General features: G+C 41.1%; 2 protein-coding genes across 4 annotated transcripts; one reads left to right on the forward strand and one right to left on the reverse strand.

The window, feature by feature from the left end:
- The first annotated feature begins 2,089 nt into the window (after nt 1–2,089).
- Nucleotides 2,090–5,474, forward strand: SHISA3 (shisa family member 3). The gene is made up of 2 exons (XM_036245966.1): nt 2,090–2,417; nt 4,987–5,474. The coding sequence occupies exons 1-2, from the start codon at nt 2,141–2,143 to the stop codon at nt 5,424–5,426; spliced, it is 717 nt and encodes a 238-aa protein (XP_036101859.1). The 5' UTR covers nt 2,090–2,140; the 3' UTR covers nt 5,427–5,474.
- Nucleotides 5,475–13,222: 7,748 nt separating this feature from the next.
- ATP8A1 (ATPase phospholipid transporting 8A1) lies at nt 13,223–223,828 on the reverse strand. Of its 3 annotated transcripts, none has more exons than XM_036257326.1 (36): nt 223,759–223,828; nt 215,141–215,255; nt 213,914–214,013; nt 212,892–212,990; nt 204,778–204,823; nt 187,092–187,132; nt 177,376–177,449; nt 174,802–174,871; nt 172,760–172,887; nt 168,194–168,305; nt 166,494–166,659; nt 165,103–165,230; nt 162,753–162,830; nt 161,558–161,646; nt 145,803–145,875; nt 143,421–143,526; nt 141,855–141,937; nt 136,219–136,268; nt 130,992–131,061; nt 124,844–124,928; nt 122,387–122,526; nt 108,347–108,485; nt 105,250–105,314; nt 86,607–86,779; nt 68,342–68,525; nt 68,149–68,259; nt 56,328–56,402; nt 56,101–56,223; nt 52,451–52,529; nt 47,093–47,154; nt 45,664–45,720; nt 44,133–44,240; nt 27,260–27,348; nt 26,491–26,583; nt 19,023–19,114; nt 13,223–17,874 (listed from the first exon to the last, which is right to left on the reverse strand). In XM_036257326.1, exons 1-36 carry the CDS (start codon nt 223,811–223,813, stop codon nt 17,777–17,779), a joined length of 3,456 nt encoding a protein of 1,151 aa, XP_036113219.1. In that variant the 5' UTR covers nt 223,814–223,828; the 3' UTR covers nt 13,223–17,776. The 3 variants fall into 3 exon arrangements, with proteins under 3 accessions (XP_036113219.1, XP_036113211.1, XP_036113226.1); XM_036257318.1 differs by lacking the exon at nt 177,376–177,449 and adding an exon at nt 180,481–180,554; XM_036257333.1 differs by lacking the exons at nt 177,376–177,449; nt 213,914–214,013; nt 215,141–215,255; nt 223,759–223,828 and having other exon boundaries at nt 212,892–212,956.
- Nucleotides 223,829–288,358: the final 64,530 nt, after the last annotated feature.

Here is a 288,358-nt window from a genome sequence, read left to right on the forward strand (position 1 = left end):
CTCTTAATTGCTCAGGATATATATAATCCAAACAACACTCCTAAAATGCAACTTTAAAAACGCCCTTTAAGTCTGGCAAGAATTTTTTTTTTTTTTTTTGGTAAATAAAAACACAGTGTCTAAGTAATTTCTACAAAAACAATTTCCATGTGCTTAATTTTTAGGTCAAGAAAAACTCTTCCATTGTTTGTGGATAAAAGCCTGAACTTAATTTGGTTTTACTTTATAACTTATTATTGTCCCAAGAAATATCTAAGCAAGCAATAAAGTTAAATATGCATTTACACAGTCCTACTGGACATCTGAAATGTTGGGCATTATTTTCACATTCGCATAACTAAAAGCTAATCCCGGTATTTAAAAACAGAAACCAGAAGTAAGTCTTTACTTGGGGTGCACTTTAACTTAGATTTTTACAAAGAAACCGTTTCCTTCAGAATACACATGCCTCTCTGAACCGACTGGGACCTTCGGGAAGCTGTCGGTGTGGTAAGTGCTTTTGACCCACATTTTCATTTCTGGTCACAGCAAACTCCGTCTCTTTTGTTTCGCTCAACTTGGCAACATCTAAATCAGGGACGCGGGCATTCAGCGTGCTTGACAAATAGGCTGAGATACGCGGAACGTATTCACACATACCAATAAACGATGAGAGGAAGTGCAGGATGCAGTAAAAATAAATTCTTGAGCGTAGCCCAGGTTTCACATAACGCCAGTTTCATAAGGCGCTTACACCGCTAAAGGAGCAGTACCCCTGAAAATAGCACACAGGGGACACATCATTTAAATAAATGTGTTTCTTTGCCCGAACAGAAGTTCAGATCTGCTCAATTATCATTAATTTTGTTCTTTGATTTCTTTTGCTGGCGTGAACGGAGAAGCCGTGCTCTTTGAGGTTTTGCGAGCTGCCCTTGGTGGGTGGAGGTGACCCGCGATTCTTCACCCAGCGGCGCGCAGGTTAGGGGGTGGGGGAAAGTGCAAGTGTGTGTGTATTTGAGAAAATGTGCCGGCTCGCCTAGGAAAAAAAAAAAAAAGTAGAAACTTAGGTGGAAAACTCAGTGCACATGTTGGCAGCCCCTAAAAACCATGCTATTCATCCAGAATCCGTAGAACAGGTGTCCTAGGAAGGAGTCCCGATGCGTGCAACATGCGACAGGAGATTTGACAGAACTCAGCCACTGCGATCGTTGTTTCATTATATCCATAATAAAAAGCGAAACCCGTGTCTCCACCCGCGCACCCAGCGTGGGTAGACGCAGAACCAGGTAGCCCTCTCCTTTATTTTGTGGACTTTTCTGAGCTGAGCGAGAGTTGGGGTGTGTGGGGGGAGGGTCCGGACTCCTCAGGGTTAGAGTCTAGTCTTGGGGAGCGAGGTGGGCGGGGGTGGCCCCGGGAAGGCGGAGGAGGGCGCTCGAACCAGGAAGCGCCGAGGACCGGGGACCCACGCAGCGACCGCGGTGATTAGCTCCGGCGGCGCGACCCAGGAGGGCGGACTCTTTCCTCACCCTCGCTGTCTCCCCCTCCCTCTTCCTTTTTAAAGGACGCCTTGCAGGCAGAGCTGTCAGCAACCGGGAGGCCATCAGTGCTTGGCCGCGGCCAGGCTGACTCCTGTTCCCGTGACAGAAAAGGGCGGGTGCCGAGGGGCCACTTGTCCCGCGATCCACACCTAGGGCTCTCAAATTTTCCTTCCTTTGGGCTCCGCTCTGGACCCGGCGACGGTCACAAGTCCGGGTGCTGTGCGGCCCTGGAGTTGCCGGCCCCGGGCGCGATGGCTCCCTTGAGGAGTGGAGAGGGAGGTGGCCAAGGGTTCCACGCGCCCCTCGCAGCGGGAGCATTATGAGCCGGGCAAAGTGCAGCAGCAGCAGCAGCAGCAGCCCCAGTAGCACCTTCGCCCGGTGCCTCCCTCGGGCCCCAGCCCACTTGCCCCCGCGCACCATGCCTGGCCCCGGCCTGCCGATGCCGCAGCGCAGCCCCCGCCGTCTCCGAGGCCCCTTCTAACGCACGCGGGAGTGGCCTTGGCCACCTGGGGAGCGGCCCGCGCCGCGCCCGGGGCAGGCGGAACCTCGGTGCGCCCCAAGCCCGGCTGAGCCCTTCGCTCCCCAGCCGCGTCCCCGTCCCGGCTGCCCCGGCGCCCGCGGCGATGGGGGCGCTGCTGGCGCTCTGCCTCCTCCTGGGCTGGCCGCGCTGGGGCCCGGCGGCCGCCCAGCAGTCCGGAGAGTATTGCCACGGTTGGGTGGACGTTCAGGGCAACTACCACGAGGGCTTCCAGTGCCCGGAGGACTTCGACACGCTGGATGCCACCATCTGCTGCGGCTCCTGTGCGCTGCGCTACTGCTGCGCCGCGGCCGACGCCAGGCTGGAGCAGGGCGGCTGCACCAACGACCGCGGCGAGCTGGAGCATCCGGGCATCACGGCTCGTAAGTGCGGCCCCCAGGGCCCGCCACCAGCCCGACCGCCCGGGTCTTCCCGGGGCTGCGCGACGGGGACGCGGCGAGGTGGAGGGGCCAGGGAGGAGTGGGTGGTCGCGTTTCAGGTCAGGGGCCCTATTCCTTTGCAGTCCCAGCTCCCGCCACTCGCGGTCTTCGCTGGAAGGGTCAAGGGAAAGTTTGCGGAGGACGGGGAGGACTGCGAGGCTCGCACCGGGTGGCTTTGGGGAAGACCGCTGGAACTCCTGGGCGCTAGGGACGTTGCCGAGAAGGGATTTGGGGGCGGCACCCGGCTGTACTTGGGTTTTCGGGGTGGTGAGGGCGCCCCACGGCGTGCCCTCATCACTCCGGGAGCTTCGGGAAGTGCCTGTGGCGCGGGGAACGCAACTCTTGGGGCACGCTCAGCTGTAGTCCTGAGGGGCTAAGGGACTTCAGCCACTTTTTTTCTTTTGTGGTCTTTTGGTAGCATTTCTAAACCGCTGTTCCATTCTTCCGACTTCCTTTCATTTCTCTGCATCGAATTAGCCCCTCCAGCCCACCCCCTATTGTCACGCCTTTCAGAAATGCCCAAGTTCTCGAGGTGGAGATTTAGAAACCAGGGTCGCAGGGGCTTCCCCGCCCCCTATTCTCACGTCGGAAAACACGGGTCAAATTTCCGCTCACTTCAGAGTGGAATAAATCACGACCCCAGCAGAGAAACTTTACACGTTAAAAAAGAAAGAAAGACAGAAAAAAGCTCTCCACCTGAGTCAGAACATCAGGGAAACCCTTTAGAGCTCCAGGCGACGGTTTTACGGCCGGGAAACCGGAGGAACCGGCGAGCTGAGAGCGTGTGACCCCAGAACTGCGCAGAGGTCTGAAGCCGCGAGGGAAGGTCCCCGGCAAGGCGAGGAGAGGCTGGAGAGAGAATTAAAGATGCTGGAGCTACCCCCTCCTGCCCCGCCAAGACACGGATGAATAACTCAGAGGAAAGGAGTCTGCTCTTCCTTAGAACTCCATTAGACTTTCAACACATTTAACTTGGGAGGTCAGAATACCCAGTCTAGAGGATCTGGAAAGTGGCTACTGGAGAAAAGATAATCAGTGGAAAGTAGGAAACTCTAGGTAGTCCTGGCCTGTTAGAGAAATAAAGACTTCTCACCGTGGGGACCCTGTTGCTCTCTGTAGAGTGTAAGTGACCAGCTTATAGGGGACCCTTTCCAGACCCGCTCGCTCTGCTCAGAGAGGGCACAGTCTCCGCGCTCACTGAGGCTGGGCCCTGGCAAATTCTCACGGACTGTGGCCTTGTTGCTATCCAGCAGTGTAACTTTGGGCAAGTTACTTAACTGCTCTGGGCCTCTTCTCAACTCTAAAACGGGCACGTTACTCTCAGAGCTAGGTTGTGGATTACAGGAGTGCATCCTAGCTCAGGGCGCGGTTACTGAGCCATCTTCGCTCTGCTTTCCACTGGATGTTACTGAACATGGCCGGATGGGTGGTCCACTGAAGAGCTTACACCTAGGAGCCCGCAGAAGTGGGGGTTGATAGTTCCCTGTCACTCACCGTCTTTGAGAATGTCAAAAACTCTCTGATATGTTTCCATATCTGGAAAATAGAGCTTATCGTGCCCACCTCACAGGGTCTCCATGAGACTTGCATCAGATAGTAAAAAAAAAAAAAAGTGCCAGGCATCGTTGGGCCGTCACCAATGCAGGTTTTCCTTCTTCTGCCTCTGAGCTGGAGGGTGCATGCAAGGGGGCTCCATCAGTCAGGGGGGACAGTGGGAGAACTACCCAGGGGGTGCTTCTGGCGTGGGGCATTTCATGTCTGCCTTGTGGACAAAGAAATTGGGGTTTGCTCTGTCTGGGGAGGCTCTCACACAAAGTCTGGGCCACCAACACCAAGAATTGCGTCACGATCTAAGGTTCAGCCTGCCCTTCCCAGACCTCAAGTGGGAATCTAGAGGCAGATGTGTGGCAGCTGGAGTAGGCATCTTAAATTGTTTCTGGAAATGTCCAGAGATGACCATTTGTGATGCATTAGGAGACACAGTTAATTGGGGCCCACTATGGATTTCTTCATACTGTTCTTCCCATAGTCCGGTGAGTTCCCGAGGGTCTCATTTAACAGGCCTACTTCTCTTTGTTTAGATGGGAGATTCTGGGATGGGAGATGGATTTTCAGCCTCAGATATGGGTCAAAGCCCTAATGCCCCACCGTGATAAAACTACTAACACCCGGATTTAAACCCTGAGTTACAGTAACCAAGAAAAACTTACCATTTCCTTTCCTCAGTGCCTGAACAGGACAGAGTCTGTTCCTTCTGACTTCCAGATGTGCAGTATGATGGCTAATTGCTAACAGAGGCTACAGTATCAGTTTCCTTCTTCCCCGTTAGGAGCAAGAATATTCCCTTATCACGCTGTGCATATTAGAAGTTACCAGTAACAAGCTCCTACCAGGAAGAAGCTGGGCTGACCAGTGGTAGCACTGAGCTGCCCACCTCCCACCCCTGATCTGTCCGCAGTTTGGGAGACCCCTGTCCCAGCATCTGTTCATGTCTTTTTTTTTTTCCTTTTAGAGCCTGTCTACGTTCCCTTCCTAATTGTCGGCTCCATCTTCATTGCCTTCATCATCCTGGGCTCTTTAGTGGCTATTTATTGTTGCACCTGCTTGAGACCCAAGGAGCCCTCCCAGCAGCCAATCCGATTCTCACTCCGCAGCTATCAGACAGAGACCCTGCCCATGATACTGACCTCGACGAACCTCAGAGCACCTTCCAGACAGTCCAGCACAGCCACCAGCTCCAGCTCCACAGGGGGCTCCATCCGAAGGTTCTCCTTTGCCAGAGCAGAGCCAGGCTGCCTGGTACCCTCGCCGCCCCCACCTTACACCACAGGCCACCCAATCCACCTCACCCAGCCATCTGGTTTCCTGGTGTCACCCCAGTACTTTGCTTACCCGCTCCAGCAGGAGCCCCCACTGCCCGGGAAGACCTGTCCAGACTTCAGTTCCAGTTGACAGGCCACGGACATAAATCCACCCTGTGGTACAATGCAGACAGGTGGACCGCTGCTGCCATTGCCACCGATATTTCTGAGGACATTCCCCTTGAACCCGGCACTGCTGTGGAGGAAAGTGCTAGGGAAATATAATGCTTTCTAGTCTTAAGGTTCCTGCCTGCAATAACAGAATGACTGTGTTAGATAACTGCTTTCTGGCTTTGAAAACATGGTGACCGTTACATTTCAGTTTATGCTAGTTTTATTCAAAATATACAGCAGTTCAACCTTAAAGTTGCAAACGGGCTGAAGATGTTTTATTAGACAACTTGGTTGTACTGTTTAGAAAAGGTCTACATATTCTTTTTTCATTATAAGTTGTTTAGTGAGTTATAGTACACATTTATACATAAATAAGCAAAGGAAAATACCTGATTGTAATTATCGAAGGTTCACTTAAAAGAATTAACTACTAAGTAAACTGAGGGGACAGTAACAACCTATTTATGATCTGGGGAGCAATCTAACCATGAATAATATTAGCATCATCAGAAACAGTTACCTTTAATCTTACTAACTAAATCTTGTTTAAAATATAAAAGCTTTTTCAGAATATAAAATTTCAATAACAGGAGGAGTTTAGTTTTAAATATTTACTCAGATATTCATTGTAACACAGATCATACATAAAAGTATTTCCCCCACCCACCCGAGGGAATATTTATTGCAGACTTTTTGTTCAGCAATATTTTGTGTTTAAATGGAAACTGGCCAGTTGGGTCTTAAGACATTTATATGTAAAATGAGTTATGTACAAATGTAAAGATTTATAATTTAATGGATTTGCCACATTGACGGTACTAATTATTTAGTAGTCACACTGTAATTTTTTATGTTAATATTAACTGTGGAGCTCAAAGTCCAGCTACTTGTTATAATCATCTAATACTACATATCACAAATGCCACTGAATTCTGTGTCTGATGACTACATATTTGGGCATATATCCTGCTGGGTTAGAATAAATAAATGTTTTTGTGAAATCTATTTGAAAGTTTATCAGAGTGCTTCATTTTATCTCCTTAATGATACTCTGCTATTCAATAAAAGGAAATACATTTACTCAACACTTCATATTTGAAATGCAAAGAAAAATGATCTCACATTGGTTTTGAATTACATTAAAAAGCTATTTCCTGCATGGGGCTCATGAAAGCAGTAAAGGAAGTGAATTTTTTTGGAGTATCAGCCTGTGAGCTGCTTGCCACCCTCAGATGTGTGGACTATTTCTCATGAGAGTCTGGATTTCTGGCTTCTTGTTGCCCATAGAAGATGTGGCCCCGAGGCTCCTGCACGGCCACGGGGCCACGGCGTTCTCCCCACCTGGCCCATCTGCCTGCTCTGTTACCTGCCTGGCCCCTGGGGTGTTGTTTGGGAATCCAGGTTTATATGAATTCATACTACCATAGGTCACTCTTAGCAGCTCTTTTTAATACAGCTAGTTAGAGGTAAAATTCTGACCTGAGAGTCATTTGGCCCGCCTCTCTGAAACAAGTTTAAAGATACTGGGCCTTTGCCCGGTCTAACAGCCAAGGAGCTCTGCCTTCCAGTCTCCTGCTTCCTCCTGCTTCCAGTACCCCAAATTGGCCCACATAATTAAAGAACCAAAGAAAGAAAGGGAGGATGAAGGGAGGGAGGGAGGAAGGGAGGGAGGGAGGAAGGAAGGAAGGAAGGAAGGAAGGAAGGAAGGAAGGAAGGAAGGAAGGAAGGAGAAACAGAGAAGCCTGAACAGAAAAGGATGAATATTTGAGAGCATGCTTTGGGACACATTCCTGTGTCATCAGACTGGTTTCATTCATGTTTGTTAGGTATGCCTCCTTTCATATTTTTAGGTTAATCTTTACGTAGACTCTTAGGAGCCAGACTATTGTAAATATTTACCTGCACTAACTCATTTTATCCTCCAAAAAAAGTCAAGAGGGAGTTATTAAATTTCTATTTTACAGATTTGGAAGCAGGCACAGAGAAGTAGAGCAACTTGCCCAAGGTCCCACAGGGAGTCAGCACTGGAACTGTGTGCACGAGCAGATTCAAACACGCAGGGAGCACCTGCTTCGAGGCTTTGATGCCTCCGTGCACGGAATCCACTGGAGAGCAGAGCGGGAGGCTCAGCTCCTCTCTCCAAGGCAGTGATGGTCACTCTGTTGGACCCAGTGAGCTCTCCTTAGAACAATTGTTTTGTGACATCCCTTGAACTGTCTGTCCTAACGTGAAATTCATAGATACTATTACTCATACTACACATATAATGTAAAAAATCAAGACAATGTCCTGTGGTAAACAGTCTGGAGAAAGAAAGGGGAAGTGATTGACTTCACAATATAATGGCTTGGAGAGCTACACAAAGGATTCAGATGCAAACCTCTCACACAGAACCACTGGCGTGTGACAGTTCCAGACCCAGGCCGACGCAGGTGTGCCAGACCGGCAACTCCAACACCACAGTTGCATTGCTGCTGTTAATGTGGCTTTTACAAACAGAGCAAAGTTTGATCCTCTTTTGATCTGGAAAATTCAGTGTATATTAAGGCAGTGCAAATATTATATTATAAGGAAAATGGGATTAGGTTTTAACACCAAAAGGAGTGGGGGACATTCCAAAGTCATGCCAATGGACATCAAGTCTTGATGTGGGGACTGTCCCATGTATTGTAGGATCTCTCCAAGTGAATGCCCACAGAACACCTGCCCCAGCCCCAAACACTGAGGCCAAACACGCATGCACACAATTTCACAGTGTCCTCTAGAGGGCAGAACTACCCCCACTGATAACCATCTAGTTTGTCAGGTTTCTCTAGTAGCTGTACTTTCAGTTGCCACCCCTTTGGGGAGCAGTTTGTATCTATTAGGCTGAATAATGCTGAAGAATTCTGAAAGCTCACATCTGCAGCCTTCCCTTCCTTAGCAGCATGCTCCCATCAATCAAGTTCACTGGCTACAAATGGTTTACCACGAGGCAGACATTGTGCACCTCACTGCACTACGGCATTCAGCGATGCTGACGCAAATCACATCCCCACATATTTGTTGACACGCAGTACATGTCTTTGAACTTCTCTCTGGAAGCTACGTAGCTGATAATATTATTATTTACAATCCCAGGGTGAAAAGGCCGTCCTGTGGCAGATGTGCAGACATCGTCCCGTTCAGCAAGCATGTGTTGCACACCCCGGATGGGCCAGGCTCTGTGCTAGGGGACGGGGGTACCATGATGAATAACATGCAGCTCTGATTCAACGAGCCACTTTTTCTCATGGACTCATGACAGCAACTACCCGTGATGTCATGGTGCTTTATAAAAGAAGCACGTTATCTTTCCTGCTTTCCAAAAGCTCACAGTCACGTAGGGAAGATGAACCCATCCATCAACACCGAATTACAGGGATAGGGCAAGTCCATCCAGAGCGTGCTGGCAGCCGGGACAAAGGGCACTCGCATCCTGGAGGTGATGACGCTGGGCCTGAGCCGTGAGATGAATGGGATCTGAGTGAAGACTGGCCGGCGGGAGGGAGGACGGAGGGCTGGAAACGAGGGGAAGGGCTTCTACGGCAAAGTACAGAACTCCTAGAAAGGCAGAGACGCACCCACAGACGTGAAAGAACAAGCAACCTTCTGGAAACTAGACAGAGAATTCCAAGAACGGAGAGTGGAGAGATAAGCAGGATCAGATCAGAGATTTTGAACACCATGGCGGTTGGATATATACCACAGGCAAGTGGGAGCCTTGAAGGATCTTAGGAGAGAGAGCGACTCAGGGACACCTTCAGTTTAGAAAGACGAGGCAGCCAAGTTTATGTCAAATCACCTCAGATTTCCCAGGAGATGCTCACCACAACCTGCCATGCTACCGGAACACAGAGGAGACTCGTCTGATTAATGCTTTGTTGTGTTCAGAAAGAATTAGAGTTCCAACATCTTAAAACCATGATTATTTTGAAAAACAAAGAAACAAACAAACAATAGTTATATATTTTGAAAGGTAGTTATTCAAATAATTGGCAACATTTATTGAGCATGACATGTGTCTCAGTGCTTTATGAATTGTATCATTTAACCTTTACCACCTGAGGTAGGGACTACTCTCATGCCTGTTTCACAAAGGAAGAAACCAAAGCAAAAATGTCCAACACTGTCCAAGGCCTGATAATCATAGCAGAGTCCAGATCAGAACCACGGAGGTCTGCTTTAGGAACTCTACATTCTTTATGACACCTACCTAGAATGCCTACTTTTCTCAGGAAAAAATACCACACTTTCCAGAAAAATCTACTGGGGAAAAGTGATTGTGTAATACTGCACATACCCTATAGAGGGCATTGTAACGGTCAGTAGTTTGTGCTACATCATGAGAACCTAAATAATGTACAGGCGTCCCGCGCCACTTTGTGCTTTGACTTTTGCAGCTTCACTCTATCGTGTTTTTTTCAAATATATTAAAAAGTTGATTGAGACAGTGAAAATGTTACAGCACGTGCTCAGTTGTCTGAGTCAATTTTACATCCCTGTATTACAATTAAAATTAAAATTACTGTACGTATGGACTGTAGGCCTACGAATTCGAGCACCCCAGGAATCCTTCAGCGCCGGGTGCTACCGCTAGAGTCTGGAACGGATTAACCGCGATAAACGAGGGACGACTGTAAAGCACAAATAGAAATACTAGATGACAAACATCTCTCCCTTTACACGCGAGAAACTTTGAGACCAGAAGGCGATTTAGCACGGATTTTAGAGTCATAGTGTCTGGGTTAGTTTCCTGGCTATTACTTATAAACTGATTGACTTTGAGCCACTTACTTAACTTCACTGTGTCTCAGTGTTTTCATTTGTAAAATGGAAAAATTACCGGTACCTTATTGTCTAGGACTGTATGAGAAATAGGGAGATAGAGCCACTGTCTCAGATCACCTGCATTCTAGCAGGAAGGGAGCTGTGTCATAAGCGAACAAAAAATGACAGAAAGCAGATGAAATATCCTAAAATAAAAACGAAAGGTAAGTACTGTGGGGGGCAGATGTAACTGCTGGGAGTTCAGGGACTAGAGAAAATGGCCCAACAATCTGATAGAGTCAGTGCGTGACGATCCAAGGCCTCCTCTGATATCGGGCTGATTTCCACTATTGCTTGGGACAGAGCACCTTCCCACCCTGTGGTCTCATGGCCTGTGAATTTATTTTATCATCTGCATAGGAAGATTTAATATAGTGAATTTGCTTTAAAATGGTTATTCATTCCAAAGTCAACAAATTGTACTCTTAGTTGTTCAAATAGATAGACTGTTACCTCTTATTTTCCCCACCTCTCTACTCTTTATTGATGTTATTATTAGCTCCTTCTCTTGGTGGAGAATTTGCCAGATAACCTTAAGTCCATAGAAAATTTCCTGCCTAAAATGAGGCAACTAAAAAGTTTCCTGAAAATATATACAATCACAATTAGGAATGCAATAAATTTCATTGGATCAGTTTACCTTTGCATAACCTAGAAAGTTTACTGAGTATGTGTTCAGGAAAATTAAGAATTTACAGGCATATTAAACTATCAAGGAACAAACTGTTAACATATTTTTATATGTACATGGCTATTTTAAAATTGCAATTAAATATTAGTTATTAACGAAATTATCCTGACAGAGAATTCTTATTTGAATTGCTAGTTACATAGTTTAAACTTGAAATAAAAACTGAATGTACCGCCTTATGACCCAGCAATTCCATTTCTGGGAATAACCTAAGAAACCTACAGCACTAATTCAAAAGAATATATGCACCTCTATGTTCATTTCAGCATTATTTACAATAGCCAGGATTTGGAAGTAGCTCAAGTGCCTATCAGTGGATGAGTGGATCAAAAAGCTGTGGTACAGTTACATAATGGAATACTACTCGGCTGTGAAAAAGAAGGGAACCTTTTTTTTTTTTTTTGCTGTTGTTAATCCTCACTTGAGGATAGTTTTCCATTGATTTTTAGATAGGGTGGAAGGGATGGAGGGAGAGAGAGAGAAACATCAATGTGAGAGAGATACACCAATTGGTTGCCTCCCACAAGACCCTGACAGGGGTTGAACCTGCAACCCAGGTATGTGCCCTTGACTGGGAATTGAACCCAAGACTCTTCAGTCCAAGGGCCAATGCTGTAATTGCTGAGCCAAACCGGCCAGAGCAGGAAATCTTACCTTTTGTAACAGCATGGATGGACCTGGAAAGTATTATGCTAAGTGAAATAAGCCAGTCAGCGAAAGGCGAGAACCCTATGATTTCACTTACACATGAAATCAAACAAAATAAACTAACAAACAAAAAAGAAACAGAATCCTAGATACAGAGAACAGACTGACAGCTGTCAGAGGGAGAGTTGAGGGTCTGGGTGAAAAAGGTGAAGGGATTCAGTAAAAATAAATAAATAAATAAATAAACCTCATGGACACAGACAATATAGTGATTGCCAGAGGGCGAGGGGGGGTGGAGGGAGGTGGGGGAGGTGGGAGAGGGCGAGGGGGCGGGGGAGGTGGGAGAGGGCAGGGGGCCGGGGGAGGTGGGGGGGGCAGGAGGCGGGGGGAGGTGGGAGAGAGTGAGGGGGACATAAATGGTGGCAGAAGGAGACGACTTTGGGTGGTGAGCACACAATGCAGTATGCAGATGTTATAAAATTGTACACTTGAAACCCATATGATTTTATTAACCACTGTCACTCTAATAAATTCAATTATAAAAACCCAAATGGTAAAATGTTTCATATTTTCCAACAATTTTTATTAGCCTACTAGTGAAATTATCCAGGTTAGGAAGATCTTTCTTTCTTCATTAAAATGAGTGGCTCTGTGTCACTGAAATGGGAGCTTTAGGTTAGTGATGCCATAAACATACAAAACCTTCTAAATGCAGATGACGTACTGAATTTATGGGAATGTATTTCAGGTTGCGGTTTCCTCATGGTAGTATTAGAAGGCACCTTACACTATAAGGGCAGTATGAACACGGTGCTTATTTTAAGGGGAAGAACGTTGAATGTGAAAATCATTTGATATAATTCACAGGTAACTTTTCCTTAGGGACGTTGTTTTGCTGTAATTTTGCTTGGGGTATCCACACCCGACCTTGTCCCCAGGAAGGCTGTGGGACAGGACACGGCTCACTCTGATAAAACCAGGGGCTCCTCACATTGTGAACTAATCCTATTCCAGCAGGTTACCTGGGTGCAGCTTCGGGTACTTTTACCCAGCGATGCTTATTTCTTAGTGAGCTATTGTCCCCGTTTCTGATGTTTCCTGTACTTTTGTATCACATGGCAATATTATTATTTTCTGGTTACTTCCTTCAGATGTTAATGGTTAAACTTGACCACTTTCGCATGAACTTAAAAAAAAATCTGGTGGGTTTGGATAACCTAAGAAATTCACCCTATGAGAGAAACTGGACTTGCAGGCTGATTTACACATGTAGCGGGACCATCCTGGAAGGCTTCTCTGACTGTGGAACCAAAATACAATAATTTCACTCAAAATGTTCTTTTTCGATACGTAATTGTCAAAACTATCCTTCTTGCTGAAGTTGATATGCTCCACTCCAAGTTTCAGTTAGCTGGGCAAAAATGAAGGGCTATTTCATATATCACTGGGGTTGAAAACAAAACATGCTAATAATGCTCTTCAATGGATACACCTCCTCAGACTCTATAGTTATGTGGATTTGAAGGGTTTATAAAGCAATATAGTTTCTAAAACTAGCAATGAAAAACTTTAACAATATTCTTTATGTAATGGTAAAGTTTATTTCATTTTTAATAACAATTAGAGGACAAAATGTTTAAAATTTGCAGTTTAAAACATGCACATTCACAAAAGGCCAATGACACGCAACACTGCATAGAATTGGATATTACTCAACTTTAATAACTATTTACAAAACACAGTGCATTGAACATCGACGTAAACAAACCTGAGGAAACTACTATCATCACAGATTCAACACTCGCCACTCATGCAGCTTCGCAGTTTCCACAGCAGCGTCAGCAGGAATGGCTCTTCACAGAGCTGAAAATCCTGTTCTCTCTCTAACGCAAACTGCAGTTTTCCATAGTGGCTGCCTTGCAAGGGTGCCTTTTTTTTTTCTTTAACTTAATAAACTTGAAAATGTGAAAAATGAAGTTTCAAGTAGTAAAACAAGGAACAAACAGTATTTACTGCATTTATGGCTTCTATTCTAGAACCATGAACATAAAAATATTTATTATTTTTTTAATATTCTGCTAACATCTTTGCAAGAGCAATTTACCTATGGAAAGTTGCTGTTAATTGAAAGTAAGCAAGTATGAAATCTAACTTTTTTCCTACTTATGGGAGATTTATTTGCTAAGTTTTGTGAGCTTTATTAAGAAAAATTCTCAGAGGCCGGCTAAACAAAAGTTTCAATTAAATTTGTTCAAATTTGTTTGTAAAATAATTTACTTATTAAAAAAAAGTTGTGCAGCAGACCAATTAATTTGTCCACTGAATATTAAATTCCAGGAAAGCTATGATAGAATTTTAAAAGGCAAAAATAAACATCAAGATTTACAGCAATAGCCATGCATTGGCCTGGACCACTTTAAATATTAATTCATGCAAACCATAAACCTATCAAAAACACAGCTGCTCTCACACAGAAAATAAATCAAGATAGAAAATGGAAAACATTTATTTCCTTTCCTTTAAAATTTAACTTACATTCCACTTTAATAGCTGTTGAAGGTTAATTAAAATGCAGCAAAATAGAACTAAGTTTCACAAGTGACTTCAGTTATTTTAATGTGAGAAAAATCAGACCATGGTCTCTTTAAGAGGCATTAGAGAAATGTTCATCATTAAAAAGAATTACTTAGGTAACAAAATGCATGGAGTTACATTAAGTAATTGATAAAAATAATTCATAGGCCTGGCCCATAGGATTGGGGTGGGCATTTTCCTGATAAATTTTGGAGATGATTATGAGATTATAGACTTGTTTGATGGTATACATTTTAAAATCAGAAACTGTCCAAGGGCAACTGCACCGAAATAAACACTAACGATTATTAGCTTTGTAATAATGATGACATTGTTATAAATAATTTAAAACTACAAATATACAATCTATTACTTTCAGACCAGCATCCATGTCCTCAAAAGAGCGTTTTAAATGACAGGTTGTAAGTGGCGTACAGTGCACACAATGTACAAGTTATCCTGTGACTCTCGCATTGGATATTTAGAAAGCGGAACTGCAAAAGTAAAACGTAATGGTCAGAATACATGCTGATTTCCTGATTTCATTCCCCCCCCCACCCTGGAAATTAATAGGAATCACTGATTGCATTGAGTGACCATACAATTTATGTCAACAGCCAATTTATTGAGCTGAGCACAATTCACCTGACTTGATTAGGAAACACTTTCCATTAACTTCACAACACTGCTGGAGCAGGCTGGCCGCAGACAGGGCGGGCGGCACATGCATCATTTTAAAGTTACTCCGTTCCTGAGAAACACCGCTTTCCTGCTAATAATTTCTGCCGTATAGCATCTTTCTGGGTGTGAGACACCAATATATTTTTACATGTTATCTAAAACATTTAGGAAGTTCATGCGCAGTGTCACTGTGTGCGACTCAACATTAAAGAAGTGACTCCCAGCTTTTCAATGGGAAATGAGTGAGGATTTCTGCTCTAAGTATTTTCTGAGTTGTAAACATTGTAAAGCGATGGTGTTAGCATTTGCCAGAGTCCCTACAAGGGACTTTTTAATGGAAGAGTACTTGTCCTTTATTTCAGAAAATACACGTTAAAAGTCACTTCGACTGCTTATGGTAACCCTGGTAAAACTGTGTTACATTTATCCCTCCTTGGGAAGGCTGAAACATGAGAGAGGATTTTCTCTAACTTAACACTATGACGTCACTGCCATTGCAATGTTCTAAGTTTCACCAGGGAGATCATTCCCTGCTGCCCCCACCACAACTCCCACCCAAGAAGCAAAGAAATTGACTTAAAACATCGATAATTCAAATACAGGGCCATGGGACAAAAATGCATAAATGAGTCCTATTTCTGATCATGATCCTGTACATTGTTAACCATGAGTATTTTACTCACGTCGACGAGCCCCAGGGAAATAATCCGCTTTGAGATAACAAAACACGTTTGGTTTTCTTAAGTCGTGAAATTCAGTTTTACTACAGTCATCATATTTTGCTGTTAAAGTTTTGGAGAAGGCCACTGGTGAGGGACGGCAAGTGGGAGCCACTGGCGTCTGCAACTGCTCTCCGGTTCTCTCTGGAGGGAGGTCCGTCGGTCTCAGTTTTTAACTTTTGTGGTTTGACTTCAGCTCTCTGGAGACCCCGAAAAGCCACTCTCAGGGTCCCTTCGGTAGACAGTTCAAGCCTGCGACTTCAGAATTTTGAAGACGACCTTACACCTGTGGTCTTGCTCGATGTTTTGATTTGCGGTTCTCTTCATCTGAGCCCCAAGGGGAAGAGTCCAGGAAGTGAAGTATGGCAACTCCTGGCCCCTTTTAGGTTAGAATTATGTACGTGTTATAACCTCTCTTATTTGTAGAAAATGTGGGAGGCATGCTGGTAACCAAACAGCCAAAAATACCGAGAAGGAAATGATGTATAGCCCAATTTTAAATCTAGATTGAGAAAAAGGGTGAAGAGAATGTGCAATTATTAAACTCAAGGAGTGGTTCGGAAAACCACCTCTCTCCTCAATTCTAGTTGACTTTTTTTTTTAAAGAGGAAGTTCTACCTATTTTGCTGGTAAGTCCATGTAAAGGCAAACAGGCTTTTGAGTAAAAGGCAAAAAGTTTGCTTCAATCTCTGAAGTGTATCCGAAAACTAGAATTCCTTTACATTTTTTCCTAGATGAAAGCACTATTTTAAAAACAGTGTAGAAAAACTGGTTGTGGTTTTAAACAGTCCCTTCACCATTTATTGTTGGTAGCAAAACAGGCATTTTCAAATGTCTTGAAAATGCTGAAAATAACGAAAATGAACATACAGTTGAAAGCATATTAACAAAACCAACTCATGATGAAAAGTGTTCTTTGACTATAAAGTTATAGGCTTGAGTAAAATAGATATTTTTTAAAAGGGGGAAATGTACTTTTTATTTGTCTCAATTAGCAGCATGTGACTAATTGAGGAGCTGCTTGACAAGTGAACTGTGAAATAATTCTCCGTCTTAAGTGTCGGGCAATCAGCACAACGGGGTGTGCGACAGAAGACAGCAGGCATCTCTAGTGGCAACAAACAGGGAGAACTGAACCACAGGACAAAAGCCCATGCATTTATCTGACATGGTGTTTCAAACATCTCAACAGAAGCATGAGAAATCCCACGTGAATATGTAAGCATATTTTTCTTAAGAGAAAAAAGTTTAAGACAAAATGACATCACTCAACTACAGCAGAAGCCAGATTTTTAGAAAAATCTAAATGATGATGAAATCTCATTAGAAATGACCGAGACATAAACACAGTTTAAAAAATCAGTATCATAACGACTGACTCACATCACCATGCGTGCCCCTCTAAGTTGAACAAGTAAACAAGACAAACAAGACAGAAGCGTTTGTAAGGCCAAAGGTGCAACATCACAGATTTTAGTAGCAAATGCCTCGAAATACTCATTTTTGCAAATCACTTTTATATTTGGAAAGTCAAGCATGCAACTCTTACAGCAGAACTGGAGGTAAACTTTCTCTCAAATTCCTGGGCAAATGACTACTGAACAAGAGATACATTTATTAAACTTCTTTGGCAAACACTTACCGAGACAGTTTTTGACACAAATACTTATTAATGTTTTGTTTAGAAATTTTGCTCAGTAAGGTGAGTCAGTTCCTTAAGAATGCTTTTTTCCTCCCCCCAAGAATATTCTAAAATCAGTCTGGATATCAAGAGCCCCTTTTACTTATTACCATTTAAAACTTTTTTTAATGGTCAGTCACCTGTGGTATCTCCAATAAATCGATAGTTACAGCCGCACAGTAACGGCTTAAGAACACTGACCTATTCTCAGTTTGAGAAAGCACTCTGGCAAGATACAAGGTCATTTCCAATTTCTGTTTACAAAGACTTAGCAAATACTTAAAAACTCTGAAAGAGATGGTGTTACAGTAGACTGCACAGTGCTTATGTCTATAATATACATGAATCTGAACGTCAGTCGACGCATGAGCTCAGATCCACCTTTCACCTCCTCGGACCCGGCTAGAACTGGTCAGCAGATTCTGGCGAAGACGGGGAGCCCTCCACAGAGCCCCGCAGAGCCAGCCCGGCCTGGCAGCCCCCCATCACCATTCATCAGGTCTCTGCTTCGTGGTGTCATAGGCCCTAATCACTTCTGACTGGGAGACGACTCCATTTTCATCTTGAGAGAAAGCATACCCGTCTGAAAGGTGAAGATAAAATAGAAGTGATCATCATGAGGTCACTGGAAATCTCTGCTATTCTGAGTTCTGAGTGCTCATTTTCTAACTTGGTGAATTACCGCGTCCTTCCCACCTTCAAAAGCATGAAGACACTAATTTTTAATGCCCAGAGAGGACACAGGCTCGAGTGCAAGATGAGGAGTGGGATGGACCGGCTTAGATTCTGCTCCCCAGCAGGCACTCAGCCCATCCCCCGCTCGGCATCTCGGGTCCAACCCCTGTCACTTCTGCTCCGACGACCAGAAAGATAGGGGAGTCCAGTCCAGTGGGCACATGTATGTCCACATAGATCAGATGGGTCAGAGGCAAGGAAGAATAAAAGTGAAGAGGAGAGAAGCACATATAACTGCGAATGGTGGAAAATGGTCTCTTTCCCTCAGACAATATTCTGCTGGGCTTTGGGCAACTACAAATAAACTCACTCGAGCCCCAACATGGCTGGTGGGGGCCTATGGATAAGAAATGGCCCCCAAGGGGGTCACATCATTAGAAAAGGCCTCTTGAAGTATAAAGAGCAAAAGCATTAAATATGAGTATATATAAATACAAATAAATTATATGTGGAAACAACACGAAACAAAAGATATATTACTAACACAAATACATTTACTACAGGGCTGCATATATTATATTCCTTTTTAGATCCTTGAAATGTTAAGAGGGCATGATACTTAGTAATTTCTAATAACTCTAAATGTTCATAAATATTTTTGAAGGGGAAAATATGCTTCATTGTTCTGCATGAAAGCTGCAAAGTTACTCAAGTAGAAAAGATAACAATACAGAGGGAGCTTTTAAGTGTTAAGATTTATTTCACTGGTAATCTTTTTAAGATTTAAGGAAGCAAGGGGCATGTGGAAATATTATTTTTCTTTAAATGAAAGCAGCAAGACTTTAAAGTGCTCTGTCTCTTCTGTTAAAAGTGAGATGGTTGAGGTCAAAGGATTCTCTAAACATTTGTTATTTACAGAACAAGTTGCAAAATAGGCAAAGGTTGTTTAGGTGCTAACTTTATATAGTTAAATATTCCTACAGTCAAAATACTGTTCTCATGAACACTATGAAGTAATAGCAGGCTTAAAAAAAAAAAAATAACTCAAATACTCACGGAGCAGGTTTTGTTGCAGTGACTCGGACCGGTACAAGTTTACGTGGTTCTTCTTAAAGACGTTCTTGAGCAGTTGTGCCCTCTCTGTGAGGCTGCAGAGCAGGTGCAAACGTGTGAAACGAATTATCAACTCAGCGAGACCCCAGTGTGCCCACAGGACCACCAGAGAGACCAGGCTTAAACAAAAGATTGCTTGAGCAATCTGTAGTCAAGGGATTTCTTTTTTACCCCCATTTTCTCAGCTAATGAGATTTCAAGAATTTAGATAGAAGACTATTTTGTCCCCAGTAATCCAGTCAAAAGATTTCCCCACCCCCTAGTCATATTGAAGTCAAATGGAGATATATAACCTGCACAATACAATAAATAAATTAAAAAAAATCTTCCAGTAGTTTATTAGCTTCTAAAATCTTGGTTGATTTACTACGTATATTTTAGGCATGGCAGTTTTAAAATTAAAAAATTAATTATTATTATATCTTTTTTCCTACTTTGAACATAGTTTGGTATGCAATATATATATTCATATATATATTTAGTTATGTAAAGAAATTATAGAAATTACACAAGGAAGGAATTTCTTGGACTTTTTAATTAGAAAAATTCCATTACCACTGATATGGTATGAAATGTGTCCTTTAGTTTCATTTTAAAATAAAATAATTATTTTCAGAAAATAATTACAGTAGGTAAAATGACAGGAAAAATATTTATTTTTTAATAAATGTTTAGAATAATCTTTTCCACAGGAACAAATTCATGTGATTAATTATGTAACTTCTAAAAGCACACTGCAAGAAATAATGCATCTATTTTCCCCCCACTATATGCAGAACTGTATTACATAGTAGAGAACTCAAATATTGGTTGAATACATGAATTTGAATAATTCTGAAATGTCCTTTGAAACATCATCATGCCATTTCTCCATTGGTTGATTTCTAAAACCTTACTTTGACATCAAAGAACATAATAAGCACGAAGAGCTTATAAGCAATCTATGTGCATTGCAGCAAATGTTTATATAATTTTGTTTTAATCACTGGATTTGACTCAGTTGAAAATTTTCCATCTTGTATTTTCCCCACTTTTAAAGCTTCAGTTAAATTGCTGTAAGTTACGTTAGTTCAATATTTTGCCAACTATTTTGAGACCCTGAAATGGAACAATTTTTATCAGATGTAAAAGAAAAAAAGGATCCTCTGCAAAAAGAACGTGTAATTACACAAATATTTAGGCTTTTGCCGAAGTAAAATATTTAGAAATGTTGACATTTGTAGTAATCTTCCACACATATTTTTTAAAGGCTAGGGATATTAACTGGTGCTTATTAGACATACTTTTTTGTCACTGGGAATTAGCTACATTAAGGCAAGAAAGCTAATTCATCTAAAACTCCAGTGGTTTTGCAAATATTTGTAAAACTTACTTTTGCCAGTGAAATAAACAGATGAGGGGAAGGAAAAGAGGCCATTTTTACAGTCACTTTTCTTACTTTACTCTTAAAATGATCTAACATTACAGACCCAGGACCCCTAGGGACATTAAGATATGTAACTGCTTTGGGGAAGTGGGCAGCTTTAGCAGCAGGTGGTCTGATTTTGTTAGCAGAGCCTTGTTGGATGGGGTGCTGGGAAGTAAAATGGAAATGACTACAAAAGACTAGGGAATGGTAATGTATCATTATATAGCTGCTTCTTCCCAAAATACATTTTCCAGGTTTCAGGCTGGTTTTCCTAAATGCATAATACTTTACTATTACCACATCAAAATGTTAAGAAGGCAGACAGAAGAATTTTGTCTTTCATAATATGGCAACTTACATATATAAGATAATGTAATTTTGTTTTGTAACATTTTATATAACGCTACACCAAATTTCACTCAGCTGTTCTATCAAGCTAGTCTAGTGTTAAAAAAAAAAAAAAAAAAAAGAGCGATGAAAAGCCTTTCTTGGGGGAAGGAGCACATCACTGTGGAAAGAACATGCAGTCTTACTTTGGTTTAATTCTGAGTCTGTTACTTATTAGCTGGGCACCTTAGGCAAATCCTCCGTCACCTCCCGTCTGAGAGGAGAATCCCTAACCCTCAGGCTGACTGTGAGGATTCAGGGAATGTCAGCACAGTGACGGGCACTCAACAAATGCCACTCCCCTCACCACTCACCAGACCCTCCAAAATGTATTAAAAAATCAACTAGACCAGAGATCATCAGAAAACCTAAGATGCTCTGTGAGGATCATTTCTGAGGCCTTGGTTTCTATCCAACACTAGCTCAACATAAGATGTCTATTGCCACCCGAGTTGAATTTATAATGCCCCAGTGCACGTCCTTAGTGGCAAACTGATGTTTGTTTGTTTTTGCCTTAACTACCTATCATTACTTATAGTGCAGAGTCCCTCCTAGCGAACAGAAATGCCATGCACAGGAGGGAGAGTTAAGTGACGATGATTTGCATTTCTTTAGTCTTATCCTACCTTAATTGGGGAACTACTCTTCACACCAAAATTATGCCATTTTGTGCCACTGATGTTTATGGGTACCCATATGACTATCAAGTCACACTATAAAATATACTGGTAACTTGTTAACCATTAAAAGAGGTGTTATAAGTTCAGTTTTTGTTGAATAGCTGAACATCATGTGAGAAGAAAATAAGTTTCTAGTGCCTTCTCATTAAAAACCACAATTTAGTCAGTAGTTTTACTCAGCCTTGTATGGTCTTTTACTTACATACCAAGATATGCAAATTCTAATCTGTTTAATGCAATTAGAAACATAACAACTACCACTTATTTATTGTTACCTTAGTTTCAAGCCCACTATAATTTTGCAACTTAAGTATCTAGTGGAAGTGAGATGGAACAATACCATGTTTTAAAATAGTACTTCATTTAGAAACGTAAAAAATGTATAGGTAAAACCCATTTACTGTCCAGAACATGTTGTCATAAGCTATTTACAGTAATTTCTTAAGAGAGGTAAATTTGCCCTGGCCAGTTTTGCTCAGCGGTTAGAATGTTGGCCTGTGGTCCAGAGAGACCTGGGTTCGGTTCCCGCTAAGGGCACGTACCTCGGTTGCAGTTTGTTCCCGGCCCTGGTTGGGTCGCGTGGGTGGCAGCCACTCGGTGTCCCTTTCACGTCGATGTTTCTCTCTCTCTCCCTCCCACTCTATCTGAACAAAATATAAAAAAATGTCCTCAGGTGAGGATAAAAAAAAAAAAGAGGTAAATTTGCATTTGTCTTTATATTGGGTTGCCAAGCTATTTTGGTTGCCTCATTAACATGGATCTCCTGTGGAAAGTCAATAACCCTTCGTTCATGGGGTGTTTTCGTGTGCAGTACGCGGCAGCTACCCTGTGCGGGTGGTGGTGGTGGTGGTGGTGGTGGTGGGGAGATACACAGTGAACATACCAGGCCTAATCTCTGCTCTGGAGGAGAGACTATTTCATTGTTCGGTCACTTTTCTTTACAGATGCTGGACAGAACCATTGTCACAGTGATAAGTAGGCTGGGGGGAAAACACTTCCTATGTCTGCCTATCCTAAACCCTAAGAAAATGATGTAGCCTGATATAAAATCCAGTGTGGCAATTAAAAAATATAGTTTCTTTTCTATCAGTTCTTGTTACAAGTGCTTTAAGATCAACAATACAGGGAAAGGCTGGGAGAGACCACCATCGCTGTCCCTACGACAAACGATGTAACAGCCGTACTTCCCTGTTCTCTCTAAAGCTAAGGCTATGACCAGCCGAGGAGAGGGCTCCTTCATGGGGACTGACCTGAAGACTCTGGGCTTCCATTCTATTCAGTAATGGGCCGTGCTGATATGCTAGTTAATGTCCACAGTTACTTATAAAAACCATGAGACTTATGATCATATTTGCCTGAGTATGAGATGTACTGCTTCACACACACACACAAGACACCCCAAAACCACTGCCTGTCTCCAGTGAAACCAATGTCCACAGTCCTGTATTTTAATCCTTTGGGTTTAAATTTACTTTTTTTTTTTTTGAGAAAGTAAGATGTTACAACTTGTAGATAAAGTACTCTCAAGTGGGATCTGTGAGGCCCCCAAAATTAATATTTCTGCTATAAAATGTATAAACATTTACATTATAGAAAAAATAAACACTATCAATATCCTTATATTTATAGAACAAATGGTTTAGGTTTTTCCAGGAAATGTTTGCTATAAACCAATGGAAAAAAATTGATTTTTGAAGTGTTGGTTTTTTTTTGGAACTGGATATGCTTCTGCTTCCCAGCATTGGTTCATGTCCACATGAAGAAGTTACAGCAAAGAACAGGGTCTCGCCGCTTCTAAGTCAGTTCCTTAACCAAAAACAATCAGCCAGGGCTACGCAGTGATCAGGAGCAAGGTTTGGATTTATCCTCCCAATATTTGAGGCTTACATCAACTTCTACCATAACCCATGGCCCAAAAGCAATATACGTAAGGTGGTGAAATACACCCCTCCCTTAAGTTTTGATGTAAAATTGGAATATACCTAACTTGCTGGATAACATGATAAGTGGCATATTATTTCCTCTCAAGAAAACTCATTATTTTAACTAAGATGTTCTAATTTTTGAAAATGAGTGAAGATGAGAAATAAATTATTGCAAATACTGGTCTGGAGACAGTGCCTACAAGTTAGAGCTTCTCTAGGAGTTTCATTTCATGTAATCTTGACTTCTCTGACAAGAAAAGGTAAACCATCATTGCTTTGGACAGTACCAATTTAGGAAGTGTAACCCATATAATTTTATGTTCTTATGTATCCTATTTTTAATTAACTACCCACAGGTCAACTATGTATTTACTACCCACTACTTTATTCTTTCACCTATCTTTCTGTCCTCCCTCCCTCCCTCCCTCCCTTCCTTCCTCCTCCCCTTCTTTCCCTTAACCATTCATTTATCCATTCACAAAATATTTATCAAGTGCTACTACGCTCCTGGTGCCATGCTAGGTGTTGGGTTGCAAAGACTAAGACAGAGGACCTCTCTTTCAAGCAGTTCAATCTAGTAGGGGAAACAAATGAACATAGGTAAACAAATAATTATAATACAGGCAATAAATATAAAAACAGAGGAAGAGTACACAAAGTACAGGGATAGAACAGAGATTAACTGTATTTGTGAAAAGTTGAGGTAACTGCATATAAACTGGGTTCTGAAAGCCAGGAATTGGACTGCCCAGTCTGCATGAGGGTATCAGCCTCTAGACAAGGGCACAGCATGTGCAAAGACTGGGAGGCATACAATAACCTGCTGCTTTGGAAGTGAGGGTCTGATATTGCTAAATACATAGAAATCACAATTTCTCCCTCTTTGAAAATGTAGATAAAATTAGTGGACTTTTAAAAACTTTGGTGTTGATATCATTGTCCAAGATTCCTAAAATAAAACTGGCAGTAAAATCAATCCGACAATTCCCTGACTGCCGTGGAATGCAATTAGTTCAGCATGAAGACTTTTCTAACTAGTTAAGATGCCCCCTCACCCCCAGCTGTCACCTAGCAGGAAGACACTGCGGTCATGCTGAGCATCAGCATCCTTCTGATCACCAATGGGCGGCAGCAGCAGCAACATGGGGTACGTGATGTACCAGGGGTATTTGTCTGTGGTATTCAGATAATAGCTAAGTCATTTTTGAGTTCTTGAGGCTTGCTGAAGATCTGTTTTAGGCAAATGAGCTGGGCAGCAACAGGAAAATTTATGACGCATTTTCTATGGAGAAGCTGGTGGTCATGTATGGTGGAATTCACTTCTTTCCTTTTAGGCTCTCTTATTTTATTTAGTTTAATGGAAGGGGCTACATACATCATAGATTCATCAAATCTTTAGCCTCCGGAGGTCATCACATCAAACCTTCAGCCTGATTTATAAAATGTCACCGATATACAACAGACCACGAAAACTAAATATCACGTAGAGAGGCTTAATGTAAGTTTTATTAGCATATGAATATGAGAAATGTCCTCCTGAGGGTAGTAGCAAGTATCATCGGTGGCCTCTCCCTAATAATTGTTCATAAATGGTTTTATTCACAATTTTGTGAACTATAACTTTTACCACATCCTTTTTATAGCTAGAGTGAAAGAGAGAGAACATATTTATTGAGGGACTATTTGTGCCAGGCAATAGAACAGATGCACACTTTTAGATGAAGGGACAGAGACGGAGGGGAAGGTGGAGGGAGGGGGAGACTATCTCTAACCTTGAGCACAGGTATGACTGTCCCCATCCCATACACAGGGACACTGACTTAGAGGGGGCAAGGACTTTGGCAGGTCAGTGGTAGGCTCTTTTTGCTGCTCTAGCATGTTCTTGGGAAGGTAGCACAAGGAGGCAGAACAGTGAACGGTAGGAGCTGGGACTTGAGAATCAATTAACATGGCTCAAGGCTCAGCTCTGTCATGTCTGACCTTGAGAACTCAGTCTCTCTGAGCCCCCGTTTCCCCATCTGGAAAAAATGAGGCTGATGGATTTGTGTGTGGTTGTTACAGGGAGTCAATGAGATAGCAAACATGACGTGATGAGTGAGCCCGGCCCGCACTAAGTGCTCAGCAAAGCCAGTCCTAACAGCCTGAGAGACGCACAGACTGCTGGGTGACGTGCCCCTCAGGCCTCATGACAGCAGTGAGGCTGGAAGCCAAGGCCTCAGTGTATGTTCCCAGCCTGATGCTGACTCCATTGTACCAAACGGAATAACAAGACGTATACCGGGGCAAAATATTTCTTATGGTTTAGTGTGATGAAAGAGAGAAAAATAAATACCTGGTAGTACCTTCATAATTGTGGTTTATTCTAGACTGCTTTCAAATAATTTAAATTCCCTTTTTATAATGCTTTGCGAATTTAGTCAAACTGATTAGCTTTCTAAGCTTGCTTTCTTTGGGGTGGGGGTGGGGCTGAGAAAAGGGCCTGGAAGACTTAGATGACAAGCCCAGGTCAGGTCCCAGCCATACACTGAGCGCGTGCGCAGCTGCAGGGCACTCCGCCCTCAGTCAACCTCTGATTTTCACGAAACACCAATTTATTATGGATACTGTTTGAAGCAAAAGTATTTTCCCCTCTTTTAGTTTACTTAACACAATACTATTTGTATCTACCATTTATTTAATGCTCATTAAGCACCAGATATTGAGCTGTTTGCTTTATCGATGGTAATTTTATTCAGTTCTTACAACTAGCCATGAGGTAGGCATTATCACCCCCGTTTTATAGATGAGGAACATTGAGGCTCAGCAGCATTAAGCCACTTGCCTAAGGTCACACACAGCTTAGTGAAATGACAGATTTGATTGGAACCCACATCTCTGATTCTGAAATCTGTCGACGACACGGCTAGCTCCTTGTTAACTGATAAAATGTAAGTTTTACCACTTGTTTCCAATTGCTAGTAAAAGAGAAATGTAAAGTTCACTTGGAAAAGAACAAACTCAGTGTATTTTACCTTTTTCCGAGCACGACTGCTCCTGGGTCTTGAGATTTTGCCTCTAGCTCCTGAACTTCATCTACTAATGTTTTAAAAGCAGTCCTCTTAATGCTGCAAAAAAAATTTGCATGGAAATATTTGTGTGAAACTTCACAAAACTACTTCTAAGTACAACAGTGACCAGCGTACAAACAACAATTTTTCAGTAGAATATAAAATATTACTATCATTTTGAGCATTAATATGATCACAGAAACAACAGTCTTAGGTTTATACCATTAAAAGTCTCATAGTAATTAAGTAAGCAACATGTAACTAACTTTAATGGTACTGTTTTTATGGGAAGAGATGACATAATAGTTATAATCCTTGAGATAAATTGATAAAGTTCTAGTTTCTTTCGTTCTATATTTTATATATACTTAAAATCAGGCAAGCAAAAAACTTCATTTCACAACTATTGTTCACTAATAAAATATATATGTGTGTTTGGAGATAATAGAATTTTTTCTTCTACCTTCACTGGGTTTTTCAGGTTGATTTCTAAAAACGTATTCCCTAACATTAACTGAAACTACCTAATCTACTTCTTTTTCTGTCTTTTAAACTAATTTAGTTTTCTAGTTCCTCAATCACTCCTTTCTTCTTTATTGATTTATGTAGAATAAGTGAATATTACTAATTCGTATTCTGCAAACTCTACACTCTTGAGTTGATGTTACGAGTAGAGAAATGTGGATTAACAGACACGTGCATTTGTGTGCACAGCACGGAGAGCCACACTTACACCTTGTAGGCTACATCCAGCAGCAGGGACGCCACGGGGATGAACAACAGGCCGGCCCAGAAGACCCCGGAACTAAACAGCATGGCTGCCTGGGAAGCCACCAGAAACAATGTCACTTTAAACACCACGAAACACATCATTCACGTTTAGTTTTTATACGATTTTAAGTAAAATAATTTTAAGAATTTCATTCTGCAAGAGGGTATGCTACAATAACTCTAAATTTAAACTTGTGAAATATTTGAAATTAAAAGCCAAGTGTTCAAACAGGTCTTTACTACATCTACCCCCCCAACCCCCTTTGCTATTATAGCAAAGTTTTATTATTTGCCGAGTCTTTTTATATTTTTATTATTGTGGTCAATGGAATAATAAACTTTGACCTTCTTTTATAACTTAGAATATCTCTGACCTTTGTTTATATATTTATAATATAAAAATCCATCTTTTGGAGCAAATTCAAATATATTTTGAATTACATTATCTTATAATACAACATGTAAAATAAGTCTTATTCTAAAGAAACTAACTTTATTATTTTGCAAATAAAAATGAAATACTTTAATAAAATATAACATGATAGTAAAAAAATCATCCAGATAAATCATGACTACAGTATAATCAAATGAAGATATCTATGAAAACAATTTTACTATTTTTAGCTGATATTATATAGAATAATCTTAACTTTTGTTCAAAGATTTACATAACTTGAATTGGTACATTCTGTTATTGCTAAAGTAAACCAAATATCTAGTATGTAAAACTCAACAAAAGTGTATTAAAAATAATTTTAATCATTCTTTGTATCAAATCCCATATTGCTATATCATAGTCACTTGAGTTGCAAACAAATGATTCTATGATCACAAAACCAATAAATTCTAGTGGGTATTTGCAAGTATAATAAAAATTCCTTTGTAATATAATTAGATTACACAGAGCTTAAAAGGAATATGCCATACAATAAAACCAAAAGAAATATTTTATTTCACTTCAAGTCTATTTGTTTATCAGGAGCAAATCTGCAGTAAATATATTGTTATAACCCCACTAAAACGTAGCCAACTAATGCATGCACATTTGCGCTCTACTAAAAATCACACAGAATTTTTTTTTAACCAAGTGTGGTTCAGGAATTAAAAATGATCTTGAGTTTAATCCTTATAGGCAGTTTCAGAATTACACAAAACAATCCTAACCAATCCATCCTTATCAAATAGAAAGATTACACATTTTAAATTACGTTTCAAATTACCTTTCATTTTTACTCTCAACGGAAGACTAGGAACTGCTGTTTAAATTTTTTTCTACATGAACATGGGCTTATTGATACAGACTGTTGGTTCAAGTATGCTAAGATTTTTTTCCCCTTTATAGGATCAGATAGCTCTGAATACGGTTAAAATAAAAACACGCTATTACAAAAAATTTCAGAAAATAAGTGTTGCCACGTGGATTCAGTGAAATAGCGCCCATATTCTAGACACCAACGGCATGAAAAATATTCACATAAAAGTCACTTTATTTTATAAGCAAAACATGATCTTTGACATGTTTGCTGTCATCCTCAATGGTGAAAACCAACAATAACTATGTAATAGGAAATGTCTATCAAGTCAGTGGATTTTGTTTAGAGTGAAGGAAGCTTTTCAGTATGGTAACAACTGTAAAAAAAACCAAACCACAACCACACACATTTCTTTTTCCTTCTAGGGGGAAAAGGTAAGATTCAAGCTTCTAAGTCATGTTCCTGAAAATACCTTGTTTACTTGGCTTAATTTGAATCCATTCTGATCGAGGGGGCAAGAGGAGAAAGCTTTATTCTTGCCTTTGCCACCTTGTACTAAACGTCCGCGGATGGAAAGGCCAACGCGCTGGCGGAGCCTGCAGGCTGCTAATTCTGACCATTGTCATGTTAACCGGCGCCCACCATTCAGTCCACCGGCCTTTGGCTTTACAAACGAACAACATGAATTGAGGGGAAAAAAGTTTTTCTGCGTCATATCTGAAAGCCTGTCAGATTTTTTTTCCCCCCTTTTGCAGAGCTAATCCAAACCTAAAAGATTTAAAACCGGCCTTCGCATGAAAGACAGAGAGTCTCTGTATTTTTTGGATGAAGAGGGGCAAATCCCACAGAGGTATTTCCTTCCTTTCTGTGCAAGGACGCTCCCCCTCCCTCCGTAGAAACCATTTTTTGTCTCTAACTTTTCACATGTCTCCACTGCAGGCAGGTCAGCCGGGAAAGGCGCTCGACCTCGCACACAATGGGGAACAGGAGCTCCCTCCCAGAGCAGTTTGCAAAGGGCTCCTGACGTGGGAGCCCGGTGCCGGGCCAGGGGCCCCCACCCGCCCCTCCAGGCCCGTGAGACCGAATGGAATCGCCACAGAAGTGGCTCCCGGGGCCTTGAGAAAGGAGGCCGGAGCCCTAAAGCCGGTAACGGAGGGCACAGGCCCTGCGCGGGGCCAAACCACCGCTTGTCTCTGCAGAGCGATGCTGGCTCCACATGGGACCACGCGGGCTCCCCAGAGGCACCAAGGCTGCCTGAAAATCCACGATGCAGCAGAGCAACGAGGAATTGTTCTCATTTCCCCTGGAACTTGCGGAGAAAGAGCGTTTGAGCAAATGCAGCTCACGTGTCTGTAGCACGCTGAGGGGCTTGACCAGGGAAGAGGGCCTTACCTTCTGAGCACCTGCGTTGTTCCCACACCGGAGGGGAACACTTACTTCCTCACCTCCAGGGTCCCCACGTCCAGTCTTGTAGGAGAAAGAATTTCAATGTGCTACCTGCATACAATCCTTCAGTAAAGAGGTTCTTAACCCTACCCCTCCTTTTACACTATAAATATCAGAGTGCTGCTATGACTCTTTCTTGGATAAAGTACTGATGCTGTCTGAACAGGCCGGCCCTGGGGGAGTCCTAAGGCTGTATGGAGGACCCCCCTGGAGCAGGCCCAGACTTGGGAGCAGCGGAGATTGAGCCTCTGCCTTTTCTCAGCTGTACAGTGGATTGGAAGAGTTAAACATGTTTGTAAAGTGGCTGCTTTTATTAGTAACACTGATTAATAACAAACTTTTCCTTTCTTCTGTTCTTCCTAGTGGTCTCTCCCAGGAGCGTCAAGGAAGGAAGTTTTTAATCACAATATCAAATTAAGTGTGAGTCAGTTTATAAATGTCATGGATTCATCACGTTAATATTCCAAATTATGCTTGTCTTAAGACTGACATTGGCCAAAGTAACTGACCATTAATAAATTGCCATTCTTCTCAATTTGCTAATTTAGGAAATGGAGATAAATTATTTTTTTTCATAAAAATTATTGATGACTGCATGGGCATAATATATTAATTTTGAATGGGAAATTATTCAGAAAATAGTGCTATAAAGCAGGGTTTTTTTGGGGGGGTGAAGGGCAGCAACATAAATTTATATAAATTGCAGAGGGCTTAGGAGTTAATGTGAATAACAGAAAAACCAAGACGTGATTATTATTTAAAGTTTTATATATGGACTTTCTTAGCTTAAAAAGTGAAAAAACTACAAAAAGAAATGCTTTAGACCTGATTCATAAAAATGTAGAATATCCACATGTTCAAAAAAAATATCACTGAAAAGCAAATGAAAAACAAGAATGACTGCCATAAATATATGAAATTCTGCAATACTATCTCGTTATAAAAATAGACCACTTATCTTCCTTCATAAGAACAGCTACAGACCCCAAGAGGCAGGAAGAGACGGAGAAGGCTCTCACAAAAGCAGCAGCAAGGAAGTAACGACTTGGAGAAGGGTTGAGTCTCTCTGTAGTCATAGAAACACAACCAAATCAGATCAGAGTTCACTACCACTGCTGAGGGGGGTATGGTGAAAGAGGTCTCTGCAACAATTTATGTTCACATGGGCAATGCACTTGTTGCCTTTGGGAAAGGTATTTGACAGTGTGCATCAAGGACACAGTGTTCATTCCTATGAATATGATAATGCAATTTCTGGAACTACATGTTGAACTTGGGCACAACTTTTTTTTTATCTTCACCTGAGGACATTTTTGCATTTATCTTCAGATAGAGCAGGAGGGAGGAGAAGGGGGAAGAAAGAGAGAGAGAAACATCGATGTGAGAGAGACACATTGACTGGCTGCCACCCACACAACCCCAACCGGGGCCGGGGACAAACTGCAACCGAGGTACGTGCCCTTAGTGGGAACCGAACCCGGGACTCTCTGGTCTGCAGGCCGATGCTCTAACCGCTGAGCCAAACAGGCCAGGGCTTGGGCACAGCTTTGACGTTTAGGTTAGTATCCCATGGAACTGTTCTGGGATCACCAGGCCTGAAAGCACACCCCCCCTCCGCCCCGAGAAGCATACTGTGGCCCAAAGTTCCATAAAGGTAGAAATGAACCCCGGCAACACTCTCTCGGAGTCCCAGCACAGAGTAGCAAATTTAAGGCTTCGACGAATCCCAGTAAATAATCCTACTATAAAGTTTTCTAAACTAAGATTTCCAAATGTATTTATAGACCCTGGGACACTTTCCCCTATACATTGCTTACTAACATCCCATGGAAATAATTTGGGGGAATGCAAATATTCATTGTGGGTATTTTAAAATAGCAAAACAGGACACAATGTGGCTGGTTGAGTAAAGGTAATTAGAAAACTGGTTGTTTGGAAGAGTCCTGAATAAAGGGAAAAGTGAAACATCCTGCTGTTCTCTCAGGAGCCTTCTGTTATCACAGAAAGACTCCGGAGGAAGGGTGGCAGTTTCTGTGACCTATATGGGGATCAGTCACAACCTCTCCCTGGGGCACAAATCTCTTGCCTATACTTCAGACACGACTACCCAGCCATGAACCTGACCATCACACAGGTCCTTCAAACAGAGGCAATGCAAACTGAACACACTGTCATCCGCCTAGACCGGCTTTTCCTGAGTGCAATCCGTCCAGGGAATGGCTTCTCTAGAAACTGGATTCTATCCTTGAATTGTTTCCTTATACCACATCCAACATATCACCAAAAAGTCCTGCTGGGCTTCAGTATCTTTGACAGCTACGCTCGCCAACCCTGCTGCCACTGCCCCAGTCTCAACATTTGCTTGTCCTGCAAACAGCCTCCTCGCTGAACTGACTGACTCATTTTGCTCAGCTAGCCAGGCGCAGCCTGCAGCCAGAGGGCCAGTTTCAAAGCGCAATTAGGTGTGTGTTCTTGGATCAAACCCTTTCAATGGCTTCACACCACCCAAAGGATAGAGCGCAAAGTCCTTAGTATGATTTAAAGACCTTTCCTACCTGATCTCTCTTTGCTTCCCCCATATCCTCTCTCAGGCCAGTCCCATCTCAAACTACACATTGTTTCCGTTCCTGGGACGCGCCTCTGCTTGCTCTCAACCTTGGGCCCTCGAATCTGTGACTGTTTCCTCCTCAATCTTCACATCAGAGGTCACTTCCGTCCTTAGACTCGGGTTAGCTGACCTCCATGGGCTTTCATTTCGATGGCACCCATCACCCATTCCCAGCTGCTCCTTTGTCTTCCTGTAATACTTTAATCTCTGTTCGAGGAAGGAATAAATCTTAATAAATTTTCAAAACCCAAGTGCTCAACCAACGAGCAGGTGTTCAATAAATAATGACTGAATAAATAAGTTCTTACAACCTTGTGTTTGGAGAGATTAAAAGTCAAAATACCACAGGCTTGGGACTGTGTTCCCGAGACGTGGTGGTTCCTGTCTGATGGGTTTTCCTGTGTTCTGGCCTGGAGTTATCCTGGGAGCAGTTCGAACTGGATATTTATGTGATCTGGGGAGAGGGGAGGAGAGGCTGATCCAGCTCCCTCACTACCCTTTTCTAATGCAGGTTGTCTTTTCTTTTTTTAAAAAAGCTGAGCGACACGTATTAAAAGCTTAAGACTCAGTGGTTCTCAACCTTCCTAATGCCGTGACCCTTTAATACAGTTCCTCATGCTGTGGTGACCCCCAACCATAAAATTATTTTCGTTGCTACTTCATAACTGTAATTTTGCTACTGTTATGTCTTAGGCGACCCCTGTGAAAGGGTTGTTTGACCCCCAAAGGGGTCGGGACCCACAGGTTGAGAACGGCTGGTTGTATTAAACTCCCTTCCCTTTTCTTCCCTATGAATAAAAAAAAAAATTTCAGTGATCCAGGAAAAGTATATCTAGAAGTAACATAAATTTTATGTGTGTGTGTGTGTGGGGGGTGGGGGTGGGGAGAAGGGATGTAGACTGGCCAGGAAGAAAAAAGGTCTTGTACTAGTTTACCACTAAGCATTTACTTTTCGTGTCCTCTGATCCAAATCTTTATTCTGTGGCTTCAGGTACTTTTGGAATGCTGTGTATTCCACAACAAAAAGCCATCTGCTATGGCTTCAGGTAATTATGTTAATGACATCTGGGTAACTTTCTGTGACCCGGTTGCGTTACTTTTCAGTTGCAGCTCCAAACAATCCCTGCTTTGGAAATCCCAGACCTCCTCTGCTGGGCTCCTCTCTCCCGGGAAAGCCCTTCCAGCTCTCCTCCCCGACAGCTCAGGGAGCAGCAGGACCCAGACGCCTTTCCCGCCCAAGCCCGGGACGCGCCCTCGCCTGCGCTGGCCCCTGTGCATCCTGATCATAATTATCAGCAGCTTACATTCTAATGACCTGTTAATCTGTTGGTTGATTCCATGAGAGTCAAGCTCCTCAGGACTCTCTCTTTTTTTAAAACTTTCAACCCACTGACACCCACGACAGGTCCCGACACACAGGCACTCCATAAATCTCAGTTGGACTGAGCTGAACTGGGCTCTTATAAAGGATGAATTATTGCATTCCCCATAAAAACAGACGGGGCAGAACACCCAGAAAATAACTAAGGAGAAGGGTGTTTCAGATAAACCCCAATATGTTTGCAATTACCCCCAGAAGCTCTTGATTACTCAGAGACAAAGAAAACCCTCAGCTTGAATTATCCCAGACAAACATACACAAATCTTAGAAAATATGCAAATTGTTCCAAACAAAGAAAATCATAGAAAATATGCAAATTAGATACCAGGTCACAGCACTTATGTGCTTTTTCCCCCCCTTAGATATTTTTGCTGGTGAGGGACTGAAGGAGGGGTGATCACCCTTGGGGCTTTGAACCCAATATTCAATCTAGCTGTACGATGCAAGAAATAATCCTTGAAACCCACCCTCTGGTAAGGGAGTCATGAGAAAACAAATGATTACAAGAGGAAGGGCTAGTTGTGACCTGGATCAATCAGAAGTTAACTTTTCCACAAAAAAGTAAAAATTGACTGTATATCAATATATACTGAGAACTGAACATGCAAAAGAATAGAGTCTTTCTAAAAATGAGTCAAGAGCACTAGCGAAAGTGTGGCTCTGAAGCTTTATTTTCTGGGGATATAGTTTCCAGAAGAGTAAAATAATTAAGAACAGAATTTGTTTTTGTGTTTGTTTTATTTTAATCTTCCTTACTGTGCTATTTAAAAAACTTAAAAGTACCATAAAAATGAGTATAGCATTAGTCACAAAATATTCTTTTTTTTTTGTATCGTCACCCAAGGGCATCTTCTCATTTTTTTGTTCAGATAGAGTGGGAGGGAGAGAGAGGAAGAGAGAGAGAGAGAGAGAAACATCGACGTGAAAGGGACACAGAGTGGCTGCCACCCACATGACCAACCAGGGCCGGGGACAAACTGCAACCGAGGTACATGCCCTTAGTGGGAACCGAACCCAGGTCTCTCTGGACCGTAGGCCGACGCTCTAACCGCTGAGCCAAACTAGCCAGGGCAGGAAATATTCTTTTTATTATGAGAAATATAATTTTAAAATGTTATAATGATACTGAATAAGTTATATAACATAAGTTACCCCAGTGCTCAATGTCTACTTGCTTTATCATTCTTACAGGTTTTGTGATGGCTCTATATTCTATCTTCTTAAAAACCCTCTCATAAATAATCAATTGTTTCATTACTAATAATTCAATTTGTAAAACATAATGATCCATATTTCTGATGGTAGGAAACTATTTTCTTTTCAAAATTATTTACTTATTTTCTAGCTTTACTGAGACATCACTGACATATACCATGATGTAAGTTTACAGTATACAATGTGTTGATTTGATACATTTATATATTGCAAAATGATTAGCACCACAGCATTAACTAACACCTCCATCCTGTCAGCATCTCTTTCAGTAAATGCTTTTTAAAAACTCAAAACTTCAAAAAGAACTTAGCTGTAGAAAAGCTGATATGGCTTTTTGTATGTAGACATACAAGAGCTGATATGGCTTATGCAGAAAAATTACTGACATTCATGACAGAGACTTTCAGTTACCTCCCAATACTTCCCCTCACCCCTTCTCAATGCAAACACTGGTACTTAGCTGGACACCCTGTCTGCGAGCTCAAAGACTATTTCCTCTGGCTCCTGGGTTGCAGCAGTGTGGCCATGTGATCGACTTCTGGCCAACGAGACTGAAGTGGAAATGTGGTGGGCAGTGTCCAGGAAAGAGCCTCAGAGAGAAAGGGTTCTTCCCTTGTCGGCTGGGATGCTGGCAAGCGGGGAGAGCTCAGCCAGACCTCCTGCACCGTGAGGACGCGCTCCAAGGCTGGCAGCGCAGTAAGACAGCAGAACCTAAGCCTTGATGACGGTTAAGCTGCCACACGAGTCCTGGACCACCTGCCTCCACCAGACTTCTTTTACATGACAGAAATTCCTAGCTTGTTTAATGTAGTTGCTTTTTTTCCCCTTCTTCTTTCTTTTAAATAAAACATCAAAAAAAAACATGCCATAAACTTGCTTTGGATGATACATGCCAGGGAAGGTAAGTGATGACTTGAAACAGATCATCTTTTGACCACTCACTGCAAAAATGGTGTCTAATTGTGAGTTTTATTGAAGCAGATGGCGGTGACATTCATGGTTTCTTTCTCGAGCATTTCTCACAGACTCCTGGCACACAGCTCAAAAACAAGCTGTGCTGGTCTTAGGAGCTGAAATGCTGAACTTGGAGGGTGATCTACCCTCTGCCCGTCTCCCAGAGCTCCCATCGCTTTCCACTATAGCCTCATTGGCCCTTTATTGATTTTAGAGAGAAAGGGAGAGGGAGAGAAGACAAACACTGATGAGAGAGAACATTGACTGGCCGCCTCCTCCATGCCCCCCACTGGGGATCTGGCCCACAACCTGGGCACGTGCCCTGACCGGGAGTCGAACCAGCAACCTCTTGGTGCATGGGTCAATTCAGCCACACTGGCCAGGCCAGCCTCATTGGCCTTTTATTCTTTGAACTTGCCAGGCTCATTTCTGCCTCAGAGCAAAGGTACCTGCTGTTCCTTCACCCCTGAGATGTTCTTCTTCACACAACAGGTGCCCATTCCCCCACTGTCTGAGTTCAGCTCAGCTGTTCCTCCTTCAGAAAGACCTTCCTGGAGCCCCCACGACAGACCCTGTGATAGTGTATCGCCTCGCTGTTTTTTGCCTTTGCGAAAGTATCTTAACCATTCACCTTTTAATCATTTAACTGATTTTGTGACCATTTCTCCTTCCCTTTCCGTTTCCCTCAACCTGAATGCTAGTGGGGATCCCGCCCAGCTAACCCATGACCTTGACACAGAGCCTAGCAGCCATTAAGCACTCAACACATATTTATGGTGGGAATCAGAACAAGAGTGAACTGACCCTGGAGAACAGCCCAAACTCTAGAACAGCCATCCTCGGAGAGCAGGCTTCGTCCAGCTTTCTGGGCCCTGACACCTTGGTACCCCACAGCCTCTCTCCCATTATGTCCCAACACACCATCGTTAGCAATGAGATCCTTAGGGCAAGGACCAAGTCTGTCATCCCTTCACCCCCTGGCGTCTAAGCAGAGCCGGGAGCACATTCGACACTCAGTGACCATCGGCTCTGCACCGTAGAAAAAGATGCTGCACCTACAAGTGCAACGCCAGCTATCGAGACGACTCTACAGAGTTCCTACGGTAAACTGCGCACAAGCGGCCCGATCCGCGTTCCGTTTGTCATGGCCACGTCGGTCTCCCTCCTCGGCCTTTCCACGCGGGCTTCTCTAGCACGGGCTGGGGAGCGGCTGCCCAGCCCTCGGCTTGTCTCCCCCACTGTCGGCCGAGAGGACGGTGAGCGTGTTTTACTGGCTGGGCTCACAGCCGACGGTTCACTGAAGAACATCTGACAGAGGTTAGGGTAGGTGCTCCCTCCAGGCTCCTTGGCTACACACAGTATAATCTTGGCTGAAACGCCATCGTATCAGGAACTGCCCCACCCCATCTGCAAGGTCTGGCCTGGTGACCGATAAATTATCACATGCTATCTAGGCAATTAAAGGCTGAGAGATGAAGAAGGACTGTTTTAACCAGGAAATTCCTCATATGTAAAATAATTTATTGTGTTGGTAAAATGGGGAACAGCACCATTTAGGAAAATCATATCACTAATGTGGTTTATTAATACCTTTCCTACAGGGGTGACACCAAAGGGTTCAACAAAGATTTTTATTGTTTTTCAGAAAGACTTTACAAAACCTCAATCAGGAGATCTGAAATTCTGTAAAACACATGCTCATTCCTTAACTTCAATTTCCTTCAGTAGTTTTATAGATCCCCGAGGCCAGGGAGAGCAGAACCAGATGGTGCGCCGGGAGGACGCGGCGGTGCGTGTCTGCAGCGCCACCGCACACTGCAAAGCGGTGCTGGTACCGAGCTTCTGGTACTAATCGTGACACGAAATGATCCCTGATGTAGCTGGCTTTTATTTTTTAATCTGGCATAGTAATCATACTGGCTAAAATATTTTCTTCTGGAAATTCACAAAATACCCAGTAACATTATCTAGACCCGTCGGAAAAGCAGGTCAGCATATGTTTATATAACACAGCACTTCTCCCCAGGGCCTACCTTACCCCATAAATTGTTGTACTGGTGTGAAAAAATACAAGTCAGGTCTGAAAAAAAAAAGTCCTCTTCTTAAATCACAACCATATTTGTGAGAGGAGAGGAAGACAGCGACATATTTAAAGTCACAGCCAAGCTTGTTACACTATTTTCTCTCTATTTTTCTTTCTGAAATAATTTATCATTGTCGTTTCCCTTTGTATAACCCGCTCCCCTGTCCCTACCCCATGTCGGAATTCCTTTTTTCATAGATAAATACTTCACTAATTGGTGATACTGGGATACTTGTTAATCATTACCAGTTGCATCTTTATTATGGGATGTAGAAATACTGTAATGGAAACAAAGTGCCAAACTATAGGAAGGAATGTTTCCCAAATGGGAACACCCTGCCCACCAACTGAGAGCAGCCGTGTGGCTGTGGCGGCAGCCGAAGCTGCACCGCACTGTGAGGTACGCGGGATGCATTTCCGGTAACCTCAGGGGTGCAGAACGTGCTGGGGTAAGGGGGAAAGGAACTATTTGATCGTGTGGAAAAAATCCCCAAATGGTGATAATGGCAGCTGAGCACATCTGAAGACACCCACATTACATGCAGATAACGGACCGCTTAGTTTCCCAACAAGATGGAAGTAAGTACTTTGGTGGTTCCGGCACTAAAAGGCCTCTACACCTGTGCAGTTAAGGAGACAAGCCTTGGCGCAGACGAAGGAAAAGGTGGGAGAAGACCTGTAAAAGAAACAGCCAAGCCCTGACCGGTTTGGCTCAGCGGTTAGAGCGTTGGCCTGCGGTCTGGAGAGACCCGGGTTCGGTTCCCGCTAAGGGCACGTACTTCGGTTGCAGTTTGTCCCCGGCCCTGGTTGGTCGTGCGGGTGGCAGCCACTCGATGTGTCCCTTTCACATCGATGTTTCTCTCTCTCTCTCTCTCTCTCTCTCTCTCTTCCTCTCTCTCCCTCCCACTCTATCTGTACAAAAAATGGAAAAATGTCCTCAGGTGAGGATTAAAAAAAGAAACAGCCAACAGTGTGGATGGTGGTTAAGGGGGCAGATTCTGGCTGGGTTCCAATCACAGCTCAGATACTTACATGCTGTGCGACCTTGAGAAAATGAGTAAACTGCTCTGTGTCTGTGAAGCAGACAACAGGATAAACTCCATAGTGTTGCTATTAAATGTTCACCGTGTTAAATAAGTGATGACACAAAAAGTGCTATAACAGTGGCTGACCCTCAGGAACGAGGCCCTGTTGTTACCTGAGTGATAACTGTACATTCTCTGATGATGCAGACACTTGGGTTTTCAATTTCAAGTCTATCTTTTTAATGAGATGGGCATTATTTATACCAGTATTACTGTGAAGACGAGCCAAGAAGCTGGGGTATGTGGTGCGATAGAATTTCTACTAATGTGCTGAAAGAGTTAGGTGTGTGTCGAAAAGGGAGAATGAAAAATTTGGGAACTTTTAAAAAGAGATAGGAACATTTGATATCTGGTTAACTTAGAAAATAGCAGATAAATCAGGGAAATCAATTCAAGGAAGATGGCCCCAAGAAGAAAGAAAGGAAGGAACCTGGGAGTAAGGAACAGCAATGTCTCCCTCCTCCAAGTAATTAGTTCCTCAGGATGTGAGAGAAAACCCACGGGATTTGAAAAAGAAAAAAACACAACCTGGGACGAATTCTGCAGGTCATTTGCTCTGCTCACCACCACAGGGATGGAAATAAACAAGGTACGCCTGGGGTCAAACACAGTGCCTGGGAAGCATGGTGTGTGCACAGGCAACCTTGTTCTTTCTCTTCCCTCCCTCTCTGCAAGCTAGGAATTTTCTACACGTTGAGAGAAACGGCTCTGTCTTCAGATGGGGGCCACAACAACGAACCAAGGATGCAAACTGGAAATGACTAAAACCCAGATCTCTGTGTGACTATGCATCCAGATGAATATAGAAACATGAGACCTGTACCCGCAAGATGCCTCATTTGTGTATAATCCACACCCTGGGATCCTGTTAACTAGAGCAAGATAGTCTGTGCCCTTTCAATATTCAAGATGTACCTCTGGGGAGAACACAGTAAAGAAAGCACACAGAGAATATGAATCTCAGGAGCTAGCAGGCAACCTCGGGGGTGTAGACCAGCGATTTTCACCTGGGGTGCCACAAGAATTTTTAAAACATGCAATACCTGACTATTTAGTCAGAGGCACTGACCTCTTTTCCCTTAGATTGTCAAATAAAAAAAAAATGACAACAGCCAACAGAGCAACAGGCGTTCAGTGTGAATGCCCTGTCTTGACCCATAAATATATAGGTCATAAAATAGAGTTGTACCTTATTGGTCACATTGCAAAACAAGGTTGTGTCTGATTGGTTAATTCTTGGTACCAGGAATCCTTATATACAAGTAAATATAAGTACCCGATACACTTTACTATTGTACACTATGTCCTTGGGTGATATGTGTAATTTTCATCACAATCAATCAAAGCTACCGCTATTGTTTTGTCAGATCAGCAAAAAATGTATTTTTGTGTGCACCACGGAATTTTAGTAATAGTTTCTGTGTGCCGTGAGATGAAAAGGGTTGGAAGTCGCTGGTGTAGACACGAGGCTCTTCCAGCCTGCACAGAAAGGGTTGGCTAAACGAGGCCAGCGTCCTGTTCGGCTGCTGGGAATTGCTACATGTGGATTGCTGTATGCTAGAAAAATGTTCTCTGGGAGCCGAGATCTGGCTCTCTGTCACCTCTACCCCACTGTTTCTCATTTGCTCAAAACAAACAAGCAAGCAAAACATCTGTTTAATGATCATTTACTTAACACTTATTTATGGGGCAGTAGGAGCCCGGCACTGTCAGGTCGAAGGGAATGAGCGAAGAAACGAAGGGGCAGTGGACACTGGAGAAGGGTCGGCATTCTGGAGCCACTGGCTCGGATCGGAGGGCAGGCTGAGGAAGAGCAAGCCCACCCCAGGTCTAGAGAGGGAAGCCATGTGGAGGCGGTGATGTCAGGACAACACAAATCCCTGAAATACCTGCAGGGAGTGGTCGGCCCTCAGACTTCTGATTTGCAGATCCCAGGCCATGGATCCCCTGAATGACGACGATCAGACAGCAGCAAGGCACAGTGATTAAGGAGCGAGCTCTGAGACCAGACGGCTAAGTCACAATCTCATCTGTCACTCCGCATTAGCGGGAAGTCAGTGAGGTACCTAACTTCCCTCTTTATGTTCGCTCATCTGTAAATGGTCATGGTTATCATAACAGGTTGGCTGTCGGAATCCAGTGAGTTGAGCACAAGCAAATCCTAATCGTGTTTGTGGCCAACGTGATGGAGTCTGGCTCGACTCCTCTCACTCCTCAGAGCTAGTCTGGCGACAAATCCTCAGCTCTCCTGCCTTCAAAACAGGTTCCCAATCTGACCACTTCCACCACTGCCACCCCCTGCCCCAGGCCACCATCATCTCTCACTGCGCTATTGCAACGATCTCCCAAGTGGTTCTTAGCATATTCTGACACCCCTCTCCAACCCTCCCCTGGCTCTCACCTGACCCGGAGTAAAAGCCACAAGGCTCTACGGGGAACCTGGCAAGTCAAGAAGTGCTGATATTTACACTTATCCTGGTATTACTGACAATAATATGCATATTACTATATATTATGTATAATTATATCATTGCATATGTAATATAGTATATGTAATACTATAATAGTAATGTATTATATATAATATATATACACAATACATAATTATATATGTAATATCATAATAGTATTTTGCTATGAAAGATAAATCAGTAAATTTTGTTCAAGATGGCGTATACACACACACAACACAGATATAAATATTGGCACATAATACATTTTTCATATATATGCATGTATGTATGTATGTGATAATACTTTTGGTTAAAATATTTTTAAGATTAGAAAAATATAAACCAAAGGGTAGATACATCTTTATGGAATTAATTGGATTGTAATAGAACAAGTGATTCTCTACATATCATAAAAATGTTAAAAACTGAGTACTGCTATAAACATTTTTTGAGATCTATTACCCTAGTGCCCAGGAACCAGTAAGTGGAGAATACCTGTCCTTGGGAATCTCAGTGGTATTCTTGCTGTGACACTCATGCACACACACGTACACGTCCAAACGCTTTTCAAGCACTAAAGTACTACATCAATTTCAAGTGTTATTCTTTGAATAAATTAAACAGACTTACATTTTAGACAAACTAGTTAAGCCTAATGCTGAATTAATCCATTTCCATAGTTTCATTGGAGCACAAGCTATTCAAACATTATATCCAAGTATCAGTAGTAATAAACAAGAACAAGAACCCTTGTCAGTACTTCCCGCGTACGCGAGGTGGACAGGAATGCGATGGAATACCGACATTCATTTCACTCTGAATTAAACGCAGCATCACCGCCACTCTCAAGGGATGATACCGGGTTTTGTGTTTGGTTAATACTGGGAATTCTACATGCAAGGGTGGGATTATGTTTGGTTGGCAAAAAGCCAATCAAACTTCACACTTGTCATAGAAGTAGGTGGTCAAAAACCCCATTCTTGTCATCGAAGCTGTTGGCTACAGTTGCTCCAACTATCTGGATCTCAAAATCTTTTGTGTCATTCACTTTGCAGATAAAGCATTGAGAAATGAGACGAAATGAGATCTAATAAAAAATATATTAAGTTGGAATTGACCTTGGGGAAAAAGTAGGTCCAATGAGTCAGAGCACATGAAATAAAACAAAGAACAGAGATGGGCTTTCGAGTGGCACCATCAGATACATGTATATAGTCTTCGATTTTATTTCTTCAGGAGAAGTGGACTCAGATCAAGGTAAGACGGAGATGCATTCACAGCTTTTTCCCCTGCTCTCAAAATACATGCTGTAGATTTTCTAGATCCACAGTACATGTTTCAAAAGAAGCCTTCACTTTTGGTGGAAGTACATGCTCTTTGATATGTCTGGTTTTGCCTCTCTAATAAATTTAACTACTAAAAAAAATTTTTTTTAAAATGTGTCTGCATTCTGCTAATTGATAAAAAAAACAGGATGCTGTCAAATAAGATTTCATGAAAATGATCTATAAACCAGACTGTCAAAAGTGAAAGGTACTCAGGCCGTACTTCGGGGCAACACATACATGGAAACCACTGGAAAGGTTTCCTGTGACCATGGGAAAACAATGTACTGGGACGGAGCTCACATTACCCTGATTTGCAAGTTACTGTGAGGTCACAGGAAATCCTGAAATGTTTTCCACATTTTCTTTTATACATTTTATGTCAAATTTCCTGCAATTGAAATCATAAACCCTCCTACTGCCGGAGTCTCTTCTGAAGGGAAGGAGGTCTGTGACATTCCCCCGTGAACACCCAATAACTCAGTTCCTACTCATGTAACGAGAAACTGAAAGACAGCACTGAAAATGGACTATGATAAGGCTGAAATGTCAGGTCCCCGAGCTCCTTCAAAATGAAAACCAAACTGAGGTCACTAAGACAACTCTAAAAGTGCATTTAATCTAGTGACAGTGGACTTCTCTTTAGAATAAGAGATAACAGGAGAAATGATAGACTGTCCCAAAGACATAAGCCTACCATTTCCCCAAATCTCTCCTCCAAAATGTATTTTTGTGGATTTATGTTCTAATTTTAAAATGGCATTTTCTATATGGATATCCTGAACATGATGCACGCTCCTGACAACCATATTTTATTGTCCCCGCTATGTTTATGAAAGGATAAGTCAGATTTAAGTAGAATGTCCAAGTTTAAAATATTCCCTCAAGATTTATTACAACTGTGGAATTTAAAAATAGCTTTTAAATGGTCCAATGTTCTATTCTAATATAAATCCAAGCCAAACAACTCAGTTCACTAATGAATCCTGATTTGTAGAGTTTGTGGAATTGTGAGTTACGAGGACACATTACCTCTCCCGACATGTCAGGGGCCATCGGAACCGCGGGCCACAGAGACGAGTAGATGCCGAAGAACACCACCCAGAGAGCGATGCTGCCCCAAATCGCTATGTGGCTGAACTGCGAAGGAAGTTGAGCTGGAGTCAGAGACGTTGAGGTAGACGGAGTACACACACACTAAGAAAGCTTTCACAAATCCCCTTATTAATTTTTTACTATGCCCATAAAATATTATCTACGGGCATTTCTAAATAATTGGGCATGTGTTTTAACTGGATCTTTCACTAAGTGCTAATCTCTTTCAACACCAGTCACGATGTCTGTGGTCCTGGCATTTGGAACACTCTCTCTCTACCTCCTTTGGTGGGTCTCTCCTCTTACTCTAATTTTTTTATTTTCTTTAAAGTTTTAATTTCAGATCATCCTTTGTGGTTATTTTAGGTCCCTGAGTTTGTTTTTTAATTTTTTTTTTATTGGTATTTAGAGAGAGAGGGGAGGGGGAGAGAGAGATACAAACATCGATGAGAGAGAACACTGATTGGCCGCCTCCTGCACGCCCCCCACCGGGGATCTGGCCCACAACCTGGGCATGTGCCCTGACTGGGAATCCAAATGGCGACCTCTTGGGAATGGGTCGATGCTCAACCACTGAGCCGCACTGGCCCGGCTACTTTAATTATTATTTTTTATTTTTTAAAGAAAAAGATAGGGAGAGAGAGATAGTGAAACATGGATCTGCTGCCTCCTGCACATTCTCACCCTGTACGGGGGATGGAGCCTGCAATCCAGGCACGTGCCCTGAACAGGATTTGAACTGGCAACCTTTTAGTGCACAGGATGACACTCGGCCAACTGAGCCACACCTGCCAGGGCACTCTTATCTTAATCCTGTGCCATCTTTAAACCTCCTCGATTTTTTCCCTGCATGCTCTCACTGAAATGTGTCAGACACTTGTGTGAACACTATTTTGTAAGCCCATGACAGTCAAATCCAAATGTCTTGTGCCGATATTTCCCAAGCATCAAATATAAATTTTTTTTCTTCTGTTTTGTTAACTAGGTCTGTCTACCTGTCTACCTGGATATAAATATACTTCCAAACTAAGGTATCTAAAATGGAACTTGTTTTATCTCTTCTGGATATGTAAAGATGTTTCAGGACAAATCTTTTGCTAATAGTATTTGTCTTCAGACTCACTCTGCAGTGGGTTTCTGCCGAATGCCAGTCTCGTGGCAAATTCCACTAGGAAAAGACTACTTGTCAGTAAGTTCAAGAGCCTCGCCTCTTCCCGGGGTAGTCACCACATACAGTAACACACTGAAAGCTCTGAGAAGTCTTGGGTGAATAAAGTTGTTTTGCTCCATGTTCCCAAACAAGAATCCCTGGTTCTCCCCCCTCCATCCCGGATCCCCCCAATTAACAACCTGTAGAAGAAACTAGGGTTAAGGGATATGTAAAGTTAGAACGACAAATTACAAAAAAAGTGGCAATAACACATAAGTATATGTGACATTTCTTGGTTGTGATTAGAGAGACTCTTACCCATGTCCAATATGATGTCTCCAATCCAGCTTTTAAACACACAGTTATCACCACAAACTAAAACAGAGAAGGGGAAAACGTTTTCTTTAAAATGAGTATGATAGTTCAATAAAATGATTGAAAGCGAGAGTATAAAGAACAGGTATCTGTGAATTAGATGACTGAACTAGATTATTCACCACTGGCCTTGTACATCTAACATGAAAAGAATCAAGTGAATTAGCTGGGTGGCCATGCATTACACCTGTGACCGTGTCCGTCAGGAGTGGCACACTCCTGCCCCCCCCCCCCCCCCGCCCCCGCCGTGACTGCCTCCCAGTCTTACAGTCCAACCATAGGCCAGAGCATGAGTCTGCCTGCTTCTTGCACAATTCTTGAGCAGTGATGGAGGCTACATCTGCAGTTACTTTGGTTTTAAAGCTTGCTTTAATTTTATTTTACATCACCTTTACTATGTAGGGCCCCTACATTTTCAAGATAATTCTAAAAGTAATATAACTGGATATTTAGAAATCTAAACACTTACTTTGTAACCTTACTTGTTGTAAACTCTGCAGAGCAGGATGTAAGAATTTGTTATATGATGCAAACACCCACCCATCATCGTTGGTGTCTAGGCTACTAATTCTAAAGGGAACCAGGTTTAATGAAGTGCCCTGTGTTTTCCATAGGGTAACATCATGGTTAAATGGACTTGGCCTGGAGTCAGACCATTTGTGCCATTTGTGCTCAAGGCTCCATCCCTTGTCAGCCATTTCGGTGAAGGAACAAGGCAAGTTACTTGACATCTCTGTGTCTCAGCTCCTTCATCTGTAAACTGGAACTGATAAAACTCATACCTTAATGGTGTTTGAGTATAAAACACCAAGAACAGTGCTTACTTAGCCCTGTATTTTATCTATTATTATCTATTTATAATTAGTAAAATTTCAAACATTGTCAGTAGTCAAGGGAACTCTGGGCATGCTCAGTAGTTGGCAGGGACCGAAGTGTGATGTTGGTGAAATGTCCCCACAGAGTGGAGATTTCTCTCCCATTATAGTTATCATGAGACTCTAGAATAATCGCTGGTTAAACACCGAAGAATAGTAAAAGCTAAAAAAGTATTAACAAGGACAGTAAAATAAAACTGAAGGGAAAAAGGATAAGAAAGAAGACAAGGGTTAATGGGGGTGGGGGTGGGGTAAAGAGGAAATATTGAAAATAATAGCAACTAACATCCTATAAAGCCAGTGAACCTAACTGACATTTTAATAACCTAATATAGAACCATCTCTTACTAATCAAAACACCTCATTTCACTCTTAAAGGGACGTGCAACCAACCCTTACATCCAGACAGGCACACATTTAAATTTGAAAATAAAATGAGCACCTATGAAAGGATCCCTTTTATATGCAAACCAGACACTGAAATGTCCTGTACTCACCGTGTAAACAAAGTTCCCCAACAGCAGGTAATCGGAGGTTTTCCCATTTCCAAACACAGTACCTACAGGAAAAGAAGGGAGGCTTGTTAGAGAATAAAATAAACGAGGTTTCTTCAGAGTCTTTTCAAAGATAAATCAACTCAGAAGTGGATAGCAAAAGGAGGGGAACCTAGGGCCACACAATGGAGCTAGAAATGAGGCTAAGAACATCCTATAAGGAGTCTCAACACAGTTGCTATAAATATGGGTCACAAGTGAAAAAGGAATTTCCAATAGCCAATATGAAGAAGGAAACCTGACCAGTTAACCAATTCTCAGGGTCCATGAGATTAAAAATATAATCAAACTCATTGTTCAAGCAAAACTTAATGCTATGAGCACTGAGACAGGAGGGAAAAGATCGAACCCTTAATAGAGGACTTTGAAAACAACATAGATGAGGGTTCAGGGAGCCGTCTTACTATCTCTGAGTGAAGTTGTTGGCATTAGCCCAAAGAGATTCATAAGAACAACTCACAGACAGCTGAAGAACACCAAAATGATTCCAGGCATACAGTTCTTTGAGGATCTGGCTGAATTTAGGGTACAGCTTAAGGTATTTTGTTATTCCAGTAATAACTAACAAACATGGCTTTAGATGAAGGGAATGACAGCTAACATGTTAAAAGCACTATTATTGATTTTAAAAAACAGCAAATGAACATTTTAAAAAATAACTGAATAATTCAATGTTATGATTGGAACATTTAAAACCCATGGCATGTGTAACATGAAATTTTATTTATGTACACATTCAACAGTATTTATTCAAAGCCTGACATGTAAGAACGAAATGTTAGAGTAACGTATGGGATGAGTCAGGGAGAGGGGTGCTGGTATGAAAAGAAAAGAGTCGGCTGAGCTTTGGAGACACAGACACGGTTTGTGTCTTTCTACTGAGTCATTTTGGGGAATTTATATTCAATCTCTATGGAACTCAGTTTCTTCACTTAAAAGATGGAGTGAAACTCCCTACCCTGTAAGGGATTTTCAGTTAAAGGAGGTGACATGTGTAAAGCACCAAGCAGGGTGCCTAGTACATGGCAGATGTTCCAAAATGTGACCCATCCCTCTCCAAAGTGTTCAGGTAAAAGTAGCCAGGAAGGACTGTGGACTAGTCTGCCCAGCCATTAGGAGACAACCTTTCTTTACGAGCTATGCCATGATTACAGACGTAGGATCTGAGGTGTTACAACTTGTGGGTATATTGTAGACAAACTTCTAAATGTTTGCAATTATCTGCAAATTTCCATACAACAAAGTTTTAACAGACTCAGAAATCTATAAAATAACTGAAAATATATCAAGTATTTCCCAATGTCCATGATTCTGCTATGTGCCGTACTGGTTACCGCCCTTGGCCAAGGTAGGCAAGTTATCAAAAATAATCACAGTTGGGTCCAACTAAGCCTTCTAATCATGGTTGGTTCATCATAAAGAAGACAGAGATTCATGTCAAGATCACATTGAGGAAAAACAAAAGTTTATTGTTGGGCTCATCAGGTTTAGCATTTAGATGATTCAGATGAATTGTTCATTCTTGGATTATTCTGGTCTCTGGGCCCTTAACAATCTTAAAAATTATTGAGCATCCCCAAAAGCTTTGTTTATGTGATTTCTAGCTATATTTACCAAATTGTAAATTAAGACAGAAAAATTTTAAAATGTGTATTGGTTTATTTAAAAATAATAAGAACAAACCCAATAGATGGTAATATAAACAGATTTTTATGAAAATTATTTTAGAAACAATAACAACAAAACAAAAAAAGAGAAAATAGACACTATTTTATATATTTTTTAAAAATTTAAATATATTGACTTAGAGAGAGAGAAAGGAAGAGAGAGAGCAAGAGAAACATTGATTTGTTGTTCCACTTATTTATATATTCATTGGTTAATTCTTGTATGTGACCTGACTGGGGATTGAACCCACAACTTCGGTGTATCAGGAAAACGCTCTAACCAACTGAGCTACCTGGCCAGGGCTTAATAATCTCTTTAATATCTGGTTTAATAGAATGCAGCCAGATTCTCTCTCTCTCTCTCTTTCTCTTTTTGGTTGAAAGACATGAGGGAAGTCTAACTTCACAGTGACATGGAGATATAAAGGGGAGGACTATTCAAACAAACTTTTCCAATAACGGGACCTTCTTTGGTAGATCAAAACTCAAGTAGTTTCTTTTTTTTTTTTTTTTATTCTCACCCGAGGATATTTTTCCATTTTTTGTACAGATAGAGTGGGAGGGAGAGAGAGGAAGGGAGAGAGAGAGAGAGAGAGAGAGAGAAACATCGATGTGAAGGGACACATCGAGTGGCTGCCACCCACACGACCAACCAGGGCCGGGGACACACTGCAACCGAGGTACGTGCCCATAACGGGAACCGAACCCGGGTCTCTCTGTACCGCAGGCCGACGCTCTAACCGCTGAGCCAAACCGGCCAGGGCTCAAGTAGTTTCTTAAAGAGGCAGAGACAGTGCCTTCAAGGTTAGCTGCGGTGTGGAACTGAGGCAGTCTATCACATCAAAATGCACTGGTCCACTCTGCACTCGGAAGGGATCTTGCGCCCACGCACGACTGTGACCTCGAGAGAGGAGCTGGATCAGCTCACAGCTGCAACAATCCCCAGGCTCTTGGCCTCGACATGGCTGCTGCACACAGGCTCCCAGCAGAAGTGCGGTGCTTCCCACACTGTCCCACAGAATGTCAGACAGACGTGTGTCGGGCGCAGAGACTTAATAAAAGTATTAGTTTTACAGTTTCTTCAAGGGTATTCTTAAAGGGAAACTGGCTTTTTTGGTTGCTTTTTAAATGTGGGTGCACGCAATGAGGAATACACTGACCACTAGTACAGTGGTATCTTTGCTGTGCCAAGGTACCAGCAGTTTTACCCACCAGTGCTTTTAAAATGTGTACTGGTTTATTTGAAAATAACAGGAACAAACCCAGTAATATAAAAAAAAAAATGTCTTGATAATATGATGAAAAATTAGAAACTATGAGTTTTTGACCTTGGGGGCCTAATGGACCATCAGAACGTCTTTGGTACTCCTGGGTCTCTACGGACCATACTTTGAGAACTGCTGAAGTGAGTGAATAAGGAAGTTTATTTGAAAAAACAAACTTAACTGGAGAACTTGTCTAAGGTTAAGGAATCCTGCATTGTGCCCTGAATTTCAATATCCCATCACTCCAAAAAGTGGAAGTAACTCAAATATCCATCAGCTGACAAATGGATAACCCAGGGCGGTGCAGCCACACAAGGGGACAGCTTTCAGACAAAAGGAGGAGGGAATACTGAGTCACGCTGTCACATGGACACAGCAAGGTCACAGATTACATGCCTCCACTTACATGGAAGGTCCAGAAGAGGCAAATCCACAGAGACAAAAATTAGTGGTTACCGGGGCTGTGGGAAGGTGGAAAGAATGGGAAGTGACTGCTAATGGGTATGGGTTCCCTTTATGGAGTGATAAAATGTTCTGGATTCGATATTGATGAGATTTGTTTCATTCTGTGAATATGCTAAAAACCACTGACTTGTGTAATTTAAGAAGGTGAATTTTACGGTATGTGAATTATATCTCCCCTCCACCCAAAAAACCCCACTGTGGTTCTCCTAGCAAATAGGGTTGATATTCTGTACTTTAGTTAGACCATACCACACTCATTTCCTGCTGTACTGGCAAAGCAATTCATAAAGACAGAAGATAAAAATCTCCACCTAGGACACGAAACCACTGCCTTCTCAAGGCTCGCGCGCCCTACTCACGCTGCATGCCCGCCGCCTTGTGCACGGTGTGCTGCGTGCTACGAGCTAGGCTCTGTTCGAGCACTGGACATGCAAAGTGAACTGAACGAACGAACGAACAAACGGCCTTCTGGAGCTTTGATTCTAACAGAGCAGAAAGACGATAATAAATAAGCAAAGAGCCCTGGCCTGTTTGGCTCAGCAATTAGAGCATCTGCCTGTGGACCACAGTCTCGAATTCGATTCCAGTCAAGGCACGTCCCTCTGTTGCAGTTCAGTCCCTGGCCCTGGTCAGGGTCGTGTGGGAGGCAGCCAATCGATGTGTCTGTCTCACATGGATGTTTCTCTCTGTCTCCCTCCCTCCCTCCCATTCTATCTGAAGATGAAAGGAAAAATATCCTCGGGGGAGGATTAAAAAAAAACAAAACAAAGATGTCATACCTCAATAGACAAGTACCATGAAGCCAATATAAGACGACAAGGGGACAGAGTGACAGAGGCGGCAGGACATTGGTGGCTCTTTGGGATGAAGGTGACCTGAGAGGGCCTCTCGGAGGCGAACCTGGGGAGGGAGGGAGGGAGCCAGCAGGAATGTCTGCATGGAGGTGGGCAGGAGGCGCATGGAGGGGAACCTGGGGGAGGGGATCAGATGGAGGAGTCAGCCAAGCTGAGGCTGTGGATTCTGTTTCCAGGGTGGCAGAAGTCTGTGGGTTTCTGAGGCTCCTGGTCTAATGTACGCACTGCAAGGACCGCTCTGGCTGCCCGAGAACGGACTGTAGGTGGGCGAGGACACACGGACAGCCCTGTCTTCTGCTGGCAGTCATCAGTTCACAGTCAGTGAGGTATGGCCTGTTTTTCCAAGGGACTCACAAACCCTTGGGTGGAGTTCTAACTACTGCAGTTTGGGAGCAGAGGCACCAACGGTCGGCTGTGTTCCTCAGGACCCCAAGGCAAGGCTGCTCCGGGACACAGAGCACCCGCTTCGGCACTGCAGCGACCTTTTTCTAAAGCGGCTACTTCATCATTTTTATGTGCATAGGAAATTCACCGTGATCCTATCTTTCAAAACTGACAGACTAACATCATTTCCTCAAAACGAACCGAGAGAGAGCTTCCACTCCAAGATGAACATAAAAACAGATGAAAATTCTCATTCAAGACATCGGCTCAAGTATACTTCAAAATACTGGCATGTCTGATTAGGCTCAGTATAAAGAGCTTGATACGAGCCTCACAGGTATAATAAATAGACTACATAAAATATTAGCACTATTGTCTTCAGACAATACATCAACAGAGGACAAAGAGAGCCCTAAAATTTAATTCTCTGCAAGTTGGGAAAACATGAGAAGTAGAGAAGAAAGGCTTTGCATATATTAAATCACGGTGCCCCCAAAGGAAGAATAAAAATCTTTAAAGTGTGTACAACTTTTAGATGCATGTCCCGAGGTTAAGGGATACCATATAACGAAACACTGCTATAATTTTGAACACAGATTGACAATGAATTGTTTTTCTGAAAAAGAAAAAAAGTCATCTCTTAGCATTCATATCCTTTCTACTTACCATACTGAAGGGCTTTTAGTGGAAACCAAAACAGAATAACTGAGTGGAAGAGGCCATTTAAACAATGAACCCAGAAAACCTGAGGGAAAACAAAAATCCATGAGAACCGTTCGCGATAAACTAGCTCTGTGAACCCTGACCTTTCTTTTTATCTGTGAGCTAGATGCACAAAACGTGGCCCTGTTGGGCCACCTCTGCGAATTAATAGAACTGACAGACACTTTCTGCCTCTTAGACCTTCATGGGTCATTTATTTATTTTTATGTTTCTAAAAATGTTTTTTCAGCTTCACTGAAATTTTTTTCTACCTCTTCTAACCAAGTATTAAAAGTTTAAACTTCTGCCTGCAAAAGAAAATATAATTAAAAATAATTCAGATCCTGAAATCCTTTTAAGAGGGACTATTTTCATAATTCCGGAAGAGGAGACTTTTGAAAAGACTGTGATTTGGTGAAGTCCTTACTTTCTCTTTCCCATGTGCAATAAAAGTGTAAACTTTTCAATGGTAGGAATAGAATGCATTCATATTCTCTCTCTTTCCACATGTAGGTATTTAGGTACATATACACATATATTATACACTAAAACTAGCAGGTAATTACATTTAAATTGTATAATTCCTTAGAGTAAAGCACTGTTAACATAACTGAATTTCTAAAAGGCTTTCACAGTTTTTAATGCCAGTCAACATCAAACTTTATACAATTATAATATCATTTAATTAGTTATTACTTTGCGCATCAATTGCATTTTAAGAACAAGAGAGCAAACATCACTGGTGTGTTCTTTGTAACATGGATATAAAAGACTGAGTTATAGAAACACTGTTTAGAATTCTTATGGCCCTTTGAACAACTGCAGTGTGTCATTTAAAAGTGATTCTTGCAAACAAAACTTATGCTAAATAAAATTGTCATGTATTAATAGTTTTAAGCTGTTCAAACAACAGAAATTAAGTTGCCTGCCTCCCAAAATTTTCCACCGTGGTTTCATTCCCCTTTGTTAGTTCACGCAGCCACACTGGATTGTATGATCCAATTTACGCTCCAATACATTACACATTTGAACTTGTGTTACTCATTAACCTTTGTCTCTCCTCCTCACTATGTCATTACCACAAGTTTTTATTTGACAGAAAGCACAGGTGGGTGCAAGAAAAATTAGTTCTACTTTTCCATTTTCCTGACCGCTACTTATTGTCACATGCTAATCCTTTAACCCCTGTCCTGACCTCAGAACCTCCGACCCTTTTTACCATAACAAACGCAATCAGCATCATTCAGGGCAACAATGCTCCGACACTGGAGACCCACAGCAACTGCTGTGTACACAACTATGCATTTTGTAGCCATTTGCCCCTGAATTTTAAAACACTTATATGGGATTTAATCAAAGAATTTTCCCTGAAATCATTAGAAAAATCTATAAACCCTATAAAAAATGGTGGGTCACTCACGTATGCATAAATACTCAAATGGATATAGAAGTACAGGGGTGGGTAAACGTAGGTTTACAGTTGTTCTTATGGAAGAAGACAAATAATAAAATAAATAACACAGGAATAAACTCTTTTGCGTACTCACAACTGTAAACCTACTTTGGCCTGTCCCTATATAATCTATTTGGGTCAATCTGATGACTTTTTGAAATGCAAGGGCTCTGCAAATAATGAAATACTTTGTAAACAACCAAAAAATAGTAAAGTTTGCAAGGAAGGATGCATCCATATTAAAACTATACTACCTGCTACACCTTTTCCCTGGCCACAAAGCCGGGTCCAAGCTGCGACGTGCAGAGGGCATGCGAGGTTGTGACGTTCCAGGAATGGCTTTGGGCAATCCTGTGAGACTCTACGTTTATAAACGAGAGTATCATGGCCAAGTTTGTGGCGGAGAAGTTAATTCTCAAGAGAGTGACATGATGCCTGAGCCATGGCGGTCTGGGGACCTATGGCTGAGGTTGATGCAACAGTCTGGGTCGCTGAGAACTGTTGTTAGTACGCCAGCGTGTCTGAACAGTCTTAGCTCTCAGATCCCCTTTGCAGGGAAACACGCTCACAGACCACTGTGGCTACCACCATAGTAATGAAAACATTATAGCAAGGTGGTGGAAATGAATACAAACAGGGTTATCATAAAAATGTTTTTAAAAATCCAAAAACAAGACATTTAAAAATAAAAGCATAGACATTTCATATCACAAGTAGTAATAGTTTTAAGAGACTACTAGAAAGTATTTTTCTGCCCAGCCGGTGTGGCTCAGTGGTTGAGCACTGTCCCATGGACTGAGATCAGGGTACATGCCCAGGTTGTGGGCTGGATCCCCAGTGGGTGGTATGCAGGAGGCAACTGATTGATGTGTCTCTCTCATTGATGTTTCTATCTCTCTCTCCTTCTCCCTCCCCTTCTCTCTAAAAATCAATAAAAACATATTTTAAAAAATGCATTTCAGAAGCAATGGTATAAGACCAAGAACCCTTCAGTTTAAAAAAAAACAAAAACCAAATTCAGTTATTTAAAATAATGCCGCCAAGTTGCATGTATGTGCACACCTGGATGAGCACATCTGGACGTGCGTGCACAGCGCACTCCTGAAGGCTTAGTCTCAGAAGATGAACAACATCCTGGCCATAAACTCAACACCGACATTTATGGTGTGAGTTAGAGGCACCGAAACACCTGTTGTATTTGATTCTCTCGGTATACTGAGAATAAATGTCACTCGAGAGCTTTAAGAAATTAGTACATATTTAAAATATCTTATACTAACTGTCCTGAATTCAAAACACTGAATCTAGGTTACTTCTAATTGTTAGTAACATGCTAATAAACATGTACTATATTAAACGGGAAAAATTCTGTTACTTTTATTATAGTTATAAAATGGCATCTATCTTGACTGTTAGAAAATTAAAAAAAAATTTTTTTTTTAATCACACTAAACTGAAACTAGAATGACTAGAAAATACCACTGGAAACACTTTAGAACATACACTTGCAAGGAGGTAAACTATGCAGAAAAAGAGCTATTTTTGTGGGTGGGATGAATAAATCTGTGGATCACAGGTGATGACAAGAGTCCATGCCACGTTATGCAGCATATAAGCTCAGAATATGATTTTAGATAAAATGCTGGATATTTTAAATTTTATGGCTTGGAAATACTGAGTATTATGACTGAGTTATTTTCCAGAGACTATACTTTTTAACGCTCGATACAAACAATCTAACCTTTTAATGAAGACAACGTTAATTTACAAAACAGAAAATTCGTAGAGAATGCTCTGTCACCCCTCACGCTTCACACGTATACAGCCAGTGCTCATCAGTCGTGGGGGACCGACCCTGTGAAGGCTGAGCCCTTCCCGCAACACGGCGGGGACCAGGAGTCGGAGGGCCGAGGGGGCGCTCCTGTCCGTCTGCTGGACCCAGTTTCCTGCTGCCTGGCAAGTCCCAGCAAACCGTGCTTACATTTTAGTCTTATAACAAAACAAACATAAACCTTCTCAGTCCGTATCAGAACCTTTGGCAAGTCTGACTCGCCACGGTTGACACCCTGGAGACGTCTCCCCAGCTTTGGAAGACCAGGTGCCCCAGGTAATTAGAGCAGTACAGCAAGTCCCCGAGCGTGTGCCAGGGCTCAGAGCCTACCTTGGTGTTGAAATCCAGGGCGCTCTGAGACGTTTTGTATAACTCAGGGTACTTCAACATATTCTCTTTCCTGCAGGATCTCTCAAATATTCCGAGGGTTAAGGGAGGCATCGCTGTAAACATCTGAAGTGCACAGACTGGTCATTATGCCAAGCCGCCAAAGGCAGGGTGAACATTTATCTCAAAGTAGTCAATGAAACAGGAAAAACCAAATGTCCCAAACTTACCACATTATAAAGACCTATACACCATCTCTCAAAGAGGATCTGTCCAGAAAAGCCATTAACAAAGGCAAACCAGATCTAGAAAGAAAACAAAACCCCGAAAATTAGGACACACAAAAATAAGTACATTGTGCAGCACCTTCTGTATACTCAGCCACTGAGTAAGGCATAATGTTTTCATGAGGCTCTTGAAAACGGTGTTTCTTAATTTAAAGGAATGCTTTCACAAGGGATTTGTTATTTAAGTCAAAATTGGTTCCACTTGTTGAATTAAAAAAAAACTATACCAATAGGCAATCATAGATTAAGAAAAATAAAATATAATCTTGTTTTCTAAAAGGCACTGCAGGGAATATATTTTATGCCATTAAAATTTTAGAACTTTATTTCCCTTTTAAAATATCTCCTGATAGTTATTTAAAGATTGCTGGTATTTTTATAACAAAATAACACATTTATTTAGAAGAGGAAATAATTTCCTGTAATATCATCATCATTTATTTTCTTCTGCATCAATTGCATTTATATAGTTCATTTATATACATTCATAAATTTACCTTACAGGAAACATACTGCATGTAGACAGTGTCATGTCCTGCTCCTCTCCCTCTTAACATCATGTGATATACATTTTCTTAAGTTGTTACATAGCCTTTAAAATGATATTAATGGATATATAACCTCTACAGGGTGGCTACAACTATTTCTGGATATTTAGCTTGCTTCTAGTTTTTGCTATTATATGTAATTCTGAACTGAATATTCTTACACTGAAGTCCCACACTTTACCCTTTCTTTAGAATAACTTTATTTTTGGTAAAGGCAGCTTTTTGAAATATAATTGATATACAAAAAGCCTCACACATCTGATGTACACAATTTGGTGAGTTTGAACATATGTGTATACACATGAAACCATCACCATAATCAAGAGACATAACACCACCTCCAAAAATTTCCTGTGCACCCCCCTTTTATCCTCACCTGAGGATATATATATTTTTTTCTGTTTTTTTATTCAGATAGAGTGAGAGGGAGAGAGAGGAAGAGAGAGAGAAAGAGAAACATCGATGTAAAAGGGACACATTGAGCGGTTGCCACCTGCACAACCCAACCAGGGCCGGGGACACACCGCAACCGAGGTACATGCCCTTAGCAGGAACTGAACCCGGGTCTCTCTGGACCGCAGGCCGATGCTCTAACCACTGAGCCAAACTGGCCAGGGCGTGCCCCCCTTTATTATAGAATGAATTCTTAGAAGAAGAATTAGTGAGTCAAAGTATATGAACTTTCTAAATAGTTCTTAATAATTACAGCCATCAGACTATAAAATCTAAATTTATATATTAAAATATTTTATAACAAATTTATACTTCATAAAAAACAAATATTTAACAAATATTTAAAAATGTTCTTACATATTTTCCTATTCTCTTAAAAATAGAAAACCTCAACATTGGATACAAAATTAAGGCGCAATGTGTAGAAACTTGATCCAATATGTTTAAGATAAATGGTAACTCAGAGTGATAGTAGTAAATCAATAATTCCTACATTATTTAAAGTGTAATTAAAATCATGTTGATCTGGAAGAGTAAAAAGTCTGGCCCAGCAATGAGATTACACAAACACAAAACCAAAACATAACAACAACAAAACACCTGTTAGAGGGAAGCAGACTTGACATGCCCCGCAAGTCAATTTTTGAATTGGAGTTGCAGGGACTTGGCTACACTTCACGTTTCATTTAATCTCATTATAGAAGCATGAACTGCTACAAATTCCCCATTTATCAATATGTACCAAGGCTGGCCCCCTATGAACAGTTTCTGTACCCACACTGATCTTTTTCCTTTTTACAGTGGAAAGGGACAATTGAGCATAGATAAAAACAAATGTTTACTTCAGGAAATGAAAGAGAAAACAAAGTAGCAACAGCATATGAAAAATAAGTCCAAATTGTATTAGCGTTGTAACACACATTAATAACAATAACAAAAGCATAGACATTGAAGTCAAATCTGAAGCTGTTGCTTGCTTTGCCACATATATTTACAGAAAAATGGGAACACTTGTCCGAAACAAGGAGCCTCAGCATTTCTTTGTGGACGCAAACTTTAAAAGAACTTAGCATCTTCACGTGAACTGAAGTTTATTCTTGAAAGTGGTGCTGACTTTATTTTTATTTATTTGTTTTTTAAAGTACTAAGTATCCATGAATTGACAAGACAGGCTTCAAGGCTTGCTATTGTGTTTTCACATTTGGCCTTTGTGAGATGTGGATTATGTAAATACATATTTGTGACGCTCTGGGTGATGGTAATGTTCTCTCTGAAGGTGACTGTGATCTATCGTGGTATTACATACAAAGAAGCTCTTTCGGATTTCCTAGCGTATGATGAAAACGGAAGGACATTTTAAACCCAAACTTTCAAGTATGGCCCCGCTAGTCTATGAAGATGCAGTCTAATCTCTATTGGTCTGAAGAAAGCTGAAGCTACATGCATACCAAATCTGTCCAATGGATATGAATCAGCTCAAAGGTGATAGATCTCAACACACCTGCAATCATCATTACTGAATAATACGACAAGTATGTTAATTTATTTTGTGTGAGTAAACGCTTGTAAATGTGAACACTCTTCTAGCTTCTTTGAACATAACATGAGGTGTGGATTCAAATAGTCTACTATGTGGTTGGAATTTAAGAACCTCCCTTAATCTATGAATATTTACAAAGTTTCAAATTCCAAATAATTTACAAATAAACCAGCATGTCTGCATTCAAAGTTTATTTTAAAATGCACAAATTTATGGCTTTATGACAGAAATGCAGAAAATTTTAAATGGATAGCTATAAATGCATTTTTACCTTTTTATTTTTCCTCCTGAAATATGAAATTCTCTTCTTGTATTTTAAAAAGTTAGTATTCCAATTCCTTTCTTTAAAAAAGGAGAAATGACGAGATAAGAGCATAACCTCCCAATGTACTCCCCTGTATCTTCACACATGGAAAGAGAAGAAGTCTACTAGAAGGCTGATTTCAGGTTAGACTGAGATTTGTAGTTAAAAGATATTAGAAACATATCCATCCTAAATAAAACAACACTTACATTACTATAAATACATAAAATTCCCTCCTCTGACTCAACCGTAAACCACAGATGGGGAAAGAAAACATCGGTTTCTCTGGGTAGGTTTCTAAATTATTTAAATTCACAGGAAAGCCACATCCCAGCACATTGTGCTGGAAAATATCACCTCGTTTACTTTAATCAAAGCTTCTGGAAATTAGAAATATTATGTTGTTTTGGGAATCTTACCAGAAAATCTGGATGCAACCAATCATTGGAAAGAAAAGGTCTTACATTTTGGTAGGAAGGAGTCAGCTGTCTCAAAAGAAATTTTACAAAAATCTCTTTGGAAAGAGTCAGTGATTTCAATGAACACCTAGAGCTGCTGCTGGGCAGCCACCATCAGTAAATGCTGTATTTTTTGTGTGTGTATTTGTTTTGCTGTAATTTATGGCAATGGAGTAGCTAGAGAGTGGCATTCCCAGCTCTACAGCAAGGGGAAAAGCAGTTTTTGTAGTTAATCTACAAAACCCATAGTGTTCCAGACTACTCCTTTGTTAGCAGAGAAACTTCAGACCTGCCTCTCCTGGTATTCTTTTCTAAGTTCCCAGTCCCAGCAGAGGCGTGGCAGTTAAAGCCGCACAGACATTACCCCGATGGGGCATTTCTGCATATTAAACAGCAGCTTACACACAGTCAATGAGTCCTCTGCTCCCACGCCTGGCCAGCACAAAAAACGGAAAGGAGAGCTTCGAGACTGGCCGTTGTCCTCACTAGAGACATTCAGTGATGTGTTTTCTGTCTATTCATTCACAGTATTGACATGAGCCATTAACATCTGCAGAACTTGTTTTAGCTGGCAAAAGTTGGGTATCTGGGAATTGATTGAAAAGGTCAATTTGTTTCCAAGATAGTTGAATTATATTCAAAATACATTTCCATCAAGTGCTAAAAGAAAAATAACTGAAAATGAGATTTCCAGTAAAGTTCAGGACTTACTTCCTTTCCTTTTTTTAAGAAATTGAATTTATTGGGGTTACACTGGTTAATAAAATTATATACGTTTAAGGTATACAATTCTACAATACATCTGTATGTTGTATTGTGTGTTCACCACCCCAAGTCTGGACTTACTTCCTTTTCAACATTTAAAGAATTTGGTCAGTTTTAAATATCTCATGAAAAGGCTTTAAATTAAAAGCCAAGTGAAATTTAGGGCTAATCAAACACAACTAATATAACTTTAGATGAAACAGAAATTGCAGCTTCAGTTTTCCTTTGGAGGTTAATATATTTTATTTCCCCTGTTAATAAATAAGTTTTACCCACTTCACTGCTGATTGTCAAATAATCTAGAGTAAAAAAGAAAATCAGTGAACTAATTTCATTTTATAAAATTAATTTTTTGTAAGTAGATTTATTGCTAACAATGACTTTGAGCTCCTAGTATCTTCAAAAATATATGTAAATAAACTACATATGTTGATATTTTGAATGAGAAAAATATAATTAGAAAAGCATGTAACTACAGCTAGTAATCCAAAATAACTGTTTTAGAAAAGCATCACAAATTTATATATACAATAAAGAATATATATTCTTTATAAGTGTGTGTGTGTGTGTGTGTGTATGAATAACATTTTTTTTAATCTCATAAGCTACTTTGGAGGTGCATTTTGCTTCAAATCACAGACTATTATAGACCAAATCAGCAGTAATGAACAATGAGGAAGTTCACAGATTATCCTGCTTATAGTTCCAAGTATTTGATGGCTTTACCTAATGCGCTGTAACCTGATTATAGATTTTTAGTGACCAATAAATAAAATGGCCTGGACACTTGAAAACTAAGTTTCAATTTTACCAGCTGACTCATAATAAGAACTGTGCTCAGTCAACATTTTAAAAAGATAAGCATTCTGACAGAGGCATAAAGATCAGCCAAACCGCCCTGGCCGGTTTGGCTTAGCGGTTAGAGCGTCGGTCTGCTGTCCGGAGAGACCCGGGTTCGGTTCTCGCTAAGGGCATGTACCTCGGTTGCAGTTTGTCCCTGGCCCTGGTTGGTCGTGAGGGTGGCAGCCGCTCGATGTGTCCCTTTCACGTCGATGTTTCTCTCTCTCTCTCTCTCTCTCTCTCTCTCTCTCTCTCCCCCTCCCACTCTATCTGTACAAAAAAATGGAAAAATGTCCTCAGGTGAGGATGAAAAAAAACAAAAACAAACAAACAAACAAACAAACAAACAAAAAGATCAGCCAAACCAAACACACAGCAGTTCCCAACGAACCTGTCATAGGGTAAGTGTGAAATCTAGATTTTCTGTGTGAGTTTACATTGTTACTTCTCTGGTGTCAAGTATGGGATATAATTTTCAAGTATGGGATATTATTTCATACAGTGGTTTAGTTGTGTCTCTTCCGACAGAAGTGTAGGAGCAGTCCACAGGTTGGGGCAAGGTGGCACAAACAAATGTCAGCCAGGAAGCCCTGGGCACGTTTAGGAGGGTGAAGAGGGTACGCTGACAGGAGGTACAGAGGGAGGGTTTTCTTTTCTTTTTTTAAGAAAATTTTAATTAATTAATTAATTTTATCCTCACCTGAGGACATTTTTTGCATTTATCTTCAGATAGGGCAGTGGAGGGGTGGGGAGGTGAGAAACATTGATGTGAGAGAGACACATCAACTGGTTGCCACTCACATGACCCAACGGGGGTCGGGGACAAACTACAACCGAGGTACATGCCCTTAGCGGGAACCGAACCGGGGACTCTCTGGTCCGTGGCCTGACGCTCTAATCGCTGAGCCAAACCAGCTGGGGCAAGGGAGGGTTTTCTTAACTAGCTATGGAGAGCTTATCTTCATGCTCCACAGAGCTGCAAGGGGAGCAAGAAACTGACATCTAGAGTTTACGTAGTACAAATACAGCTTCTGATGATGAGACGGCCACATTGAGAAAAAGGTAAGTGACGTATGTATCACTTCCAGATCGACCGCTCAGTTCCTTCTTCATGCACTTGTGCTTTGCTGTCCAGCATGGTAGCCACTGACAGGCACCCGATTTGAACACTTAGTACGAAGAATGTAAAATATCACAGTAAATTTTTTACAGTGATTTTATGTTGAAATGAAAGCTTGAATATAGTGAGTTAAATAAAATAGCATTTACAATTAATTTAGGGTTTGATGTTTACTTGCTGCTCATGTGGCTTCTAGAATATTTAAAATTACACGAGGCCTGCTTCGTAGTTATGTTGGCAAAGTCCTGGAGGAGAGGCGTATGCCTGACTTCCTTTGTAGTGGATGAACAAAGCCTGGCACCCAGCAGGTACTGTAAACATGTTTGTAAAACAAGATATATTTCTATAGAAGTAATATTCCTGTCCCAGGTTAAGTTTTCATTTAAAAAAAATTATGTTATATGTGATATAAGAAAAAAGAATTTCTTGCTATGCAGACACAGGAACTAAACATTCTGATAATTTTTAGATGAATTACTCATTATATAACCTCTTGCTACCAACCAAACTCAGAAACCACAACAAGACCTGGGTAGCAAGAGTGACTCATATACGTTTAAGTATATAAGTTCAAAACATAAACACTACAGGATGACCAATACTAGCAAAACTGCCCATGTATCCTTCCCTTCCGGATTTCACTTCTTTGTCCCTGTCCCCCCGGACCCCTGTAGAACTGCTATCCTCAGTTTTATGTCTATCATTCCCCGTATTTTCTTTTAAAGTACAGTTTTCCACGTGTGTCTCCCTAAACAGTGTGTTGTTTTCTCTTGTATGTTTTTGAGCTTCATAAAAAATTCTATATAGTTTGTAGTCTTTTTAAAAGTGCAAAAATTATTTCATTAGCAATTCTAATTCAACATCTCTTCCCAAAGCAACATAACACTTTTATCCAGAATTTAAACAAGAATTATTCTCTATGGCTAACAAAATTTTTAACACATTTAGAAGTTCTAAAAAGTAGTAGAAGACAGTGTAGAAAAAATTAACCAATCAGAAAACCAAAAGGAAAAAACAATTAAAAAACAGGAAGATAGCTTAAGAGAACTGTGGGACAACTGGAAACGTAATAACACTTGAATCATAGGAGTCCCCGAAGAGGAAGAAAATGGGCTAGTGTTAGAGAATATATTTGAAGAAATAGTGACAGAAAACTTCCCTAACTTGGTGAAGGAAGAAGGCATTCAAATTTAAGAAGCACAGAGAGCCCCAAGTAAGAAGAACCCAAACAGGCCCACACCAAGACACATAATAATTAAAATGCCAAAAATTAAAGACAAAGAGAGAATCCTAAAGGCAGCAAGAGATAAGCAACAGTTTACCTACAAAGGAACCCACCATAAGGCTATCAGCTGACTTCTCAACAGAAACACTACAGGCCAGAAGGGAGTGGCATGAAGTAGTCAAGGTCATGAAAAACAAAGATCTGAATCCAAGAATACTCTATCCAGCAAGGCTATCATTAAAAATAGAAAGTGAAATAAAGAGCTTTCCAGACAAAAAAAGGCTAAGGGAATACACTAGCACCAAACCAGCAATGCAGGATATGCTAAAAGGACTGCTGTAATTAGTAGAATAAATAGGAAGAAAAATAGAACCACACTAAACAAAAATGGCAATGAATAAGTACATATTAATTATCACCTTAAATGTAAATGGATTGAATGCTCCAAAAAAAAGAGACAGAGTAGCTGATTGGATAAGAAAACACGACTCATCTATATGTTGTTTACAAGAGACCCACCACACAACAAAAGACTCACATAGGTTGAAAGTGAAGGGATGGAAAAAAAAAACAGAAAGAAAAAAAAGCTGGGGTAGCAATACTCATAACTGATAAAGTAGATTTCAAAATGAACGCCATAACTAGAGACAAAGAAGGCCACTACATAATATTGAAAGGATCTATCCAATAGGAAGATATAACCTTGGTAAACATATATGCACCCAATATAGGAGTACCAACATATATTAAAAATCTTCTGGAGGATGTCAAAGGAGAAATCAACAGCAATATAATCATAGCAGGGGACTTCAACACCCTGCTCACATCACTGGATAGATCATCTAGACAAAAAATTAACAAGGAAACACAGACTCTAAATGAAGCACTAGATCAAATGAGTTTCATAGATATCTACAGAGAACTACACCCCAAAACTGCAGAATTCACATTCTTCTCAAGTGCACATGGGACATTCTCAAAGATAGACCACATGTTAGGGCACAACCTAAGTCCCTACAAGTTCAAGAAGATTGAAATCATATCAAGTATCTTCTCAGATCACAATGGCATGAAACTAGAAATCAATTGCAACAAGAACATGCAAAGCATTTGAAAACATGGAGGCTAAATAGCATGTTATTGAACAATGAATGGGTTACCATGAAGATCGAGGAAGAAATTAAAAACTTCCTGGAAACCATTGAAAATGAACACACAACAACACAAAATCTATGGGATGCAGCGAATGCAGTTCTGAGAGGGAAGTTCATAGTACTACAGGCCTACCTCGAGAAACAAGAAAAATTTCTAATAGACTATCTAACCTCACAACTTAAAGAACTAGAAAGCAAACAAAAAGAAAACCTCAGAGCAAATAGAAGGAAGGAAACAGTAAAGATCAGAGCAGAAATAAATGACATGGAGACCAAAAAAACAATTTGAAGGATCAATGAAACAAAGAGCTGGTTCTTCAAAAAGATAAACAAGATTGATAGACCCTTAGCTAGACTCACCAAGAAACAAAGAGAGAGAACCCAAATACACAAAATCAGAAATGAAAGAGGAGAAATAATAATGGACACCACAGAAATACAAAGGATTGTGAACAAATATTATGAACAACTATATGGCAACAAATTTGACAATGTAAGCGAAACGGACAAATTTCTAGAAACACAGTGTCTCCCAAAACTGAACTGGGAAGAGATAGAAAACGTGAACAGACGTATAACAACAAAAGAAATTGAAGATGTAATCAAGACTCTCCCAGCAAACAAAAGCCCAGGCCTGGATGGTTTCACGGGGGAATTTTACCAAACATTCAAAGAAGAACTGATACCATTCTCCTCAAACTATTTCAAAAAATTCAAGAAGAAGGAAGACTTCCAAACTCGTTTTATGAGTCCAGCATAATTCTAATTTCAAAACCAGAAAAAGACACTACAAAAAAAGAAAACTACAGGCCAATATCCCTGATGAACATAGATGCCAAAATCCTGAACAAAATACTAGCAAATCGAGTCCAGCAATACATCAAAAAAATTATTCACCACGACCAAGTGGGATTCATCCCAGGGATGCAAGGCTGGTACAATATTCACAAGTGAACAAATGTGATACACCACATAAACAAAATGAAAGATAAAAATCATATGATCATATCAATAGACGCTGCAAAAGCATTCAACAAAATCCAGCACCAATATCTGATAAAAACACTCAGCAATTTGGGAATAGAGGGATCATATCTCGACATAATAAAGGCCATATATGAAAGACCTACAAGCCAACATCATACTCAATGTGCAAAAACTAAAAGCATTTACCTTAAGAACAGGAACAAGACAAGGATGCCCACTTTTGCCACTTTTATTTAACATAGTACTGCAAGTCTTAGTCACAGCAATCAGATATGAAGAAAAAATAAAAGGGATCCATATTGAAAAGGAGAAAGTGAAACTGTCATTATTTGCAGACGACATGATATTATACATAGAAAACCTCAAAGACTCCATCAAAAATGTATTAGACTTAATAAATTTGGCAAAGTAGCAGGATATAAAATTAACATCAAGAAATCGACAACATTCTTATACACCAATAATGAACTCACAGAAAGAGAAACTGACAAAACAATCCCATTTACCATCGCGGCAAAAAAAATTAAGATACTGAGGAATATACTTAACCAAAGAAATAAAGGACCTATTCACAGAAAACTACAGGACATTGAAAAAAGAAATAGAGGAAGATATAAAAAAGTGGAAGCACATACCTTCTTCATGGATTGGAATAATTAACATAATTAAAATCTCCATGCTACCCAAAGCAATCTATAGATTCAAAGCAATCCCCATCAAAATACCGATGACATACTTCACAGAACTAGAACAAATATTTCAAAAGTTCATATGGAACCAAAAAAGACCCCGAATAGCCACAGCAATTTTGAAAAAGAAGAACAAAGTTGGAGGGATCACATTATCAGATTTTAGGTTATACTACAAAGCCACTATAATCAAAACAGCCTGGTACTGGCACAAAAACAAGCAGATAGATCAATAGAACAAAATAGAGAACCCAGAAATGGACCCAGGACAATGTGCTCAATTAATATTTGACAAAGGTAGCAAGAGCATACAGTGGAGTAAAGACAGCCTCTTTAATAAATGGTGTTGGGAAAATTGGACAGCTACATGCAAAAAAAAAAAAAAAAGAAACTAGACCATCAACTTACACCCTACATAAGAATAAACTGAAAATAGATAAAAGACTTAAATGTGACTCATGAATCCATAAAAATCCTAGAAGAAAATGTAGGCAACAAAATTTCAGACATCATACACAGCAGAATTTTCAGATACATCACCTAAGGCAACAGAAACAAAGGAGAAAATGAACACATGGGACTACATCAAACTCAAAAGCTTCTGCACAGCAAAAGAAACAACCACCAAAATGGAAAGGCAACCCACTCTATGGGAGAGCATCTTTGCCAATGATACATCAGATAAGGGGTTAATTTCCAAAATATATAGAGTGTTCATACAACTCAACAAAAGGAAGACAAAGAACCCAATTAAAAAATGGGCAGAGTAACTGAATAGCCACCTTTCCAAACAGTACATACAAATGGCTAAGAGACATATGAAGAAATGCTCAGCATCACTAATCATCAGAGAGATGCAAATTAAAACAACAATGAGGTAACACCTCACACCTGTCAGAATGGCCGCCATCAGCAAATCATCAAGTGTTGGAGAGGGTGTAGAGAAAAGGGGACTCTAGTACGCTGCTGGTGGGAATGCAGATTGGTGCAGCCACTATGGAAAACAATATGGTGTTATCTCAAAAAATTAAAAATTGAACTGCTATTTGACCTAGTGATACCACTTCTAGGAATATACCCTAAGAAGCCTGAAACACCAATCAGAAAGAATATATGTACCCCCATGTTCGTAGCAGCACTATAGCTAAGATCTGGAAACAGCCCAAATGTCTATCAGTAGACGAATGGATAAAAAAGCTGTGGTACATATACACAATGGAGTACTATGCAGCTATAAGAAAGAAAGATCTCTCATCCTTTGAGATGACATGGAGGGACCTGGAAAGTATAATCCTAAGCAAAACAAGCCAAACAGAAAAAGACAAGTATCATATGATATCACTTGTTTGTGGAATATAATGAACATAACAGTCTGAGTAACGAGGTAGTCCCAGAAGAGGAGGTGGTGAGGGAGAGATAAACCACAGAACTTATATGTATGTATGCATGAACAATGGACATGAGCAACAAAGCTGGGGACAGGGTAGGAGGGAGAGGGAGGAGGGTATCAGTGGGGGAAAAAAGAGAAACATCTGTAACAAAAATAAATTAATTAATTAATTAAAAAAAGAAGTTATAAAAAGTGGGCAAATGCATGAATTAAAATGAGAACATGTCTTCATAAAGGAAATTTCTTTGCATATCTATGCAAGTGACAAGGATTTAAACCATAACCTATTACCTCGATGATATAGAGGACGATATTCTTGTAGAAGCAGTACAAAATGCACTTGGAGACTCTGTTGTAGTTCCAGGCACCATGAACCATCAATAAATTCTTCAAATACTTGAACTAAAATAAGAGTAGAAAAAAATGAGTATTTCCTTTCCACAGAGTCAGCTGGCTGAGCTGAACGTGTGTGCTGATGCTTCACCTGTGCTATGGAGTAGTCAGAAGAATTGGCTGCCTGCAGGCCTTCGTTTCCGCTTATTCCGACGCCGACGTGCGCCGTCTGGATCATGCTGACGTCATTCGCTCCATCACCGATCGCGAGTGTTATGACTTTCACTTGTTTCTTAACCATCTCAACGACTTCAGATTTTTGAAGAGGAGAAACCCTTAAATGAGAACAAATGATCAATTAGCTCTGTTTTCTGAAAAAGAGAGAAGGAATTTTGAAATGTCTACTGTCTTGAAGGATGAAAGGAGCCGAGGAGTCAAGTGAACACGTGGTTCTAGGAAGAACCATTGTGGAAAAGCTGCAGGTTTGCAGACGTGTGGCTCTGTTAACCTACTTGCCACTTCAAGGGAAAAAATAAAACTGAGGTCTCAGAAACAAACCTCTAGGAGACAAACAGAAGCTATACATCTTGTTAAGCACTAGTTTACCAGTACTAGTTTATACAAACTTGTTAAAGAAATGATACTTAAGTTCAAAAATTCCATTTCTTCCTAACAAATAACATCAGCATTTCTAACTTTTCACTTTTGAATGGAAAAAGTCAGACAGACTATTGAACAGTAGTCCAAATACTTACTAAAGCCTATACCATTTCTTGAAAATAAAAGTTTTGAGCCACTGAGAACTGATCTTAGACAATGTAATACATATTTAAGACTTGAAACTCTACTGACGTTAACAGCAGAGAATTGGCTAACCTCTTGACCTGTTTGTTCTCAGACACCATGGTGAGTCAAACAAAGTAAATACCAAGAGCTTGGTTACGTAGTTCATGTGCCTCAACTTTCTTCCAGAACTACTGACAACTGGCCAAGCAGAACCAAGCAGCCTTCTGTTCAAACACGGATCGGGGACAGAGAACAGCAGCGCCCAACTAAAATCACTTTTGGGTATTAACTTTGGATCAACATCATAGACTTTAAAAAGCCACTTAAGAAGCAGCCCTGGCTGGTTTGGCTCAGTGGTTAGAGCGTCAGCCTGTGGTCCAGGGAGACCCAGGTTCGGTTCCCGCTAGGGGCGCGTACCTCGGTTGCAGTTTGTCCCCAGCCCTGGCTGGTTGTGTGGATGGCAGCCACTCGATGTGTCCCTTTCACGTCGATGTTTCTCTCTCTCTCTCTCTCTCCCCTCCTTCCCTCTCTCTCTCCCCCCCCCCTCCCTCCCACTATCTGAAAGAAAGATGGAAAAATGTCCTCGGGTAAGGATAAAAAAACAAAAGAAAATGAAGCAAACTCCACAACGATGACAGGAGGGTTCAAAGACAGACTGTGTTAGTGTAATTAACTTTATATATTACGCATACTGTCTTGGTGATTAAGGCAAAAGAAAGGAAGTCTAAACAGTGAACGGGTCCAGTAAACAGATAGTGATTAAATATGAAGAAACAACTATCCACGATGTTAATGGATAAGAAAAATAGCTCAGAGCTAAATTCTTGATCAAGGTTAAGTGGACTAGGTGTCTCATGATAGCTGCTGAAACATCTGGTAAGTCATTTATTATTCCTATTTAAAAGTGAATTTCATTACTCTGAAAGATGCAACATCTTGCATGTTTTCCTGATTATTTCTTTATTTTATTTTATTTTATTTTATTTTTTTCCTTTATTGATTTTAGAGAGAGGGGAAGTGAGAGGGAGAGAGAGAGAGAGAAACATTGATGAGAGAGAACACAGAATGGCCGCCTCCTGCATGTCCCTCAATGGGGATCTGGCCCACAACCTGGGCATGTGCCCTGACCAGGAATTGAACCGGCGACCTCTTGGTGCATGGGTCGACGCTCAACCACTGAGCCATACTGGCCAAACTCCTGATTATTTCTTTAGGAAGCATTCCTAGCAGCAGATATTTGGCACAAATATATACTTTCAGGAGGCCCTATCACCCTTCAGGAAGGCTTCATTCAGCCAGAGCTGCTCGAGGTTTTATTTCAAGTGTGAGAATCATTGCATTAGGTGCTGAGCTGCTTGCAGAGTTAACCAGTCTCCTCATCTTTGTACACACGCACTCCTATTGCTGACCCAAAGTAGTACTCAGTAAAAGGTTGCTGAGACTTATTTTTAACTCTTTGAATTTCCTTTGAGAGTCTAGCAATTGTACAAAATGATGCAACTGTGAACACAGGGAACAGATGAGTCTCAGGCCATTAATGGGCTTTTGCACTGTTAGCTCCCTTTTTTCTTTGAAGCAATTTTGATATCATTTTCTAATTTTAGTTATTTTTTTTAACAGGTTAATATAAACTTGTAAGCCCACTAGCTCTAGGCCAATGTTTTAGATGTGGCTGACATTGAGCAAATGTCAAAAAAGAATGATTACCAAGAAATGGACTAAAAAGCAAATGGGAAATAGGCACAAAAAGAGAGAAACATTTAAAAACATTCACCAAATTCTCTTCACAACTTAACAGTCTTACAATGTAAAGACATGTGCAGTCACCGTGGTGTATCAATAGAGCTAGAAAACAGTGGTGTATTTTTCATAAGTGGACCGACCTGTCATAAAGGAAACATCTGTGCATTGTAGCGATTTAAAGAGGCCTCAGAAAAGAGCTGGATTAAAGTTTGTTTCCTTTCTTCATGACCACTACAGCCAATCACTGCTCTCTGCTTGACACCGCAGTTTTCAATGCCCCAAATGAGAACTGGCTGTGAATTTTCACCAAGTCTATGGGCGTGGTTAACACAGGTGTCCAAAACAGAATACAAATCCCCTTGGCAAGAACAATACCTATTAAAAAAAAACTCAATGACACAGTCAGAGTCATCCCCCAAATCACACTGCTACTGTTCCTAGGCATCTGATTCTGTTATCAAGCTAAAAGTAGACAAATGGTTTGGAAGAAAATTCCAAAAACGGTGGAAGGCCTCATATCCGAAGGGTTTGAAATAGCAGTTGGCTGCTAAAAGATGTCACATTTAAGTGGGGATTCATAAAAAATAAAATATACCTACTTAGAACATGTAACTCAAAATATACATGTGCAAATTGTACAAAGAACCTTACTTTGCACAGGAGTCTGCTGTTTGAAATTCTGCATATTTTGGGTTTCAAAACCTCCCTCATGAGACACAATCCATGGCTGGGTTCATTCAAGTGAGGACTAGAATATAATGATGCCCTTCACCCAAGTTTATTATATGACCCACCCTAAAGTCAATAGCAGTTTTGTTTAGCAGCTCAAAAAGTCTTTCTAGAATACTATACTTGGTTTCCCTTGCAACAATTTGGCCTAGATTATTATTTCGAAGACTTATGACATATTTAATGAAAGGATGATTACTTTAAGAAGTGGCACAGGAATAAACAGGTTAGGGAGCAAGCACCCACTGATTCCCAGTAAACACCAAGTCCACCCATGGGAGCAAAGGGCCGGTGCACTAAAGAGGACCCTTCCAGCCCTGGGAAGGATGTGCTGTGGGCACCAGCCAGCAAGTCTTAGGGAGAAAATGTGGGTTAAAGGGACTCAGATTACCCAAGCTGAAATCAGTTAAAAAGATCTATTTCTAAAGCATTCATTAAAAGAATTATTCCTTGACAAAGGGGTTCCTAGATAGCAAAACAAATGACAAGACATTAAAAATGAGTGTAGCATAAAGCTTTCTGGTATAATTACCAGTACGAGATCATTTTGCAGCTTGGGTTGCAAGAGGCTTCCTTGATGAGTTAGAATTGGACTCAGCTTGACAAGGATAGAGAAGCTCATGGCAGGTAAAAGAAACAGCACATATTACAAATTAACCACAATATATTCCTTCCTACTGTTTTGTTCTTAGCTCATAAAAGTTCACCTCCTTCACTCATTAGAGTTTATTTATTTTCTTGACTTTTGTATGCTTGCTTCTACATTTGTACAATTTTCATAATAGTCTGCAATGGCGATTTTCAACCTTTTTCATCTCATGGCTCACATAAACTAAAACTAAAATTCGGTGGCACGCCAAAAATATTTTATTTTTTGCCACTCTGACAAAAAAAAAAAGTTAGGTATAATTTTTTTAAAAATTCTCACCCAAGGACACACTTTTTATTAATTTTAGAGGGAGAAAGAGAGAAACATCAATGTGAGAGAGAAACACCAATCAGTGGCCTTCTATATGCACAACCAGGGATCGAACCCACAACCTGGGCAAGTGCCCTGACCAGGAATCAAACCCGAGACCCTTCAGTGCGTGAATGATGCTTCGATCAACTGAACCACACCGGCCCGGGCTAGGTATAATTTGGATTAATTCACACGGGATGGCTATTGTTGTGTTGGCTGTTGTCATTTTTTAAAATATGACAATCTAAGGAAGAAGAGGTCAGTGTCCCTGACTAAACAGTCAGGTCTTACATGTTTTAAACATTCTTGTGGCACATGGAGCGAACATGGCTGCTCTGGAACAATCTCGCCACACAAGTTAATTCCTCCATATGTCTATCAAAACCCATACATTCATGGTTGAGAATATCTAAAACCTTAATTTTACAAATACAAATAGTGACCCAATGTATAATCCAGAAACATCACAAAAGCACTGTGTTCTATCTTAAATATTCCCACCCATGGGTCTGTATCAAGATTTAAATTATTCACAGTTCTCTTCTCTTCTAGGGTTGCTTCTTCTTCTTCTTCAGGAGAAGCAAGAGTCTCGCCAGTAAAAGACTATAGACCCAGCATGTGCACTAAGGTCCGGTTTTCTTTCCCGCGGCCCCGCAAACAGAGGGTGGTCCTTTGTGATACAACCATAGTGCACTGAGTGCAATATGTTTCTCAGATATTATTTTGGCTGTAGTTTCTGCAGATGTTATTCATTACTTTCCTTATTTGCTGCGTAGTAACTAACTCTCACCGCCCAGTGAAAGTTCGACTGCAGCACTGGAAACTTTTTACCATTTTAGCTAGAAAATATATAGAGTGGCCCAAATTATATGAACCTCGTTTTGCACTCTTTTCATGAGATTAGCTAAATGAGCCACCTTTTTGAATGAAATATGGATAAAGATTATATGTACAGGAATATACAGAGACACATAATAAAGAATATTTTAAGGGACTTTGTATACGTAGACAAAGGGGATACAAACTGTATCTTACTGTATTGTGTTTTAGGTTAATAACCTTAAAATACCTTAGACAGAAAAAAATTATGCTGATAACACAATATTATCTCAAAAACGTATACTGTAAACTTAAAAGTTACTACAAAGTTGCCTTTAGAAGGTGAAGCTAGAAAAAACGTAAGAACATGGAGGAATGTGTAATTGTTTATTATCCTGAAGCATTCTGCACAGTGAACCGGTACTGACAGAGCCCGGTATCTACTGAGCTTGAGGCTGCTCCTGGGGACTATTTAGAGATCAGAATCATTAGTGTGGGAGCTGCTGTTCTTTCTTTTGCAACAAACTTCCTAAGATTTCTCCTTGGGAATGTTAGTGTATTCCCCACTGAGTCATATTCTGCTGACTAATAACGAAATTACAAAAGGAGAGAAAAACCTAAGAGAAAAACTTATGAGATCTTACTTGATTCTTTTTTCAACTAAAATTTGTTAGGCTTTTAAAAAGTTTTAACTTGAGGCCCTGGCTGGTTTGGCTCAGCGGTTAGAGCGTTGGCCTGTGGTCCAGAGAGACCCGGGTTCAGTTCCCACTAAGGGCACGTACCTCGGTTGCAGTTTCTCCCCGGCCCTGGTTGGGTCGTGCGGGTGGCGGCCACTCGATGTGTCCCTTTTATGTCGATGTTTCTCTCTCTCTCCCTCCCGCTCTATCTGAACAAAGAATGGAAAAATGTCCTCCAGTGAGGATGAAAAAAAAAAAAAAGGTTTAACTTGAGGAGGAACTGAAATCAGGTGCACACGCGCACACACACACACACACACAAACCTGTGTTTCGTGTACCAAAATTACACATTTCTAGAGCCTTGCCATCAGTTTGTTACCGGAACAAAAATGGCCACTTACATAGCGAGTCCTAAAAATGATACTTAGCATATGGTACATAATGAAACATTCAACCACATCTAGGCAAGAGAACTGGGTTATTCACACGACTGGAGAGCGGGCACTTTCCTCTCTTCCAAAAGCAGTATTTGTTGATACACTATGCAGTTAGAGCATCAAGAGGACCTTATAATATAGGGGCTGAGTCTACAGAAATAAAATACAGATCGCTTTTCCACGGGGCAAAAAAAGATTTCCCTTTGCAATTCATTTTAAATGCAAATCTTCTCCCTTATGGAATTTAGCTTGTTAGAGGTAAACTACTGCTGTTTTCAGTTTCAATGGCTCAGAGAATATTTTAAATAGTGGTTGATGATATTGACAGTGTACATTTGAATATATGCATGTGTATGCGTATGTTTGTGTACATGCACAAGTGCATGCATAGGTACCTCAATTACTAACTGGCAAATACACCTTATAAAAGGTGCTAAAAAGAAAACTCCTCTTAGTAAAAAATTTTATTGTAGCATTTATATTATAGAACAGTGTGTTCATAGTGATAGTTTATTTTATTTTTTATTATTTTTATTTATTTATTTATTTTTTTTATCCTCACCTGAGAACATTTTTCCATTTTTTGTTCAGATAGAGTATGAAGGAGAGAGAGAGAGAGAAACATCGACACGAAAGGGACACACTGAGTGGTTGCCACCCACACGACACAACCAGGGCCGGGGATAAACTACAACCGAGGTACGTGGCCTTAGCGGAAACCGAACCCGGGTCTCTCTGGACCACAGGCGGATGCTCTAACCACTGAGCAAAACCGGCCAGGGCTATTTTATTTTTATTTATTTATTTATTTTTTATCCTCACCCGAGGACATTTTTCCATTTTTTGTTCAGATAGAGCGGGAGGGAGAGAGAGGAAGGGAGAGAGAGAGAGAAACTTCGATGTGAAGGGACACATCGAGTGGCTGCCACCCGCACGACCAACCAGGGCCGGGGACAAACCGCAACCGAGGTACGTGCACCCAGTGGGAACCGAACCCGGGTCTCTCAGTACCGCAGGCCGACGCTCCAACCGCTGCGCCAAACCAGCCAGGGCTATTTTATTTTTTAAATATATATGTCAATCTCTAGTTATCTGGAACCTAGCATTGTACACAGCACATAGTAGATGTAAAAATGGTAATAGAACTGAATTAATGGAAATTTTGCAAGAAATAGAAATCATCTCATTATCCCATGATGCCAACTTTACAACTCATTCATGGTGGACTGCTTGCTGTTAGGAGGCAGTCTGTTTAATCTGTAGCTAGAGTGCAGAGGAAATACACTTTAGGACTTGGATTCTCCAGGTTTCTCACATGGATGGGAAAGACAGGTGAACAATTATCAGGTGGATAAGGAAGAATACTACTACAAATGAAAGTGGGTATATCCAGAATGGATTAGAGCCAGATGACAGGGGTATCTGCATGTCAAGATAAGACAGTGTGAATGTCACAGCGAGCTCTAACAGTAGATGTTAGGGGAAGACAGGAAGTGGTGAATACCTGTTAGAAAGTAAATGGTAGGGTGAGAGTGGCATTTCAAGGGCCATAGATAAACAAACAGCTGTACTCTTCACTTTCCATGGTTCCCTGTGCGAGCCCAGGCTGACCAGTGTGTGGGGCGGGGGTGAGACTGGGCTGGATGGAGCTAACAGTCTCCTCTGTCATTACAACTATAAACTTTGGCTTAGACTTGGAGCTGTGGAAACTCAAAGTCTCCAAAATAACATGTTTGGAAAATAACACCCCAATTCAAGTAGTACTTCTAAGGCCCTAAAGCTAAGACCCCAGGAACATCCCCACCATGTACCTTAGAACAGGAAAGTCAGAGATTTCTGGTCAACCTCAGAGCATGGAGCCAGGTAGGTACAGGTGCCAATGACATGGGTGCGGTGACAGACACGTGAATGTTAGCTCAGTTCTATGGAGTGTGACAGTCTCTAACAAGAGCTGTGGTCGGGCAAAGGAACTAGGGGATGGCAGGGATTCACTATGATCAGGTTCAGCCCCGTCTTCAACTTTACTTGAAGCTTTTACTTTTCTCCCATTTGGGCAAATGGGGAAACGTGGTCTCATGGAGAAAACTTTTGAGACAGAAGACAACAAGCACAAAAGCAATGAACAACACATAAGAAAGTAGATCTAGTATAAACATATATAACAAGAATTTGAAAGAAGTACGATAAAAAAAAAACCCTTGGACAGAAATGGGAAGATAGAACCAACTGAAAAACAAGTCATACAAAAATATAACTGCTAAAAGAAAGAAGCCATTAGTAAATCGAATAGTAAATATGATAGAGCTTGAAAGTTCAAATAAATAAACTGTCCCAAAAGATAGCAGAAAATTAAAGAAAATAGTGTAAGAAAAATGAAAAGAAATGAAGGAATAGAAGTAACTACATATATATAATGGAACTCCAAGAAGAGAATAAAAAGGGACAGAATGAAAAAGAATGATTAATAATTTTCCAGAATTAAAGAAAGACACGTCCTTCAATGGAAAGAATCCATACATGTCAAAAAGGAATATAAGGAAAAGGTACCTACCTCTAGACACATTATGGTTAAATTAAAATTAAGAAAAATTTCTAAAAGCTTCTAGAAAGAAAAAGCAGATTACTTACAAAGAAACAAGATTTAACACTGGATGCGCACACAAAATTACTTTAATATTTTCACGGGGTGGGGGTTGGGGAAAGGAAGACATACTAACATAGATAATAAGCACAAATATGATTATCAAAACCTTAGAAATAACTAGACATAGATTAGATACAGATTGTAAACCTTTCAAACCAGCAGCAGAAAATCTGATTTAGGCAGTGGAAAAAAGGGGAGAAAAAAAACAACAAAAAGTGTAATGAATGGAAAACACCAAATAAGATAGGAGAAACAAGACCTAAAATAGCGATAGTTACAATAAATATAAACGGGTTAAATTCATTGATTGAAAGACAGATTCTCAGGTTGAATTAAAACAAAAAGGTCCAGCAAAATGGTGTCTAAAAGAGATATACTTTATAATGACATCTAGTATAACACTTATTTGATCAGTATGTTCTAAGCTCTTTATTTGTTTTAATTCATTAAATTCTCAGAAGAACTCTATGTGAGATAGGTTACTATTACTGCCATTTAACAAATGAGGACACTGAGGAACAGAAAGATTATTATCACTTAAGGTAAAACAGCAAGTAAGTGGTCAAGTCAGGACTCAACCCTAAACAGTGTGGATTCAGAAACAGCATTCTTAATCACTACATTATACAGAAGGATTGAACATAAGGGTTTAGGGGAAAAAAAGACAAGGCACATATGAAATAAAGGAATGTCAGGTGAGTCATTTTAATACCAGACAAAACAGAATTTAGGGCACAGAAAAGGCCATAGTGCTCAGAGAGAAATTTTTATGTATGATGGCATTCCTCTTCCCAGAACTAATCAAGCAGGCCATATAAAAGAAAATGTGATAGCATTTCTAAGAGTAACATAATTTTTAATGACCCTGCTAATGCACTGAATACAACATTAACCCATTTTGTTCCTTACAACCCTAAGATAACAGTTATTTTTATCTGTTTCAAAGATGAAGATATGAAGCAACGTGTCACTCAGCTAATAAGAGGTGAAGCCTGCACTTAGATGCTGGAAAGTCGGGTCTCAGGGCCAGCGAGCTGGAGCACATGGCATCACAAGCAGAGGGAATGGGGGGATCGCTGAGCAAGTGGCATAGGGAATCTGCTCACTATGTAGAAATGAAAAACACTGGATCCCCTTTCTTTCATAAGATACAGAAAAATAAACTCCATATGAACTAGAGACCTATATGGAAAACAGAAAGCTGTGAAGTTAACAGAAAAAAAAGTAGAATAACTTTGGGAGTGGGAAGTTCTAAGTATCCAAAAAGCACAAACCATAAAGGAAAAAATATTAATGAAATTTGACTACCTCAGGATCAATCATTTTTGTTCAAGAAAGAACAGCACAGGCTGAATTAAGAAGGAAGCCAGACTCGAAGATTTTTGCCATGCCTGTAATCAACAAAGAACCAATATCCAGAACACACAAAGAATTCTTGTACATGAGCAGAAAAATAGATAGGGAACCCAACATAAAGTTCAGTATCCTTATCCCTCTTCAGTGAGCTGCCTTTCTTCATAGCAACTGTTACTACTGACCTCATGTAAGTCTGGCTGATACATAATAAATCAATTGTTAACACCCACAGCAATGACTGCCTTTTGAATGTGTATGCATGCATTTTATTGAACAATAGTTATAATATGAAGGCAGGAACTATTTTTTTCCTGTTGTTCATTGCTCTATTTATGGCACTTATAAAGATGCCTGGCACATAGTGGGTGCTGGAAAAACATTTGTTGAATCAATGACAGAATGAATGAACTTCCAAAGTAGAAATCTAGAGAGGTGAACAGTTATATGAGGAGATGCTCAATCTCCCTAGTCATCAGAGAAATGAAAATCAAAACAGCAAGGTGCCACTTTTCAACCATCAAATTGGCAAAGTTATAAGCTCAGGACTGCTAAGTTTGAGGGTAAGGTAGGGGAGAGCAACTGTCCTCTATGGATCTGGGAGAACACACCAGTACAGCTGTTTCGGAGCAATGTGGCAATTCTGATCGAGATGAAATACGCATACAGCTCACAGCTCAGCAATCCCATTCCTAAGTGTATATGCTAGAAAAACACTTGCTTGGGTGCACAGAGAGGACACTTATTTCAGTACTTCCTGCGGTAGCAAAGATTTAGAGGCAACCTATGTGGCCATCACTATGGTCATAGATAAAATGCTGTACATGCATTATTATAATAGTAAGTAGTAGTGAAAATAAACAAACTTGTTTTATATCTAATAACATGGGTTGGTCTAAAAATTGTAGTAAAATTAAAAAGGCAAAAGATTTATGCTGAAATGTTATACATATGTATCTCTCACTTAATTTAACACACACATAGCAATATTATATATTTTTCATAGCTATGTATGTCTACAAATAAAGTATGATAGATGGCTGGGAACATATTAAATACCTGGGATTGTTTTCCTAAGGTGGAGTGAAGAGAAAGTGACTGGGAATGAAGGGCAAAAACTAAATAATATATAAAAATCAGCCTGGCTGGTGTGGCTCAGCATGGGATTAGCATCATCCCATGGATTGAGAGATCCCGGTTCGATTCCTGGTCAGGGCACGTGCCTGGGTTGCAGGCTGGATCCCCAGTAGGGGGCGTGCAGGAGGCAGCCGATCAATGTTTCTTACATCTATGTTTCTCTCACTCTCCCTCTCTCTCTAAAAAGATCAATAAAAACATATTAATAAAAAACAAAGAGGAAATTGTTTTAGTTTAAGACTCTAGGATGCCTGCAGCTTCGGGAGAAGGCTGGTTTGAACATACATCTTCCCACCTGACCCTTCCCTGGCATTACCCTCCAGCACCTCCCTGGCACCTCCAGAACACAGGGAAGTCATTCTGGTGACAGAGAAAGATCTGATGTTTGTGGTCCTGGGTTCCTGGCATTTCTCTTGTTGAGATATATAAAATATTTATTGATACCTCATTTAAAAACAGACTCCTGGAAATAGCCACATTTTAATGGGTTATCTTGAATCCAAGGGCACAGAGAGACTGGATGGCATCTCTGGACTGGGCCCCTGGCAGCACAGAGAGAGGGTCAGTCATTGCTGAGGAGTCATGAAGGGAAAATGCTTCCCTTTTCTAGAAAAGAAGAGTCTGGAAATGACAGAGTAGGGAACCTGGCGTGCACGCCACCAGTGTTCCAGGACAGTTCTGTCAGGACCAGCTCCCTGCGCCGTGCATCCAGGAGCCGCAGGCACCGGAGCAGCGGCTGGCTGGCGACTGCGGCCCCAGGGCCAAGTCCGGGCAGCAGCCTGTTTTCCGCATCAGCTCAGGCTACAGTGGCCGAGGTAGCTGCTGCGACGGACACTGCAGGGCCTGGAGAGCCTAACATATGTATTTTCGAACCCTTTACAGAACACGCTGGCCCACCTTGGCGCTGTAAAATACTGCCTCGCTACTGGGAACCACATGCCTGGACTTGAAGCTTGTTGTTTTACGTCCATTTCTTTTCTTTTCTTTTCTTTTTTTTTGTTAATCCTCACCCGAGGATATTTTTCCATTGATTTTTAGAGAGAGTGAAAGTGAGGGAGGGGGACAGGGAGAGAGAAAGAGAGAGAGAAACATCAATGTGAGAGAAACACATCTATTGGTTGCCTCCCACACAACCCTGACAGGGGCAAAGGATTAAACCTGCAATCCAGGTATGTGCCCTTGACCGGGAATCAAACCTGTAACCTTTCGGTGCATGAGCCAATGCTCTAACTGCTGAGCCAAACCAGCCAGGCTTGTGTCCATTTCTTTGGTCTCTGTCTGATCCCTCGGTAATATGGGTAATTGTCTTCCAAGACCATCTTACACTCGGGACACTGTCATGCCCTAATCCTACCTGGTCTTGACTCCTGGGATTCTCGCCTGGCTCCAAACAGTAAGCCTTTACCTTGCCCTACGTGGGGATGGCTCAGAAGCTTCGTTAAAAAGATGGTCACCACTGGAAACCATCCCGGGTTTAAGGAGAACCAGAAACGCCAAGCTAACTCTGCTTCCCTTCCCCTCACAATCGGGCGATCACCTGGCCGATGAGAGCCAAGTGTTGCAGGCTCCACACATCATGTCCTTAGCAAACCAGAAAATGAAGTCCTTTCATTCCGTCACCATAGAAGGGAGAGGACAAGCAATCTCTTGGGTGGGTCTGCCTCTGACTGAGGCACATCTCCCCGTGCTGATGTAGACTGACGCAAGCGTTAGGGAGGCCTTTCTGGGAAGGCCGGCGAGTTCTGCGCTTAGGATGGCGGAACAGAAAGAATCGCCAAGAACTTGAATGCAGTTATAGAAGATATTTACACTTACTCCAAGTCAGCAAGACACAAGACAGAAGAAGACTAACATGAGTCAGATACCATTTAAGAGGGATGGTGATAGAAATAAAGACGGCAGTTACCCTTGGGAGAATCATAGACCAGAAGGGAGCATAAGGGAGTTTCCGAGGTGTTGTCATGGCTGGATGCTTGACATAGGAGTGTGTTCGCTTTGTGAAAATTCACTGAGCTGTACACTTATACTTTATAGTACAGGTTAATTCTGTTTTATCAGAATATTTATATAATCTGCACCTCTAATTTGTGTGTGTGTGTGTGTGTTGGTTATGATGGTTTATCTTATTTGAGTCACATCTAAAACTAATATTAAATGACAGTGAGATTCTACAGCATTTAGAGGTCTCATCTATTTTAGATCTGTCACTGGTGGCGTGCTGGCTGCCAGGTGTAAAACGGACGTGCGGTTCCTTTCACATTCCTCAGTGAGGTAGGAGCGCAAGTGCGACGGCAGGGCCGGGCGACTTAGTGTTATGTTATGTCACAGCAAAATATGGGCATTTTATGAAATGATAAAATATATTCACTATGTCCTCTTTTAGGTCATGTGTGCAAGAAATACTCCCTCAACATTTCCAACGTTTATTCATATTATCTTGAGAGCAAATATATGGTTGACATTCGTTAATAGTTTGTAAGTTTTCTCAAAGCCAAACATCTGCTTTGGCACCCAGCGACAGTCACAAACTTGCTTCTTTAAAGGAATGTCTGTCGAGCACTTATTAGCTTCATTTGTGCTTTATGACTATCCTTTAAGTAGAACATTTATTTAGAGAAATCCTTAACGTTTAGGACAATCCTAAAAGATTCAAGAAGTAGACTCAAGAAGTAAATAAATCCTTTATTTAACGCACTCAAGCTATGACAGAAAGTATGCAAAGCGTCCCTTCAGACCTCTCCTTGGAGGGTCCCCTGATGGGACCAGGTGAAAGGTCTTGCCTGGAATGTCATTCCCGAGTGACAACACTCACTGAGGTCAAGTGTTTTTTCATGCACTGTGGGGAAATTGCCTAAAAGGGGGTTAAAACTTCGATTAGAGATGTTGCAAGTAGGGAAAAATGCTCACTTCAATTTAACTTCTGCTTTTCAGAAGACATGAGTACATAAATTATGTAGAAGAACGGTGATTACCAGACAGTCTAAAAGCTGGAGGCTCTAGGCCAATTTTCAACCAACTGTCACAGAATGTAAGTTTCAATATATGTTTAAACTAAACTGACAACTACAGAAAAAATGTGAAATTCTTTGAAAGGCTGGGTTATGTGAACCAACGAGGCTCTCAGAAACCACAGGCCGTTTAACACAAGGCAGGGCTTCCCCGCACGGCCCAACCACTGTCTTCTGCGGGGAACAGTATCAGAGGTGCAACAGATGCTTCCCCAAATTAAGTTAATCCAAGCAGTAGACGGAGTCTTTCCAGAACAGAGTAGCCAACACAAGTATGGGTCATCCCCAAAAGAGGGCTAGGAGAAATGTCCTGGCCCAGAGCTCTCGGGCTGGCCGGAGACGGCCCAGGAAGCGTGTGTGTGCGGGGGTTCCCGCCTCTCCGAGCCTGACAGGCTCCGCTCTTAGCTGCTTTAGCCATCAGGCTCCCTGGAGGACTGGAATGGCTGCTGTACGCCAAGCTCCCCATTTTACAGGTCACAAAACCGAGGCCAGAGGTATCCGCAGTGCCAGAGAGGCAGCATTAGAACAAGAAGTGTGTGAATCTCCAGGTAAAATGCCACTGTACCAACAACACAAGCTGTAAGACCTTATTGGTGACTGCGATGAGGAATTATTTTCTGATAATTACTCTGCGGAATGGCTCTTGATGTTACTTGTATACACAAATCTCCATGACTCTTGGAGCGAGCCCTTTTCCTCCTCTATCTGTCCAAGGAGTTTTGGGGAGTTTGTGCAACCCACAAAACAGTGCCCTTAATTTTACATGTATGTGTGTATCTGTATATTTTGTAGGAGATGATCCGTAGCTTCCATTTGTTCTTCAAAAGCATCTGTGATCACACCGAACGATAAGAGTCAGTGCGCGTGAGCAAGGGAACAGACGGGAGGAGGACCCCAAAGGCGTAGTTCAGGTTTATTACCAGGAAAATGGATCAGAAACTGCCTGTTTCCCATAAACTACTCAGGTCACACAGGTACGTGTGCACAGAGGTAAAACTGCAAGCGGCACGGTACTCATGAAAACACAGTCCTTAGCAGACTGTTAAAACGTTTCATTTTACCTCTTGGATTTTATATACTCAAAAGAACATTTGAGGCATAACATGCAACCTTCCCATTGTAAAGCAAAACCAGGACTCCAACGCCGTCAATAATTTGAGATTTCTGTCTCTGAATATCCCTTCAGAAAACTGGTAAGAGACCCCATGACTATCGACGGAGAACAACTGTTCCTTTCAATTCAACTGTAGACTCTTCAGGGAAAATGCTCATCTTTTTTAACTGGGTCATTTAGGCAGACACTGAAAACTGCCTTCTGCCGTTATGCTGATGATGCCAGAGAGGGAAGAGGCTGAGGTAAACCTGGAGAGGCAGCCTCATTCTCCACTACAGGGAGCCGGTCCACCCTCCCTCCACTCTCCCCAGCTCTGACTGAAGAGAGGGCTGCAGGGGAGGGTAGATCCTGAACTACCTTCCTTGCAGACTGACAGGAAATAGATCAGAAAGTAGTTTGAGGGGAAAACCCACAGAGCTAGAATGAACATACATTAATTTGGGAAACAGTCCTGGACTGTATTTGGAAATAATGTTCAGTATTTATCGGGAGCATCTCGTGTGATGAAGTAAAATAGAGAATTTCCTGAGGCTGGGAGAGTGGGATCATCTAAAAAACCAGGAGGGACACTTGCCTGTCTGGGTAAAGAAGGATCTGCAGAATTTCTCACCTAGGCCTCCCCAGCCAGGAGTGTCATCATGGACACTACTTCGAGGTCAGTAAGCCAAATGACACGAAGGTGGTCTGTGACAATGGTTTACATGCCAAGTGGCACCAGGCCAAGAAGGTACAGAGACATGAATCGGGTAATTATGGGCTTAGATGAATTCTCAAAGCCAGACTGGAAGTCAAACCACAGTACTTATGGGAAAACTGAGAGTATGAAGATGATTAGAAGGAAAAAAAGCCAAGGAAAGATATTTTACTTAAAACAGCAAACAAACAAACAAACAAACAAAAGGCACACCAAGCCTAAAACTCTAAATATGACTCAGTGTCTGCACAGGGGCCGTCATGATCCTACAACAGGCATCAGGAGGCCGGAGGCAGGCAGGGGCCACACACGCGTGCAGGGCCGGGGGTGATTCAGTCCCTGGGGCTTGGAGGAGCCCTGAGGTCCATGTGGCTTGTGAGCGTCCAGAACAAGGATCTCGGGAGGGGATTTCATAAGCACAGAACATATTTCCCCTCCCTTGACGCTGCTTTCTAGTTTTCCTCTCCCTCTGCGATTGTTTTCCTTGCGGCTCGGCGTCCCGGAGGCTGGCGGGAGGCGCCGTGTTAAGCAATGCTGAAAGAATGAGGCTCAGCTGTGAGCACTGTGTCTGCAACACTGGCCCCCCACATCTTTCAACCCGATTGTGCTTCTACTTCAAACGACGACGACAAAGAAAGCTGCAGGTGGGAAGTCTTGTAGGTGCTCCTGGGTGCACCATCGACGCCTGGCGCACAGTGGGCGCAGGGCAGGTGCCGCCACTCAAGGAAACTGGCAATTACATCGCAATAGCTCTGGTTCTGGGTTGTTTCCACCCAGGAGCCAACAGTCATATCACTTAAAGTGTTTTGGAGCAAACTCGCCTTGATCCTTGTGATCCCGTTAGTGACAATGATGAAGCAACCAAATCTGGCACGGTATTATCCTGACAAAGAGTGTCAGGAACCATGACAAGTTACTGAAAATGCCTATTTTAAAAAGCACGAGGATACCAAAGTGCAATGACACTGGTAGTCAAGATAACACAGTTGCCAATTCTTTCTTCATGATTAAGCAAAAAGCCTGATTCTTACTAATACTAATTATCTATGCAACATTGTATCAGAGAGCTTAATAGTAATAATATTTATTAATACATGAGAATAATAATAAACAACTCAATTCTCTGCATATGACAGAATTTTATAGGCTGAAAGGAAGCTTATAAAAGGTATCTATTAAGTATGATTTAAATATTTCACAAAGTATATGTCAATGGAAATTTAGGAAATATCTGCATGGCATGGCTTAGAACTTTGGAAACAATATTATAAACAGGATATTTAAGTGACTAAACCTGGACAAAAAAGGTGGAAGGTTTAAAAAGCATAACATTCTTTAAAAAAATAAATACATTTTAAAGAAAATAATAAAAGCAAACAGTACAGTTTTAAAGGTAAATTAAAAGCACAGATTCTGAGAAATTATTCAGAAGCCCTGATAGCATTTCCTCTCCCAGGAAGACAAAGCCACCTGAGAAGCTGCGACCCTGGACCTAGTCTGACCAGCGGGTAAGATTCAGCTGGCGGGTGGTCAAAAGGACAATTCTTAGATTTCATGGTGACCAGAAGGGAAGAGACGGGGCACAGTGATGTATACACTTCAAATTTTAGGAAGACACAGTATAAACAATTTAGACGAAAAAATGGGGAAGAGTCTCTGACAAAAAGTTCAGGAAGGACTGGGTGGTTAATAAAAACACAGTTCTGTGGATAAGAACTTGATAACTGAGAACAGATTTTATTTTAGGATATAGGCAATATTATAAATTAGAGGGTAAAGGACCACATAGTCAAAATTATTTTCCAAATAGTCGAGCCTTCTGGCAAGAAGCCTATCAATTCTAATTGTGAACAATAATGATTGGAGGTTTTTAGAACTCACTTTCAAAAACTCTGCTAATAAATTCTATCCCAGTTTGTGAACCTCGAGTCTGAGTGATTAACTTAATAAATAACCTGACATTTACAAATTCTGGATAGAATAACTTTAAGGAAGTTTAAAAATCAGGTAACTTGGGATAAATATGTTCTGTTGTTGTTGTTGTTAACACTCACCTGAAGATATCTTTTCCACTGATTTTTAGAGAGAGTGGAAGAGAAGGAAGGGGAGGGAGGGAGAGAGACAGTCATGTGAAAGACACATCAGATGCCTCTCGCACGTGCCCTGGAGGGGATCAAACCTGCAACCCAGGTTCGTGCCTTTGACTGGAATTGAGCCCTTTGGTGTGTGGGCCGATGCTCTAATCACTGAACAATACCAGCCAGGGCGGATAAAGTCATCCTTTAATGAAATCTGACAATATTAAGAACTTACCTGCAGCAAATAACAGCTTTGCACGACAAAGCCAGGTCCAGGAAATAATGCCGGATTCCGAAAGTTAAGGCATACTTGAGGGTATTCCCATCAATTATAAGAGCAAAGTCATTCTCTTTCCGAAGAGCATCCCCAAGGGTGCTGCAGTGACGACTCAGAGTTTCCCTTGTTCCCTGCAAAATTAAACAAACCAAAAAAACAAAAAAAAAAATGCCTATTTGTTTTACTTCAGGATGTTCAGCAACTACACTTGGTCATTTCTAGTGCTTTTTAGGTTTCAAGACGTTTCATCCACCTCCACTCATTTGATTCTCACGGAAGCCCCTCAAAGGAGACGGGACAAACGTCATCAGAAGTAAGCTCCTTGCTTGAAGTCACACATGTGTTCCTACAGGGTTGGGACGAGATCACAAGCCACCCACCCCCCGGAGATCTTTGCTCATTTCTCTAACCACAATCACGATTCTGCAGAAACACGTCCAGCAAATTATCTCATTATAAAACAACATTGGCTTAATATATAAACTAGTCAAAGCTGCTTAGCCATATACCAAGGAGAAAAGTTGGAAAATGTCATTTAAATAATGTACAGGTATTTTTGCAGAAGTACTCAGTGCTATTGAAACTTAATTCCCAGTAACCAACAGGAGAGAATGAGGCATCTGTAATCTCTTGCCACTGCATGACGTGGCCTCTGTATCTTTAATCATTATTTCATTAATCATTATGCCGTATTTTAGGGGGATGGTGACACAGGGCTTGGTAATCTTGATGGATCAAATGAAAGAGCCCGCTCCGTCAGTGAAGAGTTCACGTGCAGGCACAATGAAAAGCCTTAGAGCCAAGGAGCGCTTTGTTGACCTCAGCGAGACAGAGAAACTGCGTTAGTCTCTCTGTTAAGAACGGCTTTCCCAGCTCTTCAAAGGCAAAATGTTTCAGGATATTTCATTTTCTCCCCAAATCCTATCGATTCTTCCTATCACCTAATGGGGCCAGTTTCCTGTTTCACAAGAGCCCTAACACGTGAAGGAACAGAACCCTGGCTCTGCACAAAGAAAAAATAAGGACTGAATCCCCTCCTATTCGAGTTTTGTTCTGAGTGCTAATATCTGAGCCGGCGGTTATTTATACAATAAATACAAATATACATTTCTATAATAAAATATACCTACAATGAAAATACTCATAATAGCTTTTTATTATATGCATGGGACACAGAAGTATTGTTCCAATTTAAGAATGTGGTACAGTCATTTCCAAGTTATTTTCACAAAGAGGGAAGCAAAGGCAGAGGTGATTAAAATTTTATATTGGGGGTGTTTGGAGGTGTTTCTGCAATCATATTCGAATGTGGTTCACACTATGTTCTGGAATTTCAGAATCTGTTTATCAAAATAATAGAGCCAGATTGCACTGTAAAGTAAGACCGCCCAATTTTCCCAGCTCTGGAACTTGACTTAACACCTCCCCTGCTCCCTGTTACACACCCACACCAAGGACCACCATACCGCAGCATTCTTTGCAAAATTTTCTGATCACTTTACATTTGAGGGGAAGTAGCTGTTTTAATTTATAGGTGTCACCCTCTTATTTCCTGCTAGAAATGTTTCGCCCAAGAGGAATTAAGGAAAGGAGGTGAAAAAAAGTCAGTAAAGTTCTGCAAGCAAAATGTATCAGTGACCATCGACAGCAGGTTAGCCTGGATGGTTATAAAACTGTCTGCCTTTACACAGGGTAAATGCACAGATAAGTGAATCAATGAACTGACAAGCAATAAAACGAAATGAGTCATGTGGCATGTACCACACACTAGGTATGGTTCTCCCGGCTACACACACAGATAAAACATCCCAGTTAATCCTACGCAGACGGCCCCACTGTTACTCCCATTCTGCCGATGAGGAACATGGGACGGAGTTCAAGTTCCTTGCCCACAAACACATGGCTACTAAGTAGTGAAATGAAACCGAGAATTACATTTCTGTGCAAGCTTGTCTTTCTCGGCACAATCCAGCAAAATAAATCCAACTTCAGACAGCACACCAGGCCTAGCAAATTAGAAATGGAATGCCCACACATTCCCTCTGCCTTTCCCTGGAGCCTCATCATCTGCCTCTCATCTCTCATCCCTCTACCGCCAACAGAGATTTCTCTTTATGAAACAAATTTAAAACACAGATCATGTCTCTGCTGGTTCTAGCTTTTCCTATGGCTTCCTACACGACACGGTCCACAGTCCTTAAAGTGGCATTTAAGGCCTTCCATAGTCAAAGCCCAACGAACATTCGTTCTGCTCCCGTCTCCATGTCAACTCCTTCATTTCCTCTCTCTGCAATGCCCCTCTCTCCAGAGGGAAAGCTGGTCTACCACCTTCTAAACCAAGCTGACCCCACCCAGCCTCTCAGCCTCCCTCCATGCTGCCAGGTGGAACTCACTCTGTGCTAGCGAGGCCCTCGGTTCCTAAGGGGACAGGCCACGTTTAACCTGCTTCCCGGCAACAAACACAGTTGGCCTGACATTACAGATGCTCGGGAAATACGCGCTCACTGAATGAGGCACCGATACATTCTGATTTCACCCTATTGGCAGCATTCCATTCCCTCTCTATGATCACTGCTGATTTGAAGGAGGGAGGGAAGGAGGGAGGGATAGAGAGTCAGAGAGAGAGAGAGGAGAGGAGAGGGGTATTCTCTTGCTTGCCCCTTCATTTTCTAGAGGAATAATCCATTACTTCAACAGTTTTTCAAATCAGAACATTGCTCACTAAAATGCCACTGTATTTTTTAAAGCTTTTGCCCAAGTGTCTCTTGAGCTGAAAACCCAAATGAACCTGAGATGGACCTCAGGAGGACTTCAACCTTTCTTTAAAGATCAGCTGCAGAGCAAGACTGAAAGTCATGTCAAGACTTTCTATGCAAGCCCCCTCATTAACCAACCCACGGGACGCAGCCTCCCTCTGTGGAAAGTGTTCTCTGACACCCTAACATTTGTTTAGAATTCTCTTATTTGTGGCACCAGGGTCCCTGGGTTTCCTTGGTGATTATTAAAGATCTTCAGCAAATCAAAAGGTGTCAAGAGATGTAACTGAGATAAAATTTCAGAAGGTGAGTCAAAAACTTCTCACAGCAAATTCTGCAGCCGGCCCACCTGGGGTGCAAGGTAACAACAGAAAAGCTGCAAACATATTCTTATTTCAGTTCACGGTTTTCTTTTGCAAGTAGTAGCTCTGGTGTTGGCTGTGTGTTCCAGGTTATATTTTACCCTTATTTAGACTGCCAGGAGTATTTTAAAATTCTTTTATTTATAAAAGTTTATTGCTTCTCCCCTAAGCCTGGGAGCCATACTTTACGGCCACATTGCATCGAAGCTTATCTCCTCTAGCTAGAAATAAATTTATTACTAGATTAGCTGTTGCTTTGTTTTCTTTTTGGCTACTGAAGGGGGAAATATTTAAACATTTAAACTTAGTGACATGTGAAAGCGAAAATATATAAATGAGAAGCTAAATCAGAAGAAGAATAAAAGACCACACAGTACAACAAAACAAAGGCTCTGTATCTCCTTATTCTACACAGTCTTCTTTGTGGCCAAAAGAAAAGCAGCATCTGTTGCCATCACCAGGGCGAGTCAGAAGTAAAGGTAATTTGGGGGGCAGACAGGCAAGGGCAAGGCTGGGGTTCAGGCGCCGGGCCAGGGAGCCATCTCGGTAAGGAAGGGTCACAGAGAAAGTGGTACTGTCTCGACCTCCCGCTGCACCCCGTGCGGACACTGCAGTCAGTCCTTCGACTGTCCCCTGTGGACCCCCCGCCACGCGCTCGTGAGGAGCCCCCAGCCCCTGGACGTCCCACCGCGCTTTTCTCGCCAGTTCAGTCTGGGCCACAACCAACATGCTCCTCGGTTCTGCACCGACAACAGAGAAGGGAGACGCCCCTCTCCATGAGCACAGGCTCCTCTCCACCTTCTCTTCTCCTCATCATTCCTGATCTCGATTTTTCTCCGTGGCTCATGGACTCCATTTTTCCCAGAGGCTGCTCCAGACCTTTCTTTCTCCAGATCCCCAGTTTGGCCCCAGTCACTTCAGCAAACATCGACCTGCTTTACCAAGAACATTTGTACCAGGAAGAATTCCCCCAACTGTCCTCTCTTAACCTGAAACTCCCCGTTACCGACCCCTCCCTAATTCTCGAGCTGGGGGAACTCTCTTCTCCCCCTTCTCTCTTGCACTTTCACCCTCCCGATGCCACTATTTATCTTTCTTTCAAGACTACATACTAAAATAAATAACAAATAAATAAACCAAGAAATGGTTCCTTGATCCGACTTCCTGAGTCCTCCAGGTGACGACATATGCTCCCACCTTGTGCATTCTTCAAATACTTTGTATTTATGCAACATCGCATGATGTACAGTACCTTGTCTGTTTATGTCTCTATTTGCCCTTCAGGACTGAGGCCCTGGGTGAAGAGATGCAATAATATGAACAAAAGCTTGGTAATAAAACAATAACTAAATTACTAATGAATGAAGAATACCTTGTAGAAGTTGCAATGGTTTCCTTGGGTGACCATTTTGAGGGTTGTGTCCTGCTGCCTATAAAACTCATATATAATCTTGGATATTCTTAGTTAGAACAATAAATAAAATGGTAAGATGTTTATCTTATTACAGAAAAAATTGAGAACAAAGTGCACGTTATGATCCAATAACTGCTTTTGTCTCAAATAATATGAGTTGTCTAATGAATATCACAGAACGAACACCTTGACTAGCTACTTAGTGATCAAGCCAGGCTGCGTAACAGGGGCCAATGAAAAGTAAACAATATGTGTTTGGTTTATAACACACATGCTTGGAAAAGAAAAAGAAAGGCACTTGGCAGATAATTAAGCCAAGTAGAATTCTGTGCAAAGATAACTCTAACCAGAAAACCTTATACAAGTCCCGTTGGAATCTTCAGGGTGTAGCCTGGAAAAATAGATAACAGTCATAAATCAACAACAATTTTGGAATCAGAGACTGGCAGCTTTGTGGTCTTGACAATTCCTTTTACAGGAGTGACCTTTACCAAGGAAACCCTTGACAAAGATCGCAGTGGGCAGCCGAGACAATGACATCTGACACAGATTCCGGGGAGAGAAAGCGAAAGCCCTGGTCTGTTTGTAAGTTTCACAGCAGGCAATATGTCACAGCACGCAAGAGTTCCAACTCTGCTCGGAACAGTCTGACGCACCCAGAGGCCAGGTGTGCAGAGAACATGCTAGGCCACCTAAGAACTATGTGTTTGATGGCCCGAAGGGTAATGTTGCACAGGACGCCTGCATACAAGTGGCCCTTTACAGCTTCTAGCTTTTTGGGGATTTTGTTTCCCCTGATTCTTTTCAGAACTTTATAGGACAGAGAGTCTTACTTAGGAAGATGTCCAAGGAACACTCATGTAGAGAATGTGGAAATATCCCTAAGGAAAGGAAAATAAGAGCCTCTAACCTCTGACTAGAAGACTAGTTAGCCAAGTCTAGCCGGCAGAGATGAGGGGAAGATTACAGAGAAACAGCCCAACACGCAATACCTAACGGCAGTGGCTTCCACACCTGCTCTGGGGCCGCAGATAATCACAGTGACAGTTAGTAATGTGCAGTCACTAATCTATGTCCCAGAGGGTGTCATCAACAAGGCTAAGCCCAAACACCAGAAGTGAAAAGAACAGCTAAGATCTGGAAACAGCCCAGGTGTCCATCAGTAGATGAGTGGATAAAAAAGCTGTGATACATATACACAATGGAGTACTACGCAGCTGTAATAAAGAGAGATCTCTTACCCTTTGAGATGACATGGAGGGACCTTGAGAATATTATGCCAAGCAAAATAAGCCAGTCAGAGAAAGGCAAATACTACACGATCTCACTTATTTGTGGAATATAATGAATAAAATAAGCTGATGAACAAAATGGACCCATAGACATGGAAGTAGGGAACAGACCGACAGACCTCAGGGGGAAGGGGGTGGGGGTGGAAAGAGATAAACCGCAGAACTTCTATGCATATATGCACAACCAATGGACACAGACAACCGTGAGGTGAAGGCGGGGAGGAGAGTGTCAATGGGGGGAAAACAAGGGAAATCTGTAATACTTTCAGCAATAAAGATACATTTTTAAAAAGTATATTTATACATATTTAGTCCAAAGTACAGGTTGGTGTTTGGGTCTTAATACAAATAAGTATCTAACATTTATATTTATTCCTGGGAATCTGTTATATGTGTGTAGGTTCAATGATTAACCTATAAGGAGGATTCAATTCCCAGAAAGAAAAAAATACATCAAAAGTCTAAACTACACTTTGACTTTCAGACACAGCATTTCCTTGTTCTTTTCCTTCGTGAGTTCACCACCAATGAAGTGAAATAAGCTTCCAGTTGGGGCTAATGATGAATCGCTTTTGGAAGACAACTGTCACCCTTGTGGGAACGCACTTATGTTTATGAAGCCTGCACTTCTTACTTTAGTATCAGCATCACAGATTTCGGTTTCCACTTATTCTCCATAAAAAGGTCAAAATGCAACACAACATGACAGGAGAACACCAGCAGGAATCTTGTTGAACGAAGACGGTGACTCTGCTCAAACAGAACTTGCTGGAGGCTGAGCCGCTGTGCGGTGGCCCTTTGGAGCCTGTCCGCTGGCGTGCTCACGTCACATCAGCACGCGCCCCGGCCAACAGCACGTGCCCATGTGCAGCCATGACGAAGTGGGCCGCTAAAAAGTCAGGGCTGGCCACGAGGGCTCACAAAATGATGAAGCCACACTGTAAAGAATTAAGGGTCTAGAAGCCAATACACCCGCTGGCTGAGCGCTCAAGATTTTCCTCAACTTCAGGTGGGTGTAGAGTGTAGGGTAAAAATAAACTAATTGAGCATTTTCTACCTTCCTTGCAAAGGAAACATTAAGTGTTTTATTTTGAAAAAAGTCCTCGGTGGTATAAAAGGAAAAAAAAAAACAATTAAATGAGAAATAAGAAATAGTTTCAACCACTAACTCAAGGAAAGACACCAAGAATTCCAAAACACTTGGATCAGGTGACTTCACAGGATCAGGGTTCTCGAAAGGATTATATTTTCATATACGCATCATATGAAAAAGTGTCATAGCTAAGTTCATTTCATGGTCCACCAATACACTTTTCACCAGGAATACATATGTATTCCAATCTATTCCCTCATTATTATTATTATTATTTTGAAAATATTTTATTGAGTTTTGAGAGAGAGAGGAAGGGGCAGGGAGAGAGAGGAACATCGATGTGAGAGCAGGACATTGGTTGGCTGCCTCCTGCATGCCCCCTCCTGGGGATTGAGCCCACAAACCAGGCATGTGCCCTGACTGGGAATCGAACCAGCAACCTTTTGATGCACAAGATGATGCCCAACCAATGGAGCCACATGGGCCGGGGCCTAATTGTTTTTAAAAGCAGAGAAACAAATATTCACTGGGGGTGTGTATGAAAAAAATCTTTAGTTTGCTAAGGGTCTGACTTTAAAAACCTACTATCAGTTCATTTCAAATGTCAAGTAAGATGATCTATAAAATAATCTTAAACTAACAAATATTTTATTAACTGTTTTGGTGGTTTGTGGCCCCATCTCATCATCATTTAAGACATGAGGTATTTGCAAATTTTTGACCAAAGAATGTTTCATTCTTTCTCTACTTTTACACTCTCCAAATGTTCACACCCTAAAATTACAAATGAACAGAGCACTCCAAGGCCATTCTTCATGACACATTTCGACCATATCAAGTATGGACAATGTTAGCACTTTCTTAAAGAGTGACTTATGAGTCCCATCATAGCAACACGAATGAACCACTGGGTATAACCTAGTTTTTGACAATGTGTTAGATTCATTGAAACACTGGACGTTCCATACACCCCCAGGTAACACATATATCTACTACCCCTGCAGCTACTGTAGGCTGTAATAAGTTGTGAAGAGTTGCCTGAGAGTAGAGAGAAACTACATTTATACACAACTGGTTCATTTAGCCCTCATCCCGGTCAGGATCACTAGCTCTCTCAGACATAGTTTTTGATCAAAAAGCTTTGGTGTTTCTGAACTCCCAGACCACACTAGACAGTAACCTTTAAAAACATATTCTCCTAGAACCAAACCAACACAAAGCAATCTTTCCAAAATGGGTAAGGAAAGACAGAGGTAAAATCATTAAAAACATATGGCCAGAGAGGTCCTCCGCATCAGCTTCGTGGAAGGCAGCCAAGCAAATGCATTTAATCAATACGTATTGCTAAATATAATGGAGAGGGAAAGAGACAGAAAATTTCCATGCTGATACACAGATATGGGATTTCTGGGGCAGGAGGAGATAAAAACCACTGTAATTGAGGAAACGGTCCCATATCCCACTGGGGTCATGCCATCTGAGAGAGATCAAGGGTTACAGAATGGAAGAAGGTAAGAAGAGGAAGTTACAGTGCAGGGTAAATTGTTCTTGGCCCCTGGGCGGAGGTTTGGGTTTGGGGACTATGATAGGTTCCATCAGGCAAATACCTCCTTGTGAGGCATCCAGGCTCACTCGGGTGCCCTGGAGAGAGGCAGTGTCGAGCCGGGTCCAAGTTGACGTTGCAGTGCTGGGTGGGGGCGCGTAGCAAATGCAGACAAATCCAGGGAAGAGAAGGAAGGGTGAGGAGGGGATATAATTATATAATTTAAATAGTTCTGTGGATAAAGGCTTTTACTAAAGCCCTCACAGTAATTATTTTAAACCACCACTGAAAGGCCCCTAAACACTTATTTTGAGCTCGGTATTAAATATTCCCAGTGCGGCCGTGACTCAGGCGAGGAAGGAAGCGCTCTGGAGAAACCGGGCGGCAGACATCCAGTCTCTCCGCTGCCTTCCGCGCAGCAGGAAGGGCCTGCTCAGAATACACAACCGATTTTTGGAAAATAAGCAAATTGTCAAACCAATGGTTTGGAGACAGTAACAAGAGGGGCCTGTGAGAATCCGTTACCCAGAACCACAAAGAAAGTGAGCGTCGGGCCCATTTTCTTAATGGTCTGAATTAATTAATGTAAGAATACAGAAGAATCTGCTGTTTTCTCAACGCAAATCCCAAATGCACATCATTTCTATTATTTCGTACGTGCATTCAGTCAAATCTTAGGTTCCATTGTTGTATTAGTAAAACAAAATAGAGGGTCTGTCCTGAAGTCCATAAATGCAACCCGGACCCACCATTTTCCAGAAGGACACCCCTCTTTCAGCTGCTTTGTAGTTCTGGCGATGAGTGGAAAAGAAGGTAGGGACAAGTTAGAAAATGTGGGGGATGTCTCCCAGAATGCGTCCTTCTGTGACTGAGTCCCTGCCACCACTCAAAAAACTATGATTGTTTACAAACAAAAAGAACCAACAGTTTGGGACTCAGCACAATCTAGACTGAAATTCAGGATCCTGCACTGGCTACGTGCACACAGTCTCTACCTGTACTTGAGCAACCGCCACCAGCCAGGAGGGGCAGAGACTAACGTATGTAGGTTACACCTGGCACTTGGTAGGTTGTCTGTCAATTGTGCCGACTCATCAGAATATATGGTGGCAGCCCTGGCGCTGTGGCTCAGTTGGCTGGGCGTTGTCCTATGCACCCAAAGGCTGCCAGTTCGATTCTCAGTCAGGGCACATGCCTGCGTTGCGGGCTCAATTCCTGATGGGGGGTGCAGAAGGCAGCTGACTGATGTTCTGCTCTCACATGGATGTTTCTCTCTCCCTCTCTCTCTAAAAAAAAAAATCAATAAAGATTGATATATATATATATATATATTTTTTTTTTAAATTTTAAATCCTCATCCGAGGATATTTTTCCACTTTAGCTTCAGATAGAGTGGGAGGGAGGGGGAGAGAGAGAAACATCCATGTAAGAGACACACATCGACTGGTTGCCTCCTGCATGACCCCGACCAGGGCCAGGGATGAACCACAACCGAGGTACATGCCGGTGACCGGAATCGAACCCGCAACTCACTGGGCCACCGGCTGACATGCCAACCACTGAGCCAATCTGGCCAGGGCTCAATAAAGATATTTTAAAAATTATTATTTTTAATTATTATTTTTATTGATGAGAAAGAGACATAGAAACATCGATGAGAAAGAACATCAACTGGCCACTTCTTTCATGCCCCCCACTGGGGACTGAGCCCACAACCTGGGCATGTGCCCTGATGGGGCATCAAACCTGTGACTTCTTGGTGCATGGGTCGATGCTCAACCACTGAGCCACACCGGCCAGGCAAGATATTTAAAAAATTATTGTAAAAAAAGACATGGTGGCAGAAATGCAGAAAGTCACATGGCACGGCCCACTGCCTCAGAAATGTCAACCAGCTGTGGGGTGAGCAGCAGGGGACAGACTGGTCTGAAAGTCCGTATCTGTAGTTCTAGGTCACAGGGAGCCTTGGCACAGCTCAGATGTTCGGCCAGAAACAGAGATAAAGAATAGTCAGGCTTGCGGGGGAAGAATTTCTCAGAACAGAACACTGAATTTGTGAACAATGTCACTTAAGGCTTTGCACACAGGCCAAGATTGCTCGGTTTTGTTTAAGAAAAGGGGACACATTCAGGTCTTAGGAGACCAAACAACGGGTCTGATGGAGCTTTCACGACCCCATACTTGGGCTTGTGGCAGACCTGTCTTAAATCAGCGGAAAGGAGAGCAGATTATTTGTGCATTTGTTATTTTCATTTTTTGGTAATGTTTACATTTTTCGCAAACCCATTTCTTTCAAATGTAACCAAGTTTGCGTTCTTCACGGAGAGATGCTCGGAAGAGCAATGCGCCACATGGTGCCTGAGCAACCCTCCTGCCACAGGACACAGCTTTGCTTCTGACACGGGTACAGGAACAACTCCAAAGTTAAACTAAGATCTTAATACTTTGCAGCCAAAAAGGCAAAACAGTTTTGCTAATAATGGCCAAGGGAACTCCCAGTGCTGGAACCCTGATGCTGGCAGTGGAGGGAAACTCCATGTGGTTTAAGAGCTGCCTAAACTATTTTCCAAAGCGATACAAAATGTACTGTATTGGACTCATGGGACATATCGAGACAAAACCCGAAGTAGCTCCAATGCTCCTTGTCCCTCCTTTTCTGGAGTCGAGTCAGTAACGTGCTTATTCTGGATTACTTTCAGAGGCCACTCAGCGGTGGCCGGTCCCCAAACACTGAGGTTTGTCTGTATAATACACACACGGTGAACTTAAAAGTGTATAGATGACAACTTCACCATTTATGTCAGGAATGTGCTGTAAGTTATATTTGAAGCTTACATGGTGTTAGAAAATCAAACTGTGCTAGAAAGAAGTGAACAATCCCATAAAGGCTTTCTTTTACCGTGGCATTGAAAAATATATATTCTTATGCTTGTGGATATCAAATATGGCTAACAATTCATTTTCTATAAAATATATCAGTGGGGATAAACACTGGTATCCATAACCAAACCTAGGCTGGCCTGAGGTTCTAGTCTCAAATTAAGGAGAAAATTTAAGTAGTGAAAAGGCGGCTGTTTAAAATCACGTCTTATAGCTGATGGCATGAGGAGCGCCTGCCTTTTCTCTCTTGGAATAATAATGCTAAAAGAAATAATAAAAATGATGATGATGATAATGGTCCATATTTCTTAAGTGCTTACTAAATGTTGGGCATTGTTTCTAAGTATTTAAAATTGATTGCTTTGTTTAATCTTCACAACTCCCTAAAGATGAATGTTGTTATTATTTTTGTTTTATAAGAATAGCTGGTGGCGGAGGCCCAGACATCTATTTGCTTAGTCTCTGGAATCCAATGACTTAGAAACATCTTTCCATGATGCTTAGCACGAGAGGTAAGTTAACCTTTCAACGTTGGTCTTAATAGTATCTACTTACTAATGTTTCCAGGTGTCAATGAGATTGTCCCTGTCAAGTCCGTAGTTCAGGACCTATTACAAGAATGAAGCACTTCATAAATGTCAGCTAGTGTTTCTGTTTTTAAGGACTATCACAGTAATGCACAGAACCCGGAAGGAGTGTGGAGCTCCCTTCTCACAGAAAGCCAGAAGCCTGCATTTTCCTTTGAGATCTGCCCGCTGCTCCCCATATACGCCGCGAATCCTAGTCAGGCCGAACGGAGACTGTCCACGGACACTGCCCGTGATCAGGAGAGGCGGGCACGGCCTTCTCGGGAGTTAAACCTGGGAACACTGGAGCCTTCTGACTTCTAGGGGAGGAAGTTTATTTCTCCAAGCTCTCTACATACATATTTAATCATCATTCCTGTGGAGTCAATAAGTATACAGTAAGTAATTATCCCCTCCGTCCGTTTTTTGGTTTCCAGGGAATCCAGAGAGGAGGAGGAGGAGGAGGAAAAACCGTAAGAAGGGATTTAAGATCCAGCCCTTCTGCCAAGCCCAGATCCCGCAACACTCCATATAAAGGGAGGCTAGAAGGAGAGACCAGCATAGAAGATTCAAGAAAGACAGTTTGGTGACTTAGGAAATAATGGTCCTTCCCACCCACTCTAGACTTGACACATGAGGGTAGTAAAATCCTGAACTATCTCAATGAAACAGGTCTTCAAAAAATATATTTTGAATCACCTGAAAGTATTTTCAGAGATTTACAGAGTTGGCACGCTATGGAGATTTGAATAATATAACAATCAATCCTTAATGTAACATAAACCCAATCCTGACAGAATTATCATAAAACCTTTTGAAATACCTTCAGTAGACACCGGGAGGTCAAGATAGATCCTATTTGAGGTTCCTTAGTTCCTACTTCACATTTCTACATGTTTCCCATTCTAATGGATTTTAAACAAATTTGTTTGGACAAATTACTTTATGACAAACTACAGCTATAAAATAGAGGCTAGACCCATCTCCGGGACCCAGGTCATTAAGCGGAAGGGGTTTCTGAGCGGTGCTGGGCCGATGCACACCATTCAAGCCATTTGCTGACATTCCTGCCGTTTTAGACTCTTAAGGACATGTCTTATACCAAGAACATAATCAGAACCGCCCCCCAATAAAGTGGCTCAGAGTAACATGACAAGAAATTATACACATTACCTAAATTATCTATGTATTGTATCTAACAGATTTTGATCAACTTTAGATGATTCTTAATGAAGCTTACCCATGAAATTCTTACTGACTAATTAAAAAAAAAAATCAGCTTTCCAAGAAACACTTTTGCTGACTCTGTAACATCTGACACTAGCTTGGTAGGTCAGGGGGTGAGGACACCCAGCTCTGCCCTTGGGCGTCCCGCTGCTCGTGCTGTGAACGGAGCTGGGAGGGCGGAGGAAGAGGCCAGGCAGGTTTCTGCATCTGATCTGCAGACCAAGACTTCCATTCGGTTTGTATTTCCAACTGCAGTTTGGTTTTATATGTTTACTTAAAGGTTTTAAAAAATGCTGAACAGCCATTAATTTTTCAAGAAGAGTAACAGTATTGAAACTCAAAATGAGAAAATTAGAAAGCCAAATGGCATTTTGTTTTTTGAGATGAGCTGGATTATGGGAAGACAGTTTTTTTTTTTTTTTTACCACCATCGCCAGGAGAAAGATTTTTCTATTTGGAATCTAGGAGGCTTAAATATGATACTTTATTTGTACAAGTTCAACATAATAAAAGAGATTCAGCTTTATAATTTTCACAGCATTAGAGATAATATTTTGGTAGAAAATATGAACAGTTCATAGCAATATGCATCACTTATGCAAAAGAGGACCTACATTTATAACCTGCTATCTTAGGAAAAAAATTAAAAGAGGGGAAAAGAACACATTTTCCATAATAAAAAGATCATTATGCAAAACAACTTGCAAGCAATTGAAATACTATTTCCCTACAAAGTTCCATAACATCTCATTTTTATATGTGCCATGTCCTGTACTAATCATACGCCAAGGGTAACATTATCCTTACTTCACAGGCAGCAAAACCGCTTCAGAGAAGTTATCTAACTTCCACTTGCCCAGGCTCCCATTCTGGTGGGGGCAGAACAGTGCTCTTAAATATTGTGTTATTTCATGGAACCATTTGAGTACATCCATTAAAACTGTCACTTGACAAAACACACACCCACAATTTGTTTTCCCATTATGTTATTTCCTAAAACATTATGTTCCCAAGTTTGTTGCCTAAATGTTAATTACTCTTTTTGCCGATGGAACAGCAATCCCATATTTTACTATCATCAGTACAATTTGAACACACAGGGTGCTGTTCGTTTCCATGACAGTGACAAAGAAAATAGTGATTTACCTACAGGCATTCGAGCACATCGAATGGCTAGCCTGCAATCTCAGCCGGGGATTTTACGACACAAGATTTGAAGGAGCTCTGCAAAGTGATGTTTCCTTTCCTGCCCAGAAGCAAATGAGTGCATGAAGCGGTCTGATCCTGAACAGCGGATCTGTCAAGTCCCCACTGACCTCCCTGGGAGAAAAGCCTCCCAGACAGCGGGGGAGAATGCTTGGCACTCTGCAGCTGGACAAATTAGTGTCAATCTATTCGGCCACAGGGTTTGCCTGTGATCTTTCACACCCAACTGTCAATACTTGAGTTGCAAAGGACATTGCTAATCATTTTATACTTTAAATATGTTTTCATTGATTTATTTTAGAGAGAGATAGAAACACTGATGTGAGAGAGAAACATGGATGGGCTGCCTCCTGCACGCCCCCTCTGCTGGGGATAGGGCCCACAACCCAGGCATATGCCCTGACCTGGAATCCAACCGAGACCTCTCAGTCCATGGGAGGATGCTCAGTCCACAGAATCACACTGGGTGGGCAATGTAGTTTTTTTAAAATATGTTTTTATTGAGCTCTTTATATTTTAAATATCAGATATGGTTGATTACTGCCAAATTTAAAACTGATATACAACATTCTTTTTGTTTTGCTTTGTTAATCCTCACTGAGGATATTTCTCCATTGATTTTTCGATAGAATGGAAAAGAGGGAGTGGGGAGGAAGGGGAGAGGTACGGAGGGGGAGGAAAAGAGAGAGAGAGAAAGTGAGAGAGAGAAACATAGGTAGGTTGCCCCCTGCATGAGCCTGACCAGGGCCGGGAATCAAACCTGCAACCCTTCAGTCTGAGGGCCAACACTAACCATTGAGGCAAACTGGCCAGGGCTACAACTATTTTTTTTTAAAGGAGCCCCTAATTAAAATTACTCAGTGATTGACTTCTCCAGTATTTATGGAGCACTTACGACATGCTAAGCACTTTGCTGAGCACTGAGAACGGTAAATAAACCAAAACAGACAGACTCGGCCCTGCTGTCACCGACACCGTGACCCCTAGTTCTGCTTCCTCCTGGAAACAGGTAGTGCAGATACCTTTGAGGTGTTCATGACTTTGGGGTTACCCTCTTGACACCTTCAAAATAAAACTAAATGCTACTGTCTTAATACATGATGCAGTACATCGAATACCTTTGGCATTTCACTTTTTATCCCTTGAGATTACCATTAACATGCTATACTTAAAACACTTAGAGAACATGTTTATCTAAGACTTGGAGAAAAATGATGAAGCAGAAGCAGCAATGCCACCACATTCTGCAGGAGGAATCACACGTCAGGTCAAGCACGGCTAGCCACGCCTTTGCCTCAGCGTTACAGGTCCCACCGCTGATTCCCTTCCGGAGTCAGGAAAACCGCGTCCCGGGTATGACCCGCGGTGCTGACAAAGGCCTGACCGTCCACAGGGGTGTGGAAATGCTTCCAGTGAGGCTTTTGCACAGGTGCGAACTGCAACCAGTTCTGGGACCACCTGGATGGCTGTTCCCTGGGACCATGTGGGACAGATCTCGCTGAGCTTCTTTCAACACATCTCCGCATTGGTGCCCTCATTTCTTCTTAACAAACTCTCATCCCAGGCCTCTGCCTGCACCCCAAGCCTCCCCACCCTTCCGAGCATGCCTATGCACAACTGCTCATACACATCTTACCTCTTTTAAGAGGCTGATGAAGCTGCCCCTCTTACCCGTGAAGGCAAACCCCCAGACCTGGCCCCGCTTTGCACACCTGGCCTCAGACTGCCTTCCCAGTTGTAACTCTCGGCGGCATTTCTTTCCGGGTGCCTTCGAAGTACGGTGCCACCATTAAAACCGAATTAGATGGCTTCATACACACTATTACGGAACAGTTGCTAAGATATATATAAGTGAGAAAAGCAAAGTATAGAGTAGTGTGAACAGTACGCTGTGACTCGCGTTGAGCAGCACAGCTGTGTGCACACACACCCCTCAGGTATGGCAGAATACCTCTGCACGAGCACACAGGAAACTGGAACCGGTGGCCATCCCTAGGGGGGTGAACCGGGTATGAGGCTAGGTGATACACGTTTCACTATCTGTAAATTTTACTTTATGTGCCTATGTTGACTCAAACAAGAAATACTTAAAAAATTATAATCTCGTGTTCATGTTCAATGTTCCTCCTTCATCCCCCAAATATGCCTAAAGCTTACCTGCAATAACCTTCTGCTTCAAGTTCTCCCTCCTCACTCAGTTACTCACCTCTATCTAACTAAATGCCACTTACATTATGAATGTTTCCCCAAACGTCACAATATTTTCATAGCAAACAATCTACCTTACTTTCATACCTGTTCTGTTGTTACCTGCATGCATTTTATTTCCCTTATTATTAATAAGTTTTTGGAAAGCTGGACTGTCTTAGTCATAATTTTTCACAACACAATATAACTTGGATAAATAAACCAAAATCAATACATATGTGGGGTGGAGAATAGATTCAACTGATGCTGTAAGGGGCAGAGTCAGTTTTGTTTAGTGGTGTGTTCCAAGTGCCTGGCAGGGGGCCTAGTGTATGAATACAAAGGAAAGTCTTTAAACAGCAGGCTGGCTTTTTTTTTTGGGGGGGGGGGGGCAGATTCAAGTTTGGTTGACAAAAAAGTACTTCTCCAATAATTAAAGGCATAAGCAACTTTCACAGTTGCAAAATCACGTCATATTCCTTAGGCAAGAACTTTGCTCTAAGAGTTCACAAGAAAGGGCAAGACATCACAGGGACGGTTTGAGGACAAATAATGAAGAGATAATTCCAATTTAAACATCAAAGTCACCCTGGTCCATTTGGTTCAGCGGTTACAGTGTCAGCCCTCGGTCTCGAGTTTGATTCCCCGATCAAGGGCACGTATCTGGGTTGCAGATTTGATCCCTGGCCCTGGTCTGGGTCAAGCAGGAGGCAACCAATTGATGTGTCTCTCTCACACAGATGTTTCTCTCTCTTTCTCTCTCCCTCCCTTCCACTCTATCTAAAAATTAATGGAAAAATATCCTTGGGTGGGGATTAAATAAAAATTTTTAAAAATCAGAAGTCAACTTGTTCTTACACAGAATTCCTGTTCTACACCTGACTTCTGAACATCTGCCTCCTCCTCATCCCTCTACACACTTGGCCTGGCGGCTTCACCAACACCCCAAATCACCAGGTTTCCTCTGCTCTGCTCTTTGTGTCACAATGACTATTTCAAGCACCTGTAATACCACCTCTCCTGTTCTGTCTTCCACCTTGGATTACAAATCATCATCTTTTCTTTAAAATATCTACAGGCCATCTCATCTACATATTTCTTCATTAACGTCATTTTACATTGTGCACCTAACAAGTTTTCCCACTTCCCCAAATATAAATTCCAGTGATCATAGCTCGGAAAAAAGTCTACCTAGGAATTTACATTTCAGCCCAGAAGTTAGAACATTAAAAAACAAACAACAACAATAAAACAACTTTCCTATTAGCAATGGTTATTTTGTGTTGTTCAAGAGTGTTCACAACTTCTTTTTTAAAAAAGAAGCAAAATAAATATTAATTTTAAAATAAATTTAGCCGGAAGCTAAAGTGGAATATTAAATGCATAAGATACAAAATACCCGGACAGATATGAACAAGCCGCAGTCGCTCAGTAGCCTCTTGCCATGACGCTTTTGCGAAGCAGCTTTTTGGTCTCACAATAGGAAGCAATCCTCTTCAGCTGTCACAGACATGACGCTGGAATACTACAAGACGATTAAGTGGCTAAACAATTTTTTTTTTTTAAGAAAAGATTATTTTTTATTTATTATTTATTTATTTTTTATCCTCACCTGAGGACATTTTTGCATTCATCTTCAGATAGAGCAGGAGGGAGAGAGGGGGGTAAGAGAGAGAGAGAAACATCGATGTGAGAGAGACACTTCGACTGGTTGCCACCCACACAACCTCAACCGGGGCCGGGAACAAACTGTAACCGAGGTACGTGCCCCCAGTGAGAACCGAACCCGGGACTCTCTGGTCCATGGGTTGACACTTTAACCACTGAGCCACACTGACCAGGGCTAGAAATGATTATTTTAGCCTGGACAGTGTGGCTCAGTGGTTGAACACTGACCCATGAACCAAGAGTTGCCGGTTTGATTCCTGGTCAAGGACACATGCCCAGGTTGTGGGCCAAATCCCCAGTGGGGGGCATGCAGGATGTTTTCTCAGCCAATTGATGTTCTCTGTCATCGATGTTTCTCTCTCTCTCTAAAATCAATAAAGAAAAAAAGAAAAGATGATTTTACTTACATCAAGAGAGCCTTCGTTGATAACAATCATTCCCATGTTCTTCCTTAGAAGTTTGCAGGAGTGTCCTATGTCCAAACATAAAATTAATTGATATAATTAAATTCCTTAGAGAGAAGAGCTGTTAAAGTAATGCTGTAAAATATCTACATTTAATTTTTAAAAATACTTTCTTAGATGAAATTAAAATGTTATCTATTTGATCAGGAAGATGCCCGTCAGGTCTTTTGCAGGTGTGCAGGAAGCGAAGAGTGCTCTTGCTCACTGCAGGAGGGACCTGCTACAAGGACAGGCGTGTCACGGCTGTCTTGATAAGCAAGTGTGGCACAACAGGTGATGGTTTTCCATGTCCTGAAAACTGACAAACGTGTACGGAATATCCTCCGTGATGACCAACGTGAAGAGCAGATGGGCTGACAGCTGTCTGGGGAAGGGTGCGGGAGGGCTGTCTGGCTGTCTCTGGACCACTGATCCCACCGATCCTCTAAGCTCCTGCCTTCTCTCACTCTGCCACACTTGCTGCAGGGCCAAACCGCTGCGCAGTTCGCCGACCCTGCTCACTCCAGATCTGTTTGCCTACAGTTCGGTGTGGTTGGAGAAAAACAGGCAACCCTGCTGACCGGCCTCACATTTCAACGGTTGCCATCCCATCTGAAACAATACCATCTATGCTCACTGCCTCGATGATCTCATGCCTTCCCGTGGCTTTACATACCATCCATATGTGGACGAGTCTGAAACTCATGTCTCCTGCTAAGATCTCCTTCCTGAACTCCAGACTCTCCCACCTCCCGGTGCCTCATTTTGGTTAATGGCAACTCTGCCCTCCAGTTGCTACAGCTAAAAATCCTTGGAGCTACCCGATTCCTTTTCTTGTCTCATACTCTACCGTTAATCTCTCAGTCAATCCTATGGGCTCCACTTTTACAATATATCCAGAATCCGACCACTTCTCTCCACCTCCACTGTTACCACCTGGTCCAAGCCACCATCCTGTTTCACCCGGATTAATACAGCAGCTTCCCCGCTGGTCTCCCTGCTTCCACACCTGCGTTCCTTTGAGTCCGTCCTAGTCCAGCCGCAGACCGACTGTTTTCACAGGAAGTCAGATCAGGTCTTCCCTCTGCTCAGAACTGTCCCCCGGTTTCCCGTTCTCTCCGAGTAAACACCGCAGCCTTGGGGGCCCCATCCAACCTCGCTCTGTTACACTGCTGACCTCTTCTCCTACCCCTCCCCGTGGCGTTTCTGTTCTTTCTGTCTAGAACAAAAGACAGCTTCCCCTAATCATCCAAGTGACACGCTCCCTGTCCCTTCTTAGGTCACTCCTCAAATGTCACCTTTTCAGAGGTCACCTGACCCCAAGATGGACAACTCCACCCCTCTGTGCAATACCTATCTCCCTTTGCTGCTTTATCTTCTTTACAGCAATTATTGCATCTAATACACTAGGTGGTTTTCCCATTTACGTCACTGTCTGTTTCCCTGACTAGGGTTTGAGCTCCAGGAGGGCAGAGGTTTTGGTTGGCTCCTTGCTCTTAGCTGGCTCCTGGCTCTGCGGGCACCACAACCGTTTGCTAAATGACTACATCTTCCCTACCTTTTCTAGGAACAAGATTTCAAGTGTTAAATGTGATCAGAAACCACCACCACACTCTTCTTCTCCTAGGACCTTTCATTTGGCTACGTGTCCTGAGCTATTTTTTCAGGATTTCTCCTTTTCTTCACACACCACTCGTTACCACCGGAGAGTCTCCCTCTGCGTTTTACGGTATTTGTGCTTTTCAGCGAAATCCTCACCTGCTCTGCATTCTCGTCTGTCTTCTTTCCATTCTGTCTCTAATACCAGCGATAGTATGTATAGTCAAAATGGACCTGTGTGGCCTATAGGTTTAAACTTCTAGCTAGTGTTCTCTACATTTTAATTTTCCTCTATTAACATCAATTTACGATGCATCTGTGGTACTTTTATATGCACTGAATTGCTGTGGTTACTAACAGTTCCAAACAAAATACTAGCTAAATGTTTTTAGACAGATGATACTTCATCGTGACTTTCTGAAAATGTGGTTTCATGCTGCGAACATCTCTGAAATGTTTTTTTTTTTTAAACTTTGGGAGCATTTTGTAGGTAATCCGTATCATTAATATCCACAGGTTGAATCTATGTCAGGGTTTATAGTGCTCAGGAAACCTACCATTATTGAATTAGAAAAAATGAAGTGGCATTTTCTTGCATATTATTGGTACTACAGGCCTCTCACACCAAACACTAACTTTCTGCTCGGTAAGATCTTGTTATAGACTGAAAGGCGCCCCCCGCCCCCCCATTCACACACTTAAGCCCTAAAACACAATGTGACTGCCTTTGGAGGCAGGGACTTAAAAATGTTTTTCAAGTTGAATGAATCATACGGGTGGGGTCTTATCCAGCAGGACTGGCCCTCACGGGAAGAGGAAGCGAGGGCCAGCGTCGCTGTGCACAGAGGGGAGGCCGTGTGAGGACACGGCGAGGGGGTGGCCGTCTGCGAGCGAGGAAAAGAGGCCTCCGGAGAAACCAAACCTGCTGACGCTGATCTGGCACCCCAGCCTCCAGAGCTGTGAGAACATTTATTTCTGTTGCTTAAAGCGCCCAACTTGTGGCATCCTGTTACTGCAGGCCGCCTGAGCTAAAACCTCTTTCCCAAAAAATGGAGTTGACTGTGCGATGAACGAACTGGCAACCTTTCCTACCTAGCTCAGAAATAACCTTTGGTCAAATGAACAAGCGTCAATGCACAGCGTGCGCGGACCCCCGTTTCTAGACTTTCGCAGCGAACTGCAAAAATGTCACCTGCACGTGCTTACTCGGGAAGGTGGGAGGCAGCGGTCAAGGGGAGGGCGGGCGGCACGTGGCTGCAGGAGCTATGGTTGGGCTGATACAGAATCACTGCAATTTTAAAGCCACTGAGGCCGCAAGTAGATAGAAAAGCCCAATAACATAAATTTGGAAATCTTAACAAAAAAACACCTTTCAAATCTTGAAATACCCTCAACTTATCTTCCATAATGTATCAAGCTGTTTAAAAGCACCACAATGTAAAGTTTGAATCAAGTGAATTACCAATGTTAATGGCAGTTTCTTGCTTGTCCCCTGTAAGAATCCAGATTTTGATGTCTGCTTTCATGAGCATTTCTATGGTTTCAGGCACTTGGTCTTGCAATTTATCCTCAATGGCTGTAGCTCCCAGTAGCTGCAGATTCTGGGGAAAGAAGTGGTACATACTTTAAGAAGAAAACCGGTTTTGATTCTCAAAGAACAAAAAACTGAAGCGTGTCTATGCTTTTAAAACAAAGATTAATGGTAATTCATGGACTCTGGTATAAATTTCAACTAGGCCACTGTGTTTTCTTTCTCAAGGATCCCTGACTTTCATCTGGTGTTTCTGACTGAGGTGGGGCCGCCTGGCCTACCTTACTCCTAAGGTAAGAAACTGATTCTGAAAACAACGGCAACAATAACAAAACATGATGGAAGGGGCAAATCAAGTCAGTTTCAAAAAAGCAGGCAGCTACTAAAAACAACCCAAAACTACTGAAGGATCACCCGAGTGAAGAAGCAATCCTGCACACCTGTTAGAAAAAGAATAAGGAAATATGCCGATACCATTAAATGATCATTTGGTGCTGTGTCAGGAAACATATACACGTGATACAATGAGAAATGATAAAGGAGAGGACAATAAACAATGTGATAGCGTTCATCTCTGTAACAAAAAAGACCAGGTTGAATGTTTTTTAAAATTGTTTCACATTTGTACGGTAGAAGGTCAGAGTCCACGAAAGATCCCTTGCTCATTAGATGGTACCTTTCATACAAGACTGAACATAGCCAATACCCTCTGCAGAAAGGTGTTCTACTCTGTCACAAAGGAGAAAGATTTCTGCTCTCATTTCCCTAAATGGAGAAAAGGAGAACCACCTTTTGGCTGTTAGGGAAACCTGGCTGGCCAGATGAACACAGGTAATGGTGTTCTTGTTCCTAAATGCACAGGAACTCATAGTGATCGGCTAAGATTTACAACTTTCTTTCCGTCCTGTGACCAGGCACTGCCGCTAGCGAGCCGGGGTGCCCAGCCAGCTGGTGGCAGAGCCGCAGCCCTTCCCTACCTTCCCTGTCATCTAACCTCCAGTGTCACTCACCCCGACATTTATCTTCCTTCTCAACCCTTTTCTCCATTCTGGCTTTCATTTTTTAAGATATAAGACAAGGACAGAGTAGAGTCGAGGGAAATCAAGTGCTAAGGGCAAAGAAAGCATTCCATTTCCTATTTTTCTCTAACATTAAGCTCTGTTTGCTTATCACCAGCATGGCAGTCCCGAGTCTTGGTAGGCATGGAAAGTAAAACTGAATGGACATACAAACAAGTAAGAGTGAGCGTGTATGTGCAGCTGATGAGTATATTAATTAGGATTGCTTTTGGCTACAAATAGAAAAATGTGACTTACAATGACTTTAATAAAGGTGTAGTTTTCCTATGTAAGTGGCACTGAGGTGGGTAGTCATGGGTATTAGGTTGGTGGCTCAGCCATATCTCAACTCATTCTCTAGATCTCTCTCAAGGTCTCAAGGTGGCTGTCACAGCTGGAATGAACACAGTCACTAAGAAGACAAGAAGGGAGTACCAACTGTACAGGCCTCTTATTTGAAAAGCAAAAATGTTTTTCCTCCTCCGGACCGCAGGCCGACGCTCTAACCGCTGAGCCAAACCGGCCAGGGCAAAAAATGTTTCTAAAGGTACTCAGCATATTTCCAAATATGGTCAACACTAATTGTTAGTACTTTGCTTTTCCAGTGGAGGTGACAGGGAGGAGGGGACGGGAACTGTATAAAACCAGCCAGCCCACAGTCTTTGCCACATGCCTAAATACAGAGGGGCAAGCGTCCGTAGTGGTGTCCGAGTCTCCCATCACCTTGTCTGGAGAAACCTGGCTCTTCCCTGAGGGACAAACTCAAGAGTCCCTGCTTCTTGGATCCTTTCCTTTGTCTTAACACGAGCGTTCCCCTCCGCTGTGCTCTCAGAGAACTTTTCTTTAGGCGTCTTAATTTAGCACATTAAGATGAGCTGTTTACATGCATGACTCTGTGTGGCAGCAGTTTTGTTCAAGACCAGGAACCATGTCCTGGCATCTTTATACCAGGATGTTTACTGAGCGAGTGAGGCAAAGAGGAAAACCCCAACTCCAAAAGTTATGAAGTAGTACTGTACTCTAGACCATTGTCTTTTCAATATATTCTGAATACAGCTATTAGAAGCACTTGATGCATGACTTCCTAGTACATAAAATAAAAGGCAGGAAGGCAGATTTCCTTCTTGAAGGAGACAGGATCATTTTATCTTCAATGGAAAGTAAATTTGAAATCTATCACAACCTGAAGAATAATTATCTTCTAGAAGGAAGAGGAAGGACAGTTGAGCATCCCCGATACCAACATCACAATGGCAGCCCTTCAATGTTCAGACAACGCTTCTATCAATTCTCTCGTCCGCTTTTAGGGCATCTGAACCTAAGTCACTCTGGCCCACACCCCAGGGAAGGTCAGGAGGTAGCCGTGTTCAAATGCTGTATATTCTACAGAGACATGATAAGGTTTTCAGACGATCATGGGGACAGTTTGGTAATACAAGCTCTCAAAATTTTCTAAGCCAAAGAAACTATTTTTGTTCTATGTTTCACAGGCAGACAATGGAGATAATGTGAGAACCAAGATGTGAACACACACGTCAGAAATATACACAGTATGTCTGTGTATTTCTGGCCCTGCGCTGAGAGGATCAATGAGCTCAGGAAGTACACAGGCTCACATCTAATACAAATAAAAGGCGCTGAGGAGACAACATGGAAAACGTATTTGAAAGAAGGAGAGCATCTGGTTTTGCACAGGTGGAAAGAGAACATTTTTCAAACCAGGTAAAGATAACATAAAGGACCAGGGAGGTTGGCCCAGCAAAGTATATGCCGATCAAAGGTACAGGGAAGGGTCACTGAAGTGTGTTGGTGGCGGTAACAGAATTTTTAGAGGGTAATGAACTATTTCTGAACATGCAGCCCAACTGCAGTGGGCCCGCTTTGATGCCTACAGGAAATACCGTGTCCAGCGCCGGTAAGGTTTCCCTTCATCCCAAGAGCTCTCTCGACACTTACGGGTGTCAGTGGAAGTCTCTCCAGCTCCCTCCCTGGGCCCCGCCTCCCTTTACTGTGAGATTAGGATCTTGAGGGAGAGGCTGCTCTGCCTCTGGAAATTAATATCTTTAGCTATATAATGATCACTAGGAAAATAGATGTGAACTTTGCATGCTTTTCCTGATCATAACACCAGCGTGTTTAGGCTGTAATCAATTTCATCCCAAACATGTATTACCTTACACAGATGGCCACTAATGGGCGCTCTGGGAATTACATATTCGGCAAGTGTTGAAACGTGATAAAATTCCCATGGCATTCATGGAATTAAAAACAAAACACAACACCCAAACACTAATTTTACTTTCAAAATGTCACTCTGCCAAAAGTTATTAAAGTTTCAGGTTAATGACTCCTTGACATACTATAGATCTAGTTATCACTGAAAAATCATGAAATAATATTTAGTCACCTAGTAAAGCCCTCAATAATCTTATTTTCTCCTTCACATGGTCGTAATATATGCAGCGTTCTAAAAAACACATATAAATGTAAAATTTCTACCCTAGTGAGTATAAAACGCTTCACCCAGAGAACTTAAAAGCTATATGGTAAAGTGTATTATGACAGATTTAGATAGTATGCTTTTTCCCAACATGTGTATTTTGCTAAATAACAGAACCTCAAAATGACCTATTACCATATTAGCAAATATTTTGTTAGTACTTTTGGACTCATATCAACTTCGGCTTCAGATTTCAACATAGACTATTTGGCAGAAGAAGAAATAATATTGATAAGCAAAGTTTTACCATTGTAGTAAATACAGCTAAAATACTACTAATATATGGTAACCTTTTTTTTTTTTTTTCACCGTGAAATGAGATTGTGACTCGGACTACAACAAAACATTTCCTCAGTAGAGGAACTGGACCAGACACTAAGTGCTTCACATTTATTAATTCAGCTAACAGCTTGGGGACGTTTGCGTGATTCTCGAAGGTCGGAGGTGCAGCTGAGCTATAATGGTAACAGTGAAATCCCCAGAACCCATACCCAGCGGAAGGCAGTGAGTGGAAAGTGAAACTGAGATTAGATGAAAGTCAGAATTTTATTCAAATCATCAGGTTTTCAGATAGCCTCTGCTCTTCAGTCCCTAGCAATACTTTCCTGCTGTGGATGGGTTTCAGCCTCAGTCCTGAGCCAGTCCTGAGTCCTATGGATGGGATAGGACAGCCCTCCTCCCCCACCGTTTTCTGATTGTATTCCCTTATTCCCTCGCCTTTGACTGGTACCTGTGTCTCTTAGACCCTGCCTGCTTGGCTGTCATCAAGCCCATGCCATTAGCCACAGAGCCGAATCCAGGCTGGGGGTTTTCTGAATCACCCAAAGGGCTATTACACCCCGATCGCTGGGCTCTACCCCCAGGTCTCAGGGAGCAGGTCTGCGGTGAGGCCGCCAGGTGCGCAGGGTGGCGATGCTGCTGGTTTGAGGACCGAACCGTGAGCACCGGGCTCTAGAACAACACTGACAATTTTTTTTTTTTTTCTGTAAAGGGACAAATGGTAAACATTTTATGGTTTGAGGGCTGGACTTTCTCTTCTGTAACAACTCAACTCTGTCATTAGGCATGAAAATAGCCCAAGACAATTTGTACACCACTGGGCAGAGCCGTGTTCCAGTAAAACGTTATTTACAGAGCGAGGCAGCGGGTGGACCGGGCCCTCGTGGAGTCTGCAGACCCCAATACAGAACACTCGTGAGGAGCCTGCTCGGCACCGGGCTCCATCCTGGCCGATGCTGTGGACACGTCCTGTCTGGGCTCCCTCCCATCCTGGCCCTGGATCTTCTGGTCCCAGTTCTTTCATGTGCTGGAAATCCTAAATTACAGCCCAAGCCTTCTTCACTGTAATACAGGATTAGCACCAGAAAGGAACCATGTTCCTCCCCAAATAATCCCATCACTGTGTCACACACTATCTTCAAAGTAAACACAAGTTTTCTGTTTGTACAAAGGATAAACACAGACAAGAGGCATCTTCTTAGTCTAGGTGGCTCAAAAACCTACCCAACGCGAGTTAACACTTGACTTGAAGTCCTAAATGAAGAGTTAAGAGTCAGCCGAGCACTCAGGAGGGGTGGGGGACAGAGGGAGGAATTGAAGCCAGACGGAATCCACGTGCACAGACAGGTGTGCAGAAGCTCTGCGTTCGAGACGTCGCCCTCTAGTCAACATGGAAACAACACACGGACGTGAGCTGTGGCGGTGATGTAAACACCACTGCTTTCCGAGGAGCGTGGGGTTGGCTCCGTCATTTCAAACTTCTGCTGAGTAGAGTCAGGAGAAGGTGAGGCTGGAGAAGCCGGCGGGGAAGGGAAAAGGGGGAGTCTTCGTGTTATGTTGAGGATCCCAAGGCAAAGGGCATCCCGGGAAGAAGTTTAGAAGGGGAGGGACAGAACCAGCTGTCTGTTTCAGAAGGTTCACTGGGGGCCAACTGGGGACGGAAGAAGGAAACCACAAGTCCAGGTCCGAGGCTACGGAGACCATTACTCTCTTTAGCTTTGAGATACAGAGACCCTGGGACAGGGACGTGCTGGTGGCTGGGGGACACAGTCCCTTTTCAGTGCTTCTCTCCGCTCTGTGTTCCACTGTGCGCCTCTTATGCTTTCTCCTCTCGACACCTTCTAGCGTCCAGTGAGGGGTCTCGTGTAAGAGGAGGGAACCCCAAGCCTCCTTCCTTCCAGGCGGGGCTGGGCGCCAGCACACGGAGGCTCGAGCGTCGGCAGCGGGACCGGCGCACTGGCCTGCCTCCGGAGCGCGCCGTCGGTTCATCCTTTCAAGGTCGAGAAGCAGGTTTACTCGGTGCTTTTGAGGCACCGAGACCATGTCCGAGCTCTCCCACTGGCAAGGGTGTTGCCAACAAGGCCAGGATTCACACCCCAGCTGAAGAGAACGCGGCCCTCAGAGGCGCCTGGGCGCAGCTGGCAGAACGACACATCCCCCTATGCGGCAGAGCGACCGCAGCGCTCAGCGCGGGGTACGGGCCGGGAGGCTCGACCAGGGAGGGGGAAGCGTGATTCGAGTCCTAAGGAAACCTTAAGAACAAGAAGATTCTAGAGATGAGTTGAGAGGAAACTAGGGAAAGCACATAGCCACTGTCACCTGAAAAGCCAGTAGTATGACATTACATGGAACACACAGAGGCTGCCTCCTTTACTAAGTGGATTGTCCTGAACAGCCAGTGCCTCCCCCCCCACCCCCAAGGACCCGCTAGTGACGACGCAACTACACACGGGGCCTCGTTTCCACGTCTACTCTGCTTCACACACCTTCTTCTAAACCCAGCTGGTAGAATAACATGAAACTAAAACAGAGCTGGGATTTGAATCCCTACCCTGCCAACCACTGGTATGTGTCCTTCAGCAAGTCACTTCACTTACCGAACAATTCCTCCATCAGCAAGTTAAGGCCAATGACGTGGATTTAAGAGTTGTTTTGAGGATGAAATTAGATCCGTCATCTCAAAGCTTTTTGTGTGTGTACGTGTAGCATGTTAGGAAACAATGTCGAGTACTTATTTATAATATTGCTGTGTTTTTGTGTAACATATGTTCTGTTCGTAGTAATAAATCACATACATTGCAAAATGCAAAAACAGAATTATAAAAAAGATGACCTCAAACATAAGCAGAAACAGAAGGTAAGACATCTCCTCGCTCACCCCAGTGGATTACCTTGTGTGCCCGACCTTAGAGGCCCCTGAACTAAACAATCAGCCTAAAGAGCAGAGGACATGGGGCCTAGTCAATGCTCAAAAAGTTGCAGGTCTTATTCGTAGACGAGCTGACAGACTGCAAATGTTCTTAACCAAAAGTAAAATAGGAAACTACTGGAATTTTAAACCACCGAATCACCAACTACATCATACACATTTTCGTCTAGTACATTTCACTTTTTAGTGCAAATGAAAGTGATACTGGCAGCTACTAAGAATAGAAGCGGTACTTTTATCTGAAAAAGCATTCCACGCTAATGCAGAAGTGACTGTGGACTTGGCAGTCATGCACGTTCAAGAAGAGTCATCCTGTTTTCCATTAAGTTTATATTTCTTCGGGAATCCTCTAAACCACTGGTTGCCATGTGTTGCAAAGGGCGCTAAACTGTTGTATTCAGTCACACTGAGTGTAATGGCTGATCCATATTACGCCACATCAAGGCACTCTTTAAAAGAAATACCCCCGACATGCCAATCATACTTTAGGGAGGACTAAAGAAAACAATGTAAAAACAATCACTACCTCACTGCTCGATCTTAATGCTTTACCTCAGTGCCCAGGGCACTAAGCCCTGTCTGAAATCATATTTTCAGTGTATAAGTTTACTGCCTAAAAGATGAATTTTCTGTCCTCTTCCCCTGCTGTGCTCCAGAGCCCAGAACAGACCAGCCATGTGTCTGGGCATTTGTCGAACCATATGCCTGCTCACATTCATATAAGGCAAAGCTTGAAAGACAGGTTGTGTAAATGATTGAGTCTAAATTTCTGAGGAATGCGTTCTTTAAAATCATCAGCTCCTTTTCTAACAGGTCCCTGAATGGATCCGTAGTGACAACACATGGACACCAACATCCTCAATGTGCAGAAAGCATGAACTGTATCAGTAACAGAGATGAGGCTTTCACTAATCAAAGTAGCTGCTGAGTAAATCATTTGATCGACTCCTTCGTGTATTTGTCGAACATTTATTCAGTGATGAACAGAGGCCATATAGGCTGGCATTAGAAATGCAGAAGTGAATACCACACCAAAGACAGTCCCTGCCCTCATGAAGCTTCCGTCTACTGAAGAACATACATTAACCACAAGTTACAAAATGTGTATCAAACACAGTACTGCTATCTATTCAAAGGACAGCTAGACGATGCCAAAGATACAGCTTTCTGATTCCCAGCCTGCCATGGAGATGCTGTGGGCAGGGTCCAGACCAGCACAATAAAGCGAATGTCCCAGGACAGCGAGTCACAGTGTTCGGTTTCCTAGTGCATATAAAACTTATGTTTACACTATATCGTAGTCTATTAAGTGTGCAATATAGCACGATGTCAAAAAAGACAATGTACATACCTTAATTCAAAAATACTCTATTGTTAAAAAATGCTAAACATCATCGGAGCCTCTAGTGAGTTGTAACCTTTTTGCTAGATGTTGGTGGCTGCTGACTGATCAGGCTGGTGGTTACTAAAGGTCAGGGTGGTGGTGGCCATTATTTTTTAAAATATATTTTTTATTGATTTTTTTAGAGAGATAGAGGAGGGAGAGAGATTGAAACACTGATGAGAGAGAAACATCGATTGGTTGCCTCCTGCATGCCTCCTACTGGGGATCGAGCCGGAAACCCAGGCATGTGCCCTGACTGGGATCAAACCGGGACCTCTCAGTCCACGGGACGACACTCAGTCCACTGAGCCACACCAGCTGGGCAGCAGTGGTCATTTTTTAAATAAGACAGCCATGAGGTTTGCAGAATCGACTGACCCTTCCTTTCGCTTGAACACTTAAGGGCCACTGTGGGGTTATTGTCCTAATTTCAATATTGTTGTGTCTCAGGGAATAGGGAGGACGGAGGAGAGCGAGAGAGATGGGGAACAGCCGGCCAGTGGAACAGGCAGAACACACACAACATGTACAATTAAGTTCACTGTTTATATGGGCATGGATCATGGTGCCCAAAACAATCACAACACTAACATCAAAGATCACTGATCACAGATCAGCAGAACAAATATACTAGTAAAAAATAGCCTGAAATACAGTGAGAATTACCAAAATGTGACACAGAGACACGAAGTGGACAAGTGCTGTTGGAAAAATGGCACCAATAGACTTGCTCGACACAGGGTTGCCACAAACCTTCGATTTGTAAAAAACCCAATATCCGTGAAGCTCAATAAAGGGAAGAACAGTAAATGAGGTGTGCCTGCGCTCTTAAGCTCAGAAAGGATCCTCTCCGACCCATGATCTATTAAAAAACACTTTTGCAGATAAAGTATTGGATAAGTTTTCATTTTTGAAAAACACATTCCACAGTCCATGTCGCATAACAAGAGGAAAAGGGAAGAACAATTTTATCACGAGGAAATACTGCTTCAATCACTGCCAATCTAGACAGGTGCAATATCTCACCCTGGGTTCGGTAATGCTCAGGATAAATAATTTGCGTTCATAAACATGAGAAGTGATTAACTCATAATTTATGCAATGCTAAAGATATAATTGAATTTGTCGATTGAAGCAAATAAATACAACAAAAATTTCAAAAACTATATTTACCATGAAGGCATACCTTCATATTTCATCCGGCGGTTTAATTATAGTAGCTTCCCTGATAAATAAGATTATAGCTCTCTGTACCATTCATTTCCAAAGGCACCCAGCAGCACAAGTGTGAGGTATGAGACAAAAAAAAAAATCTACGTGTCTTAGAAATATGTTGGAATAAATGTCAAGTGGCAGACCAAAGAAGGTGAGAAATTGCAAAGAAACCACTGGTACTGAAGCATAAAGCTTCATAATTTTTCTGTTACTTACTTGGTATTTTCTTGACCAAATACAAACAAATGAATGCTTCCTTTACTTTGAAGAAAATCTGAGTTTTAAAAATATAGACCAACACGATAGCTGTTTCATAATCTAAAATTACAAGTCCAAATACATAAATTATCTTTCAGAAGAATGAGGTTAAAGAAGGAAAACAGGTCAAGTATGCTGTCTGAAAACATGAGACAATTGTAAATTCTCTCAAGCTGTGACTGAGAGAGATGAAGAAGTGTTACTGTCCACACACCCAGAGAGATGCGACAATTCTCCTCAAACTGGGCTAGGGCACCTCAAGTATCTGATAGGAGTCTAATAACCCTTTTTGCATTTTAATGATCTTCTTGCTCCTGCACAATGTTGCCTTCCTAGTAATAAATGTCACCTCTTGGCCTATATTTAGTAACAGAAAAAAGACGTTTCAGTAACGTCTTGAAGTAATTCATGGCATTATTTTTTAAATTCTGAAAAGTTTGCTATGGAAATGAACTCAAACTGTACAACCTTGCAGCAGAGATGGTATTTCATCAATGAACGCACAAATCCTAAATCTTTTCATCTAACAGTGACCATCAATAGGGATAACAATATCCGGAGGACTTTCCCCACCCCTTCCCCGGTCCTCTTTGCTTAATGCATTCTAGCGCTTGGAAGTGACGAGGCGCTGAACCAAGGGACAAATGTCATTATCTTCTGGGATGTTCTTGACCTGTTTGCATAGTTTCTGAGCTATCCTAAAATTAATAGCCCTCAAGGGAATAAGGCTTTAGCTACATTTCAAAAACGGAATAACTTGTTTGAACAAACACTGGAGGGATAAGCTACAGAGCAGGGTTTCAAAGTACAACCTTAATCATATTACAAAATTTTCACTTACTTTTTGTTACATATAAAAAATACCCGTTTTCAGGAAAAGCTCAACAAAGCTTTCAAAGTTTGAATGCTTTACGATGACACTGAGGGGGGGGGAAGATGTCCATGGTCATTTTGAGAAACACATTTTCTACAAACTTCACACACAGATGGAACATTATTTGGTTTTTAAACTGCGCTCAGTGGAGCTGTGCTCATGAACCATGACATGGACAAGGTCAAGGTGGGGGGGGGGGGCAACTTGAGGCTTCTCTGCACCCCTTCCGTCTTTAACCACAGCAGCCTTACTTTGCTCTCTTATATGTAATGATTCAGGCTTTATTTTGTTTGGAAAATGGAGTGGGGAGAGACAGACAGACAGATAATAGATAGATACTGAGAACGATTTGAAAACCACTCTCTCAGTTTAAAGTTCACCATCTTATTCTACATAAAAAGTAGATTCCATCCACATTTAAAAAGATGACATAATCAGCTTGTCTCAATTAAAGCAGACCAGGAAGAAGTCACAGTGGATGAAGTGCAAGACTGTGACAGCCAAATGTAAGCCAGGGTGACGCAGCAGCAGGTCTGCGGCCTGACAGGTGGGAACCTGCCTCACTGGGTGGCCTTGGTGGCCGTCACCGCCTCCCACTGCAGGCCGAGCCCAGACGGTTTGCACAAAGCACGGAAGCTCCAGTGAAGACACGATATTCCCCTCCCCGCCCCCGGCTCCAGAAACACTAACACCATCAGGGTTGGAAAAAGCATTTTTCAGAGAAACAGTTCTCACTTGCAAAGACCCTCCCCTCCTTGTCACTGTGCCTATTTGTCCTCCTAAAAGGACCTCTGCTCCCCTTTAACTGGTAAAACCTTTTGAGGCTCATTTCAAAAGTTCCCAGCTCTCTGGATCCAGTCACCCCGCGGGTTCCTCCCACACCCTTAGGGAAGCCGTTCCCACCGCGGGGCTCCAAGAGCCACGCCCAGTGTTCCTTACATGCTCGAGCATCCCTGACAACTGACATCTGGTAACCGGCTAATCTGAATAAATGAATGAAACTATGGTTTCAAGGGTAGGGATGGATTAGGAAACTAGCCCTAATTTGAAGCAAGCTGGCTGAACAAGGGAACCTTAACCTTTCTGGGTTTTAGATGTTGCAATAAAACTTAGAGGCCATGGTTTATCACGAACTAAAGAGAAACTGGCTGTAAGTTACCTTTTCAATTTATTTGGGGTAAGAGGAAGTCATAAGGGATTCTGTATTTGTAAACTAAAAACATACACAGACACGTTAAGGATTTCCCCAGGCAACTTAAATTTCAACGTGACTCACCATCGCCATCTTCTGGTAAAAGGTTAAACATCTATTTCAAAGATGGAAATCACAAGGCTTTTAATAGATACCTCACACACACACACATATACACTCGAAGGTTAAACATCTATTTCAAAGATGGAAATCACAAGGCTTTTAATAGATACCTCACACACACACACATATACACTCACATGCGCGCACACACACACGCACAACCACCACCACCATTTAACCTATAAAATCTAATCTATAAATTCTAGTACATTCAGGTTAAAAAATAATTGGCATGTTAAACATTCAACTCCAGAATTTTCTACAGTATTTTCACATAGAAACAAAATTTAATATCTAAAATCAATTTTCAAATATTTTATTGTCCATTATTATATATGAATCCTAGCTCATTAGCATGGAGAAACAGGCTACATTATAGTAAGGCTGTGTAGAAAAGGAGACAGGAGCATTTATAAACAGGGTGAATTTGTACATTTTTACTTTGTGAAGAGTGAGAAAAACAAAAGATTCAATTCAGTACCATTAGTGCTTTATGATACGTGACTGTGGTTGGAGAGATTCAAAGAGATTATTATTTTATTTCAACACATAATATCCCAAGACATAATCATGTATAATGTCAGGGAAAAAAAGGAGCGAGTTGATTGATAACAATAAGTTGATTGATAACCAACTACGTGCACATCAAAAGCGGGGAGTGAGGGGTTGTCAGGCTGGAAGGTACCATACATGCTATCACAAGTCTCTGAGAAATAAGCAGGCTACAAAAAGAAATTCAAATATAAGGGAGACATGAGAAACAAACCAGCCCCTAGAGTGATCATTATCTACTGAAGACAGAAGGACATCTAGAGTCACAGAGAGCAACTGTCTGCAACAGAGAAAAAAACCACCTGCAATTGGAGCAAGACATTTCCCAGAGGGGAGGGCACGCGGGGAGTAGAAGGGAGAAAAGCGTTGGCTTTTACTCACCTGAAAGCAAGATCAAATAAACTGCAACTAACAGGAAGCTTGATTCTATGCAGTACAGACATGAGGACAGTTGAAGAAATTATGTAGTTAGGAAGTTATTTAATGGAAAGTTAAAGGTTAGATTGGAGAAGCTTGAGTGGCTAAGAGCATGAACCCTGGAGCCACAGTAAGAATTCTGGCCTGTCCTCTTGAGGGCTGTGTAATCTCAGCTTAATTACTTAACCTCCCTGTTGCCTTGATTTCTCCATCTATAAAATTGGGATAATGAATGGTATCTACCTCTAAAGGGTGCTATGAAGATTAAATAAGTTAAAAGGTTCAAGTGCTACACCTACCACCCAGCACACAGTAAGTACTATGTAAAAATGTTTGCTATTCTTAATTAAGGAAGCAAGATTTGCTATTTATACAGCATCGATCATAGTGCATCCATCACTTTGGGGTTGAATAGCCTTGGTTTCTTTCTTTCTTTTTTTTTTTTTTTTTAATCCTCTGCGAGGACATTTTTCCATTTTTTGTTCAGGTAGAGCGGGAGGGAGAGAGAGGAACAGAGAGAGAGAGAAACGTCGATGTGAAGGGACACATCGAGTGGCTGCCACCCGCACGACCAACCAGGGCCGGGGACAAACTGCAAGCGAGGTACATGCCCTTAGCGGGAACCGAACCCGGGTCTCTCCAGACCGCAGGCCGACACTCTAACCGCTGAGCCAAACCGGCCAGGGCGCCTTGGTTTCTTAAATAGTAAAATGAGGATATTTTTAGTTGTGAGAGAAATGATAGATGCATAAAAATGAACAATGACTGACATTTTTTATTATTAGCTACGAAATACTTATTCTATTATTTTGAATTACATATTGTGTATGTTCATTAACTAAATGCATACATGCATGTACATGTAACTTGTGTGCACGTGTACACGTCTGTGTGTGTGGGGTGCAGAAGCAATGGAAGAACTCCACGGATAAGGAGATGGCTAGACTAAACTAACTTTTCATTTCAGCTCCAAATCTGTGACATGAGTAAAGATCTACACACGGCATTCCAGAGACTTTTCAGCAAAAACTTTAACTGGTATTAGGATTTGTCAATGCTTAGACCAGAGGAGAGTCAACAGTAAGTGGTCTGTCAAGATATTATGGTTTTATTTTATTGGCCCCTGGAGTCAAGATTGAAGTTTTCTGAAAACCGCACATTCTCTATGAGCAAAAGCGTCTCCCACGTACCTTTTCGATTAGCTCGTAAGTCTCCTCGAGCTTGAGCAGCCTGTTCTGCACAGAGGTGGCCGCGCGCTGGTAGACCGCGCGCCACTCCTGGAAGTCGCTCTCCGAAATCTCAGCCACCGCAAAGCACAAAGTTCTTAACCCTGCAAAAAGGTAGCATATACCCCGCAACACCAAATAAAATTTTATTCTGAAGTCTGACACTTCCACATTTTTATTTGACAAAGTCTCATTTAGGAAACACTGCTTTAATTGCTACAATATGTTGAAGGTCGATTCAAGTATGACAGAACCTTAATGTAAAATGTGTATTAATGTTTCCCCAGCCTTTAAAATTGGCACCCTGCTTCTAATTCCCAGCTCCTTCCATCCATCCTCCATGCCTAGAGTGACTTTTTAAAAAATCCAGTTTTATCAGGGTATGTCTCTGCTTGAAATCGTTCATTTATTTCCCAGGATGAAGTCCAAACCCTAAAGTCTGGCCCATTCACCATCTATCAGTTGTTTCAACTATCAGTCTCAGCCATTCACTTCCTGCATACCAGGCTCTCTGCACATGCTGGTCACTTTTTCTCCATCCCGCTCTCTCCAACTCCCTTCCGCTGTCTGTCTTGTGTTAACTTTAAGACTTAGTTCTTAAAATCACCCCTTTAAAGCATCCTCCTCTCACCCGGACCCCCCTCTCCAGGGCAGAAATCCCCAAACACTGCTATGGTGTCAAGGTCGGTGTTGCACGATTTTTCCTGTGCATCTGTCCGTACAGACCCTCCGTATCTGTAATTGGGCACTGAGCACAGGGGCTGGCTCACCACACTGGAGGAAGAGAGAGACCCCATGAGGTCTAATGGAAGAGCCACTTCCTCTTACTGGGATATAGGGTTGTATTTATTATTGCTCTTTATCATTATAAATTTGTAGCTATAAAAAGACGTAAAGAACTGAGGAATAGTGACCAATTCCCCCCCCCCCCCAAAAAAAAACCCATCAGAAACTCCATGGGTGTCTGAGGGGATCCGCTCCCAGTGCCCAGTGCCCATCAGTTTCATATCTCACTTGGAGGCCACCTTCAGCCAGAAAAAAGTCGATAGGTTAGAACAAAGAGGAGGCAAAGCCTGTCAGCATGACAAATGCAGTTAACCGGGTTCCCGAAAAGACAAGGCCTTACTCAAGTTCATTTAACTCTCAATAACTAGGTCTCTGGTCAAATAACATATGGCCAGAGAACTTGTCAAAAACAAGAAGCAAAGAACATAGGACCAAGAGTGCCGGGAGGACTCTGCCTTCCCAGAAAGCAGTAGGGTTGTCTGTCGCCAGATCACTGAGAGAAGAACCTGAATCTCTGGGGCCATGTTAGGACATGTTTTTCTCTTTTGGAAACTTGGCTGGAGACTTCCTCTGGGGCAGCCGTGGAGAAGTGCTGTCAGACCAGGGCCGGGAAGAACGGGGAGGAGGTGGAGGCCAGGCCCATTTGAACTGTCTAGGAGCTGGTGTGCCGATCACATCTCAAGCAGAGAGGATGAAGATGCTCCACTGATCAGGAGCCTGTGCTGTCTGCTGGGTAGGTTACACCTGCCGGCCCACCTGAGGCTGCACCTGAACGCTATGGACGCGTGTCTCTCCACGCTCCCGCGGTTTTGGAGAACTGGGAGGTTATTTATGTCCTTGCTTTTCAAAGCCTAGTGCTTTGAAACATTCCTATCTTTTCACAGTTGGATTAAGAGGAAAACTAATCTGATCCAAGGTCAGGCTTGGTGGTACCAGTTCCAGCCCAAGAAGACAGGAGGGGAAGTCAGACGGGCGGTTTGATACAGCTCGGGCCACGTCATTGCCTGGTTAAGACTCTACAAATCCTTGTGTAACTGACCCTAATGTTTAACGCCTCTCCCTTTCTTTCAGGTTCTGCAGATCACCTCCCTGGACTATGCCGTTCTGTCGTGCGGATGACGTACTTCAGGGGGACAGAGAAAAGGGCCTGAGGATGTCCACCACGGCCGAGGCCTCACACAGAGGCCGGCACGCTGCAGGGGCCTAACAAGTCCTGAGTTGAAACTGAATTGAGTAACTATTTTAATAGTTACAACGGTTTATTTATTTCTTCTTTTTTTTACTCAGATTAGAATACCCAGTTCTTTGCCTCTCGTTTCTTTTCCTTCTGCATTGCTTGAGATACAAAGTAAAGTGTTTAAACTGTAACTAGTATCTGTTCTAAAAAGTGGACAGATGTGTGGGCCCTATGGCCAATACAATGAGGGGACAAAGTTCTCTTAACATTTTAATAGAGGAAAGCAAAATAAAAATAATGGGTGGGAACAGCATATAGTATAATGGAAACAATCAACATTGATCATTATCTCGCTTTAGGAATCTCTAAGTAAAACAACAACAATGATCCCACAGGGTATCAGTCATCAATGATTTAAAATTTTTTTAAATCATGCTTTATTATAATAGCACACTCACCTTCTGTCGCAAACTGCTCTAAATGTTTTAGGGTAATTTCTTTGTATTTTGAAGTCTCTGCCAGTCGGTCATAAATGACGGTGTCCTGAAAACAAACAGATGGTACACACGTCAACCAAGCATTCTGATTTCAACACGGTGATGCTTGGGACATAATTAGCAGCAAATCAGTATAAAAACAGCCAATCACTGTTAGCATTGGTCTTAAAGCATAAAATACGTCCCCCTATTAACAGTTTCCCTAATGACACTAACAAATAAGGCTTTAGTCTGAATAAATAATTCTGTTTATTTATTCCTCTGAATAAATCCGTAGTTACTCCAATGTTCAAAATCTCATATTCTATCAACACTTCACCTCCCCACATGGTGCAGGATTCCCCCCACCCCACTACTCCGGTTCTGAAGGTTGAGGTTGCCAGTTTAATTCTGGGTTGGGCTGGCTGGGTTGTGGGTTTGATCCCCAGTAGGGGGTGTGCAGCCTATCAGTGTTTCTCTCTCATCAATGTTTCTATTTCCCTCTCCCTCTCCCTTCCTCTTGCTCTAAAAAATCAATACAAACACATTAAAAAATGCTACTGTGTACCACACATCTCTAAGGGGGTTCTATGAATGCGTCCAAACTCATCACTGCCAAACCTTTTAGGGGTGAGGGCACCTTGATGGGACTGCTGACGGAAGAACAAACTTTGAAAGACACAGGTCTGAAACTACTGAGAGGGCTGGTGGGGACAGGAGAACCTTGGACACAGAGCATGGTCACAGAGCTGAGGACTTCTGGTTGTGTCACTTAGCTGTCAGGCTCAATGCACTCAGCCTGTAAATCCAGTTACCGGGTTCTCTCTAAAGTCCTTTCCGCTGTAACTGTGAGCACCACTTACGTGTCTCCAGCGTTTGCCCCTTTATAAACTGCCTATTGTTCCGTCAGTTCTTCTTTGGCTTGGGCTGAACGTTTTAAGGATTTTAGTATTTGGCCTTCATGGTTTTATTAGACCAGGAAAAAATAAATCATTTACCTGCAATTACTTTCTCAGTGGTATTCCCCATTTTGGGGTCACCAGTCTCGGGGCTGAGTTGGAAGCCGACTAATGGACGATGATTTAGAACCCTTGAGAGAAACAGAACTCGGTGACCTCAGAACAGATGGAACGTTCCCGGCCCCAATTAGGAATTTCTTTTCATTTTTCAGTGGTGGAATGGGAAGGGGGGCAAAGGAGAGGAAATGATCATTTCCCCTACGGTTCCTTTCTGAGCATGAAAGGTATAACTTACACATTTTATTCTTTCCCTCAGAGGCAAATGACATTCTCAATGAAATGAAAATAGGCCATTTTAAAACGAAGAAAATCTTTTTAAAAATCACTGTAAACAAGAGTGGTAAGAAGGCCAGGGAGAGGGAATTCTGCGACGCAGCCGCGTTCTGGAGGAAACTGGTGCTCGGAAGCCGGAGAACTTTCTGCCTTCTTTACAGTGTCGAGGGACGCGGGGACAGAATGTAACTTTCTGCAGGAATCGCATGGTGCGTTTTTAAATGACAGTCACAACTGGCCATCCTTACTTGAGAAAAATAACTACATATAGATACCTTTTCACCCAGAGTAACATTCATTTACAGTATCCTATAATCAAGTATTTGCTACATTGTTAGGAACCAAAAAAGGTGGCTTCACAGGACCAGACTTAGTATCCACTGCATCTAGAATCACAGAGCATCCTACTGGATTTACTGCTCTGGGGTCCGAGTCCGCGGCAGGTCAAAGTGGAAAATCATGCTGAGCGGATGCTGCCGGCGAAGTGTGGCAGTCAGATTAGAGTCACTTATTTATGGAAACAGCCTAGAACTTCAGGGAGAGAATTCACCTAAGAATTCACCTTAGAATATTCATTCAGAAAGTATTAGTTTTCAATGAGCTGTGCATTTTGTAAAACGTATAGTGAAAGATTCAATAACTCTTTTACTAAATATGTATTGAATGTTCCAACATACTATCCCAGTAAAATGGCATTACATTATAAAAATATTTTGCAATAGTTACCAGCATTTTACATGCTATGTTGAACTTTTTATTCTTTCAAAGGGTGAAACTTATTCCCAACAGGTAATACATGTATTACTGTGAGACATAACTTATAAACAATAAAGTTGTAAAGGCTACCAGCAGCAAAAAAAAAGTTGTTTTCCTATTCATCTTTCTAGATTGAAGTTCAATGCTTCCCTCTCCTTACCTACGGTGTGTTGCACATGGCAGGTGTTCAAAAAATGTGTTAAATGAATATTTGGAGTCATCTTCAATCATCCTAAATTTCACTTGTATGGAATACTACATTATACAATACTGTCAAATAAAGAAGGACTATACAATGAAATGCAAGAGCCAACAATAAAATGGTAGCAAGCAAAAAAAAACCGCACAAAAAAAACCAGGTCTCACAATGACTTATACAGGCACAGTAATTTATACTGAGGTTCCCTAGATGATTGTGCAGTAAATTAGCTAACCACCATTGAGGAGGCTGATCTGTTGTCAGTTTAAACAACCAGGTAGGATTGACTTGCTGCAATATGCTAGGGCCTTGTGAACTGAAGTGTTTGCCAAAGACATGAGACATGTCTGTATTTAAATATAGACCCACATTTTCCGGGTTCATGTGTGCCATTCAGAGCTGTCTGTACTTTGTGATGGTGAACTGCTAAAAAGAACTAATTTCAGATATGGTCTTTTTGCATACGGCACATTTTATTTAGGGGGGGGGCACTTAATTTGAAAATTTCAGTCACTTCATGGTCCTTAAAGCATTAGTGTGTTAAGCCAAGTTCCTGATTTCTCCCTCTGGTACGTAAGTGTTGGAGTAGAATTTTTATCTTCTTGAATAAATTAAATTTTTATTTGTGTAAGTGCGATTTTTCCTAAATTGGCTTCTATTGCAGATAAAAATTGTGTACTGGGTACTTTTCCTTTTTTTTTTTTCCATTTAAAAATTAACAAAGCAAGACAACCTCACTGCACAAATCTGGAAAAATGCAAAGATAAGTCACACACACACACACACACACAGCCACCATCTCTGTGCTATATTCTAGATGAACTTTTTTTCCCCCTCACCTGAGGATAATTTTCAGTCACAATGGGAAGGAAGGAGGGTAGAAGGGAGGAAGGGAGAGAGAGAGAGAGAAACATCGATGTGAGAGAGACACATTGATTAGTTGCCTCCCACACGAACTCCACCAGGGCTGGGGACCGAACGCAAGCGAGGTACGTGCCCTTGACTGGAATGGGACCCATGACTCTGGTTCGAGGGCCAACGCTCTAACTGCTGAGCCAACCAGCCAGGGCCAGATGAACTCTTCAGTACTGTCTTCCAATTCACTAATCCCACCCCCACTCTTACCCCTTGGACTCTATTTAATTTAGAGTTTATTCCATTTACTGACATTCTTTCTTAAATTTATTTATCATTTCCAACTTATCTTACAGGTAGCTCCATTCTCCTCTCTCCCAATTTACTTTTTATTATAAATGAAAAATAAAAATAATGATCATTTCTTTATCATGTTGAGCTCTAAACATCCTTTGTTAGACTGGTCCATACAGATGATTTCAACCAGGGTGAATCCACGCTCCCTCACGTTCTTGCTGTCTCTCAGTTTGGCTCTTGCTTTCTCCCTCTCTGCCCACATCCCAATCTACTGGGTCTCTCTGGCCCTCAGCAGAGGTTGGCATGAGCTTTGCTTAGCTTCATCCCATGACTGGGAAGCTCAATGCTTCTTAAGCGTCAAGGAGAGGAGGCTGGTTCCAGGTGCATTTTACAGGAAGCACTATTTGTCCCCCTGCCCCACAGAAACCAAACTCCAGACACTCCTCCCTGATTCCAAACCCAGGGCCTGGGACCCCCACCCCACTCAGCTCAGGACCTCATTTCAATGCACCACTTTTCTTTTCCTATTTTGCTTTTGAGCCTGGTTTTACCTTTATCTTCTCCTCATACCCGTATTCATCTCTACCATGGTTTTGGAATAGAGGTGATGCATCAAAGAAAGAACAGACGATGCCACCGTGACTGGGAGGCAGGACTGAATACTTCTTATTTGACTTAATTACTGAACAACATGCTGCGCTGTCACTACTGGTCATTCACTCTACCAAGGCATCGTCTGACTCCTCCACGCGCCTCCGAGTTTCAGTCTCCCCCCGGGACCCACTACCTTCACCTTTACTCCTCCTCTCTTTTCATGTAATGTTTTCTTCATGCGAGAGCTCATCAATCCTCTGCTTTTAGTTTGCACTTATACTTGTTAACTCCTAAATCTGTATCAGCACCCCGATTTCTTCCCCCAGGAAATCCAGGTTATCTCCACCTTATGGCCTGGAGGTGGCTCCCAACCCTCTATCGTGGAAGGGGTATTGCTTAGTAAACTCAGTTAGCCAAGGAGAAATCTGATGATAACCCCAGATCATCTCTTTCCTCATCCTCCACAGGTAATCAAGGACTAAATCCTAAATCTCTGTCCTCCCAATCCCCTCTGCCTCTGTCTTGGTTCAGACCCTTATCAACTGTTGCCTGGACTATGGGCAATAGGCTTGACTGATAAGTCTGTATGCATCTCTTTTCTGCCTTAACTCATCTTCCTAAATGGCATCAGAATAATCTAGAAAAAAAGTAAAGGTTCTTGGACAGGAAAAAACCTACGAGTTAACTCATGCCCACCTTTCCAGCCTTGCATTCTGCTAGGCCCTGACAAACTACATGGAGTTCTCAAATGTACCTCGCTGTTTCACATGTTTATACCTGTTCAGTATTTAACCATAGCCAATTAGAAAAAGTGTGTGTGTGTGTGTAGGGGGGTGCAATGAATAAAGAAGTTAATGTATGTAAACTATCTCTGTGATTATTCAGGAAGGAAGTCCAATGTTTTTATTTTGTATTCAATGCTTTAACTCCCCAAAGTTTCCAGGTAGATCACTCAAAACTAAGCCAGACAGAATGTGAGCTGGGTGTAGTAAACTGGAGACATATCATCAACCCTTCAAAGTGGAGGTCTTAAGGGCTCTCTTTATTCCCTTACACTGAAAGTTACCATTGAGATATAGATGATCTTCACAATATACCTTAATAGTGTATCCTCATCTTCTCTTTATATATATTTCCCTGACTAGTCTTAAGCTCCTGACAAGTCTTGGGTCTTATCTTCCTATCCCCAAAATCCATTTCAAAGTCTGGTAGATAAAATGTACACAAGAAATGTTAATTGTTTGAATCAACAATCAAAGGAATTCTGATTCAATTCATGAGACATCATGAAATAGTTCTACCAAATGCTTTAAAACCAAGGCATTGCAAAACACTCTCAACAGGAATTAAGTAATAATCTTGGGCTTCTTAATAAGTTCAATTTCCAAGATCCATGTAACTTTAAAGCGAGGTTGTTGATTATATTGAAAATTACAAAGTTCTAACTTGGTAAGTTATCTGACTAGTCCAAGGAGACTAGGTACCTGGAAAGGATAAGTCAGAAGGAAAATACTGACTAATTTTAAGAACAACAACAACAAAGAAAGTCTCTGGTCAGTAGATTTCTTACTTTTCAGTGAGTGGAAACATATTTTAACTAGGAAAATTAAGTTAGAATGACATATTACTGTTTCTGCCAGCTAACCTGCCAGTATACCAAAGCCAAACAATAGTTTAAAATCCTGTTATAATGTAAAATAATGCAAGACAAACAGTGATCACCACATGAAGTCATTATAGCAGCAATTCGGATCCAATTTCACCCCATTTCAATGGTCTTTAAAAAATTAAATTCAGACTTGTGTGGATCACTACATTTCTAATACAACTTAAAAATATTTTCTGTATCTAAGTGTTTTCTATCTTATTTATATAATGAAACCTCAAATATTATGTATCAAAAATTAAATTAGATAAATAACCTAGGCCAAACGTTTTCAAAGCACCAAATTTACCCAGAAGGAATTCCATCGCTCACCAGGGGAGGCCAAACACTATTACTATAAAACACCAACAAAAGTGGATGTCAGCAACTTCATGCTAAACATCTGTGTTACATTTCCATCGCAGAATGCTTAACATATACATTATAAGCCATCATAAATCAGAACTGCAAAAGACAAGAATAAAAACTTACAGCTCCTTTGCAGTACAGTCGTAACTTCCCGGATGGAGTGCGAACAATCACAGACATTCTTTTTCTGGTGCTGAAAGAAAAAGGTTTTCCACAACATGTCATCACACTGAGAATATGCATCTATGTGTTTGTCATGCCTCACATATTTTAATACTCGCACTGAAAATGTAAATTTGACCAAATTATGAGCCCTATCCTTCCACATATACAAACCACCCCCTGGGTATACATACAGTTGGGTCCCTTTGAAAGTACATTCTGTTTTTAAGGCACTGGGTTACCCATCTGCTGCCCTCGCGGAATAATTTACAGAACCGCCACCTAGAGACCTGCAGGAGTTAATACCCATCGGGTAGAGGAGCATTCTGGTTTAATGTGTTCGGATGAAAAAAAAAAGACATTTAAGCTGATATGTTTTAGGATGAATTGTATGTTGCAGCTGTTATTAAAAACAGGAATGATAATCACTTTTAAGTACATACATAAAGGCAAACACTAGCACTTTAAAATGGACTTAAGCATTCACGACCATTGATTTTCGATTACCAGCAAGCCACTGGCATCATGTAAAAAACCTAATTTATAAAGCTAAGCTAAAGAGCACAAACATTTTAACACTGTATTGGTGATACAAATAGTTCAATAAAGACTGTCAGTCAGACACAGAACATCTTTCCGAGCATCAGCAAAGAGACAGCAAATAACAATGAACAGCACAAACGTGCAGCATTGCACAGGGTGGGCCTCACTTGGTTCCGAGTGTGGAAAAGCATTCTCTCCAAAAATGAGGGGGGGGGGGAGTCTTGAGTGTCTGTGTCAATTGGCTTATCTTATAATGTGCTGCTGCTAAAACACTGAGATGAGTCCGATATAAAGTAGCAGTTAGATGTAGTGTCACAGCCAGGAGTTTCTTTCAGAAGTATCTAGAAATGTTTAGTCTTCTCTTTCTCCATCTATGTGTTGTCTGTTGCATAGTCATGTACCACATGCTGACGTTTGGTCAATGACGGACTGTACGTATGACGGTGGTCCCATTAGATTACAACGGAGCTGAAAACTCCTATCGCCTATCGAAGCCATCATGAGGCCTGAGCCGATGGTCACTCGGCTGTCTGTGGTGATGCTGGTGAAGACACACCTACTGCGCTGCCAGTCACCTACCAGCATAGCACATGCAGTGGTATACAGTGCATGACACCTGATAATGATACTAGAAGACCACGTGACTGGTTGATGCATTTGCCACACTGATTTTATAGCTGTGTTTAGTGCGCTCTTTCTACTTATTTAAAACAAGTTGGCTGTCAAACATGTCTTGCTTGTTACGCCAGCAGCAGCCTCATCCATCTCGTGTTTACTGTCTCCTGATGGTTCATTTTCTCCTGTGCTTGATTTCATCTCGTATTGTTTTGCTCCCATGGCCCCTAAGCCAATTCACACGCAGAGGAAATTACCTACTGAGGCATGTTTAGAGCATATCCTAATTGTTAAGTGACGAATGACTGTATCAGTACCTCCGATCTCACCTGTTTCTTAGGAACACATTGATTGGGCCCCTTTGTCATAACATCTGTACATTCTATCTCAGCCCTTCTTTTTTTAATTTATTGGGGTGACATTAGTTAATAAAATTATATAGGTTTCAGGGGTACGATTCTCGAATGCATCATCTGTATATTCTATTGTGTTTGCCACTGCAGTTCAAGTCTCTTTCCATCACCGTTCATCTCCCCTCTCCCTCTCCTACCTCCCCCACCCCTTTCCCTCTGGTAATCTCCATACTGTTGTCTGTGAGGTTCTTTTTCGTTCTTCTGTTTTTTTTTTTTCTTTTTTTCTTAATTCCTTCACCTTTTTCACCTAACCCTCACCTCCTCCCCTCTGACAACTGTCAGTCTGTTCTCTGTATCTATGAGTCTATTTTTATTTTGTTAGTGTACTTGGTTCATGAGATTCCATATATAAGTGAGATCATATGGTACTTGTCTTTCTCTGACTGGCTCATTTCACTTAGCATAATGCTCTCCAGGTCCCCCATGCTGTCCCCAAAGGAAGAGTCCCTTCTATCCCAGCCCTCCTTGATTCATGCCTTTCTTAACCCAGCTTTAATGACGTGTGACATGTTCCCAAACTCATCAACTTCTTGCTCTTCTCTTGTCCTGGCAAAACCTCCCAAATCCTGGGTGAAGGGGAACCCGTTCTGTGGTCCATCTGAGTAAGTGGTGATTGGTGGAGAAAAGTCACCCAGCCACAGCCATTACTGAATACGTGACACCAACGTCACCTGGATGCTCCACACTGCCCGGTAGCCACTGGGTGTTTCCAGGAGCCTGCTCTCCCTCTGCGGCACCGTGAACACCGCCTCCGCTCTCCAAGTCTCCAGGGCGCCCTCGTCCCTCCAGACCCTTTCTGCAGTTCACCTGATGGGAGCCTCAGACAAGAAACCCCTGTTCTGCCCTGGCCGGTTTGGCTCAGCGGTTAGAGCGTCGGCCTGCGGTCCGGAGAGACCCGGGTTCGGTTCCCGCTAAGGGCACGTACTTCGGTTGCAGTTTGTCCCCGGCCCTGGTTGGTCGTGTGGGTGGCAGCCACTCAATGTGTCCCTTTCACGTCGATGTTTCTCTCTCTCTCTCTTCCTCTCTCTCCCTCCCACTCTATCTGTACAAAAGATGGAAAAATGTCCTCGGGTGAGGATGAAAAAAAAAAAAAGAAACCCCTGTACTTTCTGCCCTTAAAATCTACACATTCATCCACTGTGCACCCTCCTCTCTGTCCCTTTCTTGATACAGAGGAGGACATATTTCTTTTCCTATCGGGGACCTTCCTTTCACTTCTGCTGTGCACCTTCTCTGAGCCCACTTTCTCAGCAACCTCACTCCCGAAGCTGCGGTGTGCTCCCGAGTCGGCTTCTCCTCCTGGAAGGAATCCTTCTCATCAATTTAACAGTCTAGTCTCTCCTGTAAAACTCACCCTACACGGCCCAACCCCCACTGAGCCACATCCCCTCTTTCAACAGCTCAACTTTTCAAAACAACTGCTGTACACACTGTCTCCACGTACCTCCCTCCCTCCCCGTCACCCCCCCTCCTCACCAGGGCACGGAATGGCTAAATCCAACACGTTCCAACCATTCTCTTACCTGACTTTGCAGTAGTTTCTCACAGGTGACCGTTATCTCCCCGAAATCATCCTCTTCTCTTGGCTCTGTGCCATTTTCCTCTGCTTCCTAACCACAAAGCAGTCTCTTTGCCAAATCCTCTTTTTCTAATCAACCCTTAAAAGTTGGAGTTACTCATGGCTCAGTCCTCAGCCTTTCTGGTTCCCCTCACTGTCTATTTTATATCCAGCAGACCCAGCTCATCTTCATGGCTTTAGTTTCCATTTACAGGCTCATGACCACAGAGCTTATATTTCATCATAGGCTCGCTCTTTTTTTTTTTATATCCTCACACAAGGACATTTTTCCATTTTTTTGTTCAGATAGAGTAGAAGGGAAAGATAGAGGAAGAGAGAGAGAAACATCGATGTGAAAGGGACACCTCGAGTGGCTGCCACCCGCACGACCCAACCAGGGCCGGGGACAAACTGCAACCGAGGTACGTGCCCTTAGCGGGAACCGAATCCAGGTCTCACGGGACCGCAGGCCGATGCTCTAACCGCTGAGCCAAACCGGCCAGGGCCATAGGCTTCTCTTTTATGCTCCAGGATCTTCTACCCAACTGCCTACGTCTGACGCCTCCATCTGCATATCACTTGGGCATCTAAAACAGTTCAAACATCTCACCCTCCACATTTACTCCTATTCACGTATCTGCCATCTGTGTAACCAGCACCTCTAGCCACCCAACTATTCATGCGGAGACTCTAACCCTTCCCTCCTTTCTCCTGCCACATCCCATCCATCCCAAAGTCCCCCGGACATCCCTCCAGGTACCTGGATGCTACCAACTTCGCTTTCTTCTGACTACCACCATCCTAGTCTAGACCACGAATGTTTTTCACAGTGTGTTTGAGCATCGCCTTGTTCACCTTTCCACGTTCGCCCCTGGCCTGGCCACGGCGGCGTCCTGACAAAACGTGCGCTCGCGGCCTTGCTTTAGTTTTGTCACGGCACTTGTCACTTAGCGTAGGGCTTGTCCGTGTACGTTAGAAACTAACATATACACATGCTAACGGACATACTTTTTATAATATGTTATAGCTATAACACAAGGAAGCTTAGAAAAAACAATCACTTTGACATAAAAAAAAAAAAGACAAGACACGGGGGACACTCTGTCACAGTCCGTCGGCCATGTTCCCTCGTTCTTCCCGCGAGGCTCGGTGCTTACAAGCGAGGACAACTGTGTTTCCATAAGAACTCGGACAGACCCCATGACTTCTGGTGCTGAGCCCTGGCATGGTCACTCCCAACACACAGCAACGATCGGCCGAGAGGAAATGCCATTTCCAGGCAGGGCGACGCCGGCCCGTGCAGGCGTGCGGCCAGGAAGGAAGGGGACACGTCCTCCTTCGAACGGCGGCGTTGCTCCCTGCCCGTGGCCTTGAAGAAACTTGTACGCGTCCCGTGAATGGCGACACCGCCTTTAAAGACCCTGCTGTCTGTAGCCGAAGATTATTTGCCTGGAGAATGAGTCAGCTGGGAAGCCACAGTCACGCGGGCGTGAAAAGGTCACAACTCACAGATACCACTGATTATAACAGAAGGCCTTTGTTCTCCGACTCCAAGAAATGAAGGAAGTAGAAGAATCTCTTTGCTGCCTGCTTTTTCCCACTAGACAGTAACTGGTTTTACACCTAACGGAGAGATGGATAGATTTTTCTGGAATCCCAAAGACAATTAGGTATAATGAAGACATAATTAGAAATGGTGGGTTTTAACTCTGATTCATCTTCACGCCACATGAATCTCAGTCAGTCCAAGTACAACACTGTTTCCAGATCATTAGCCGCAAGACGCTGGTCCCACATCCGAGGGCTACGACCCAGTCGCCAGTGTTCCACTATCTTCAGGAGTCAGATCTTACAACATTCTGAAGGAAGCTGTTTCTGACTTACCTACAGCTATGAAAACTGAAAACTGTACCTGTTTTAAATGTAATATTTTCATTTAATATTTTGTTTAAATAAATGTAGTTGAATAAAGCACACTTTCTTACTTATTTAAAAGGGGAAAAATAACAATAGCTAGAAGTTTATCTCACGCACACAAGTCACAGAGCAGATGTCTCACCTGGTGAACTCCAGGACGTTGAGCAATTCGTATCGTTCTTCTTGCCCCAGCTGTGAGGAAAGGAAGTCACGGTTACAGGAAGTTGGAAGTATCTTTGGTTTCTTGGAAAGAAATCTCAGTCATAAAATTTTAATGCAAAAAACTGTTGCCCTGGCTGGTCTGGCTCAGCGGTTAGAGCATCGGCCTGCGGTCCAGAGAGACCTGGGTTCAGTTCCCACTAAGGGCACGTACCTCGGTTGCAGTTTGTCCCCGGCCCTGGTTGGGTCGTGTGGGAGGCAGCCACTCGATGTGTCCCTTCACGTCGATGTTTCTCTCTCTCTCTCTCTCTCTCTCTCTCTCTCTTCCTCTCTTTCCCTCCCACTCTATCTGAACAAAAAAAGGAAAAATGTCCTTGGGTGAGGATAAAAAACAAAACAAAACAAAAAAAACTGTTAACACCAACAAATCATATATCTGTTTGACATATATCTGTTGTTTTTTTTTTTAATTACTGACCCTATTACAAATGTCCCCCATTTTCTCCTCCTCTGTCCACATCCTCACTTTTAGGATAAGATGGAATAAAACATTCACAGTTTTTGTTTATTGATTGATTTTTAGAAAGAGAGAGAGGAAGGGAGATAGAGAGAAAGAAGCATGGATTTGTCATTCACTTATGTATGCATTCACTGGATGCTTCTGGTATGTGCCCTGCCCGGGGACTGAACCAGTAACTAGGGGTATCTGGACAACACTGTAACCAACTAAGCAACCAGGGCTAGGGCCTGGACATTCACATTCAATTTCCATCCTTCCCAAAGCCGCACCAAAGTGACAGCAGCACTTACAAAGAAAGAAACTTCTAATGGCAGGAAAGTAAGAAAGGAGACAATAGTACCGAAAGTCGAAACGAGATCAATGAGTAGTATCTTAGCAGACACAGGAAGGTCAAATGCTAGAGCAGCCCTGGAAAAGCTGGGAGCCAACCCGATCTGTACCCCACCATCCTTGAAAGGCTCACGGAGTGAACACCAGACAGCTCCAGATCTTTGAGATGAAAGGAGGGGCCGAGGGTGGGCTGAGTGGGAGCTCCTTGGACAGCCGCTCTCGGCACCGGCCTGCCCTGTGCACTGGCAGACGACCAGAGGCGAAACGGAGGACCTCTCGTCTGGAAGGTTGCTGGCACCGCTGGAGGTAGGCACGGTCAGACGGCTGCTGGGTGCTGGCCCCAGTGCCCCACCCCCCGCTCCCGACACTGAGGCCACCAGATCTTTCCAGGCAGACATTGGAAGATGACTCTGGGGAATCCAACGACCCAAGAGAAGCCCTAATGGCAGATGTCACACTCCCCAAATAACCCCACGACACCACCCTACCAGAAGCTCACTGTTGACAAATACCCTCGCATGCTCAGAACCGCCACATCGGCTTGCAAGTTCCTTGCTCTTTAACCACGAGACCCCAAAGGCTGACAGATGTCTAAGGAAAGCCAGTAACATGGGACACAGACACCCAAAACAAACAGGTAGGACAACCTGGAGGGAAGAGAATCAAACACAGAACTTGGTGTGGGCCCATGGAGGTCCAGGTTCTGGGTCTCCTGACAGGCACAGGGGGCCATGGGCCAGTGCTGGATGCCTCTCCACCAGGTTTCGACACCGGACTGAAGTGGCTGGTCATTCGCCTCCCAGGTGGTGTTTTCTGTTCCGTCACCGGAACTGCACTGCTCGGCTTCCTGGTGGCATAAGACTCTTTGCAGTGCTTTATACCCCTGAAAACACTGCTGCGTCAGGCAGTATATGCTTTTTAAGGGGACCCATGAAGAAAAGGTTTGAAACGATAAGTTTGCTTATAATAATTCTTAGAATTTTGTGATGAATATTTATACCCTGTGTGCTACTCGGGGGTGGTATGGGAGGAGACTGGACGTACTATTCTACACATTGCAGTTCTGGTCAAAAACCTGGCGGAGTCACCTGTCTTCTACCACACACATGTGAGGCAGTAAGTAAATGCCATTCATTTCCGCTAAGCAGAAAATCAGAAACTCTGGAAAAGAATATTTGAAAGTCGATGTTTAATTTCTGGTGAAGTGTGCTATTCTCAAAACAATCACCGCGAAAAACAACTGCAATGACAATATAACCATTTTATGTTCTGGTAAAAACTATTGTTTAATTAAGTTGTTATCATTGTAAATTTCTTTTTAAATAAAAAACTTCAAAAAACTGTCATTTTCCTCTCCGAGAAGTAACAAACGTATGGCATTCGTGAAACAAAAACAGGATACTATCAAAAAAGAAACATGAAAGGACAAAAAAAGCTTCTGGATATCAAAACCATGCTAGCAAAAACGAAAAAACAAAACAAACAAACAAAAACAAAAAACAATATAAGGGTAAGAAGACAAAGCTGAGGAAAACTTCCAAAAAGCAGAACGAAAAGGCAAAGCCCTGAGGGGAGAAAAGTTAAGATTAGTCAAGAAGAGGGAAGAAAAATGGAACCATTTAAGAAAACTTTCCAGAGCTGAAGGACAACGTATCAATTTCCAAATGGAAAAGGGTCCACCCAGAGCTCAGTTAAAACATTCCCACTAAAGCCACAATCATGAAATTTCAGAGCTCCTAGGACAAAGAAGATCCTACAACCTTCCAGAGAGGGGAGGGAGGGAGCAATTCACAAAAGACTTGGAATCATAATGGGTTCTGATTTCTCAGTTAGGAATACTGGACGCCAGAGAGCGAAGCTTCAGTATTCTTATGGAAAATGATTTCCACCCTGAAATTTTTAGCCATACTATCAATTATTAAGTATAATGGTAGGGTAAAAAATTGTTTAAACTTGAAAGGACTAAAAGGGTAAATAAATAAACAAATAAATAAATAAAAATTCCCCCTACACTGTTTCTCAAGAAGCCACTATAGAATGTGTTCCACAAAAACCAAGAGTTAAACCAAGAACAAGGAAGACACAGGGTTTAGGGAACAGAAGATCTAACACAGGATAGAAGTAAAGAAAGTCCCCAGGCAGTGACTGCAGGGTGATGACTAGAAGTCAGAACTCTCAACCAGGACGTCTGACCCTCAGAGTCAGGAGCGGGTTTGCTGAGGGCTGTCACTACTGTATCCTCTGCTTCTGTGACAAGTTTTTTAAAGTTTTTGTAATTATTTTTATTAATTTATTTTTTGTTACAGATGTTTCTCCTTTTTCCCCCATTGACATCCTCCTCCCAATTTCCCCTCCCGCCTGACCCCGTCCCCAGCATTGTTGTCCATGTCCATTGGTCATGCATACATGTATATAAGTTCTGTGGTTTATCTACCCCCCCTTCTGAGGTTTGTCAGTCTGTACCCTACTTCTATGTCTCTGGGTCTGTTCATCAGTTTGTTTTGTTCATTATATTCCACAAATAAGTGAGATCATGTGATATTTGTCTTTCTCTGCTTGGCTTGTTTCGCTTAGGATAATACTCTCCAGGTCCCTCCACGTCATCTCAAAGGATAAGAGATCCTTCTTTCTTACAGCTGCATAGTATTCCATTGTGTATATGTACCACAGCTTTTTTACCCACTCTATTGATGGACACTTGGGCTGTTTTCAGACCTTAGCTATTGTAAATAGTGCTATGAACATGGGGGTGCTTATATTCTTTCTGATTGGTGTTTCAGGCTTCTTAGGGTATATTCCTAGAAGTAGGATCACTGGGTCAAATGGCAGTTCAATATTTAATTTTTTGAGGTAACACTATATGTTTTCCATAGTGGCTGCACCAGTCTGCATCCCCACCAGCAGTGTACCAGAGTGTGACAAGTTTTTAACCTGATGAAACTCACAGGATACGTGCGCCATCAAAACAAGGGAGTTCACTAAGAAAAAGGATTTGAGATATAGGAAATGATCCTGAACAGGAGAAATCTACAGGAATTTCAAATGCCATAGAAGCAGGCCTCAGAACAGAACTGACCCGAACCAAGGAGAGAGGAAGACTTCAACAAGGATGTCTCAAGAACAGAACTGTGCCCTGGCCAGTCTGGCTCAGCAGTCAGATTGCTGGCCTGTGGACCAAAGAGCTGCGGGGTCGACTCTGGTCAAGGGCATGTACCTCGGTTGTAGTTCAGTCCCGGCTCTGGTCGGGTCGTGGGGGAGGCAACCAGTTAATGTTTCTCTCCCTCCCTTCCTCCCTCCCACTCTATCTGAAGATAAATGAAAGAATATCCTCCGGTGAGGATTAAAAAAAAAAAAAATAGAATCACTAACTCACAGATTATCTGATAAAAGTGCACTAAGAAGGTATAGAGACAATTAGCAATGGGTAGGAAGAAAATTAAGCAATTGAAAAATATATAAATTTGTCTTTAGAAAAAATATATAAATTTGTCTTTAGAAAATGAAATACTTCCAGGAAATAATTTTATGTCAGGAAACATAAAATTAAAACAAGAAAATAATTACTGACTACAACAATGTTCAGTTATGAGTACTGCTACAGGCATAATAACATAAACACTAAATAATGACTTTTTAATGAGATATAGTTTATATAAAATAAAGTGCATATTTCTTATGTACTTTATGTTTAATGAACATTATATAGTTTGACAAAGGCATACTTGGTGCCACCACCACCCAATCGAGATATAGAATATTCTCATCACCCATAAATCCCTTTGTGCCCTATCCGGTCAGTAGTCCTCCATGACCCTGAGGCAACCACTGTTCGGATTCTATCACCCAAGTTACCTTTGCCTGATCTTGAGCTGCGTATCAGTGGAACTAAAGAGTATGCACTCCTTTGTGCCTGTTTTTCCTCAACATAGTGATTTTGAAATTTATCCATGCTACTGATGAATCAATAATTCATTCCTTTTTATCATTAGACATTCTATTGTGTGTGTATGTCACAGTCTGTTTACCCACTGTCCTACTGACCAACATTTGGTTGGTTTCCAGTTTTCGGCTACCATAAATAAAGCTGCTATGAACGATCCATTAGACATCGTTTTGTGGACATAAGCTTTCAATTGCTGGGTCAGGTGCAAGTTTACCTGTATTAGAAAACTCTAAGTTTTCCAAAGGGAATGCATCATGTTGCATGGCTACTAGCAGTATCTGGGTGCCCCACCTGCTCTATATTCTCACTAACATTTGGGGCAATGTTTCTAATTTTAGTCTTTTTGGTGGTAGGTAGTGGTATGTCATTGTGATTTTAATTTGCATTTCCCTGATGACTAACAATGTTGTTTTATGTGTTCATGGGCCATGCATACTGCTTTTGAGAAATGTTTAAGTCTTTTGCCCATTTGAAAAACTGGATCTAAATACTTGTTTCACCAAAAATTGTAATATAATTATAACAATATTGGGAAGGGATGGTGAGTCAGGAGAGATAAATCCACATTTAACATAATAAAATAGAAAGTCAGTAGACATGTCTGAAATTGAAGAATCAAAACATAGATTAATCACATCTATTTTTTGAAAATATGAGGTGTATAAATGCCTGAAGAAAGATGAAAGAAACAGAACGTGGTTGCTTCTAGAGAGGTAACTAAAGGTAGGAGACCTCCAGCTTGTAACAAGCCTTTTGGTATTATTCTATCTTTGAAGCTATGCATATGTTTACTTTGAGGAAAAGAGACTTGACATAAATAACTTACTGAATCTATAATCACTGAGTCAGGTGTTCTTCCAGTGAAAACAAAATTCAGTTGCTTGGCTGCTCTGACCAAGGCTCCCTCATCTGTTTTGGGAAAAGAGGCGAAAGGAGATACATGGTGAAATAAAAATTACCCCAATACGAGAGAAATCCATTACTGTAATACATTTGCTGTTTAATTTTTAAAGAGTTAAAATTCTTTTTATTCTAGCTCCTGTTATGAAAATCCATTTCTTTTACAATTATATGACAATGCCAAAGAAATGAACAGAATTATCCTAAGAGTCTGAGATAACGATTTGACCCCAGAGTCATGTTTCTGAAGACTAAGTCTCTCACTCTTACTCACACACAGAAAGAAAATGTACATGTACCCCTTGGTCCACACATTTTCCGGAAAACCTTTCTCAACATGAGTAACTCAAAACTGCCTTCTTACATTTTATTTTTCCTCCTGAAATGTTGATAGTAGAAAAACTACTAATGGAGAGTTCAATTTAAACGGATATAAATGACCTGAAGCTTTATTTGATCGTCTTTTAGTTACTGTCATCACCATGTTATCTCAGACCTTCTCGCTGCTGAGGGCAGGGTGTGGGATGAGAGAACGTTCACACGGTTTCCGTCCCAACGACGTGAGTTGTAGTAGTTCTTATACTTATAAGGAATTTGGTACATTCTACAAGGTCACAAGTACTGGTTTAGAATACAGTTTACAACACTTACAGCAAAGTTCTCCAAAGTGTGTTCCTTCTTTCCTAAAATCTTACAATAATTTAATTGACTACTCGCACAATTTTACATTGAAAATAGGTCTAAAATTAAGCCCAAGTATTAAATACTGCTAACTGTGCTAATGCATTATTTTATGGAATCGCTTCAAATATGTACACTGTCTTCATCCAAATAAATACTCAAGCTCCTTGATTATCATTTACCAAAAGAGGAAAGCAAAACTGCTGTTCTAAAATGCACACTCAGGCAAACCAGTCTTCCTTTGCCTGTGTGCTTATGTGCAAAAACAGTTTGGGACTAAGTTTTTTGTAAAGAAAGGAGAACTTAATATGTGCACATAAAAAGTACTTTTCACTTGTGTGAATTTTGTTAATCAAACTTCCATATAAGTTATGTCATCTACCGAATTACATGTACAAAGTTTTATATTTTAACAGATATATTAATTCTGAAGGCCAATGTTTTTCTAATTAATAAATAAAACTTTTAATCTAAAAAATATAAGTCGGTTATTCTACTTTTTCAAATTAAATGGATTTTTTTCTTGATAAACTCAAATTTCTGAACAATTTTCTTTTTTATTTAACATGTTTTTATTGAGTTTTTTTTAGAGAGGGAGATAGAAACATCAACGTGAGAGAGATTCACTGATCGGCTGCTTTCTGCACGCCCCCTACTGGGGACTGAGCCTGTAACCTGAGCATGTGCCCTGATGAGGAATCAAACTAGGACCTCTCAGTTCATGGGATGATGCACAATCCACTGAGCCACACTGGCCAGGCTCAGAACAATTTTCCACTGAAAGAATACATCACAGTTGCATCATCTGTACCTGGAGATGCTGCTTGATAAATAATCTTGTCGCCTTCTCGCTCTGGTACTGCAGTGTGACAGACTGCCATCATGGTGAGAAATTCACATATTACAGGTGCGGTTGGCTGTAAGAAACAAACCTACATCAGACCTTTTCACTTGAACATGCTGGCACTAATGATAGCAATGTTCCTTCATGCCTGTCTATTAAGAGTGTAGCTGTTAAACACTGAGGGTATGAGGTTACAGCTAACTAAGAAGACGTCATTATGAAGAAAAAATATTTTTAACTAAAACCACTCATTCTTGCACTCACTCATTCATTTCTCAGCATTTAGACAAGCATTTGTGTTGTCAAATAGAAAGAGTACAGTGAAAAAGGTGGATATGGTCAAATATTGTGCCGAGAAGACAGAAGAGAAATTCTAAACTGTTCATTTGCCTGGTTCTAATTTCTCATCAGATTTAGATTTCGGGAGTCTGATTTTTTTTTTTTTTTCATAACAGGGGAAGGGGCAGGCATCTGATCTTACTGTGGTGCACTATTGTGGGTTGGGCTGATGATGGCAGGGGACTCCTCTCTAATGCCTTGTCCTCCCTCTCTCCAAACATGGCAACCTAACCCTGACACATTTTGCCAAATACAGAAACGACTGAGCAAGTCCTAGGTACCACGGACTTTTACGGCCTGAGGAAGACATGAAAGTAAATCCTTTCTGCAAGGAGCTTAGAGTTTATAGGACAAAAGAAGCCAGATCTCTTAATTCAAACATCTGCCTGTCTGGCTCCTGGTAAAGAAAAATGTCATTCAAACTAATAAAGAAAAAATATTTCTCTATGCTGTTGGACAAAAAAGAAAACGAAAAAGAAATGAAATTATTGAAAAACTAAATCAAGCATTATTTGGGAAAACTGTTCAGGCTACAATAGTAGACAGAAGAGACATGATCCCCGTCATGTGAAGTTTTGACGTGTGGGCAAAACAGAACACAGATAAACACACAAGTACAATTTATTTACAGAGTGAAAAAGGCTATAAAAAAGAGAATGTGCAAATATACGTAATATGATTTGGGTGAGTCTGTGGTTGTTTTGAAGATAATGTGATACTTAAGCTGGCGAGGGTTTAGCTTCATGAGAAATTGAGCAGAGAAGTTTTTCAGCAAACAAGAACCTAACATGACTGAAAAGATCCCAAAGAAGGAAATAATGAAGCATGTGTAAGAACATAAAGGAAAGCCAGTGCCTGAGGAGGGAGAAGGGAAGAGTGTCTCGGAGTGAGGCTGGTGACAGGCGGGGGCCCACAGTGTAACTTTGTAAGCGAAGAGGGAAGCAGAGGACCTTTCTCAAGGGGCAGGAGTCCGTCTGCACACTGCAGTTGTCTCCTGCAGCAGGATGGGAGGGAGCGGCAAGGGAGACAGGACAATTCCCGCAGCAGGTGCTGTGATCGGGACAAGGACAATGAAAGGAGGAGGTGAAGATGACGCTCAGGATGTATTCTGGCGAATTTGACAAGGACTTGGTGACTCTATTGATCTGGAGATGGAGGGACAGGAGGTATCAAAAGCAACCCTTAAATTCCTAGAAAGAGTAATAAGATAGGTGATGGTGTAACTTACTGAACCTGAGAACATGAGAGAAAAGAGGAGGTCTAAATCTAGGTTGTGTGCATCCTGAAGCTAATATTTTGTTGAAGGCTCTCTTAAGAAAAAAAGGATACAGAAATACCCAAACAAACACATTGCTAGAGCTCCTCCAGGGGGGTGGGGGTAGTCCACCTGCACTTCAGAGTGTGATTTGGGGTAATGAGTAGGAGTATAAGTTTTCACATATGCAGCTTGAAGCAACTGAGAGAGAAAGTCCTGGGTTTGAACTCCAGGGAATGCTGTCAGTTACCTGATGAAATTTTATGACGTGTCAACAATTTCATAAAGATGTTCGCAGTTCTTATGTATACATTTGGCACTGGCTTCCCATTTTGAGCAGGTAATTAATTTCCATAGATACTTTCAAATTGTTACCAGCGAGTTGTTTCAAACAAATAGGGTTCCACTATTATTTAACATTAAATATTTTGAAAAGATAGACTATTGATAATGATAATGTTAAAACTACATATCTAGCCCTGGCCAGTTTGGCTCAGCGGTTGAGCATCGGCCTGCGGACCAGAGAGTTCTGGGTTCGGTTCCCGTAGGGGCACGTACCACAAAAAAACAAAACACAAACTACATATCTAATAACCATGAATTCATGTGGACCAAGTTAAAACAATTAGCAATACATTTATACAATTATTAAAAATAATAACACTAAAGAAAATACAGAAACATGAATGGTAATTTAGAGAATGCTTATTTGCTTTCACTCATTAATTAAAACATAATAGTTTTACATCACTTACATGATTATTTTGGAGATTTTCCAGCAACGACAAATCACTAAATGTACTTCCGTCTCCACACTGAGCACTCTGCCTAAACGGGGAAAAGGGAGCAACTTGGTTCATTTACCACAGCTCACTGGTCCCTTCAAAAGTTTTTAAATAAGGCATTAGGCCTGTAAACCCTAATAAATATAATTTTGAGTGCACTACTGAATAAGACATCACAGATTTAATGATTAAATCAGAAAATATTTTCAAGCATTATAAAATGTGACAGACTTTGATAATGTCATAAAAAATAGTATTTTCTACTTAATTAAAAAAAAACTAATTAATTTTTAAAAATATAACAAAACTGCCCGAGCAGTGTGGCTCAGTGGACTGTGCGTCGTCCCATGGACTGAGAGGTCCAGGTTCGATTCCCTGTCGGAGCACAGGCCCGGGTGTGGGCTCGATCCCCAGCAGGGGGGTGCAGGAGGCAGCCGATTGATGTTTCTCACATCTATGTTTCTCTCTCTCTCTCCCTTTCTCTCTCTCTAAAAAACAAACAAAAAAAATTTTACCAATACAAATATTAATAATAAATAAATGTAACAAAACTGCTAAAAAACTTGGTACTGAATTTCTTTTACTATCATAATTTTTTCAAGTTTTAAGAATTCTGAGAATAAAGTTATTATGAAAAACAGTATACTTTTACCACAGCCTTTGAGAAATCTTTATTTGTGGCGACTAACTATATGATTAGCATATGAATAAGCTACATATTTTATCATCATTAACAAAATCTGATGTACTTACATACATATATTTGTTCTATATATTGAGAAACATCATAGAAGTATATGGGATTCTTTTGTGTTGTGGCTATCTTCAGATCAGCAAACTTCATAAGAAACAAATGGAGTCGAACTGCCTCTGTAATCTAGCTACTATTAATCTCATGGCAATGCAATTTAATATAAAAGTGTTGAGGTTCAAAGGAAGAACAAGGACCATTTCGGTGGAATGTCAACCCTAAAGGGTATACTTTGCAATGTCCAGTGCACTGAAGAAAATTTCAGAATTAGTTCACTGAGAAAAAAACGTGTTCAATATTACATATTGTAATCCAGAAATCTTTTAATCACAATTTTCACAGGTTATGAAGAGCATTATTAATGTCAATGTGCCAAGCATCAAGAGTCTCATATTGTAAAGCCAGAAGTTTAAAAGGAAGAAGAAATCACTGAAGAAAAGAAGAATCTGAAATAATTGAACATACACAATATACTCAATGAAATCTATTTTTCCCATAAACCAAAGGAGGAAGTTAGAATGTTTATAATAAAATACATCTTTATTGACATGTGGTGGTTAGGTCTACTAATTCTCAAAATTATAATACATCTTTACAAATGTGTGAAAGTGTATTAGTTTAGAATTCTCAAAAAATCCCTGAGAAGCAGAATGAACACGTTGTTGTTGTTATTATTATTATTTTTCCTCCTCTAGTTTTAAAGATGGAGAGAAAAATCCAAGAACTTTTAAATGACTTATTAATAGGCAAACAGAAAAAAGTAGGATATATTTCTACTGCAAATACTATCATTTCTTAAAAATAGTTCATTAGCCCCAGCCAGTTTGGCTCAGTGGTTAGAGTACCGGCCCACAGACTGAAGATCTTGGATTTGATTCCCAGGCAAGGGCACCTGCCTTGGTTGCAGGTTCCATCCCTAGCCCCTACTCAGGGTTGTGCCGGAGGCAACCAATCGATGTGTCTCTCTCACATCGATGTTTCTCTCTCTCCCTCCCTCCCTCTTCCTTTCTATTATATCTAAAAATCAACAGAAAAATATCCCTGGGTGAGGATTAAAAAAAAAAAAGTTCATTATTTGGGGTTCCTTAAAATCATCCTATTATTAAAATATATTCATTAAGTGTTCTTAGTTATACTTTCCTACCTATTCATTAGACAAACTTAAATTTCAAGGAATATTCACAGTAACATCTTGTACATGAAGTCTATTTTCAGAATTCTAGACCAAAAGCCTTTATAAATCTGAAGATATATCTTATTAATCTCATCAGTAATTCTTTCATTTTATAAATCACAACTACCATAATTGAAATAACTTTCAAATGTATTTACAACAAGTAACACTAGATACACAATTGAAATATTTACATGCACACATCACATCCTCCCTTCACCAACGGAGGCATCCGCCACGGATAATGCTACGTTCACTCTTCTTCCAGAAAGGGGCCTCCTTTCGAGATCATAAAACCATGAACGACGCATCTGCCGACCACATGGCCTGGGTGGATAATTCAGGCATGGAGTTCTCACCGCCTCTCTCCAAAATCTTAAAAAACATTCACTTTTATTAAATGTAAACAGATAAAACTAGGAACTGCACTAAAAGCACAAGTAATATTTTACACAGTGAGTTGACAAAAACTACATGAATTTGCAAACCACTCAAAAAATGCAAGCCAACATCAACGTTTTGTTAGTTTTTTCCACAGATATTTTCAAGTGGCACTTTGCTCACCAGGAGACAAAGAAATTATGGTGTTTTGCAAGAAGCAATAAGGTAGAGAGTGGAACATTAGGTAAGGACGAGGAGGCAGCTCACAACATAATAATTTGCAGCTTGATTTAAAAGCTATGATCCATTGTAAATCACTATTTCCGGATCATACAAAAATAGAGTCCTCGTAGCAATAAAAGTTAACAGAAAATTCAGAATGCATATGGTTTAATTGGTATCAGCTCTTTTCATATATGACAGTAATGGATTATGACTTTTTTTTTATCCTCACCTGAGGACTTTTTTTTTTTTTTTCATTTCTCTTCAGATAGAGTGAGAAGAAGAGAGGGAGAAAGAGAGAGAGAATCATCAATATGAGAGAGACACATTGACTGGCTGCCACCCACATGACCCCATGGGGCTGGGGACAAACTGCAACTGAGGTACATGCCCCTAGCGGGAACTGAACCCCAGACTCTCTGGTCCGTTGGCCGACGCTCTAACTGCTGAGCCAAACTGGCCAGGGCGATTATGACATTTTTTTTTTATCCTCACCCGAGGACATTTTTTAAAATTTTGTTCAGATAAAGTGGGAGGGAGAGAGAGAAATATCGACATGAAAGGGACACATGGAGTGGTTGCCACCCACACAACCCAACCAGGGCCGGGGACAAACCACAACCGAGGTACATGCCCTTAGCGGGAACCAAACCTGGTATCTCTGGACCACAGACCGACGCTCTAACCACTGAGCAAAACCAGCCAGGGCACGATTATAACATTTTTTAAAGTTCAAAATTAATGTCAACAAGAGAATCATCAGAAAAAAAAAAAGGTGGACCCATACTCTTCACCTGAAACCAAAATACACTTCAGATGGATGAACAATCTGATAAAAGTACTAAAGGTATGGGAAATTCTAAAAACAAAGTAAGAGCAGAAAATGCCTCAGTATCAGACATAATTCAGAAAACAAAACAAACAGATAAATCTGGCTGCATAAAGCTAAAACATTTCTGTAGAGCAAAAACTACTGCAAAGTCAAAAGCCAAAAATGACAAACTGGGAAAAATAATTTCCTGCTCATACATGGAAGGCTATCTTTCATAAAATAAAAAGAGCTCAGAAATCGAGATGAAAAAGATCAACAATCTAATGGAACAATGAGCGAAGGCTACAAACACACAGTTCATGCAGAAAGCAATGCGATTGTCTTTAAATGTAAGTTCAGCCTTATCCCATAATGAGAGAAATAAAATTTAAATTTGACAGAAATAAGTTTGACAACTCTGTGCTGTCATTACAGAAAAATTAAATCATATCTTATCAGTGATAATTAAAATTGGTTCAACTTCTACTAAGGGCAACTGGCAATTTCTAGCAACATTTAAAATGCATGTATCCTTTGATCAAGTAATTCCAGTTCTAGGAATATATACTAATTATCTACCTGGGGAAAAATTCTGTATGTATTCATTTTTTGCAGCACACTTTTAACAGCCAAAGGTTAGAAATAATCCAAGTTCCATCAGGGGTGTTGCTTTAAAAAACATGGAACATCCACATAACAGTACTATACAAAAAATGGGTAGCTATTCGTGGAATATGGACAAATCTCAAGGATGCACTGTCAAAAGAAAAGCTGGTATAAGACTGTGCAGTATGCCTCACTCTCTATCAAAATATGAGAGAAAAAATACATGCATGTATAGATCTGGAAGAATACAGCTGAAATTGGTTACATTGCTGCCTAGAAGGAGAAACGGAGGGAAACCTGTCCCTTTCTACACCCTTCGAATTCGTTGCGCGTTAACGCATCGTGAACTTAAACAATAAATTAAAGCCCTGGCTGGTTTGGCTCAGTGGTTACAGCATTGGCCACGGACCACTAAGTCATGGGTTCAATTCTGGTCAAGGGCACGTACCTCGGTTTCGATTAATCTCTGGCCCTGGTGGGGTCAGGAGGCAGCTACTCAATGTGGCCCTTTCATGTCAATGTTTCTCTCTCTCTCCCTCCCTCCCTCCCTCTCTATCTGAACAAAAATAGAAAAATGTCCTCGAGTGAGGATAAAAAAACAAACAACAAAAACAAGAACATCGCCCATGTCAGCCACATACATCCTACATATAAATTAAATGTATACATTATACACCTACACATACTACTCACATGCATGCACAGGAAGACAAAAGGCAGTGTGATTGAAAAGCACTTTATTTTTTTTAAAGGATCTGCACCTCCTGCTTTTGAATGGTGCTATTGGTTCCAAATCAAAATTCCTTAAAGGGAGACTTAATTTTTAGAAATAAATATGTTATTCAGAGTGAGGGCCAGTACAATTCAAGAATATGAACAAGTGATTGAATCCAATAATATTTTTGTTAGACACTGGTTTTAATCAAAGTAATGAGACCTGTTTTTCCTGTGACTCATAATATTTCCAAAGGCAAAGACAGAAGAGGATTCCAAAACCTCTGAACAGCTGCCTCATCGGAAGGAAGGAATCACCTGTCACACTGAAGACGGACACTAACTTGGATGCATTAGATCTCATTATCACGCAGTCAACCCCGAAGAGAGCCTGGCTGTTACGGAAGAATAAAGAAATACCACTCACTCCATACATAATTAAATACCAGAATGAAATCAGAAAATACAGGAGACCAGAAAATAGTATTGTCCAATAATATTATGCTAATACCAAAAATCACACAGTGAAATGACTAAGCACGAAACATTTTTTTTTTATCCTTCCCCAAGGACATTTTTGCATTCAGATTCAGATAGAGTGGGCGGAAGAGAGGGAGGGAGAGAGAAACATTGATGAGAGAGAAACACATCGAGTGGTCGCCACCCACACGACCCCAACTGGGGCTGGGGATAAACTGCAACCTAGGTACGTGCCCTTAGCAGGAACTGAACCCAGGACTCTGTGGTCCGCGGGCTGACGCTCCAACTGCTGAGCCAAACCGGCCAGAGCTAAGCACAAAACATTGTAAGGTAATTTTTCTGGAGAATTAATCTCACTAGCATTCACTTAAAAACAAACAAACAAACAAAAAAACCTATCAGAAAGAATAATGTGAGACTATAATAAATAGTTAAGAAAAACAAATATGTTATCTGGAATGTTCTTAAAAATAACAACGAAGAAAAATATAGATGAACTGAAACTGGTGCTTAGTGCATAATACTGAAGTGAGTAGGTGACATCACTGTTTATGCTTGGATTTTCCCACAATAAACATTAGCAAAAAAAGGATATGGAAATACATAGTTTTGGAAAATAACCATATCTTAAGGCTACAGGGATGCTGAGAAGAGAAGGCTGGTTTTTCCTCCAATGGTAGATTTTTAATAGAAAGAATTAATCTGCACGGTTATATGCCAGCTTATGGTACTTGGCAACGACAAGAAAACCATACTAATTCTGGACTAAGTGGCTACTGCCTGGGCAATGCTGTTACCTCTGTACACTATTTATATTAATACATTTAAGCAAGCAGAGCTACAGCCATATCTAATTATCTTTAATGTCAACAGAGTTTGTTTGAAAGGGTTACTACGTTATAGGTTTGCCTTCAAATTCAACAAAATGTAAAGCTTACATACATTTAAGTGTTAAATATGTGTTTCTTCAACTTGACAATTTTGTGGTAAATACAGTAGGGCAGTAAAATACATACAGGCCACGGGCTTTATACATGGAATTCAATAAACTTCGCATTGAAACGTGAAGCTGCTGACAGGCAGGCATGAACTTCCAGAGTCTGGATTTACACACTCATCACACTCCCTAGTTTACGCTTGACGACCAGCAGCATCAAGTCACGGTCAGGTGCCTGGAGCACAGATTCAACCAGGATCACACTTTTGGTGTCAATGGCAACAAGAAACCAATCGGATGAGGGTGGGGGGTTGGGTTGCCAGCTTTATGAATGTACAAAACTGTTCCCCCCTTGCTAACTTTTCTCAAGTCAGTTTAACAAAACAAGAAATGAAGAAAAAATAACATGACAAATAGCCAAAGATATCTTGTGCTCTAAAAGCAGTTCGTGTCCAAAGCTGTTTCCTGGCTATAGGACGTAATGAGAGCAGCACCTATTTTATTTTATAACCAGGCTCAGGGAGGTGTCAACTCCGGTCCCATTTTACTGGTTGTATACTTTGGGGCAAGTTATGTATCAGCTTTTTTGCCTAAATTTTACCAACTTTGGAGTAGCCATGTCACTCATAGCTCCTCCAATATGTCAGGAGGATTAAATGAGAGACACCAGAAATAATGTTCTCTGATCTTCTTATGTCCAAACACGATTCCAAGCTCTTTAAAAACAGACCTGTCTTGATCGTCACAACCTCCCGACAACATACACGCTCCACAGATGAGGACAGGCAGGGAAAGACACTGTGCTACTTGTCCTAGGGCATCAGCGGGATATGGATGTGAACTTGGGTGGTCAGGATTCAAGGTCTACATCCTTGACCCTGCATAGGACCCGAGACACAACAGAAGCTCAAAAAGTATTGGTTCCTTCATCTTTGCTGGCCTCCCAGTAACTATTTGATAGATGGGGAATCCAAGCGTATATTTAAAATAAAGCTTATTTTATTATAAAAGTGGCAAAAGCCATCCCTAGGTGTTTATATTTTAAAATGCCACTGATATATAAATATATATGTAACTGAAAATGAAATTGTGTAATTTATGAAAGGGTGGCATTTTAAAAAAAACTTGGAGTTACCTAGTTTAGAGTATCAAATCTTCCAAAAGGATGTTTCACATCAAGAACTTACTAAACTAGATAAAATAACATCCTCTCTAACAGTAGAAAATTTATGTAACAACCTCTATCAGTAGGACATCTTAAATGACATGAGTAAACAAACAAAAATCTTCAACGTTTCCATTTAATCTTAATAAAAATATGGTAAAGGTGAATTTCTTCTCTTAAGAATAAATTAGTTATTTTAGAAAAATGTACTCTAATTTTATATTAATGAACATGTTTAAAATTAATAAAATGATCTTTCTTAAAAATTTATTTAATTTGAGAGAGAGAGAGATTTGTTGTTCTCCTTATTTATATATTCATCGGTTGCTTCTTATATGTGCCCTGATGATAGATCAAACCCACAACCCTGGCATATTGGGATGATGCTCTCACCAACTGAGCTATCTGGACAGGGCCTAACAGAGTTATTTTGGTGTTATAGAAAAGTAACAAATAAAAAAATATAGATTTTTGTTAATATCATCGAAGGATTAAATAAAAGGGCTTATCTACACCATTAAACTCGAATTACCCACCAACAGTAAGGTGCTTTGGCACATTTTTAAAAATACTAAAAATTATTCATTTGTGTGTAGGTGTTCAAATGCATGACATTCCAAGCAGTGAGCTGAAATGAGATGACTCATCAGTCATCACATGAGAAACAGCTGCCTCTGTTGTTAACCTCTAGGTATCATGAGGTTTAATGCAAATTGTTACCAAATCTCTACTTTATTGAAATAAAATTCAAGTTGAAAAATATTAAGTGATGTTACTGGACTTCCACAGACCCTGGGAATGTGGCTTAATCATAAAAAACATGTGTAACCTGAAAATAAAAACATAACACTTATAAAGCCACAATATTTTCTATAGTTACCAGCATTAAAAGAACCTGTTTCCTGAAATTTCATTTGCCACCAAATCATGATGAATTACAGAAAGATCAACATAAACTTACACTATTCTAAATGGAAATGGAAATCCATGGCGGAGAGATTTTATTTTATTTTTAATTTTACAGGAGGCATTTTAAAGTAAAGTAAATGTCCCCAAAAGTATTAAAATTAAACCTATAAAATGTCATTTTTAATAATTCTAAAATTAATTATATTCTAGTTAACTCTAGTCCTTGGAAACATAGTCTTTCATCATGTGTTGCAAACATTTGATTTTTTAAAAGTTCATTTTCGAACCCTCAAAAGGATTTCGTAAATTAATGAGAAGAAATGTAAAGGAAATTTCACTGCTTAGGGATGTTGCAGTAACATCGTTTTGTAGCTGTGCAGAGTACATCCCTCGTGGCAGAAGGTGGCAATGCTGAGCTAAAAGAACCAAGTTTCTGGAGCTGTAACAGGAATCTTATGTCCTCCGCAGCCCAGGGACCACACACGTTGATTATTACAGACTTTATCATAGATACACAAGGTAAAACTCTGACAAGTCTACATACTGTACAGTATGTCACCATACCTGATCTGTAACGGTTTTTTTCAAAAGTAGTGAAATGTGTCTAACAAAACAATAAGACGCAAACCTTTCAAAGGAATCAACGAGATCGAAAGGTGCATGCAGCTTACCATTCATCAGGAGAGCCGCCATAGTCCTCAGGCTCTGGGACGTGGCTTCAGAAAGCAAGAGGAGGGACAGAAAGAGGAAAAATAATCACAGAAAGCCTGGAGACAGGAAAGTGCAAACAAGAGAGCTACGGAAAGATGGATCTTAAAAAAGTTAAGAAAATGATTTTTTAGCTGATTCTGAAAGAATGGTAGTTAGTACAGTAAGTAGAATGATACTTTCTGATAAATAAGGTTTACAAAGTCATTGTATAACTGGATAGCCAACTTGCCTCTTCAGCATGAAATTTACTGATTTTATGCACAGAATTCAGTATTTAGTAGGAAATATTCAAAGTTAGCAGTTTAACTGCAAAGCCAAAGGAAAATCAATCACACTATATAATCAGAATCAAGTGTTTTAATGAAACAAAGATGCTAATACCTAGGAACAAATAATCACCCTGGTAAAATGTACCACATATTTCAGAAGTGAATTTGACTATCATGAGGTGATGGTTCTTTAAGTGGGCATAGTAAAATAAAAGTAATTACATTGATATAAATTAAATGGAACCACAATTTAAGATTAACCAATTTTCAAAAAAATTTTACTTAAAAACCATAATTTAGTTATTGAACCATTTATGACCTCAAACAGAGAGCATGTGCATCAATACTTAATTTCATCCATGAGCTCGCGTGAGCACTAGTGAAGTCTGGTGGGTGTATGGCTTTTCTTTTAATCAGCCAGAAGACAGAGCAGGTTTTCTTTGATGTATGTATGTATTTATTAAATTTCTTTCTTATTGTTCATTTTCCCCCAGCTTTACTGAGATATAATTGACATATAACGGTATAAGTTTAAGGTGTACAGTGTGTTGATTTGATATATTTATGTATTGCAAAACCATTACCACTATGGCATTAACTAACACCTCCATCACCTCGTATAATTACCATTTCTTTTTTGAGGTGAAAACATTTAAGATTTACTCTCATAGCAATTACAGCAGATTTTCTTATCTCCCATTTCTTTTGTTATATATGTCCATTCAATATTTTCCCTTTAAATTAAACATTTAGATATAGGTAGATTTTTTTAAATGCAGAGTTCAGTACAAATGCAAATCATTTTTATCTATTTATTTTTGTTAATCCTCACCTGAGGATATTTTTTCCATTAATTTTTCTTAGAGAAAGTGGAGGGGAGGGAAGGAGAGACAGACAGAGAGAGAAACATTGATGCGAGAGGCACACTGACTGGTTGCCTCTTGCACATACCTTGACCAGGGCCTGGGACCGAACCTGCAACCCAGGAATTGAACCCACGACCCTCCAGTGCACAGACTGACACTCTCACCACTGAGCCGCACTGGCCAGGGAAATCATTGTTATTTTTGACCAACGTACAATTAATTTAATTGGAATCCTTTCACTTCTCAGTGACCACCACTCTCTTTCCCCTTCCTCCAAACTGGCCATGACATGGGCCTCATTATCCCAGGGCCTCTGCCACCTCCAAACACTGAACTGCTGCCGGTGCAGCGTCCCCTATCTTCACTCCAACGCACCGGCGGCAGTCCCTTCTCGCCCGCTACTCTCTCTCCTACCAAAGGATTTGTAGATGCTTGAGAGGAAAGGCTAACCAAGCCCCCTGTGGGCTGGACTCCCACCGAAGGCAACGGCCTACTGCAGTGCTTAAGGCAATCAATTTGGACCAATCTCCAGGCTTGGACTCTGGACTGTACCAGGCAGGGGTGGGGGGCGTGCTACCCAAGCACAACACTGGGCCAAGGTTCTGCCGAGATGTGCTGGGCTGTACAGCAGCCCTGACTGACCTCACACACCTGACTTGCTTCTCAAGTCGGGCAGCTTAAAAACTGCAGAGCTCAAGGCGCAGGGTCCCTCCCCCGACCGGTCCAGCCCTGGCCAACGCTGAGCACCCTGCAATGTGACGAGCAGCAGGCCACCCACGCACCTGCTATGATCCTGTCTGCATGCGTTTCCCAGGGATCACTGCTCCAGCAGAGCTGGTGTGTCTGCGCCGTCTGATAATTTGCCTTTGTTTGCATGAGTGTTACATCTGCCTGGTAAATTCTTCACTTAATCAGACTCGGTCTTAGATCTCAGCTCAAGTATCACCTTCTCAGGGGGCAGTCCCTGACCTCCCTGGTTAGATGAACCCCCAATCCCAGACTCACATAGACCTTTGTCCTGTTAGGTCTGTATGACTACTGAATTAACATCATTAACCCCCAACTAGACTATCAACTCTAGGGGGTAGGAGTCATGTGAACTTCTGTCCCTCACAGACCCATCATCTAACAAAGTGCACGTACAGAGAGATGAACATTCACTGAAGAAGGTGAATAAAGAAATTCATGGTGTTTACCCAGCTTTCACCACCAATCATGATGGGCAGGAAGATAAATCTGTTGGTTTTAATCTAGATTGAGGGCTAAGTATTGTGGTAATTGTGAGGTTTCTCATGATGAATCTCCTCTTGGCGTTAAAGAAGTACTTGATCCTGTCAGCAAACATATTGCTAAATAGAATATTGTCAAGTAAAGCTACTCACATACTGTATCCATATATAAAGACTACTTTTAAGAATATTAATTTTTCACTTAGAGGGAAATGTCTATGAAATGGTTTTAATACTGAATAAATGACTTACTGGCATGAAAATCATCCCTGTTTGCTTAATGGAATTTTTTTAACTTTAGAGATTATACACTGTTAAGTCTAGTCTAGCTCATCAGCTCATTTGAACAGTAAGGTCTAAATTATTGACATCGATGATACTAAGGAACGTAGCCTAGAATATTAACTATATTTAGAATCCTAGCCTTGAACATAAAAACCTCATACCTATTCCTGGCATTCAAGTAACTGTAATAAAATTAAAATATTCTCTACAGGAAGAAAATTGCTAAAATGATACTTTAATTGATTAACAGTAGCATATCTAGTTTGTAAAGGGTTAAATTTACAAATGACATTACCATTCATTCATAGTTAAAAAAAGAAATCTAATAAATTTATACATGTTGGTGTCTTTGATACAAACTTGATCTCTAGAAAATAATCATCTTCAGTGAATACAAATTCTTTTCTTTCACTGCCCATCATTAATCCATTTTGGGGCAAAGTTTATGTGAAATGAGAAAAAAAATTAATCAAGAGTAAATTTTGAAGCACTGTTTTAAGTGTTAAATATTATCTTCTATCAAACCTACAGATATATAGAACTGGGTAAAGATTATACTATCAAGAGACTTTGTCTTATCCTTCAAACTGATAAAGGCAAGAGAACTGACCTTTGACTTTGTCTAGGGTAAACTGAGGCTTTATCTCACATCTTAAAAACACAGGAAAAGTACCAGCTCTGCAACTGGAGTCCCAAGGGCATACGTTCGGTTTGTATGTGCAAGAATGTTATTCTCCTTTGTTTTGCCACATCCTGGGGGATAAACCCATGCTTCCTTGTGCTGGAGCTAGAAGGGCATCCACCTAATAGTTCCGCATATTAAACAAGTGTTAAATGCTGCTGTGGGCAGACGGGGTAATTAAGGCATGTTAGTTCCCTTCTGGACTCCTGTAACCCAAGAGTGCCCGGAGGAACTTCCCAGAGAGGCGTTGACAGTAATTACTCTTTCCTGTAGGGTTTGGTGGACTTAAGTAACAGTTTACCCAAAGCCTTCAAAGATTAACAACTCTACAATGCCGGCATTCCTATTGTCCGTGAATATGTTTGGAAGAGAGGATGTTAATAAAAACCTAGCCAGGATTAAGGGTCCTAAAAGCACTTACACAACCAATAAATACGTGATTATTGGAAGCTAATTAACAACTCTCATTCAACAAGGGTTCTGATATTCTTGAAAGCATGATATAACGCCCAGAGAAGAAACATAATTTTGTTTATGTAGTTAACATTTGCAAACAAAGGAACATACGCTTTTGTTTCATTAATTTCTAAATACTTTGGAATTTTATATTTAGGAAAACAACCTTAAAGATCATCTACTTTCATAATAACTCCAGAACCAAACTCAGATCAGTGGGTGTCGACCAGGAACAAAGGGATTTAGAAATTTTACACTTTTCCTGGGACCCCTTTCCTGTCTACAGTCCCCACCCACCTCTTCACTTCACTCACCCATTCTCTCTGCCCTTGATGTACACAATGCCTCAAGTTATGCCCTGGCTGGTTTGGCTCGGTGGCTGGAGTGTCGGCCCGCAGACCAGAGTCCTGGGTTCGGTTCCTGCTAAGGGCACATACCTCGGTTGCAGTTTGTCCCCGGCCCTGGGGCCGTGTAGGTGGCAACCAGTCGATGTGTCTGTTTCACATCGATGTTTCTCTCTCTATCTCTTCATCCCTCTCTCCCTCCCATTCTATCTGAAGATAAATGCAAAAAAAAAAAAAAGCCTCAATTTTGAACACCCTCAGGATGGATTTGAGAATTAGTTCTCCCATCTTCTTGAGCTAAGGTCTTCTCAATCAATAAACCTTTCCTTGCTCCAAACCCTGAAGAAAAAAAAATCACCTGCTCTCACCATCCTCATTTTAAAGGGTTTAGAATATTTGAAAGGAATTGTCCTGGGTCACCTGGTGAATTAGTGACAAAGGTACCACTAGAATGCATGTCTTAAGACTACACCTCAATATTAAGAGAGATTATTTTCCTGAAAGGAAATTTGTTTCACTGAAAACTTAATCTAAATGATGACAATTCTTTTTTTTAATTTTTTTTTTTTTTTTATCCTCACCCGAGGACATTTTTCCATTTTTTGTTCAGATAGAGTGGGAGGGAGAGAGGAAGAGAGAGAGAGGGAAACATCAACGTGAAAGGGACACATTGAGTGGTTGCCACCCACACGACCAACCAGGTCTGGGGCCAAACTGCAACTGAGGTACATGCCCTTAGCAGGAACCGAACCCGGGTCTCTCTGGACCACAGGCTGATGCTCTACCGCTGAGCCAAACTGGCCAGGGCAATGATGACAATTCTTAACTCTAATACTGCTTAATATCTTTAGTCTCAAACTCACGGTACCCTAATACAGTTAATGACTATATCACCAATAGATACAGGAAGAACACTACTCTTTTTTTTCGTTGTTCAGATAGAGTGGGAGGGGGAGAGAGAGAGAGAGAGAAAAACATCAACGCGAAAGGGACACATCGCACAACCCAACCAGGGCTGGGGACAAACCGCGACCGAGGCACGTGCTCTTGGCGGGAACCGAACCCGGGTCTCTCTGGACCGCAGGCCGATGCTCTACCGCTGAGCCAAACCGGCCATGGTGGAAGAACACTGCTCTTAAGAACTATTGCCTGCAAGTGTTGAAGGACTTGTTCCAAGAATTAAAACAACAACGGATTAAATGAAGAACAACACTTAAATATCATTCTAGCTTTCTGGTCTGAGAAGTTCACCATCAATAATTACTCATTTGAAAACTTACTTCTTCAACTGGAAACTGGACAAAGTAAAAAGGGATGCCAATGGTCAAACAGATCACTCTAATGATCACATCTATGAATCGATGCAGAATGTGTGTAAAAACAATCATCATAAATATATCAGCAAGTATCATACAACAAACTCTAGAATCTCAGTATGTCTTTCTCTCATCAGGGATTACCGTGGGTCTCGTACACACAGCGTCTAAAGGTGTGGCTGTCCCTCTCCCGCTCCAGCGGGTGCCCAGTGAGGCCAGTAGCAATTCTGGGGTTGGAGGGAGGAGAGGCTCTTTGCCTGAGAGAATCAGAAGATCTTCAGATAAAGAGGAAAGACGCACAGTGGCACTCAGTTCTGGAAACACTAAGCTCGCTTCTCAGATTAACAGGCTGTCTTTACGATGTGAAAAGACATTCAAAAGTCTTGTTAGTTTAGCAATTTGAAGCCATTTTTAGTCCCATTTCCTGCTGACCCAAAGAACGAGGACATCTGCCTCCATCTAGTTCTCTTTTTGGACCCTGTGAATGGGAGTAGTCATACGCGTTTAGAATTTTTTACCAAACGGTTGTTTACTTATAATTTTAACTAAGGCATCTTGGAAATTCAATGCACTATTTTTACAGTAGCTTAGTGCCTGGAGGCAGAGTGTGAGCGGGGAGGAGCGGTGCATGCCAGACAACCCGAAGCCAAGTGCCCTTGCTTGGATGGCTGACGGACTGATATTTACCAGTCTCCCTTGTGGATAAAGATGGTTGGAAAAGTTGGTAACTGGCCAATTCAATCAACCAGGAGGGTGTTTCACTTTCTGATCATGTCTTTTTAGGAAATGTAGAATTCAATTTTCTCCCTTTACCCTTTAAAGTATTTCAAAAAGAAGGCGTTCGGACAGTTCAGGTAGGCATATCTGGCGATGAGAAATAATGAATGCTCAGCAGCACATTCTAAGAGGCAGAGAGAGTCTGATACAAGTTTTTGGTGGTACTCATTATTCCTGGACTTAAGAGTTTCATGTCCCTACTTCCTTCCCAACATCTGAAATTTAAATTGGTCTGTGACTGCAAAGTGGAGAGATAATAAAAGAAAAACAAAAACAAAAACAAATCAAAGGGATAAGTACCAGAGAAACAACAATGTTTTATCTTGGAAACTGCCTGAGGACAGAGAGCATTTCCTACCACAGGCCAGCTGTACTCTGACATAATGGCAATGCAGAGGGAAGTGTGTTTGTAGCAGGTAGAGTTCCAAACACTGGTGGGCGGCCCCCACCTCGCAGGTAGTTCCAAAGGAAAAACAACGCCTAAATATAAAACACAACGCACGCGTACGCGGAAATTAAAACAGCTGTTTTCCAGACTAAAATACAATAATCTCCACTAAAAGAACTCTGAAAATGGACCAAATTGTTAACACTAATTAAATTTGTATTTAATATTCTATTTAAAGAGAAAAAAACTTACCCATAAGCAACTCCAGCTATGGTGCACTTCTTAAACTGCATTACATTGCATGTCAGAGTACCGGTTTTGTCTGAAAATATGTACTTTACCTAAAAAAAAAGAGTTTAAAATGTCTCACTAAATTTTCACAAGTCTTTTTACGCCAGTTTCTTACAGAGGGTGAAAAAAACCCTTAAATTATTCTTTTTATCAATGCTGTTACATTGCAGGGGTACAATGGAATGCTAACAGAGTTCTTTCTGCATATCAAGGAATATGTTCGACTATATTTTTTTTAGTATTTTAGCAGTGAATCATTTCATGTATGAACACTGAAGACTATGGACTATTTTTTAAAACTATGGAGATATTAGAAAAGCTGCAGTCATATAGAAATCTGCCCTAAAAGGATCTGAATTTCCACTAGGAAGCATCTTTCCTGCTACTTAACGTTTATGGGGCACTAAAACATCAACCAGCATTTCTCTACAGAACAACTGCAGAACTGGCAACAGCTTCTGCAGTTAACCTCCTATAACATCTGAACTGGTAAGGAAAAGGATATTTCTGGTCTAAATGCTATTTGAAAAATAAAAGTTAGCAAATGGCAATGGTATTAAAAAAAAGAAGACTCTTTTCTTAAGCAGTACAGGGGGGGGGCCAAAGTAGGTTTATAGTTGTTCATATGGAAAATGCTACAATAATCAATACATAATGACATAGGAATAAACTGTGTTCTGTGTACTCACAATTGTAATCCTACTTTTGCCCCACCATGTATGAATAAATGGATTACAAATATACACATATGTATGAATACTGTATGAATTATAAATCTAAAGTTCCTGTTTGACTACTATTATACTTCAACTTATATAACTTCATGGATCAATTTAACTTTCTTCCTTTCTGGTCAAAAGCTATGAACAATTTTTGTAACTCAAAAACCACTAATACTTTGCTACTAGTCAGATTATATACTGAAGGACATCTCTCAGTGCAATACTTTATTTGGGAGCAAAATAGGCTTTAAATGTTTTTACAACTTCATTTACTAAAAAGGAAAATTAATAGTTATGTAGTAACATGTATTTATGCTGATTATTCAACTAATGGAAAATTAGGAGCTGTCAACTCATATGAAGTTGCCACATGCGGCAGAAATGACAACGAATCTGACTTCCGTGTCAACGTAGCCACGGGAGATTTCATTTACCTGGCCAAGTTCCTCATTCAGATTAGATGTTCGAGCCATAGCAGCAGTGTCTGTGGGTTCATAGTGCATGTCCAGATCCTTTTTAAAACAAAATAAAATAAATCACTGAATACAACTGGTAATGAGTTTGAGTGAAATTTTATTAACTGGTAAGCTGTATACATATCACTCTCAACTTTTGCCATCCTTGTACCATTCCAATTGATTTCCCTGAACAGCACTCAACACAGAACATTATATTCTACAGTAAAGGCAGAACAGTGTGGTGGTTAGAGCATGTCTCTGGATGTCAGACCAAGTATAAAGATGAAATAAGACAATGTATGACACAAAGTAAGTGCATAATGTGAGCTAAAATAACAGCAACTAAATACTGGTAAAATAATTACATCACGCCCCTGGGAAAATGACCTAAAGAATTCTACTTGGTCATATTGTCTTGGCCAAGTTTCTTACACTGTCTGTCTATACTCGAAAGCACAATCAGTGCATTCTCAAAATCCAAAGAAAAATGTATGGTTTTTGTACCAACTTGTACTTGCTTTGCACCCAAAATTATGAGGTTTAACTCTTAATCCTATAAAAAGTAATATTTTCTATAGTAGGGCAGTTTATTGACTAGTCAGGGTCTACTGATATTCACATGTCAAAGGAAAAGGCCAAATCAAACCCCCTCCATATCTGTATTTCAGACTGCGCAATATCTTTTCTGGGGTAGGTTGTTGAGTTGTGCGTGCCATGTTTCAAGAGGCAAGTTTTAGAGAAGCGTGACTAGAATGGGGATTAAGTTGGAAATCATGTGACATGAAGAACAGAGGAGATGGATGATATTGAATTGGGAGTGGGGATATAATAGCAGAATTGGCATGATGGTCACGTTCAAATGTTTTACAAGGCTAGGATTTGGAAACAAGATTAGACAATTTTCATAAAAGACCTACTGCACAGAACTAGAATCAAAAGAAGGCAGTTACTAATCTTATTTCCACACAAAGAATAAGCTGTCTGATAAGGGAAGAAGGTCTCTTTGGTCAGGAGTATTAAAAAAAATCACTATTACAAAGGTGGTTGAAAGGTCTGCTGGGTTCACTCACCACTAAAATTACATATTCTTTCAAGCAAGCATTATTCTTGAAAATCCAAATAAAATAATAAATGGGTTGACCAGTTATTTGATTTCACAATGAGTCATCTTATAATTCTTATTTTAAGTGGGACACCTTCAATAAGTTTTAAATGTACTTACATACATTTTATTACACAATTTTTCAATAACATCTCCTATATGTAATGAGCTACGCTTGCAGCTCATTTTAGATTTCTAAATTATACTGATCTTTCCCCAAGGAATTAAGACTGACAACTAGGTAGTTCATTTACCCTAATAAAATAATGAGCAGTTACAAAAGGATCATCAGTTATATTTTAAAAACTCCTAATATTGTTCATATGGAAAAAACTTTTAAGTGACTTAAAAAGAAACATCAAAAGATAATACCAAAATTTCTCAAAATGAAAGAAAAATTAACCTTTCAAGCAGACTAGGCCTGGAGATTTATTTAATTTAGATAAATTAATTAATTTGATAAAAATAAAACTGAGGAAGAGCAACATACTTTATAAACAAAACATCGAGGAAACAGATGTCCAGCACATTTTCCCAAGATTTTAAAAAAATATTTAAGAGGGAAAAAAACAAGGAAAAATTCAAGCGTAGCTGAAATGGTTTCTAGTGCAGTAAATAAACTACATGGATGTATAACACACGACAGACACCTGGTTGCTACAAGAAGTGAATACACTATTATTTTTATAGTGTTCAATTGTTTACGAATCTAAGTTGTGAAATTTTTTTTGATCTATAGAACCATGAGGAGATGCAGGCAAACCGTGTTTATCATTCCTATGTGAGTGTCCAAGAAAATACGTCTCAAAGAAGTCAGGTGGCTTGCCACGTTCACACAGCTAGTAAATGACAGAACCAGAACCAGAACCACAGTCCAGAGATTTTAACTCCAAACCCCAGGGTCCTCCTTTTCCCCAAGACCACTACCTAAGGCAAAATGAGGTTCCTGAACTAGAGATCTATTTTCTCCAGATGTCTGGTCTATAAACCTAGGCAATGTTGTGATGAGACTTTGTTACGGATTTTCACACATCAAATGAGTTTATTATAATTATGTTAGGCTTAAAAATATTTTGAAATATTATCTTGCAGTCAATAAAATGTAAGGTATAATTAAGTTTTTTCTTCTTCTTCTTCTTCCTCTGAAACATCAAAAGACCGTATCAGGAATGAAGAAAAGAAAAAATATGTTTAGAGTAACAGCAAACAATAATTCATATTTACCCAATTTATGAAGTATGCCTGAGTAAATTTCACCACTTCTAATGTAACCAACAAGCTGATAGGAATGAGATTGTTGAAAAGGATGATGAAGGTCAAAAAATTCAGCCCGAAATTATTAGCGCCACCATCTGTTAGGAAAAGTGGGAGGAAAAACCATTTCGTTTTATGTGCTTTGTTTTGCACTGATCAGAACTTTAAGCAGAACAACAATTTTTCATATTGTACATTTGTATCTCAACAGTTTGAGAGTCATACTGTGTTGATAACATATCCTTTTTCTGAAAAACATTCAAGATGGAACAGCATTATTTGTGCTATGTTTGAATCCCATTAAGAACTGCATAATGGCACTAAAACGTGAAAGTACCATTAAGTATTTCAAATTCTGTTCCAAACACAAAGTTCAGAGATATCACGGACAGAACTGAGGGCTTATTAAAAAAATCTTAACTGGGCAGAACGACTTTTATATAAATTCTTGAAACGTGCTCCCAATTTAAAGAATGCCTTAAAAGCAAATAGTACCAGTAAAACCAACCCAAATAGCAAAAACAATGTAGGGCTGGACCCGAGGTAAATTCAGCCCAGTGTAAATTAAACTCTTTCTCTTCAATAATGAAAATAAAACAGCTATCCCTGATATACCGGAAAGTATACGAAGAAAGAAATTGATGGTAGTCATAACAGTTCTAAAATCAATGACTAAAAAAACAAACAAACCTTGGAATAGCTGCAAATCTAAATCAATATAATAAAAAGATAACAGAAAAAAAACACACAATTTTGCCATAAGATTATACTAAAATTTGACTTCATGCTTTTGAAAATTAAGCATTTACTGGTTAAGGACGCATCAAAAGACACTGCTTACTTACTTTCCAGAAATATTTAGGGGAGGTGTATTAATCCTACAATAGTAAAAAGATAGAGTCTCCAAAAGGAAACTATTTAATAGCACTTGCCCTAAGACAAGGAAGGTGACCACGAACACAGAATTCACTGCATTCATGAGTTCAAATGAAAGTACATTCAATTTAAACATTTAAAAAACATGTACACCACTTTTGCTGCTTTAAATATACTCAGTCTGCTTTCTTTACCAGACAGCTAACCACCTGTATTAAAACATTTTAAAACAAATTAATAACATTAATAAAATGACAGTATATGTTACTGTGAAGTACCTGTTACATTTCTTAGGACTTCGAAATTTTAGAGATTCTAACATTTTACTTTTACTGGAAATTGCATTGAAAAATAAAGAATAAACTCCCAGCTATCTTGGTAAGAATGTTTTCCTTTCAGAAATAATCGGAAATTCCAAGAGCAGCTGTGACACAAATGCATGTTTTAATGAAAGAAAAAATGTCAACAGGCACATTAATACCTACAATTCAGATTCAGATACCAGTCCTTTCCAGAATGCCTTCGATTCCAAATGGCTGAGCCCACCGAACAGATAAGGGACATGGCAATTAAGATACAAAATAAAATCAAAATTTGCACATTTGTAATTCGTTCCACATTTGAGAGTTTAAGTGGTGGGCTTGTTGAATTCTGTAAAAAGAAACAAGTGAGTAATAAGAAATGTGTACAACGATTTAGTAACAGGTATCTAGTCTTTTGATGAGGATGACAAAGTCCTCATCAAACTCAAAATCTACACATGGGAACACACCTGAAACTCACACAGACAACAATCACAGAGGTAACAGCTGTCAAAGGTTAACTGGCTCTTTTTCTAAGGGCCGCTCCATCCCTAAGCCGTTTTCTAGGATGTAAATCAGTAAGAGAAGGAAATGACATTCCTTTTGTAAACACAGCTTTTGCATTGTGGCAGGTAAGATGAGCAATGTATTTCCTGACTACTCATGCAAACAGGGTAGACTAGAAGCATCTAGCTGAGCATCTCTACTTAGGAAGAGAGGCAGAAAGTGGCCTATGACCCCACAGCCAGACACCTGGAAATTCCAAAGTGTGAAGGCAACATTTAAAGGATCACTGTTTCTAGACTTCTGGTGGCACTGGGGGATTGTTTTCACTGAACACAGTAGCTATCTAAGCAGCCCTGGCTATAAAGAATAACAGAGACAGGTTTCCTCAGATATATTTAATGATAAAAAATGACCATGCCAGATGTGTCCTAACCAAGGCATCCACAGGACAGTAAATTAAATGTGTCATAATCAATATAAAATGGCTTTCAGAATTAATAGACTGATTAGTCTCCTTGCCTGGTGATTACACTTTCGTGCCTTTACAATGTAGTTGTCAACCAGCCCTCAGCGCAGATTTTCAAGTAGTACCTTAAAACTGAGTTTCCCACACCTATCTAACCACTGAACACTGAGGAATGGCCTAATATAAAAATGCTGTGAAACAATGGCCAACATTTGATTCACAAGTTTTTCTTTTTTATCCTCACCCGAGGACATTTTTTGTTGTTGTTATTGTTCAGATAGAGTAGGAGGGAGAGAGAGGAAGAGAGAGAGAGAGAGAGAGAGAGAGAGAGAGAGAGAGAGAGAGAGAGAGAGAGAGAAACATCAACGTGAAAGGGACACATCAGTGGCTGCCTCCCGCACGACCCAACCAGGGCCAGGGACAAACTGCAACCGAAGCATGTGCCCTTAGCGGGAACCAAACCCGGGTCTCTCTGGACCGCAGGCCGACGCTCTAACAGATGAGCCAAACCGGCCAGGGCTCACACATTTTTCTTTTAATTTTATTAAGAAATGGAAATACATTCTAAAATTTGACCGTTGTATTCAAATACAACTATAAGACAAATACAGAGCACCCATTACGCAGACAGCTTATAGATATCACTGCAACAGTTAGTATATGCTGCCAATGGACCAGCAACCAGACCACTGAGCTCACGCACTGGGTGATCTCTGGTGAAACGCCCGTGCTCCGTGTGCAGTGAACCAGCACACAGGCCACTCGCCAAACAACGGATTCTGGACGCGGAGTGGGGCTCAGGAGTCTGTGACAGACGGGCCCCCGTGTTTGGGACTACGCACCAAAAGCTACAAACGGCATATGTTCAAAAGATTTAGGTCCAAGAGGGTTGCATAGATAAAGATCCCACCTGCATGAGCTTGGTGTCATGTCCAGTGTAGACGACTATTCCGTGGACCCACTGTGTATTTCTCAGCTGAGCGCCTCGAAGAAGAATCTGATCCGCTCCCAGGGGCACAGTGCTGTGACAGATTACGTCGACATTAGAAAGGACATTTCTAAAACGCTTGAGAATTCGACCGCCACTATATGGTTCCAAAAAAGGCTCGTTATTAAAATAACCCTTCTCATATTTACCGTATTTTTAGAAAAGAAGTCATTTTTCTACCAATAAGAAAAATTTTCTTACCCAAGAACAGCTGGAGAGAAGCATTTCAGTTGCTTCTCCTTGAACATCAATCCAGCCATTTCCTACAATTTCACAATCCAAAACAGTAGGCAACGTTTTGGAATTCAGAGGCTAATTTTCAAACCCACATAAGACCTTCCCTGATTTAGTTCAGTCCATTCAGGATTCTGAGATGTCTGGCAGTATTTAGGTAAGATCTGCTCCCCCTCCTCTACCTTCCTTTACGTTAAAAATAACTTTTTTTTTAATCCTTACCTAAGGATATTTTTCTGTTTATCTTCAGATAGAGTGGGAGGGAAGGAGAGAAACATCAATGTGAGAGGGACACATCGACTGGTTGCCTCCCGTACAACCCAGACCAGGGCTGGGGACGAACCGCCACGGAGGTACGCCCTTGACCAGAATCGAACCCGTGACCCACTGGTCCGTGGGCTGACGCTCTAACCACTGAGAAAACTGGCCAGGGCTAAATTAAAAATAGCTTTGTGTATAATAAAGTTTCCAAAGAAACACAGGGTAAGATAAATACCAGATCTCTTCATATGCTTGCACTGCCGTCTCTGTCCTCCAAAAACTGTGAATAGATTTCCAATAAATGGTAAGCAGCTAACAATTCTTAAACACGTCATTGAAATGACAGCAAATTGAGGCTATCCATTTCATGTTTTTCATGAATAAGGGTCAAGTTGGGTCTTCTGCGGGTTTTTTGCAAGGTTATCTAGTAGGGCGGGTTGTTGGTTGATATACCTAACACAGATATATCAGAAGGGTACAAGCTATCGCTGACATAGTGGGATTCTTGATGGAAATGTGCTACCCAAAATTTAATGGCTCAAGGATATTACCATTTCTTTTTTTGTTGTTGTTAATCCTCACCCGAGGAAATTTTTTCTTTTTTTTTTTTTTCGATAGAGTGGAAGGGAGGGAGGGAGGGAGGAAGAGGAAACATCACTGTGAGGGAGATACATAGATTGCTTGCCTCCCACACGACCCAGACCAGGGCTGGGTATTGAACCTGCAACCCAGGTACGTGCCCTTGACAGGAAAGCGAACCTGCAACCCTTGGTCTGCGCTGGCCAACGTTCTAACTGCTAAGCCAAACTGGCCAGGGCCTAAGCCTTTGTTTTAATAAGAAAAGCAAACAAAAAGTGTCAGATATTAAAAAAAACCCAAACATTAACAATAACTTCTGGAAAAAAGACACAATCCCCCCCAATAAAGTCTCCAGACAACACAACTTCTTTGCCTGTGGAGGTGAGACTGACGCTTTTATGCTGATGGCCTTCTATGGCCCTGTAGGCATCTAAGGCCAGTAGCTGCTTGGAACTTGGTCCATCTTTCAGGAACTACACAAATGTCACCAGTTCCGGTGAAATAAATCCAGATAGGTGGGTAATAACATCCCCTGAAGCCTTCCATTTAAATGAATAAATTCTTAGGAAACAGTGTATTGCAATTTAGAAAAAAAATCCACAGCAACTCTCTCGTTCTTTATGCACAACAGCATGCTTTTCAGACCCATCTGGCAGGGAACACTCCTGTGTATGTCTCAAGACTGGGGTACACTTCAGAGCTTGGAGGGGGCTTCAGGCTTAAAGCAGATTTCCAAGAAGTTCTTGAGAAACGGCTAAGCTATGGTCTAGGGCACATACGTGCCAACCCCTCCTCACATACCCATTTGGGTATAACGTAGCCACCTCATCGTTTGCTGTGTAGCTTGATTGGACTTAGATATAAACTATTCAAAAGCAAAAAATACTACGTTTCAATTACAAGGATTTGACAACTGTTATTAATAATTAGTTTTCACTAGACTTGGAATTCCAAAGCTTTGGGCATTACACAATGATCCCCATCCTTAACGGAATAAAGGACACTCATTCCAAACAGCTTGGCTCCAGGAGCTGTGGGGTATCACCATCAAATGTGCTACAGATACAAAGCGACTGCAAATCCATTTCCACCTCTCTTATGGATTAAAGCATAGTATGTACATTCTATCTGGACCCTCGATATTGGCAATGTTCATACCAAATTTTTCCCTCTCTGCATGGATTTGCTTGGCATCAATTTGATGGAGAACTGATAAGGAATGGAAGCTGGCCAGTTAAGAACCTCAGACTACAGAAACATTACTTCTATAAATGGCCAAGTATCATTAGTCTATAGCGTAGGTTCATGGAAAGATCACTCGGTGCAAGTTTTAGAACAATATATAATTCCTTCAAAAATTACAGAAAAGCTTTTGGTGGATCTGAATGAGGATGACAGTTAAGGGTCTATTTCAAATATCCTTTAGAATTCAAATACTGTAATCACACAATTAAAAAATAATGAAAAGCACCGATGCTCTCTCAGGCTGGTGGGTTGAACCAGCACACTGAGCTGCAGGTAGTTGGACACTGACAAACGCCTGGTAGATGAGATATGTGGCAAAGTAGATGAGGCGGGGAATGCGGGGAGGGAGGACAAGAGGAAGGGGAAGGGAAGCAGGAAAGACCCATCCTTCCCTCTGGGTTCTGCCCTATGTCCTTGCTGCCCTTTGGAACAAAACTTCTTCAAAGACTTGTCTCTACAGCTGGTCTTAGAATAATGTCACTTAGTTCAAGGTCGTTTTGTATAATGTTAATGAGATGCTGGAGGAACCTAACTCTGACTTATATGGATTAGCCTACAGCAAACTGGCTTTGTTAAATGTCATTTTTCCGGAAGTCACAGAACCTGTTGGTGACATTAAGTGAGGACTTACAGTCCTTGCTATTTTCAACTCCTTTCATCACCGCAAACTCCCTCTCATCCTGCTCAAATCGAGCTTGAGGGTCTCCTCTTGCTAAAGCCAACTGCGAAGTCTCAGCCTCGCTGTACCTGACCGTCAGCAACACTCCCTGTGGGTTGGAACAGCTTCTTCATTCCTGATTTCCATCCTACTACCTTGGTCTGGCTCTTCCGCTCTTTCCCAACCTTAATGTTGGAGAGTCTTAGGAAAGTCCCAGGGCTCTGTACCCTGCCCCCTTGGTGATTCTGCCACTGCCATGGCCGTAAATCTCTGCCAACTACTCCCACATTTACGTCATGAACCCAGACCTCCACCCCAAACTCCAGGCTTATATATTTAACTGCCTCCTTGACATATCTGTTTGCACATCAAAAACTTACTAATTCTAAAACTGAACTGCTGATGTTATTTCCTCAAAGCTCTCTGGTGGACCCCATTTCACTCAGAAGATCACCCTTACAGCAGCCTGGCGGTCTGGCCCATTGCTGTTCCTTCTTCTATTCCTCTCTTCCTTGGTCACTGCACTCCAACCACAGTGGCCTCCCTGACATCCCATAATTACGCTAGGTGCTTTCCCACTTTCAGATGATGGAATAATATAAGTAGTAATTTGCACTCACTATGCATTCTGTCTGCGATCCTCTCCCTCCAGATGATCGAATGGCTAAGCTCAGCTCCTAATCGCCTTTGCTCAAATGTTGCCTTCTGAATGAGGCTTGCTGTCACCACCCTGACCAAAAGTGGCTCCTTCCCAAGGACTCCCAATCTTCCTTATCCTGGGCTATTTTCTAAAGCATTTAACACTTTCTAACATGGTATTTTCCTATGTATCACTTTATTGTTTGTCTGTTTGCCTTTTCCTCACTGCAAGAACATACGCTCACAAGGGCAGGCAGTTATTTGCTTTGTTCATTGATGCCCCCTGAGCCTGTAACTGGCCCAGCCTACTAGATGCGCAATGCATACCAGCTGAATGGATGAGGGGAGAAGCAGGAAGAAGACCAGGAGGGGGAGGGAAGGATCAGGGAGAAGGGCAGAAAACAGGTGACAGCTAAAGATGAATAGGATGATATCGTGAACTAGAAAACAGCATATGGAATCACACAGAGAAGACAAGAAATTGTCTAGTACAATGGACCCCTTGGGGATAGAGTTTGAACTCCCTGAGGCGTCGAGAGATTAAAGGACAGGCCCTAGAGCACAGTCTGCACAGTTAGGCATATAAGTAGTCTGGCCAAAACATAAGCCACTAAAATATGTTCCAGAAGCCTGGCATATCTCTGCAAACATCCAACTGCCAGGTTGGCAGGGACCCTAGGCAAGTCTTCAGCTGTACCTACTGGGTTAAGATCAGCATTTTTATAACAGGACTCTGGGTTCAAGTAATATAGAAGTGGTCAAGGAAAGGTTTTGAATGCTCAGACTTAGAGCACAAGAAAACATGTACCCAGGTTAGCAATACACCGTGACAAGGTGAATTCTGTGTTTTTCGGAAGACCGGTTTTACATACCCATGTTCATCAAGCCTTATGTTTCCAACAAAATCGTAGAGATGTCTGTTTGGACTTTCACATTCGACTCTGCCAGAAATTCTCATCAAACTGTCAATGTCTTTTATATCTGATGTTACTGGTAAGCCCTGTTTAGAAAAATGTAAACAAGAGTATATCAAATACATTGCATGTGGGAGGGAAGGGGTCATTCTGAATACATCCGGGCGTTTGAGCTAAGCGATCCCACTATTTTATAAGCAATGCTCCCCCTTATACAACAAACACTCTTTGTCAAATCATAATTAAGGGATACCTTCCTCACTACTTGAACTTAGGTTTTCAGCAAGAATAGGGCAGCTTTTGGAAAGTTCTAAAATATATTCGAGAGACTAGAAACTAATCCAAAAAGATATTTTAAAGTAAGTTCTTATAAAACTGTGTGTTTCCAAAGATAAATACAGCGTGCATCTGTCTGCTGAATTTCAGAAAGTGGCTGAAAAATGAGTAAATCTATGTTCAACCAGAGCAGCCTGTTCTTTTAGTTCATTGAGAAGGAAAACTCCAAAACAGTTCCTTCCTCTGGCCAACTACCACCGTCTAGAACTGACGAGGCCCCTGCTCCCTGGGGCACAGAACTCAGGTGCTCTGTGATGACCTGTTTTCCTTCCACCACACCCCAACCTCCCACGTGCCGTCCTCACCATTCACTTAGAACCCGGGAGAATACAGTCATGGGCCACTTAACAATGTTTCACTCAATGACTGGCGGCATCTATGACAGTGCTTCCATCAGATTATCATGGAGCTGAAAAATTCCTATGGCCCCCCGACACCATAGCTGTCTTAATGTCACAGTGCAACACCCTGCTCACATTTTTGAGGTGACGCTGGTGTAAACAAAACTACTTCGCTGCCAACTGTATAAAAGTACAGCACATAGTTATGTACAGTACATAATACTTGGCAATGATTAAGCTCCTTTTTTTTTTTTTTTTAATGTTTTCATTGATTTTTTAGAAAGAGAGGAAGGGAGAGAGAGAATGGAAACACTGATGTGAGACAGAAACATGGATCGGCTGCCTCCTGCCCGCCCCCTACTGGGGATCGAGCTTGCAACCAGGCATGTGTCCTGACCAGGTATCAAACCAGGACCTCTCAGTCCACAGGACGACACTCAATCCACTGAGCCACACCAGCCGGGCACATTTCTGGCTTATGAAATTACTATACTATACCTTTTTAAAATCATTATTTAGACTGTACTCTTTCTACTTACAAAAAAATAAAAGTTTGCTGCAGCAGTATGCCGTGTTACCCTGGCAGCAGCCACATGCAGTGTTTAACTCTCTCGACTGCATCATTTTCTTTTGTGCTTGACTTAATCTCATGTTCCTTTGTACAGTGACAGGCTGTATAGGCTTGTAGCCTGGAAGCAACAGGTGGAGCCATGTAGCCTCGGTGTGCAGAAGGCTGTGCCGTGTAGGCTTGTGTAAGTGTACTCTATGATGTTCGCACAATGACAAAATTGCCAAAGGATGCACTTCTCAGAACTATCCCTGTCTTTAAGCAATGCTCGACTGTACATTTTTTAAAGTCCCTTTTAAAACTTGAAAAATAACAGTTGCTTTCTGTTAGAGATGGTCTGAGAAGTAAGCAGCATGGAAATCCAAACTATTCCCTGAGATTAGTGAGACATTTAGAACAGCAATGGAAACTATGTCTTTTCATTATGCCAAAGCCAAATAATGTGGGCCAGGTGACTAGGAAAAATGAATGAACTAACACACATCAAAGCAGTTAGAAGTACTACTATTACTATTATCATCAGAGTGTTACATAAAATATTTAAAATATTACAAATAGGACTATATTTAATCAGGCAAGTAAATCTGAGTGTTCCATAATACGTAATGATACCAATGTATAAAACTTCTTCATAGAGGCTCAAGGAGAAAATACCGGCAATTGGATAGAATTAGGTCAACTCAAGATAGTAAGAAATAAAGCTACTGATACCCTGTAATATAACAGCAATTATCTAAACCCGTCTTAGATCTTACCTGTCTAATTTTGAGGTTTGTTTCACCATCTAAGTTGGATGTTTCAATGTAGCACATGGCCTGGGGCTCACTGTTGTTTGAAATTGAAAAGCAAAAAGATGTAATAGGGGAAGAAAAGCATAATAATAACAACTTATTTAATGCTCAGACTCACTAAACAAAGCTTTTGTTGCCCAGTTTCTTGCTGGTTTTCATTCTAAATGCAAAATGCTGTGAGGCAGAACCCATGCATGATGACTCATGGATCAGCCGTACAGTCAGAAGGACCCCAAAGCAATTTCCTGGCAGCAATCAGTAGAGACCTCAAGATACAATTGTCACATTATACTTAAATTGCTCATCCATATAGACACAACACAGACTGTATCTGAAATGTGAAGCCATTTTGTGTTCAGATTTATCTTTCGCTCAAAAATATCAAGTGAGATTCATGCTCATAGCCACATGTAAATTGGTTAAGAAAAGTGGTTGATTAGAAAATTCCAGTTTGTTGCTTCTAAAGACTTGCATTCACTACTCTTTCACAAAAGATGAATAGGATCCCAGGAACCATAATGTTTACAATTTAAGGCACTTTAAAAAGTGCACGACCAGATTTTGCAGTGAGAGTAGATATATACATTTCCCCCCCTTGCTTTTCTGCTCCTGTTCTATTTCTTTAAGTTGTTTCAGAGACTTCTGTAGCAGCAAAAGCTAACACAAGAACCAGCCAACTTGGCCACACTGCTCTTTGACACAGAAGACCCACGGGGTGGGTGTCTTAGTGAAATCTGGTGTGCAGCGGCTGGTGGAAGCACTCCGTGTCCTGCAGCTCTGTCCACAGGCACTAGCCTTGGACCATCTACCTCCTGCCCCTTCATATGCTAATTTTACTTGCGCAACAACCACAGACAGGTGAGTTTGCAGTCCACATGTATGAGCTGACTCTCAAATATAAGGAAAAGCATTCTGAAGTCATCAGACTTTTTAAGTACTCGGTTATATAACCATAATTAGCTAACATCCTGTCAGTACCTATGAATGGAATCTCCGAGAAGCATGTGCATTCAAAGTTGGGAAGAAAGAAATTTGTAAGTTACAATCATCTGAAATTTTCTAATCAACTTCCAATGTGTATTTGCAAAAAACAGAGTAGTCTACCAGAAATGGGCATGTAGCTTAATTTTGTGCCCTCAAGATTTGTGAAAATTATTACACCACACGGTTCTATTTTACAGATTCATTTAAAAGTAATTCTGCATGTTCTCATGTTCAATTTACTCTATGGGCTTTTCTTCTTAAATCCCATAAAAGCGGTACTTTTCCCAACTGTAGAAGTTTTTCAACATTTATATTTTCACTCTATCAATTATTCAGAGTTTTAGTTTTTATTACTGTCACAATAGTAATGTGGCTTTGGCAATCACTCTCAATTTGTGACTGACTTATGTATATGTTTGAAACAGAAACGGTTTATGAAATTATAAAGCACATCTTCTGAAAATCCAGAAGCACAATGACAAGCAGATGCTAAATGAACAATGCTGATTCCATATTTTGGCAGTAAACTGCATTAAAGTCTCACTTTATAAATCCAAGACCATTCTCATATTAAAATGAGAATAACATTCTAAGTTTATTTATATACATTTTTTCAAAAAGTGACTTTTCTAGGACTTTAAATGGCTAGGAAAGTAGAAAGTTAAATGCCTGGTTTCTACTTGAAATGGGGCAAATAAAATATGCATCCAAATTCAGGACATACTTAATCCCTAAGACAGCTGCTACTGAAGCGGTTCTTAACAGTGCTATGAAGAGGCAGCAAGATGTCTCAGATGAGGAACCATGCTAGATAATAAATATTTCAGCAAAGTATGATGACATCCAAAACACAAGCTACAGTCAAAGAAGCAAAGCAGGCTTTCTGATTAGTAAGTGGAAAAATGAAACGAGACGCGTGTCACAGTCTAGACAGTAGCAGACAGCTGAAATTCATCACAGGAACGTGCACTTTGTCACTCGTTACAAGTGGGATAAAAACTGATCCCAAAGCATGCGGCACAGAACGCACAACATCGAGCTTTGTGCAGGGGGTCCTCCATAAACCCTATACAAGCCCAAATTACAGTCATGATTGCTGAAGGGAGTCTCTAGAACTTATAGAAAATTTCAGATATAAAAAATAAGACAAATGTTTAAAATCTTAAACATTTCTCAATAACTTTGTTTCATGTAAAGCTTAACAATGTTCAGAATAACCTGGAGAGGTATTAAATGAAGCCTTAGTATTTAGGCATGTTGTTAAAAATGACTATATATTAATGTACTGGAAATTAAAATCTACCTTTACTGGCATGCCTCATAGGCTGCTACTGATAACAACAGGAGCTGAATCTGCCCACTTGAGGGATGAACATCATCCAACATTGCTTTCGTAAAAGGCCTTTAAAACATCTGTGAAATGTCCATCACCGAGAAGTATGAAACATTTGTGTTTGACAGGGAGAGTCACAGGACTCAGCCACCTTTGGGTATAACTGTCGTCTGGTGTAGGGTGAGGATCCACGTACACATCCTGTACGACTGTGTTCTAACCTGGAGGACAGGCTGATGAGATCTGCTGGGAGATGCTCCCCATTGGTCACTTTCACTATTTCCCCTACTGCCACCTACAGGTCCCAGTTCAAAATAATTAAAATGGAAAAATAAAATGAATAACAGAGAAAAACAAACAAACAAATGGACAAAGGAGACAGAAAGTTTGAAATTATTATAGAAAATAATACATGTTAATAAAATGTCTAATGCCAATTTTTTCAAAACTTATTTTGATCAGGTCTAAAGGTACAAGAAGACATGGAATATTTAAGGATTACTTATTTGCTTTGAAGCTCAATTTTTCATTTTTAATGTGAAAATTTTTTATTGTTTAAAGTTTAATCACAAGCACATCTTACCATATTAAACAAAAAGATATTTTACATAGAGCTATTTTATCGGAAAGATTTTCCTTTCTCTCATTCCTCACTCTAACGCCATCTACTCTATGTCCACTCCTAGCCTGGAAGAAAAGAAAAAATGGGTGGAAACGACTTTTTAGGAAACTATTTTGAAAGTCAAAGTATGCTATACTAGCTCTTTCTTTATACATACACTAAAAAATAACTTTATTAAAAATTTTCTGACTCCAAAACGTTTTCAAAGTTAATTGCATAAATAACTTATCAACTTTAATACACAGCTGTAAAGACATGGAATTTAGGATGTCAGAAGGCATAACTGCAACATTTTGAGTGATTTAATAATTAATTAAGTCTATGGAATGCATTCTTTTGGGAGGGTAATCTGTTGAATCTGAGATAAATTTTTCAAAGGTATAAAGCAGACATGCCAAGATCTGTTTGGATTTGAATTAATACTTTGAGTTATTTTATACTTTCTAAACTTATGTATCTCTCTAAGATAACATTTCAGTTTCTTCATTTCAAAATGAAAATCAATAAAACAGTGATTTTCAACCATGCTCATGCTTTAATTTCACACTGCCTTGAAGAAGATATACTATTAGTAATTAATAATTTAAAAATTTAGAAATTAAAATATTATAAACTGTTGTTTATTCTACTGCTAAATGATGGTCACCTAGAGGTGAAAATCGCCATGTCCTTACTCTGACAGCAGACAGTACTGTATAATAGAGATACTAGATCAGGAATTAAGTATTCCAACCTTGACCTGGTCATTAACTAAAGTTAAGTGGCTAAAAAAAAGACTCAAAGTCAAAATTCCTCTTTATGTAAAATGATGACAAAACTTCACCTACTTCTTAAGTCTAATGTAGGTTCAAAAGAGCCAAGTAAGGCAAAAACCCTTTTGAGGAAAAAAAAAAGAAGAAACTGAAAGGTGGTATTTTACCACTTGGACAGAAATAATCAGGTGAACTTTTAAAAAGTAATAATTTTTGGAGGAAGGTAATCACTGTGGATGCTATTTAAGATATAGAAACTATCCTGAATTACCAGTATTGAGAGCCACCAACAAATGTTTTTCATGTTTAGGAAATAAATCTGTATATATGCTCTAATGTTTAGGAAATACTGGGATTGGACAGAGGCAGCTGAAAAATATTTTGACAACTTTTAACTTAGAACGAAGTATAAAATCGGGGCAGTATAGTCAGTTATCTTCATATTTTTGAGTACACAAAATTTAAATACTGAAATTAATGGGTCAGCACATATGATTCTCACTATGATAATGTCTCTGATCATTTTAATCAGGAAATCATCAATACATTCTTAAATTGTTGAAATGTTTTGTCATTTTGAACTCAGTATTACAAACATGACATTCAGATGGTCAATCATCCACTACATTTCTCAAACTTTTATTAGCACATTGTTCTGTTTCTTGGCTAGGCATGCAAAAAACTTCATGAAATTCGATCAATTAACACAAAAAGGAGAATTGAGGAATATGAGAATCTGATCAAGCAATCCATCTTTCTCACTTTAAAGGATATGAAATCAAGGCCTAAGAGATTAAGTATTTTGTTCAAAATCACCAAACCAAGAAAGAAACCAGGTTTCCTGCCTCCTAAGCGGAGCTGTCTTGAACACCTGATACTATGCAGTACCTGAGACAAAGACAACCCCACCCCCACATGTGGACTGTTACTTTGTCTTCAGTTTTAGAAACCTACCCTGATAAAACTATAAGCAAAGGGAACTATAAACAGGAAGGTTGTGATAAGAGCTCCCAATCAAAAAATATGGAAATATAACTACCTATACTTACATCAACTACTTACAGACTTACTTCTGTAAATATCTGGATAACTTTTATGCTCATTTAAATTTCACTAATTTGTCATATTTCCAATCACTTTCAATAATGACCTGATTAAACAGATTTTGAAAAAAGGACACTGTCCATATTTATACGTGGATTTTACAAATAAAACTGTCCAAGGAAATGATGATAAACAACCTCTAAAATATTAAAAACATTTTCTCTTATTTCATATTAGAACTAGTTTTATAGTTTTTAAACCTAAAACTACTTGAAAGTCACATTCTTTAAAGGGTAACTGTGCCATATGTTCTGAATACTAATTCATGACTATCTTAAATATGAGTGAAACAAAATTTATCTAAATTCAGTAATGGAAAGAACTTTAAAAAAAGAGCAAAATGCTTTAATTATTTTTGTTGGAAGAGTATGGCATTTCAAAAGACATGATAACAAAAAAGAAATCATTCATTTTCTTGTACCAATGCACCACAAAGATCAAGACACTTTGGAGGGGTATACAAACGCACCATAAAGGAATTCATCGTGAACAGGGATTGCAAGATAAAATCAGCAGAACCCAATCCATGTATCATATAAAATAAATGACAGGAAATCATCCAAGAGTTAGTGGTCCATATAGTAGGGTCTGGACATATCCAAAGGAAAAGGAGACACTTAACTGTAATTATAACTTTTGAATTATGAAGTATAGTGCCTATCATTTATTTTATATGGCGAACATGAAAGAGTCCTTTAAGTCCAATCAATGTTTTAATGCTTAACTCAAAATCATTAGAGAGGTTTAAAATTCTTCGTTTATTCCTTATTTCCTTGGAGAAATCACAAGGTCAATGCAGGGTAGAGAAACATCCTCTACACTGTTTGAGCATCAGTAGGTATCTCTACCTTGATGAGAGAAGTACAGTGTCAGCAGGTATATACTCTTTGCCTTTTATTATAACTATATCTCCAACATTTACCTGAAAGAAAACTGGGAATTGGTTAATTATCTGCATTGAAAAATAGATACAAATATACAACCCACTGTATTTAAACATAAAATATACTAAAAATGGTTATTGGCAAATAAGAACCACTTAACTTCAAAATGGCACAAAATTATCTACAAGTGAGGCCAAGGATGGGCCATTTCTTAAAAAAAAAATGAACACTGTATTTTTATCAGCTATATAACATCTAAATAAAATAAATCTATTTATTTTATCCATTTAATTGACATCTTAACTTCTCTTATTCTCTCCCTATTACATAAAAATAAAAAGGAGGAATTTACCAAATGAAATCTTTACCCTGTTTAAAGTAGTCTCAATACAACTGGAAAAACTATCATTCATATATATATGTGTGTGTGTGTGTGTGTATGTGTGTGTGTGTGTATGTGTGTGTGTGTATACATATATATATTATATATATCATTATATATACATACACTTTATTCCTTATGATGACCTTATGGAATAGGCATTAATTATAAATCTTAATTTAGAGAGGAGGAAAACGGGTCTTAGTTTTAAGTTATTTGCCCAAGATCACAGTGGGATGAAGAGCTCAGACTCAGTCCCACATCCGCCTGCCTGCAAAGCCTGATTTTGCATAAGTCAATAGTGAAACTGTCACTGTATTTTAAATTTAAAAATCTAGCTTAATCTCTTTCTCATTTTACTATCTGTTAGTGTTTTTTGTGAGCATGGACTGAAGACACATTAAAGATATACTATGTCAGAAACTGTCAGAAGTCATTTAAGCGACAGGTCTGTCACAGAGCATTTGGCAAACAACACAACTCCAACTCCTTACTCTGCTGGCCACGCCCATTAGATCGCGAAAGGTGCCCTCTCCTAGTGGCCAAAGTTTCAATTCTTAATTAAAAGAAGAAAAGCCTTCTTTAAAAATTATAGCCCCCCCTCTCCCTTTTTTGGTCAAAGCTTTTTTGTTCTTTCCTCTCCCCCCTTTTCCTTGAATCCTAAAACAACACTTCACTAAGGGGAAGGCGAGAATGGTATTCGCAGGGGAACCACAATGAGAAATGACTGCCCTGGCAGGTTTTGCTCAGTGGTTAGAGCGTCGGTCCGGGGACCAATGAGTAGCAGGTTCGATTCTGGTCAAGGGCACATACCTCGATTGAAGTTCGTCCCTGGCCCTGGTTGGGGTCATGCTGGAGGCAATCAGTTGGATGTGTCCCTCTCACATCATGTTTCCCTCTCTCTCTCCCTCCCTCCCACTCTATCTGAAGACAAATAGGAAAGAAAAAGAAAAAGAAAGAAAGAAATGGTTGCAGGGACAGCCCACTATGGTGCTTTCTATTCTGGGGGAGGAGCAGGTGAGGACAGAGTACAGGTGGGGCCTTCTGACCTAGAGCAGGTATGCTGACTATCCAGGTCTGGAAGCTCTGGATGCTTTGATTCAACAAGATGCATGACAGCTGAAATGTGGATTATCTGAAATTGCCAAACTGCCAGGGACCAGGGAATCCAAAACCCCTCCCTCAAAAAAGGGCAAACTGGGAAAATAAAAAACCCAGCAAAGATAAGTGTAAACTGGTCTCTACAGTAATGTGTGGGGATAACATGCTGGAAGCTCCCACTGAAAGCATGGCTCTTAGAGAGAACCCAGGTTACCGTTTAATTGTTCTTTAATCACTATCTGTGTGCTCATGTGTACCCTCCAGTTGGACTTCTGCTTCGAAAAGCAGGCTCATGTGTATCTATGTTATAGTGTCAGAGTCTAACAGATTTAGGAAAATTTATAATTAATTACACTGCTTTCCAACACTTTTATTCATGGTAAGACAAAGAAAGGCTTGTGGTTATTTAACTGATGAATAAAAGAAAATATTAGCACCTGATAGAGTATCACGCGGTTGCCTCGGTGGCCTGGGAAAACCACGGGCCCAATAAGTGCTAAGGGTCCTCACGGGAAAGCAGGGAACGGACTCCCTCCGAAGGGTGCCTCTGTTTTAGATCACTTTCTCGAACACATGCAAGCACCTCTTTTTCTTTCTGGGATCTGAGCTCCTGAGGAGGTATTCCCCCTTCCAGCCTGGTGTGTGCAGACGAGGAACAGACAGAGGGAAAATGTCAAGATGCCAAAAATTCTTTGGCCACATGTTCTCACTGGGGGAATATCATGACAAAGCAGTTTTAGTCCCCAAAACACTGCAGTTCTGGAAATATTTAGGGCTTTAGGCCCTAGTGTGACAATTGAGGATTATGTAAAAGGGTAACCTTATCAAAATAAAACAGACTGATTTAAAATCTGTCTTTGTCCAACTGTATGCTTCAATACATTTGTTTTTACTAGGAAATTTTTAGAGATATACATTCTTAATTCAAAGAAATACATTTCATGGTGGGAACTTCATGCTCTAGCAGCTTTATAGAGTGACCTGTACACTTGTCTACAGTCGACAGTTCCATGTGTCTCTACAAAGACAGAAAAATGTTGACTCTAAGATTCCACCTGCAACTCTCTCAAAAACCTGTGAACAGTCTCAGCTGCAGACTGGTCTTTGAAGAACTGGTCTTTGTGGTAAGGGCAACACAGACAGATGTTTACATTTCAAGAGTGAAGATGCAATGCCTTGCATAGGGCTTTATAATTGCAATACTTTAAAAAAAACCCAGAGACTGGCAACTTAACTTTGAGAAAAGGCTTCAGGGCAGCTAACTGGGGAGATGTCTGTTAATGTTGGGGAGCTAAAGTCTGCCCACCTGTGAATGACTGGATGTACACTGGACAAATGTGTAGGTCATTTGAGAACCATCAAAAAGCAACCACAGTAGCCACACATTTAGAAAGGCAGAGAAAGGAAGAACCCTTAACTAAAGCTGATTTACACGAAGGTCTCTTTTATTACCTTGGTGTGTGAATCTAATTCTCAGGTTTGGCTTATTGATTTTATTTTTCATTGCACAAAATATTACATAAGCTACAGAAAAGACTTACCCCATAATCTGGCTAACCCAACAAGCAAGCCTGCTATCATGCCTGAACACCTAGTGTTTAATGAACCATTTTTACCCAGTCAGCATGTTAGTGCACACAGCTCTGTTCATCCATGATTATATTTTATGACACAGGAACACTCATATGTCTTGCTTGCTGTTGTGAGCTCACTGCCTGGCACATACACTTAATACATATTTGTTGAATGAATGGTATAAAATTTTTCTGTGTTGGCACAGTAGTATTTAAAATTATAGCTTTTACTTGTCACAAAATATATCAGAGTGTAGAATGTCATAATTTGTTTATAAAATTCCCAATTGCTGGGTATAGACGTATTCTAACTTTTCACTATTAGAAATAATGCTACCATACGCATTTTTGTACATATACAGGTTTTTCCCTACTTTGTGATTATTTTCTTGAGATAAATTCCCAGAATTCTCTTTTTATGATTCTTAATATGAAGAGCCAAACTGCTAATCCACAATAACATGTCAATAAAATACTTCATAAAAATTAAAAATTATGACGTACAAGGGAGCTTGTTTTTATTTATTGAATAGATAGCAAATGAAACTTCAACATTATTTAAATATGTAATTTTTATTATTAGGTTGAATATTATACTGAATCTGATTGTTTATTATAGTACTTCTTGCTTACTGCCAACATTTATTTCCTATTTATATAACAATGATTTTAATCTTTGTCATATTTGGTAAAAATATTTTCCATATTCGGTCGGAATTTATTTTAGCATAGGTTGTGATTTAGATATAAATTGTGTTATTTCTTAAACTGCTAATCTGTGACCCTAAATAGTTTATCATATAATCCTTTTAATGGTGATTTTTGCCTTCTTTATCAAATACTAAGTGGGCTTTATTTCAGGGCATTCTATTTCCTTCTATTGCACACTGTACTACTCTATTTTACTTCATTAATGTCTATTTTTGGAACAGATCTACATTACTTTAATAACTTTTGCTTTCTATTTCATAAGTTAGTCCTTCCACACTGTTCTTCGTTTTTCCAAAATATTTTTCTATTTTCTTTTTTTTATTTTTTTATCCTCACCCGAGGATATTTTTCCATTTTTTGTTCAGATAGAGTGGGAGGGAGAGAGAGGAAGGGAGAGAGAGAGTGAAAAACATCGACGTGAAAGGGACACATCGAGTGGCTGCCACCCGCAAGACCAACCAGGGCCGGGGACAAACTGCAACGGAAGTACGTGCCCTTAGCGGGAACCGAACCTGGGTCTCTCCGGACCGCAGGCCGAAGCTCTAACCGCTGAGCCAAACCGGCCAGGGATTTTTCTATTTTCTTAACTGTTTATTTTTTAAAGTAAGATGAAAAATGTAGTCAGCTCTTAAGGCAAAAAACATTTTTTTTCCCTGGGATTATATTACACAAACACTTTGAAACAATTGCTATTTTTAGTCGTTTTAGGAATATGACACATTTGTACATTTATGTGAATCTCTAATACCTAAAATCTTGTTGTATTCTTTACCAAGGTCATATACATATTTTAAGTTTATTTGTAAGCATCTCACATGCCATAGGGAATAAGATCTTTTGTTGACTCTATTTTTCAAACTCGATATTATCAGCAAAAGAATGCTGTTAGTTTTTGAATACTTATCTTGAAATCATCATTGAACCCAAATTTTTAATTCTAATTAGTTAAATGTCTAATTCTAATGAGTAAGTAACATCAGCTCACTTTGGCTGAATGACTTCTGGCAACACTAACCCTGCTCTGCCTCTCGAAGTGGGACGCCAGGTGAGCTGCGGAACAGCTAGCTCTCCAAGAGGACCGAAAATGTTACCGTGATGGGTAACTCTGGCTGGTAATTTAATTGTTTTTGTCTGTGAAAAATTTAAAAAGTCTCGGCCAGTGTGGCTCAGTGGTGGTGCATCGACCTATGCACCGAGAGGTCACAGGTTCGATTCCCAGTTAGGGGACGTGCCCAGGTTGTGAACCAAATCCCCAGTGGGGGGCATGCAGGAGGTGGCCAACTGATGTTCTCTCTCATCAATGTTTCTATCTCTCTCTCCCTCCCTCTCACTTCCTCTCTCTCTAAAATCAATAAAGAAAAAAAAATGTTTTTAAATTGAAAAAGTAAAAATTGAAAAGTTACAATAATCCCGGTAGATTAGCACAATCTTGAAATAATGCCTTAAGGAAAATAAGTCATTTTAAGAGGTTAATGTTAAGACTGAAGTAGTAGATGGTTATCGCCTACTTGACAACTATTTCTTTTCTGAATAAGCACTCTAGGTGAGAAAGTAAGAAACTGACCTATCAATTTGTTAGGACATTTACTTAAGTTAACTACACTGACAACCCTAGGGAAGGAAATATATTTATAATAAAATTCAATTAATCATACTTGATTATATTCTACCTGTCTTCTTTCTAAAATGTTTATATCCACAAATGCCAGGCAGAAGGACACACTTTTTTGAAACATTATTTTGAACTTTGTGTTTTTTTTTTTTTAATATTGCTTATCACAGAAATAAAACACAATCAGGGTATTTTCCTCTTTGTTACTTTTATGTTAGATCAAATGGAGAGAGTGATGAGCTTTCAAATATCCAGAAAGGGAGATGTCAATCAATATTCTAGCCATGGATTTAAAATAACAATAATGCAATTAATTCAGAGGGAATCCTGTTCTGGGCAGGATACAAGGTGAACATCACAAGGTAGACTCAAGGGCATGGCCTTCGACCTACTGGGAAACACTGAAGTACCAATAAACTGGCTGTGGGCAATAGCTCTGCTGCCCTGGCCAGCTCAGGAAACAAGTCCCCTGGGGAGAGGGCCTCACAGCCAAAAAGCCTTTTACTACGTTACAAAGGTTATTCATCTGTGGCTGGCTAGAGGCTAAATGTTCTTCCCGAACTGAGGGAGAACTAACAATTGCTTACCTTTTAAAACTGAGGTCTGAAGAGCATGTGAAAATTTGGACTATACTTGTTAAATTATATTTTAACTCACTAAAGACCATGTTACAAGTCTTGTGAGCAAATTAACTTCTTGATATTATGGAACTGATTTCCAGATCATTAAAATATTATACAGGAAGACCTTTTTTGTTTCTTAAAGAATTCGCAGTACCCAAATGTGATTAGTCACAATATATAAATTTGAAGTAAAATATACAAATGTGAAATATCAGAATTTTAATTTTTATTTTTACTTGGACAGTAGATGATTAAAGCAAAAATTAAAACACAAAAACAGTTTATGGTTAAATGATATCTGTGAAAACAGTACCCAAAGTATACCATAAAAGAATCAAAAAGTTTTAAATAAATATTACTTCTCAAGAAAATAGTCTTTCTAGCACATGGCAGAAATATTAAATGGAAGTGACTAACTGAAGACTCCATGTATGCTTACTACATTAACTATTAAATAGCTTTCATATCAGTAGAATTCTTGACATTTGTTTATATTATACATAAAAACTACATCACTAGAATAAACCTCTATGCATTTCTTCTCTCAGAACAAAATAAAAATCAATGCATACCTTTTCCCAGTGTACAATTTCCCAAGCACCATTTCTCAACACTGGAAAGAAAAAAAAGTCACATTTTAAAGAACATTTTTACTACTTATTTAAAAACCTACTTCTGATGAAATGATCATTTAAATAAATAGCTTCAAGTAAATTCATCAGTGGCAATTTTGACAGCAAGGAAATGTAAAATTATATGAAGAATAAGAAACAATCATTGTACATTTTAGATCCCACAATAACACATATCTGACAGGAGATCTCACTGGTGTTGCTGAGGACTCTCTTCAGCATCAAGGAATTATAGGGCTCAGCTGGAGGGAAAGCCACAAAAATGACATGGAAAAGGGCATGGCAAGCTTAAAAGTGTGTCAGAAGCCATAACTACTACACACACACACACACACACACACACACACACACACATATGTATATGTATCACAAACATAGAAGGAATAAAGTTCTAATTGGTTAGTAAACATTTTACACATAAACCAACAGATAAAGAATTTGCACCTTTAGGTTTATAATAGAACAAAAGCGCAAAAGTTTCCACATTCGGTTTACTGAGAAGACAGGAAAGAGGAGACTACTGTTCGGTTATGATAGACGGGTTGATGTCTCTCAGTGTTTCGTTGCTGCTTTGCAGCAGTAATGTTACTCAGTGCACTGTTTTCTCCCTACTATGTGTCTGTGCCGTAATAATGAATATACCACATGAAACAGACACTAAAAGATAAAACAAAACAAAAATAGGAAAAGTAATAATGTGAGATAGCTAGCTCAGCAGTCAGTACTTAAAAAAAAAAGGAAGGAAAAGGCTGCTCTGGCTCAGTTGGCTGAGCACGGTCCCACGCGGGTCGCAGGTCGCTGGTTTGATTCCCAGTCAGGGCACAGGCCTGGGTTGTGGGCTCACTCCTCAGCAGGGGGCGTGCAGGAGGCGGCCAATCAATGTTTCTCTTTCTCATCAATGTTTATCTCTCTCTCTCCCTTCCTCTCTTTCTAAAATCAATAAAAACTTATTTATAAAAAAGTAATAAGTCAACATTAGTCAACAAGTTATACTGATCGTAAATTCTTTGAGGGCAAGTATTTGCTTTAACACCGTATTTCCCAGAAACAATACAGTACCAGACACAGTAGTTACTCAGCAAATATTTGCAGAATGAATAATTTATGGGTACAAAAACATTAGGTTTGGGTTATTTTGAAGAAACTGAAGGAAATCACAATAATAATAATACTCTAAATGTTAAACAGCAAATCTAACATTAATTACAAAGTCTTAAAACCAGTATTACAATATAAATTATTTTAATCTAAAAATAATGTTTGTGTCTCAAAATTCCCTGAACACACAGGCTGTTACTCATTTCTTTATCTTTAGTAATTCATAGCACTCCTGGACCATACGACACTAAAATGCTTGCTAAATGAATAAATGTAATGAGTAATATCTTATAGTGAATTTTGGTGAATTTATTTCATTAATTAAAAATAATAATTCCAAGTTGAAGAGCTAAAATAAAAGTATTTCTAGTACAATAACTGTAGCTATTGAACAAGTTGAGGTTCTAATTTTTACCACGCTCATCCAGTTAGGGGTCAAAGAACTGAACCACAGGCATCTAAAACTGACCACTATATCCTAACATACAAAACTCTACTGCTTCAGTTTACCCAAACTGATCCCAGGAATAAGCCTCCTCCTCGATGTTGCTCTCAAAGTCCTAGGGTTCAGCCCTGGCCGTTTGGCTCAGCAGTTAGAGCGTCGGCCCACAGTAGAGAGTTCTGGGTTCGGTTCCTGCCAAGGGCATGTACCTCGGTTGCAGTTTGTCCCCGGTTGGGGTCATGTGGGTGGCAACCAGTCGATGTGTCTCTCTCATATCAATGTTTCTCTCTTTCTCTTCCTCTCTCTCCCCCTCCCACTCTGTCTGAAGATGAAAGCATAAATGTCCTCAGGTGAGAATAAAAAAAAAGTACTGGGGTTCACCCTGGCCGGTTTGGCTCAGCGGTTAGAAAGTCGGCCTGAGGTCCAGAGAGTCCCAGGTTCGGTTCCCGCTAAGGGTGCGTACCTCAGTTGCAGTTTGTCCCCGGCCCTGGTTGGTCATGCGGGTGGCAGCCACTCGATGTGTCCCTTTCACGTCGATGTTTCTCTCTCTCTCTCTTCCTCTCTCTCCCTCCCACTCTATCTGAACAAAAAAATGGAAAAATGTCCTCAGGTGAGGATTTAAAAAAAAAAAAAAAAAGTACTGGGATTCAAAGCATAATATTTAGAATATAAAAGCCCTGGATTAGGTGCTATCTCTTGTTGCCTAGCAGTACTTTCCTCATAATTAGTTGTTACAAAGAAGAAATGAGCACTGGGCCTTTCGATCACTTAACCCAGGGGCTACGGTATAATGAGTCTTCAAACGGGGAGCTGGCAAAGTGCTGTTCAGATCAACCATAACCAAGATGAAATGATGTTCAAAGATTTCCTAAAATTTGTATTAATTTAAATTAGGAAAAAAGTCTGTTCAACAGTATCTAGAGCTATTTATTGCCATTTATTTTCTATTGATTCAATCTCATGTTAGTAAACACTCTCCCAATTGCAATACTTAGTTTAAAAGAAGTCAGTGTCTCATATTTCTAAAATCAAGAGATGTGGCATGAAAATGAAGACTTCAGGCTTGTGGGGAAAGTCATTTCCCATGCTGTAAATGTGCCCGCCACAGGGCAATGGCCACGTCTTTCGATGGGGCTCACCACCCCATGTTCATAGTTTCCTGTTGCTCTATACCCAGCCCACTACCTTTATTTAGGGCACCTGTCAGCCTGGCTCACGTTTGTGAGACCTTCTTTTCTTAATGGGGGTATAAACGTACAGTGAAATGTATAGATCTTTAGAGTTCTGTTCAATGAGTTTTGAAAACTAAATACCTGTGAATCTACCCATCAGAACAAGATACAGAATTCCAGAAAGATTCCTCGTGCCCCTTTACAGTCCACCCCTCCAACCCCAGAGGCAAATATAAATTAGTCAGTGCAGATTAGTCTGGTATTTCATACACATTAAATCATACAATCTGTATGCATTTTTGTATTGAACTTCAATCAACATCTTTGATATTCTGCTTAAGAGATGTTTCTTTCCCCCGTTAAACAGACATGGCATAATGGTGGACAGATTTCTGGACTGAATTTATCCCAGTGACCAGTTTGCATATCTTCACACCAATCACACAATCTTGATTACTGTAACTTTATACAGTCGTGAAATGAGATAGTGTATATCCTCCTACTTTGTTCCTTTTCAAGAATGTTTTGGCTTTTTAAGTTCTTTGCATTTCCATATAAATTTCAGAATCAAATTGTCAATTCCTAAAAAAACAAAAACAACCTCCCAGGACTTTGATTGTGGGGCTCAAGTCTTTCAATTCCTAGATAAGATGTATCTCTGAATTTATTTATGCCTTCATTAATTTCTCTCAGATATGGGTTTTTTTTCTTGTTTTTTTTTGTAGTTTTTCAGCATAGAGATCTTCCATTAGATTTATTTCTTGATATTTGATCATTTTTTTTCTTATATTGTCAAAGTTTTTATGTCAATTCCATTTTTCACTTGGTCATTTGTAGTATATAGGAATGCATTAAACTTTTGCATAATGACCTTGCCATCCCACAACTTTGTCAAATTCACTCATTAATTCGAGTTGGGTTTCTTTCTTGTTGTTTTGTTGGTGGTGGTGGTGTTTTTTGTAGCAACACTTTCTAAGCAATTGAACTTCTGTTTGTTAACAATGCTGTATGATGATTTTGGACAGTTTCATTACGCTCTTACACCTGTTCACTGTTCATCTTTTTATTTTTAAACTCTTGTTATTATGCAAAAAAAAAAAAAAAAAACCTTTATAAATTGAGAATAATTTTTACTACAAAAAATGTTCTGTTGATTTTAGGACCTAACGTTCTTTCAAATTCTGCCAAATTTTTTTGCTCCCCACCACCACCAACGCAGCCCCCCTACTGTAAGCAGCCGTCACCTCCCAACGGGAAGTCTGCATTAGCCAGCAGCTTCCTGCATTCACTCTTCATCTCTTTCAAATTGAGTTTCCACTGCAATGACTATAAATGATTTCATACACGAATAATAAGTATGTATTGTGTCCATGTATGTGTATCCATATATACTTACACACAAACATACATGCACAGAATTAATTCACCCCTTGCTCAAAACTTTGTTTCAACTGGCTCCTGTTGGCTCATAAAAGAAGTCCCCACATCTACAGGGCCTGTGACGGAGCAGCTCCCGCCTGCTCCCCATTACCACCTCCTCCCATTCCTCCGCCCTCTCCCCACACTGATGCCCTTTCCTGCTTAAATCCTCCGCACGTGTCTCAGTGAATGAAACACTCTCCAGCCTCACCTAGATAACTCCGACACATTTTCCGGACGGCGGCTTTCACACCCCTTTATCAGGGGCATTTCTTCTCGACACCCACTCATTCGCCATTACCCCCAGGTGTAAACGAATCCCCTGTACTCTCCCTTCAGAGCACTTATCACAGTTTTACTACATATTTAGTGGAGAAAGTATTAATATAAGGGCTGCTTCCTCCCCCAGACGGTAAGATCTGTGACGACAGGAACCTTCTCTATTCTGCACACTGTGGTATCACCCATGTTACAAAGGTGCTCAGTAGATACTTGCGGGACGACGAGCTAGATCCACTGATGTTCTTATGTGTTCAGGACCATGTGAAGCCATAGGAACAGTCACATGGATTTACTCCAGATACAACCCTGCTCCCTGGTAAATCTCATATTAAAAATGACATTTACGTGATGTTTTTTTAAAAAAACAAAACATCTAAAAATACTCTGGCAGTTCCTCAAAAAGCTCAGCACAGAGTTACCATGTAACCCAGAGAGTCTCTTCTTAGGTATTTATCCAAGAGAACTGAAAACATATGTTTGCACAAAAACTTGTACAGAAATGTTTATTGTAGCATTATTTATAAACCAAAAAGTGGAAACAACCCAACTAATAAATGAATAAATAAAATGTAGTTTATCTATACAATAGAACATGATTCAGCCATAAGAAGGAATGAAGCACCGATGTACACTACAACATGAATAAATTCTGAAGTTATACTAAGTGAAAAAAGCCAGACACAAAAGACCAGACATTGTACATTCCATTTATAGAAAATGTCCAGAATAGAAAAATCCAGAGAGACAGAATGGAGATTAGTGGATGTCAGGGACTCGTGGAAGGGGGAATGGGGATTGACTGCTTACATATATGGGGGTTTTGGGGGCGTTGCTGAAAATATTCTGGAATTAGATAGTGGTAACAGGCACATAAGCTTGTGAATACACCGAAAACAACTGCATACTTAAAAATAATAAATCTTATGATATGTGATTACAATGTTTAAAAAAGCTACATAAAAAATATTGATGAACTAGCAAAACATTTGCTTAAAACAGATCTGTCGGTTTTATAAGTTGCCGAAACCATCCCAGTGTGAGCCGTCGGGAACGGCTCTGTAACCACTGGATGCACTATGAGTGTCGTCCGATGTCCGCTCAGCCCTTCCCCTCAACCTCCCAGCCCTTCTCTCTGCCCCCTTCCCCTAACTACACCTCTGCACTTCCTCTCTACGAACCTGCCCAACACTGTTCTCCTGGGGGCTCTCCGCCTCCACCCAACAGCACATTCTGCTCACATTCCCCACTCTCAATGCAACACTGAGGGGACCACTGGAGGATATGGCTACTGCAAAGATTTCTGTCGAAAAACTTGAAATGTATATTCGGTCGGCAACATTTTCTACCGAACCACAAACATGAATGTTCCGTTTGTAACATGTCAGACAGAGGTATGTAAAGAAGGGCTCGCATCCTCTCCTCTCCGCCTCTCACGCCACCTTCTCCAGGTAAGCAATACAAACGGCGCATCCTCACACACCTTTCTCTTTTTAAAAAAAACCTTTTTTTCTTTATTGTTTAGAGAGAGAGGAAGGGAAAGGGAGAGAGACGGAAACATCAATGAGAGAGAACATCGACTGGCCGCCTCCTGCACGGCCCCACTGGGGATCAGGCCCACAACCTGGGCATGTGCCCTGACCAGGAACTGAACTGGCGACCTCTTGGTGCGTGGGTCGAGGCTCAACCACTGAGCCACACCAGCTGGGCCTCATACACCTTTCTCTAGACAAACATGCATGTAACCACTTTTTTTCTTTCCTTTGTAAAATTTCTCTGTAATTTGGTTTTCTACTTAGCATATATGCTTCCAGGACAAAGCACAGAGGCCTAACTAATATTATTTTATTTATTTAATCCTCACCAGAGGACATTTTTGCATTTATATTCAGATAGAGCAGGAGGGATAGAGGTGAGGAAGACAGAGAGAGAAACTTCGATGTGAGAGAGACATATCGGCTGGTTGTCACCCACACGACCCCAACAGGGGCCCAAGACAAACCGCAACCGAGGCCCATGCCCTTAGCGGGAACCGAACCCGGGACTCTCTGGTCCATGGGCTGACACTCTAACTGCTGAGCCAAACTGGCCAGGGAACCTAACTAATTTTTGAAAAATCACCCACAGCATCGTGCATCCACTGCAACGGGTGGGGGAGCTGAATGGAGTCGCTGGAATGCACCCCAGAAGCATTCACACGAAGCTGTACCCAAAGCGGAGGACACGCGGCAGCAGGGGAATGAAGGCCAGGCAAGCATCAGGAGCCTGGGGAACTCCAGCCATGGTTCCCGGGGTCCCTTCTCACTCAGCTACAACCTGGGTGGTGAGCCTCCACTACCTTACAATACATCTTAATATTGGGCAGCCTGGGAAGAAACTTCCATGGGGTATTTCATACCCCTTAGTCAATAAGCCAAGCCAGACTGTGTAGTATGTTAAACTGGGTAAGCCAGCAATCTACATACATCCTTAAATCAAGTCCAGGAGTTGGTCTGGGGTGTCTCCAGGGGAGTGTCGAACCCCACAGAGCACGTTATAAATCACCACCTGGCCTGGTCCATGTGGACCTCATCGCGGCCGAGCTCAGCATCGCCCTCGCGGCGGCCCAGGGCTAAGCGGTGCTGTTCCAGGCCCGCTGTAAAACAGCTCCGCCCCCCACACTGCCGTATCTCAGAGCATTCCACCTCTCGACGGAAACCCTGACTTCCACCGTTTTCACCACCGCAGAACACACTGAAATGTTCTGAGATGACTGTATTACACGGGAGAGGAACTCTGCTGGATCTGGGGTGGGCAGTTAGGCGGACAAGGGCAGAGCAAGGACAATGGGCCAGGTTACAGAAGATCACCAGACGAAAAGTCCTGGGTGCCTAGCCAGGGACAACTGTAGAGTGGAGCCTTACCCCCAGGGTGACCTTTTCTCCCCTAGCAAGTCACTAGGTGTAGCCCCCCTGACCTTTCCTCCCTAGAGACAACATCTAGGCCTTCGTTACATTTCAGCCTCAGGCCCAGAAGAGCAGCAAAACCAGACAAGTGACCCCGTGACTGACCTCAGGACCCTCTGCCCTGGAGCCAACCAATCCATCAGTGGAGAACCCATCCTGAAAGGACACACCTGGAAAACTGAGATCATCCCGAGACCTCCCCCCAAATCTCCACCCTTAAAACCCTGAGGACAGAGGACCCACTGGGCTCTCCCTTCCTCCTAACCCTTCTCATCCCCCAGGCTGTCACCTTTAACTGCCTCACTCCTAAGATCTAAGGGCCCTTCTTTGGCCTTTGTAACATGTTTCCTAAGCCATTTCGTCTACCACTCACTACTTCTACCTCCGTAATTTTCTAAATCAATGTTCTCTTATAGTTTGAGTCTTGACTCTGAATTCTTTCCTAGCCAGAACTCAAGTACTGACATTGCTGAACCCAGGTCCAGTCTGACCCCACTGGGTTTAACACCTGGTGCTGTTCTCGCCACCCACAACACTGCTGAGTTGGACTACTACTGAAGCAGAGTAACATTTGTTTGAATGGACTACAGACACTTGCTACTCAACATCTGGTCCAGGGACCTGCAGTCAGCATCACCTGGAGGCTTGTTAGACCCGAAGGTATGTTTCTCTCCATCCATGCATCTCTTTTGTTCTTGAAATGCAAAACCAAACACTGAAATAGGATAGAGAACAATACAGATCTGTTGAAGTTCAAAATCAGCTCACAGTATTCCCTGGCAGGTTTTGCTCAGTGGTTAGAGCATCAGCCCGCAGACCAAAGGGCCTTGGGTTTGATTCTTGGTCAAGAGCACATGCCTAATCCTGGCCCTGCCTGGTTGGTGCTGTGCAGGAGGCAGCCAATTCGATGTCTCTTTCATATTGATGTTTCTCTCTCTCTCCCTCTCTGTCTCTCCCTCCTTCCCTCTCTCTCCCTCCCTCCCTCCTTTCCTTCCACTCTCTCTAAAAATCAATGGAAAAATATCCTCAGGTAAGGATTAACAACAACAACAACAAAAAATCACCTCACAACATATAACAGCTTTCTGTACAAACCAAGGCTTGCATACTGGTCTAAGATAAAAGTCATTCAGATAATTCACTGTTGTGTTTACTTCGGAACAGGTTCCTAAACAACCAGCTGTAGAACAATGAAAATAAACAGTCTCCCATGTATGATGCTGCTGAACTGAAACAGCAGCCTGGTTATTTTTAATCACTGACCTCCTCTGACCCAGCCCAACCCAGTTAAAGGGAAGCAAGTAATGGTGCTGGGTCCGCTGCTGAGCTTTTAGCTTTCTTGAGCCAAAAGTAGATTGATTTTATATCTTCAGAGTATAAGAGTTCAAGCAGGTGAGCCCTGGAGGTGACTAGTGATACCTGGTGAAGGAGAGTGAGAGCAAGCTGTGACTGAATGATCAGAATGGCCCTGGTCAGTGTGGCTCAAATGGTAGAGCATCACCCCATGCACCAAGAGGTTTGATTCCCAGCCAGGGCACATGCTCAGGCTGCAGGCATGGGCCCAGTAGGAGATGTACGGGAGGCAGCCACTTGATGGTTCTTGCTCATCGGTGCTTCTCTCTCTCTCTGTCTCCCTCTAAAATCAATAAAAACATGTATTTTGAAAAAAAGAATAATGAGAATGGCCTGCCTTTTGGTGTTTTAACAGCACATTCTTTAAAACAGAAAACTCCTCCACCTTTTCCCAGTTCTAGCCAAACACACCTGCTCTAGTTTCCATATGTCTAATTAGTCTGCCAGTCTGCAAGGGAGAGCTCAGACTCTAAACAAATACCTCAGATATAACCTGACTTTACTTTAGCAGGATGCTACTGAACAGCTTTGTTGTAGTGGGTTTCTTTTTTGAAATGAAAACATTCTGTTCCTGGTTGGGAATTCCCTAATGAAAGGCTCTGCAGAGGCTGGCAGTCTCAGGACGCAATCAAAACGTACACAGGTGGAGGTGCTCACTTCACGTCTAACACAGGCTTCACCGCAATCAAAACAGTCTATCACTGGGGCCATTACCGAAGCTCACTGGGGTGCCACTCTTGGGCAATCAAGCCACTTTCTGAAGTGGGTTACAAGAGGCAAGATATCCTACAGGACAATGGCACTACCAATGTTACAGAGGACAGGGAAACCACAGAAAAGGTAGTATGATCCTGATACTGTTATATTTAGCTAGTTCTTAATTATAAGACAGGAGCAAAGGGGAACACCAGACATCATAGCAATGTCGTTTGGGCACCTTCACCAGGAAGCTGCAACTGTGCACTCCCCAGGGAGGGAAGGGATCCCACAAAGGGAAGACAGACGCATGCCCAGTAAAGCTGGGTGACACAGGGAAGGTACTTGCCTGTCAGTCAAACCTGGGGACAGAGATGGCTGGCCAGAGTGGGCGGAGCCACTGCAAGCCCTAGAAAGTGTGCGAATACATAATCTCCTAAACAAAGCGGCAGGCTCTCTTCACTCTCCTGAGCTCTTGCCATTCGCCCGTGTTTCCTCCCCAGCCGCGTGGACCTGTGGACCCACTTGCAATGGACTGACAGACTGCAGCGGGGAAACGCAAATGAACGAGCCTGATCTACTGGACTGGCAGACGTGGAAAGGACATTCCCGACACTGGCTCTGATTTTAGCCCTGCTAAAGGCACAATGGGTCTTCCTCCTTGGTGGGATTAAGGGAAACGAAACCTCGGAAACTCAGGGGTTTGATTCCACAGAAATGAAGATTTCTACAATACTGCACCCTCCCATGCCAGCCTCAGAAAATTATTTTTCTCATGATATCACAAGAAATGCACCCCCACTAGCAACTGGAGAGAGGAGGGCCTCTCCCTCTGGTGACAGCGAGCACCGAAAGGGACTGAGCGCACCGAGGAGAGTGCAGCCGGGACTGCTTCTGGGCAAGGACAGATGGAAACAGCAGGCCCCTATTACAGCGTCAGCTCATTCACCACGGAGACGCTTCCTTCCAGAGACAATGTCAAGGCAATTGCCGCAGTGGGGCAGAGACCGACACTGCACAGAGGTCTCCTGTGAAAACTAGCCTGCAGAGGTCGAACTGAACAGGATCTGCCCTGAGTCTATTGATGCAAAGGGCAAAGGCAACTTCCTAAACTCCCTCTCGTCCATATTCTACATATAGGTATCTAGTTAGGTGACACTACTTCTATCAGTCCACTTATAAACCTTTTCCCAGTGGCCCTCACCATGCAAGGCCCACGCAAACACTAGGGGTGAGTCCCAGCGAGCTGTTTGAGAACCAGTGAGTTGATGTGATTGGAACACAAGGGTAAGCCATCACCTTTCCTTAGAAATGTTCTTCCTCAACCTGCTCATCACAAAGTCATGAATCACTGACCTTTTCCTTTGTTTCACTGATAAATTTCTTGAAAGAAAAACCTCCCTCCACTGCCTCACCAATCAACCATTCCCCCGTTCCTCGCACTGGGCTTCAGTTTCCACAGCTCCACAACCGCCTTCCGGTTAAACGCCGGAACTCCCGCCCTGGTCGGTGTCCTCGGTTGGCTGGGCATGGTCCCACGCGCCAAAAGGTTGCTGGTTCGACTTGTAGGCAGGGCACATGCCTGGCTTTGCAGGCTTGATGAAATGTTACTTCTGAAATGCTGGATTTAGTGGGAGCTGCAGTCTTGGTCCTCTTTTAATTTAGCAGCATTTGGTTTCTCCTCCTTTGGTCTCTCATCCAGTTGGATCCATCCACTGTGTATTTCCCCTTGGCTTCTCATCATCGTTGCTCCGGTCCCTCCTCTCTAATTACATAGCTTTCACATTCTTCTTTCAAAGGTACAACTGGGAACCTAGCCACACCCTTCAGTAATTCTCTCCAAATTCTTCACCCTGGTTTTCAAAAGCCTACAAAATATGACCCGAACTAGGCCTTCCCATCCCTGCCCATTGCTCCTTGACATATATCCTGTGCTTTGGTCAAAACAGAGTATTTTTTCTTCCCAGAATGTATCTCCTGCCTTCCCACTTCCTTCTGGATCACCCACTGCTACCCCCCACCCCCAACAGCTTTGCTTACTGAAATTCCACCGGTCCTTCGAGAACCTCGAAAATAAACTTTCTGAATCTCCACTTCTCTCATTTGGCCCTTACGAGTTTCCTTATGTTGCATGAAATATGAGTGAGCTACCTTTCCTACCAGACTATAATTTCCTATAAGGCAAGAACGAAGACTGCTTTCTTTCTAAATTTCCTGCACTGGATCTTACACAAGGTAGATTTCAGTAAATAATTACTGAAATGAAGTAACAAATGTTCTAACTTTGAATCACACCTGTTTTTCTTCTCTCACTTTAACTATGTCCTTACATTTCTTCAGTGGGTTGTGCTCGCCTGTGTGCAACTTTTATTTATAGGACAAATGAAAACCAATCTGGGGTTTTATTTTCCCATAAATAAATACCTTCTCTCCATCCACAGCTACTGTTGAAAATATCTAACCAGTTCAATTGAAATAATCCTAAAATCTTTGAAATAATTTGAAAATACTAATCTTACAGGTGTCTGAAATTATTTAGGCCATATATGTATAGTTTTTTAAAAATTTTTTTCCTTTATTGATTTTAGAGAGAGAGGAAGTAAGAGAGAGAGACAGAAACATGGATAAGAGAGAACACTGATTGGCTGCCTCCCGTATGCCCCCCACTGGGGCTCGGGCCCACAGCCTGGGCCTGTGTCCTGCCCGGGAATTGAACTGGCGACCTCTTGATGCATGGGGTCGACACTCAACCTCTGAGCCACACCGGCTGGACTGTGCACAGTTTTTAAGCCCAATTTTTAAGATGGAAACCAGTATTTTTAAATAACTATTCATAATTGAGTTGGTGTACCCGTGGCAGAGGGCTGGTTCAGGACCACTGGACGCCTCAGAAGCGGAGACACCCCCAGGGAGGCGAACAGGGCGGGACACTCGCTGTTTCAATAAGCCAAGAAAGTGCTGCTACTTTAAGGCCCTTCAAATAATACCCTGGCTCCTCTGTACAGCAATGGACCGAACAGGAACCAGATGGCCTCAGCTCTGTGAGGCCACTTCAGGCTGACGACCTAAAACATATTCCACCCAGACCCACTCAACCCCTTTCTCACTGAGGACGGGAAAGGTGCAGTGGCTGCCAGGGGGGAGAAGCAACCTTGTGCCCTGCGGGGAAGCAGCCCGAGTGCCTGTCAGCCGCCGCCAACTTCATTCTTCTTTTTTAAAGGCTGGAAAGAGGTGGGAATGAGACCCATTATTTTTAGCTATGTGCCTAGCGGAAAAGAATTTCATGATGTCTTTTCCTCAATTAAATTAAAACAGAAAAGTTGCTTCATTAAATAAAGCCTTATTCTTAGTGTAAGGCCAACTGTCAAACGACAGCAAGGAAAGATGGTGCTACACACTCTAATTGCAGGAAGGGTGGCCTGGTTCAACCGCAGCACCAGACCAGGTGGTCGGAGGGCCGTCGGACGCACGGCCGGGGCTCTGCCACATTCTCACCTGCACTAGGTACACAGCGTCCTTCCGGGAGTACACCCAAACCCGGGATTGCACAGAAGCAAATCTATTGCATTAGGGGGCATTTTTAATTCTCCCAAATAGCTTTCTTTTGCCTGTACGTGAACCCCATCCTTTCCCAGGCCCCATACTGTGACTGTATGTGAAACTCTCATTTCCCTTGAAATACTGGCATACTAGCCAGAGTAGCATTTCATAAAAAACAGAAGCACATTTTTACAATTTTTTTTTTATCCTCACCCGAGGGCATTTTTTGCATTTATCTTCAGATAGAACAGGAGGAAGAGAGGGAAGAAGAGAGAGAGAGAAACATCGATGTGAGAGAGACACGTTGGCTGGTTGCCGCCCACACAGCCCCAGGGCTGGGGACAAACCAACCGAGGTACATGCCCTTAGAGGGGACCACCTGGGACCCTCCAGTCCTCGGGCGATGCTCTAACAGCTGAGCCAAACCGGCCAGGGCACATTTTTACAATTTAAAAAGAGAACCAGCTCAACCACAATCAACCTATATGGGGACTGACTTCAATGTACATATTACACTAATCATTATAAATTTATAACTTACATATGCCTGCAGAATGAAATCGGGCAGAACAACTAGTTTGGGGCAAACAACGAGTGACTGGGGAGGGTGGTACGTCAAATACTGGCACTCCGAATAGTAAGCGAAGAGTCGGAGAAAACGAAGGTAGGTTTAGATGCGAGGAAGCCCGGGCATTCTGAATGTGGCAGTGCTCTGGGCTCCGGATAACGGAGCTGGTAAGTGGACACGGTACGGCGCGTAATCACTTCCACAGAGACGGTACGGAGGTGGCTACATCTCCTGCCACACTAGTGTTTCATCAGTGCTTGAGAAGCAGTCTGGGACTCAGTGTTATGAAAACACTGCTTTTCTTCTTGCTCACACCCCACATAATGGATTTTCAAGATTCCTTTCATGTCTGGTTTCTTCCTTCGTTATCTGTACTCAAGCACCTGTGGGGAGCGTGGCTCACTCACCGGTTCGTTTGCCATGCACACATATACTGCCTGCTCGGGCAGCCCTGGACCAGGGCCGTGGGGACCCGGAGACCAGTCCGAGGCAGGCCCGCCCTCTGCTCCGCTGCCACCGACACCAGCACACGACGAAAGGAGCAAGGACAGCTGGTCACGGCTCCCTGGGAGGAGTGGCCCCCGTAGCTCATGAAGACTCACTCATACTCCCTGGAATTCTGAGCATCAGTTTTCTCTGCCCTCTCTCAACAGCTATGTCCTCAGAGAACAACATAACATTTTGAATTTGCCAGTTCATTGAACCATCTACCTAACCAACTTATATATATCTCCAGGAGAAGAAATGGCTTGTTTTCAAAAGCGCTGATAATACGCTAAAACGTAAAGTTTACAAAGTCCTGAGTTGGGTAGAAAATATGATCCCTGACGGAGTGCATTAATTGGTGGAAATGAGGCATCAGACAGGTACCAGTCTATAGTTACATGATTACAAATGTTGGACATGAAATTATGAATTTTTATTTCTGAAGTTGTTAGTGAATGACAGAAAAAAGTCACTCTAGTGCCTCAATGCAAAATAAGGAGAGAAAATATTCATTTCTCCAAGAATATAGAAGGGTTACTCTTTGAATCTGAGGGAAAGGTGTCCTTTGACACATTACCTGGTCTTGGTAAACATTTAGAAATTGAAATTTTAAGTTTAATACTTAAGTTTAATATTTATCAAGAATTAATTATCTGTCAAAAATATTCACTTCCCACTCCTGCCTCAATTCGGCAAAGCAAATCCAATTTCACTCTGGTTTAATGACAACAGATGGCTTTCATATTAAACAATGTGAGTTATGTGATGGCAAACAGTATCCTTCACAAACATTTCTGTTATCTTTTATCAACTGCAAAATCTGAAAGATGATCGACACTCGAACTAGACAAAGTAGGAAAAAAAGGGGACGATCTCTGAGAAGCCAGTTTCAACGACCAAACTGAAAGCCACAGTTTCTTACATATGGGATTACCAAGTATTCTGCTAAAATGGTTTTAATAGCTGTTAAGCCCCAATATTTTATTTTTGACATGAACTTTATACATATCTATTTTAGAAGCCTTCCCTCTCACTTGCCTATTCTTTTTTTAATCCTTACCTGAGAATATGTGTGTTGTTTTTTTTCTATTATTGATTTTAGAGATAGAGGGAAGGAAAGTGGGAAGGAGGAGGAAAAGAGGGGGAGAGGGGGAGAGAGGAGAGAGGAAAGAGAGAAGGAGAGAGAGAGGAGAGAGAGAGAGAGGAGAGAGAGAGGAGAGAGAGAGAGGAGAGAGAGAGAGGAGGGAGAGAGAGGAGGGAGAGAGAGGAGGGAGAGAGAGGAGGGAGAGAGAGGAGAGAGAGAGAGAGGAGAGGAAAGAGAGAGAGGAAAGAGAGAGAGAGGAGGGAGAGAGAGGAGGGAGAGAGAGAGGAGAGAGACAGGAGAGAGGGAGAGGAGAGAGGGAGAGGAGAGAGGGAGAGGAGAGAGAGGGAGAGGAGAGAGAGGGAGAGAGGAGAGAGAGAGAGAGAGAGAGAGAGAGAGAGAGAGAGAGAGAGAACCATCCACCAGTTGCCTCCCATACATGCCCCAACCAGGGATTTAACTGGCAACCCACTTTTTTTTCTGGCGTATGAGACAATGCTCCAACTGACTGAGCCACCCAGCCAGGGCTCACTTTTAGCTACAGAGCTAATTGTATTAATCCAGGGTGAAGTGATGAACCAAAAATGATAACCTTGAAAGAATATTTTCTATGAATAATAGACAAAAGGGAGTTATTTTTGGAAGTAGGTAACTACCCAGAAAATCACAGATCATATTAGTTCAAGGTGTGGTGCCTAAAATAATCATACCTGTGACAGTTACTCATTTTTTTTTTTTTTGGTTGTACGTGCCCCCTAGCAGGAACCAAACCTGGGACTCTCTGGTCCGCAGGCCGACGCTCAACCGCTGAGCCAAACTGGCCAGGGAGAGAGCTACTCTTTAACTGTACAATGACTTCTTGGGCCAAGGCTTGGAAATAAATAACGGCCCATCCCTGAGGATCAGAGCTCTCTGCTGCAAGATCCATTACATACTGAAAAAATAATTACGTGTTATTGGCTGAAAAGCAGTTACTGAATGCAAAAACTTTATATTGACAAAAATGCAGTCCCTGAAACATCTGAGTTTTTCCCTTTCAATTCCTGTGCCTTTCCCTCCCCACCTTCCTGGAGTAACTTTGTTCCCAGACTTCTGATAGCCTCCTACTCCAATCTGTTCTGCTCCCCGTATCTAATCTGCATGTTCATCCTGTCTATTTTTGGCTGCAAACTGTCAACAGCTCGTCAGTATACATGAAAAAATTTGGAATCCCTTGGCTTGGCATCCAAAGCCCTATAACATCTGACCCTGGCCTACCTCTTCCATCATGTGTTAGCTGCATGATATGCATCTCCTTCTTCATCTGATACTCTGATAATGGTGGTTCAACAAAGCAATTCAACAGCCTTCTGCATCTCTCTTCAGGATAACCTCTCCTCCACTCTCACTCAGTCCACAGGCAACACTTCCCCACGTGCCTCTGCTCAATGATGTGTCCCCAAAATTCAAGATGTAGCTCAAGTTACCTCAACAATTTCCCCTCCTTCTTCAATTACGTAGCATTTGACATAGGAGCATCATTTGCCACCAAAATCTAGACAGACACCGAGATCATGTAATCCAAGTCCTTCGTTTTCCACACAAAATCATCTTTTACTCTGTGCTTTTACATAGTTCCCATCTTATATTTCTCATATGTCCCATAGGTTATAATATAATGTAAATATTTTGTTAACTTACTAGATGACACTTTAATAACTGTGGCTTCCTCAAATGAATAAAAAAATCAGATGATCCCTTTGGTGGAACGAGGTAAGAGAAGCAGGGCATTTTGACAGGGTCCCATGAAAATCACAGCAGTATAAAAACACTGTTTTTAATCACCAGCTAATTTTGGCAGACATGCCTGGTCCTCAACACATCAGGGCATTTCAGAGAGAGAGAAACAACACTCTCAGATGGGGCAAACCCAGGGATGGAACTCGATGTCTGTTTTGCATGTTCCTGGGTAGTTCTTAAAATTCTGAGAGCATAATGGTCTATTTGCTGGTGTTGACGCTCCTTTTGTTTTGGGCTGCATCAAAGTGAGACCACACAACAAAAGAGCCATGTCAAAACGCCACGCACTTCCCAGAAGCTGGCCTGGTTTTAATAACTTTATTTATTTCTGCAGCATCTATCACCGCACGTACAGCATAATCTAAGTGCTCCCAACATGCCTCTTCCCCAAGCAATATCACATCTGATTATTTTCTATAAATCTTTTCTGGAGTGGTATCTATAGATCACAAACAAAATAATGACATTTTGCAGCATTTAATACTGTCAAAACCACTGCAGATTTTATGGGCAGTTCTTCAGAGTACATTGCTATGAGGTACTTAAATATATTAAAAATGTTACTTTTCAGAAGTATATGACCACAGTAAATCACATTAATGCGAATTTAGGTGTCATGCTAATAAATGCTACTAAGCAAGAATCTACCCTGGAATAAAAACTTGAGAGATAAATAGTATTTTCAATTGAGTTACATTTAACTGAAGTGGTTATTTCTATTAGTATGAGTGTATTTGAGATACAAGAAATAAACGGTAAAAGTCCTACCTTGTGTCTGTTTCTTGTTCACGGCATTATCAGCTTTATGTCGCTTCTAAAGTTTAAAAGCAAAAACAAAAACTGTAAATGAGATGAATAACACAAAAGAGCACCTATAACAAAAGAGATTTCTTTAACTTATTTTCACACCCATGTCAATGCTCAAAGAATGCCCTGGGGGGATGGGAAGTCTGAGGGTGTTCGGGACTAAGAGGGAGAGCAATCCACAGCATCTTCTGCGGTCGTCCTGGTCGTCCTTTCCCGGGAGTGTGGTCCTCAGAAGAGCAGACATTACACGTAGGTAAGATTAACATTTTAATGTCCTAGAAGAGTTTGAGCTGAAAGGCTGACTTAGTCTTTTGCTTAAATAACTCTCTTAAAAAAGAATGCCCAAGGGAATTATCTATAATAACCACCATTTAATAACGGTACTGATTTATTTTCAACTTAAGAAATTCATTATCTAACTAAGCTGATACATCCTCTATAATTTAATGATGTGCTGATATCTGCCAGTGACTAGAAACAAATATATCTACCACCTGCATAAAGCCTCTTTATGCTCCCCAAGAGCTACTCTGCCCCTAAATCTCAAGCCACTGAATCACATGATCCCATCCTCCTTCCTCCCAAAAGCACTGAAAAAAGAAAAAATAGTAAAAGGTGAGTTTGTCTAGTTGGGTGAGTTTGAAGAGTTACATGAGTCAATGTTTTACAGCAGTAAGAGAAGAAACGAAAGGCCAGAGGAAAGAGCAGACCTGACCGACCAGAGGAAACTAGAGGTTTTCTAAGGCTTCCGTAGAAGCTTAGGGCACCGCGCGCAGCACATCGGCCTCTGGACGCTGCAGCAAAGTGCATGTAACCGACTCTGCCCAGAGGTTCCACCATACAAAACCATGGTCAGATTCAGCTACATACACCGACCACGAGGAACCCGTGCAAGACCAGTGAGTTCCTAAGCTCGCCACGGAGAAGCAACGTGGGTGTTAGGACCACAGTGCACATATGAAGACACGTTCCAAGAGAGACGTGTGCAGTTAGGGGTCGGCACTCCTCCAGGACACAGCGACGCTGAGGGAGTGTCGCGCTGGCAGCCGAGTGCCAGCCCCTGCACTGCGCAGAACGCGAGCCGCGAACCCTCGGTGGAAGGCTGCGGAAAACAACTCCCGCCACTCCCCGTGCAGGGACACAACTCTCTCAAGAAAACTCTCACGAATAAAGTGTAATACTGTACACTTTCAAGCGGCAAGTTATGGCTTCCAAAAGCAAGCCCGTGATTTGCCAGCAACTACTCTTAACTGAATTTTTAAAGATCTGTTACATTTGTAGCTTCAGTAGAGCTTATTTTATAATTGATAAAAGTCTAAAATGCTTACTCATTTTCGTTTGTTAATAAAGATCTGAAGAAAGTTAAAAGTAACCCCACTTCAAAAGTTTATATGGAACCAAAAAAGACCCCGAATAGCCACAGCAATTTTGAAAAAGAAGGACAAAGTAGGTGGGATCACAATACCAGATATCAGGTTATACTACAAAGCGACTGTAGCCAAAACAGCCTGGTACTGGCACAAGAACAGGCATATAGACCAGTGGAACAGAATAGAGAACCCAGAAATGGACCCAAGGCAATACGCTCAATTAATATTTGACAAAGGTGGCAAGAGCATACAGTGGAGTAAATACAGCCTCTTTAATAAATGGTGTTGGGACAGCTACATGCAAAAAAAATGAAACTAGACCATCAACTTACACCATACACAAGAATAAACTCAAAATGGATAAAAGACTTAAATGTGACCCGTGAATCCATAAAAATTCTAGAAGAAAATGTAGGCAACAAAATTTCAGCCATCACACGGAGCAGAATTTTCACTGATACATCACCTAAGACAACAGAAACAAAGGAAAAAATGAACACATGGGACTACATCAAACTCAAAAGCTTCTGCACAGCAGAAGAAACCATCAAAATGGAAAGGCAACCCACTGTATGGGAGAACATCATTGCCAATGATACATCAGATAAGAGGTTAATTTCCAAAATATATAGAGTACTCATACAACTCAACAAAAGAAAGACAAAGAACCCAATTAAAAAATGGGCAGAGGAGCCCTGGCCGGTTTGGCTCAGCGGTTGGAGGGTCGGCCTGCGGTACAGAGAGACCCGGGTTTGAAACATCACATCGATGTTTCTCTCTCTCTCTCTTCCTCTCTCTCCCTCCCGCTCTGTCTGAACAAAAAATGCAAAAATGTCCTCGGGTGAGGATAAAAAAATAAAATAAAAAATGGGCAGAGGAGCTGAATAGACACCTCTCCAAACAGGACATACAAATGGCCAAGAGACATATGAAGAAATGCTCCACATCACTAATCATCAGAGAGATGCAAATTAAAACAACAATGAGCTATCACCTCACACCTGTCAGAATGGCCACCATCAACAAATCATCAAACAAGTGTTGGCGAGGTGTGGAGAAAAGGGGACTCTAGTGCACTGCTGGTGGGAATGCAGACTGGTGCAGCCACTATGGAAACAATATGGTGCTACCTCAAAAAAAAAAAAAAAAATTTAAAAACTGAACTTCCATTTGTCCCAGTGATCCCACTTCTAGGAATATACCCTAAGAAGCCTGAAGCACCAATCAGAAAGAATATATGTACCCCCATGTTCATAGCAGCACTATTTACAATAGCTAAGATCTGGAAACAGCCCAAGTGTCTATCAGTAGACGAATGGATAAAAAAGCAGTGGTACATATACACAATGGAGTACTATGTAGCTGTAAGAAAGAAAGATCTCTTATCCTTTGAGACGACATGGAGGGACCTGGAAAGTATTATCCTAAGTGAAAGAAGCCAAGCAGAAAAAGACAAATACCACATGATCTCACTTATATATGAAATATAATGAATATAACAGTCTGAGGAATAGGGTAGACCCAGAAACATGGAAGTAGGGTACAGACTGACAACCCTCAGAAGAGGGGGTGGTGAGGGGAAGGAAGAGATAAACCACAGAACTTATATGCATGTATGCATGACCAATGGACACGGACAACAAAGCCGGGGACGGGGCGGGGGGGGGGGGGATGGGGAGGAGGGTGTCAATGGGGTAAAAAAGGAGAAGCATCTGCAACAAAAATAAAATTAAATGAATAATAAAAAATAAAAGAAAAAAATGAATAAATAAAAAAATAATAAAAAAAGTAACCCCAAATAAATTTTAGACCAAAATAATGATTCAAGGTAAAATGAGATATTCAGTGCAGGTGCAAATATTTCCAAAACAATGTGTACTTCTAATATGTAATAGACTGGAGACAAATGGAAGCTAATTAACGAGACATTCCACTTCCACAGGAAATTTAATCTCAGTGACACCTGAGGAGTTCCTGAACATTACTTTCCATCCACAGAGAATTCCTGCACAGGAGCATCTCTTTCTCCAACCTTTGCACTACAGAAAAAATTAGGCTGCTTGGCAGACACAATTGTGCCGAACATACATAAGGAGCCACCCAGACAGGCAGATTCTAATCTTATGACTACAGAAAGAAAGTATCTTTATATCCTAATGAGACCATTATTCCTTCTCAAGGTAATAGTTCAGAACAATTAATACAGTTATTCTCTGAGTTCAAATACCTCCACTGTCCTGTAATCAAAATTTATTAATACCACCGAGAGCTAGTGAATTATTTAATATTTCCAGTATTTGGTTGACAGTACACCAATAAACTGTACTGTGTAAATAGATCCATAAACTGCAGCATACTTAACATGCAATACTGACCAGTGCTCGTTCTGGGAACTCTTTCATCCTGGCCATTTCTTGTTGCATCATCGTCCAGGTGTTCCACCTGCACCTTGGCCCCTTCTTCGTCTCCTTGCTTGTAATTCAGTGATGGAATTCCTTAGGCTTACTCTCTTGTCCTCTTTGCTGCTCACTCTATACTCTCTAGTTCATTCATACCAGTAACCCAGTGATAACCAACACACAAATATATATACCAGCCAGACTCTCATCTGAGCTCTAGACAGTCGTACCTCGCTCCCTCCTTGACATCTCCCTGTAGCCGTCTCAAAGGCATTTCAAACTATGTCCAAATGATAATCTATGATTCTAATCCCCAAGACTTGGTCCTTGCCTCGGAAGATGAACCATATACTACCCATCCACACAAACTACAAACTTGAGAGTCATCCTTGTACCTCCTTCTCCTGCTCACTCCCATCCAATTCATTTCTTCATTCAACACATGTTTACTAAACACTTCATAAGTGCCATGCCCTGTTACCATAGCTGATGATACAGCAGTGAACAAGAGACAAAAACTCTTGCTCTCATGGAGCTTACATGCTAGTGGTTACAGACAGAATATGAACAAAATAAGTATGGTATGTTGCATGTCAAATGATGATGTCTTATCGATTTTTCTCCTAAATATATATTGAATTCATTTTTTCCATATTTCTTCATCTCTACCATACCACCTAGTCTATGAGAGCTTCATTTTGTTTATACTTGCTATTAGAATACTCTTCTAATAAGTCAACCTAAATCCTGTTTTCTTTCCAATCTATTTTCTACATTTTGGTAAAAGCACCTTTGGATGATGACAATACAATTAACTTTATTCAGCACTCACTATACACTCAACACTGTTCTAAGGACCTCACATGCCTCATTCAATTCTCATGATAGCTAGCATGCTTACTTGATTAATGTCTGTCTCCTCCACTGGGCTGCAAACTCCCATCAGGGTGACTTTTACTCAGGGGCATATGCTCAATATTTGATTTCTGAACTTAGTAGACTTTAAATAAGTATTTGTTTTATAATGAATAAAGCTTATTAGTGTTTAAGTTAACAAGTTCATAGCAAAGAAAGCATGTTTTTCATGGTGAATATTATTAATTTAACAAACAACCTTGACCCTTACCACAAGAATTGGCATTTGACACAAAACACTATTTTTTTTTATTAAACTAGAATTTCTCCACCAATTTGACAGCATTTTTAAGTAAGCATATATCTCATTTGTTAGTTATGCATAAAAACAGGAAATCATATTATGTTAAGTTGTCCAAAGCATCAAGAGTTAAAAGGCACTGAGGTGGATAAATCTTAGGTATCACACTTCAAGGCAATTAGTACTATGCTTTATTCTAAAAAATTTTTTAAATGCTGTTTAACAGAATATACAGGAAGTTTCACTAGAATGTAAGCTCTGTTTTATTCACTGATGTAAGGATGGTCAACATTACTGGTCTTCGTCAATGTCCAGTTGTCCTCTATTTCTATGGACATGGAGATTATACCTCCCTTTTGTCATGCCACTAGGTCTAATATTAGGCTGTAAATAGATGTGATGTGCACCATTTCTAGGCCAACATACAGAAGAAGTGAGATCTCCATTCTTTCTCTTCCTCGAATCCGCTGATGACCAACATTCCACACAAAGGCAAAGCCTTGATCCAGCTGCATCCATGACTATTTGAAAAAGGATGCATCCTGCCCTCCCCATCCCACAACAACCTGCAGTGTGTTTGAGATGCAAAACACAAAGTCATGTTTAAGCCACTGACACTTGGGACATGATTATTACTGCAGGAAAAGTTTAATACATCCTAATATACATCCTAATGAATACCTGTCACCTAAGTACTGCTTCCTCTATTGCTGTTGAATAAATGAATGAATGAATGAATATATGTATTCATTATAACTACTGATAATTTGCCCAATTATCTAAACTATTATTGATTTTTTCTTTTCTAGACAGTAATATTTAAACTTTCCATAACCTTATACCTTGATATCAATTTCTTGTTAAATCATTCTTATAGACCATTTTTAGTCCATTTCTTAACACATTTTATTAGAAAGCTACTTCAAATACTACTACTGTTACCCCACAATATTAATATTACATCCTTCAGAAACTGCCTAATTAGCCCAGCCAGCGTGGCTCAGTTGGTTGAGCATCGACCCATGCACCAAGAAGTCACCAGTTCGACTGCCAGTCAGGGCACATGCCCAGGCTGTGGGCTCGGTCCCAGTGCGGGGTGTACAGGAGGCAGCCAATCGATGTTTCTATCTTTCTCTCCCTCTCCAGTCCTCTCTCTAAAAAACAATAAAAACCATTATTAAAAAAAAAAAAAGAAATAGCCTAATTGGCTATATTCTAATAGTACCCAATTATTACGTCATGCTAACAGGATTTTGTTAAAAACAACAACAAACTTCTTGGATGCTATTCTATTTACCATGTATTTTCATAAAGAGGGATACTAAAACCATAGCTAGAGCCTTTACAGTTCTGCTGAGAAAAAAGAAGATAAAGACAGAAGAGGCAGTTTAGAGCAATGATTTCAAGGCAGGGATCTGGAGCCTTGAATTCTGACAGCCCGGCTTAAATAGTTGTGACCTTGAGCTAATTACCTGGCTATTCTGTGGCTTCTCACCCTCCTCTGTAAAATGGGGATGATACCATTTATTCTTTAAAAGGTTGTTATAAGATTTAGTCAATGTAAAGGACATAATGCAAGTACATGGAACCCAGAAGTTCACAAACTGTTATTAATTAATATTATTGTTAGTGCCTCGCCACAAAAATAAAGCGACAGAGCACTGGATGGCATAAAAATGCTGTCAATTTCTTGGGCGAGACACATGTCTGCTCCAAGCCTCAGCTTCCTTACACCTTTAACATGGGGTTAATATCCAACTTTCAAAGTTACCTAAGGAATTAAATGAGAACAAAGATATTGCAAAAACAATAGCACAATGCCTAGTGAGTAACAGATACTCAATGAAACCAGGTTAAACAAAGAAAGAAGAGGGAATACAAAAGGCAAAGAAAGAAACAAAGTTGTAATAAAGACCAATTCTTAGGGAATGCCAAAGCCAACCATAATTTAAAAGATGGTAAGTCTGTGTGGAACAGAGGAGTGAGAAGAGACCCCTTACAATTTTTAGCTAGTGGCCCCGAGCAAGGATGTCATTATCAACCAAGAGGACTGTGATGTGTTACACACACGCACACACACACCTCTGTTTGCACTCTTAGACACTGGATGTTTTTGAGACTGATGGTGTAATCGGTCTGCTGACCTGTCTGATGGTTTAGTTATGCTGTGGCTCATGTGTTCTTAGTGAGAACCCAATCTGATCCCCCATGGCCATAATATTAATGTTTGTATAACTTTAAATTGGAGCTTTCTTAAGAAGGTTTCAGCCTTTCCTCGCCTTACCATCTGACTTGCCTAAGGCTTGATAGAAGGTCATTTCAGACAGGCAAATTACTTAAAGGGCATAGAAAAAAATACTGGCTTCCTCTACTAAGGTAGTTAAAATAACCATTAAAATAGAAAAAAAAAAGAAAAAAACCTGAGTTTATTTTGGGGAATGAATTTTATAAAAGGCAAATTGGCTTCCCCTTTTCTCTGCTACCACGGAAAAATAAAAATAGCACATTTGCTGTTACTCTCTTTTAATAAAATAAGATAAAAGAAAAGAAACTTAGAACTACTAAAATAAGATGAAAAGGAATCATAGGTATTTAATGAGGTGAAAACTAGGGTATATAAATTTAAAAATAAGAAATACAAAAAAAACCCTCTTTACATTTGCATAGTTTGGAGGTTCTGTTTAACTTGAAACAATGATCAAATTGAAAACTGATGCGTAACCACTAGACATAGACAACAATGCTGGGGACTTGGGGGAGGTGGGATGGGGAGAAGGATGTCTATGGGGGGAAAAGGAGAAACGTGTAACAAAAATAAATTAATAAAAATTGAAGGAAAATAAAAACTGAGTATAATTAGAAATAATGTTCAAATATATTTTTCTCTCTAAGCCAATTATTATAGTCAAATTAATTTCTTTCATTAATAAACTACAAACAGAAGGGAACACTGTAGCAAGCACTTTGCAATATTAATCCTATAAAATCAATAGAAATTAACTGCAGAGGTAGGAGTATATTCTATATACTTTTAAGTTGAATGGGCATTTTGAGCAGTGTGTGCCAAGAATAAAATAACTTAAAGATGAAACCAATATTCATATAAAAATAACAGAGTCACATTTATTTATGAAAAAATGTAGTACTTACAATATCTTCTATTATCTCTTTGATAGCTGCCACAGCTAAAATAAATAAGAGAGGAACCAGTGTTGTATAGCGACCTGTTGGTGATACATCAGGTATTTGCTATTTGAACGGGAAAAAAAGAGAGAAATCCAGTGAGAACTAGCAGGTTGATAATACACGGATAAACAACAACTTAGTACCTCTTAAAATACGCTTTTTTGATTTTACTATGTTGGCAGACTAACACTGGGGAAGGTAATTTGCTCATATGTAATAAGTAGACGGAAGAGCATGGCAGGACTAACACCTACAAAGGGGGACAGGTTAAATAAATTACAGTATATCCATATGCTAAAATACCACATGACCACTAAAAGCGGTATTTTAGATACACAATGATCTCTTGGAAAATATCAACATGTTATCATCCAGATAAAAAAGATTAGGAAACACATGAACTCTATCATCCCTTTTTGTAAACTAAATTAATACACAATGCTGAAGGGAAAGAAGACCAGAAGGACATACACTCAGATTTTAAGAGATAGTTGGCTCTTGGTGGTGGGATGAGTTACAAATATTTTCTTTAGGCCCTCTTGTGTTTTCTATTTCTTTATACAATGAGTGTGTGTCCTTTTTTTTAATAAAATAAAACTGTTTTTTTTTTGTTTTTGTTTTTTTCTGATTACAACTAACACAACTACAAAGAGAAACAAGATTTAAAATGGTAATTCTTGAATCCTAAAGTTCAGGATTAACAGTTTTACTGCTATTAAAACAAATTAGCATTTTAAGAAAAAGTCCCATTCCGCTTTTAGCACGCAACAAATAGTCCTTGCCACACTGAATTTACAGAACGTTTAAAAATAAGCCGATTACAAATGAATGGAAAGGCTTAAAGCCACAGAGAAATTCTAACAGTGCTTGTGGCACTGTCCAACCAAGCCAGCGGATTTCTCTGTGTTCAGATAAGCTTAGAAGACTGGTCACAGGCATTTGTTAATATTGGGACATTTGACCTTGGACTAAGGACACAACTTTACCTGAAGCAGAGCAATGAAGAGAAAAAAGGAATTGGCGGCTCTTCGGAACTGAGAGTAGAGAAATCGTGGGAGGAATGTGATTATGTTGTATTTTGCAGTGCTGCAAACAAAATGCAAATTAGCATAAAACTTAATTACTCCACAATCAGCTCCAATGTCTACAAAACTATATTATCACCATATAAAAAATTAGGTGATGAACCTAAATGAGAAGGAGTGGAAAGAACTGTATAAATAAATAGTAACACTTCAATTTTCTGCCTAATATCTTTTGTTCTCATTGGCCAATAGTCCTATTTAACATTACTAGGGGTAGCTTACTAAGAAAAGCAACTTTAGTTAAGAAAGTGTATAATATGTTAATTGAAAATAAAATCTTGCAAAAAAAAAATCAGCAATTTGAGCAGGACCAGAAACTAAATATAGGTGCCTTCCCTGAATAACTTCAGAGAAATTGGGAGTTTTCTGCGTGAATTTTCTTCACAGCGCCTCTGTGAACTTGGCTAGGACTTCACACAGAACACATCACATTTAGCCAGAGTCAGGAATCCCCATTTGGGTCTTAGGAACATCCCATCTTCCTGTTAATTAAATGGAGGGGAGATTAAGGGACATATACCAGACTTCCCAAACTGTGAAAAGTTACTTTTGAATTTGAAGTTCTACATATTCGTTTTAAATGGGCACGTCTCAAACCTAGGAATTTTGCCAGTGGGGAAAACTGAACTAGCATTGGGGTGCTCACTTGGTTCCAGGGGCCACTTAGTGAATAGGGCTTATCACAGAGACACTTTTTATGTTATTGTTGGAATGAGACTATAACAATGAAGTAATTCTCACAGCCCTCCCTTCCTCATCACCATACTAAATTTTGCAACTATCAAAAGCCAATATTAAATGACTATTTAACCAAAAGGAGTTCTTGGTGAAGAACTGCCAAAGACCTCTTCTAAAATGTAAAAACTTGTGAACCCAAACAATGCTTTATCATTGTACAACAGGTTGAAGAAAAAGGTGTTTACCCATTAGCAGCTGCTCATCCTTTCTGCTCCTCCCTGCCTCCAGATTCTTATTAACATCTCCTTATTGGCTAGAAGATGGAGAACTCGCCCATTCACGCGGCCTCTAGGAAGCTCTCAAGTACTCACTGATTTAACTGCAAGCTCTTTGCGGGGGTTTGCATTTTGGCTGGGAGAGCGGCCCACAGCCCTGCTTCGCAGTTCCTACCTGACATGGTTATTGCAGAACTTGGTCAGCTGCGGCTGGTTGATGAATATAGTCCGAGTTTCCTCCTGGTCCGCCAGGGAAGTCTTCTCTGACACATCGTCGGTCTTCTCATAACCTGAAAGACAGAGAGTCTTCTTACTTGATAAGAAATATTTCATTGTATTATCCAGACCAAAACCACATTTTGTAACTATTCCGGAATCTAAAGTCAAGCTACACGCATCTTCTTACTGATCTTATTTCTTTCATAGTAAAAAGAAAACCCCCCACATTTAATTTTTCTACTGAATGTAAAGGGGCATTTAATAGCCATGTGAAAACGAACCCATTTCGAAAACAGTGACATCAATTTTCAATTTTTGTTCATCTTTCCCCCATATATGTTCAACTTATTTTATTTCTTCCCGCTACATAAGAACATGTCAAAAGCAACAAAAATTTTTAAACTGGTTTCCATTACAGTTTGAGACAATACTAACAAATTAAAATGTAAAAAGTTTAAGCATACACATATACTGCTTTTTTTCCTTTCCATTTCGATGAAGACAGAAATGTTTGCCAAATGAGGTTTAAATAGGAAACCACACCAATTATTTAACTCACTATGGTGAACTTACTCCTGTCAATAATTAGAATTTATGTTCACAAACAAATTTAAAATGTTCTAAGGTCATTTCAAGTCATCTCACAATCACTGTAACAATATTACAGATTCAGGCCATTTCAACCAGGAAACTATTGCAAAGTTAATATATATATTTTTTAAATCCTCGCCTAATCCTCGCCAGGGGACATTTTTGCATTTATCTTCAGATAGAGGGGGAGGGAGAGAGGGAGGAAGAGAGGGAGAGGGAGGAGGAGAGTGAGAGAGAAACATCCACCAGATGCCACCCACAGGACCCCAACTGGGGCCAGGGATGAACCGCAACCGAGGTACGTGCCTTTAGTGGAAGCGAACCCGGGTCTCTCTGGTCTGCGGGCTGACGCTCTAACGGCTGAGCCAAACTGGCCAGGGCCACAATAATTTTTGAAAAACACATGTAAGTTCTGGAATAAAACATTTTAAACTGCTTATCTGACCCTAGCAAGACTTCGGTGAGATTAGACTAAATCATTCCCTTACCCCTTTCCTGGCAGGGGTACCTACAGTCCTCTATCTCTTTTCTGCCAGCCAATGTCAACGCCTCCCATAGGATCTGCAACATGGGGTCTCTTGTATTTTGTGGTGCTAAGGCCTGTGAACCTTCTCTGTGTTTCCACAGCCTTCTTTGCTCTCCCCTCCCCCAGCAAAACACGCACCAGAACACTTGGTTGCCGCCTGCTTGTGAGTCATTCTCCCGTACCAGAGAGGGAACTCCCTGGGGCCACCGAAGGTGTGTTCCTCCTCTCCCAACACCAGTACCAGCAGCAGGTACTCAGTGAATGTTTGCAAATAAATAAATACCCAATGACAAAGGAGTGATTATTTGGCCGATTTTTTTGAGGGCAAGCAAATGCTTCTCCACCCACTGATAAGGTCACTACAACAGCCAAGAGCTGGTAACAAATTGTCTAAGAAAAGCTCGTGGTGGGCTTTTGCTGCTTTATGAAACCAGAACTTCATTTAGGATTTCGACCAAGGTGAGGAGGATGAGCACAGAGGCCCGAGCATCTGGAGGACTGTCCTGAGCAGGGCAGTGCAAACGGCCATAAAGCCGATGCACAGACACAGGGCAAGGTCCAGACAGGTGGGATACGGCATTAAAAAGCACATGGGCTTGTGAAGAAGTCTGGATTGCATCCCCTTGTTGGCAGCGAGTCCCCCAAAGTTTTCCAGGCAGACAGGCACAGAGGAAGGGTCACACCTTACACTCATCACTCTGGAGGTCACATGGCTCCCCAGGAAACACTCAACTGTCATTTTACAGTTAGACACATCAGCAGCTTGGCCTGGGGCCACATGGTCAATAACTATCTTCCACTACATTACATTTTAGGTACAACACAAGCTTCCCCCCTACTTTTAATTAACCAAATTTCGCGTATGTATTATTACAGACCGAATGTTTGTGTCCTCTCCAAAATTCACATGTAGAAATCACTTCCCTCAAAGCGGTGCTATTTGGACGTGGGGCCTTTGGATGGTGACGAGGACCGGAGAGTTGAGCCCTCGTGAATGGGATTAGTGCCCTGGGCAAAGAGGCCCCGAAGGGAAGAGCTCCCTCATCCCTTCCATCCTGCAGGACACAGCCAGAGGACAGCCATCTCTGAGCCAGGAAGTGGGGCTTCACCAGACACGCAATTGCTGCTGCTTCGACCTTGAACTTCCCAGCACCAAAACTATTTTGTTAGAGCAGCCCAAACAGACCAAGACATGGACTATCAAATAGAGGCTATCAATCTTAAAAATTCTTTAAAACATTCGATTAAATTTTCCTAGTGACAGCACAAAGGTCACAGTGGACTGCGCCTGGCCCCTGGAGCGCACAGAGCCTCAGGAGCGCCGGTCTCCACTCTGCTCTGACTGACACCCTCAGGCTGCACTCCATGTAGCTGGACTGCGGAGGGCCGGGCCCTTGGACGGTCCTGGCTGAGGAGTTGGGTGTCACTCCTCCCGACATACCCATTTATATCGGGGTCTCAAATGACGTCAGGGGGAGCTGGACATCACATCGCCTTTTGCATATTTATTTGTATTCAAGAATTTCTATGGAGCAAAGGACTCTCCTAGGACAAAGGAATTAGAAACAACCCCTTCCCTGACATGAGAGTCAGAGTAATTAAAACAATCCTAATGGACGAGGGCCTCAACCACAGTCTGGTAACAAGGCACCTCTCAGGAAAAAAATAGCCAAATTCAGGGGGAAAGTCCAGGCTGGTGACCTGTTCTCAATGAAGCAAAAACACAAAATGCAGTCAAGACAGTCTATTCGACAAATGGTGTTGGAATAATTGGACAGATACATGCAAAGAAAAAAATAAAATAAAACTAGACTGCCTTCTTACTCCATATACAAGAAGAAACTCAAAATGGATTAAAGACTTAATGTAAGACTCAAAAGCATAAAAGTCTTTTTTTTTTAAATCCTCACCCAAGAACATTTTTGCATAGAGCGAGGGGGAGGGGTAGAGAGAGAGAAATATTGGTGTGAGAGAGACACATCGACTGGCTGCCACCCACAAGACCTCAACCAGGGCTGGGGACAAACTGCAACTGAGCTATGTGCCCTTAGCAGGAACCGAACCCGGGTCTCTCTGGACCACGGGCCAACGCTCTAACCACTGAGCCAAACTGGCCAGGGTCATAAAACTCTTTAGAAGAAAACAGAGGCAGTAAGATCTCTGAGATTTCCCTTAGCAATATTTTCTCTGATATAGCTCCTTGGGAAAGAGAACAAAAGAAAAAAAAATAAACAAATGGGACTGCATCAAAATAAAAGGTTTTGTATAGGAAAGGAAACCATTAACAAAATGAAAAGATAACCTACTAAATCGGAGATGATATTTGCCATTGATACTTCCAGTAAGGGGTTAATATTGAAAATGTATAAAGAATTCATACAATTCAACACCAGAAAAACAAACAATCCAATTAAAAAATGGGCAGAGGCCCTGAATAGACACTTCCCCAAAGAAAACATAGAGATGACCAATAGATATATGAAAAGATGCTCAACATCACTAATGATCAGAGAAATGCCTATTAAAACGCAGAGAACAGACTGATGGTTGCCAGAGGGGAGAAGGGGTTGGGGGGCAGGGGGGCTGGGTGAAAAGGTGGAGAGATTAAAAACTACAAATTGGTAGTTATAAAATAGTTCTAGGGATGTAAAGTACAGCACAGGGAATATAGTCAACAATATTATGTTTGGTGCCAGGTGGGTACTTGCAATAACCAGAGGACTACTTTGTAAAGTATATGATTTTTCTAACCACTATGCTGTACACTTAAAACTAATACAAAATAATATTGAATATAAACTGTAACTGAAAAAGAAAATTATGAAAGAGTAGGGCCAGTAGAGGGACAGAATGGTTCTAGGCACAGAACACTGCTGATGCCACAGGCGTTCTTCACTCCGGCAGGATGGGAAGGCCTTAGACAGGTGTGCTGTGATGCTGACATGGAGCACAACCCGGGACTCAGGCAGTGGGATGCCCTGAGCAGGTGTGACTCAAGGAGGGAGATCTGCACCAAAAGTGGGGGGCCCAGACATGGGAGATGGTCACCCTTGCCCTGTTTCCTCAAGGCTCCAGCCAGCTGGGCCACACAAGCGCTTTCACCAGCAGTGACACACGGCAGTGCCACAGGCCCCTGAGGCCCACTCCCGGGCGTCTGAAGACCAGAGGTTGCAGGTACCACCTCGTGTACGCACCTGATTCCGTTTACTCCCAGCAGGCAGCAGTGAGCGAGGCATAGCAACCTCAGAGATTCTCAGGAACATCTGAGTGAATGCACCCAACCTCAGAATCCTCGGGAATATTTCACAAAGACATCTGGGAATAAGACTGGCATTCTTACTAATTTGGAATAGGAGAGTTTGTAACTATCATAATTAGCATCTGCAATGCACTGTTACCTTACATTGCAGAAGCAGTCAGGCTAGATCTGGACATAGGGTACATACCTATCTAGACTCCCTCTGTGTAGAAGAGAAACAAGGCTCTCCTACTGGAATGAATGAACCAATGCTTTGAGGGAGGAAGGGAGCAATTTTGATCTCATATTCCTTCTGCTTTTGAGGTGAAACACATTCCCTACATTCAATTTAACAGCCATTCAACACGAATCAGACAACTCTATTTTCATGTTTCTTTTTTCTTTTTAAATTTCCTCTTTAAATCCCCACCGTCCACAGCTTTGATGACCACATAAAGCTCTGTGGTCACATCTGGACAACGCCTTCACTGAGATATTGATGTACAGTGGTGGCAAAGGTAATTAAGGAAAGAATCCCCCTAGCACCTTGCCCCAAAGAAGCTAAAACTAAGGTGGTACAGTTACCATTCCTTCCTATACACAGTCTGTCCCTTGTTTTAAGAAGGGAAGCTATGCCTCTTGGGATCTGTTTAATAATTTAGAGGGTTTGTTCACATAAATCATTAAAGTTCACTAATAGCTCTTAATTCTCCTGCCTCTCCCAGGAAGCACGTGGAGAGAGAGGCTCCGGATCTATCAACAGTTCTACGGAGTCTTCACTGGAAGGTGAGACCCCTTCAGAGCCTCCTTTGACCTTAAATCATGCAAAAGGTTTTAGCTGCTGAATGTGCTACAAGGAGATACTACTTTGTATCACTACACAAGGATGTACAAGCAACATCCTCCTGGTGACCATTTCAGCCTCCAGCAATAATTTTCTTGATCTAGAAAACAAGATGATGATGGGTCAGTGCCCTAATCACAGCCCTGAAGTGAACACGTGTTTATCTTCCCCTGAAAGTGTTAGGTCATTAAACACTCAGTGGTTGAGCAGCAAGCTCTGGTCTTTCACCACTCACTTATGTAACCCTACGCAAACCACTTAATCCCTGGGGGTTGTTCTCTTCAGCTATAAAGGAAGGGAGGAAGGCTAATAATCTTATGTTCTTCTTCAGCTCCAAACTCCTGTGAAATCAGTATCCGCTGGGCACCAGGAAGAGAAATGTCAACATCGCATTTGTTTAGCAAAACTGAAACGTTTAAAAACAAAAGAACAAATTTCCCTACTTGAATCCGATGTTTCACAGCAATGACTACCTGACGATCTGCAGCCAGAACTCAGTCCCAGAGTCCAGTGGTGCTTCGTGGTCATGGCTAAGTGTCCTCATGTGAAAAGGTAAGCAGTGACTATAATTTGTTGCCAGCAACTACTGTGCACAGCACTCACCGATGACCACTGACTAACTGGGTTACTGAGTATGTTGATGTATAGTCTTCCTTTTTTCCTCTGCCTAGAGTCATGATCACATGCTTATATATGCACACAGAATAATGTAAAGGGGAGAAAAATGCTCAACAGTTACTTAGTGGAAGGCTTTTAGTCGTTTCATGCAATTACAACAGAATTATCATCTCTGAAATTTTCCATTTCTCCTCACACACATCATGAGCAAATCAGTAAGTCCACTCACTATTCATTAGTTCATTCATTCATTCAACACATATGTTCAACATAAGTTGACCATGGTGCCTACTATGGGGCAGTCATCTTTTAAAATGCTGCAGAATCAGCAGAAAATAAGGCAAAGTTCCTTCTTCTTGGGGATTTATTTTCTAGAGAACAAGACACGTATAGAACACGGTAAGTGTGATGAAGAAAATAAAACAAGTGATAGAACAGTTGACAGAACTCTGTGTTTCTATTTCGTCATCTATGGAGATGGTAACAGGACCTATCTCAAAGGGGTTGTGAGGACTTGGTGAGTTAACAAATGTAGAGAACAATGCCTAACACATAGTAAGAGCTCCATAAATGTCAGCTGTGCTCACTGGGTAGCTGTTACCACAGCGTTGTTGCTGCTTTATACTGAGTGGGGAGCGAGGCCTCTCCAAGGAGACTGAGTGGGGACCTCAGTGAGGACTTCAATAAGGAAAGATAAGGGATAGGGTCAACTAGCTGGGAAGAGCAGGAGCAAAGCTCTGGAGGCAAGAATGAGCTTGGCATTTCCAGAAACTGAGCAACAGTAACAGTGAGCAGGAGCATCAAACCAGAAGCGGCAGACTGGGAGAAACAATAAGAAACTTGGATTTATATTCTTTATGCGCTAGGAATCCACTGAGAAATTGTAGGCGGCGGAAAGATCATTTTGAGGCTACAGCGACCATCAGGGTAAAAGGGGGCGGGGCCTGGGTGAGACTGTGGTGACAGATGAAAAGATGGATGTGCACAGGAGAGTTATTGGAAGTGGTGCTGGTATGATCGTTACAGCCTCTCCAGGTCTCTCGTCATTCCACCATCCTATGAGCCACATACACCCACTGCCTGGCGCTGCTCCAAGCAAAAGCTCAGGACTTAAAAGAAATTTAGGATTTTAAATTCCACAAATGATGAGCCACTTACGGAATTGTCCCTATAGCCAAACAACCCTATCCTTAGATATCATGCATCCTTTTCTCATTAGAACATGGTAATCAATACCATCGAAAACGCAGGGTGTAATCAATGCAGGCAATGCAGAGTCAGCACGGGAAGCAGAGACATTTAGGCCCAGTAGTTCTGAGCTTCGACAAGTTACTTATCTGTAGCTGCCCACCTTCCTTCACAGGCTTCTAAGGAGATTCGAGGAGATGCTGCACGTGTAAAGCACTCGGGACAGCGCCTAACTCCTGCACATACAAACACTCTAGCTAGTATTTCTATTGGTGAAATCGGAAAGGCAGACTATTGGAAAATGGAATAGGCTTTGTCGTCAGATCTGTGTTCAGATTTGGATTATGGCAACTTCTATATAACTCTGGGCAAGTTATTTTATGATTTGAGCCTCAGCTTCCCCGTGCATGAAATAGGGTTAATATGAAGATTAAATTACATTATGTTAACAATGTAGCACAATACTTGTCACTCAAACAGTTCCGGTCACCCTATCCTCCTACGATATTATAAAGGCAATCTCCCCACCAAAATCCTTAAGATGGGAAAAAACAAAAGTCAAAGAAACACTAATCTAGATAATAACATTTTAAAAACTGTTCATTAAAGCTGTGACTAGTGAATGAATTTAGAGAGTAAAATAATGGACTTTACAATTATACAAATTTATTTTAATAAGTACATGCTTTCCTAAAAAGTTCATCTGTATAGAGGTTATGCAACAGAAAAGCAGGGGTGTGTAGATAGGAAGGAGGAGAGAACAAATACAAAATCATTCAGTTAGTTGCCTGATAATACAGTTATAGAACCATTACATTTTTGCAGATTCACCTTTATTACAATTATAAGTAAGGCCGTAATTGGAATCCGAATATCTATTATATTAACTGCCAAACATATTTAGCAGAATTCAATTATATATCCTTTTTACTTAATGGCTTCCAATATTAGACATTAAAGAAACCATATTAATTGCTCATGTTTCTTGGTCTAGAAGGAGATCCTCAGACAAACAGCCATGCTTGCAACAGTTACACAAGCGAATAAAAGGATATTAACTAAAAAACTAACCAGACGTAGAAGGCACAAATGCAGAACTTAGGTGTGATCAAAGGTAGGTGTTACTGACCTTAGGAAATTATGAGCATCACCCATGGTCCATTCTAAAGGTTTAAATATGCCTTTACTTTGTTCTCTGGGAAAAGCAATAATAAATTAAGAATCCTCATGTAAAAAAATATTTTTTTTGGCTCAAGTTTCGGGAGCAAAACAATCTTTGGCTGAATAATGTACACATTTGTATCTTAAATATTTTGTGGGGGGTTTTTTGGTGATATAGTTATATACATACTGTACGCATACATACACGTATCTAGTTTATCTAATGAGAAATGAGGAAGCAGTTACTCGAGCTACGGAAGAGATCTGAAATCCCACATCCTCATTGTTGAAGCAGAATGACCATGTCCAGTGTTCGGCCATGAGCCCACAGCAGCTATTCAGACAGACAGGGAACCAAAAGGAGCCGCCACTCTGCAGACAATGAACTGGGTGCTCTTTAAGACTTACCTACTGCATTGTCAAACACGGCAGTGAGTTTCGGCCGGTGTGCCGTGGCCGGCATGCTGGTATACCGGAGAATTTCTAAAACGTGCAGCACCTAACTAGTCCTGACCTCTTTCCTCTTAGATTGTCAAATTGAAAAATGACAACAGTCATTCTGTGTGCATGAATCAAAATTATACCCATTTTTTGTCAGATCGGCCAAAAATACATTTTTTACTGTGCTGAAGAATTTTAGTAATTAGTTTATGTGTGCCCTGAGATTAAAAAAAGGTTGAAAATCGCTGAAATATGGCACTGAAGAAATAAAACACTTCTAAAAGCATGAACATCAAATAGAAATTATTCAGCAACATGTTCGAAATTTCTAGACCATGCCTGCGATAGGCGGAGGGGAAATGAAGTTTTTGATTGCGTCAATATCCCTTCCCTGAACAGAATACACTGATGCAGGCTCTGTGCAGGGGCATCCGCTGCTCATTCCAACTCAGTCTGCTTCTCCTGAAAATGGTCCTTTGATTTTCTTTGGAAAACTGCTTTCCCTAATGTAGACAGTCTTAAGGGACCGGTCCCTCAAGACACCATTCCCCTTTCAGGCTTAAAGGTGAGCACATGGCCCATGCGAGGCTAATCACAGTCAATTTTCAGTCTGGACATATGAAAAGGCTTAGCACAGATTAAGACTGATTCTGTGGATCCTGAAGTATAACTGTCCACTAGTCAGGCTGCCTTGGGTTATCCTTGACCTTCCTGTAACGCTTTTCATTTGATTCTGGGAACTACTCTCTACCTAAAGACTGCTAGGTTTCCATGTTATGGGGTTTTAGTGGAGGTTTTTTGTTTTGTTTTGTTTTTTAAATATTCTCAAAATGATAAAGATGAGGAAACTTTGCTTTTCACATGGAGAACTGGTCATGGTCAGAGAGCCAGTAAGTACCAGAGTCAGAGGCAGGACAACATTTGGAAATCGATCAAGTCCAGCCCAGCTTTTACAGTGATGAATGGATGCATTCATTCATTTAACAATCAAGCTTGACGTGACCTCTCCCTCTCACTATTTCTCCTCTATTGGCCCTATTCCACCTCATACAGTTTTCCAACCACAACCCTCTGCTACCCTCATGGCCTTGTTGGATGCTACTTTGATGTCAAAGCACCCTCCCTAACCCTCCTTCCTTGAAGCATCACCTACAAAAGGTTTGAATATATACAGTGGTCTTTTTACCACCCCAGCATTAATCTTTTGATCTACTTAGGTATACAGCAACTGAGAATAATAATAATAGATGTTACAGATGTACCTAACTTATATACTGAGGACAAGGCAAACACAAGGGTACATGTAAGTATCTATCATGTATGTTACTCTAATATGGGCAATAAACTTAACACTTCAGGGAAGTTCCTTGCATGCAAGAAATGTTTACTAAATTTTCTGTTTTAATATCAGATATACATAAATTCCCAGAACTTTATGGTCCTGTCTCTATCCTGACACCCTCTAATATACTTGCCTTTCAGGACCTGTCATGACCACACATGGTAAATAATATTTTCTTTAAGTGTCATTGTGGTAACTGATGTAAAAATATACAAGTATGAAAACACATCAACAGCATTTCTTTCTTGCCTAAAACAGGAAAAGATAATGGGTTAACACTTCCTGAGCTCATGCTGAACTACAGCAATCCAAAAGCAGTACTGTGAATTCTAAGTGGCAGACCCTGAACAAGTATTCCTGACACTCCCAGGGAAGGCTATCTTGCATGGTATTATGTGGAAATCTATGGCACGCCACGTGTTGCACCTCACACAGTAAGCACTCAAATGTCTTTGGTTGCCAGCCTTGGATACTAACCCAGAAAAATAATCATCTTGGGCATGCTGAGTTGCTAAAAATAGTAATGAATGCATTTATTAATGCCAAATCATGCTTAACAGGAAAAGGAAGAAGAACAATGAATGGTGAAAGAAAATTAATGATATTGCTTTGGGAATATCCCATAGGTCATTTGGTCAGATAGAAAAAGATAAATTGTTTGTTCCGCATACAGAATTAAAAATTGGCACAGAAACAGACTGAACTAGCAATAAGAGGTTTCAACTACCAGGCATCTCCTATGAGTCTCAATTAGTTAAAAGAACCACTAACTTGTCTTGGTATCCAATTCATTTAGGAAACAAGATGAGGAATTGCTACTATGTACTGGATTCTCATCAATGCAAAAGTGATAAAGTAGTAATGATACCTGCAGAAGATATAACTGTACCACAGAGCTTCTGACAGTCAAAGAGGGGAACACTAGGCTAAGCCACACATGCATCCCGACTTCAGGACACGTTACAAGTTCTCAAGGCCCAAGTAGAGCAGACGTTTAGAAGAACGTGTGGAGCAACACGCTGATTCATTGGAAAGGTCCTGACAAAGGGGAAAAGGGAAGTGTATTCAAAGAGACCACTGCTGCCCTGGCCAGTGTGGCTCAGTGGATAGAGCATCGGCCTGCACATAGGAGAGTTGTGGGTTTGATTCCCAGTCAAGGGCATGTACCTGGGCTGCAGGCTCCATCCCTGGTCCTGGAAGGGGTGCTTGCTGGAGGCAACCAATCAATGTGTCTCTCTCACATTGGTGTTTCTCTCTCACCCTCTTTCTCTCTCCCTTCCACTCTCTTTACCAAAAAAAAAAAAAAAAAAACAATGGAAAAATATCCTCGGGTGAGGACTAACAACAACAAATAAAATAAGAGAGGCCACTGCCGCTGCACAGGAAGTCAATGAACAAGTTAAAAAGAAGATTAAAAAAAGATCATGGGAAAGTTTGGAAATTCGATCACATGTTCAGTAGTGAATAACAGACACACAGACATCTGAGAATGGAGGAAAGGTGTTTTTATAAATAGAGGCGACGTCCAATGTTTCCTCCCTTCCATTTGGAATACAAGGGGTTGATGGCATAGTCTGCTGCCTGCAACAGATGATGTAATGTCATAGAAAATAAAATAAAAAGCAGAACTCTAATGTGCTTTCAGAGTTCACAGATTCATAGAATGGGATCTATAGCTTCCAACAGATGTATGTGAAAATTTGGAAAATAATCCATTCAGAAGTTAAAAGGAACAGTTCCCTTTTGTACTGAGAACTCAGTTACCACTGAGGACACTTTAATGTTTTAAAAGTGGTGTTTTTCACACACAGGATGTATAGTGAGAGATTAAAAGGGAATCTTTCCCTTTAAAAAAGGTTCTTTAGGGAGGAGGGTGTCAATGGGGGAAAAAAAAGGAGAAACATCTGTAACAAAAATAAATTAATAAAAATAATGAATAAATAAAATGACAGCGGAAGAAGACAGACAAATAAAAAAGGTTCTTTATATCACTTACGTTGAAACAATAATGTTCCTGGCCAAATTGTCAGCATTTTGGATTTCAACCAGGCTTTCAGCTTGGCCTTATTCTTATAAAATGGAGACACGAGTCCATGCTCATGCAGCACTGTGGATTTACACCCACATGACAAACATCCACAGAGGGGCTCGTAGTGAGGCGGTCCTTTGGTCCCCCTGGCCTGTAAGCCCTTCTGAAGGAGCCTCCCCTGGGACAACCTTGACTCTTCCCCCCTCCCCTGTCCTGGCCTAGTTCCTTGGCCCTGGGTGTTAGGGTCAGCAGGGGGCACCTGACCAGCCAGGCTAATCAGATTTCCTTCTGGGAATGTGAACTTGAGATGCAGGACACAGGCAGGCAGACTTGGCACTGAGCAGGGACTGTGATGGAGAGCTGGGCTGGAGAGGTCACGGCACCCTGAAGCCACATGTATGCCTAAGGTAGGCATGAGGTGGAGAACAAGGTGATGCTGGGCAGAGGGAGACACCTCAGGGTCCCATGAGGCTCTGCTGTGGTCTAAGAGGATCCCCTGGATAGTTAAACGCATAACTTCGTGAGGGCTCTGGAGCCAGACAGCCTGGGTGCCAATGACAGGATAAGGACACACATGGCATGAATAATAAATGCACAGATGACATGAAAAGTATCATAATTCAGGAAGGTTCTAAAAGGTTAAATAAATTGAAGGTCGACTACTAAGGCCTCAAAAAATATCAACTGTGCAGATACAATGTGGGGGACACTTGGCTCAGCAGATGTGTAGAAAACAAATGGTTTTATTGCTTTCATTGCTTTCTTAGCAAGAAAGGACTTGCTGAGGATCGGACCTGCCTGAGAATGGAAGGGGCTGTTTTACAAGGGGCGTGAGTCTCAGTCCCGAGAGGTTTCAGAGGAGCTGGCTAAGCACTAGCTAGCAGGCGGCGTCGGGGACTGCACTGCCCTGGATGAGGAAGTTCCCTCCGGCTCTACAATTTCATGATGCTATCTATTTAGAAAGAGATTTTTTTAAAGGACAATTATGATGTCATCAGAGAACCATTAATGCAGTGCCGATGCACAGGCAAGTTTTCATCGCTTTGTAGATGGAAACAGGGATTATTGAATTAGTTGATAAGAAGGCTTTGAGGATCGTCAGCCCTGCTGACATCAGTAGCAGTGCGTTCATAGGAAGATATCACTGAATGACAGTTCTGAATGAATGAGTCTAACACAAACCGGAAAAATTATGAATACAACCATGATAGTTATCTGAATGGCCACAACTTTCCTTCTTAGAGGTACTTATGCAATTCACAACATAAAAACAGGCAGATACATGACTGGTTCCTACAGACTTGCTCTCATTTTATTTAAAGAAGCAGAAACACTCAAATAACATCATTTTGCTGCTGTATTGTTCTCAGAATGAGTCAGCAGAGTTTGATAGGCACCTGCTTTTTATCACCATTGTGACTTTGGCAGGAGAGAGAAAATTATTCACCTTTATTTTTTAACAAAGTCTCAACCATCAAAACACCCAATGAAGAAACGAAAGCCTACCTGCTAATTATGGCTTTGATGGAGAAGTCAGAGCAGCACGCACAACAGAAATTACCCGCAAACAAGAAGAGCTTGCTAGTCAATAGAACCAGACACTACCCCAGATAAAAAAAGGGGTGATACCTTCATCTGCCTAATTGATGACACAGTGTCACAATCTGGTATGTAAAATATTTAACAAGTCCACTGAACAAGGCCAGAAATATAGGAAATCCATAAAGGTGCCCTGGAGAACCAGCCCCTGCCGACATAGCCCTGAAAATGGGTGTGGCTCTGGGGTGGCTTGTCTGCCATCAGCACTGTGGGCAGCATTAAAGAACCACCAAGACTGGTTGGACAAGACCGGCTCCAAGACTTAGGAGTCACCTGCACAAAAGCAAGACATGGCTGGCATCCTTCCGTTGTCAGGATGTGGCTAAAAAACAGGACCAACCTCCACTGAACAGATGAAGCTAGGATGCATGATTGACAGCTGGTGGGCTGCAAACACATAAAAGAGCCAGCACACTGCTTGGTGACATGAAAGCAGTGACACCTACATCTGTGTGAGACTGCCATTAGCTCTACCCAATTCACAGGTAGAACAAGAACAGTGAGATGGACTAAACAGATATTTCAAGAGCCTTCTAACATCATAAATACAAATCATCCAGTGCAGAAAGAGCCTCTTCGTGCAACACTTCTGCCTCCACACGCTGCCACCACCACTATTAAAATCATGAAATCAGCCGTTTAGATCTGCTGGGTACCTGCAACCATCATTGGGCAAAGTGCAATGGGCTACACATAAGAGGAAAACTCCCTGTGACTTCAAGCCACGCCAGCATGCTAAAAGCTTCCACAATTGAAGCCACTGGACCTTACTCCTATCACCCACCAGACGCAGATCCATTTGCTTAGCACCTACTTCATAGCTTTCATTCAGTTTCTCATTCTGAAGAACACTCCTGCAGTGAGGAGCACCTCCAGAGCCAAAGAACACGCCGATGACATGACAGACGATTCTCATTTCTAATTATGGAGCGAAGAGTCCTGTCAATAGGATGATACAGTTCCTAGATATCTAAAATCCACAGCAATGGGGAACAGGTAAGATACTTATAGCTGTGTTTACCAAAGTTCTAAAGAATATTTGGAGGAAAGAAGATGGATAAAATACAGGATGGGAATCCTGGTTTTAGGATAAATGAAAATCCTTCTTTAAAAAAAAAAAAAAAGAGAAAGAAATGTACAGAACATACCTACTTGGCGTGTTTGGGTCTTCACACTCTTTCCCACCTTTTTGGGCTCAGGGCCCAAAACTCAAGTCATTTTCAACTTCTCTTTCTCTTTAACGCCTCCTCATCCTCCTCATGAACAACCTGTCAGATAGGTTTTCAAACTATATCCCGAATCTGACCATTTCTCATCGCTGCCACCGATACTTGGTCCAAGCCACTCTCCCTCCTCGTTTCAATCCCCAGACCCTAGATGAGGTCGCCTCTGGGGGCGGGACCCAGCGATCAGCAAGTTCAAAGCTCCTGGGGAGAGTCCAGTGTGCAGCTAGGTTTTGTCTGCTCTCTACCCAACAGGCACGTAAGACTTGCTGGCAGGTATTACTACCATTCTGCCAAAGGAAAACAGGAGTCTCAGGGAGGTTATGTGACTCGCCCAAGGCCACACAGCTCAGAAGAGCCAGAAGTCAGATATCGTCCCAGGCCCACTGGGAGCCCCAAGTGCCTCATTTCATTTTCTCTCAAGTCAATTATTTTTTTTTTACTTTTTTTTTTATCCTCACCTGAGGACATTTTTGCATAGAGAGAGAGGGTGAGAGAGAAGAAGAAAAAGAGAGAGAAACATCGATGTGAGAGAGACACATCGAGTGGTTGCCACCCACACGACCCCAACTGGGGCTGGGGACAAACTGCAACCGAGGTACGTGCCCTTAGCAGGAACCAAACCCGGGACTCTCTGGACCGCAGGCCGATGCTCTAACCGCTGAGCCAAACCAGCCAGGGCTGAAGTCCATTATTTACAAGGGTACGAGCTTACGATGTTGAGGAGACTGGGGGCAGCACTGAGCGCCACGGACTCAGTTTCTGCCGCTGTCTCACAGAACCAAAGCACTTTCTACGTGGCAATTAAGTCAAAGACTGGTACCTAGCAGAGCCAAAACACAGGAATTATAAACAGTAAAGATGGTGATTCTAGTTTGCTTCAAAGAAATTTAAAAGAAAAAAGGGCAACTCCAGCTGAATATATGGGAAAATGTCTGACATACAGGAACTATGAATTCAGACTGAAAACTTTGGTATTCAGACTTAGTTAAAACAGAATCATATCACACAGTTCACCAACCATAATGAAAAATTCCACAGGGAAAGTCCCTTAAGATCTAGGGACCTTCAACTTGGCACCTGGGGAAATTAAGAGCTTTTTTTCTCCTTTGCTCATTGTAATCACTTGGAAGCCAACAAAAGGCCAACATGTGTTAATGATTCTTCCGCTGAACTTGAAACAAAAAGACAAGAATAAGTAGCATTGGGGCAGGGCGATGTAAATTGAGCTGAGTCAGAACTTTTCCTCTATAAATCTTTTTTTAGGAGATTTCTACCTATAGAGCACAAGTCACATTATCACCTAAGAAAGCAAAGTCTAAATGCAGAAACAAGGAGGATAAAAGAGTCAGGATAAGGTAAAAGTCACACAATGGTCAAACACAATGCGCTCCATCGAAGGCACCACGGAGCTCCCTTTCTCATCCTGTGGCACCCTGCAGCCACACACCCAGCACCCCCGGGCCCAGAGAACCACCCTGGTCAGGAGTCTCAGAAAGGGCTTCATCTCCGCAGCTAGGGAAGCCAGGTAAATGGGGACTTGTAAATTTTCATTTTCAGTTTCTATACATTGACCTATGAAAGACTATTTAACACCATGGTGGAATAAACCAATAATGGTAAACCAAAGGAAATAAATCTCTTGAAAATAAAGTTGCTAAAATGTTTTGGGTGCAAATGACTACATATGTGGGCTACAAACACAGGATGAACAAAGAGATTAATTACGACAACATACTAAAAGTAGGTTAGCAAAACACTAGTGATGACACTGCAGAAAGGCTCAGATTCATCAAGCTCCCAGAGTAGATATAATACCAGCTAAAAATAAACTTAGTATGTTTACTCTTCTTTTGATTGTACTAAATTGAATGTTTAATTCAGAATTTTCAAGAAAGTCTTCAAAACCTAATAATCAAGTACCATCACATGAATTTTAGAATTTCCGAGAAGGGAAACTAAGAGAAATATAAGCATAATTAGACCCACTGAGTAACTGGGCAACAGACAAAAAGAAATTACCAAACATTCATAGGCTCTTGGTTTTCTGGCTGGTAATCTATATGGCTTTATATACAATCCATGCCTCCACTCTGCAAGCAAGTAAATTCAAGGATGTACACCAGTGTTTTTTGGTGTTGTTGTTGTTTTGTTTTTGTTTGTTTGTTTGTTTGTTTGTTTTTTTTAACATGCTACACACTAGAATTACCTGGGAGATAAGATATCAATGCTTGGTCCATATGCCCAGTGACCAGCCTGACTGATTCCACTGGTCTGGGTATCAGTATTGTCCGAAGCTCCCTATCTGGTTCACTGGGTGGACAGGGTTGAACATCACTGAGGCACAAACATGACTATAAAACAACCCACATTACACAAGCCTCCCCTGCCCTGTGCACATCAACACGTTTGCATTGAAGATGGTGGACAGAGTCCTTTTTCCTCATGTCATTTCTCTATCCATTACTCACAACTGTGAAAATAAAGTTACAAAAGCTGAGTAAGTCTTCCTGGGAGCATTTATTGCAACTATTCTGGCACTGATGGTGGATTGAACCCAACTTCAGTTTACGGTTCCAGAGCAGCACATCAAATCTGGGTAAAATATATATAGAGAGATGGAACATAAGCTTAAAAAAAAAATGCAGCGAGAACAGCTGCAAAGAGACTGGAAAGGGTCAACTAGTCACAGCCACTGGGATAACAAGACAGCAGCAGAGCAAAAGACCCAGGAAAAATGGTCATGGATAACAGGTGCACCCAGATCCAAAGATCTGCAATATGGATGGAGCAACAGGTTTGTACAGACAAGCTGGCCAAGACCAACAGTAGGGAAAGCACATGCAAATGATATTCAGAAGCCTTGGCAGGCCCGGCTTGGCATCAGAACTATTCATCATGCACAGCACTCATCCAAGCCAGGGTCAGAGGCCACGGTCTCCTCTCCCAGAGCAAGGCAGGGCCCCCAGTCCTGGAGCTCTATGAGCTGCTGTGACAGGCACTCAGTCAAAGAAATGGTAACAGGGCGATTCATTACGCATCCTGAGAGTGCTAACTCAGAGCTCTCTAAATGTGTCCTACCTCTAAGGTTTTCAGGATCGGGGCAGGGCTGAATCTACACGGGATGAGGGAGCAAGGAGGGAAAGATGGGCTGCAGACTCTGGAAGGAGATTTCTTTTATACCAAGTTGGATTCGCTTTAGGACCAGAGTTAGCCACAGGGGCCGAGGCCAGTCACAGAAGCTCGACTATTCTAGATCGGTGTCAGTGCAATCCATCTCTGATTCAGTCTTGCATACTGCTGCTTGTTTGCTTCACTCATGAAAGCGAATCTTGTGTGCTCAATAGGTCTGGCCCACTAGAGCGGTTTCTTGGTGCAGAGCCTCGGTTAGCTTCTGTCTTCTCCGTAACGTCTCTGCTTAAACTGTCACCTGACTAACTGGATCCCATTAAGCACAGCCCCAGATGGTTCAAGAATAGTCGTCTTCAAAGATGGCTCACACAAAATAATGAACAGAGGCTTGGTTTAAACAGACGCTTCCTTTTACCCAATTAGCTGTGTAAATAACCCATGAAGCCAAGTTCCACAATCTCCTTAGATCAACAAAGTGATGGCAACACTGTATACAAAAGCATACTACTCAAAGGTACATCTCTGCCCACAGTTTCATGTTAACATTTAATGGAAATTAACAGGAAGGTAGGGCAGGATGGTTTTTGCCTATCAAAACTATTTAAAAAGCTGTTGTTGTTGTTAAATGGGAACAAAACAACAGACTTCAAAAGATGCTATGATGTACTTACCTCTAAACTGCCAGCAGGGCCATGTCAAAGCAGAATTATCTAACACAATGTGCGGGGTTTTATGAGGACATTTGTGACTGCCTTCTGTTGTAAAAATGGAAGCTGAAGGCTTAAATTTTTATTTAAGAGAATATATCCACATATGTATTTTTCATAAGAAATGATTTCTGTTATTAAATTTTAGATTCCAAAAAACTCAAGTAAATCCTAATGTGTATGGCAGCCACAGGTAGTAACGGAGCACATGAAATGGGACCAGTCCACATTGAGATGTACTGTAATTATAAAATGCACAGCATATTTAGAAAAATGAGTGCAAATCATCTCGTTATTAATTCTCATATAAATAACATGATGAAATAGTATTTTGGATACATTAGTTTAATATTATTAAAATTAACTTCACCTACTTGTTTTTATTTATTTTTTAATGTGACTATTATAATACTTAAAGCTACATATGTGTCTAGCATTGGTGGCTCACATTTTATTTCTCTTAATGCTGATCAAAATGATATGAGTACCAGTTTGATCTACATGGATTTCATGAAACCATTAGTTAATTCCCAGCTGGTCTAAATTCTGACTTCCACCCCTAGCAGAACGCATTGAGGAGAGCAGTATTTTGTAAGGGCTGCCACGTGATACCTTAAAAGCAGTAAGTTGGAACCAGAGTCCACAATATTTCAGCAGACAAAAATGAACCAATCTTGCTGAAAAAATAGTTTAACCAAAATATACCTGGTCAAGTCTGATTAACCTTGTTTAAAAATACTTTGCCTTATGATTTTTGACCTAAGTTTTAAATTTACAGTGATGAAAATTAGCGGTAAAACTATTTTAAATGAAAGAATTCAGACTGATGATCAGTTTCAAAATCAAAAGCTTCCACCTCACATGTGCGAACAGTTACAAACAAGTACACAATTTTGGAAAGATTGTCACAATATCTTCATAAAATATAAATCACCTAGGAACAAATCATAAAATGGGCAGGATTTATTTTTAAGAAACATCTCCCTAGCACAGGAGAGAAACAGCAATAAATAGAAAAACTAAGCTCAAATGACTCAATATATGAAAGACGTCAATTCTCTTAGAATAAATGTATAAACTTAATGAAATCCCAATAAACAGACCAACACATTTTTTTTAACTTGACTCACTGATTCAAGTGAAAATATAAATAGAAAAATAGCCAGCAAATGAAAATGAGAGAAGAGTAGGAGCACTATAAGGCTATTCTTTATTAACTGCAATAAAATAATTCGATACCAGGGGCCAAAAGAAAAAGACCAAAATGGGGGGGGGGGGGGTTCTTTGTGGGATAGGTACAGAAGGAGATGGAAAAAGAGAGACTAATTCCAGAAATGATGAATTATGTATGTAAATTTAGTATATAAAATAAGTGCCCAAGTCAATATTGAAAGATTGGATTATAACATATATGGTTATCATGTTAAGTGGATAATAATTTGAGAAATAAATAAAATGAGATCCCTACCTCACATCTCAACAACAAAATAAATCCTTACAGAGTATACACTCCATGGTAGGCAAGGATGCCCATGAAATACTAAGAAGGGAAAAAAAATTAAAAATAATGTAGAGTATGATGTCACTTTTTAAACAAATATATTTCTCCTCTTCTGAAAAATAGTTGAAAAACATATATATTAAAATGTCATCATTGGTTATATTTAGATAGCATAGTTTGAGGTGATTTTTACTGTCTTGAAACCTTTTTGCAGTGTGAGTTTTTCCAGTGAGCAGGTGCTACTTTTACAATCAAGGAGAAAGTTAAGTTCTTCCACTAAACACAAAGTTCAGAGTTATCCATCCATCTGACAAACACGGACTGAGACCGTGTGGCTGGCAGGGCTATCAATCAGAGTATACAGCAGGAAACAAGTCACAGAAAAATCACACCTTTGTAGTGCTCAGTTTCCTGTAGGAGAATGTCAGGTAGATCTGATCTCACGATATCTCTAGGCTATCTATTCTCTAGGTCATAAGATTCATTCATTCCACCAATATCTGAACTCCTACTGTGTGCCACACAATGTCCTCTGTGAGAGCAATAACGTATCACTAAAGAAAACACAGGGGAGTTTACTATCCAGAGGATAAGAGCATTGAAAGATGTGGGCTCCAGTGAGGAGTGAAGAATGAAACTGTTGCCTGAATAATAATGAAACTATGTGAATAGAAACTCAAGCAGTAAACCTTTTACTAATTTCTAAAGTACACTCTGATCTGTGCAAACTTTCCTATGGCTGTAAGGTAGACACATGACTCAAGTCTCTGTTTTTGAAATGAGATATGAAAAAAAGGAATGATGTACTACAGATTAGAAAACCAAAAATAATAGAGTTCTTCTACACTTAATATCTTGAGACTTACACTAGCAAAATGACATGTATTGGGGATTCTCAAATATTGATAACATGAAGAATCATTACACTCACACACCCTCTCCCTCTCACAATGCCATGTCAGTTGTAAATCTTTAACGCATCTCCATGTTTCCTTTGGGATTGCCTTCATTCACCACACCTTTTTGTCCCACCTCCTAATTAGCTGACATACAGCAGGTGCATAATACATGATTGTTAAAGAAACAAAGACTCTTAGTCATTTTTTTACCTAACTGAAATAGCCTCTGAAAATTTCCCTTTCAACAATTCTTACAGAAATTACTTTAATGCTACTTTTTAACTCTTAAGTAAATGAAACATAGTATTCTATATAATGACAAACATTTTGAAGTTGCCATTTATAGAGATCAATTTAGGAAAATGATCCCCAAAACAACTCCTGAATTGATCACTTAGCACATGTTTTACATAATCAAATAAATGTCTTACACTTCAGCATTATAATATTTATTGGAAGAAAATGCAAATCACTGGACAGGTCTGTGTTTTTTGGTGCATTTCCTTGGTTTTGAACATGTTAATACTTATTGTTTTGTAAATGATAAGCTCTCAAAGACTTCTTTGATTCCAGCCAAAACCCTTAACAGTCTGAGTGCTCGATAGCAACTGTGCCTGTTAGTTGCCTACCCAATAACCATTTTCTTTTAGTAATAAAACACCGAGTAATGTGTCAAGCTCGGAAATTCCATTTTGCAGCTTCTCTTATATATGGGAGCCAATGCAAAATAAACACTTCGTCTTTGTGTGGTACTTCTAGTGAAACCCTTTGTCTATCACCGTTCCATTTTTCATACCTGGAAGTCCTACAGAGTGACCCAGCAAGTTATACACTCAGGATGGCGAAGCAGAAAGCCATGCAAAGACCATGTCTCCTACGACTTTCTGTAGTGGGCATACCTGACGTGGGCTCTTTACTCCATGTTAGTTTTACAGGAGTGAGAAAAACTATTTTGCGCAAACCACTATTATTTCAGTCCCTGTTTCAAGCATTTCTCATGCTATTTTCAGGGGCCCATTGGATTGAGCTGGAGTACAAATGAAGAGTTCTAAAATTCTTAGCCTTCTGCTTTATCTAGTTTTGCTTTCTGGACGACTTATCTACTGTGCAGGTTTCAACAGTTATCTCTGAACTCAAGATTCCTGCTTGATTTTTTTCCACATATAACCTCCAAATTTCTAAGTATCTTCAAAATATGTCCATTTGGATGTCCCACAATTACTGTAAAATTTGAACCGATCTCTTATTGTATTGACCCTCCTTGTCATCCTTATCTTTAAATACATTTTCTCAATTAATCAGGTTTAAGCCTGTAAAGCAGAGTTTCTCAAAAAAAAAGAAAAGAACACACAAGAAAACTACTGAACAGAATCTTCATGAGCCAGGCCAGGAAAATGAAGTTTGAATGAGATACCCGGGGCTTGCTTGAGAATCTCCTATTATTTTAATCCATTTGTTTCCTGCCCTGTATTCACTATATCTCCCTATCCTATGATGTAACCTTTGTGACCTCATTTCCTCCTATTCTCCCCCTCAAATTCCTTTAACATTCCTGACTCTGTTGCATGGAGGCCTTTGCTCAGGTTGTTCCTTTTGCCTGAAACACTCTTCCCCTAGATTCCCTCCAGGTTAACTCCTTCCCCTCCTCCAACTTTTCAGTGAAGGCTGGCCTAACCAACCTACTTAAAACTGCAATCCATCCACCAACTTTCAGCATTTTACCTGCTCTCTATTTTTTTCCATAGCACTAACCACATAACAAGTTCTGTAATTAGCTAATTTACTGTGTTTTCTTTGTCTCTCACCTCAGTACAATGTAAGCACCTCCATGGCTGGGCTTTTTATATTCTGCTCACTGGAACTGTACTGGTTAAGAGTTCAATAGAGGCCTGGCCAGTGTGGCTCAGCAGTTAGAGAGTCGGCCCATGGACCAAAGAGTCACGGGTTCGATTTCGGTCAAGGACATGTGTCTTGGTTGCAGTTCGATCGCTGGTTCCGGCCCGGATCATGTGGGAGGCAGCCAATAGATGTGTCTCTCTCACATCAATGTTTCTCTTACCATCTAAATATAAATGGAAAAATATCCTTGGGTGATGAGGATTATAGAAAAATAAAATAAAATAAATACCTGTTTAAAAAAATTAACAATTAAAAAAAAGAGTTCAATAGATATCTGTTGAATGAATGAGTTAATAATTTACTCAGAAATATCTCTGATTCCTCCCTTCCCATTTTCACTGTTCCACTCCAATACTACACCTGGAATTTATCTTTATTTTTTTTTCTTCAAACAACAGACTCTATCTATACTGTCATTTCTTCCAAACCATCTAACATACATCTAGACTTAATCTTTCTAAAAACACTTCTTTGGGAATGTCACTCTTCTATAATGATTTGGCTCCTAACTGGACCTATTAGAGATATTACACAATGGCATCATGCTTGAATGAGAAATTTAATTAGACAAGCTCTAAGATCTTCATATAGTTGACTCTATAGCCAAATGACTTATCTTGGTGTCCAAAACGCTCTGTAATCTAGCAGTACCTCAACTATTCAAATTTACATCCCACTCCTTCTAAGTTTCCCTCCGCTCCTGGCCAACCAACACCCTTGAGTGAATTAGCCATGTTCACTTTCACCATTTTTCAGTGGGTGACTCTCTCTACTCTCAACACCCTCCCAATTATTAAACAAGATGGCAATATCCTTTAGAATCTTGCTACTCATATTGTAACCTGCAGGTCAGCGTCAGCATTAGCTGTGAGCTTGTCAGAAATGCAGCAACCCAGCATCACAGACCACTGGTTTAGAATTTGCATCTAACCAGATTGCCAGTGATTCATGGGCACTGTGAAGTTTGAGAAGCACCACGTGGGCACTCATTCCAAGTCACTCCTCGATGAAGTGTTTTCTCAGCCAGCCTCCTGCTGTTATGTCCTGACCTTCCACAGGACCTACGTTACCCATAGCAAGCACAACGTTCAATTACTAGCATCCCCTCACAGATTATTTATTCCTTATTTCATGTAAGTCTTTCCCCCCCAGTTTGGTTGGAAATAAGTTGCACACAGGACAGTCATGCATCTGGCCAATATGGATGCAGGGAACAGAAACCCATTCAAGTTACCTCAAGGGAAAAGAGCCTATCCTAAAGCTATTTGGGAACCCAGACTAGGAAATTCAGGGAGGGTGGGAGGGAGGCACCCCAGGGCTGGCCACTCTCTCAGCATCTGTGTCTCTGTCTCATCCTCCCATCCAGTGCACTCTCTCCTGGCTTTGTTCACTCACAGTTTCGGCTTCCTCAAAGCAGCAGCATTTACATGACCTATTACAGCCAGCCACTGTCTCCTCTCCCAGACTGCGCACCTCTGTCCCTTTCTGCTTCAATGTTCACTCTAAGTCTCTAAACTTAACTCATCCTATGAGAGAGAGAAGCACCACAGAGGATCTTTTTAAGCCATGGTTACCACAAGGTTACCAGTGTCTGAGCCACCTATGGATTGTCTGCCCTTGGGTCAGGAGCCTACCCTGGTCCAATCAGCTGAGGCCAAAGGGGGTGCAGGACAAAACAAGGCCCTTCAGGCAGCCGGAGCCATCAAAGGAGAATATCCTGTAGGAAAGAAAAGTGTGGGCAGAGCAGGCAATGAGCCACATTGCCAGCCCACACAGTCATTATTTATGTTGTCCTCACCACAGTCTGGGGCAAAATGCTGAGCACATGATAAACAAACCAACCAATGTGGGAAGGGAGGGTCATTCACCAAATGCCACTATGCCCTGACACTATGCTGGATGCAGGGAGAATACGACGACTAAATAAGTAGTAGTCTGTGTTTTCCCAGAGCTCTTAATCCAAATGTGTCACCACACTACCTACCTAACCTTGTGCAAGTACCTACACCACCTGGGCCACAGTTTCCTCAACTCTCAGACAGTATCACCTTCGCCAATCTCCAGGAGTGTTGTAAGGTCCTATAAGGTAATCTTTGTGACAATGCTTTGCAAAATACATATGTGACTCAAAAACAATACTGGAACTTTTCAATAGTAATAAAGCCCACAGGTTTTGCAGTTTTTTGGTCTTTTCTCATTTCCCACAATATATGATCCATCAATTATTATTCTTTGAAAGAACAATCCCAACTGTTACCACTAAATTTTCATTACCTGTATGGCTCACTCAAATGATGATTAGAAAAATTTACGCATTTCATTCATAAGTATAAAAAAATACATTTTACTATGTACATTTTTATAACAGTATCCTCTATTCCCTCTATTCCACTGTGCATCTAAAACCGTAATGTCATGTATATTGTTTCACTGTGCAAATAACAATAAATACGTACTCAATTCCTATGTAGAACACAGGTTAGTTTTGATTCGTGTGTGGTCTTCTCCCCAGAGCAGTTTCTTTTAGTATTTTCCAAGCAACGTAACCAGAAAATCATAGATATGAGAGAGTCCAGTGCCCCCATTTTTAACATGGGTACTGAGGAGGAAAAATAATACAATGGCCTATCTCAAACCCATGGACTCCTATTCTCTTAACTTCTTATTTATTTTATTTTTTTTCCTAAAACCACTTTACCACCTGCCTCACATTAAAGGGCAGGGTGTGGGGAAGGGTGGGAATCAGTGCAGAGGGCAAGATAGATGTTCCCAAAAACGTTATTTCACCCTTTGCAAAATACACATATGGGTTTACCGCTTAGAAAAACAAAACTCGAGATATGTACAATCTTGGCTTTGCCATAAGCAAAACCAAGGAATATTTACAGAGTGACTGCCACATGCTAGGCAGGATGCTGAGGGCTCCTTCGACAAGATGGAGAGTGTCTTGGCCCTCCAAAAGCTCACATGCCCTTGAGCATCTGTTGCTGGTTGCTGACAAGTGTATCCATTCAACAGCTGGCCCTGGGTGGAGCAAAGAAAACAGCTTCCACCTTGCTAAAAAGTCAGTTCAGCTAGCCAAAGTGCGGGCTTCAAGCAAAAAGGAAAACAAAAAACGAAACCTCAGACGGGAGCTGGGTGAGACTCCGCTGCAGGAGGCAGAATTGCAGAGACCATAAGCACCCAGCCCCAATTAAGGCTCCTAGCGCTCTGGGAGGCGAGGGGCTGTAGATCCAAGGATCATGCAGCCTGGGAAAGGCAAACCTGTTTCCCAGGGATCCGTGATGTGTGGGGTGCAAAAAGGTGGGCGACTGATTAGGAATCTGTTCACTAGGGTGGGGAAGCCGAGGGAAGACGCGGGGGTTTGTGCGCTAGTGGGGAGGGAGGTGGGTTGGACAAGAGCTCTTGGTGACAGCGACCAAATGATCACGCTGCGGTGTAAAGCAACCTTGGGGCTCTGAAGCCGGGAAAGGGTCTGCAAGTGCATCAGAGGCGCCACAGGAAGAAGGGTCCACCAGGGACGACAGCCCGGGGGAAGAGGTGGGACAGGCATATCTGCCATCCCCCGTCCGACCCCCGCGCGCGCGCGCGCGCGCACACACGCACACACACACACACACGCACACGACCCTAGGCTGGCCCAGAGCCGCCCCCCACCCCGCACGTCCTGTGCACAGTCCCGCGCGGCGGCGGCCACTCACCCTCCGCGCGGGAGCGGATCTCTGACACGGTCCTCCGCATGGTGGGCATCGCGGCGACCCTCGCAGGTGGGTCTTCAGCCCAGACTCTGCACCTGTCACCACGCCGCGCGGGCTGGAGACCTGGCTGCGCCGCGCCGAGCGCTCAGCAGCCACGCGGGCTCCGCCGCCCACCCTGGGCAGCCTAGCCGCCCGGCACGGCCCCCAAGCACTCCAGCGGCAGGAGGAAGAGGCGAGGAGGGCGGCGGCGTCCGCAGAGCTGGGCGAGCTCTCCCTGCAGACGCGGAGGGGGCGGCTGGCGAGGGGCGGAGCTGGGGCGCCGGTCGGGAGGGGTCGCCGGGGCGCGCGTTCATTCGCTCCCACGGCAGCGCGGCGAGCGAGGCGGGAGAGGCGCCGCGAGAGACCCTGGAGCCCCTCCTCCGCCCCGCCCCTCTTCGGACCGTACCATTGCTGCGGGGGGGCGGGCTCCAGCTCTCCGCCTCCTCCTCGCCCGTTGTCGCTCCGCCCCTGGCTTCCGCTCAGCGGCTCTTTCCTCCACACCTTCCTCACTCTCTCAGGTCTTGGCCGGAGGAGAGTGGGTGCTCTGGCTCCTACGTCTTTGAATGGACCCTCCCGCCCTCTCTAGCTTTTAAAAACAATGGGGTCGGCCGCGGTCTGGAAAGTGGGTTGGGACTGAGTGGGCCGGCGAGGGCCGAAAGGGGCTGGAACGCCAAGGTGTAGGTCCCAGCCCCTGCAGTGGAAGGGGACCCTGAGTTCCCCTTCGGGTGTAATTCTAGCCTCTCTGCCCCGGCCGGAGCCCTCTCGGCCTGAGCCCTACTTGCTTCTCTCCTGGCCCGCGAGCAACAGGCTCCGAGGCCGAGACCCGGGCGCCGATCTTCCTCTTGCCTGCAGTGCTTGTGTGCGTTTGGGGCTGACCCGCGAGTGAGCCCGGCGCATCCGCCTCCTGCGTGCTCTGCAGCCTGACAACGCTCTGAATTGCAATGAAATCAACTCTGGGGCCAGAGGATTCAAAAAAGGACTTAATTGTTTTGGATTTTTGCTTTTAGTGAAATCTGCAGGAAGTAAGTGCAGTAGTGAAAAGAGGAGAGGGGCCCTAGTATAATGTCCATAAGCATATTAAATTTTAATGTGACCCATATCCTGGAGATCATCTTAACTTCATTACCCTTTATTTTGTATACAAACCATCAAAAGAAGTACGGTGTTTTTATTTTATTGCTGATTTCATCTTTAAGTTACAATGTATGGTGTTATGTAGATTCTGGTGAACTGCTGAAATGGCAAGAAAGGAATAAATTAAATTAGAAGCTTTCTTTCTCTTCTTAAACTCTTCCTCCAGCACCAGATGGAAGAGGGCTTTATACAGAGGCCTTTTATGTGAACTGCTTTCAGAGACTGAAGAAGATCTGGAGAGGTTTGACCAGAGAGAAATGTGATTATTTTCCAGCCTCATGGAAAAAAATAAAATCTGCTAATAGCATTTTATCTCCATTTGTGGTATTTCCTTTGCCTCCTGCAGGTAGCATTTGCTAATCAGAGCCCTGCCCTACATTAGTACTGAGTCAAGCCCAATGCATATTTATGGAAAAACCCACTCTACTTGGCTCTGATTCACAGATTGGGACTAGAACAACAACAACAAAATGCATTTCTAGTACTGAGGAAACATCACAGGGTAGAGCAGGACTCAAGATAAATATGTTTGTTTCAGTGATGGTCATGATTGAGAAGTATTTTCTTCTAAAAGTAAGAAATGAGTACACAGCTCTGTTAGGACTGTCATCACTGGCCATCTTTATTCCTTCCAGATTCGGGACCTCTCTGTCTAAAGCAGGCTTCCTCTGGCTTGATGAGCAGGAGTCTGAAACAAAATTTAAAGGGTAAGTACAATAAGAAATAGTAAAAAAAAACAAAACAAAAAAACAGCTTTGAAAGGCAGCAAATAGAAACCAGAGAAAATGCAGTGTTTTTATGATTAATATTTTAGGTGTAGTTTATGGAAAGCCGGAGCCAGTTTTCATTTAAAATCAGTACACAGTAGCATGACAGTATTTACTTTATGAGCAATCACCTTTGTAATTCCTAATGAGCCCTCAAATGAAGTTCAGTTCTGCTTATTTACAAATGCTTATTTGAAGGGAGTTCCAGAGATTACCCGTTTTCTATAAGCAATCCGTTTTATATGCCTTTGTGTGTGTGCGCCTTGACAACCCATCAGTAAAGGTGGCAACATATGTCATCTATACAGGAAATGAGGGCAGTCTTTCATACAGAGAAGAATGTTACATGATATAGACTATAGCTCACTGTGTATCCTTTCCCAGATTATTCCGTCACCGTATCCATAATGGTAAGAGTGTCCCAACTAACTCATTTCTGATCAACCACTCATTCCTGGCTGCTAGAAATCACACATTTTTATTGGTTCAGAAACCTCACTGAAGCTGAGTAGGGCACTGTTTTGTTTATATCTTATTTCAAAGTCCTCTCAGATCTCGCCTTCCATTGTTGTAAGAAGCACAGTGTGCAGGCCCCTGGCAGGGAACTCTGGTTCCAGCAACATGACACTGTCACAGAATTTGTGGTACAATTCAGATGTCAGTAAGATCATTTAAAAACGGTCAGGTCCTATGACTCCGCTGCTGATGGACTTTGCAGGAAGAGGGTTATTCCAGGACAGCTTCTCCAAGGACCAGGTTTTATCATCCTCCACAAAATATACACAGAATGCATACTATGTGTGAGGTACTGAGCCTGCGTGCTAGGTTACAGAGACAGTGCAGAGTGAAAGTTAACCACAATGTAACTAGATGGCTGACGCTTAATGCCAAGTGGACAAGCAGCAACAACTATAGACACTGAGAGAAGGGGAGAATCCAAGGGCTGGGGCGATCAACATAGTTGACCTAGGTCTTGCAGTGGGGTTGAGGCTATAGAAATGAACCATCGATGGTACCAGATGGGAATGCTGGGCATATAGTAAGTACTCAGTAATTGTTTAACAGATAATTTAAGGTAAATGGAATGATTTTTTTTTTTTAAACACATGTTTGTGGGGCACAAAGAGACTGATTTGACTGCAACAAAGGTTCTCATCGGTAATCTGTACACTTCACATGGGTGAGTTGTATGTTATGTGAATTTTATTTCAAAGCTGTTTAAAAACAGTTGCCTCCAGAGGCGTTATGCAGACAATTATCAAGGCCAGAACGTGAAAAAGAGATGTCAGGGGGTGTCCCTATCTTGCTGGATTTTCACTTACTAATTACCTGATGTTCCCTGAGGTGGTTGTTCATTGAGGCCACCAAGGATTAAGAATTGGTCCCCTTTGGTAGGAACTCATGGTCAAGTAGGTGAGAGAGACATGTTCACTAATTTACTGATTTATAATGCAGACAGGATTCCTTTGGGAACTTGTGGCCTGAAGTTATAGAGACATGCCTGAGAACCCTGCTTCTGATTGAGACGGAGGCATGGCAAGCTGATTACCCACTGCTATAAAATACAGATGCTGAACAGCACTGGCCACTACTGCTTAAATTCTTTTGCAGAAGCAGAAAATAATTTGATAAATTAATCTTAAATTTTAGATAATTACATCTTTTAGTTTAAAATTGATGTGAAGCTATAACATAAAATTTCACCAAATCACAAAGTTACCCGGTGACAATAAGCAAAGATACTTGTTACCTTTGGTGCTTAGTTGGTGTTATATTGATTCGATGGATTAGTGTATGGATAAGGTATATTATTAGACTTGTAAGGCACTGTCCTCAAGGTTTCCCACCTTGATTGCTCCCTTTCTGTCACCATTCCTCACATGTATTCCCCTCTAAGACACCAGCAAGTTCTTTAGACTGTTTCCAAAATATATCTTAAGTCTCTTCATCTCCACCTCTACCCTTCTTGTACAAACCGCAGTCACTGTTCACCTGCAATAACCTCCTAACTGATCTCGATGCTTTTATTTTGGTCGCCCATTCATCTTTTAGGAGCCATAGTTGTTATTTGAAAACACAAATCAGTTATGTTATTTCTTAAAACTCTTCAGTGGGTTGCCATAGCACTTGGAATGAAGCCCAACCCTTTATAGTCTTGTCTTGGACAGCCTCTCAGACTCCTTCCACCCCCCCTTTGGTCATGGGCTCAGATTGTTCCAGCCCACCTGAGCTGGTGTTGCCCCGCTTCCCCCAATGCCAGCCACCACCAGATTGCCTTATTCTGTCTTTCTCATGGTGCTTATCTCTATCTGAAGTTTTCTTATTTGTTTGTTCACCTGTTTGTGATAAATAGGTCTTGCTACATTTGTCTTATTACGATCAGTCTATCTTTAAGAACAGTGTTTGTTATATAGCACAAAATCAATACATATTTATTGAATGAATGAACTGAAAAATGTGTGTACTTTAAATGATCTGGTTCCTGAAGGGTGAAGGCTGGAAATAAGTAGAAAAATAGGTAGCATTCCATTTGAAGAGATAATAAGTTTGCACGTGCCATAAGCATATATATGGGAATATATTACTTTGCCAGAAATCCTTACATAAAATAATTTAGAGCCAATGTGCTATATGAAGAACTTGAGGTCAGAAAAATCTTATGACTACCCTCTTGGCTTTTGTCAAAATTAAGTGATCAAAATTTAAAAACAAACTGATTTCAACCCAGACCTCTAAATCTATTGTTAGTAAATAATCCAGGTAGTTATTCTTACTCAAAATAATAAGATCAATATTTTTTTCTCATGCTTATAATTCGTTTCCCATGACTGTATAATGGGTCTCTTTTTAAATGCCTTAGCAAGGTTTTAATTCAAAGTTATAATGTCTTTAAACATTATTATCTTCATATACTGGAAATTTCCAACAACAAAAAAGTGCAATTTAAATACCCTCCAGCATATTTTAAATAGCATTCAATTCATACACAGTCTTTTAGAAAAACATTTGCTGAATATTTTATTCAAAAAGTAAATAAACATTCAAGGAAAAACAATCCTGGTGTTGAGATATTGAATTCAAATTTATTATTTAAAACTGATGATAAGGTATGATTTTTACTTTAAAGTTATTCTTCCTACCAGAGCTAAGAAGTAAAAGTTAACACTCAATAAGAAGTTCTGTTTCTTTTTCAAAAATGAACAAACAACTTTCCAGTAATGCTGATCCTCTATAAAATATTATAAAATTCTAATGAACTTCATGGATACATCTTAATGTGGTATTGTCATGGATTGTGACATTTTTAAAAGAGAGTTTATTGAAGTATAATTGACATACAATAAACTTCATATGTTTAAGGTATAGAATTTGATAAGTTTGAACATATGTATACATGTATGAAGCAATTGCCACATTCAAGATAATAACTATATTCACTACTTCCAAATATTTCTTCTTTCCCCTTGGAATGGTTGTTATGAGTAACTGCAGTTGGTTTCTCAGTGTGCATTCAACACAATTCACTGGGTGCCCATCGTATTGAGCTGGTATCGAAGAGTGAATGGTTCCATATGGCACTTATGACATGAATCAAATAACTATGTAAGTAAATATAAAATCACAATTGTATGTTATAGTCTAAAGGAAAGATAGTGTACATCTGTGTATACTGATGGTACTTCAAAGTATTTCTGAGCTTTCATACTTATATCTAGAATTCTTCAAAGTTGCTTGTATGTGCCTTTGTAATATACCTGAAAATGTACATTAACATTTTGTTTCTAGTGAATGCTATGGCTTTTATCTTGGAAAGATGTGTAATGTTTGTTATGTGGAAAAGATAACCAGTGAGAACAAGAAATTTTATTATGACATGTTTCCTTGGTGTTGACCAGAAAGCCAATATTGTAAACGAAAAGAAACTCCCAAATAAATCTCACTTTTTCTCTTGCTATGTCATAATAAATGCTTTTTAAGGAGGAAAGGAAACAATAATGAAGTAAAAATATTGAAAGAAACAAAAACAAACACCAGAATTTTTCTTAAAAATTGAGCACGGCAGTAAATGAGATAAATAAATGTGATTATGGCATACGGCTTTTTAATGCCAAGGCTTTTAATTTAGATAGCAGGCCAGACTTCCTTCCAATGTGTTTCCTGATTCACTGAAATAAGCTATAGCATTCAGATATGAAATACTTGCCAGTTGTTTTGGGGCCTCTTGGATGATATATCCTCTGCTCATGTTCATAATTCACTTTCAGCACTGAGCAGATTTATTGGAAACTGTTTTCCCTCTGACTCCCAAAATACTCAAAAACAATATATTCTACAAAGAGGAATCATTTATCATTGTAGATTCTTTCCATCTTTGAACTCTGAGGAAATCTATGAAATCTATGAAATGGACAAAGAGAAAAACAATCCTTAATCCGGGATTACAATTTAGTGTTTGCCCCAAAGAGAAGAAGTGGGGGGGGGGGGGGGAGCCTGTAAAGAAAAGCTATAAAGGAAGGAAACTGACTACAGATGCCGGGTTTGTGGAGCTGGAGACTGAAGGGAAGGGCAAAGTGACCCGAGGCCAAGTTCGAGAGTAGAGGCGGGCACCCTCCTACCGATCTGCTGGCCTGTTGCAGACTTCCAGCGTCAGCGCCTCTTCCCTGCCTTTACTGTTTTTTGGTCTATTTTCTTTACATGGTGTGAATTCTTGAAAACAGACCGCAGCCCACTAAACATGGGACCTCTTTTCTCCTGTTCCTGAATCCATACTTTTCTGACTCCAGCTTCTCTCCTCTGTTTTCAGAAGCCACACACCCTGTGATGGAAGCAGCTGGAATCTGTTGCCCGCATAGCCCTCAAAGTTTCCAGTGCCTGTTGGTTTAATCTCATGCCTAGTTCTGGCCCCTATTGGCTTCTGACTTGTAACTGATCTTAAATGACAGTATGGGAGGCAAAGGGAGATATGTAGGTTGGGGAATAAATTTGAATAAGTACATGGGAACCAAATATTTATTTGCATGGGAGGTGATGGAGGAGAGTCACAGGATATATTGTGTTTTAAAAGGTCCTGTGGGCCTGGCCGATGTGGCTCAGTGGACTGAGCGTTGTCCCGTGTACCCCAAGAGGTCACCAGTGCCGCTCCTGGCAGGGCACCCAGGCTCGACCCCCAGTTCGGGGCGTGTAGCAGGCAGCTGATCTGTGTTTCTCTCTTATCAAGTTTCTATCTCTTTTTCCCTCTCCCTCCTTCGCTCTAAAATCAATAAGAGCATTAAAAAAAAAAAAAAAGGATTCTGTGGTGGTAACAGAATAAGGAGCATGGATTAGAAGTAAAGAGGCCAAGTTGGAGAAGACCAAGATCTGGTCAATTAACAGGAAATGTGATTTAAAAAAATTAAGCTTCAATGTAATATGAGACAGTTTTAGTAATACTTATGGGACTATGGAGAATAAAGGGCAATAGTCTGCTTATCCGGAAAAAGAACAACCAGATAATCTTTATATAATTATATATAGAGATACAGATATGGTTATATTTAAACTTGTTAGATGTTGGGTCCATTTCTTATTGGATCAGAAATTCTGACATTCAGAGAGGGGAGATTACAATCTTTGTTACTTCCTTTGGAAGATGCTAAATTTATGTTATATTTGAGCATATACTTAATTATTGAAAGTGTTTTGTTTATCTTTTCATGATATTAGAGCTTTCAGTAGTGTGAAAATATGCATGATTAATTAAAAAACCTCATTGGCATCAACCCTGATTAAATGAAAAGAACTGGAATCAGAAGACCTGTGTACGTCTCAGCTGTAGCCCTTTCTAGTGCCTGGATCTCGAGAGCGTCTGAAATCTTTCTGAAACTCACATTAGCTTAGTGGGTTAACGTGTAGGCTTTGCAATCAAAAGCTAGATCCAGATCTAGGTTCTGCCACTTACCAGTGGTATCACTTTGGCCAAGTGACTTCACTTCTCTGTGCCTCAGTTTCCTCATCTGTAAAATGGGGACTAATTATAATGCCTATTTTATGGGAACGTGAGAAGTACATGAGAATTTTCCACAATGTACTATATCGATTTTAACTACTGTTGTTATTATTCATTATACCCAGCTTGTTTTTATACTCTGTAACATAAAATTAAATGATTTTAGGTACTAGGGGCATTTCCCTCAATAATGCTGTTCATTTTACAGTCAAATAACACCAATTTACTTTATTATTTATATGACAAATGACATAAATGTTAGATATGTAATTTTAATGTAGGATTCTATGTACTGATTTCAAGAGACTTGTTCAAGAATGCTCATTAGTAATATTTATTAAAATGTTAAAACAAATATGCCTCTTTATGTCATTTAAAATAAGGTTCAACTGCATACAGGGCATAACCCCAAAATAACTGGTTTAAATAAGGTGGAAGATTCTTTCTCTGTCACATAAAAAAAGGCTAAAGATAGGTCCCAAACCATCCTGAGAGATTCATGGTCTACGCTTCCTGCTGTGCCATGATAACACGTGGCTTCCCTCCTCCTCAAGGCCACCTCATGGTCCTAACTGGCTTCTGGCGAACCAGCCATAAGATCCTCCCTGGAAGATAGGAAAACAAAAAAGGATAAAAAGGGACCCCAGCATGCTGAGTCAGATCTCTTTAAACATCTATTCCTGAAGTTTCATAAAAGTTACGCTCATATCTTATTGGCTGAAAGGAAGGCTGATACATTTTGTTTTTTATTCAGCTGGCAATGTACCTGGATACAATTTGGGATTCTGATACCCATGGGGAAGGAGAGAATGGATTTGAGGGTAGGCAGGCAGCCAGCATTGTCTGCCACACTTTCCCACACATCTCAGAAATCATTCTCAAGGTTGCATTACTAAAATCCTGGAGTTCTTGGTGGACATAGTCAATGAAAGTACGTTTTGTTCAAATTGTGTTTTTAAATATTTATAAAAAAAAAGACAAAGACTGCTTCGTCTTAGAAACAGGTTTGATGAAACAGGTTTTACACGGCTGGTGCTTAGCAAAGAACTTATTACATGCTTCTTGAACATGATATTGAATTGAGCACAGTAGAAAGTAGAGGGGAAATTAATTGAATGAGGTAGTGTGTTATAGGTGATTTCCCGGTTAAAAACAAATAGAATCTTAGGGGTGAAAAAGACTCACAAAGCAATGAATGAATTGAAAACAGAGACCTTCTATACCAATATTTCTCTGCTTACATCAGAAAAGGGAAAAGAAAGAATGAGAGATTTCTGAATAAGAACATTTTGGGGACATCAGTCTCCCAGCTGTGGGGGAAAGGCTCAGACTGTGGCTGTCCTGGCGAAGGGAGTTTTCTGTGTTCTTCAGGATGGCTTCTAGATCCCAAAAGATTATCCAAAGCAAACTTTCTCTTAAAGAATTAATATTTGGTGTATTAATTGTATATGTTAAAAACGTAGTTCTTCCCTAAGTGTTGAAATTCAACATAATCAGTTTATTCTACTTTAAAATCTAGCAAATTTTAAGAATTCCTTTTAAGGAAGTAGTTGTTGATTAATGTTTGGTTTCACTCATAAACTAAAATGCCCTTAAACATTTTATTTATTTATTTATTTATTTATTTATTTATTTATTTATTTATTTTAGGTAGAGTAGGGGGGAGAGAGAGAGAGAAACATTGATGTGAAAGGGACACATGGAGTGGCTGCCACCCGCACAACCGACCAGGGCCAGGGACAAACTGCAACCGAAGTACGTGCCCTTAGCGGGAACCGAACCCGGGTCTCTCAGGACCGCAGGCCGACGCTCTAACCGCTGAGCCAAACCGGCCAGGGTGCCCTTAAACATTTTAAACTACACTTAGGAAGATGATAAACTTTAAAAAGTCCTTTAGTCATCCGAAAGAGCCTTTCAGAGTACATAACCATTATAATAAGATAAATTTAACTTATATAAATAAGTCCTAGGCTTTCTTAAATTTTCTAATACTGGTAGATAAAATCTTTCAACATAAAGTCTTTGATATGAATCAATTCTTCCAGTCCTGTCAATTTAATTTAGAATTACAGGGATAAAATATTTTTATAATAGATCAAATCTTAAATACATTGATTATTTCAAAAACCTACTAAAATATTAGTACTATAGGTTTTATTTATATATATATATATGTATATTTACTTAAACATTTGTACATAATTCTTCAGGTTTAAAACTACTAATTCTTTTGGAAACAGTGATGTCGTGAGACAATTTTAGGGTTACACTCTCAGTTGGCTGAGTTTGACGCCTGAGACATCTGAGCTTGAGAACCACAGTTACGTTGCAATGTTTCTTACATCATCTTTGGCTATCATTGGGCCTCAGCTCTCTAGAATCAAGTCACCCCTTATCTAAAACTTCTCTCTACTATCAAAGTCCACATGTGGTTTACTTGATTGATTTCAGCTAACCTACTACTGTGTTATTTTACTTTAAATTCTTTTCATATCTTTTCCTACCTGTTAGGACTAATGTCTATGGTTCTGTTAAGGACACTGGATTGGATTTTGTTTCTATTCCAAGCCCCTAGCGGGAACCGAACCCGGGACTCTATGGTTCTCAGGCCGACACTCCAACCGCTGAGCCAAACCAGCCAGGGCTCCAAGGCTTTTTCTAACTGGTTCCTTTGAGTTTTCAGATCTAAGCTTGTCATCAAGGGACCTAAAATGAGGTTGGTGGCGACGAAAAGAAACAGAGAGAAATGGAGAGGTGTCATGAAGGGAGAATAGAGAGGAGACCTTAAGGTTGGGGATGGATTCTAGGAAGAAAAACATTGAGCAGAGACTGCGGTGGTAAGGTGCAGCTTGGCAATACCAAATCCTCACTCCATGCCCCCTCCTTCCACAGCTCCCTGGCTGATCTTATGGGTAGATGATGTTATGCTCTCCTGCTGACCCTTATGGGAACACACAACCTAAAATATTTATCTAGACTAAGGTATAGAAAAACTGTAATTTCAGAGCCTCCCTTGGGTCTCTTGGTGGCCAGAATTTGGCAAGCAAGGACAGATAGGTCTGTTCTTTGAAAAGGTGGATTTTTCTTACCAACAGGCCCCTCCCTGCATTTTGAAACTGGAGGATGAATATGAGAGTAGAAGTTGAAATGCGCATTGATAATGAAGAGTACTGTCTGAGAGACTATGTGAAGATCATTCATTAGTATGAATCTGTTGTGTATTGTCTTTGAAGAACTATCCTTGTTCTTAGTGTGTGTGTGTTAGAAAAAGATGCTCTGGCCTGTTTGGCTCAGCAGTTAGAGTGTAGGCCCACCAAAGAGTCATGGGTTCGATTCCGATTCCGGTCAAGGGCACATACCTTGGTTGCAATTTGGTCTCTGGCCCTGGTTGGGGTCTTTCAAGAAGCAACCAATTGATGTGTGTCTCTCACATCGATGATTCTCTCTCCCCCTCCCCACTCTATCTGAAGATAAATGGAAAAATATCCTGCAGTGAGGATTAAAAAAGAAGAAGAAGAAAAAGAGAGAGAGGTGTGCAAGTTTGATACAGTTGTTATTTTTCAGTTGAGCAGGAAGAATGAGGAAGGATGTCATACCAGGGAGGACCTTGAAGTACCACTATCTATCCGTTCCACAACCCCCCTTCTGTTTTTTCACTCAAAACCAAGTTATTCAATTTGGGGGCAATAGGTTACTGAGTCTAATACATTACACAGGTTTCAAGAGAACAAGCGTTTCCATAAGTAGAAATGGAAGTTGGCACTGAAGGTTTGTGCATTTGGGGGGAAAAAAGAGGAATGGACAGCAAGACAGAAGCATGTCCAGAAAGTGGAGTATACCCTTAAGGAGACTCCCTGGCAAGGATTAAGCTATTTTTCCCTTTTCTCTTAGACTAAGGGAACATTATATTTACCTTAAAGTTTTACACTAATCTAAGAAAAATGACACATTTCAGACTTACAGAAAAGTTAGAGCATTTTACTTTATTTGCTTTATCCTTCACTCCTTTTCTCTTTAATGTCTTTTTCTAAACCATTTGAGAGTAAGTTGCTGCCATGATACCCTTGCTCCTAAATACTTCCGTGTGTGTTTTATTAAGACAAGCGCAGCACAATGATTAAATCGGGAATTTGGGATTAAAAGGACACTAGTGTGTAAGCTATGGGCCTTCCCCAGATTGCATTGCCTATCCCAATGGCGTTCTCCAGGCCATGTGCTGCTGTCTGTGGCCACATCCCTTCAGTCTCTAACCTGGACCGGTTCTTCCGTCTGTCTTCGTAGTTCGTGACGTTGACGTTTCTGGAGAGCGCAGGCCAGTTGCTTTGTAGAGAATCCCTTAGTGGAGCTTGGACGGGGGCCCCTGCGGTTTGGAAGGAGTGACACTCGGGGGGTCCTGTCAGGAGCACGCCGTGGATGCCCCGTTACCGCTGATGTGAACCTTGGTCACCTGGTTACGGCGGTGACTGCCAGGTTTCCCTTTTGTCACTAGTAGTATCTGGTAGGGAGACTAGTTTTACATTTGAAATTGCCGTACAGTGTGATTCTACTCTGTGTATTTGGAAAAGAAGTTTTCTTAGTTCTTTTTTTGTCTTCACTCCGGATTTCCTCCTGCCTCTTCCACTTGCCTACTCTCAGCGCTGCCACCGGTACCCAGCCTTCATCTGTGCGGTCCCGCCCGGCGCACACTGGGCTCAGCAGTGTGTGCGCAGGGGTGCTGACAGGTCCCTTCCCGCCCCATTTCTGCAGTCCCAGGACACAGCTGTAAAGGCTTCCTGCAATGCACTTCATTGAGTGTTAGGGGGGTTACTGAAACCGATGATATAAAATGGAGAATAAGAGGGTGTTTCTTTTCAAATGTATGACACTTGCCCTGGCCGGGTGCCTCAGTTGTTGGAGTGCCATCACATACACCAGAAGGTGGTGGGTTCGATTCCTGGTCAAGGCCCATACCTAGGGTGTGTATTCGATCCCTGGTCAGGGTGTGTGCGGGAGGCAACTAATGGATGTTTCTCTCTCTCATCAATGATTCTCTCTTTCTCTCCCTCCCCCTTACTCTCTCTGAGGTAAATTTTTAAAATACTTAAACAATAAAATAAATTAGATTTTGACACTTAGGAAAGCTTTTACTGATGAATAATTTACCTAATACCTTTGTTAGAATAGACATTGAGGCCAGTTTGCAGCGTTGACCTTACTCCTGTCATGTGGGAAGCTGTGTGCCTACAGGAGATCAGTCACTAAACTTAACAAAAACACTGTCAGTAAACCTCCGATTAATATTCATTCTTTGATATTGCTATACATCTAGTAGAAGCTCAAGCTGCTTTCCCTTCCCGCAGTTATTTGCAGATAAGTTGGTTACAAAGCTAGGGCAATGTTTCTCTTTGTAGAAAACTCCTGTATATTGGCAAGAATGAAAAGTTACAGTGAAAGGAAACATTTTACTCTGACCTATAGAAATCTTGTTGCTCCTAATTTTTCTCTGTAGATTAGGTAGCAGAAAAATTTATAGAGTAGAACATAAGTAGGTCCTTTAGAGTGTCCCCAGAACGTGTGGAATGTTCAGGAACATACACGTGTAAAACAAGGTGCCGTTACGCTGAGAGGTAATGAAAGGAGTAGCTTATTGAAGTGTCCATTCTGCCATAAACCTGGTCCGGTGAATATTTCACCCTGTGTAACAATGGGAAAGGCTAATCTCACATTCTCTTAGTTTCATTTTAAATTGTTTTCTGACATTGGGAAGTAAGTAGGGAACAGGGAGTGGACTTTGGATTGGTCACCTTGGAGAAGCCTAAAAAAGTTGGCAGCCATTCCAACACAGAGACTGAAAGAGCTGAAGGTAAAACGGATCTGTCTTGCTTTCTGCCCAAAGCCTGCCTCCTTTTGTAGCAGCTCTGGAGTCTGAGCTCCCTTCATTTCGAACACGGAGGTGTTTTGAAAGCCCTGACAAGTACCCAGTAAAATCTGTCAAGCAAGGTCAAGGATGTGCTTCCTCCTTTTGGAACATAGGCATCTAGGCTGCTGGCTCAGGTGTTTGGGATGCAACTCGGAGCAAAGCAGCCTGTTCCCCTTGAGTTTCATGCTTTTATTTCCTTGTAGTACATTTCACTGTCTGGGCATCTGACTCAGACGCAGCAGAGATACTGTTGCTGCCAGAGGGTAATAGTTTGCTCCGTTATCCTGGAATGCCCTTGTACTGAGAAAATGAGAAGCTGGGGAACTCAATGAGTTTTCCCGTTGTGTGCATTTCTCACTAGCTCTTGCATATGTTTCTTCCTACCATTTTATTTTATTTTTTAAAAATATGTTTTTATTGATTTTTTTAGAGAGAGAGAGAGGAAGGGAGAGAGAGATAGAGACATCAATGTGAGGGAGGAACATCGATCAGCTGCCTCCTGCACGCCCCCTACTGGGGATCGAGCCTGCAACCCAGGCATGTGGCCTGACCAAGTACTGAACCAGGACCTCTCAGTCCATGGGACCATGCTCAGTCCACCGAGCCCCACCTGCTGGGTTCTTCCTACCATTAAGCTCCTACTTTTTAAGCTCCTAGCTTGTGGTGGAATCATTTGGGTGCATTTAATGTATACAGAAGAGAATTACAGAGCAGGTAGCAGAGATAAGGATAGGATGTTTCATTTTCCAATCCCTTGCAGAATGAGATATTTCATATAATCTCATTTTATGAAAATGTATTTTTCTAGACAGCTGAAACTTCTGCCTTACACATCAAAATTTGTTTTTAACTTTGAGAATTGGTACTGCGTGGTGGTTAGGCACACAGACTGAGGCAGAGTTTGTATTTCAACTCTGACCGCCACTTACTAGCTTTGCAACTTTAGGCACCATACTTAACCCTTCTTGCCTCAGTTTCCTCATTTGTGAAGTGGGGGTAATAGCAGACTAGCTTATAGGGTTTTTGTGAGGCTGAAATAGGATTGAATGAGTTAATGTATGTCAAGCACTTAGAACAATGCCAAATACGGTGAGTCATAGGAGAGTTCTTCTTCATTCAACCAGTCTTATAAAAATCTTGCTATAAAACGTTATACCTTCTTGCTTTATTTTATGGACTACATTGAACATTGAGCATCAGTGCCTTCATACACAGGGAGATAATATAGTCATAGCTTCAGACAGTGCTCTGAAGGTGTTGCGGATGAAATGATAGCTAACACTATTTATTGCGCAGGTTTCATGAACGTCGTTGGAAATCCCTACAATGAACTTCTTAGACAGGTATAGTTGTAAATAGGTTTAGAGGATTTACGTACTTGCCCAACTTCATGCAGCTAGAAGATCTGAGATGCAGACTTAGGGCTGAGTGACCTCAGAGCTGTGCTCTCGGCCACCTCCCCACACTGCCTGGTGGGGAGGGCTCTGTCTCCACACCAGTGTTTCCCAAACTTGATTAATAATAAAAATAATACTCTAAAATAATCACTAAAGATTTGCTACAAAATAACCTATTCTGAAGACTTAACTTGTACTTACCCTTTGGAATAATCTTAGTATTTTGGACAATATTTCTGTTCTGAGGCAGGTACGTTCATACAAACATCTGAAACACGAGAGGTTGCAAGGAATGAGAAGAAAGTGAGCTAGTGTGACTTTCTAGCCATTGATTATTTTGTGGTGAAGATTTCAGGTGATTCTTAATTAGGTTTTGCAGAGCCTTGCTGGGAAATGGACCTCAGGCCGCAGATTTGCTCCCAGCAGGAGCTCAGGAGCTTTCGAGGTTTGTAGTGATGACTGAAGAGTGGCATCCGCAGAACCGTGAGGGCTGGGACGAAAAGAACATAAAGAAGCCCTGGCCGGTTTGGCTCAGCGGTTAGAGCGTTGGCCTGCAGTACAGAGAGACCCGGGTTCGGTTCCCGCTAAGGGCATGTACCTCGGTTGTGGTTTGTCCCCAACCCTGGTTGGTCGTGTGGGTGGCAGCCACTTGATGTGTCCCTTCACATCGATGTTTCTCTCTCTCTCTCTCTTCCTCTCTCTCCCTCCTGCTCTATCTGAACAAAAAAATGGAAAAATGTCCTCGGGTGAGGATAAAAAAAAAAAAAAAAAAAAGAAAAGAACATAAAGAAGGACCCTGGAGTTTTCTGATTAGAAGATAATTTTTATATTTACAAATGAATAGAACTTTGTAAATATAACTTGAATAAATCAGATAGGCCTATCTGAGCAAAATTACGAAAGAGGCGATAAACCAAGTATGTTTGTTGTGGAGACATCAGCTTGAAAAGATGGGCATACCGAACACAGCTGTCACTCGGGGCAGAATGGACAATAATTAACTTTTGCCTCATAAAGATTATTTTTCCCATTGGTGGTTGTTCATGGTAGCAGTCTGTGTAACACCCTTAAAACCTGCATTGGCACTTGCACTGTGAGGTGTGCCCTTTCCCTTAGCATGTACCTATGGAATTTAGAAATGTCTTGTCCTTTTCAAAAATCATTTTCTTATATTTCAGTTCTTGTAAGATAGCCAGGCAGCTACAAAAATGCTTTAATATTCTAGATCCACACAGTTCCTAAAGTGGCATTTATGTATTTATCGCTTCATGTTTTATTATTTTATTTTTTAAATTTTATTGAGTTTATAATTTTAACCAATAACACTGAAAAGCAAATCAAACTGTGTTTTATTACAGAATATCTGGGCAAACAAAGGCCTCTTGCTTGCCCCATTTCTAGCTACAGTTACTTGAAATATCCAGTTCTGCTTAAGACTTACCAGGCGTCCTGCTGCCTGGCAACTAATGCCAGGGCATCACCGTTCTCTTCTACTCTGCCCTAGTGCCAGGGCGCCATAGTCTGTGCCATAGCAACCTAATGCCAGGACACCCTACTCTCTTGTAATCGAATCTAATTCCTTTGTATGTATATAGATATGAATCCTAGGCTCAAATTCAGGCTCTGCCACTTACAGATGAGTGACTTGTGTTAAGATACTTAGTTTGTCTGTGTTGCACTTTCCTCTCCTATAAAATGGAAACTAATAATATTACTTCTCTCCCAAAGTCGTGAGGATTAAATTAGTTGACGTAGGTAAAGTCTTTAGACTAGTGTCTGGCCAAATAAGCCCTCGATAAACATTAGTTTATATTATTCCAATGATTATATAGAAAACATAAAAATAATACAATTCTTAATACTAGTGAAAGCTATAAGATGGCCGGTACCTGTTAAAGATCTTACTGGATAAAATTATAAAACATTAAGAATATTTTACATTAAATATTTATATATGTTAAACATAAAACCTAAAAGTGGACAGATGTCATGTTCATAGATTCAAAAAATGCTATATCATAATGATGTAAAAATCCCCTAAATTAAATTATAAATAAATTTATTTCCAGATCAAATACCAATTAGTTTTTTATTGGCCATGAAATTTGATGAGCTGATCCAAAATTCCCAGAGTTAAAGCAAAGTCCATGTAGTAGACTGAGAAATGACCCCCAAAGATCCAGGTCCTGATGCTTGGAATCTGTGAATGTAACCTTATTTGGAGATTTGGTCTTTGGAGATCTACTTAAGTTAAGAGAAGCTTATACTAAATTATAGTGGGCCCTAAATCCAATGTGACTGGTTTCATAAGCAGAAGGAAATTTGCACAGGAAAATCTCAAAACACTTAGAAACTAAACAACACACTGTAAATAAACAACACATTCTAAGTACTCGTAGAGAAAGTCTCAAAGGAAATGAAAAATGCATTAAACTGAGTGAAAATAAAAATGCAACACATCAAAATTTGTGGGACACAGCTAAAACAATTAGAGAAAATTTATAGCACTAAATACATACATTGGAAAAGAGGAAGTCTCAAATCAATAACCTAAGTTCCCACCTCAAGAACCTACAAAAACGAAGAGCAAAATTAACCCAAACCAAACTAAAGGAAGGAAATAGATAATTTCCAAAGAGCAGAAATCATTGAAATTGAAAATAGAAAGACAATAAAGAAAATCAGTGAAATAAAGAGCTATGTCTTTGAAGGATCAATAAAATTGACAACCTTCTAGGAACACTGTCAAAGGAAAAAAGAGAGAGAGGACACAAATAACCAATATCCAGAAGAAAACAAGGGATATCACTAAAACCAGTGCAGACAAACGTGATAAAATGGAATACTACAAATAATTCACACAGACATTTGACAACTCAGAGGACAATTCCTCTAAAAACACAAACTACAAGCTGCCCAGCATGAAAGAAATAATTTGAATAGCCCTATGTAATACTCCTTCATATGAAACAATATTGGCATTCATATTTCAAAGACCACTGTGGTATTTATTTTTATGACAACCCAATAGCAAGCACATTTGTAACAAGACAGATTTGGATTCAACTTTCTTTACATAAAAGCAACTGCATACACAGAGCTCATTAATTTATCCTCAGTTGAGGTACAAACTATTGAACTAATCTTGATTTGCCAGCCAAATGGAATATGGGATCTCAGCAGGCAATATTTCTTAATTTCTATGAGGGCTTTCTATATTTCTTCCCTGCTTCTGAAAGATCCAGAGAGGAAATTGCAGTTTTTGTGGTTTATTAAGGAATGAATATAATCCAGTTGACCCTAAACTTCAGAGCAGGAGTTGAACTTTAAGATTTCTTTTGTGTTGGTTTACCTCTGGCTGCCTCATAAGAACATCATTTTTTATTCGTAGTTTATATGTTCAGATATTGATTCATCTCTTTCATTCATTTATTTTATCTTTTTATTTAAGAAAATATTCTTCTATGGAAAACTATGGTGTTACCTCAAAAACTTAAAAATTGAACTGCCATTTGACCCAGTGATTCCACTTCTAGGAATATACTCTAAGAAGCCTGAAACACCAATCAGAAAGAATATATGTACCCCCATGTTCATAGCAGTACTATTTACAATAGCTAAGATCTGGAAACAGCCCAAATATCCATCAGTAGACGAATGGATAAAAAAGCAGTGGTACATATACACAATGGAGTACTATGCAGCCATAAGAAAAAAAGATCTCTTATTTTTTTAGATGACGTGGAGGGATCTGGAAAGTATTATCCTAAGTGAAACAAGCCAAACCGAGAAAGACAAGTATATGATCTCACTTATTTGTGGAATATAATGAACATAACAGTCTGAGATATGGGGTAGTCCCAGAGATGTGGAAGTGGGGTACAGACTGACAATCCCCAGAAAAGGGGGTGGTGGGGGAGAGATAAACCACAGAACTTATATGCATGTATGCATGAACAATGGACATGGACAACGAAGCTGGGGACAGGGCGGGGAGGGGAGGGGAGGGGAAAATCAGTGGGGGGAAAAAGGAGAAACATCTGTAACAAAAATAAATAATTAAGAAAAGAAAGAAATTTGTGGTACATATACACAATGGAGTACTATGCAGCGGTAAGAAAGAAAGATCTCTTATCCTTTGAGATGACATGGAGGGAACTGGAAAGTATTATCCTAAGTGAAATAAGCCAAGCAGAAAAAGACAAATACCACATGATCTCACTTATATATGGAATATAATGAACATAACAGGCTGAGGAATACAGTAGACCCAGAAACATGGAAGTAGGGCACAGACTGACATCCCTCAGAAGAGGGGGTGGGGGGGTGGGAAGAGATAAACCACAGAACTTATATGCATGTATGCATGACCAATGGACATAGACAACTAAGCCGGGGACGGGGCGGGGGTGGGGTGGGGAGGGACGTGCCAATGGGGTAAAAAAGGTAAAATATCTGTAACAAAAAAATAAATAAATAATTATAAAAAAAAAAGAAAGTATTCTTCATGAAAGGCTAAATTGTTAGAGTCATTCATTTGCTCTTTCTCCTGATATTACAAAGACTCCCCCTGCCCCAGAAAATGACACTACAAGATACTTGGCAAATGAATAGATTGGCAAATAATTCAGGCAGATGTGAAAATATATATTGTCAATGTAAGAAACATCCAAACCTGTAGAGAATTTTTATGAGTTTATTTTATCCTAACCGATGACACATGCTGGGAAGAAAAATCTCAATGGATCAGTAAAGTGCTCCAGAAAATGGCAGTTTTACCACTTATTTTATAAATTAGAATCAGAGGAGGAGGTGTAAGGAGGGTCATGTGAAATTCATTGGTGATAGCTTAGGGAGGCGGGGAAAGCCAAGTGGGAAATCTCTGAGATTGGATAAAAAGTAAAATGAATGAACACATACTTCTTTTGCATTGGTGCGTCCATGGTAGTTAGCAGTGAACATTCATAGCACATAGAGATGGTGATCTGGAGAACAAGTTGACAGTGAGGGGTTCCACGGTGGTCTCATGTTCTGGTGGGAGCCTGTGCCCTGAGGGATCTGGCAAAAGGGGGTTACTCTGACATTGCAAAGGTATGCTGTCCTAGATGCAAAAAGACAATAGACAGGCTTACTTAAAAGACTGGCCTTTGCCAAGGAAGATACTGGCCTGGGATATGACTACCCACCACAACTCCCTTTTAATTAAGAAGTTTCCATCTAAGACTGTCCTATGCATTTACTTTTGGTCTCTGAGTTTGTAAGGCCCACCATGCAGGCCTCCCCTGAGCTTGTCAGCTTTAGTATGTGGCCCCTTTTTGGACCACGGTAATAATAATATATTGGAAAAATTTGGTGTATGATGATACCGAGCATTAGTGAGGATGTCGGGGAAGATGAGACCACATATGTGTTGATTGGAGTGTAAATGGGCTTGATGACTTTGGAGAGCAATTTGGAGATACGTGAAGTTGAAGGTCAGCTACCTCACCCACCCACTATTCTACTTCTCTACCCTAGACAGACTGAGCACTTCACACAGTGGGTTTCTCTGAGCAAGTGTGTACTAGGGATATAATCCCATTTAACAGTGAATAAATATGTAAACTGTGGTTTATTCAGACAATTTCTATGCAAGGTTTATAATAAATGGGCCAGATCTACAAGAGTAAATATGATTAATTTAAAAAGTGTAATGCAGAGTAAAAAAGGAAGTTGCAAAGGATACTGAAAGTATAATTCACTTATGTAAAATTTAAAAATGTTACTATTTATGGATGCTGCATGATAATAAAGTAGAAAAACATCATGAAGGTGGTACACACCAGCATTAGGATAATGGTTAGGATAATAGTTACATCCACTCTGAAGGGCTGCGTCCCCCATAGGAGTAAAATCGGAATCGGGAATTGAAGAGGTTTTCTGGCCAAAGGAATAAAAAGGAATTAATTTGTCAAGGAATGAACTTTGGAAATAGGCCGGGATAAATTGCTATTCTCATGGGAACTTAATCTATCCTGGTATAGTCTTCTTTAAAGAGACCTTAAAAAGTTAACTTCCCCCATGCTGTTTTCTCAGTAATAAAAAATAGTGATAATAATATGGCATGAAATTTAAAAGCAGATATTATATTAAGATTCTACTAAATTATTTATGCATCTTTCTCATCTAATTCTCACAATGTCTGTATGGAGTAGGTATTATTATAAACCACATTTAAAGGTGGGCTAAGTACTTTCCCTGTTCACACAGCAGAGCTAGTACATTGCTAGCAAGATTAACCATTAGAATCAGGTATTCTCTGAGAACAAGTTAATAAGTAAATCAATGAAATATTAAGGTAATGGGGAAGGTCCTTTCAACATCCCTCCACTCTTTTTATAGTGGAATGCCCCACTGAGTTGCTACCAAAATAGTTCAATAATTAACTTAGGAATGATCAATCTTATGTGCTAAAAGACCCTGCACCATCCCCTTTGAATATCACATTTAACAGTGTTTGTGTGTGTGTGTTTTGTTTTAGTGTTAGGAACTTAACAAATGAGTTTTTTAAATATGTAAACATGATTTTATATTAAAAGGCATCGCTCTGAATAGAAAATACATTGCTACTTCCTAATTTCCTTCTAGCTCGAACATTTCTGTGTTTGTGTAGTTAGATTAATTAAATGATCATTCTACTTTGAGAAATAATAATCTTTTTATTAAGAAATAGAAAGCAACTCATTGGAGCATTTAAAATATGTTCCAATTGAGAAATTGTGTAGGTGGAGTTTTGAAATAATAAAATCAAAGCAGAAAAAGTACCTAAAATATTCTTCAAGTATATTTGTTTCTCTCAGAACAGGAGAAGGCTGATAAGGATGGGGTGGGATTTTATACTAGACTCACAAAGCTAAGTTTCTGAAATTATTTGGGAATAGGCTTAAATTTTATTTTGGAACTAATTATAGTTGAATTTATTGAGCCATCAGATGCTCCAATTAACAATGATTATTTTCCAATCACTGAACATGCCTCTTTACAAATAAGGTCTCATTTAGTCTTGCCAACATTGTACACTCATTTTACAGCTGAAAAACCTGAGAATATGAGAGAATGAGTAAAGGGCTGAAGGTTGAACAACTTGAGGATAACCAAGTCAAGGTTTAAAATAGAGCAGGACTCGAATCCATTGGCATCAACTCTGCTTTTGTGCTGTTAAGGGAACTCTGTGGAAACCTCCCTCACTGGTCTTGGGCAGAGCCAGCGAACCTGAGCCCTGAAATGCCAACCTTTTATTATGGCAGGCTGGCCCTCTCTTGCTTCTTTATGGACAACAGTCACAATTAAGGACAGTAATCTAAGGACATCTCAAAAACGAAGTTTTTAAAGACTGAGATAGTTGGGTGGAAAAAAAAAAGTTCTACTTGGAAGACATGCTAGGGAATGAGTTTTCTTATTTTTATCCCTAAAAAAGGTAGAAGTGTCGTGTTCTGAATTATTTTCCAGGCAGGGAACGTGTAAAAGACTGTGAGACAGAGACAGAAGCAGAATTCAGAATTCAGAATTCAGAATATTGTGTTCTGTTTGTTATTACAAAGCAATAGGTGCCTAAGGTAGAAAATTAGAAAATACTGATAAAGAAAAGAAAAAATTTAAAATATATAACTCACTGAGTAATAAATACCATTATTACCTTAGTGTGCAACCTGTTTTGTTACCTGATAATAGCTTTTTTAAAGGTTGAAAGGATTTAGTTTTGTTTTTTAGGGCTTAAATGGAGCTACAGAAATGTCAGTACAATAAGGTATATCTGTGAGATTTTTGACTACCTATCACTTTAATGCAGCATTAATTTCTTCTGTTCTTTAGTCATGGTGGTTCATCATTATGATGACATAGTTCTTTTTTTTTAATCCTCACCCGAGGACATTTTTCCACTTTTTGTTCACATAGAGCAGGAGAGAGAGAGAGGAAAAGAGAGAGAGAGAGAGAGAAACATCGACATGAAAGGGACACATCGAGTGGCTGCCACCCGCACGACCCAACCAGGGCTGGGGACACACTGCAACCGAGGTACGTGCCCTTAGCGGGAACCAAAACTGGGTCTCTCCGGACCACAGGCCGACGCTCTAACCGCTGAGCCAAACCGGTCAGGGCGATGATACAGTTCTTGATGCCAGCTACTGGGTGAATGCCTGGACGTTCATGAATTCAACTGTGAAGTTGACAAACCTACATGTCAATCATACGATTCTTCTTCCAAGGTGGAGGACTGATCTAGGACCTAATTTAGAACAGAGATAACTGTAACCTGTGAGAGGTAGAAGAGAGCCCACAGATTGAGAATATATCTTACATGAAATTACTTCCAAGGCCATACAACTCGTCACTGGTGAGAGATCATGACTGAAATCAGCTCTCCTAACTTTCTATTTCATTGTTCTTTCATTTACTCTGTATCGTCTCACTAAGGATCCCATCTCTTGAAATTACCGAATAGAGCCCTGTGTGGCCCAGCTTTATAAGGGGCAGTGGTGCCAACCCCCAGGCTCATGGGTCTGCATAAAGAGAGGGTCCTCGGGAACATCTCCACCATTAAGAAATGCCACAAAGCACAGTAATTATCCCTATTACTCTCTAAAATACCTCCTTACCATTGGAGGAACAGAATGCCCATTCATAGATCAAAGAGTTTAGATCCTAAGTCACTGCAAAGATTCTTAAATTTGGTTTCCAAAGTCCTATCACTGGGCCATGAGGTATGGTGGGAGTTTAGGTTAGAGGGGTTAATGGAGAGAAGTTGGCCAGGGAACAGCCAAAACATTCACCAATAGAAATGTTTTTCTTCCTTGTCCTTCCTCTATCAGTTGTTACTATCCTCTTCCTCCTCACTATAATTTTTTAAAAAAAATCTGACATATCTCATGCTTACTGTAGTCAGACATGAGCTCAGTGCTTTTGTCTGCCTTATCTCATTTAATTCTATGAATCAAGTAATGTTATTCCCATTGTACACATCAGCAAACTGAGGCTCAAGTGACCCTAAGTAATTTGGTCCAGGGCCTCCTAGCTAGTAATCGAACTAGAATTCCAACTTAAGTCTTTGGGCCTCTGGAGCCCATGCTCTTTATAATGTATTGTGCTCTTTCTCTGAGAAGCATGGACAGGGACTGAGGTCCAAGAACCCAAGTCAGGGTGCAGAGCAAACTTGAAATTGATCTGGACAGTGGTGTGAAAGAAGGGACTAAGCTGGGGCACATGAGGCATGACAACGAGTATTCTGGTTCACACAGTCCAGTACTAGAAATTTGACTTCTCCGATCATTCCTGAGGTTGTGTCCCAGGGGTGGGGTGAGAAGGATCCAACATGATCAGGCTGAGGGTCACAGCTGTACTTTCTGTCTAGCAGGAAACAGATAAAAATTAGGAATCAGGGCAGACATCTCGCTGGGTGGATTGGCTCTGGGATTTATGCTAGATGCTCATGAAGGTACAACAGGACCCAATTCACTCTGAACACCCTACACACAGACATTGATGTAGCAGACTAATTCCAGAGCCCATTCACCCCCAGGTGTGCTGCCAGGTGCTCCCAACGGACTGGAATCAAGAGAGGGTTGAAGCAGGTGGAAGTTTAGCAATTTGGTCTATTTGGGAGCCATAGGCCGAGGGACACAGACTTCACTTACACACTGGAACAGTATTAACAGGCACCATCAATGGGGAGTTTTGATTCTGTGGAATTGCTTGTCTTTCGCAGTTCAACTTTATTTTACGTGACACCTTTATTTATATGACACCTACTTCCAAGAAAGACGGTGGCGCGAAGTCAGCGCAGCTTGCGGGTCGTATTCTGTTGTTAACTAACGAGAGGTTTATGTGCGTTCAGCTCAGGGCAGGGGTGAGAATGGTGAGGATCTTCCAGCTAAAGAAATATATGGGCAAGTGACAATAGGGCACACTCAACGGAATAAATGTCACCAGGAGAGGTAGTGGGCCAGCTTGTTCTCTGAATTGCTGCTGGTAGATATTTAAATATCTGTAGCCATAATTCTCAAAGTGTGGTCTTCACACCAACAACACCAGAATCACCTGGGACCTGTTGGAGGTGCACATTCTCTGGCTCCACCCCAGGACTCCTGAGTTAGAAACTCGGGCTGAGGGTCAGCCTGCCAGGTGACTGCGAATCAACCAAAGCTGGAGACCGCCGACCTGCAGCATCACATCTACTTAATTGCCAGAGCAGCCATGTGAGTTAATAGTGTTGTCTTTGTTCAACAGAAAATCTAAGAAATGTCAAGTTAACATTAAGTATCATGCTCAAGCTCATACAACTAGTAAATAGCAAAACTGAGATTAAAAGTCACTGTTATATGGAGTAGTGCTTCCAGATAATTTTACTGTTAACGGAATTCATTTTTATTTTTAAAATTTTTTCTTTATTGATTTTAGAGAGAAAGGAAGGGAGAGGGAGAGAGAAAGAGAACATTGATTGGCCGCCTCCTGCATGCCCCCCACTGGGGATCGGGCCCACAGCCTGGGCCTGGGCATGTGCTCTGACCGGGAATCAAACCAGCGACCTCTTGGTACATGGGTCGACATTCAACCACTGAGCCACACAGGCTGGACCTGTTAATGGAATTTAATGTTTCAGTTAATCTGTAGATGATTATACCATCATATCATATTATATCATGTCATATGTCATGTCATGTCATATATCAACTCATATTATATCATAATAACTATTTATTTTGCCTCTAACATAGTATTTACATGATATAATAGAAGCCACTGTCTAAATGGAATTAGCTGGAAAAACTTCCAGATCAACCAACTTTTTTTCCCCCATTAAGACCCTCCCCCCCGCACTGTTGTCTGTGTCCATGGGTTATGCACATATGCATATGAGTTCTTTGGTTTAGCTCTTCCCGCCCCACCCCCAACCCCTTCTCTCTGAGGTTTGTCAATCTGTTCCCTGATAACCGTTTAATAGTTTGCCCTAGGAGCCACATTTATCAGTATTTTCCAGGGGGCAGCTGTGAACTTGTACACTGTTTTAACAGTTGACACATTCTCCTTCAGAACTTAATCTGTCTTCTGGAATAGTTCAGTGCCTTTTGTTCATGACACTGTTTTAAATGATAAGACAGGGAGACTCCGACCTTTCTTAAATGGTTTAAGAAGAACAGGGCACAGAGCTGTATGCTGTTTCTCATTCATTTCTCTGGCACACAGACGTACCCAAACCTTCGCAAGTGTGTTGCCAACTTTTGATTAGTGAACAAAACATTTCTTTCTGCAGCTCGTTACGCATAGACTTAGGCAGTGTTGTCATATAAAACACTGAACTGAGTAGGTCCCTAGAGGCTCTATACAGCTGGTACATCCTGCATGAGAGGAAGTCAAGGGCCATGGGGAAGTCTCTGTGTTGGGGACCCAGTGTCTATCTTTGGATTTGCTGTCATCAACATTAGATTTCCACCTGCCACGGTCACACCCACGTGACAGCCAGCAGGCAGGGGAGAAGGGGGAGGAGCTCGCTCTTTCCCTTTACCGCAGGACCTGGAGGGTGCACATTACATTGGTGGGTCATTTTTCCTGTAATAGAATCACCTCTTACACTCATACGTTTATACCGATTACATCTCAGACGATTGCGTCTATGTCAGTCTCTCAGACTTTGTGTTTGCTGTTTTGATGATGATAAACATCAGCATATATATTTTGAAATACATAAATATTTAAATGCTTTTAAAGGCAAATATGTAGGTGTTTAACAGTATAAACGATTGTCCGCATTTTCATTGGTTTCTTTAGATTGTGTTATCAGACTTGGGACAGAGATTTGGTAAATATTGCCAATTTGGTTTTTCAAAAAATTAAAAATGTATCCTCTTACCAGCTAATTAAGAGTGGCTGTTTATTGCAAATTTACTAGCATTAGGTTTTCTCATTAAGTTTTAAATATATATATATGTATATATATATATATATATATAATTTCTTCATTCTAAGTGAAGATAAATTCTTATCGTTTATCCCTAGCTTTTTCCATTTTGTTTTTCTACTGATTCTCTTAAGAAATCAGTAGATTTTTTACTTATGAATTTCAATATGTTCCATCCTTTAAATTCAGTTAGTGGTTTCTTATGGAAGGAGAGAGATAAAATGCTTACATAGTCAAGGTTATTAATTATAAACGTTGTGATTTCCCCTCCATTGTTTTTAAGTCTATGAGATATTTCTCATTCTTAGATCCAGACATTGCATAAATATTCACCTTCATTTTTTTCTATCTTATTTTTTCTTTAATTTAATTTGGTGTATGATATTAGGCAAGGCTCTAATATATAAATATATATATATATATTTATATATATTTTTCCAAATAGCCAACAGTGAATCCCTGCTATTTTTTAAATAATATTTTTCTTTTGCATGACTCTGTAATCTAACTTATTATATAAATAAACAAACAAAAATAATATATATTTTCAGCCTATCTATTCTGTCTCATTGGTGCCAGACATGTTTTTGTAACAGAATATCTATATGTGCTGAGAAATTGTTTTACACAGTGTTTGAATGTTCTTACAGCATAGTCATTACCACTTTGAGCCTAGATCCAAATAAAAGCATATTTTCTCTTTTAAAAAATGTGAATTTAGAAAGTACTCTTCTTCAAGGGTGTCCTGCAGGCACTTCAAGCTCAGAGTGCCCGAAAGAAACCCAGCGTTTGCAGCTTCATCCCCACTCCCCTCCTCCACTGTTTCCTAGTGTGGTTAACGGCACAGCTCTTGTCCAGTCCCCCTCGCGGCAAACCTCAGCATCGTTTCTTACTTTTTCCTCTACATTTCACTCTTTGCCCAGCTCCCTGCTAGAGTTAGCAACAACCAACTCCTGAAGTATCACTAGATCCCGTTCTTTCCCTTTAATCGAGAAGCCACGCCTCTGCTCTCGGCTGCCCTCTCACCTGGACATTGAGAGCCACCCCTGTTCTCGCCCAGTTCTCCCACGCATCCACCTGCTTAGGCGTCACCTGTTTCTTTCAAGTACACATCCAAACACTTGACTCCTGCTCTTAACGCTCGGGTGGCTTCCCGTGGTCTTCAGGATAGAGTTCAAGTTCATTAACGTAGCACTCAAGGCTGAACAAAAGATGGGTGTTCATCTAATTTTCTTTTTTTCTACTCCTTTCATTCCTGGCCACCTATGAACCCTGTGTGTCTGACACCCAGGCAAATGGCTCACCTTTACTTTCACATTTTTAAATATCCTCTTCCCTTGGGCTGTTTTGCCCATAAACACCTTTCTCTCTGTTTTCGTAATCCACACCTTATGGCCCAGTTCCAACATCATGGCTCTGAAAAGCTCTCCTTATCCGTTCAGTCAAACTTAATTGCCCAATACTCTGCTCTCGTTGACTTTGAGCACACATTCATCACAGCCCAGGTTACTCTCTAAATTATTTAAGATGAGTTCTATCTGCTAAGACTACATTTTAAGGGAACCAAAGTGGCCATCTATCTTTGTAGACACAGAATATGACCTGTGTCCTAGATTTTCTTAGTTCTGGGAGAATAGCTTAAGATCCCCTCTTAGTTGTACAACTGAAATGTGAAGTTGTACCTACAACCTGGTATCTATCCCCCTTCCTCCCCCATCCCCGACCACCGACCCATCTAAGACCCCTCAACATGCAGAACTAATCCCTGGGGAAGATTTAGGCATGTTTGCAGAGAGACCAAAGAATGTAAGAAGACATGTTGAGGTACCACCCTTTTTCATTCTGGAGTTTAATGGTATAACTTTTCTAATGGACTAAGAAGAACCTGATGGGTTCCCTCCCCCACCCCAACTAAAGCTGGTGAACCACCTGAAGGGGAGCTTACTGTGAAGGAAGGTGGATCTGACTAGTGACTCAGATTTCACCTGGCACCCTGGCATGGCAGGCTTGTGAGTGCAAGCTACTGAAGATAAAACTTTGGGACCTAAGCATGAGGTATACTGTAGCCTCTGCAAGGATCTGACCCAGCAAGGATGACTTAACAGTCAAAGGCAAGGACCCATTTCCAACAGTGACACCAGGCAGTAGCAACAGAAGTCATGGCCATCATAAACTGAGGTTCTCAGTGCCCTGACCAAACTTTTCAGCTTTATCTTGTCGACTGCAAACGGTCCTTTGTGAGCTGAATAAGCACCTCTACCTGTCAGATGTCTGCTGGGGAAGGAGGTTAGATGATTCCGGCACGGGCACTGGGATTATTAAACGTGTGACCACACTTGTACTCCAGGCCGTCAGGCAGGTTATCCAGGTTACACTTAGTTGCATCTCTGCAAAGACGCTGTAACTATCTGCGAAGTGGGGCCCTTGTGGCACGATCTTTATATCTCCCTGGTGATGGGAACAGGGATGTGAATGTTGTAAACATTTGAATTGAATGGCTTCTACCCTATGTTTATGTTAATGTGTATAACTACAATTATAGAGCATGCCACATTTGAAAAGTTTTGTACAGAAAGGTATTTTGTGTTTGCAAATATTCCCATGGAACATGAAGCAGTGATGTCTCTGCTCTCTGAGAACCAAGCTGCAGCTGCCACTGTATATTGTCATTAGCATTATAAGAAAACCCAGGGATACATGCAGTGTCATTGTGTTTTTAAAAAACAGTTTGTCTACTTAGGTTGCACTGGAGAAGATTGCCCCACAGAATCAGCCCCCACTTCTCTCGTAGACGAGTTTTGCAAATTTACTTGGTCTTTCTTTCTTATGTGGAAATTGGCTACCCTCCATTGCAATTTAAAATACCATTTTTCTTGTTTAGAGAGGAGGTTTCTAAGTACACCCTACCATTGGAGAATGTTTATGCTGACCATTTATGATTTGGAATATATAAATGTGCTCCCTGGAGCTGGGCTGACTCAGCATCCCCCCCCCCCCAGAGAGACGTTTGTGCCAGTTCTACATGGTTTGTGTTGTTAGTTCCCTCTCCTATTGCTGTCTGTGTGAAAGGAGGTTTTGTGCATTGCCTGAGTTTTGATTTTTATGCCCTGTATGAAACCATGTGCTCAGAATTACAAAGGGGGATACATATAAAGTGCAGTAGTTTAGCTGAAATTTGCAATAATTTTTGTTAAAAAAAAAAAAGGAAAATAGCATTGATCTATCTATCTGTGTTTGTAGGTAAGTACACATGTATGCGTCTATGTATCTCTCTATCTGTCATCTATTAGCTATCTAGCAGTGTGCTAGCAAATGCTTAACAACAGGCTCTCCAGCGGGGAAACAACCTCTAGTTTCTGACTTACCAATTTCCATGGCATAACATCAAGAGCAATAGTAATAGTAAAATTCAGCAAAAGAGCTAGGAAGTGATGAGGTTTTTGAGTGTTATCTTTGTTTTAATGCAGTTTATTTACTTGTAAGTTTATGCAATTTAGTGTTTAATAATGGCCATGTGTAAGAACTGCTTGCAAATTCCTGAGAGCTGGTGTAAAGGGCTCCAACACAGTGCGGTATTAATCTACTTACTTCTATCCACTCTTTCCCATTTCCTAAGAATGGGTCCCTGTGGCCCGAGAGGTCTTTGTTTATCTATGCTTGTGGTGGGGTTTTTGGTAAGAGGTCTGGAGGCAGAGGCAGAAGCAGAAGTAAATTGCAGAGTGTAAGAAAAGACAAAGCTTTTGAGTGGGTGGGTGCTGAGATGCAGGGTCGGAGCCCAGAGTTAGCTTGCTGGGTGGTAGAAGAAGGGGCAGACTTACTTCCCCCTTCTCAATGAGAAAACCATGCGCCAGGTATATATACATTTAATACAAACCTGAGCTACTTAAATTTGAAAGTGTTACTAGAAATATTAATAACCCTTTCTGTACTAAGAATTTCAAATGATTTGACTTTACATCTGTTTCTGTGGGTAATGACCTTTCCAGTGGCCAGAGTGGAATGACTGGAGTCTTCAGGAATGCGTTCGTTGCGTAAACACTGTCATTTTCCATGGAGTATTGAATGCAAATCTCTTTTCCATTTCTTTTTTTTTTTTATCTTCACCCGAGGACATTTTTGCATTTACCTTCAGATAGAGCGGGAGGGAGAGAGAGAGAGAAACATCGATGTGAGAGAGACACATCGAGTGGCTGCCATCCACACAACCCCAACTGGACCCGGGGACAAACTGCAACCAAGATACGTGCCCTTACTGAGAACTGAACCCGGGCCTCCCTAGTCCACGGGCCGACGCTCTAACCACTGAGCCAAACTGAGGGCCCTTTTCCATTTCTTTTATGAAAACCTTAGTAAAATCTACATTGCTTAATAATATTTTTTTTTTTTTAGTGGGAATGGATTCTTTCCATTTCTTTTATGAAAACCTTAGTAAAATCTACATTGCTTAATAATATTTTTTTTTTTTTTTAGTGGGAATGGATTCTTTTTAGTGAGGGAAATCATATGGAGTTCTATATCCAAGTCGAGGCAAGACAAACAATGATACTGTGTGCTGGGTTACACAAGGTATTTGAAAATAATAACTCCAAGGCCAAAAATGAAATCACATTAGATGAAATACAGAATCATTTAGTAAAATCTAAATAGATGCAACACAGTGTTGTGCTTTGGTGTATAAATTCTATAGACCAACTTTTGGCATTTGATGATTATCTATGTGTCTTGGGCAAGTTATATGATATCTCTGAGTTACAGTTTTCTTGGCTGTAAATCTTAGTAGTACACATCACATTGCTTTGAGGATTAAATGCATTACATGTAAAGCACTTGGAATGATTGCTGACACACTGCAAGCTACAGGGTTAGCTATTATTTTTAAGTGTTCTAGTGACTTAGGAATATCACTAATTAGAATATAATATATACACATACTATGTATGCTGGGTTTCTGAGGGGGTCTCAATAAGGATCCTCTTTCCTAAGTTCTGAACCAACTGAGATATAAGAAACGAGAGTGACAGACGAGGGGGTCATAATTAGTCCCTTTATCACTGATAATGCTGATATAGCATGATACACTTGCGCCAGTCGATGAGTGGACTTCCTAACCCATAAACTTAAAATTCGGCGGGTTTGTCCAGCTGCAGGCAGCCCTGGAAACCTGCAGGCATTCTCTTTAGGGCCAGACCCTCTCACCACACAGCTGAGAGCAGAGTGCGCACACGCTGATGAGGGCGGCTGAACGCGGAGGAAAGGCGAAGGGAAGAGGCTGGGCTCTGAGTGCCCGGCTTCTCCTTCCAAAACATCACTTGTGTTGGGTGAGTGAGAGACTCCAAGATATTCCCTTCCTCCAGCCCTCTGATCTCTGACCTCTTTCTGCTGCCTTTCATTGGCTGATCTCAGCAGGCAGCCACTAGAGGGGGAGCCTGGGAAACGCAGTGGGCAGGGTCAGCCCTGCTGCTATGCGGAGGAACAGGTCTGTGGGCGCACAGGCCTGCGTGCCCCTGCGAACACAGACGTGCACACGTACACGTCTCTCCTGTTTCCTACCACTCTGCTTTTGAGCTCTTTGGACTATGTAGAGCAAAATATTCTTGAGATCATGTAATTTTAATGTTGTATGGAGACTCTCTCTGTCTATGGAAGTAAATTGAAGAAAGTTAAAAATCAATATGCTATTTGGCCAACCCTAAAAGTTCTGGTGAATGTCCTCTGCAATATTCCTAGACAACAGATTTCTAGACTACTTCCTGACAATGTTAGCTTATTGTCTAAGTTATCTATTTTTTGTTGTCCTTGAAAAGACAGATAGCATTCTGTGTTTGCAGCCAATGTGAACTCCCCCTGTTCAACTTCTCCGTATCAGTTACGGGGCAGCTCCCAGTCTTGGCTTCTCCATGAAGTCAGGATGCATTTCCACGCGGAGGGAGGGCTCCATCGTCGAATCTATGGCACTTATTTTCTGTCATTGCCTTGTGCAGTTGTTTCATTTGTCTAATGCTGTATGTCAGTCTCCTTCAGAATTGTCACTGCGTTATACAAGTCTTGTCAACGCCCTGAGTAGATAGCCAGTTAAAGCCGAATTCTATGGGTCTAGCTTAAAAGTTCACTCTTAAGCTGTTGCTAAACAAAACATTTCATGTTCATACTTATTTAGTGCTCACAGGTCATTTCTGAATGTTTTAAACCAAAACAATGACGAAATGCAAGACTTGGATTGCATTTGCTCTCCAGGGAATTCCGAGGACCCCGGATGGGAGCTGCTCACCATCAAGGTCTGCTGGCAGGGAGACTAAAAGCCGGATGGCCCGGGGTTAGATCCTGGAGTAAAGAAAATGAGCAAGTTTTATGTAACCTTCTTGTGCCTCAGTTTCCTTACATGAAAAACGGGGGTAAAACGGCCTTGAGACTGGATTATATTGCTTGCTTCAGAGCCTAGCACTCAGTGTTGGTTATTGTGACTCAGTGTTTCTGTTTGTTAGAAGTTCATTTTTGGAAAAAATCTTCAGAAGTATAAAAAGTTAAGTTTCTACTATTTGTAGAACAATGTATCTTTTTTTTTTTATCCTCACCCGAGGACATTTTTTCCATTTTTTGTACAGATAGAGTGGGAGGGAGAGAGAGGAAGAGAGATAGAGAGAGAAACATCGATGTGAAAGGGACACATCGAGTGGCTGCCACCCGCACGACCAACCAGGGCCGGGGACAAACTGCAACCGAGGTACATGCCCTTAGCGGGAACCGAACCCGGGTCTCTCCGGACCGCAGGCCAATGCTCTAACCGCTGAGCCAAACTAGCCAGGGCGAACAATATATCTTACCCGTCTATTTACAGAGCTGTATTAGGGGAGCAGAGAAGCTGAGTCGCTGCCTCCAGTGCCAAACTGTAAGGGAGGAGAAAATATCCCTGGACTTTTCTTAAAATTTTTAAATCAAAGTATGTACATATTTACATTCAATATTATTTTGTATTAGTTTCAGGTGTCCATCCCTGGAATTTAATGCCATGGGCTAGTAAAGTGGGGGGACTTGTAAATTATATCAGTCAGGGACCACGTGATTTGAGCAGAGAAATTCAATTAAAAAAAAAAAGTTAACTAGGTAACTGGAAGGGCCAGAAGAGAGTTCTAAGGTATCCTGGAGGCAGAAACTGTAGGAAGCAGCCAGGGCCGGGCAACAAGGGAATGAGGCTGAATCATGACGATTCGGGGTCCTAGAAGACACACCTGCAGAGCTGGAACTCGGACCGCTGGGGAGGGGCTGCTGCTGCGCCGGAGCTGGTGTGTCTGAGCTCCAAGGAGGGGCTGGAGCTGCAGCCTCAGGATGGGGTGGGACATGAAGCTGGTCCTTCAAGTGTTAGAAAAACTGCCAACTGGGGTCAGCTGCTGCTATAAGAAAGAACTGCTGTCCTGGAGCAAAGAAATGTTGTGGGGTGACACTCAGGAGTGGGAAGCAGATACCAAAGAGCTCGCAGCCGCTCTCTCCACTGGTATTGGCAGAGGCCGACGGGAGCAAGCTGGGCATCCCAGCGGGCCATGCAGAGTGCGTGGGAGCGCGTTACTTAGGAAGAGTTACTTAATAACTTGCGCATACATATTGTGAAACACAGGACAAGCTACTTAGTAGATATTGGTGACTGGGTCTTGGGCAAATACTTTATTGAGTATCTTTCTTTTTTTAAAAGTGAGAATATCTCTTTTTAAAATATATTTTTACTGAGTTTTTAGAGAGAGAGGGAGAGAGGAAGGGAGAGAGAGAGAAACATCGATGTGAGAGAGAGACATCAATTGGCTGCCTCTTGCACGCCCCCTACATGGGATTGAGCCTGCAACCCGGGCATGTGCCCTGACCGGGAGTCGAACCTGGACTTCTCAGTCCATGGGACTCACAATCCACTGAGCTACATCAGCCAGGCTAGAGTATCTCTTAAGTATAGACCTGAGTATGACTTGTGTCTGCCCTCAAGGAAGAGGGAAGGAGATTGATTTATAGGATAAATTACAGTATCATGTTATAAATGTTCCAGCAATTATGATCATAGCACCATGGGAGCATAGAGAGGGAAACTCACCAAATAGGTAGTGAACCTAATAATCTTTTCCTCATTAACCAGGTGCTATTTAGGTAGGTGAATTATATAAAACAGAAAAGCAGCAACAATGTTGATGCCGGTTTAGAGGTGATCTGTAAAAGTTGTGTGAAAATTCAATTCTGAATATTTTCTTTATAGATGTTTTCTCCAACTTAATTTCCCCAGATGTGTCAAACCAGAACAGTGTATTTGTGTTTTTTTATTTATTATTAATTTAAAAGAATCTGATGTGTCCTGGCCGGTTTGGCTCAGCGGTTAGAGCATCGGCCTATGTTCCAGAGAGACCCGGGTTCGGTTCCTGCTAAGGGCATGTACCACAGTTGCAGTTTGTCCCCGGCCCTGGTTGAGTGGTGCGGGTGGCAGCCACTCGATGTGTCCCTTTCACCTCGATGTTTCTTTCTCTCTCTTCCTCTCTCTCCCTCCTGCTCTATCTGAACAAAAAATGGAAAAATGTCCTCGGGTGAGGATAAAAAAAAATAAAAAATAAAAATAAATAAATAAATAAATAAATAAAATAATTCCGATGCTATCAAATTTCTTCATTCAGGGAAGTAATTACAAATTTATTTTATTGAATATTACCTTTCAGTATTCTACAAAATAGGATATTTCCTAGTTCTTGAATAATCTTGGTGTAAGTAATGCGCCTGTAGTGTTTTACAAAAGTATTTCAATATTTACTTTCATTTATTTGTCTACAAATACTTGCTTTGCACTTCACTCGATTCTGGGAAGATGTAAATTGAGTAAGACATGATGTGGCAGACACTTGGTTGCCAACATCTCGGCAGTCTCTGTACTCTTTCCTTGCCAACAGAACCAGGATTTTGTCCAAGTATTGGGGAGCAATAAGTCTAGCCCAGGTGCAAATCATAATTGGTTTAAGGTAAATTATAGTAATCTTGTTCCCCATTGCTAATGATTTAGGGTGGGGTTTGTTACGAGTTCTGACCAATTCATTTTAAGGTGAATTCTGCTGTGGCTTCTGGGAAATATTCTTTCTGATAACATGTCCGGCTGGGCATTGTTGTTTGAGGACATGATATTTGGAGTTATGGCAGCTACCTAAAAACCTTAGGAAACAGCTCCAAAAATCATAGAAATACCAACTGGAATCCAGTCATTGTCGATCCAATGAATTTATCACTCTGGACCAGCCTGATTTTATCTTCTTTTTATTTTATTCTTTCGAGATAGTAATACCGTAATTGTTTAAGCCATTTTTAGTGGGGTTCTGTTTTAGATGAAACCACAGTAATCCAAAATAATATACATGGTCTCTGTCTCCCACAAATCTTTACTTTTTAAAAAGTGTTCTGAAAAAGGAGTAGTGTTTTGCTGCGCACGTATCATTGTAAGCAGGCAAGTAGGACTTCAGGGAGTAGATAAGTAGAACGACCAGTAGGGTACCTTGCGCAATAGGGACCCTCTCTCTTTTTTCATAACATAAATATTTTTTTCTTTTAATTCTCAAATGTATGAGATTTTTGACCTAGAAAAGCCACCTGGAACTAATACCCCTCCCCTCCCTACGAAAGCTGTAATTCCATGTTGAGTTTTATTTATATGAAACCATCTATTTTCCTTTATTTCTTTAACTCCTTCTAAGAAAATAAAAAAGAAAAAAGAAAAGAAAAACCCCAAACGCCCAAACCCAGAGTGCGTCACATTGTTTCCAAGTCAAACCTGCTGTTAACAGGGTGAAAAGTCAATTTTGCAAGTTATTCAATGGAAATTCTACAAAGCAACTCTAAAAATATCATTAGTGCAAATCCATTATGATTTGCATTCTTGACAACAAATAAGTGGTGAAACTCAATGATCAGCTCTTCTTCCCACACGGTAGCTCTTAAGGACCCTCTCTCTTTGAATGAGAACCATCTCCATAGATATCCAACAGACTGCGGCACCCTCTCATTTTTATAGGGTGCTCTTTGTTCTGCTTTGCCTGCCTTCATTTTCTTCTGTTAGCCATCACCAAGATAAAGGACGTCTGGCTTCCTCAGAATGACCAACTTGCTCCTGAAAGTAAGACATTTTAGGAGAGTGTTGGCAAGTGACTTCTTTCCTGCTATTTGCTAGGCATTTTTTTATGAGTACAAGCACGGAGGGTTGAGATGATGTTTGGACGGGCTTTTCTGGAGGCAGAGATCAGGACCTTGACAGCACATAGTGTGGCTGCCATTCCTTGCTCATCATAGAAGATGCTCTTTGGGTGTGTCTGACCTGAAACTAACCCTATAATAAACGATTTGCTTTTGTTACTTAAGTATCTTCGTCCTGCTGCAGTAACTTTAATAAGTCCATGAACTCTGAAAACAATTGACAAATGGTATGACTAGAAAATTTATAAAAGCAAACATATAAATAGAAAGTAGACAGTATTTAGCCTAACTAAAAATGAGTTAAAATAAATATAAGAAAATATTATTTTCTGTTTATCAAATTGACAAAGATGTAAAAGAAATAATTAATATTCAGTGCTTGAGAGATTTGGTAAGATAGACTGTCTCAAGTATTGCTTGAAGAAAATGTATACATCTTTAGGAAGAATTTTAGCAATATGTATTACATTCTAAAAAAATTCTTGTATTAGCTGAGCTGTTCCACTTCTAAGCTATTCTATTCCACTTCTATTGATCCTTAATTAGAAAAATATTTACGTATAATGCTGTTTGTTGTAGCATTAGTTATAGTGAACAAATAGAAGCAATATAATTATTCAACACTAGAAAAAGTGTAAATATATTTTAGAACTTGTACACAGTAGATGCAAATATGAAAATTATGTAATATAAAATTTATGGTTATACAATTTTGCATTCTAAATTAAATTAATTTTAATGTTAACAGAAAGAATTAATACTAAAATTATATATACTATGTATTATCTTTACTGTGAAATAAACCTATAAAATGGGAGCCCTAGCCAGTTTGGCTCAGCGGTTAGAGCGCCGGCCTGCGGTCTGGAGAGACCCGGGTTCGGTTCCCCGCTAAGGGCGCGTACCTCAGTTGCAGTTTGTCCCAGGCCCTGGTTGGTTGTTCAGGTGGCAGCCACTCAATGTGTCCCTTTCACGTCGATGTTTCTCTCTCTCTCTCTCCCTCACACTCTATCTAAACAAAAAATGGAAAAATGTCCTCAGGTGAGGATAAAAAAAAAATGGGAGAAATATAGCAAAGATTTTAGCAATGTTTTCCTCTGACTATGAATGATTAATATTTTCTCTGATGTATCTTTCTATATTCTGTAAGTTTTCTATGATGAGTATGTATTACTTTCATAATCTGGAAGGAAATCTGTAATTTAAGTAAAAGTTAGACACTTTTCTTATAAGAACTACTTAGCTTCTATTTTTTAAAGATTTTTTCCAACTGCTTTTGTTTTCCATCTTTAGAAAACATCAAGTCACTACATTGTAAAGCTTTCTTAGGCCTCTAGGTTTCAAAGGTATAATGAAATATAAAGAAATATGGTGCAATTTTAGTTCCTTTTCCAATTATGATCATAACAATATATTTTTTTAAAAAATATTTTTTCTTTAATGAACATAACAGTCTGAGGAATAGGGTAGACCCAGAGACGTGGAAGTAGGGTACAGACTGACAACCCTTAGAAGAGGGGGTGGTGGTGGGAGGGAAGAGATAAACCACAGAACTTACATGCATGTACCCATAACCAATGGACACGACAACAAAGCCGGGGACGGGGGGCGGGGAGGATGGGGAGGAGGGTGTCAATGGGGAAAAAAAAAAAGGAGAAACATCTGTAACAAAAATAAAATAATAAACCATCTGATCATCAAGAAGGCTACTAAGCGACTAATGGGCGGGTGGTGTATGCAGTGTGGAGACACTGGACAAAGGGATGATTCATGTTCTGGGAGGACAGAGCTGGACAAAGCGAGATTCATCTCACTACTCAGAACAGCACACATTTAAAACTTAGGAATTGTTTATTTCTGGAATTTTTCAATTAACATTTTCAGACCACAGTTGACCATGGGTAACTAAAACGGCAGAAAGCAAAACTGCGGGTAAGGGGGGACTACTATACCTAGCCTTCAGCAGAAATGCAGATTTGACAAGAAATAAGAAAATCAAACTGTAAACAGGAGAAGACTCATATGCAAAAGATAGGTGCAGATACATCATCGTCTGAACAGCAGGAAAGGTTCTGAGACTTTCTTTCTAATGTGACGCACCTAGTTTTTCAGAAAATAGAAAATTGCCCATTAAAAATGCATTGTCACCCGGCCGGTGTGGCTCAGTGGTTGAGTGTCGACCAATGCAACAAGAGGTCGCTGGTTCGATTCCCGGTCAGGGCATATGCCCAGGTTGCAGGCCCAATCTCCAGTGGGGGGCATGCAGGAGGCGGCCAATTGATGTTCTCTCTCATCCACGTTTCTCTCTCTCTCTCTCTCTCTAATCAATAAAGAACCCAAGGAGTTGGCAGAGCGACATTTCTTTCCAGAGGTTCTAGGGCAGAACTGTGTTCTCGCTCTTGCGGCTTCTCTAGGCATCTGTAGTCCTTGGTCCGCTTCTCCTCCTGCCTTCCCCAGCCAGCAGTGTCCAGGTGACTCTTCCTCACAGGACATCACTCGGACCCTTCAGCTTCCCTTTCCACGTTTAAGGACTCGTGTGGTTATTTTGGGTCTGCCCGGTAGTTCAGGAGTATCTCCCTGTTAAAGTCTGCCATTATCCATCTTAGTTTCATCTGCTACTTGAATCACTCTTTGCCGTGTAACTAACATCTTCATGAATTCCAGAGGTTAGGACACAGATGTCTTTGGGGGAACATGATGCTGCCTACCAAGAAGAGTTCTAAAACAGTAAAAATATATAAATAAACATCCTTACGTCAGTTACCCAAAGATAGCTACTGTTAACATTTTAGAAATTGTTTTGCTTTCTAATTTTGTGAAATTATAAACCTAGTTGACTTAAATACATAATAGGAATTTTAAAGGTATTCTTTACTAAATAATATATATTCATGTAATTCAAATATATAAAAGGTATTCAATAAAATGTCTCTGTCTCCTTACAGTAGGTAATTACTTTTAGTAGTTTCTATGTGTTCTTTTTTTTTGTATTCTTTTAAATGTAAATAGATGTGCAACAACATCATTGTTCTTTGTCTCATCTCTGGCCTTTACCTGGTTCCATAGTGGAGAGGGCACAGGGATAATAGTAATATTTACCATGTGCCAGACTTTGTGATAAGTGCAATACATTTAATATTTGCCACCCTACGAGTAGGAACTATTATTATCTTTATTGTTAAGAGGCAGAACCTGAGACATAGAGAAGTTAAGTAAATTTACCTTTGGTCACTCCCCTGCTGAATTATAAACTGAGATTTGAACCCAGACTGTCGGTCTTTAGAGTCCTCAGTCTTAATTACTATTCTCTATCCTGTATGATGAACACACTTGCTAATTTAAAGAGGCGATTAAAATTTCTTCGTCATCTCTAAAAATCCCTTACATAAAAGGGACCACATCAACAGTCTGCCTCAAAACGTCATGGGTTTCTGAGGAGGTGTGCCTGCCACTCTTGGTTGGGTGCCCGAGAACTATGCCCAACAGCCATTCCTGCTTCCTGTCTTCCTGCCCGCTGCCCAGCAGAACGAGCTCGGCACCCCATGAACGAGCTAGGAGGAGGTCTGTGGCTCAGTTCTGGCCACAGAGATTGTGGGAACATTTTCTGAGAGATTTCTGCAGAGAGGTTTTCTTCCCAATGGCATGAGAAAGGCCAAGTAGGGAACTCGTCTCTCACTCCTTGGTCTCGTTCGCCCTGCTCGGGACATGGCCACATAAAACGATGATACTCAGAGCTAGGGCAGACCTCTTCCAACCACACAGGGGCTGCAAAGAGCATTCCAGAGACTCTGACACTACACCTGGCATTGCGGAATTGGCAAACGTTGGACAAGGATCTCCAGACTTCTTGTTAAGCAAAGCAGTAAATTGTTTTATATTTTAAGCCCCTCTTGGTCAGGGTATCTATTACTTGCAGCCAGACACAGCCTAATGAACACAGGACCCAAGAGTACCACTCAAGAGAAAACATCTGGACGGTGTAAGAAAACCCCTGCCCTGCTTTTTCAGAGGGATGTGGACACATTGCAACACAATGAGACAGCAGCCTGCACGAAGGGGTTTGAGATCTTGTTACAGGAGCCAGGAGGAATTATTCTGGGAAGGATAATGTAGGCAGCTATAACAAGTCTCCTACACTTGAAGGGTCTCTGGTAAATTGAAAACGTGGCCACAGATTCTCCCCATCCCTGTGAGCACATCACTTTGCAATGTGGTCTTTCACGTCTCCCTATTAAGTGGTGAAGTTTTTTTTCTCCACCTCTTGAATATCTGCTCGACCATCTGTAATAGTTTCCCAGGGCTGCCGTAAAAAACTATCACGAACTGGGTGGCTTAAAATAAAAGAATTTATTCTCTTATAGTTCTGGATGCTAGAAGTCTGATATCAAAACGTGGGAAGGCCGTGCTCCTTCTGAAATCTCCAAGGGAGAATCTGCTCCGTGCCTTCTCCTGAGCTCCGATGTTGCTGCGAATCCTTGGTTGTCTTCAGCCACCACATGACATTCTCCCTTTGTGTTTTTGTGTCTCTTTTTTTTCTTCTTATAAGGATTCAGGTTATGTTGGATTCAAGGTCACCTTACTCCATGATGACTACACTTTAACTTAAATCATTACCTCTGCAATAACCTTATTTTCAAATAAGGTTACACTTTTGAGTTCTGGGAAGGCCTTGAATTTAGGGGGGACACCGTGTAACCCAGTGCACCCTTGTGATTTGCTTTGGCCAAAGGGATATTAGCAAACATCAGAGGATGGAAAAGCACCGGTCTTTGGCATGCTGAGACCACCATGTGAAGAAGCCCGGGCTGGCTTACTGGCGGATGAGAGACCACATGGACCAGAGACAAACTGGTCCCTCTGAACCGCCAGGCACGTGGTTAGGCTATTCAGAGCATCCAGCCTCAGGAGCCACAGCTGACCCAGGTGACCCCCAAAACGGTGAGAAATAATACATGTTTGCTGTTTAGGATGTTTGAGATGATTGATTCTCAGCACAAGCCACATCTGGGCTCTCAGGTGGAAAGGAGATTTCGTGAACGTGTGGAAGTTTCAGCGGGCAGAAGAGTCTTGGGATTCTCGCCAACTTCGAAATGCTGTGGTCTTGGGATTGCTTTCCTGAGCAGCGCCCGAACGTCACAGTCAGATTCAGTTAGATGTCAGTAAGAACTTCCAAATAACTGGGTTTGTCAAACTGTGTGTCTCGCTGCCTCCTGAGGGGAGTGTTATAACGGCTGATGTTGTTTGGGAGACTGAATTAGAACCTCTGATAGCCATTTCAAATCTAAGACTTCAAGGAAAAAGAGTTGTGAAGGTCAGAGTTCTAGAAAGAGGAAAAATCATTGGTGATTTAATATTCTTTTGATGCATTGTTCACGCCAGTAATTGTGGACAGGCCGAAAATTGCTCTGCACACCCTGCAAAATTCCCAGTGCCTACGGCTCTGTCGCACATGTTCTTGCTAAATCGAGCCTCGGCCAAGAGTTGGAAGGGAGCCTCTGACTTTGGGCTCCTACACCACCATTTCATTTGATCTTTTGTTGTTCCCAGAGCTAGAAACACTTTGGTTTCTTGCCAACTGGTGAATCAGTGTGGAACTAACCCGGGACTGGGCCAGACTGAAAGTGGCAGAATAAGCCAGAGAGAGAGACCAGGCTACCCTCTGGAATGATGTCATTCATCTCTTGACATAACACCAAAAGGATGAAAATAGCCTGGAACATGTGGACAAGCTGACATAAATAGGACACTTCGGATGGCTTCTAAGAAACACAGGTATGGGAGGGAACATTCTGGGATGCTGACTAACACATGGAGAGGGTTTGATTCCTAAGTGTGCTAGTTCTGTTTTATTGGCCATTATTAGATCCTTGTAAAGTTTTAGCTATAATAAGGTTTCCTGTGCTACCTCGGGCAAGTGAAAAACTTCTCTAAGCTTCAGCTTCTTGGAGAAATTGGTCTTAAATTATTTCCAAACTCTTATCTAAGGGTAAAATTCTATTACTGCCTGGAGGCAGGGTTCTCAGATATTAAAATGAGGGCTTGCATTTTTTTTTTAAGTTCATTTATATTTCATTTGGAATGTTGAAATAATAAGTGATTGACTCCTTTGTGAATGCCTGGTCCTGAGAAAAGAACTTAACGTCCATGATTATGTGTGTTCATCACAACGACTGCATTATGCACGTGAAAAACCAAACCGGAGGCTTAGCATGGTCACAAAGCTAGTAAATAGATTTCTGTGCTTCAGTTTTCTCATCTTTAAAATAGATATGTGTCCTACTTAAAACTTAGCCATTTTGTATATATTAACAAGTAGTGGCAAAGCATACACAGAAAATAATACCTTAATATTTATCTTAAAACTATTTCAGTATCAGTAGTGTTATCTGCGTATGTGTATTAGTAAACTCTAATCTATGCCTGGGGGGAGGGCATCTTAAACACCCTAAGAAGAATCAACAACTATCCAGAGGTAGTTACTTAGTGTCTTAGTTTAGGCTGTTGTAACAAAATCCACAGACTGGGTGGCTTAAACCACAAATTTATTTCTCACAGTACTGGAGGCCACAAGTTCAAGATTATCATGCTGGCTGATTTGTTGTCTGTTGAGAGCCCTCTTCCTGGTTCACAGAGGCCCTCTTCTTGCTGTGTGGTTGCTGGGGCCTGGGACAGTAGGAGAAATAAGGTAATGTAGGTCAAAGTTTACAAACTTTCAGTTATAGCATGAGTGATTTCTGAGGTTCTATGTATAGCATAGTACCTGTAGTTAACACTGTATTTCACACTTGAAATTTGCTGAGAGGAGCTCCTAAGCATTCTCATCACACACACACACACGCACACACACACACACGCACGAGTTATTAATTAACTTGATTGTGGTAATCATTTCATCATGTTTATCAAATCATCATGCTGTACACTTTAAATATATACAATTTCATGTGTCAATTATTCCTCACTAAACCTGGGAAAATATTTATACAAGACAGGTTGTCAATTGGTATGAGGATGGTAGAATTAATTTTTCCTCGATGAATGAGTAGCATTTGACATATATGTCTTGTTACATGTTTGCACGGGCCCCATTACTCTTGCACTTACTCTGCTGTCTGATAACATTTTCAGTAACGGAGGGCTAGGTTCCGGCCCCTCACCCACCTTGCAGCCCTCTGATTCATGAACAGTTCTGTCCCCTCACCCAACTTCAAGGCTGACCAACTCTGCTTTCAGAATATATTTGGAGCAGAGGCAGTCTTCAGAGTTCTTCCTGGCCTTTGCTGTGCTGCCCTTTGTTTCCTTGTGGGTTAGGAGAGTCATTACTCACAGTACCAAAGTCTCTTCTTAATCTATTCCAATCTTAGCCAATGTCCTTGTGCTCAACGTCCAGGGTAGCTATGGACTCTAGGAGGTCCTGCTACAGTCTGGGGTATTGGTGAAAGAGGAGAAGTGGGCCACAGCTCTCCTGTTCACAGAATGAAACCTCCTCCCCACCCCTACACTCTTTAGGGAATCAACCCTCCCTAGAATGGACCCTCTTTCTACAGAACTATCAGAGCCCTCCTTTCTCAAATAGTCAGATACACCTTTATACTGAAGCTTTCCAAACAAAGGCTTGTTAATACTTCTCTGAAAGAAATGGCTAGTCCTATGAATTCCTGAGCTAGTGGGTCTTACAGAAAAGGTAAAGAAATGAAGTGGGAGGGAAACATTTTGGTTCTTCTAACTTTCAAATTCCTTACGGTAGACTTCGTGGAATTTCTCTCTCAAGAAACAATTCAGCCACACATGTAATGCCATTCAAAGGCAAATTTACATAATTTTTGGTTTATTTGATGTTTGGTATTCCATATTCCATTAGAACAGGCAAGTCTGCCTCACACCAAAACAAATTAAACCAGTCTAAACCCAATTCTCCATATTCTGCTTTGCCTTAGAACATATCAGCAACTCTTTCTTGACTATCGGAAAGTTACCAATTCCTGAGCTTGGCTTTTAAACCCATCCAGTAATTTGGTCAGACCTTATCTTTGGCTTCTCCATTACTCTCCTTATCTCTTAATTTGTAGAATCAAGTCTCCTGACTTGGCTTGCTTTTCTCAGTTGTATTCTCTTGACTGCATATGAATTTTTTAAGCTAAATAACACCCATTCTTCAAGGTGTAGCCCGTGTTCTTCCTTCTGTGACAAAGTCTACTTGTGTCCATGCCCTCAAGGTTTCCCTCTGTACTACGATGGCTTCTAGCATTCGATTTGACATTTACTTGTTTACCAACCTGCACAGTGACTTACTTATTCTTTCATAGATGCATGTCTTATCTTATCAATTGATTTTAATCTTCCAAGCAAGGGCCATGAAATTAGGCCACACATATTATTTTTCTCTTATATCTTCAGCAGTATTTATTCCATTGCTGCACACAAAACTAGATGCATGGATAATTGAAAATTAACTGTACTCATCCCTGACCACACGCACACCACCTGTGGGAACTCCACACTTACGTATTTGCTGGTCCTGGAAGTCGGAGGCAGCTGTTCCCTTCTTGGTAGCTGGGTTACTAATACCTCTGGGCACTACAGATCATGTTAACCAACAAAGAAATACAAAGAGGAACTTAACTACAGTAGGGTATGCAGGATCATAACTAAAGTAAGTGTCGAATTAAAGTCATGCAATGTAAAGCTGTGAAAGGCAAACATTTGAATATTTTCATGATATAAATTTTCATTTTTCAGTTCTAACCATGCAGTCTGTAATTCTGAGGTCATGTCCAGTGAGCTCAAGAACATGTGTCTTTCCGTAGTTCTTCCCCTCACTTGAGCAGCGCTCTAGAGATGGGTGTGCAGGGACTAGTGACTGAGCAGGTGGATGAATTAGTTTTCAAGCCATCAGTGCCTCTCTTCCTTTATAAGCCCAATTCTATTCTGGTCACTGCTATGGGGAGCCATTTTTAATGTGAGAAATGGGTCTATTTCTACCTCTCTTAGGGCAGATAGAAAGTTGAAAATCATTGTCACACATTCTTCAAGACCCACTGTTTGCTTGCTCTCTAGCATCTTCCTAAACCTTAGTCATTTTCCTCCCCCATTTTTGCTGCCTCTAGTCACGGTTCCCTGAAGTCTGCAGTCAGCTGAAATTCTAAATGCATAGTGAGTGATTTATTTTATTCTCCAAAGTTTGAACCCT

Source organism: Molossus molossus, unplaced genomic scaffold (assembly GCF_014108415.1).
Source record: "Molossus molossus isolate mMolMol1 unplaced genomic scaffold, mMolMol1.p scaffold_m16_p_1, whole genome shotgun sequence".
NCBI lineage: Eukaryota > Metazoa > Chordata > Mammalia > Chiroptera > Molossidae > Molossus > Molossus molossus.

Bases quoted from the DNA above. Each gene is read 5' to 3' on its own strand.
- SHISA3 (XM_036245966.1), top strand. From the start codon at position 2,141: ATGGGGGCGCTGCTGGCGCTCTGCCTCCTCCTGGGCTGGCCGCGCTGG. The intron at 2,418-4,986 runs GTAAGTGCGGCC...TTTTCCTTTTAG, and splicing joins GCATCCGGGCATCACGGCTC to AGCCTGTCTACGTTCCCTTC.
- ATP8A1 (XM_036257326.1), bottom strand. From the start codon at position 223,813: ATGCCGGCCACGGCACACCGGCCGAAACTCACTGCCGTGTTTGACAAT. The intron at 174,872-177,375 runs GTTAGAACACAG...TTCAAACAACAG, and splicing joins CTCATCAGCCTGTCCTCCAG to TGAGCCCCAGGCCATGTGCT. The intron at 26,584-27,259 runs GTAAGTGTGGCT...TTTTTTTTGCAG, and splicing joins CTGGATGTAGCCTACAAGGT to CATTAAGAGGACTGCTTTTA.